A 288,358-nucleotide genomic window follows, 5' to 3' on the forward strand; every position below is an offset into this window, starting at 1 on the left:
TGTTTCACTCAACACATAAGTGTATAAGAGGTAAAGTGTTTCACTCATTCACTCCACTATCACAATGTTACATGAATCAACTTTGCCTTTCATTTTACCACAATCAAAAACTTTCACAAGCATGCATCATCACAAGGACTTTTCAATGGCTTATAATGTGGCTTGGCTAACAAGAAAATTGGTTTTTCTGGATCACAAAATCCTTGAGTTAAGAGAATCATAACAACACAATTTTTCTTATTCTTCCCAACTTGCCTTTGCATTTGCATTGAGCTTTGCTTCTTTTTTTTTTCTTTTCTTTTTCTTTTTCTTTGCATATGCTTACTTTTTTAGCTCTTAGCTCAATGCTTTTCCTTTTTCATGTTTTCCCAACAACCCCAAACTTGAACATTTAACAATACCACACAAGATCTTCTACTTAACTCAAGGTAAAGATTTTCAATCAAGGGTTTTCAGTTGAACATTTAACAATACCACACAAGATCTTCTACTTAACTCAAGGTAAAGATTTTCAATCAAGGGTTTTCAGTGTATGTTCAAGGCTAAGGGTTCAAAGGATAGAACACAAAGTGTTCTCTTTTAGTGGACTAACTTTATGAATTTGGCCAATAAAAAGGGTTCCAACAAACGGCCTTGATCACATGATGCAAAACAAGCAATTGATTCAATCGAAGAAAACCTGGGCAAAATCATTCATGTTTCCAAAGTAATAGCATTCAATCAATAACAACTCTGGAGCTCAAAACCTCACATATAAGCTCATTCACATTTGACATACACATCCTGCTTAATTTCACAATCACAATCATAATATCCTGTATTTGTTCACAAAGATTGTGAATCACCTGTATAAGCATTTTATGTGCACATCTATCTCAACATCAATCAATCACTAATCATCATCAAGCATTACTTATCACACAATCACAGTTAATAGCAAACCATCATAACAAACCAGGTTTCCAATAGAGTACATCAAACCCTAATCTAAAACAAAAAATAAATAAGTTCAGAAAACTTAAACCAACAAAAGCATAAGCATATGATAGCATTCATCAGTAAATGCTATCTCAGCTCCTCATCAGTCTGAGTTGTCCTCTGTATCTTCCTTCTTCTTGGATCTTATAGTCTTGATTCTTTTTGCCCGATGAGGAGGCCATCCCTGCATCAAACATAATTCACAAAACCAAAAGATACATTGTTAAGCATTAGTAAACCACAATGAAGAAATCAGCCCCTTCAATGATGCTCTCTCCCAACCCCAAACTTAGATGGAAAACTAGTGAGCAAGTAAGTGGAAGGGAGATTTTCTAAAGAGGGATGAGGGAAAAGATGTGGAGAACCTTGGAAAAGGTATGTGGGAGTGTGTGTGCAGAGAAGAGCCTGAAAATAGAAGCTTATGTGCAGCTTAGGGTATAAAAATACCCTAATGGGCTCAGGTCCCGCTAAGGGTAACCAAAGCCCACTCTGCGATAGTACCGCTCAGCGATAATTTTCCGCTCAGCGAAACTTTCGTGATGTGCTCTTTTCCTTCTTTGCTTAACCTAAGTGCCTCCTAGACATGCCCCTCACTGGTTCCCTGCAATTCAATGTTTAGAATACTTATGCAAACCCTATTATGCAACTAAAATGAAACAAACAAAAACAATCAATCAACTGGGTTGCCTCCCAGGTAGCGCTTGTTTAACGTCACGAGCCTGACCCAAAGTCCACCAACACCCATCAGTAGGTGTTTAAAATCTCACCAACACCCATCAGTAGGTGTTAAAAACTTACCAACACCCGTCAGTACACACTTAGCATCCTTCAGTAGATACTTAACCACCTAGCATCCTTTAGTAGATGCTATATCCAACAAAATATTTACAAAATAATGTCCAGAGATTAAAAGTTACAAAACAAAATCAAAAGTTTTTAAATCACTGGGTTGCCTCCCAGCAAGCGCTCTTTTAACGTCATTAGCTTGACCCAATAAAGTTCAAGTTCCTTCTTCTTTTTCTTTTTTCTACTGAACTTCTTCAGAAATTTGATCAAACCAGGAACCTGTTGCAGTGTCTCAATCATAGGAACTTTAATCTCCAATTTCTTGAAGATTTCCATAAAGCACTTAAATTTTTTTTCCTTCCTACGATTCTTCTTTAGATGAGGATGGGGTTTTTCATATGATTCCTTCTTCTTTCCTTTCATCTTCTTTTTCTTACGCTTCCTCTCCCCAATTTTTCTCTTTTTCTTTTCTTTTATTTTTTTCTTCCCTTCTCTTTTTCTCCTCAACTTCTTTATTTTCACACACATTTTCTTTCTCTCTTCTCTCTCAACCACTTCTTTTTCTTTTTCTTCATCTTTATCTTTCTCACTCAACTCTTCTTTTTCTTTTCTCTCTACCTTTTCCTCATCTCTCTCTATTTTTTCTTCAGTAAAAGTCTTGTCACTTTCAGTGACAATGGCTTGAGCTTCCTCCTTAAGGTTAACTTTAGTATTACCCTTAACATTCAATTTCTGACTAATGAAACGAAGGTGCATCTCCATCCTTTTACATGATTCTTCAATGCGTTTATGAATAGAGTCGGAATTTTTCAAAAATCGTTGAAGGGTGTCATCCAAATTTACTGATAGAGAGGGTTGTTGCTGCCATTGTTGTGGTGGCGGCTTATCAAATTCTTCGGCAGCTTGAGTGCTTTTGTGATGACAATTAGGTATCTGTATGTACTGTTGAACTGCCTCCTCCAACATTATCCTTCTTCCCGATAGAGAGGGTTTTTTCTGCCTTTGTTGTGGTGGTAGATTCTGAAATTGTTCGACAGCTTGCCAAAATTGATCATTATCCATGCTTGAGTGAGATCCCACCAGTGATTGAAATTACCTTAGTAGAATTGAGTGCCTATTAAATTCTTATTCGAATTGCATCCTGCAAACATTAGGCACAAAACTCTAGAAAATATTTGTTAGCACAAAAAGATATAGGAGAAGATATATATTCAGAAGATAAAAGATTCAGAGGATAAGATAAAATAATATAAAATAAAATAAAATAAAATCTAATCAAATCAAATCAAATCAAATCAAATAAAATCTAATCAAATCAAATCAAATATAATCTAATCTAATCAAATAAAATAAAATAAAATCAAATCAAATCAAATAAGATAAAATAAAAATCAAATCAAATCAAATAAAATAAAATCAAATAAGATAAAATAAAATCAAATAAAATAAAATCAAATCAAATAAAATAAGATAAAATCAAATAAAATAAAATAAAATAAAATAAAATAAAATCAAATCAAATAAAATAAAACCAAATCAAATTAAAACCGAAAATAAAAACAGAAATTCAAAATTAAAGTCAAAGATAATCAATAATCACACAAATTAACCAGTTAAACCACAAGTCCCCGGCAACGGCGCCAAAAACTTGATGGACAAATTTATGATCACCAAAATATGATGTCACAAACTTGTTGAACAATCGGCAAGTATGACCGAATCGTTTCAAGTAATAAACTCGGTAAGACCAAGTATCGTTCTCCCAACGGACTCACGGCCTAGTTTAGTTATGTGGTTTGTTGATTAGCTAAGACTTAAGAACGAAATATTTGAAGTTTAATATGCAAAACGGAAAATAAACATGTATGCATGAGTTGTTGATCAATGCCAAAAGCAAAAGACAAGCAATTTCAATGAAATATATATATGAATATGTTGGTGGGGGTCAATTTCATCTTATCCACTCTCATATATTTTAGGTATTCAACATTCAAATCATCATTGTTAATGCCACTCTCCAAAGTACCTTTCAAGAAGGCTTCTCCCTAATTACGAGTTCATACAATTCCTAGCATTCCTAATAATTAGTTCATCAAGTGCAAGAGCTTAACGACAACCAATATAATATTGGGAGTAATTCCCCGAATCTAGACTTCCCCGTACGTTCCCGTATCGACAAAATCAATAATCATGCATTGAATGAGTTAAACAAAGCAAGCATTAAGCAAAGAGGAAAAACCATAACTAATGATGAAAGAAAGCATAAATCTTAGATTAAGGTGCAAGCACAAATTCCATATATGAGAGCTTCAAAAGATTACATTGATTCCCCAACAAACATACAAGGTTTAGTTCACCATATTCATGGTGAACCTAGATGAACAATAATGAAAGAATGAAGGATAAAACCCTAGAAAGGTGAAGAGGTAGCCTGAGCATCCAAGATCCTCCTTCAAAGGGGTGGAAGAGAGAGTGTTTGCTTCGTTTCTGCCAAAGATACCAACCCTAAGACATCAAGGTCTTTAAATAGGACATAAAAATAATAGAAAACGGGTCCAGGCCCAAACAGATCATAAAATCGCATAAAACTGGCCCAAAACTCGTCTGGTTGACTTTTTTCGTTTTCTGGTTGACTAGTTGACTTATCTGGTTTTGGTTGACTTTTCTGGTTGACGGGTTGACTTTTCTGGTTTCTGGTTGACTTTTCTGATTCCATCGCTCTCCTTCTTCACTTCTTTCACTAAATTCACCTTAAAACCTGCACAAAAACACTGAAATCAAGCATAAACCTGTCCAGCTCTCTTATTTTTTAAAATATGGATAAAAGCATGATTTCAAGCTAGTTTCTAAGTGTAAAGGTTACTTTTTGTGTCAATATTAAGCATGAAAATAATAGTTTTTCAACTATTATCACCACTCTGTGAAACTTTTTGCTGGGAAAGAATTCAACCAAAGCTTAGCATTGCCTCCCAATGAGAAAGGAAACAAGCTAAGTTTGATAGCTTCGTCTGGCACTCCATTAATCTTGACTGTGTTGCAAATCTCATTGAAGGTAGTGAGGTGCTCATATGGGCTTTCATGAGATAACCCATTGAATTGGTTGCTTTCACGAGTTGAATCAGTGCTGGTTTGACCTCCATATTAGCTGCATTGACTCTTGGTGTAGTCAGCAAGAGTTCTTCTAACATTGTTGTTCTCCATATTTTCTGTGCTATGAACAGAACCTTGTGGTGATGATTGTAAGAGAGTTTCTGGAGAAGGGAAAAGTTCTCTAGATGTTCGGATTCTTCTCCTCCGTCTACTCTCGTCTAGACCTTCAAGCAGAGGTTCTGTTGTTTTCTTGCTCCTTGTTCTAATTGCTTCCTGCATACACAAGAAAACAAAACCCTAGAAAATATTTGTTAGCACAAAAAGATATAGGAGAAGATAAAAGATTCAGAAGATAAAATAAAATAAGATAGAATAAAATAAAATAAAATAAAATCTAATCTAATCAAATAAAATAAAATAAAATAAAATGAAATCTAATCTAATCAAATCAAATAAAATCAAATCAAATCAAATCAAATAAGATAAAATAAAACCCGAAAAAATAAAAATAGAAAATAAAAACAGAAATTCAAAATTAAATTCAAAGATAATCAATAATCACACAAATTAACCAGTTAAACCAAGAGTCCCCGGAAACGGCGCCAAAAACTTGATGGACAAATTTATGATCACCAAAATATGATGTCACAAACTTGTTTTACAATCGGCAAGTATGACCGAATCGTTCAAGTAATAAACTTGGTAAGACCAAGTATCGTTCTCCCAAAGGACTCACGGCCTAGTTTAGTTGTGTGGTTTGTTGATTAGCTAAGACTTAAGAACGAAATAATTGGATTGTATTATGCAAAAGACGAAAATAAACATGTATGCATGAGGTTTTGATCAATGGCAAAAGCAAAGGACAAATACTTTCAATGAAATATATGGATGAATATGTTGTTGGGGGTCAATTTCATCTCATCCACTCTCATATATTTTAGGAATTCAACATTCAAATCATCATTGTTAATGCCACTCTCTAAATTACCTTGTCAAGAAGGCCTATCCCTAATTACGAGTTCATACGATTCCTAGCATTCCTAATAATTAGTTCTCTTAGCACAGGAACTTAACGACAACCAATATACTATTGGGAGTAATTCCCCGGATCTAGACTTCCCCGTACGTTCTCGTATCGACAAAATCAATAATCATGCATTGAATGAGTTAAACAAAGCAAGCGTTAAGCAAAGAGGAAAAACCCTAACTAATGATGAAAGAAAGCATAAATCTTAGATTAAAATGCAAGCAGAAATTCCATATATGAGAGCTTCAAAAGATTACATTGATTCCCCAACAAACATACAAGGTTTAGTTCACCATATTCATGGTGAACCTAGATGAACAATAATGAAAGAATGAAGGATAAAACCCTAGAAAGGTGAAGAGGTAGCCTGAGCATCCAAGATCCTCCTTCAAAGGGGTGGAAGAGAGAGTGTTTGCTTCGTTTCTGCCAAAGATATCAACCCTAAGACATCTAGGTCTTTAAATAGGACATAAAAATAATAAAAAACGGGTGCAGGCCCAAACAGATCATAAAATCGCATAAAACTGGCCCAAAACTCGTCTGGTTGACTTTTTTCGTATTCTGGTTGACTGGTTGACTTTTTTGGTTGACTGGTTGACTTTTCTGGTTGACTGGTTGACGTTTCTGGTTTCTGGTTGACTTTTCAGCACTCCAATTATTCGGTACTTCAATTCTTCTTTCAAATCATTCAATTAGCCTACAAAATAAAGGGAATCTTGCACAAAACCATTAAATTCACTTTCAACTCTCTTATTCACAAGACTAAAGCAAAAATATGAGTTCAAGCTAGTTTCTAAGTCTTAAAGGTTGCTTTTGGTATCAATTTTAAGCATAAAAATAACAGTTTTTCAACTGTTATCATCCACCTCGTCCACTTTGTCCACTTCGACCACTAAGTCCACTTCGTCAACTTCGTCATCTTCGTCCACTTCGTCCACTTTGTCCAGTTCCTCCACTTGGTCCACTACCTCTACTTCGTCCACTTCATTCACTTCGACCACTTCCTCTAATTCGTCCAGTTCGTCCACTTCCTCCACATCCTCCACCTCCTCCACTTCCTCCACTTCGGCCATTTCCTCCACTTCGTCAACTTCCTCCATTTCCTCCACTTCCTCCACATCCTTCACTTCGTCCACATCATCCACTTCGTCCACTTCCTCCAGTTCCACCACTTCCTCTACTTACTCTACTTCGTCCACATCGTCCACTTCGACCATTTCTTCTACTTCGACCACTTCGACCAATTCGTCCACTTCGTCCAATTCATGCAATTCGTGCAGTTCCTCCACTTCCTCCACATTATCCACTTCGTCCACTAAGTCCACATTGTCCACATTTTCCACTTCTTCCACTTCGTCCAATTCGTCCACTTCCTCCACTTCCTCTATCCACTTCCTCCACTTCCTTCATCCACTTCCTCCACATTGTCCACATTGTCCACATCGTCCACTTCGCCCACTTCGTCAACATCGTCCGTCCACTTCGTCTACTTAGTCCACTTTGTCAACTTCGTCCAGTTCGTCAACTTCGTCCACTTCGTCCCCTTCGTCCACTTCATCCACTTCATCCACTTCGTCCATTTCGTCTACTTCGTCCAATTCGTCCAGTTTGTCCACTTCCTCCACTTCCTCCATTATGTCTAGTTCGTCCAATTCATCCAGTTCGTCCACTTCCTCCAGTTCCTCCAGTTCCTCCAATTTTTCCACTTCCTGCACTTTTTCCACTTCGTCCACATCCTTCACTTCCTTCACATCGTCCACTTCGACCACTTCGTCGAGTTCGTCCAGTTCGTCAACTTCCTCCACTTCCTCCACTTCATCCACTTCGTCCACTTCCTCCACTTCCTCCACTTCATCCACTTCGTCCACTTCGTCAACTACGTCCACTTCGTCCACTACGTCCACTTCCTCCATTTCGTGTAGCTCGTCCAATTCATCCAGTTCGTCTAGTTCCTGAACTTCCTCTAATTTTTCCACTTCGTACACCTTTTCCACTTCATCCACTTCCTCCACTTCGTCCACTACCTTATCTTCGTCCACTTCGTCCAATTCGTCTACTTCGTCCAATTCGTCCAGTTCCTCCAGTTCCTCCACTTCCTTCACTCCCTCCATTTCCTTCACTTCGTCCACTCTTTCTACTTCGTCCACCTCCTTCACTTCCTCCACATCGTCCACTTCATCCACTTTGTCAACTTTGTCCACTTCGTCCACTTCGTCCACTTCGTCAACTACGTCCACTTTGTCCAGTTCGTCCACTTCGTCCATTTTGTCAACTTCCTCCACTTCCTCCGCTTCGTCAACTTCCTCCACCTCGTCCACTTCCTCAACTTCCTCCACTTCGTCCACTTCCTCCACTTCGTCTGCTTCGTCAACTTTCTCAACTTCCTCCACTTCCTCCACTTCCTCCATTTCGTCTATTTCCTCTACTTCGTCTAATTCGTCCAGTTCGACCACTTCTTCTAGTTCCTCCATTTCGTCCATTTCCTCCACTTTTCCTCCACTTCGTCCACTTCGTCAACTTCCTCCACTTCCTCCACTTCCTCCACTTACTCCACTTCCTCCACTTCATCCACTTCATCCACTTCCTCTACTTCCTCCACTTCCTGCTTTTGCTCCACTTTTACTCAACTTCATCCACTTCGTCGAATTCGTTCACTTCGTCAACTTCCTCCACTTCCTCCACTTGCTCCACTTCGTCTACTTCGTCCACCACGTCCACTTTGTCCACTTCGTCCACTTCATCCAGTTGCTCCACTTCGTCTACTTCCTCAATTTCCTCGTTTCCTCCACTTCCTCAACTTCGTTCACTTCGTCTACGTAGTCCACTTTGTCCACTAAGTCCACTTCGTCCACTTTTTCAACTTCGTCTACATCGTCCACTTTGTCAACTTCGTCCACTTCGCCGACTTCGTCAACATCGTCAACTTCGCCCATTTCGTCAACTTCGTCCACTTCCTCGACTTCCTCCACTTCCTTGACTTCGTCCACTTCCTCCACTTCCTCCACATCGTCCAGTTCGTCCACTTTGTCCACTTCCTCAACTTAGTCCACTTCCTCCACATTGTCCACTTCCTGCCATTCGTCCAATTCCTTCACTTCGTCCACTTCGTCCACTTCCTCCACTTCCTCTACTTCGTCCACTTCCTCCACTTCCTACACTTACTCCACTTCGTTCACATCGTCCACTTTGTCAACTTCCTCCACTTCCTCCACTTCGTCATCTTCGTCCACTAAGTCCACTTCGTCCACCTTGTCCACTTCATCCACTGCGCCCACTTCATTCACTTCGTTCACTTCCTCCACTTCATCAACTTTGTCCATTTCGTCCTCTTCGTCCACTTTGTCCACTTCTTCCACTTCCTGCAATTCCTCCATTTCGTCCATTTCCTCCACTTTTCCTCCACTTCATCCAATTCGTCCACTTCGTCAACTTCCTCCATTTCCTCCACTTCCCCCAATTCCTCCACTTACTCCACTTCGTCCACATCGTCGAGTTCGTCAATTTCTTCTACTTCCACCACTTCGACCACTTCGTCCAATTCGTGCAATTCGTCCAGTTCCTCCACTTCCTCCACTTCGACCACTTCTCCTGCACTTCGTCCAGTTCGTCCACTTCCTCCGCTTCCTCCACTTCGTTCATTTCCTCCACTTCGTCAACTTCCTCATCTTCCTCCACTTTCTCCACATCCTTCACTTCCTCCACTTCGTCCACATCGTCCACTTCCTCCACTTCCTCCACTTACTCCACTCCGTTCACATCGTCCACTTCGTCCATTTTTTCAACTTCCACCACTTCGACCAGTTTGTCCAATTCGTGCAATTCGTCCAGCTCCTCCACTTTGTCCACTACCTCCACATCGTCCACTTCATCCACTTCGACCACTTCCTCCAATTCGTCCAGTTCGTCCACTTCCTCCACTCCGGCCATTTCCTCCACTTCGTCAACTTCCTCCACTTCCTCCACTTCCTCCACTTCCTTCACTTCATCCATATCGTCCACATCGTCCACTTCCTCCACTTCCTCCACTTCGTTCACTTTTTCTACTTCGTCCACTCCTTCACTTCCTCCACGTCGTCCACTTCGACCACTTCGTCGAGTTCGTCCAGTTCGTCAACTTCCTCCACTTCCTCCACTTGGTCCACTTCGTCCACTTCATCCACTTTGTTCACTTCGTCCACTTTGTCCAGTTCGTCCACTTCGTCCACTACGTCGACTTCGTCCACTACGTCCACTTCCTCCATTTCGTCTAGTTCGTCCAATTCATCCAGTTCGTCCACTTCCTCGATTTCCTCCAATTTTTCCACTTCGTGCACTTTTTCCACTTCGTCCACTACCTCCAATTCGTTCACTTCGTCCACGTCGTCCATTTCGTCTAATTCGTCCAATTCGTCCAGTTGGTCCACTTACTCAACTTCCTCCACTTCCTCTATTTCCTCCACTTCCTCTATTTCCTCCACTTTGTCCACTTTTTCTACTTCGTCCACCTCCTTCACTTCCTCCACATCGTCCACTTCAACCACTTCGTCGATTTTATCCAGTTCGTCAACTTCTCCCACTTCCTCCACTTCGTCCACTTCATCCACTTCGTCCACTTCATCAACTATCTTCACTTTGTCCACTTTGTCAACTTCCTCCACTTCGTCCACTTCCTCAACTTCCTCCACCTCGTGCACTTCCTAAACTTCCTGCACTTCGTCCACTTCCTCCACTTCGTCTGCTTCGTCAACTTCCTCAACTTCCTCCACTTCGTCCACTTCGTCCATTTCGTCCACTTCGTCCACTTCAACCACTTTCTCCACTTCCTCCACTTCCTCCATTCCCTTTACTTCGTGCACTTTTTCCACTTCGTCCAGTTTGTCCACTTCGTCCACTTCGTCAACTACGTCCACTTCGTCCACTTTGTCAACTTTGTCCACTTCGTATGCTTCGTCAACTTCCTCAACTTCCTCTACTTTGTCCACTTCGTCCACTTCATCCACTTCCTCCACTTCGTCCACTTTGTCCGCTTTGTCCACTTCGTCAACTACGTCCACTTCCTCCACTTTGTCCACTTCGTCCACTTTTTCTACTTGCTCCACTTCCTCCACTACGTCCACTTCCTCCACTTCCTCCACCTCCTCGACTTCCTTCACTTCCTCCACTTCCTGCACATCCTCCCTCCACTTCCTCCGCTTCGTCCACTACGTCCACTTTCTCAACTTCCTCCACTTCGTCCACTTCGTCAACTTCCTCGACCTCGTCCACTTCCTCAACTTCCTCAACTTCCTCCACTTCCTCCACTTCGTCCACTTCGTCCATTTCGTCTATTCTGTCCAATTCGTCCAGTTCAACCACTTCCTCGACTTCCTCCATTTCCTCCACTTCATACACTTTTTCCACTTCGTTCACTTCCTCCACATCGTCCACTTCCACCACTTCGTCTAGTTCGTCACCTTTGTCCACTTCCTCCAGTTCCTCCACTTCGTCCACTTCCTCCACTTCTCACACTTCTTCCACTTCGTCCATTTCCTCAACTTCGTACACTTCCTCCACTTCCTCCACTTTGTCCACTCCGTCAACTTCGTCCACTTCGTCAACTTCGTCCACTTCGTCAACTTCGCCCACTTCATCAAGTTCCTCCACTTTCTCCACTTCCTCCACTTTGTCAACTTCGTCCACTTTGTTAACTTCCTCCATTTCGTCCACTTCCTTCACTTCCTTCACTTCCTCTACTTCCTCCACTTCGTCCATTTCGTCTACTTCGACCACTGCATTCACTTCGTCCAATTCGTCAAGTTCGACCACTTCGTCCAATTTATCCATTTCCTCCACTTCGTCCAGTTCGTGCACTTCCTCCACTTCCCGCACTTTTTCCAATTCGTCCAATTCGTTCAATTCCTCAACTTCCTCCATTTCCTCAACATCCTCCAGTTCCTCCACTTCATCCACTTCCTCCACTTCCTCTACTTCCTCTAGTTCCTTCACTTCCTCCACTTCCTCCACTTTCTCCACTTTGTCAACTTCCTCCACTTCCTCCACTTCCTTAACTTCCTCCACTTTCTCCACTTCCTCCACTTCGTCCACTTCGTCAATTTTGTCTACTTCGACCACTTCGACCACTTCGTCCCTTTCCTCAACTTCCTCCACTTCCTCCACTTCCTCAACTTCCTCCATTTACTCCTCTTCATATCTTTGTCCACTTCCTCCACTTCCTCCACTTCATCCACTTCTTCCACCTCGACCACTTCGTCCCTTTCCTCAACTTCCTTCACTTCCTCCACTTCCTCCACTTCCTCAACTTCCTCCATTTACTCCTCTTCATATCTTTGTCCACTTCCTCCACTTCCTCCACTTCGTCCATTTCGTCTACTTTCACCACTTCTTTCACTTCGTCCAATTCATCAAGTTCGACCACTTCGTCCAATTTATCCATCTCCTCCACTTCGTCCACTTCCTTCACTTCCTTCACTTCCTCCACTTCCTCCACGTCATCCATTTCGTCTACTTCGACCACTTCATTCACTTCGTCCAATTCGTCAAGTTCGACCACTTCGTCCAATTTATCCATTTCCTCCACTTCGTCCAGTTCGTGCACTTCCTCCACTTCCCGCACTTTTTCCAATTCGTCCAATTCGTTCAATTCCTCAACTTCCTCCATTTCCTCAACATCCTCCAATTCCTCCACTTTATCCACTTCCTCCACTTCCTCTACTTCCTCTAGTTCCTTCACTTCCTCCACTTCCTCCACTTTCTCCACTTCGTCAACTTCCTCCACTTCCTCCACTTCCTTAACTTCCTCCACTTTCTCCACTTTCTCCACTTCGTCCACTTCGTCAATTTTGTCTACTTCGACCACTTCAACCACTTCGTCCCTTTCCTCAACTTCCTTCACTTCCTCCACTTCCTCCACTTCCTCAACTTCCTCCATTTACTCCTCTTTATATCTTTATCTACTTCCTCCACTTCCTCCACTTCATCCACTTCTTCCACCTCGACCACTTTGTCCCTTTCGTCCACTTCGTCCAGTTCATCCACTTCCTCCACTTCCTCCACTTCCTCCACTTCGTCCATTTCGTCAACTTCGTCCACTTGGTCCACATCGACCTCTCCGTCGACTTCGTCCACGTCCTCCACTTGCTCCCTTCGTCCACTTCGTCAACTTTATCCACTTCCTCCACTTCGTCCACTTCCTACACTTCCTACACTTCCTCCACTTCCTCAACTTCGTGCACTTCGTCTACTTTGACCACTTCGTCCAATTCGCCCAGTTCGTCCACTACCTCCACTTCGTCCACTTCCTCCCCTTCCTCCACTTCGTCCACTTCCACCACTTCGTCCACTTCCTCCATTTCGTCAACATCCTCCACTTGGTCCACATCGACCTCTCCGTCCACTTCGTCCACGTCCTCCACTTGCTCCCTTCGTCCACTTCGTCAACTTTATCCACTTCCTCCACTTCCTCAACTTCGTGCACTTCGTCTACTTTGACCACTTCATCCAATTCGCCCAGTTCGTCCATTACCTCCACTTCGTCCACTTCCTCCCCTTCCTCCACTTCGTCCACTTCCACCACTTCGTCCACCTCCACCACTTCGTCCACTTCCTCCCCTTCCTCCATTTCGTCAAGTACGTCCACTGATAACAGTTAAAAAACTGTTATTTTCATGCTTAAAATTGACACAAAAAGCAACTTTTACACTTAGAAACTAGCTTGAAATCATGCTTTTATCCATATTTTGATAAATAAGAGAGCTGGACAGGTTTATGCTTGATTTCAGTGTTTTTGTGCAGGTTTTAAGGTGAATTTAGTGAAAGAAGTGAAGAAGGAGAGAGATGAAATCAGAAAAGACATCAAAAAGTGCAAAAGGAAAAGCCGAAAGTACCGCTCAGCAGTAGTTTACCGTTGAGCGGCAATCAGGAAGTCACGGGAGGTCCGTTGAGGGGCAAAATGGCCGCTGAAGGGAAGAAACGAGACGCGCACTCACCGCTGAGCGGTATTTTACCGCTGAGCGGCACACTTATGGGCTTTGGCCTAGATTTTCTGTAATTTTAGAATAGTATATAAGCTTTAGGACGTCCTAGGGTTTGTATCTTTGGTAGAAACGAAGCAAACACTCTCTCTTCCACCCCTTTGAAGGAGGATCTTGGATGCTCAGGCTACCTCTTCACCTTTCTAGGGTTTTATCCTTCATTCTTTCATTATTGTTCATCTAGGTTCACCACGAAGATGGTGAACTAAACCTTGTATGTTTGTTGGGCAATCAATGTAATCTTTTGAAGCTCTCATATATGGAATTTGTGCTTGCATCTTAATCTAAGATTTGTGCTTTCTTTCATGATTAGTTAGGGTTTTTCCTCTTTGCTTAATGCTTGCCTTGTTTAACTCATTCAATGCATGATTATTGATTTTGTCGATACGGGAACGTACGGGGAAGTCTAGATCCGGGGAATCTCTCCCAATATTATATTGGTTGTCGTTAAGCTCCTGTGCTAAGAGAACTAATTATTAGGAATGCTAGAAATCGTATGAACTCGTAATTAGGGATAGGCCTTCTTGACAAGGTAATTTAGAGAGTGGCATTAACAATGATGATTTGAATGTTGAATTCCTAAAATATATGAGAGTGGATGAGATGACATTGACCCCCAACAACATATTCATTCATATATTTCATTGAAAGTATTTGTCTTTTGCTTTTGCCATTGATCAAAACCTCATGCATATATATTTATTTTCGTCTTTTGCATAGTAAAATCCAATTATTTCGTTCTTAAGTCTTAGCTAATCAACAAACCACACAACTAAACTAGGCCGTGAGTCCTTTGGGAGAAGGATACTTGGTCTTACCAAGTTTATTACTTGAACGATTCGGTCATACTTGAACGATTCAGTCATAAATTTGTCCATCAAGTTTTTGGCGCCGTTGCCGGGGACTTGTGGTTTAACTGGTTAATTTGTGTGATTATTGATTATCTTTGACTTTAATTTTGAATTTCTGTTTTTATTTTCTGTTTTTATTTTTTCGCTTTTTATTTTATTTTATTTGATTTGATTAGATTTTATATTATTTGATTTGATTAGATTTTATTTTATTTTATTTTATTTTATTCTATCTTATTTTATTTTATCCTCTGAATATTTTATCTTCTGAATCTTTTATCTTCTGAATCTTTTATCTTCTCCTATATCTTTTTGTGCTAACAAATATTTTCTAGGGTTTTGTTTTCTTGTGTATGCAGGAAGCAATTAGAATAAGGAGCAACAAAACAACAGAACGTCGGCTTGAAGGTCTAGACGAGAGTAGACGGAGGAGAAGAATCCGAACATCTAGAGAACTTTTCCCTTCTCCAGAAACTCTCTTACAATCATCACCACAAGGTTCTGTTCATAGCACAGAAAATATGGAGAACAACAATGTTAGAAGAACTCTTGCTGACTACACCAATATAGCTGGACCTCAGCACTTTAACAGTATAGCTAGACCTAGAGTCAATGCAGCTAATATAGAGGTCAAACCAGCACTAATTCAATTGGTGAAAAGCAACCAATTCAATGGGTTATCTCATGAAAGCCCATATGAGCACCTCACTAACTTCAATGAGATTTGCAACACAGTAAAGATTAACGGGGTGCCAGACGAAGCTATCAAACTTAGCTTGTTTCCTTTCTCATTGGGAGGCAATGCTAAGCTTTGGTTGAATTCTTTCCCAGAAGAAAGTTTCACAGAGTGGGAAGCAGTGGTCAAAAATTTTTTAAACAAGTACTTCCCACAATCTAAGGTGACAAAAGGCAAGCAAGAGATTTCTTCATTTAAACAGGGCATGGAAGAATCACTAGGGCATGCATGGGACAGGTATAAAAGCTTGCTAAGAAAAACACCCACGCATGGCTTTGAAGATCAGGAAGTAGTCTTAACTTTCCTTGGAGGGCTTGGTTCACAAACCAAGATGATGCTGGATGCCTCAGCAGGAGGCAATATTAAATGGAAAACTCCAGAGGAAGCAACAGAAATTATAGAAAACATGGCTACTAGTGATAATGAGCTACACAGTGAGAGAGGAGCTCCTATGCAAAAAGGAGTCCTCCAATTACAGACACATGACGCCCTGCTAGCTCAAAACAAAATTCTAACTCAACAGCTGGAGACTCTGACTAAAACTCTTGCACAATTACCCAAAGAGTTGAAAACTGCTGCACAGGTACAAACCCAGTTGTGCGATTTGTGTGGAGGCGACCATATCAATGGTCAATGTGCCTTTCCAATTGAAGCCGTAGAGGATGTAAACTACATGACCCATCAGTACCGTCAAGGAAGCTACAATCAAGGGTGGAAACCACACCCAAGTATTGGTCAAGGGCAAACTGGGCAAGCTGGTCAATATAATAAGCAGCAGCAGCAACCCACCTTATGGCAACAGTTATCTATGCTTAATGAAAGGTCCATGAGGATGGAGGAAACTCTCAACAATTTCATACAGAAGACTGAGTCTACACAGAAGAGCATTGAAGCTGTTATCAAAAATCTGGAGACTCAGATGGGGCAGATCACCAAACAGGTGGAAGAAAGGCCAAATAGGAATTTTGGGGCTAATATTGAGGTTAACCCCAGAGAAGAGTGCAAGGTGGTAGAGAGTGTTGATGATGAGAAAGTTGAGTTAGATACAGAAGAGAGAAGAGAAATAGAGAGCAATAGCACTTTTCCTTTTCCAATCCATCAAGGGAAACAACTGGACTTCACAGAATTATTCAACATGGTGGATAATGATGCACCTTGGGAACAGATTCTACAACAGATTACGGTTTACACTAAATCTAATGAAGAAATCTCTACAAAGAAGAGACGTAGAGATGATGAGGCAAAGGAGTGTATAACTGTTAAAAAAGAGCCATTCCCTCCTAAAGCAACAGACCCAGGCAGTTTTTCTATCCCTTGTACCATAGGGAAGAAAAGGGTGAAGAAAGCTCTCCTTGATTTAGGTTCAAGTGTTAACTTGATACCTTACTCTTTATTGGAGCAAATCGGCAATGTTAAAGTGAAACCTGTAAAGGTTAATCTAGTAATGGCCGATGGATCTTCAAAGGAGCCATGTGGGATTGTAGAGGACATTATAGTTTGTGTTGGCAAACTTCAGTTCTTGGCAGACTTTGTGGTGATGAGGATGGAGACAGAGAAGATACCTATCATACTTGGAAGACCGTTTATGAAAACGGCCAGAGCTATCATTGATGTAAATGAAGGTATAGTGGTGCTCCAGGATCGAGAGGAGAGAGTGGTTGTAGACGTCTTCAAGGATGAGACGCAAGCACAGGACGAAGAAGCTAGTTATAAAGCTGCATTTCAAGATGCACACATGACTAGCCATAAAGATGAAAAGCCCAAGGTTGCAGGTAACCATTGTTTGTTGTTTCAGGTACACAAGGAAGAAAAGATTGGAAGAGGAGGAGAAATTCCTGGTGACTGGGAGAAAAGAAGACCCCAACTTGGCACACCTGTAAGAATCAAGAACAAGTTGTGGGTTGTGAAGGGCTTTAAAGGGAAGGAGATGATAGAGATAGAGTCTCCACATTCTAGAAGGACCAAAACAGTTCACAAGAAACAGCTGAGGAGTTGGTGGGATGACAACATCAACTATAAAGCAAGAACTTGAGCTTACTGAGTCAAGCTAATGACGTTAAAAGAGCGCTTGCTGGGAGGAAACCCAGTTGATTTTAGAACTTTTAAATTTTACTTTGGTTTGTAATCTTTAAATCTGTTGAACATTATATTGCTGAACATAGCATCTACTGAAGGATGCTAAGTGGTAACACCTACTGATGGGTGTTGGTGAGATTTTAAACACCTACTGATGGGTGTTGGTGATATTTTAAACACCTACTGATGGGTGTTGGTGGATTTTGGGTCAGGCTCGTGACGTTAAACAAGCGCTACCTGGGAGGCAACCCAGTTGATTGATTGTTTTTGTTTGTTTTATTTTAGTTAGGGTTTTCATAAGTATTTTAAACATTGAATTACAGGGAACCAGTGAGGGGCATGTCTAGGAGGCACGTAGGTTAAGAAAAGAAGGAGAAGGGCACATCACAAAAGTGTCGCTGAGCGGTAACTTACCGCTGCGCATTTGCTCATACTTTCAGACTCTTCTCTGCACAAACACTCCCACATACCTTTTCCAAGGTTTTCCACATCTTTTCACTCTTCCCTCTTAAGAAAACTTCTCTTCCAGTCACTTTTTCACTAGTGTGCCATCAAAGTTTGGGGTTGGAAGAGAGCATTTTAGCTTGGAAGCATTCTCATTGCATCTAGTATCTCCACCCAAGTAAGTAAAATGCATTTTGTTCATTCTAGGGTTCTTGATTTTGAATGTTTGAATGTGATTATCAAAGCATGAAGATTTAGGGGTTTTGATTTCTATGCATGATTTGATGATATAATTGATGTTTGAACCGATTAAACTGCATGATTTTGAACTGGAAAACTGAAAATTGCATTTGGGTGGAGTTAGGACAGCTTGAAAAGAGGTTTTTCAAAATTCTGCAGAGTTACCGCTCAGGGGTAAACTGCCGCTGAGCGGCACTCTGCCAGACTTGAGTTTTTCTGGTTTTATGCGTTCTGGAATGTGGCACTGGTGGCGTTGAGGGGAAATTCTGGCCCTCAGCGGTGGTTTAGCTTCGAAAGGAGTTGTGTTCTGTGCTTACTAATGATTAACATCATGTTCTGTGGTTTTGTATTTATGTTTGAATGCAGGAATGACATCCTCTTCAGGAAAGAGATTGAAAACCATGGCAACCAAGAGAAAGGAAAACGAACCAGAGCAACCCCACTCTAGTAGGTTCCTCTCTAGGAAACATGAGAAGCACTTTAGGGTGGTTTAGGACAGGAGACTTCTGATGGAGAGAAAGGTTGGAATGATACCTAACTTTGCTCCTCAATTTGGAGAGCAAGTGTTAGGGAATGACTGGGGAAAGCTAGCCACCTATCCTGCACCTGCCAACATAGTTGTGGTAAAGGAATTCTACACCAATGGAAAGAAGATTGGTGATTGTCCAGCTGAGAATTATTTGGGCTATGTCAGAGGCCATGCTATCAGGTATGATCCTGATTCTATCAATAACTTCCTGGACACTGTGTGGGCTGGTGAGCAGTGCCAGTTTGCTCTTTGCATGGAGGAAGGTGCTGATTATGAGGATGTGGAGAAAGTACTATGTATACCAGGAGGACACTTCCAAAGGAATAGATCTGGCTCAGTGGTTAATATTAGGAGGACAGATTTGACTCCTCTTGCAAAGTATTGGATGGCATTTTCTCATGCCAACATTCAGTCATGTTCACATGTGTTAGATATTACTCTCAGCAGGGCACTATTCATCTATTGTGCTATCAGAAACTTAAATGGTAACATTGGGCAGGTGATAGCTGATGAGATTAGTGTGTGTGCCAATACCTCAAACAACAAAGCACCACTAGGACATCCCTCCTTGATTACTCACCTTTGCAAGCTAGCTGGGGTGGATACTTCTTTTCCACCATTTGAAAGGCCAAGAAAAGCCATTGATGAGGCTTATTACAGACAGTATTGTGGAGGTGAGGAGGCAGCTCAGCCAGTTCCACCACGCCGTGCTCGTAGAGAGAGAGGGCCAGCACAGAGCCAGACATCTGCTGAGACTCATGAAGCAGAACCATTCCAGATGAGGGACATGTACATGTCTCTTATAGGTGCTCAGTTGCAGTCCATTCAGAGAGGGCAGGTGGCTACTGCTGAGATGATTGTGGGGATGTATGATACACCTCCGGCCCACAGGTGGACTATGGATGAATTCCATAATGTGGTAGCTTGGCCAGAGGAGCCAGTGCATGGAGGAGGAGCTGGAGCAGCTGAAGCTTCAGTTAGAGAGATGGAAGAAGATGAAGCTGATGATGATGATGCATTTGAAGATGATGAAGATGAGGAGGAAGAGGAAGATACAGAGGACAGCTCAGACTGATGAGGAGCTGAGATAGCATTTACTGATGAATGCTATCATATGCTTATGCTTTTGTTGGTTTAAGTTTTCTGAACTTATTTGTTTTTGTTTTTAGATTAGGGTGTGATGTACTCTATTGGAAACCTGGTTTGTGTGATGGTTTGCTATTAATTGTGATTGTTTGATAAGTAATACTTGATGATGCTTATTGATTGATTGATGTTGAGATAGATGTGCACATAAAATGCTTATACAGGTGATTCACAAGCTTTGTGAACAAATGCAGGATATCATGATTGTGATTGTGAAATTAAGCAGGATGTGTATGTCAAATGTGAATGAGCTTATATGTGAGGTTTTGAGCTCCAGAGTTGTTATTGTTGAATGCTATTACTTTGGAAACATGAATGATTTTGCCCAGGTTTTCTATGATTGAATCAATTTCTTGTTTTGCATCATATGATCAAGGCCGTTTGTTGGAACCCTTTTTATTGGCCAAATTCATAAAGTTAGCCCACTAAAAGAGAACACTGTGTGTTCTATCCTTTGAACCCTTTGCCTTGAACATACACTAAAAACCCTTGATTGAAAATCTTTACCTGTGAATGTTTTTGATTGTGGTAAAATGAAAGGCAAAGTTGATTCATGTGACATTGTGATAGTAGAGTGAATGAGTGATTACCTCTTATACACTTGTGTGTGAGTGAAACACTTTACAAGGTGAGGAGATATTCCATGAGCACATGAACATCCATGCTTAATTGATTGATCATTCATGAAAAGTAGCGTTTGTTGGATATTAACTGACTTTGTGAAACACTAAAGCATGTGCACATCTTGATTGAACTCTTGGTCATAAGTTTGATTGAAGTTTTTACTTATCCTGAAAAAGAGGATTTTTGAATGAGTGAACCATCATATGAATTGGTTGAAGATTGATTTACATCTTGTTCGCTTGAGGACAAGCAAAGTTCTAAGTTTGGGGTTGTGATAACAGTTGAAAAATTGTTATTTTCATGCTTAAAATTGACACAAAAAGCAACCTTTACACTTAGAAACTAGCTTGAAATCATGCTTTTATTCATATTTTCATAAATAAGAGAGCTGGACAGGTTTATGCTTGATTTCAGTGTTTTTGTGCAGGTTTTAAGGTGAATTTAGTGAAAGAAGTGAAGAAGGAGAGAGATGAAATCAGAAAAGACATCAAAAAGTGTAAAAGGAGAAGCCGAAAGTACCGCTCAGCGGCAGTTTACCGCTGAGCGGCAATCAGGAAGTCACGGGAGGTCCGCCGAGGGGCAAAATGGCCGCTGAGGGGAAGAAACGAGACGCGCACTCACCGCTGAGCGGTATTTAACCGCTGAGCGGCATACTTATGGGCTTGGGCCTAGATTTTCTGTAATTTTAGAATAGTATATAAGCTTTAGGACGTCCTAGGGTTTGTATCTTTGGCAGAAACGAAGCAAACACTCTCTCTTCCACCCCTTTGAAGGAGGATCTTGGATGCTCAGGCTACCTCTTCACCTTTCTAGGGTTTTATCCTTCATTCTTTCATTATTGTTCATCTAGGTTCACCACGAATATGGTGAACTAAACCTTGTATGTTTGTTGGGGAATCAATGTAATCTTTTGAAGCTCTCATATATGGAATTTGTGCTTGCATCTTAATCTAAGATTTATGCTTTCTTTCATCATTAGTTAGGGTTTTTCCTCTTTGCTTAATGCTTGCTTTGTTTAACTCATTCAATGCATGATTATTGATTTTGTCGATACGGGAACGTACGGGGAAGTCTAGATCCGGGGAATCTCTCCCAATATTATATTGGTTGTCGTTAAGCTCCTGTGCTAAGAGAACTAATTATTAGGAATGCTAGGAATCGTATGAACTCGTAATTAGGGATAGGCCTTCTTGACAAGGTAATTTAGAGAGTGGCATTAACAATGATGATTTGAATGTTGAATTCCTAAAATATATGAGAGTGGATGAGATGAAATTGACCCCCAACAACATATTCATTCATATATTTCATTGAAAGTATTTGTCTTTTGCTTTTGCCATTGATCAAAACCTCATGCATACATATTTATTTTCGTCTTTTGCATAGTAAAATCCAATTATTTTGTTCTTAAGTCTTAGCTAATCAACAAACCACACAACTAAACTAGGCCGTGAGTCCTTTGGGAGAACGATACTTGATCTTACCAAGTTTATTACTTGAACGATTCGGTCATACTTGCCGATTGTAAAACAAGTTTCTGACATCATATTTTGGTGATCATAAATTTGTCCATCACTCCACTTCGTCTACTTCGACCACTTCATCCAATTCGTCCACTTCCTCCACTTCTTCCACTTCCACCACTTCCTCCACTTCCTCCACTTCCACCCCTTACTCCACTTCGTCCACGTCGTCCACTTCCTCCACTTCCTCCACTTCCTTCACTCTCTCCACTTCCTGCACTTCCTCCACTTCCTCCACTTTCTCCACTTCCTCCACTTCCTCCACTTCGTCACTTTCGTCTTCTTCGACCACTTCATCCACTTCCACCACTTCCTCCACTCCCTCCATTTTACTCCACTTCATCCACTTTGTCCACTTTGTCCACTTCCTCAACTTCCTCCATTTCGTCCATTTCGTCTACTTCGACCACTTCGTCCACTACGTCCACTTTGTCCACTTCGTCCACTTCATCCACCTCGTCCACTTCGTCCATTTCCTCCACTTTGTCCACTTCGTCCACTTTGTCCACTTTGTCCACTTCGTCAAGTACGTCCACTGATAACAGTTGAAAAATTGTTATTTTCATGCTTAAAATTAACACAAAAAGCAACCTGTACACTTAGAAACTAGCTTGAAATCATGCTTTTATCCATATTTTCAGAAATAAGGGAGCTGGACAGGTTTATGCTTGATTTCAGTGTTTTTGTCCAGGTTTTAAGGGGAATTTGGTGAAAGAAGTGAAGAAGGAGAGAGATGTAATCAGAAAAGACACCAAAAAGTGCAAAAGGAGAAGCCGCAAGTACCGCTCAACGGCAATTTACCGCAGAGCGGCACTCAGGAAGTCACGGGAGATCCGCTGAGGGGAAGAAACCAACTCACGCACTTACCGCTGAGCGGTACTTTACCGCTGAGCGGCACACTTATGGGCTTGGGCCTATATTTTTTGTAATTTTAGATTAGTATATAAGCTTTAGGACGTCCTAGGGTTTGTATCTTTGGCAGGAACGAAGCAAACACTCTGTCTTCCACCCCTTTGAAGGAGGATCTTGGATGCTCAGGCTACCTCTTCACCTTTCTAGGGTTTTATCCTTCATTCTTTCGTTTTTGTTCATCTAGGCTCACCATGAATATGGTGAACTAAACCTTGTATGTTTGTTGGGGAATCAATGTAATCTTTTGAAGCTCTCATCTATGGAATTTGTGCTTGCATCTTAATCTAAGACTTATGCTTTCTTTCATCATTAGTTAGGGTTTTTCCTCTTTGATCAATGCTTGCTTTGTTTAACTCATTCAATGCATGATTATTGGTTTTGTCGATACGGGAACGTACGGGGAAGTCTAGATCCGGGGAATTACTTCCAATAGTATATTGGTTGTTGTTAAGCTCCTGTGCTAAAAGAACTAATTATTAGGAATGCTAGGAATTGTATGAACTCGTAATTAGGGATAGGCCTTCTTGACAAGGTAATTTAGAGAGTGGCATTAACAATGATGACTTGAATGTTGAATTCCTAAAATATATGAGAGTGGTTAAGATGAAATTGACCCCCAACAACATATTCATCCATATATTCCATTGAAAGTGTTTGTATTTTGTTTTAGCCATTGATCAACCTCATGCATACATGTTTATTTTCGTCTTTTGCATAGTAAAATCCACTTATTTCGTTCTTAAGTCTTAGCTAATCAACGAATCACATAACTTGAAACGATTCGGTCATACTTTCCGATTGTAAAACAAGTTTGTGACATCATATTTTGGTGTTCATAAATTTGTGCATCATCCACCTCGTCCACTTTGTCAACTTCGTCCACTTGATGCAATTCCTCGACTTCCTCCACTTCGTCCACTTCCTCCATTTCGTCGACTTTGTCCAAGTTGTCCAGTTCGTCACCTTCCTCCACTTCCTGCACTTCCTCCATTTCCTCCACTTCGTGCACTTTTTCCACTTCGTCGATTTCCTTCACTTCGTCCACTTCGACCACTTCGTCCACTTCGACCACTTCCTCCACTTCCTCCACTTCGTCCACTTTGTCTACATCGTCAACTACGTATACTTCGTCCACCTCGTCCACTTTGTCAACTTCATCCACTTCGTCAACTTCCTCTACTTCGTCCACTTCGGCCACTTCCTCCACTTCCTCCCCTTACTCCACTTCGTCCACGTCGTTCACTTCGTGCACTTCCTCCACTTCCTTCACTTTCTCCACTTCCTGCACTTCCTCCACTTCCTCCACTTTCTCCACTTCCTCCACTTCCTCCACTTCGTCACTTTCATCTACTTCGACCACTTCATCCACTTCTTCCACTTCCACCACTTCCTCCACTTCCTCCATTTTACTCCACTTCACCCACTTTGTCCACTTCCTCAACTTCCTCCACTTCGTCCATTTCGTCTACTTCGACCACTTCGTCCACTACGTCCACTTTGTCCGATTCGTCCACTTCATCCACTTCGTCCACTTCGTCCATTTCCTCCACTTTGTCCACTTCGTCCACTTCGTCAAGTACGTCCACCTCGTCCACTTTGTCAACTTCGTCCACTTGATGCAGTTCCTCGACTTCCTCCACTTCGTCCACTTCCTCCATTTCGTCGACTTCGTCCTATTCGTCCACTTCCTCCGCTTCCTGCACTTCCTCCATTTCCTCCACTTCGTGCACTTTTTCCAATTCGTCGATTTCCTCCACTTCGACCACTTCGTCCACTTCCTCCACTTCCTCCACTTTCTCCACTTCCTCCACTTCCTCCACTTCGTCACTTTCATCTACTTCGACCACTTCATCCACTTCCTCCACTTCCACCACTTCCTCCACTTCCTCCATTTTACTCCACTTCATCCACTTTGTCCACTTCCTCAACTTCCTCCACTTCGTCCATTTCATCTACTTCGACCACTTCGTCCACTACGTCCACTTTGTCCGACTTGTCCACTTCATCCACTTCGTCCATTTCCTCCACTTTGTCCACTTCGTCCACTTTGTCCACTTCGTCAAGTACGTCCACTTCGACCATTTCATCCACTTTGTCCACTTCGTCCACTTGATGCAGTTCCTCGACTTCCTCCACTTCGTCCACTTCCTCCATTTCGTCGACTTCGTCCTATTCGTCCACTTTCTCCGCTTCCTGCACTTCCTCCATTTCCTCCACTTCGTGCCCTTTTTCCAATTCGTCGATTTCCTCCACTTCGTCCACTTCGACCACTTCGACCACTTCGACCACTTCGTCCACTTCGTCGACTTTGTCCAATTCGTCCAGTTCGTCCACTTCCTCCACTTCCTGCACTTCCTCCATTTCCTCCACTTCGTCCACTTTTTCCACTTCGTCCACTTCATCAACTTCCTCCACTTCCTCCACTTTGTCCACTTCGTCCACTTTGTCCACTTCGTCAACTACGTCCACTTCGTCCACCTTGTCCACTTTGTCAACTTCGTCCACTTCGTCAATTTCGTCTATTTCAACCACTTCGTCCACTTCCTCAACTTCCTCCACTTCCTCTACTTCCTCCACTTCGTGCACTTCGTCTACTTCGACCACTTCGTCCAGTTCCTCCACTTGCTCCACTTCGTCCACTTCTTCCAATTCCTCACCTTCCTCCACTTCCTCCACCCCTCCACCTCCTCCACTTCCTCCATTTCATCCACTTCCTCCTCTTCATCCACTTCCTCCAGTTCCTCCACTTCGTCCACTTCCTCCATTTCCTCCACTTCCTTGACTTCGTCCATTTCGTCTACTTCGACCACTTCGTTCACTTCGTCCAATTCGTCAAGTTCGACCACTTCGTCCACTTCATCCATTTCCTCCATTTCGTCAAGTTCGTGCACTTCCTCCACTTCCCCCACTTCTTCAGTTTCGTCCAATTCGTTCATTTCCTCAACTTCCTCCACTTCCTCAACATCCTCCAGTTCCTCCACTTCCTCCACTTCCTCTACTTCCTCTAGTTCCTTCACTTCCTCCACTGCCCCCACTTCCTCCACTTTCTCCACTTCGTCCGCCTCGCCAACTTCCTCCACTTCCTCAACTTCCTCCACTTTCTCCACTTCTTCCAATTCGTCCACTTCTTCCACTTCGTCAATTTCGTCTACTTCAACCACTTCGACCACTTCCAACCTTTCCTGAACTTCCTCCACTTCCTCCACTTCCTCCATTTACTGCTCTTCATATCTTTGTCCACTTCCTCCACTTTCTCCACTTCATCCACTTCTTCCACTTCGTCCAGTTCATCCACTTCCTCCACTTCCTCCACTTTCTCAACTTTGTCCATTTCGTCCATTTCGTCAACTTCGTCCACTTGGTCCACATCGACCACTCCGTCCACTTCCTCCACTTCCTCCACTTGCTCCCTTCGTCCACTTCGTCAACTTCGTCCACTTCCTCTACTTCGTCCACTTACTACACTTCCTTCACTTCCTCCACTTCCTCAACTTCGTACACTTCGTCTACTTCGACCACTTCCTGCACTTCGTCAACTTCCACCACTTCCTCCACTTCCTCCACTTCGTCTACTTCCTCCACTTCATCCACTTCGTCCACTTCGTCCACTTCGTCCACTTCGTCCAATTGCTCCACTTCGTCCACTTCTTCCAATTCCTCCACTTCCTCCACTTCCTCCACCTCCTCCACTTCCTCCACTTCACCAACTAGGTCCACTTCGTCCACTTCCTCCTCTTCGTCCACTTCCTCAATTTCCTCCACTTCCTCCACTTCTTCCAATTCGTTCATTTCCTCAACTTCCTCCACTTCCTCAACATCCTCCAGTTCCTCCAGTTCCTCCACTTCCTCTACTTCCTCCAGTTCCTTCACTCCCTCCATTTTCCACTTCGTCCACTTCGTCAACTTCCTCCACTTCCTCAACTTCCTCCGCTTTCTCCACTTCCTCCACTTCTTCCACTTCCTCCACTTCGTTAATTTCGTCTATTTCGACCCCTTCGTCCCTTTCCTCAACTTCCTCCACTTCTTCCACTTCTCCATTTACTCCTCTTCAAATCTTTGTCCACTTCCTCAACTTCATCCACTTCTTCCACTTCGACCACTTTGTCCCTTTCGTCGACTTCGTCTAGTTCATCTACTTCCTCCACTTCCTCCACTTCCTCAACTTCGTCCACTTCGTTCATTTCGTCAACTTCATCCACTTGGTCCACATTGACCACTCCTTCCACTTCTTCCACTTGCTCCCTTCGTCCACTTCGTCAACTTCGTTCACTTCCTACACTTCCTCAACTTCCTCCACTTCCTCTACTTCCTCCACTTCGTGCACTTCGTCTACTTCGACCACTTCCTCCACTTACTCAGCTTCCTCCACTTCCTCCACTTACTCAACTTCCTCCACTTCCTCACCTTACTCCACTTCGTCCACGTCGTCGAGTTCGTCCACTTCGTCCACTTCGTCAACTTCCTCCACTTCCTTCACTTTCTCCACTTCCTCCACTTCCTCCACTTTCTCCACTCCCTCCACTTCCTCCACTTCCTCCACCTCGTCTCATTCGTCTACTTCGACCACTTCCTCCACTTCCTTCACCTCCTTCACTTCCTCCACTTCCTCCACTTCCTCCATTTTACTCGACTTCATCCACTTTGTCCACTTCTTCCACTTCCTCCACTTCGTCCATTTCGTCTACTTCGACCCTTTCGTCCACTTCGTTCACTTCCTCCACTTCATCCACTTTGTCCACTTCCTCAACTTCCTCCACTTCGTCCATTTCGTCTACTTCGACCACTTCGACCACTTCCTTCACTTCCTCCATTTCCTCCACTTCGTTCACTTTGTCAACTTCGTCCACTTACACCACTTCCTCCACTTCCTCCACTTCCACCACTTTGTCCACATCCTCCACTTCGTCCACTTCGTCCACTTCGTCCACTTCGTCAACTTCCTCCACTTCCTCCACTTCCTTCACTTTCTCCACTTTGTCCACTTCGACCATTTCGTCTACTTCGTCCAGTTCGTCCACTTCCTCCATTTCGTCCACTTCCTCCACTTTCTCCACTTCGTCCACTTCCTCTACTTCCTCCACTTCCTCCCCTTCCTCCACTTTGTCCACTTCCTCCACTTCCTCCATTTCCTCCACTTCGTCCACCTTGTCAACATCGTCCACTTCGTCCACTTCGTGAACTTGCTCCACTTCCTCCACTTCCTCCACTTTCTCCACTTCCTCCACTTCCTCCACTTTCTCCACTTCCTCCACTTCGTCCATTTCGTCTACTTCGACCACTTCGTCCACTTCCACCACTTCCTCCACTTTGCCCACTTCCTCCACTTCGTCCACTTCCTCCACTTCGTCCACTTCCTCCACTTTGTGCACTTCGTCCACTTCGTAAACTTGCTCCACTTCCTCCACTTTCTCCACTTCGTCCACTTCGTCCATTTCGTCTACTTCGTTCACTTCGTCCACTTTTGATGAGAGGGTCGCACCTCCTGATGGACAAATTTGTAAGCACCAAAATATGATGTCACAAACTTGTTTCACAATCGGCAAGTATGACCGAATCGTTTCAAGTAATAAACTTGGTAAGACCAAGTATCGTTCTGCCAAAGGACTCACGGCCTAGTTTAGTTATGTGATTTGTTGATTAGCTAAGACTTAAGAACACAATAATTGAAGTTTAATATGCAAAGACGAAAATTAAATATGTATGCATGAATTGATCAATGACAAAGACAAAAGATAAACACTTTCAAGGAAATATATGAATGAATATGTTGTTGGGGGTCAATTTCATCTCATCCACTCTCATATATTTTAGGAATTCAACATTCAAATCATCATTGTTAATGCCACTCTCTAATGTACCATTCTAGATGGCTTCTCCCTAATCAAATAGTTCATACAATTCCTAGCATTCCTAATGATTAGTTCATGAGTGCAGGAGCTTAAAGGCAACCAATATAATATTGTCAGTATAATATTGGGAGAAATTCCCCGGATCTAGATTTCCCCGTACGTGTCCGTATCAACAAAACCAATAATCATGCATTAGAATGAGTTAAACAATGCAAGCATTGAGCAAAGAGGAAAAACCCTAACTAATGATGAAAGAAAGCATATGTCTTAATTCAAAGATGTACTCAACAAATCCATATATGAGAGCTTCAAGAGATTACTTTGATTCCCCAACAAACATACAAGGTTTAGTTCACCATATTCATGGTGAACCTAGATGAATTACAATGAAAGTATGAAAGAATAAACCCAATAAAGGTGAAGAGGTAGCCTGAGCATCCAAGATCCTCCTTCAAAGGGGTGAAAGAGAGAGTGTTTGCCTCGTTTCTGCCAAAGATGCCTAACTAAAGGACGTGCAAGCCCTTATATACTAATCTAGAGTTACAAAAGATTACAAAAGCCCAAGCCCAAAAAGTGCCGCTCAGCGCCATTTACCGCTCAGCGGTGGTTACGCGTCTTCTTTCTTCCCCTCAGCGGCCATTTGCCCCTCAGCGGTTCCAACGCCACCTCTTGAGTGCCGCTCAGCGGTAGTTTGCCGCTGAGCGGTGCCTTCGACTTCTCTTTTTGCACTCTTTCTTGTCTTTTCTAATGTCCTCTCTCTCATTCTTCACTTCTTTCACCAAATTCACCTCAAAACCTGCACAAAAACACTCAAATCAAGCATAAACCTGTCCAGCTCTCTTATTTCTGAAAATATAACCAAAATGCATGATTTCAAGTTAGTTTCTAAGTCTAAAGGTTGCTTTTAGTATCACTTTTAAGCATGAAAATAACAGTTTTTCAACTGTTATCACAACCCCAAACTTAGAACTTTGCTTGTCCTCAAGCAAATAAAATGTAACTCCATCTCCAACCAATTCATATGATGGTTCACTCATTCAAAATCCTCTTTTCAAGATAAGTAATAACTTCACTCAAACTTATGACCAAGAGTTCAATCAAAATGTGCACATGCTTTAGTGTTCACAAGGTCATTTAAATTCCAACAAATGCTATTTTTCATGAATGATCAATCAATTAAGCATGGATGTTTATGTGCTTATGGAATATTTCCTCACTAGGTAAAGTGTTTCACTCAACACACAAGTATATAAGAGGTAAAGTGTTTCACTCATTCACTCCACTATCACAATGTCACATGAATCAACTTTGCCTTTCATTTAACCACAATCAAATACATTCACAAGCATGCATCATCACAAGGACTTTTCAATGGCTTATAATGTGGCTGGGCTAACAAGAAAATTGGTTTTTCTGGATCACAAAATCCTTGAGTTAAGAGAATCATAACAACACAATCTTCTTATTCATTCCCAACTTTCTTTTACCTTTGCTTTTGCATTTGCATTGAGCTTTGCTTCTTTTTTCTTTTCTTTTCTTTGCATATTCTTACTTTTTAGCTGTTAGCTCAATGCTTTTTCCTCTTTCATGTTTCCCCAATAACCCCAAACTTGAACATTTAACAATACCACACAAGATCTTCTACTTAACTCAAGGTAAAGATTTTCAATCAAGGGTGTTCAGTGTATATTTAAGGCTAAGGGTTCAACGGATAGAACACAACGTGTTCTCTTTTAGAAGGCTAACTTTATGAATTTGGCCAATAAAAAGGGTTTCAAAAACACGGCCTTTGATCATATGATGCAAAACAAGCAATTGATTCAATCATAGAAAACCTGGGCAAAGTCATTCATGCTTTCAAAGTAATAGCATTCAACAATAACAACTCTGGAGCTCAAAACCTCACATATAAGCTCATTCACATTTGACATGCACATCCTGCTTAATTTCACAATCACAATCATGATATTATGCATTTGTTCACAAAGCTTGTGAATCACCTGTATAAGCATTTTAATGTGCACATCATCTCAACATCAATCAATCAATAAGCATCATCAAGCATTACTTATCACACAATCACAGTTAATAGCAAACCATCATAACAAACCAGGTGTTCAATAGAGTACATCAAACCCTAATCTAAAAACAAAAACAAATAAGTTCAGAAAACTTAAACCATAAAAGCATAATCATATGATAGCATTCATCAGTAAATGCTATCTCAGCTCCTCATCAGTCCGAGCTCTCTGTATCTTCCTCTTCCTCTTCATCATCATCTTCATCAAATGCATCCTCCTCCTCAGCTTCATCTTCATCCATATCTCGGGCTGAAGCTTCAGCTGCTTCAGCTCCTCCATGCCATGGTTCTTCTGGCCAAGCTACCACATTATGGAATTCATCCATAGTCCACCTGTGTGCTGGAGGGATATCATACATCCCCACTATCATCTCAGCCGTGGCCACCTGCCCTCTGTGGATGGACTGCAACTGAGCACCTATAAGAGACATATACATGTCCCTCATCTGGAATGGTTCTGCCTCATGAGTATCAGCAGAAGTCCTGCTCTGTGCTGGCCTTCTCTCTCTACGAGCCTGGCGTCGTGGCACTGGCTGGGCTGCCTCCTCACCTCCACAGTATTGTCTGTAATAGGCCTCATCTATAGCTTTTCTTGGCCTCTCAAATGGTGGAACAGAAGTGTCCACCCCAGCTAGCTTGCAAAGGTGAGTGATCAAAGAAGGATGTCCTAGTGGTGCTTTGTTGTTTGAAGTGTTAGCACACACACTAATCTCCTCAGCTATCACCTGCCCAATATTAACATTCAAGTTTCTGATAGCACAGTAGATGAAGAGTGCCCTGCTGAGAGTAATATCTGACACATGTGAACATGGCTGAATGTTGGCATGAGAAAATGCCATCCAATACTTTGCAAGAGGAGTCAAATCTGTCCTCCTAATATTAACCACTGAGCCAGATCTATTTCTTTGAAAGTGTCCTCCAGGTATGCACAATACTCTCTCAACATCCTCAAAGTCAGCACCTTCCTCCATGCTAAGAGCAAACTGGCATTGCTCACCAGCCCACACAGTATCCAGGAAGTTATTGATGGAGTCAGGATCATACCTTGATAGCATGGCCTCTAACATAGCCCAAATAATTCTCAGCTGGATGATCACCAATCTTCTTTGCATTGGTGTAGAATTCCTTGACCACAGCTATGTTGGCAGGTGCTGGATAGGTGGCTAGCTTTCCCCAATCATTCCCTAACACTTGCTCTCCAAATTGAGGAGCAAAGTTAGGTATCATTCCAACCTTTCTCTCCATTAGAAGTCTCCTGTCCTGAACCACCCTAAAGTGCTTCTCATGTTTCCTACAGAGGAACCTGCCATTATGGGGCTGCTCTGGTTCCTTTTCCTTCCTCTTGGTTGCCATGGTTTTCAATCTCTTTCCTGAAGAGGATGCCATTCCTGCATTCAAACACAAATCCAAAACCACAGAACATAACATGATGTTCATCATTAGTAAACTCAGAACACAACTCCTTTCGAAGCTAAACCACCGCTGAGGGCCAGAATTTCCCCTCAGCGCCACCAGTGCCACATTCAAACACGCAATAAACCAGAAAAAACAAATCTGGCAGAGTGCCGCTCAGCGGTAAATGCCGCTCAGCGGTGATCTGCAGATTTTTGCAAATCTCTTTTTAAAACAGTCCTAACTCCACCCAAATGCAATTTTCAGTTTTCCAGTTCATAATCAAGCAGTTTAATCGGTTCAAACATCAAATATATCATCAAATCATGCATAGAAACTAAAACCCCTAAGTATTCATGCTTTGACAATCACATTCAAATTCAAGAACCCTAGAATGAACAAAATGCATTTTACTTACTTGGGTGGAGATGCTAGATGATATGAGAATGCTTCCAAACTAGAATGCTCTCTTCCAACCCCAAACTTTGATGGCACACTAGTATAAAAGTGAGTGGAAGAGAAATCTTCTAAAGAGGGAAGAGTAGAAAGATGTGGAAAACCTAGGAGAAGAGGTGTGGAAGTGTTTATGCAGAGAAGAACTTGAAAGAGTGTAAAAACGCGCAGCTTAGGGTTTAAAAATACCCCAATGGGCTCGGGTTCCGCTAAGGGGAACTTAAGCCCATCTGCGTTAGTACCGCTCAGCGGTAAATGCCGCTCAGCGGCACTTTCGTGATGTGCCCTTCTCCTTCTTTTCTTGACCTACGTGCCTTCCTAGCATACCCCTCATAGGTTCCCTGCAATTCAATGTTAAAAATGCTTATGCAAACCCTAACTAAAATAGACAAACAGAAAACAATCAATCAACTGGGTTGCCTCCCAGGTAGCGCTTGTTTAACGTCACGAGCCTGACCCAAAATCCACCAACACCCATCAGTAGGTGTTTCAAACTTACCAGCACCCATCAGTAGGTGCAAAATCTTCTCACCAACACCCATCAGTAGGTGTTACAAACTTAGTATCCTTCAGTAGATACTTAATCACCTAGCATCCTTCAGTAGATGCTAGATCCAACAAAATAATGTCCAGAATAATGTTCACAAATTATAAATTACAAAACCAAATCAAAAGTTTGTAAATCCACTGGGTTGCCTCCCAGCAAGCGCTTCTTTAACGTCACTAGCTTGACCCAGTAAAGCTCATGTTCCTTCTTCTTTTTCTTCTTTCTACTGAACTTCTTCAGAAATTTGATCAAACCAGGAACCTGTTGCAATGTCTCAATCATAGGAACTTTAATCTCCAATTTCTTGAAGATTTCCATAAAGCACTTAAATTTCTTTTTCTTCCTATGATTCTTCTTTAGATGAGGATGTGATTTTTCATATGATTTCTTCTTCTTTCCTCTCATCTTCTTTTTCTTACGCTTTCTCTCCCCAAATTTTCTCTTTTTCTTTTCTTTTATTTTTTTCTTCCCTTCTCTTCTTCTCCTCAACTTCTTTATTTTCACACAAATTTTCTTTCTCTCTTCTCTCTCAACCACTTCTTTTTCTTTTTCTTCATCTTTATCTTTCTCACTCAACTCTTCTTTCTCTTTTCTCTCTACCCTTTCCTCATCTCCCTCTAATTTTTCCTCATCAAGAATCTTGTCACTTTCAGTGATAATGACTTGCCCTTCCTCCTTAAGGTTAACATCAGTATTAACATCATCATTTAATATCTGACTAATGTGACGAAGTTGCATCTCCATTCTTTTACATGATTCTTCAATGCTTTTCTGAGTAGAGTCGGAATTTTTCAAAAATCGTTGAAGGGTGTCCTCCAACCTATCCAAACTTCCTGATAGAAAGGGTTGTTGCTGCCATTGTTGTTGTGGTTGGTTCTCAAATTGTCCAGCAGCTTGCCAAAATTGGCTTTGATCCATGCTTGAGTGAGGTTCCCACCATTGGTTGAGATTACTTTGGTAGAATTGAATGCCCCTATAGTTAAACTCTTGACCAAATTGCATTCTGCAGACATTAGGCACAAAACCCTAAAAACAATTGTTAGCACAAAAAGATAGAGAAGAAAATAAAGATTGAAAAGATATAAGAAGATAAAAGATTTAGAAGATAGAATCAAATAAAATAGAATAAAACCTAATCTAAAAAATAAAATCTAATCTAAAAGATAAAATAAAATAAAATCTAACCTAACCTAAAAGATAGAATAAGAATAAAATAAAATCTAACCTAAAAAGATAAAAAGATAAAATCTAATAAAATAAAATAAAATCTAATCTAAAAAGATAAAATAAAATCAAATAAAAACCGAAAAATAAAAAACAGAAAATAAAAACAGAAAACAGAAAAACAGAAAACAGAAAAATAAAATAAAATCAAATAAAATACAAACTGAAAAATATAAACAGAAAAATAAAATAAAATTAAAAAATTCGAAAAAAATAAGTCAAAGATAATCAATAATCACACAAATTAACCAGTTAAACCACGAGTCCCCGGCAACGGCGCCAAAAACTTGATGGACAAATTTGTAAGCACCAAAATATGATGTCACAAACTTGTTTCACAATCGGCAAGTATGACCGAATCGTTTCAAGTAATAAACTTGGTAAGACCAAGTATCGTTCTCCCAAAGGACTCACGGCCTAGTTTAGTTATGTGATTTGTTGATTAGCTAAGACTTAAGAACACAATAATTGAAGTTTAATATGCAAAGACGAAAATTAAATATGTATGCATGAATTGATCAATGACAAAGACAAAAGATAAACACTTTCAAGGAAATATATGAATGAATATGTTGTTGGGGGTCAATTTCATCTCATCCACTCTCATATATTTTAGGAATTCAACATTCAAATCATCATTGTTAATGCCACTCTCTAATGTACCATTCTAGATGGCTTCTCCCTAATCAAATAGTTCATACAATTCCTAGCATTCCTAATGATTAGTTCATGAGTGCAGGAGCTTAAAGGCAACCAATATAATATTGTCAGTATAATATTGGGAGAAATTCCCCGGATCTAGATTTCCCCGTACGTGTCCGTATCAACAAAACCAATAATCATGCATTAGAATGAGTTAAACAATGCAAGCATTGAGCAAAGAGGAAAAACCCTAACTAATGATGAAAGAAAGCATATGTCTTAATTCAAAGATGTACTCAACAAATCCATATATGAGAGCTTCAAGAGATTACTTTGATTCCCCAACAAACATACAAGGTTTAGTTCACCATATTCATGGTGAACCTAGATGAATTACAATGAAAGTATGAAAGAATAAACCCAATAAAGGTGAAGAGGTAGCCTGAGCATCCAAGATCCTCCTTCAAAGGGGTGAAAGAGAGAGTGTTTGCCTCGTTTCTGCCAAAGATGCCTAACTAAAGGACGTGCAAGCCCTTATATACTAATCTAGAGTTACAAAAGATTACAAAAGCCCAAGCCCAAAAAGTGCCGCTCAGCGCCATTTACCGCTCAGCGGTGGTTACGCGTCTTCTTTCTTCCCCTCAGCGGCCATTTGCCCCTCAGCGGTTCCAACGCCACCTCTTGAGTGCCGCTCAGCGGTAGTTTGCCGCTGAGCGGTGCCTTCGACTTCTCTTTTTGCACTCTTTCTTGTCTTTTCTAATGTCCTCTCTCTCATTCTTCACTTCTTTCACCAAATTCACCTCAAAACCTGCACAAAAACACTCAAATCAAGCATAAACCTGTCCAGATCTCTTATTTCTGAAAATATAACCAAAATGCATGATTTCAAGTTAGTTTCTAAGTCTAAAGGTTGCTTTTAGTATCACTTTTAAGCATGAAAATAACAGTTTTTCAACTGTTATCACCTCCCACAAAAGTTGTGCATAAAAGAATGCAGTACAGACTAGGAAGTGACTCCTAGGTCGTCTCTCAAGGACCAATTTGGGTTCAGTCTCAGATCTAAACACGTAGAGGGGGGTTTGTGAAAAGTTTGTGAATGCAATTAAACTAAATCTGAACTTTAAAATCAAACACAACCTAATATGACTAAAAAACATTAAAATGAAAATTGCTTAGAACAAATTAAACATGCAACAAACCGAAAGGTATCAAACTGACAATTCCATAAACGCAAGTAGGCGTCAACTCATACGCACATAATTAAGCAAAAAAAATAAAAATTTGCAGAAGTTGGTAATTGGAATGCACCTAAAGTCAATCACGCTTCAATTGGGACGTATGCTAAGAAAAAGGGGATCCACTTCCGTGCATCCTTCTACTTCAAAGCAATTGAATAAAATTTCCCTTTCTCAAGCTTACCACCGTACACCTACCACATCTAATCACTTCTTCAATCTCAAACAAAAAAAAACAAATTTCCACCTCTGCACCGTGCACCCACTTTTCCTCTCCAAAGTTGATTTTCTTCTTCCAACATTAACCATTTATTCATCAAAGAAAAAGCATACAAGGTATCTCAAGGTGCTGGACGGATAGTGCACTCCATTCTCCAAGAGAACAATTGATGAGCTTTCTTCCTCCATGAGTGCCGAATGAAGAGTTACATTCAACGTTGGTTTCCAAAAAAAATGAAAATGCTTTCAACATATCTTAAAGTAATTCATGAGAGAAGAAAAGAAAATGAAACCCATGCATCTCCAGCTAGCTATATATTAACGTGTGGTGCTCCCAAAAATCAAAAGCCAAGAACCAAAATTACACCCACCATGCAGCACTCCAGTAATGAAACATTTGCTTTACTTTCTAAAAGAAATAGCTTAATGGAAGATACCATCCAAACCATGACATTCCACGGGTTCCACTAAATTAAAATGCACTTTTCATTCAATGAAATTTAAACAACCATTACTCATGAATCCATCATCAAACAACACAAAAGATATGAAATAGAATACTTGGACAGTAAAACAAAAGTGAAATGATTCAAATTGCTCTCCTTCCGCCCTGTAACTCCTGGACCTCTCTCACTCCCTGCCCTATCTACTCTATTACCCTACACTCCGGAAACTACTCTCTCTCGGTGGCGGCTGGACGCGTGTCCCCCCAAGCCGAGACACACTCTCCCTTGCGCCCTGTAACTCCTCTAAAACAAGTGGCGGCTCCTTTCCTTTGTGTGCAGGCCGAGACCCTAGATTTCTCCCTGCTGGGCTCCCGTTTTTCTCACCGTCACACCACTTCCATGCTGGCTCTGCTGGACCGAGAGTTACTGTGTGCACCCTTCTTTCATGCTCCGCTGGATACACCCCTGGATTTCTCTCTGCTGGGTTTTGCTTCCAAGCTGGACCGTTCTGTGTGCGTAACGTGGTTTGGACCAGCTTCTTCTTCCTCCACCGCATGCTGCTAAAGAATTGGACAAAACCCGTGAGCTTCCTTTGTTGTTGGGCGTCTTCTTCTTCAAGTGCGTGAAGGCTTTGTTGCTGCTGGACCGCTTCCCATTCTCTGCGTGAAAGCAGGCCCTCCATGCGCGTGCAACTGCTACTGGACCGAGAGGAAGCTCCTGGACGCTGCTGTACTGTTGGGCCGTGTGCACCCCTGTGTGGCTGCTTCTTTCTCTTTTACGTGTGTGTGCAGCTGTTGGATGCTTCCATGTGCAACCCTTTTCTCAATCTAGATGTGGGCCGCGTGCGCTTTGACCGTATGTTGATTTTGCTTCCACGTAAAATGAGCCAACAAGTGGGCCACAAGCAAAATAAATTAGAATGAATCAAATGTGCTTCTCCCTGACACCCTTATTCCATCAAGCTTCACGGTTTACACACTCCTAAAAGAATTCTCCAATCAAGCCCATCTCCATGTGCACCCCCATAATTTAAATCCACACCTCACTTTCATTTTATTTTAAAATATAATTGATGTGGCATTTCTTTTCACCTCTAAATGTCCCAAATTGTATTTTCAAAATTTTTCCTACAATCAATGATGAAAATAATTAGCTCAAATAATTCAAATTAATTAAAATAAGAATTTTTGGTCAAATTAAGCACAATTAGCAAAAACGGAAAAATACCGGACATTTAAGCACAATTCCCTGATTAATTCTAGCAAAATAAACTAAGTGAAGTGAACAAAATATTGACTCATCAAAATAGACCACACTTAGTCTTTTGCACTCCTGGGCAAAATCAAGACGCAGATCAGGGAATAGTTCAAAGGACATCCAGGGTATGACACAAACTTAGCACACAGAAAACAAAGACTCGCAAGGAAACAAACAGAATTTACACAGTCCTCAAGAAATCTGGACAGAGAAAAGAAGTAGACAATTCCAACACAGAATGAATCAGAGAAAGCAGATACTCATGAAATCATCCAAGCAATTCAAGACATGGCAAAATGATCAATCAGCTCAAGAGGTGAATCAAAAGTAACAAAACCTCACAGATGCACTATCAGTGTTTCTCAAGTGTCTCAGGTAAAGAATTTCAACTCAATGCACTCAAGAAAGCAAGCAACACTAGACTTGGCAAGCCTCTAATATCAACACTCAAAACATATGCATGTTCAAATCAAAAGGTCTTTTCATGGTTGTAATGGGGCCAAGGACAAGGAAGGATATATCTGGATAAGAAGCTACAAACCATAAGGAATAGATGAGCAATGGGGAACAAGTGTAAACACATTTAAACACACCCACGACCTCTAATTCCATCCTCTTCTTGACTCCATTATTCACAAATTCTTTTATTTTTCTCATTTTTTTGCACTTTTTTTTTTTCATCCTATCTCTTTTCTTTTCTCTCTTTAGCACACAACTATAAGAGACAAGATATAAATCATATTTCTAAAAACAAAACAAGAAGAGGAACCAACTAGCCAATTTATCAGAATCCCCAAGGAGACCACACTTGTTCCCAAGACACTTCCAAAGCTCCAAAATTCCCTAAGGTTCAGGTAATCATGGTTTTTCACTTAAGGCTAGTGTATGAGCTTCAAAACAAAGAAATGAGGAAAGTATAGGCTCAAAAGGGGTTATCAAAGGATTAGAACAAGGTAAGCTTATTTGGCTAGAGAGGCTCAAGAACAAAACTGCCTTTATCACTTCCAAACATGCATATCAATCAAGAATTATCAACAAGAGTCAAGCCAAGGCATATGTGCAAGCAATCAAGAGACATATCACACACAAGAAAGAACATAAAGTGGCTCAAATTCTCACACAGGCATTTGTGTCACAACCAATTCAACTCTCAAACATCATGATCATCTTCCAAGCAAAGAAAAGCAAGGAGTCCAACATCTCAGAGTATCAATGAAGTGAAGGAAAACTGACAACCTAACTACAATCCAGAATTCACGAAAAGCATGCAAAATTGTACACAAGACACAACAAAAACTACCTAGAAAAGAAAAAAAAAATTTTAACACGGAAAACAAAAATTAACAAAGAAAAATCAGAATCTCCCCCAATAGACCACACTTAAACTACACAGTGTCCTCAATGTGTCATAAGCATAAGATCAGAAATCAAAACAGTCAACAGATCATAGACAAGTGCAATAAAAGTAGGGAAAGGGGGAGAAGAGAAAAGGAAAACTCCCCTGATCATGGTGGCAGTTGCCAATTTTGGACTTGTAGGGAGATGTCTTCCACCATTGGATCCAACAAGGAAGTTTTGAGGACGAACTGCTTCATCCTCCAAATCTGATCTAGCAGTGAAATGTTTTCTACAATTGGATCTATGCAGTGATTGTTGATGAGCAGGTTCAGCAGGTGCCTGTTGATGTTGAAACTTCCGTGAATGTTGGCACCTTTGTCTTCCAGCATGGGTGCATGCTGGTCAAATTCATTTGTACCTCCTGGTTCAGGATTACTGCTTATTTCTGCCTGCTCCTCAAAATACTCATCACTCTCCTCAGGTGCAAGGGTATGAACATAGGATGATGGGAAAGTAGATGGCACAGTAGTAAGCTCATGACTCTTCTCCCAATCTTCTATGTTGATGCCACTATCATCATCATCTGGAATCTGAACAGTCTGAAATGGTAACTCTGAATCTTGAGACTGTTCCTCAGTGAGTTGAGTGGCCATCTGCCCTATCTGATCAGTCATACTCTGAATGGCAGCTCCTATTTCTTGCTGGAACTGCATGTTCTCTTGCTGAAACTGAAGGTTCTGCATGGTCATCTGCTCCAACAACTCCTGCAATGTAGGCTCAGAAGTAGAAGGCTGAGGAGCTATTTGAGCAGGAGCATCATATTGCTGGACTGGTGGAGGCATGAAAGTACTCTGGAATGGTGGTTCTTGATATTGATGCTGTGGAGCATTATACCATCCCAAAGTAGGGTCATTCCATCCAAGACCGTTGCTGTAAGCATATTGCACAAGGGAAAATTTGCTCAGAAACTGATGCTCAAGATATCCCCAATCGGTAACGGATCTCAGAGGAAGAGAGTCTTTCCAATCCTTAGCTGCTCCTTGTAATGAATGCGGAAATGCGCTCAAGAAAATGTAATCAAGAGGGACATCTGGAGGCTTCATTGAAGAGCACATGATGTGGAGCTCCTCCAAATGTTTGTGTGGGCATTCTCCTGCAAAACCATGAAACTTAGGCAACAAATGTATCAGTCCAGGGGTGAGATCGCAATGAAGATCATCCTCCTTAAGTGAAACCGGCTCACAAAGAGCACTCTCAGAAATTAGAGGATGAGTCGTATTGTTCTCAACATAGAAATCAGCAGAATATGAATTACAATCAGAGTAACATGCAGAATGAGAATCATAATCAGAGGCACTAGCAAAACAAGCAGTATTCACGAAATCAAAATAGGTAGACATGGAAAAAGAAGAATACTAAAAATCACGAAACAAATAAAACACAACACATTTATACATGCAACACGCACACACAAAATAGAACATCACATCACATCACATCACATCACAACACAAGACAAAACACAACACACACAAACACAACAAAAACCTAAGACCGAACCATTGGTCCCCGGCAGCGGCGCCATTTTGATGAGAGGGTCGCACCTCTCACAAAAGTTATGCATAAAAGAATGCAGTATAGTACTAGGAAGTGACTCCTAGGTCGTCTCTCAAGGACCAATTTGTGGTTCAGTCTCAGGTCAACACGTAGGGGGGTTTGTGAAAGGTTTGTGAATGCAATTGAACTCGATTTTAAATCACAACTGTAAACACAGGATTAAAACAGTTAAACTAACATCATAACTAAAATATCACAACCAAGAAAAATAGAGAACATTAAAATGAAAAATGCTTAAACCAAATTAAACGTGCAACATTGAACTAACAATTTAATGCAAACTAAAAATGACGCGCAACTAAAACGAATGCTTAAAGAACATGTTTGAAGAAGTAAAGGAACCTAAAACTCCTTCCGTGACACCACTGTTCTCAACAATTAATCACCATCTCCTCCAATTCACGTGTCACCTTGTGCTCTCCTTAATAACACCTTTTGCTTCACTTTTTCCAGCTCACATGTGCTTTTAAGCCACTCACGCCGTGACGCCACTTTCTCCAAGCAATGAATTATTTTTTTCTTCTTCCAACATTAACCACCTTACATTTATATCTACCCATCTAATCACCTCTTCATTCTCAATCAATAAAAAAAAAACAATTCCCTTTTCTCGCTGCAGCCGTGACCGTGCATTTGGTTCTTTCCCAACTTGACACTTCACACTTCTTGCTTCCAGCCATCACCAACACCGTGCTTGCTTATAAAATAAAAAAATGAGAATGTCTGGACGTGACATTGCCGGGATTGAAATTCACGCTGCTCCTCATTCTCGTGACACGATTTCTAAAATGAAAGAAAGGAATCCTCCACTTCTTGAATCAACGCACACTTCTCTGCTTCACCTCACGGGTTCTCATTCCAAAATGTGTCCCTCTTTTCTTTTCGTGCTGCTGGATGCTTCCACCTCATCTTGACACCACACACCTACTCCTTTCAATCAGTGTTCGAGCAGCTGGCACCGTCACTATCTCCAGTCTCTCTTCCGAATCAATCACCGCATCTCAACACATTCCAGCACAGTGCAGCAGCCATGCTCACTCCAACCAGCCGTGACACCTAATGCACCATTTCCCTCAGCCATGACACCACACACTTCTTTTCTTACAAGAAATAAATTGGATGCCAGCGTTTTTCAAAAACCAATGAAAGCCCGTGTGTGCACTCTTCTCAATCTTCGTGTGATTAAACATACAAATGGAAGCGGCAATGAGAATTCAGCAAAGATGATAAAATCATTCCATTCCTTCAATTCAAAAACAACGTTCCAGCCAAAGAAAAAAGTTCGAAACAAAAGCCTAAAACTAAAAACCGAGAGAGTGAGTGGCAAAATGGCCCATGGCGGCTGCCCTATTCTAATGCCGTGGGTCACCTTTTAACAAGGGTGGGGTCCACACAAAAACCCTAAGGTGCCAAGTCATTTTCCTTCACATTTTGGGTCTAGTCTACTTTACCAAAAATTGTCCCAAAATGTAAAAGTTGATACAGAAATTCTAAACTACTGAATTACAATTTAATTAATTCTAAAATGTCTGTGTGGAGAGTCTGGAATTTATTTGGCATTCTTCCTGATGTCCCAAAATGTATTTCCGAAATTTTCCTGCACTTCAAAAACGCACTTAATCAGCTCAGAAAACCCAAATTAGCACAATTACAAATTTCCGACCAAATTAAGCAGAATTCGGAAAACGGGGAAATAACAAACAATTAAACACAATTCCCTAGTTTATTTAAGTGCAATAAACTAAATATAATTCAAGAAATAACGACTCATCACTCCACTTCGTCCACTTCCACCACTTCCTCCACTTTGTCCACTTCCTCCACTTCGTCCACTTCCTCCACTTCGTCCACTTCCTCCACTTTGTGCACTTCGTCCACTTCGTAAACTTGCTCCACTTCCTCCACTTTCTCCACTTCGTCCACTTCGTCCATTTCGTCTACTTCGTTCACTTCGTCCACTTCGTCCACTTCGTCCACTTCCTCCGCTTCCTCCATTTCCTCCACTTCGACCACTTCCTCCACTTCCTACACTTCCTCCAATTCCTCCACTTCCTCCACTTCGACCATTTTGTCTACTTCGTCTAGTTCGTCCACTTCCTCCACTTCCTCTACTTCCTCCGCTTCCTCCCCTTCCTCCGCTTCCTCCCCTTCCTCCACTTTGTCCACTTCCTCCACTTCCTCCACTTCCCCCATTTCCTCTACTTCGTCCACTTTGTCAACATCGTCCACTTCGTCAACTTCCTCCACTTCCTCCACTTTCTCCACTTCCTCCACTTCCTCCACTTCGTCCATTTCGTCTACTTCGACCACTTCGTCCCATTCCTCCACTTCGTCAACTTCCTTCACTTCCTCCACTTCCTCCACTTCCTCCACTTCCTACACTTCCTCCACTTTCTCCACTTCCTCCACTTCCGCCACTTTGTCCACTTCGTCAACTTCCTCCACGTCCTCCACTTCCTCACTTCGTCCATTTCGTCTACTTCATCCAGTTCATCCACTTCCTCCACTTCCTCCCCTTCCTCCAATCAAATAATCTAATCTAATCTAATCTAATCAAATTAAATAAAATCTAATCAAATCAAATCAAATAAAATAAAATCTAATCTAATCTAATCAAATCAAATAAAATCTAATCAAATAAAATAAAATAAAATAAAAACAGAAATTCAAAATTAAAGTCAAAGATAATCAATAATCACACAAATTAATCAGTTAAACCACGAGGCCCCGGCAACGGCGCCAAAAACTTGATGGACAAATTTATGATCACCAAAATATGATGTCACAAACTTGTTTTACAATCGGCAAGTATGACCGAATCGTTCAAGTAATAAACTTGGTAAGACCAAGTATCGTTCTCCCAAAGGACTCACGACCTAGTTTAGTTGTGTGGTTTGTTGATTAGCTAAGACTTAAGAACGAAATAATTGGATTTTACTATGCAAAAGACGAAAATAAATATGTATGCATGAGGTTTTGATCAATGGCAAAAGCAAAAGACAAATACTTTCAATGAAATATATGAATGAATATGTTGTTGGGGGTCAATTTCATCTCATCCACTCTCATATATTTTAGGAATTCAACATTCAAATCATCATTGTTAATGCCACTCTCTAAATTACCTTGTCAAGAACGCCTATCCCTAATTACGAGTTCATACGATTCCTAGCATTCCTAATAATTAGTTCTCTTAGCACAGGAGCTTAACGACAACCAATATAATATTGGGAGAGATTCCCCGGATCTAGACTTCCCCGTACGTTCCCGTATCGACAAAATCAATAATCATGCATTGAATGAGTTAAACAAAGTAAGCATTAAGCAAAGAGGAAAAACCCTAACTAATGATGAAAGAAAGCATAAATCTTAGATTAAGATTGATTAGTCAATATTTTGTTCACTTCACTTAGTTTATTATACTAGAATTAATCGGGGAATTGTGCTTAAATGTCTGGTATTTTCCCATTTTTCCTAATTGTGCTTAATTTGATCGGAAATTCTTATTTTAACTAATTTGAATTATCTGAGCTTATTGTTTTGCATTATTAATTATGGGAAAATTTTGGATAACTTTTTGGGACATTAGAAAGCTAAATGAGAAATGGAAATTGAGCCAATGCATCTTAGCCATTTTTATTTTCGCTGGCTGCCGCGTGAATGTTGTGTCAACTTGTGTGTCTTCGTTTGAGTTCAATTCTTATCCGTTTTCCATGCAATTTTTTTTCATAGTTTCGTCTGGATGTCTATTTTAACATATAGTTTTTACTTTGTTCAAATTCATTCTGTGCTGTTCCCAGTATTTATTTTACTCTCATATGTCAGTCCAGTGATTACTGCTGTTTGTGTCAACTTGTGTGTCTTCGTTTGAGTTCAATTCTTATCCGTTTTCCATGCAATTTTTTTTCATAGTTTCGTATGGATGTTTATTTTCACGTATAGTTTTTATTTTGTTCAAATTCGTTCTGTGTTGTTCCCAGTATTTTTTTTACTCCCCTATGTCATTCCAATGCTTGCTGTTTGAGTGATTTCTGATCTGTTGCATTGTTTGCTTGTTGTTTAGTAATTGTGGTGGCTGGAATTGATCATTGGATGATGCTAAGACCTCCCAACACTCTTAACCAAGTCCTTTAATTCTTGAATTTTAAGAAGCAAAATGGAAGGGCCCACATAGAAGCACATGGTCCAGCCGAGAAAATGAATTGGAGGTGCTGCCACGTTTTCTTGGAAGTGTCACAGCCCACACGCTGGCAGCAAGGGGTGCACATAGAAGCTGGATTCATTTGGGAAGAGGCACTTACGGCCTTGATCCAGCAAGAAGAGAAGAACACACACGGAACTAGGTCTCCACGGGAATTGAAGCACACGGCCCACACTTAGGAGGTGGCATCCAGCAAGGGGCAGCCACGTTTGCAGCAGCGTGGGGTGGTCCAGCGAAATTGGGGGGTGCATTCAAGAAAGCAGCAACGTGAACCAGGTCCAGATGCCGTAGCAGTTTGGAAGGAGGGCAACACACGGCCCTTGAGTAGACACACGTCCTGCAGGTTTAAGGAGAGCCGCCACCCTTGAGGGCATGATCTTTCATTTAGAAAAAGAAGGCACTGTTACGGGATGGAGAATGGTTGAGCTGGATGGTGTAGGAGGTGCTGCACGTTGAGCTGGATGCAGCAGTGGTGCTGGTTCAAGAGGGCAGTGAGTGAGAGAGAGATGGAGGGAGGATACGGAGAGGAATGGAGTTCACGGGAAGGAGCTGGCTGGATGGTCTAGGAGCAGCTGCAGCTCATTTTGGTCTTTGGTGTTTTGAGCGTTAGATTTTATGGGATGAAAAGAAGAGCTGAAGTTTTTATTTTTCTTCTACTGAATCTCATTACCTTTTTCATTTGGTTTTTATGTAAACTGTTGATTGATGTTTAAATGACTGGGTTGGACACGAAAGAAAAGGAGGCAGCAGCCGCACCTTATTCTTTTAATGTGTTGAAATTTTTCTGAATGCACACTGTTACGTAGCACAACATTTCCATGTCCAGAGAGTAGCTACCACTTGAGTACATTGAATTTTTCTTTGGGAAATGTTGATTTATCATAGAAGAAGCGGTGCATTCAGCTTTTCAAGTGCTGCCCCATTTCTCTGTTTGCATTTAATGCTTAGCTTGCATCTTAAATTGGTTCACACGGTTACATTCCAGCTGAATGGGTTTCCAAGTTACAATGTGTTTTTGAATTATTAGCTTGAATGTTACAATTTTCTTTTTATTTTATTTAATTCTTTTTTTTGCTGCAATGGTACTTTGTCTGGATTAGCAATTGCACCCAAATTGTTCACGTCTTGCATTTCCATGAAGTTAGATGCATTTGGTGATTCCTCGTTTGCATTAAATTGTTCAAGGAATGTAGAAGAAGTGCACACGGATGTTGTTACGTATGGAAAAACATTTTCTTTGAATTGTCTTTTATTCTCTTTTAGTTCTAAAAAGGTCTATTTACATTGTGTTGATGTTTGAATCGGTAGTAATTTTTATTTTACAATTTCCAAGCTTTATTCCAATGTGCATTTAATTTGTTAGCTCAACATTGTCATTTGAATAGTTTGAATTGTGTTTGGATATTTATCTGTTACAGTGTTCGATTTAATGTCTTCATGCATTTTAATGCTTTCACGTATATTCGGTTGTGTTTAATTTTCATTTTTAATTTCTTCATTTGCATTCACAAACCTTTCACAAAACCCCCCCCCCACTACGTGTTGATCCGAGACTGAACCAAATTTGGTCCTTGAGAGACGACCTAGGAGTCACTTCCTAGTACTGTACTGCATTCTTTTATGCACAACTTTTGTTGGGAGGTGCGACCCTCTCAACAAAATGGCGCCGCTGCCGGGGACCAACGGTTCGGTCTTAGGTTTTTGTTGTGTTTGTGTGTGTTGTGTTTTGTCTTGTGTTGTGATGTGATGTGATGTGATGTTCTGTTTTGTGTGTGCGTGTTGCATGTATAAATGTGTGGTGTTTTATTTGTTTCGTGATTTTTAGTATTCTTCTTTTTCCATGTCTACCTATTTTGATTTCGTGAACACTGCTTGTTTTGCTAGTGCCTCTGATTATGATTCTCCTTCTGCATGTTACTCTGATTGTAATTCATATTCTGCTGATTTCTATGTTGAGAACAATACGACTCATCCTCTAATTTCTGAGAGTGCTCTTTGTGAGCCGGTTTCACTTAAGGAGGATGATCTTCATTGCGATCTCACCCCTGGACTGATACATTTGCTGCCTAAGTTTCATGGTTTTGCAGGAGAATGCCCACACAGACATTTGGAGGAGCTCCACATCATGTGCTCTTCAATGAAGCCTCCAGATGTCCCTCTTGATTACATTTTCTTGAGCGCATTTCCGCATTCATTACAAGGAGCAGCTAAGGATTGGAAAGACTCGCTTCCTCTAAGATCCGTTACCGATTGGGGATATCTTGAGCATCAGTTTCTGAGCAAATTTTCCCTTGTGCAATATGCTTACAGCAACGATCTTGGATGGAATGACCCTACTTTGGGATGGTATAATGCTCCACAGCATCAATATCAAGAACCACCATTCCAGAGTACTTTCATGCCTCCACCAGTCCAGCAATATCAGAGTCAGCAATATGATGCTCCTGCCCAAATAGCTCCTCAGCCTTCTACTTCTGAGCCTACATTGCAGGAGTTGTTGGAGCAGATGACCATGCAGAACCTTCAGTTTCAACAAGAGAACATGCAGTTCCAGCAAGAAATAGGAGCTGTCATTCAGAGTATGACTGATCAGATAGGGCAGATGGCCACTCAACTCACTGAGGAACAGTCTCAAGATTCAGAGTTACCATTTCAGACTGTTCAGATTCCAGATGATGATGATAGTGGCATCAACATAGAAGATGGGGAGAAGAGTCATGAGCTTACTACTGCGCCACATACTTTCCCACCTTCAGATGGTCCCACTCTTGCACCTGAGGAGACCGAGAAAGATTTTGAGGACCAGGCATATATGAGCAACATTTGTGAGCCAGGTAGACCATTTTCATCTTTCACCACTTTTCCAAGCTTTAGAGAAGTGAAGGTAAGCATACCTCAATTTGATTATTCTGTTGATGATTATGCTGTTGAGGGGTATGTTGATAATTATACTGTTGATGAGCATGTTTTTAATTCTCCCTCTGTGCATGATGAGAACCACTTTTTGCTACCACATCTGAATATTTATTCTCCATGCACTGAACATGAATCTGAGCTTGTTATTGATATCGTTTCTACATCTGAAATTGATTCATGTTCTGAGGCTGTATCTGAGGTTCAACCTGTTACACTGAGATTGGGTGTTATACCCCTGCATGTTATTTCTTTGGAACCACATTGCACTAACCATGTTACAGGAGGTACACATATATTTAACCAACAAACGCCCACGGTGGAAGACAAAGGTGCTCACATACACAACAGTTTGAAGATCAATAGACATCGGCCGAACCCGCTCATCAACAATCCTTGCTTCTTAGATCCAGCTGTGGAAGACATTTCCCTGCTCGATCAAATATGGAGGATGAAGCAGTTCTTTCTCAAAACTTCCTTGCTGGATCCTGTGGTGGACGACATCTCCCTGAAAGTCCAAAATTGGCAACTGCCACCATGATCAGGGGAGTTTTCTTTCTCTCTTCTCCCCCTTTCCCTACTTTTATTGCACTTGTCCATGATCTGTTGACTGTTTTGATTTCTGATCTTATGCTTATGACACATTGAGGACACTGTGTAGTTTAAGTGTGGTCTATTGGGGGAGATTCTGATTTTTCTTTGTTAATTTTTGTTTTCTGTGTTAAATTTTTTCTTTTCTAGGTAGTTTTTGTTTTGTCTGGTGTACAGTTTTACATGTTTCTCTTGATTTCTGGACTTTGTTTAGGTTGTAGACTTGACCTTCACTTCACTGATACTTGGCTTGAAATCCTTGCTTTTCTTTGCTTGAGAAGATGATTATGATGTTTGAGAGGTTGATTTGATTGTGACATAAATTACCTTGTGTGAGATTTGAGCCACTTGATGTTCTTTCTTGTGTGTGATATGTCTCTTGATTGCTTGCACATATGCCTTGGCTTGACTCTTGTTGATAATTCTTGATTGATATGCATGTTTGGAAGTGATAAGGGCACTTTTGTTTTTGAGCCTCTCTAGCCAAATAAGCTTACCTTGTTCTGATTCTTTGAAAACCCTTTTGAGCCTATACTTTCCTCATTTCTTTGTTTTGAAGCTCATACACTAGCTCTAAGTGAAAAACCATGATTACCTTAACCTTAGGAAATTTTGGAGCTTTGGAAGTGTTTTGGGAACAAGTGTGGTCTCCTTAGGGATTTTTATGAGTTGGCTAGTTGGTTCCTCTTCTTATTTTGTGTTCAGAAATATGATTTATATCTCATCTCTTATAGTTGTGTGCTAAAGAGAGAAAAGAAAAGAGACAGGATGAAAAAAAAAATAGAGAAAAATGAGAAAAATAAAAAAAAAATTTAAAAAAAAAATATTTTGTGAATAATGGAGTCAAGAAGAGGATTGAATTAGAGGTCTGGGTGTGATTTGACTGTGTTTACACTTGTTCCCCATTGCTCCTCTATTTCTTTTGGTTTGTAGCTTCTCATCCATATTTATCCTACCTTGTCCTTGGCCCCATTTCACCCATAAAAGACCTTTTGATTTGAACATGCATATGTTTTGAGTGTTGATATTAGAGGTTTGCCAAGTCTGTTGTTGTTTGCTTTCTTGAGTGCATTGAGTTGAAATTCTTTACCTTATACACTTGAGAGATACAGTGATAGTGCATCTGTGAGGTTCTGTTGCTTTTGATTCACCTCTTGAGCTGATTGATCATTTTGCCATGTCTTGAATTGATTGGATGATTTCATGAGTATCTGCTTTCTCTGATTCATTCTGTGTTGGAAATGTCTACTTCTTTTCTCTGTCCAGATTTCTTGAGGACTGTGTAAATTCTGTTTGTTTCCTTGCGAGTCTTTGTTTTCTGTGTGCTAAGTTTGTGTCATACCCTAGATGTCCTTGGAACTGTTCCCTGATCTGCGTCTTGATTTTGCCCAGGAGTGCAAAAGACTAAGTGTGGTCTATTTTGATGAGTCAATATTTTGTTCACTTCACTTAGTTTATTATACTAGAATTAATCGGGGAATTGTGCTTAAATGTCTGGTATTTTCCCATTTTTCCTAATTGTGCTTAATTTGATCGGAAATTCTTATTTTAACTAATTTGAATTATCTGAGCTTATTGTTTTGCATTATTAATTATGGGAAAATTTTGGATAACTTTTTGGGACATTAGAAAGCTAAATGAGAAATGGAAATTGAGCCAATGCATCTTAGCCATTTTTATTTTCGCTGGCTGCCGCGTGAATGTTGTGTCAACTTGTGTGTCTTCGTTTGAGTTCAATTCTTATCCGTTTTCCATGCAATTTTTTTTCATAGTTTCGTCTGGATGTCTATTTTAACATATAGTTTTTACTTTGTTCAAATTCATTCTGTGCTGTTCCCAGTATTTATTTTACTCTCATATGTCAGTCCAGTGATTACTGCTGTTTGTGTCAACTTGTGTGTCTTCGTTTGAGTTCAATTCTTATCCGTTTTCCATGCAATTTTTTTTCATAGTTTCGTATGGATGTCTATTTTCACGTATAGTTTTTATTTTGTTCAAATTCGTTCTGTGTTGTTCCCAGTATTTTTTTTACTCCCCTATGTCATTCCAATGCTTGCTGTTTGAGTGATTTCTGATCTGTTGCATTGTTTGCTTGTTGTTTAGTAATTGTGTTGGCTGGAATTGATCATTGGATGATGCTAAGACCTCCCAACACTCTTAACCAAGTCCTTTAATTCTTGAATTTTAAGAAGCAAAATGGAAGGGCCCACATAGAAGCACATGGTCCAGCCGAGAAAATGAATTGGAGGTGCTGCCACGTTTTCTTGGAAGTGTCACAGCCCACACGCTGGCAGCAAGGGGTGCACATAGAAGCTGGATTCATTTGGGAAGAGGCACTTACGGCCTTGATCCAGCAAGAAGAGAAGAACACACACGGAACTAGGTCTCCACGGGAATTGAAGCACACGGCCCACACTTAGGAGGTGGCATCCAGCAAGGGGCAGCCACGTTTGCAGCAGCGTGGGGTGGTCCAGCGAAATTGGGGGGTGCATTCAAGAAAGCAGCAACGTGAACCAGGTCCAGATGCCGTAGCAGTTTGGAAGGAGGGCAACACACGGCCCTTGAGTAGACACACGTCCTGCAGGTTTAAGGAGAGCCGCCACCCTTGAGGGCATGATCTTTCATTTAGAAAAAGAAGGCACTGTTACGGGATGGAGAATGGTTGAGCTGGATGGTGTAGGAGGTGCTGCACGTTGAGCTGGATGCAGCAGTGGTGCTGGTTCAAGAGGGCAGTGAGTGAGAGAGAGCTGGAGGGAGGATACGGAGAGGAATGGAGTTCACGGGAAGGAGCTGGCTGGATGGTCTAGGAGCAGCTGCAGCTCATTTTGTTCTTTGGTGTTTTGAGCGTTAGATTTTATGGGATGAAAAGAAGAGCTGAAGTTTTTATTTTTCTTCTACTGAATCTCATTACCTTTTTCATTTGGTTTTTATGTAAACTGTTGATTGATGTTTAAATGACTGGGTTGGACACGAAAGAAAAGGAGGCAGCAGCCGCATCTTATTCTTTTAATGTGTTGAAATTTTTCTGAATGCACACTGTTACGTAGCACAACATTTCCATGTCCAGAGAGTAGCTACCACTTGAGTACATTGAATTTTTCTTTGGGAAATGTTGATTTATCATAGAAGAAGCGGTGCATTCAGCTTTTCAAGTGCTGCCCCATTTCTCTGTTTGCATTTAATGCTTAGCTTGCATCTTAAATTGGTTCACACGGTTACATTCCAGCTGAATGGGTTTCCAAGTTACAATGTGTTTTTGAATTATTAGCTTGAATGTTACAATTTTCTTTTTATTTTATTTAATTCTTTTTTTTTGCTGCAATGGTACTTTGTCTGGATTAGCAATTGCACCCAAATTGTTCACGTCTTGCATTTCCATGAAGTTAGATGCATTTGGTGATTCCTCGTTTGCATTAAATTGTTCAAGGAATGTAGAAGAAGTGCACACGGATGTTGTTACGTATGGAAAAACATTTTCTTTGAATTGTCTTTTATTCTCTTTTAGTTCTAAAAAGGTCTATTTACATTGTGTTGATGTTTGAATCGGTAGTAATTTTTATTTTCCAATTTCCAAGCTTTATTCCAATGTGCATTTAATTTGTTAGCTCAACATTGTCATTTGAATAGTTTGAATTGTGTTTGGATATTTATCTGTTACAGTGTTCGATTTAATGTCTTCATGCATTTTAATGCTTTCACGTATATTCGGTTGTGTTTAATTTTCATTTTTAATTTCTTCATTTGCATTCACAAACCTTTCACAAAACCCCCCCACTACGTGTTGATCCGAGACTGAACCAAATTTGGTCCTTGAGAGACGACCTAGGAGTCACTTCCTAGTACTGTACTGCATTCTTTTATGCACAACTTTTGTTGGGAGGTGCGACCCTCTCATCAAAGATGCAAGCACAAATTCCATATATGAGAGCTTCAAAAGATTACATTGATTCCCCAACAAACATACAAGGTTTAGTTCACCATATTCATGGTGAACCTAGATGAACAATAATGAAAGAATGAAGGATAAAACCCTAGAAAGGTGAAGAGGTAGCCTGAGCATCCAAGATCCTCCTTCAAAGGGGTGGAAGAGAGAGTGTTTGCTTCGTTTTTGCCAAAGATACCAACCCTAAGACATCTAGGTCTTTAAATAGGACATAAAAATAATAGAAAACGGGTCCAGGCCCAAACAGATCATAAAATCGCATAAAACTGGCCCAAAACTCGTCTGATTGACTTTTTTCGTATTCTGGTTGACTGGTTGACTTTTCTGGTTGGCTGATTGACTTTTCTGGTTTCTGGTTGACTTTTCAACACTCCAATCATTCGGTACTTCAATTCTTCTTTCAAATCATTCAATTAGCCTACGAAATAAAGGGAATCTTGCACAAAACCATTAAATTCACTTTCAACTCTCTTATTCACAAAACTAAAGCAAAAATATGAGTTCAAGCTAGTTTCTAAGTCTTAAAGGTCACTTTTGGTATCAATTTTAAGCATAAAAATAACAGTTTTTCAACTGTTATCACAAGCCCAAACTTAGAACTTTTCTTGTCCTCAACAAACAAGATGTAACTCAATCTTCTACCAATTCATATAATGGTTCACTCATTCAAAAATCTTCTTTTCAAGATAAGTAAAGACTTCAATCAAGCTTATCACCAAGATTTCAATCAAGACGTGCACATGCTTTGGTGTTCACAAAGTCACTTAATATCCAACAAATGCTATTTTTCATGAATGATCAATCAATTAAGCATGGATGTTCATGTGCTCATGGAATATTTCCTCACTAGGTAAAGTGTTTCACTCAAACACAAGTGTATAAGAGGTAATCACTCATTCACTCCATTATCACAATGTCACATGAATCAACTTTGCCTTTCATTTAACCACAATCAAAAGCATTCACAAGCATGCATCATCACAAGGACTTTTCAATGGCTTATAACATGGCTGGGCTAACAAGAAAATTGGTTTTTCTGGATCACAAAATCCTTGAGTTAAGAGAATCATAACAACACAATTATTCTTATTCATTCCCAACTTGCCTTTGCATTTGCATTGAGCTCTGCTTCTTCTTTTCTTTCTCTTTTTCTTTTTCTTTTTCTTTGCATATTCTTACTTTTTAGCTCTTAGCTCAATGCTTTTCCTTTTTCATGTTTTCCTAACAACCCCAAACTTGAACATTTAACAATACCACACAAGATCTTCTACTTAACTCAAGGTAAAGATTTTCAATCAAGGGTTTTCAGTGTATGTTCAAGGCTAAGGGTTCAAAGGATAGAACATAAAGTGTTCTCTTTTAGTGGGCTAACTTTATGAATTTGGCCAATAAAAAGGGTTCCAACAAACGGCCTTGATCACATGATGCAAAACAAGCAATTGATTCAATCATAGAAAACCTGGGCAAAATCATTCATGTTTCCAAAGTAATAGCATTCAACAATAACAACTCTGGAGCTCAAAACCTCACATATAAGCTCATTCACATTTGACATACACATCCTGCTTAATTTCACAATCACAATCATGATATCATGCATTTGTTCACAAAGCTTGTGAATCACTTGTATAAGCATTTTATGTGCACATCTATCTCAACATCAATCACTCAATAAGCATCATAAAGCATTACTTATCACACAATCACAGTTAATAGCAAACCATCACACAAACCAGGTGTCCAATAGAGTACATCAAACCCTAATCTAAAAACAAAAACAAATAAGTTCAGAAAACTTTAAACCAACAAAAGCATAAGCATATGATAGCATTCATCAGTAAATGCTATCTCAGCTCCTCATCAATCTGAGCTGTCCTCTGTATCTTCCTTCTTCTTGGATCTTATAGTCTTGATTCTTTTTGCCCGATGAGGAGGCCATCCCTGCATCAAACATAATTCACAAAACCAAAAGATACATTGTTAAGCATTAGTAAACCACAATGAAGAAATCAGCCCCTTCAATGATGCTCTCTCCCAACCTCAAACTTAGATGGAAAACTAGTGAGCAAGTGAGTGGACGGGAGATTTTCTAAAGAGGGATGAGGGAAAAGATGTGGAAAACCTTGGAGAAGGTATGTGGGAGTGTTTGTGCAGAGAAGAACTTGAAAGTATGAGCATATGCGTAGCTTAGGGTATAAAAATACCCTAATGGGCTCGGGTCCCGCTAAGGGGAAACTAAAGCCCATCTGCGAGAGTACCGCTCAACGGTAAATTGCCGCTCAGCGGCACTTTCGTGAAGTGCTCTTCTCCTTCTTTTCTTAACCTACTGATGGACAAATTTATGATCACCAAAATATGATGTCACAAACTTGTTTTACAATCGGCAAGTATGACCGAATCGTTCAAGTAATAAACTTGGTAAGACCAAGTATCGTTCTCCCAAAGGACTCACGGCCTAGTTTAGTTGTGTGGTTTGTTGATTACCTAAGACTTAAGAACGAAATAATTGAATTGTATTATGCAAAAGACGAAAATAAACATGTATGCATGAGGTTTTGATCAATGGCAAAAGCAAAAGACAAATACTTTCAATGGAATATATGAATGATTATGTTGTTGGGGGTCAATTTCATCTTATCCACTCTCATATATTTTAGGAATTCAACATTCAAATCATCATTGTTAATGCCACTCTCTAAAGTACCTTTCAAGAAGGCTTCTCCCTAATTACGAATTCATACAATTCCTAGCATTCCTAATAATTAGTTCATCAAGTGCAGGAGCTTAACGACAACCAATATAATATTGGGAGAGATTCCCCAGATCTAGACTTCCCCGTACGTTCCCGTATCGACAAAATCAATAATCATGCATTGAATGAGTTAAACAAAGCAAGCATTAAGCAAAGAGGAAAAACCCTAACTAATGATGAAAGAAAGCATAAGTCTTAGATTAAGATGCAAGCACAAATTCCATATATGAGAGCTTCAAAAGATTACATTGATTCCCCAACAAACATACAAGGTTTAGTTCACCATATTCATGGTGAACCTAGATGAACAATAATGAAAGAATGAAGGATAAAACCCTAGAAAGGTGAAGAGGTAGCCTGAGCATCCAAGATCCTCCTTCAAAGGGGTGGAAGAGAGAGTGTTTGCTTCGTCTTTGCCAAAGATACCAACCCTAAGACGTCCTAAAGCTTATATATTATTCTAAAATTACAGAAAATCTAGGCCCAAGCCCATAAGCGTGCCACTCAGCGGTAAAGTACTGCTCAGCGGTAAAGTACCGCTCAGCGGTGAGTGCGCGTCTCGTTTCTTCCCCTCAGCGGCCATTTTGCCCCTCAGCGGATCTCCCGTAAGCTCCTGAGTGCCGCTCAGCGGTAAACTGCCGCTGAGCGGTAACTTCGGCTTCTCCTTTTGCACTCTTTGATGGCTTTTCTGATTCCATCTCTCTCCTTCTTCACTTCTTTCACCAAATTCACCTTAAACCTGCACAAAAACACTGAAATCAAGCATAAACCTGTCCAGCTCTCTTATTTATGAAAATATGAATAAAAACATGATTTCAAGCTAGTTTCTAAGTATAAAGGTTGCTTTTAGTATCAATTTTAAGCATGAAAATAACAGTTTTTCAACTGTTATCACAACCCCAAACTTAGAACTTTGCTTGTCCTCAAGCAAACAAGATGTAACTCAATCTTCAACCAATTCATATGATGGTTCACTCATTCAAAAATCCTCTTTTCAAGATACGTAAAAACTTCAATTAAACTTATGACCAAGAGTTCAATCAAGATGTGCACATGCTTTAGTGTTCACAAAGTCATTTAAATTCCAACAAATGCTATTTTTCATGAATGATCAATCAATTAAGCATGGTTGTTCATGTGCTCATGGAATATTTCCTCACTAGGTAAAGTGTTTCACTCACACACAAGTGTTTAAGAGGTAATCACTCATTCACTCTACTATCACAATGTCACATGAATCAAGTTTGCCTTTCATTTTACCACAATAAAAAACATTCACAAGCATGCATCATCACAAGGACTTTTCAATGGCTTATAATGTGGCTGGGCTAACAAGAAAATTGGTTTTTCTGGATCACAAAATCCTTGAGTTAAGAGAGTCATAACAACACAATTATTCTTATTCTTCCCAACTTGCCTTTGCATTTGCATTGAGCTTTGCTTCTTTTTCTTTTCTTTTCTTTTTCTTTTTTTTCTTTGCATATTCTTACTTTTTAGCTCTTAGCTCAATGCTTTTCCTTTTTCATGTTTTCCAAACAACCCCAAACTTGAACATTTAACAATACCACAGAAGATCTTCTACTTAACTCAAGGGAAAGATTTTCAATCAAGGGTTTTCAGTGTATTTTCAAGACTAAGGGTTCAAAGGATAGAACACAAAGTGTTCTCATTTAGTAGGCTAACTTTATGAATTTGGCCAATAAAAAGGGTTCCAACAAACGACCTTGATCACATGATGCAAAACAAGCAATTGATTCAATCATAGAAAACCTGGGCAAAATCATTCATGTTTCCAAAGTAATAGCATTCAACAATAACAACTCTGGAGCTCAAAACCTCACATATAAGCTCATTCACATTTGACATACACATCCTGCTTAATCTCAAAACCACAATCACAATATCATGCATTTGTTCACAAAGCTTGTGAATCACCTGTATAAGCATTTTAATGTGCACATCATCTCAACATCAATCAATCAAAAAGCATCATTGATGGACAAATTTATGATCACCAAAATATGATGTCACAAACTTGTTTTACAATCGGCAAGTATAACCGAATCGTTCAAGTAATAAACTTGGTAAGACCAAGTATCGTTCTCCCAAAGGACTCACGGCCTAGTTTAGTTGTGTGGTTTGTTGATCAGCTAAGACTTAAGAACGAAATAATTGAGGTTTAATATGCAAAACAGAAAATAAACATGTATGCATGAGGTTTTGATCAATGGCAAAAGTAAAAGACAAGTACTTTCAATGAAATATATATATATATGAATATGTTGTTGGGGGTCAATTTCATCTTATCCACTCTCATATATTTTAGGAATTCAACATTCAAATGATCATTGTTAATGCCACTCTCTAAATTACCTTGTCAAGAAGGCCTATCCCTAATTACGAGTTCATACGATTCCTAGCATTCCTAATAATTAGTTCTGTTAGCACAGGAGCTTAACGACAACCAATATAATATTGGGAGAGATTCCCCGGATCTAGACTTCCTCGTACGTTCTCGTATCGACAAAATCAATAATCATGCATTGAATGAGTTAAACAAAGCAAGCATTAAGCAAAGAGGAAAAACCCTAACTAATGATGAAAGAAAGCATAAATCTTAGATTAAGATGCAAGCACAAATTCCATATATGAGAGCTTCAAAAGATTACATTGATTCCCCAACAAACATACAAGGTTTAGTTCACCATATTCATGGTGAACCTAGATGAACAATAATGAAAGAATGAAGCTTAAAACCCTAGAAAGGTGAAGAGGTAGCCTGAGCATCCAAGATCCTCCTTCAAAGGGGTGGAAGAGAGAGTGTTTGCTTCGTTTCTGCCAAAGATACCAACCCTAAGACATCTAGGTCTTTAAATAGGACATAAAAATAATAGAAAACGGGTCCAGGCCCAAACAGATCATAAAATCGCATAAAACTGGCCCAAAACTCGTCTGGTTGACTTTTTTCGTATTCTGGTTGACTGTTGACTTTTCTGGTTGACTGGTTGACTTTTCTGGTTGACTGGTTGACTTTTCTGGTTTCTGGTTGACTTTTCGGATTCCATCTCTCTCCTTCTTCACTACTTTCACTAAATTCACCTTAAAACCTGCACAAAAACACTGAAATCAAGCATAAACCTGTCTAGCTCTCTTATTTCTGAAAATATGGATAAAAGCATGATTTCAAGCTAGTTTCTAAATGTAAAGGTTGTTTTTGTGTCTATTTTAAGCATGAAAATAACAGTTTTTCAACTGTTATCACAACCCCAAACTTAGAACTTTGCTTGTCCTCAAGCAAACAAGATGTAACTCAATCTTCAACCAATTCATATGATGGTTCACTCATTCAAAAATCCTCTTTTTCAAGATAAGTAACAACTTCACTCAAACTTATGACCAAGAGTTCAATCAAGATGTGCACATGCTTTAGTGTTCACAAAGTCATTTAAATTCCAACAAATGCTATTTTTCATGAATGATCAATCAATTAAGCATGGATGTTCATGTGCTTATGTAATATTTCCTCACTAGGTAAAGTGTGTCACTCAACACACAAGTGTATAAGAGGTAAAGTGTTTCACTCATTCACTCCACTATCACAATGTTACATGAATCAACTTTGCCTTTCATTTTACCACAATCAAAAACATTCACAAGAATGCATCATCACAAGGACTTTTCAATGGCTTATAATGTGGCTTGGCTAACAAGAAAATTGGTTTTTCTGGATCACAAAATCCTTGAGTTAAGAGAATCAGAACAACACAATTATTCTTATTCTTCCCAACTTGCCTTTGCATTTGCATTGAGCTTTGCTTCTTTTTCTTTTCTTTTCTTTTTCTTTTTCTTTGCATATTCTTACTTTTTTAGCTCTTAGCTCAATGCTTTTCCTTTTTCATGTTTTCCCAACAACCCCAAACTTGAAAATTTAACAATACCACACAAGATCTTCTACTTAACTCAAGGTAAAGATTTTCAATCAAGGGTTTTCAGTGTATGTTCAAGGCTAAGGGTTCAAAGGATAGAACACAAAGTGTTCTCTTTTAGTGGGCTAACTTTATGAATTTGGCCAATAAAAAGGGTTCCAACAAACGGCCTTGATCATATGATGCAAAACAAGCAATTGATTCAATCATAGAAAACCTAGGCAAAATCATTCATGTTTCCAAAGTAATAGCATTCAATCAATAACAACTCTGGAGCTCAAAACCTCACATATAAGCTCATTCACATTTGACATACACATCATGCTTAATTTCACAATCACAATCATGATACCCTGCATTTGTTCACAAAGCTTGTGAATCACCTGTATAAGCATTTTAATGTGCACATCATCTCAACATCAATCAATCAATAAGCATCATCAAGCATTACTTATCAAACAATCACAGTTAATAGCAAACCATCACACAAACCAGGTTTCCAATAGAGTACATCAACCCTAATCTAAAACCAGAAATAAATAAGTTCAGAAAACTTAAACCTATAAAAGCATAAGCATATGATAGCATTCATCCGTAAATGCTATCTCAGCTCCTCATCAATCTGAGCTGTCCTCTGTATCTTCCTCTTCTTGGATCTTATAGTCTTGATTCTTTTTGCCCGATGAGGAGGCCATCCCTGCATCAAACATAATTCACAAAACCAAAAGATACATTGTTAAGCATTAGTAAACCACAATGAAGAAATCATCCCCTTCAATGATGCTCTCTCCCAACCCCAAACTTAGATGGAAAACTAGTGAGAAAGTGAGTGAAAGGGAGATTTTCTCAAGAGGGAAGAGGGAAAAGATGTGGAGAACCTTGGAAAAGGTAGATGGGAGTGTGTGTGCGGAGAAGAGCCTGAAAATAGAAGCTTATGCGCAGCTTAGGGTATAAAAATACCCTAATGGGCTCGGGTCCCGCTAAGGGGAACTAAAGCCCATTCTGCGAGAGTACCGCTCAGCGGTAAGTTACCGCTCAGCGGCACTTTCGTGATGTGCTCTTCTCCTTCTTTTCTTAACCTACGTGCCTCCTAGACATGCCCCTCACTGGTTCCCTACAATTCAATGTTTAAAATACTTATGCAAACCCTAACTAAAATAAAACAAGCAAAAACAATCAATCAACTAGGTTGCCTCCCAGGTAGCGCTTGTTTAACGTCATGAGCCTGACCCAAAATCCACCAACACCCATCAGTAGGTGTTTAAAACTTACCAACACCCATCAGTAGGTGCTTCAAACTTTCTCACCAACACCCATCAGTAGGTGTTACAACTTAGCATCCTTCAGTAGATGCTATGTCAAACTAGCATCCTTCAGTAGATGCTATCTCCAAAAATAATGACAAAGTAATGTTCAACAAATTAAAAATTTACAAACCAAAGAAAAATTAAAAAGTTCTTAAATCCACTGGGTTGCCTCCCAGCAAGCGCTCTTTTAACGTCATTAGCTTGACACAGTAAAGCTCAAGTTCCTTCTTCTTTTTCTTCTTTCTACTGAACTTCTTCAAAAATTTGATCAAACCAGGAACCCGTTGCAGTGTCTCAATCATAGCACAGGAGCTTAACGACAACCAATATAACATTGGGAGAGATTCCCCGGATCTAGACTTCCCCGTACGTTCCCGTATCGACAAAATCAATAATCATGCATTGAATGAGTTAAACAAAGCAAGCATTAAGCAAAGAGGAAAAACCCTAACTAATGATGAAAGAAAGCATAAGTCTTAGATTAAGATGCAAGCACAAATTCCATATATGAGGGCTTCAAAAGATTACATTGATTCCCCAACAAACATACAAGGTTTAGTTCACCATATTCATGGTGAACCTAGATGAACAATAATGAAAGAATGAAGGATAAAACCCTAGAAAGGTGAAGAGGTAGCTTGAGCATCCAAGATCTTCCTTCAAAGGGGTGGAAAAGTGAGTATTTGCTTCGTCTCTGCCAAAGATACAAACCCTAGGACGTCCTAAAGCTTATATACTATTCTAAAAACACAGAAAATTTAGGCCCAAGCCCATAAAAGTGCCGCTCAGCGGTAAACTGCCGCTCAGCGGTAAGTGCGTGAGTTGTTTTCTTCCCCTCAGCGGCCATTTTACCCCTCAGCGGATCCAACGTGACCTCCTGAGTGCCGCTCAGCGGTAAACTACCGTTGAGCAGTAGTTGCGACTTCTCCTTTTGCACCTTTTGATGTCTTTTCTGATTCCATCTCTCTCCTTCTTCACTTCTTTCACCAAATTCACCTTAAAACCTGCACAAAAACACTGAAATCAAGTATAAACCTTTCCAGCTCTCTTATTTCTGAAAATATGACCAAAAGCATGATTTCAAGCTAGTTTCTAAGTGTTAAAGGTTGCTTTTAGTATCCATTTTAAGCATGAAAATAACAGCTTTTCAACTGTTATCACCCCACTTGCTCCAGTTCATCCATTTCCTTCATTTCCTCCACTACCTCAACGTCGTCCATTTCGTCTACTTCGACCACTTCGTCCACTTCCTCTACTTCCTCCAGTTCCTCCACTTGATCCACTTTGTCCACTTCGCCAACTTCGTCCACTTCCTCCACTTCATCCACTTCGTCCACTTTCTCCACTTCCTCCACTTCCTCAACTTCCTCCACTTCGTCCATTTCATCTACTTCGACCACTTCGTCCACTTCCTCTACTTCCTCCACTTCCTCCACTTCCCCCACTTCCTACACTTCGTCCACTTCGTCCATTTCGTCTACTTCAACCACTTCGTCATATTCGTCCACTTCGTCCACTTCCTCCATTTCGTCCACTTTGTCCACTTTCTCCCTTTCCTACCCTTCCTCCACTTCGTCCATGTCCTCCTCTTCGTCCACTACCGCCACTTCCTCCACCTCGTCCACTTCGTCAACTTCCTCCACTTCCTCCACTTCCTCCACTTCCTTCACTTCCTCCACTTCCTCCACTTCCTCCACTTCCTTCACTGCCTCCACTTCGTCCACTTCGTCCATTTCGTCTACTTCGACTACTTCGTCCCCTTCCTCCACTTCCTCCACTTCCTCAACTTCGTCCACTTCCTCTTCTTCCTCCACTTCTTCCACTTGCTGCACTTCCTCCATTTCCTCCACTTCATCCACTTTGTCCACTTCGTCCACTTCCTTCACTTCATGCACTTCGACCACTTTGTCCAATTCGTCCACTTCCTCCACTTCGTCCACTTCGTCCACTTCGTCAACTTCCTCCACGTCCTCCACTTCCTCCACTTTCTCCACTTCCTCCATTTCCTTCACTTCGTCCACTTTGTCCACTTTGCCCATTTCGTCTACCTCGACCACTTCCTTCACTTGCTCCACTTCCTCTATTTCCTCCACTTCACTTTTTCCACTTCCTCCACTACCTCCACTTCCACCACTTCATCCATTTCGTCTACTTTGACCACTTCGTCCACTTCCTCCACTACGCCCACTTGCTCCACTTGCTCCACTTCCTCCATTTCCTCCACTTCATTCACTTCCTCCACTTCCTCCACTTCCTCCACTTCCTCCATTTCCTTCACTTCGTCCACTTTGTCCACTTCGTCCACTTCCTCCCCTTCGTCTACTTCCTCTATTTTGTCTACTTCGATCACTTCCTCCACTTCCTCCACTTCGTCCGCTTCGTCCAGTTCCTCCACTTTCTCCACTTCCTCCATTTCTTCCACTTCATCCACTTTGTCCACTTCGTCCACTTCCTCTACTTCGTCCACTTCGACCACTTCCTCCAATTCATCCACTTCGTCCACTTCCTCCACTTCCTCCACTTCTACCACTTCCTCCAATTCCTCCAGTTCGTCCACTTCCTCCACTATGTCCACTTCGTCCACTTCGACAACTTTGTCCAATTCGTCCACTTCATCCACTTCCACCACTTCCTCCACTTCCTCCACTTTGTCCACTTCCTCCACTTTGTCCACTTCATCCACTTCCTCCATTTCGTCCACTTCATCCACTTTTTCCACTTCGTCCACTTCTTGAACCTCCTCTACTTCGACCACTTTGTCCAATTCGTCCAATTCATCTACTTCCACAACTTTGTCCACTTCCTCCACTTCTTCCACTTCCTACACTTCGTCCATTTCGTCTAAATGGACCACTTCGTCCACTTTGTCCACTTCCTGCACTTCCTCCAATTCCTCCACTTCCTGCACTTCCTCCACTTCCTCCACTTCGACCACTTTGTCCAAATCGTCCAATTCGTCCACTTCCTCATCTTCGTCCACTTCGAAAACTTCGTCCACTTCGTCCATTCGTCCACTTCCTCCACTTCGTCCAGTTCGACCACTTCGTGTTGGAACAATCGGTACCGTTATAGAATTTGCGCAGCGGAATAACTTATAAAGCGGAAAGCGTGTTCGGTCAAACTCTTAATAAGATGGTCCGTTTTAGAAATTTAATTTTCTTAGAGACAAATTTCCAAACAGTTGATGTGCATAATACAGTAATCAGTACAGAGAATAGAAAAAATCACACAAGCAATTTTTATCCTGGTTCGATTCAAAAGAATCTACGTCCAGTTGTTAATCACTATAAAAAGTGATTAACGTTTTCACTAAAAATAGTTTCACAAGTTTACAATAGAGTAAATGAAACAGAAAAAAGATAAAACCTTCCTTCGAACGAACGAACCGGAAGAACAGAAACTTTGCCAACTTGAAGAGAACCGCTCCGACCTTTGACCCACAAAGCGCGAGCTTCTCCTTTTCACAAGACCAGGCAATGCAATGAACTAGCTTTTGGAACTTCCTCAGATCACACTGTATTCTCAAAAGCTTTGTGTTCAACTTCTTTTTAATCTTCACAGAAAAACCACTATATAGCCAGCTGCACTGAATATCTAAGGTTAAGTTTCAACTGCCACGAATAATCGATTATTGTAAGTGATAATCGATTATTCAAGTCCGTTACAGGGTTTTCAAAATGTGATAATCGATTATATGAAGTGATAATCGATTATTCCTGTATGACTCTGTGATAATCGATTATTGCCATTCCACAATCGATTATTGCAGTTAAAAATGCAAGTTTACAAGGTTTACAAGAATTTCCTACTACATTTAATTTCTACAAATTGCTTTTAACTAATTCTAATATCTTCTTCAACTAAAATTTCTTGTAGCATCATCAAAACAAATTTCTTCAGGATTTACCAATACTCCTTATTGGTAACACTTTGTCCATTTCCTCAACTTCGTTCACTTCCTCTACTTTCTCCACTTCCTCTACTTCCTCTACTTACTCCATTTCGTCTAATTCGACCACTTCCTCCACTTCCTCCACTTCTTCCACTTCCTCCACTTCCTCTACTTCCTCAACTTCATCCACTTCCTCCACTCTGTCCACTTCCTCCACTTCCTGAACTTCGTCCACTTCGTCCATTTCGACAAGTTCGTCCACTTCATCTACTTCCTCCCCTTCGTTCATTTCATCGATTACCTCCACTTCATCCACTTCCTCCACTTCGTCCACTTCCTCCACTTTGTCAACTTCGTCAACTTCGTCCACTTCGTCGACTTCCTCCACTTCCTCCATTTCGTCCATTTCGTCTACTTCGACCACTTCCTCCACTTCCTCCACTTCCTCCACTTCGTGCACTTTGACAACTTCGTCCACTTCCTCCACTTCGTCCACTTCCTCCACTAACTCCACTTCCTCCACTTCCTCCACTTCCTCCCCTTCCTCCACTTCCTCTCCGTCCTCCTATTCGTCCACTTTGTCCACTTCCTCCACTTCATCCACTTGGTCCACTTCGTCCACTTTCTCCACTTCCTCCACTTCCTCTACTTCCTCCACTTCGTCTATTTCGTCTACTTCGACCACTTCGTCCACTTCCTCCACATTCTCCACTTCCTCCACTTTCTCCACTTCCTATACTGCCTCCACTTCCTCCACTTCGTCAACTTTGTCTACTTCGTCAACTTCTTGCACTTTGTCAACTTCCTCCACTTCCTCTACTTCCTCCACTTCCTCCACTTCCTTCACTTCGTCCACTTCGTCCAATTCCTCCACTTCCTCCACTTCGTCCATTGCGTCTACTTCGACCACTTCCTCCACTTCCTCCGCTTCCTCCATTTCCTCTATTTCCTCCACCCCGTCCACTTCCACCACTTCTCTGTTACCAATAAGGAGTATTGGTAAAACCTGAAGATGTGTTTTGATGATGCTGCAACTTATAGATTTTGGATGTAGAAGAAAAATATTTAAAAAAAGCAAACTTGTAGATTTTGAATGTAGTAGGAAAATGTTAAACATTGTAACTTTTACTACTATAATCGATTATGGTTAAGCAATAATCGATTATCACAAGTCATACTTGAATAATCGATTATCACTTCATATAATCGATTATGGTTAAGCAATAATCGATTATCACAAGTCATACTTGAATAATCGATTATCACTTCATATAATCGATTATCACATTTTTTGAAAACCTATAACGGACTTGAATAATCGATTATCACTTACAATAATCGATTATTCATGGCAGTTCGGAGCTGACCTTTGGCACTCAGTGTACTTGGCTATATATTTTGTTTTGGAGAAATTAGAAGGCAACGTTTTTTGAACTGAGAAAGCTTAGAACACTGTGTGTTAGAGGAACGTTCTTAGAGAGCTTTTTGTTCATTGTTCCCTTGCTTAGTCTTGTGAAAGGAGAGGCTCGCATATCGTGTGTCGATCGGAGCAGACTCTCTTCAAGTTAGCAAGGTACTCTGCCTGATCTTGTGAAAGGAGAAGCTTGTGAATCGTTGGTCGATTGCTGGAGCGGTTCTCTTCAAGTTGGTAGAGTGGTTCATTTCATTTTATTCATGTTCATTATCTTGTAATCTGTTAAACCATTTTTAGTGAAAAAGGTTAATCACTATCTATAGTGATTAACGACTAGACGTAGAATCTTTTGATTCGAACCAGGATAAAAATTCTGTGTTGATTTTCTTATTCCCTACACTCATATTATTTTACGTATATCAACTGTTTGATTAATTTTCTGAAAGAAAATTATTTTTACTAAAAAGACAAAATTAATTTTAATTGTGATCGAATACGCTTTCCGCTCTCTGAGTTTTAATTCCGCTGCGTTATACTCCTCGAAAAATACCCCCTCCGATACCATCAATTGGTATCAGAGCTTGCTTTGATAGTTTTTCAAAATTTGCGAAAATGGCCGGTCACAATCAAAACCATGTATATGCTGAGGGTGCTTCCATTAACAGACCTCCATTGTTTACTGGTGATAACTATGCTTTTTGGAAAGTGAGAATGGAGATTTTTATGGGGTCTGTTGATAGAGGTATCTGGGAAGTTGTACAAAATGGCCCTTATATTCCTATGAATATTGTTGATGGTGTAGAGACTGAAAAACCTTATTTTAATTGGACTGCTGAAGAAAATAGACGAGCTCAGTTTGATATTAAAGCTCACAATATAATTTCATCTCTGCTGTTGTACTTGATGAATTTTATAGAATTTCAGTGTGTAAGACAGCACAGGAAATGTGGGAAGTCCTCAGAGTCACTCATGAAGGAACAGAGGACGTGAAGCGTGCTAGGAAGAACACTCTCATTCAGGAATATGAGATGTTCAGAATGCAACCTGGAGAAACGATCTCTGATGTTCAAAAACAATTCACTCATATTGTGAATCATTTAACAGGGTTGGGTAAGACTTTTGATACTGATGAACTTAATGTGAAAATTCTGAAATCTCTGGACAGGTCTTGGCAACCAAAGGTGATTGCCATCTCGGAATCTCAAAATATTACTCAGATGTCAATGCCAATCTTGTTTGGAAAGCTCCGTGAGCATGAACTTGAGCTGAGGAGATTAACGGCTGAAGAAGATCAAGGCAAAAGAAAGACATTAGCCTTCAAGTCCGAGATCTCCAAAGGAAAGAACTCTAAAAGAATTGAAGATGATGATTCTGATGATGAAGAAAACATGAGCTTAATGATAAAGAAATTTGCAAAGTTCATGAAAGCAAAGGGAAAGGACAAGTTTCACAAAGATAGGAAAGAAAGTCAAGAATCTCCATCAAATGTAAAGTGCTTCGGTTGTGGAGAAAGAGGGCACGTAAAATCTGAGTGTCCAAAAAGCAAGAAAAGTGAAGACAAGAAGGAAAGAAAGTTTCAAAGGAAAAAGAAAGCATACATAGCTTGGGAGGATAGTGCCTCTAGTTCAACGAGTTCAAGTGACACAGAAGAAGAAGCCAATATTTGTCTAATGGCTGAATCAGAAGATACTGGAAGCCAAGTAAGTGATTCCAGCTTTGAATCTAGTGAATTAGACTTGCAAAAGGCTTTCTGCGAATTGTTGATTGAATCTGAAAAACTTGATGTTGCACATAAAAAACTTAACAAAGAGCACAATGAATTAAAATTGAATTATGAAAAGTTGCTTGATGATGAAGTTGTCTTAAGAAATAAAGTTAGTTCTTTAGAAACAAAATTATCTGATGCAAATGCTATTGTTGAACCTGTTGAATGCTTGTCTTGTAAGAATCATATGTTTGATATTGACATACTTGAAAACTTACTTGCAAAGGAAACCAAGACTAATTCACATACTAAGACAAACCTTAAGAGAAGCAATGTTGAAAATAGAAATATGCATCAAATAAATAAGTCCAAAGAAAGAAGAACTCGTAGAGTTTGGGTTGAAAAAGGGACTTTTGTTAAAAACAAAGTAAGTAATGCTTGTTGTTTTTACTGTATGAAGCATGGACACACATCAAACAAATGCAACATTAAACATGTTGGTGTTCCAAGTGGCAAATATGCTTGGGTTAAAGCTGTGAGATGATGTAAACTTGCAAAAACTAACCTCAAGGACCCATATTGAGATTGGGGACCTAAAATTCTTGCTAACTTGTTTTGTAGGATCAATCTAAGTCCAAGAAGTCACTGTGGTATCTTGACAGTGGTTGCTCAAGACACATGACTGGTGACAAGAAAAGATTAATCTCTTTTGAGAAGAAGAAGCAAGGATTTGTAACGTATGGGGATAACAACAAAGGCAGAATAATGGGTACTGGAAACATTGGAGGAGGAAACACTTTGACAATAAAAGACGTCTTATACGTTGAAGGCCTCAAACATAATCTTCTAAGCATAAGTCAACTATGCGACAAAGGTTTCAAGGTAACTTTTGAGAGTGACAAATGTACTGTTTATTTTAAAAATTCTGCTGAAATTGCTTTGCAAGGTGTTAGGCATAATAACATATATTTGATTGATATTGAGAGTGAATCTAGTCATAGTATAACATGCTTAGTTGCTAAAGAAGAAAATCCATGGCTATGGCACAAAAGAGCTGCACATATTCACATGCAACACAAATAAATTAATCTCTAAGGATCTTGTGATTGGTTTGCCTAAACTAAAATTTGAGAAAGATAAACTTTGTTCTGCATGTCAAAAGGGTAAACAAACAAAATCTTCATTTTCATCTAAAAGCATGATTTCTACATCAAAACCTTTAGAACTTTTGCATATGGACTTGTTTGGTCCATCTAGAATTAAAAGTTTTGGTGGAAACTACTATGCTCTTGTAATTGTTGATGATTACTCTAGATTTACTTGGACTTTCTTTTTAACTCTGAAAAGTGAAGCTTTCAAAGCATTTAAAATTTTTGCTAAACGTATTCAAAATGAAAAAGATTTGAAAATCAAAACTTTGAGAAGTGATCATGGTGGTGAATTTGAAAATGAATCATTTGGAAAATTTTGTGAAGAATTTGGCATTGCACACAATTTTTCTGCACCTAGAACTCCCCAACAGAATGGTGTTATTGAAAGGAAAAATAGATCATTAGAAGAATTAGCTAGAACGCTTATGAATGAATCTAATGTGCCAAAATACTTTTGGGCTGATGCAGTAAGTACTGCTTGTTATGTGTTAAATAGGATGCTTATTAGGCCAATTCTAAAACTAACTCCATATGAACTGTTGAATGGTAGAAAACCAAATATATCCCATTTGAAAATTTTTGGATGCAAATGCTTTGTATTAAATAATGGAAAAGATAATCTTGGAAAATTTGATGCAAAATCTTATGAAGCAATTTTTCTAAGATATTCTTTGACTAGCAAAGCTTATAGAGTGTTCAATAGAAGAACACTGATAATTGAAGAATCAATACATGTTGTCTTTGATGAGATTGTAGACCTTGAGGTAAATCCTCTTGAGTCAAATAGACCCATTGCAGGTGATGAGGATTACTTAAAAGAAGCCCTTGAGGAGATGTATCTAAATGAAAATTATCCTCCGGAGCTTCAAGAACCAAGAGGACTATCTTTGGACAACATCATAGGAGATATATCAAAAGGGGTAACTACTAGAAATAATTTAAATAATTTTTGTCTAACTGTTGCTTTTGTGTCTCAGGTAGAACCTAAAAATATAAAGGAAGCTCTTCAAGATGACAAGTGGTGCATTGCTATGCAAGAAGAGCTAAATCAATTTGAAAGGAATGAAGTTTGGGAACTTATTCCAAAACAAGAAGAATTCCAAGTCATAGGAACAAAATGGGTATTCAGGAACAAGCTGGATGAGGATGGAAACATTACAAAGAATAAAGCAACGCTAGTTGCTAAGGGATACTGTCAAGAGGAAGGTATAGATTATGATGAAACGTATGCACCGGTAGCCAGGTTAGAAGCAATTAGATTATTACTTGCATATGCATCTTTGATGAAATTTAAACTGTATCAAATGGATGTAAAAAGTGCTTTCTTAAATGGTTTTATAAAAGAAGAAGTGTATGTTAGTCAACCTCCTGGCTTTGAAGATTTTAAATTTCCTGATCATGTTTACAAATTGAAAAAGGCCCTTTATGGTCTTAAACAAGCACCTAGGTCTTGGTATGAAAGACTTAGTACCTTTTTAATTGAAAATGAATTTTCTAGAGGAAAGGTTGATTCAACCTTATTCATTAAGAAAGTAGGAAAACACATTTTAATCGTGCAAGTTTATGTAGATGATATCATTTTTGGGTCAATTGATGATTCTTTGTGTGAAGAGTTTGCAAAAATAATGCAAGGTGAATTTGAGATGTCTATGATGGGTGAGTTAAACTTTTTCTTAGGACTACAGATAAAACAAATGAATGGTGGAACATTCATCTCCCAAACTAAATACTGTAGAGAAATTCTTAGGAAATTTGGTATGGATAGCTGCAAGGAAGCTAGTACACCCATGGGTACTTCATGTTATTTAGATAAGGATGAAACTGGAAAAGGAGTGAATGAAACCATGTTTAGAGGCATGATAGAATCCTTGCTATACTTAACTACTAGTAGACCAGATATTATGCAGAGTGTTTGTGTATGTGCTAGATACCAAGCCTATCCTAAAGAATCTCATTTGACTGCAGTTAAGAGAATTCTAAAATATCTTAAGGGAACTACTTCATTTGGACTTTGGTATCCCTCTGATGCCTCACCTAGTTTAATAGGATACTCTGATGCAGATTATGGTGGCTGTAAAATTGATAGAAAAAGTACTAGTGGAACCTGTCATTTCTTGGGATGTTCTTTAGTGTCATGGCACTCAAAGAAACAAGCATGTGTAGCTTTGTCTACCACCGAAGCTGAATATATTGCAGCTGGAAACTGTTGTGCCCAAAGTTTGTGGATGAAACAACAATTGGAAGACTTTGATATCTTCCTTGACAAAATTCCTCTAAAATGTGATAATACTAGTGCGATAAATTTGACCAAGAACCCCATAATGCATTCAAGAACTAAGCATATAGAAATTAGGCACCATTTCTTAAGAGATCATATTCAAAAAGGGGATTGTCAAATTGAATATGTTGATACTTTACATCAATTAGCTGATATCTTTACCAAGGCTCTACCTAAAGATAGATTTTTTGAGCTTAGAAGAGAGTTAGGAGTAAATGCACAAGATAGATTTCCAGAAACAACAACTAAATGCACAAAATACAAAAAATGATAAAAATCTAGAAACACAAAAATCGATAAAAGAAGTAAACCCAAACAAGACTAACTAAACATCCTAAAACACATCACACAACACAACACTAACACAACAAAAGACACTAACACAACAAAAGACCTAAGACTGAACCGTTGGTCCCCGGCAACGGCGCCATTTTGATGAGAGGGTCGCACCTCCCACAGAAGTTGTGCATAAAAGAATGCAGTATAGTACTAGGACGTGACTCCTAGGTCGTCTCTCAAGGACCAAATTTGGTTCAAATCTCAGGTCAAACACAGAGTGGGGGGTTTGAAAGTGTTTTTGTGATTCGAAAAAAAACTGGAAATTAAAGACAACCAAAAATAATTGAAAGCATTGAAGTAAATTAAAATATTAAACAGAACAATGCAATAGATAATAAAGAAACACGTGGTGTGCTATTCCAGTGCAACACTCAAGCTAAAACATTAAATGGACAATGCAACAGTAAAACTTAGAATCACAGTGAATGCAAGAAAGTAAAATTTAGGATTAACCATGCTAAATAGCTCAACAGTGTACTCACAAAATAAGACAATAAAAAATTACAGTAGCAAGAAACAAAGAAAGTAACGCATAAATAGGAAATCTGAAATTTAAATGCAAGAATTGTAACAAAAAAAATCATAACCCCAATTTAAAAATCTCTGCAAAAGAAACGAAATGAATGTGTTTAAACTAAGATAAATATTCCAGCCAAGAAGTCAAATTAAATTCTCTGGACATCACCGTCCATGTGCATCCACTTCTTACTCCCATAATGTGTGTTTTCACCAAAGCCAAAAGTAAATTCCACCGTGAAGCATTTTCTCCCTTCTAGGTGGTGACACATCCTCTTAAATCCACGCGTCCAAGAAGAATCCAGCATGTGAACTTCTTCTTGTCCGTAACACCCCTGCACCCTCTTCTCCAATCAACATGCACCGTTGCATACTGTAAAACAGAACCAAATCTGCACCTCCTTGGTTCAAGTGTTCCAGCTGCGTGACACCTCCAGCTTCAATGCTTCCTCTAAGAATAAATTCATCTTCTAATTTCAGTGGCTGCTCCAACGCATTACCGCTTCATTCTCCATCCAGCTGCCCATTCCTTTATTCGTTCCCCCTTAAAAAAAAGAAAGTGTTTTCCACCGCCCGAGAAAAGAAAAACCAAAAAAACCTAACAGAGTGTGGCGGCTGGCTTTTCCAAGGGCCGTGGGTCACCTTTAATAAGGGTGGGGTCCACACAAAAACCCTAAGGTGCCAAGTCATTTTTTTCCTTCACATTTTGGGTCTAGTCTACTTTACCAAAAATTGTCCCAAAATGTAAAAGTTGATACAGAAATTCTAAACTACTGAATTACAATTTAATTAATTCTAAAATGTCTGTGTGGAGAGTCTTGGATTTATTTGGCATTCTTCCTGATGTCCCAAAATGTATTTCCAAAATTTTCCTGCACTTCAAAAATGCACTTAATTAGCTCAGAAAACCCAAATTAGCGCAATTACAAATTTCCGACCAAATTAAGCACAATTCGGAAAACGGGGAAATAACAAACAATTAAACACAATTCCCTAGTCTATTTAAGTGCAATAAAATAAATATAATTCAAGAAATAACGACTCATCAATCGCGCTGACAGTTTCAAAAATAGAGTCGTTGGAGCATCCCATAACGGCTATAAACGACCATAAACGGCTAGTTTTTCCATTTTTCTTATAAATAGCCCCCCATAATCGATTATTAGACACTCCTTTGCACCCAAATACTGCTGAAATCAAATCTAGAGCTCAAATCTTCTTCATTTCCCTTCACCTTCTCAAAATCTCATTTTCCCATTCTTCCTCCATGGCTGACTCAAGAAGGCACCGTCGTAGAACAGCTGGAGCCTCCTCTTCTTCTCAACCACGTCTTGCAAACATAGATGGATGGATTTCAGATCAAGGGAAACACGTAGACTTTGTTAATTCTTGGCAAGAAAGGAAGATCATGGCGGTAAAGTTTATTCGTCTTGACTTTTTCCGCTTCTATGGCTTTCAATTTCCAAACACTTTTTCTGAGCAGGGGTTAACGCATCTGTTAGAACAAAAAGGATGCATTTATCCTGATCTTATAAGAGTCTTCTACTTCAACTTGCGCTATCGAGATGGGATAATATCTACTAAGGTCAAGGGAGTACGCATCATTTTAGATGATGACGTATGGACCAATGTTGCTCAACTTCCCATCTGTGATGATGCTGTCAAAGTCCATTTAGGACTTGAAGATTTCAACAGGATGATGACTTTTCAATCCTTCCTACGTCATCCTGAACGGCAAACCAATAGAAGACAATTACTGGTTGGAGGTTTTAAAGTTGAAGAAAGGATGATCCACTACTTGATTGTCTGGATTTTATGTCCTAGAGCAACCAACCATGCTCAATGCTCTGAGCAGGATTTACTTCTGTTGTATGGGATTCTAAATCACATACACATCGACTGGCCTGCTCTCATTGCTGACACAATGGTAAAAGCCAAGAAATCCCATTCATATCAACTTCCCTATGCTCTTCTTCTTTCTAGGATTTTAGAATTCAAAGGTGTACCTGTTGAAGGAGAACTCGTTCAAAATATTGAAGCTGTGGGATCAGAAATTGGAGATACTACCTTTCGTCAAATGGGATTCATTACTAGAGGTAGAGTTCTTATTCACAAAGATGATGACCATCCTGATGTAGATGAAGATGATGACATGGACACTCATATGGCTGACCCAGTAAGTGCTACTGCTCCGTCTGATGCTGGACCATCCAACATACCCTCCTCTTCCTCAACTTCTATGGAAGAACATTTTGCAAGGTTATCTAAACAATTGGAGGATATGAGTCTTGCACAAAAGACTCACTTTGAGGAGATTTATGAGTGGCAGCGATCTGTTGATGAGTACATGGTTGATCAATTTCTTGATCTTGATGTTCGCCTATCTAACATCGAGGGTCATCCTAATATCTCACCTCCTGAACGTTCTCCTAGTCCTGAATTCTAGGTTTTAGGCCTCTAAGTTTGATTGTTATGTTATTTTCTTTATGGTATTTAGTTTCTTAATCTTTATGAATTTCATGTAATTCCTTTCTGTTCTTAATATAATGAGCTTATATTTTTTGCATATATTCCATTTTTGAGGGGGAGCTCATATTAAGGGGGAGGTTATTACATTATTCTTTTTGCTTATGATCAAAAAGGGGAGAAGAAATATAAGGGGAGGATTAAAAAAAAAAAACAAATAGTTTTAAATTGTACAGGTACTGCTAACTGTGGTTGTCCATTAGTTTATTTATGTTGCAGGTAAACCTGAGTTGCTTTTAAAGAGAGAGTTTTTGATCATCATCAAAAAGGGCGAGATTGTTACCAATAAGGAGTATTGGTAACACCTGAAGATGTGTTTTGATGATGCTGCAACTTATAGATTTTGGATGTAGTAGAAAAATATTTAAAAAAAGCAAACTTGTAGATTTTGAATGCAGTAGGAAAATGTTAAACATTGTAATTTTTACTAGTATAATCGATTATGGTTAAGCAATAATCGATTATCACAAGTCATACTTGAATAATCGATTATCACTTCATATAATCGATTATCACATTTTTTGAAAACCTATAACGGACTTGAATAATCGATTATCACTTACAATAATCGATTATTCATGGCAGTTCGGAGCTGACCTTTGGCACTCAGTGTACTTGGCTATATATTTTGTTTTGGAGAAATTAGAAGGCAACGTTTTTTGAACTGAGAAAGCTTAGAGCACTGTGTGTTAGAGGAACGTTCTTAGAGAGCTTTTTGTTCATTGTTCCCTTGCTTAGTCTTGTGAAAGGAGAGGCTCGCATATCGTGTGTCGATCGGAGCAGACTCTCTTCAAGTTAGCAAGGTACTCTGCCTGATCTTGTGAAAGGAGAAGCTTGTGAATCGTTGGTCGATTGCTGGAGCGGTTCTCTTCAAGTTGGTAGAGTGGTTCATTTCATTTTATTCCTGTTCATTATCTTGTAATCTGTTAAACCATTTTTAGTGAAAAAGGTTAATCATTATTTATAGTGATTAACGACTGGACGTAGAATCTTTTGATTCGAACCAGGATAAAAATTCTGTGTTGATTTTCTTATTCCCTACACTCATATTATTTTACGTATATCAACTGTTTGATTAATTTTCTGAAAGAAAATTATTTTTACTAAAAAGACAAAATTAATTTTAATTGTGATCGAATACGCTTTCCGCTCTCTGAGTTTTAATTCCGCTGTGCTATACTCTTCGAAAAATACCCCCTCCGATACCATCATTCTCGTCCACTTCATCCAATTCGTCTAGTTCCTCCACTTCCTCAACTTCGTCCATTTCATCAACTTCGTCCACTTCGTCCGCTCCGTCCACATCGTCCACTTCATCCACTCCGTCCACTTCGTCAACTTTCTCCACTTTGTCAACTTCGTCCACTTCCTCCACTTTGTCAGCTTCCTCCACTTCCTCCACTTCATGCACTTCTATCACTTCGTCCAATACGTCTAGGTTGTGCATTTCGTCATCTTCAACCACTTCGTCCACTTCCTCCACTTGGTCTACTTCGTCCACTTCCTACTCTTCGTCCACTTCGTCCAGTTCGTCTAATTCAACAACTTCGTCATATTCGTCCAATTCGTCCACTTTCTCCACTTCGTCCACTTCCTCCACTTCCTCCACTTCGACCACTTGTTCCAATTCATCCAGTTCGAACACTTCCTCCACTTCCTCCACTTCCTCCACTTCGTCCATTTCGTCTACTTCGACCACTTCGTCCACTTCCTCCACTTCGTCCACTTCCTCCACTTCTTCCACTTGCTCCACTTCGTCCATTTCATCCACTTCATCCACTTTGTTCACTTCCTCCACTTCCTCCACTTCGATCACTTTGTCTAGTTCGTCCAGTTCGTCTACTTCCTCCTCTTTGTCCACTTCGTCCACTTTGTCCACTTCGTCGACTTCCTCTACTTCCTTCACTTTGTCCACTAACCATTTCCTCTAGTTCACCCACTTCCTCCAGTTCCTTCACTTCCTCCACTTCCTCCACTTCCTCCACTTCGTCCATTTCGTCTTCTTCGACGACTTCGTCAACTTCGTCCATTTCGACAACTTCGTCCACTTCGTCCACTTCGTCCACTTCTTCCATTTCCTCCACTTCCTCCACTTTGTCCCCTTCCTTCAGTTTCACCACTTCCTCCACTTCCTTCACTTCCTCCACTTCGTCCATTTCGTCTACTTCGACCACTTCCTCCACTTGCTCCACTTCCTCCGCTTCCTGCACTTCGTCCATTTCGTCTACTTCAACCACTTCCTCCACTTCGTCCATTTCGACAACTTCGTCCACTTCGTGCACTTCCTCGACTTCCTCGATTTCCTCCACTTCGTCCACTTCGTCCACTTTGTCAACTTCCTCCACTTCCTCCATTTTCTCCACTTCCTCAACTTCCTCCACTTCGTCGATTTCGTCTACTTCGAATATTTCCTCCACTTCCTCCACTTCCTCCACTTCGTCCACTTCCTCCACTTCATCCACTTTGTCCACTTTGTCCACTTTGTCAACTTCCTCCACTTCTACCACTTCCTCCACTTCCTCCACTTCCTCCACTTCCTCCACTTCCTCCACTTCCTCCACTTCCTCCACTTTGTCCACTTCCTCCACTTCGTCCACTTCCTCCACTTTGTCAACTTCGTCAACTTTGTCCACTTCGTCAAATTCCTCCATTACCTCCACTTCCTCCACTTCGTCCACTTCCTGCACTTCCTCCACATCCTCCACTTTGTCAACTTCCTTCCAGTTCGTCCACTTCCTCCACTTCGTCAACTTTGTCAACTTCGTCACCTTCTTGCACTTTGTCAACTTCCTCCACTTCCTCTACTTCCTCCACTTTCTCCACTTCCTTGACTTCGTCCACTTCCTCCACTTCCTCCATTTCCTCCATTTCCTCCACTTTCTCCACTTCCACCACTTCCCGTCCACTTCGTCCAATTCGTCCAGTTCATCCACTTCCTCCACTTCCTCGACTTCCTCAACTTTGTCCATTTCATCAACTTCGTCCACTTCGTCCGCTCCGTCCACTTCATCCACTCCGTCCACTTCGTCCCCTTCGTTATCTTTCTCCACTTCGTCAACTTCGTCCACGTCCTCCACTTCGTCCACTTCCTTCACTTTGTCAGCTTCCTCCACTTCCTCCACTTCATGCACTTCTATCACTTCGTCCAATTCGTCTAGGTTGTCCATTTCGTCCACTTCAACCACTTCGTCCACTTCCTCCACTTTGTCTACTTCGTCCACTTCCTACATCAACAACTTCGTCATATTCGTCCAGTTCGTCCACTTTGTCCACTTCCTCCACTTCGTCCACTTCCTCCATTTCCTCTACTTCCTCCACTTTGTCCACTTCCTCCACTTTCTCCACTTCCTCCACTTCCTTCACTTCCTCCACTTCGTCCATTTCGTCTACTTGGACCACTTCGTCCACTTCGTCCACTTCCTCCACTTCCTCCATTTCCTCCACCTCCTTCAATTCCTCCATTTTGTCCACTCCGTCCACTTCCTCCACTTCGTCTACTTCGTCCACTTCGTCCACTTCGTCTACTTCGACCACTTCGACCACTTCGTCCAATTCGTCCTGTTCGTCTACTTCCTCCACTTTGTCCTCTTCGTCCACTTTGTCCACTTCGTCGACTTCGGCCACTTCCTCCACTTTGTCCACTTCCTCCACTTCGTCCACTTCCTACAGTTCCTTCACTTCCTCAACTTTCTCCACTTCGTCCACTTATTCCACTTCGTCAACTTCGTCCTCTTCATCCCCTCCATCCACTTCCTCCACTTTGTCCACTTCTTCCACTTTGTCCACTTCCTCCACTTCGTCTACTTCGACCACTTTGACTACTTCGTCCAATTCATCTAAATCATCCACTTCCTCCACTTCCTTCACTTCCTCCACTTCGTTAACTTCCTCCACTTCGTTAACTTCCTCCACTTCGCCAACTTCGTCCACTTCCTCCACTTCGTTCAATTCCTCCACTTCCTCCACTTCCTCCACTTCCTCCACTTCCTCCACTTGCTCTACTTCCTCCAGTTCGTGCACTTCGACCACTTCGTCCAATTCGACCAGTTTGTCCACTTCGTCCACTTACTCCACTTCCTACGCTTCGTCCACTTCCTCCAGTTCATCCACTTCCTCTACTTCGTCCCCTTCCTCCACTTCTTCCACGTCCTCCACTTCCTACACTTCCTCCACTTCCTCCACTTGGTCCACTTCCTCTATTTCCTCCAATTCATCCACTTTGTCCACTTCGTCCACTTCCTCTACTTCCACCACTTCGTCCATTTCGTCTACTTCGACCACTTCGTCCACTTCCTCCACTTCCTACACTTCCTCCACTTCCTTAACTTCCTCCACTTCCTCCATTTCCTCCACTTCATCCACTTTGTCCACTTCCTCCACTTCGTCCATTTCATCTACTTCGACCACTACCTCCACTTCGTCCAATTCCTCCGCTTCATACACTTTGTCCATTGCCTCCACTTCGTCCACTTCTTGTACTTCGACCACTTCGTCCACTTCGCCACTTGCTCCACTTCCTCCATTTCTTCCACTTCATCCCCTTCGTCCACTTCCTCCACTTCCTCCACTTCGTCCACTTCCTCCACTTCCTCCACTTCCTCCACTTCGTCCACTTCCTCCACTTCTTCCATTTGCTCCACTTCCTCCATTTCCTCCACTTCGTTCACTTTGTGCACTTCGTCCACTTCCTCCACTTCGATCACCTTGTCCAATTCGCCCAGTTCGCCTACTTCCTCCTCTTTTCCACTTCGTCCACTTTGTCCACTTCGTCGACTTCCTCTACTTCATCCACTGACCATTTCCTCTACTTCGTCCTCTGCCTCCACTTCCTCCACTTCGTGCATTTCGTCTACTTCGACGACTTCATCAACTTCGTCCACTTCGTCCATTTCGACAACTTCGTCCACTTCCTCCACTTCCTCCACTTCCTCCATTTCCTCCACTTCCTCCACCTTGTCCACTTCGTGCACTTCTTCCACTTCGACCACTTTGTCCACTTCGTCCAATTCGTCTAGTTCAAACACTTCGTCCACTTCCTCCACTTCCTTCAGTTGCTCCACTTTGTCCACTTCCTCCACTTCGACCACTTCCACCACTTCGTCCACTTTGTCACTTCGTCCACCTCGTCCACTTTGTCCACTTCTTCCACTTCCTCCACCTCCTCCACTTCCTCCTCTTCCTCCACTTCCTCCATTTCGCCTACTGCGACGATTTCGTCCACTTCCTCCATTTCCTCCACTTCCTCCACTTCATCCACTTTGTCTGCTTTGTCCACTTCATCCACTTCGTCCACTTCGTCCACTTCCTCAACTTCGTCCACTTCATCCAATCCGACAACTTCGTCCACTTCGTTCATTTCGTCTACTTCATCGACTTTCTCCACTTCGTCCACTTCCTCCACTTTGTCAACTTCGTCAATTTCGCACTTCGTCAACTTCCTCCACTTTCTCCACTTCGTCCACTTCATCCATTTCGTCTACTTCGACCACTTCCTCCTCTTCGTCCACTATCTCCACTTCCTCCACTTCGTGCACTTTGACCACTTTGTCCACTTCGTCCAATTCGTCCACTTTGTCCACTTCCTCCACTTCGTCGACTTCCTCCACTTCGTCCCCTTGCTCCACTTCCTCCACTTCCTTCACTTCATCAATTTCGTCTGCTTGGACCAATTCCTCCACTTCCTCCACTTCGTCCATTTCGTCTACTTCAACCACTTCCACTACTTCGTCCACTTCCTCCGCTTCGACCACTTCGTTAACTTCGTCCACTTCGTCAACCGCGTCCACTTCTTCCACTTCCTCCACTTCCTCCACTTATTCCACTTCCTCCACTTCCTCCACTTCGTGCACTTCGACCACTTCCTCCACTTCCTTCAGTCGCTCCACTTTGTCCACTTCCTCCACTTCGTGGACTTCGACCACTTCAACCACTTCGTCCACTCCGTCCACTTTGTCACTTCGTCCACCTCGTCCACTTTGTCCACTTCCTCCACTTTCTCCACTTCCTCCACTTCATCCAGTTCGTCTACTGTGACCACTTCCTCCACTTCCTCCACTTCCTCCACTTCCTCCATTTCCTCCACTTAGGTCACTTCCTCCACTTCATCCACTTTGTCCATTTCGTCCACGTCGTCCACTTCGTCAACTTCCTCAACTTCGTCCACTTCGTCCAATTCGACAACTTCGTCCATTTCGTCTACTTCATCGCCTTCCTCCACTTCGTCCACCTCCTCCACTTTGTCAACTTCGTCAATTTCGTACACTTCGTCAACTTCCTCCACTTCCTCCACTTCGTCCACTTCATCCATTTCGTCTACTTCGACCACTTCCTCCTCTTTGTCCACTATCTCCACTTCCTCCACTTCGTGCACTTTGACCACTTTGTCCACTTCGTCCACTTCCTCCACTTCGTCGAGTTCCTCCACTTCGTCCCCTTGCTCCACTTCCTCCACTTCCTCCACCTCCTCCACTTCATCAATTTCGTCTGCTTCGACCACTTCCTCCACTTCGTCCATTTCGTCTACTTCAACCACTTCCTCTATTTCGTCCACTTCCTCCGCTTCGTCCACTTCGTTAACTTCCTCCACTTCGTCAACCTCGTCCACTTCCTCCACTTCCTCACCTTTGTCCACTTCCTCCACTTCGACTACTTCGTCCAATTCGTCCATTTCGTCTACTTTGACCACTTCGTCCACTTCGTCTACTTCAACCGCTTCGTCCACTTCCTCCACTTCCTCCACTTCGTCCACTTCGTCAACTTCCTCCACTTCCTCCACTCTCTCCCCTTCCTACACTTCCTTCACTTCGTCCACTTCGTCCACTTCATCCATTTCGTTTACTTCGACCACTTCGTCCATTTCGACAACTTCGTCCACTCTATCCACTTCCTCCACTTGCTCCATTTCCTCCACTTCGACCACTTTGTCCACTTCATCGAATTCGTCCAGTTCATCCACTTCCTACACTTCGTCCACTTCCCCCACTTCCTCCAATTGCTCCAGTTCCTCCATTTCCTCCACTTGGTCTACTCTGTCCACCTCGTCCACTTCCTCCTATTCGTCCACTGCGACCACTTTGTCCACTCCGTCCAATTCGTCTAGTTCGTCCACTTCCTCCACTTCCTCCTATTCGTCCACTTCCTCCCATTCGTCCACTTCCTCAACTTCGGTCAACTTCCTACACTTCCTCCAATTCCTTCACTTGGTCCACTTTGTCCACCTTGTCCACTTCCTCCCCTTCCTCCTATTCGTCCACTTCGACCACTTCGTCCAATTCGTCCAGTTCGTCTACTTCCTCCACTTTGTCCACCACGTACACTTCCTCCACTTTGTCCATTTCATCTACTTCGACCACCTCGTCAACTTCGTCCACTTCATCCACTTCGCCTACTTCGTCCACTCTGTTCACTTCATCCACCTCCTCCACTTCGTCAACTTCGCCCACTTCCTCTACTTCCTGCACTTTGTCCACTTTCTCGACTTCCTCCACTTCGTGCACTTCAACCAATTCGTCCAGTTCGTCTAGTTTTTCCACTTCGTCCTCTTCCTCCACTTCCTCCACTTCCTCCACTTCATCCAGTTCTTCCACTTCGTCGACTTCGTCCACTTCCTCCACTTCGTCGACTTCGTCCACTTCCTCCATTTCCTCCATTTCCTCCTCCACTTTTTCTCCACTTCGTCCACTTGATCCCCTTCGTCAACTTTGTCCACTTCATCCACTGCCGCCACTTCCTCCACTTCCTCCACTTCCTCCACTTACTCCACTTTCTCCACTTCGTCCACTTCGCCCACTTCGTTCACTACGTCCACTTCGTCCACCTCGTCCACCTTGTCCACTTCGTCCTTTTCGTCCACTTCGTCCACTTCGTCCACTTCTTCCACTTCGTCAACTTCGTCAACTTCTTCCACTTCCTCCACTTCGTCCACTTCCTCCACTTCGTTTTCACTTCCTCCACTTCGTCCATTTTGTCGACTTCGTCCACTTCCTCCACTTCCTCCACTTCATTCACTTCGTCCACTTCGTCAAAGTCGTCCACTTCCTGCACTATGTCCACTTCCTCCATTTCGTCGACTTCGTGCACTTCCTCTACTTCGTCCACTTCCTCCACTTCCTCCTTTTCGTCCACTTCCTGCACTTCGTCCACTTCCTCCATTTCGTCAACTTCCTCAACTTCCTCCACTTCCTCCACTTCCTCCATTTCCTCCATTTCATCCACTTTTCTCCACTTGGTCCACTACGTCAACTTCCTCTACTTCCTCCACATTGTCCAGTTCCTCCACTTCGCCCACTTCGTCAACTTCCTCTACTTCCTCCATTTCCTCAACTTCGTCACTTCATCCACTTCGTCCACGTCGTCAACTTCGTCAACTCCGTCGACGTCGTCAACTTCGTCCACTTCGTCCACTTGGTCCAAATCGTTCACTTCGTCCACTTCGTCAACATTGTCCACTTCGTCCATTTCATCCACTTCGTCCACTTGCTCCACTTCGTCTAGTTCTTCCACTTCCTCCATTTCCTCCTCTTCGTCCACTTCCTCCACTTCGTCCACTTCGTGCCTTTCGTCCACTTTGTCCATTTTGTCCACTTCGTCCACTTCGTCAACTTCGTCCACTTCGTCCACTTCGCCCACTTCGTCCACTACGTCCACTTCATCCACTTCCTCCACCTCGTCCACTCCGTCCACTTCCTCCATTTCCTCCACTTCCTCCACTTCGTCCACTTCGTCCATTTCGTCTATTTCATCCAATTCGTCCAGTTCAACCACTTCCCCCACTTCCTCCATTACCTCCACTTCGTGCACTTTTTCCACTTCGTCCACTTCCTCTACTTCCTCCATATCGTCCACTTTGACCACTACGTCGAGTTCGTCCAGTTTGTCAACTTCCTCCACTTCGTCCATTTCAACAACTTCGTCCACTCTGTCCACTTCCTCCACTTGGTCTACTCTGTCCACCTCGTCCACTTCCTCCACTTCCTCCTATTCGTCCACTTCGACCACTTCGTCCAATTCGTCCAGTTCCTCCACCTCCTCCACTTCGTCCATTTCGTCCAATTCGTCCACTTCTTCCACTTCGTCAACTTCGTCAACTTCTTCCACTTTCTCCACTTATTCCACTTTGTCAACTTCGTCCATTTCATCCACTTTGTCAACATCGTCCATTTCTCCCACTTCGTCAACATTGTCCACCTGCTCCACTTCGTCCACTTCGTCCACTTCCTCCATTTCCTCCACTTCGTCCACTTTGTCCACTTCGTCAACTTCCTCCAACTCGTCCACTTCGTCAACTTCCTCCACTTCGTCCACTTCCTCCACTTCGTCCACTTCCTCCACTTCGTCTGCTTGGTCCACTTCCTCAACTTCCTCCACTTCCTCCACTTCGTCCACTTCGTCCATTTCGTCTATTTCGTCCAATTCGTCCAGTTCAACCACTTCCTCCACTTCCTCCATTACCTCCACTTCGTGCACTTTTTCCACTTCGTCGACTTCCTCTACTTCCTCCACATTGTCCACTTCGACCACTTCGTCGAGTTCGTCCAGTTTTTCAACTTCCTCCACTTCCCCCGCTTCCTCTATTTCGACAACTTCGTCCACTTACTCCACTTCCTCCAGTTCATCCACTTGCTACATTTCCTCCAATTCAACCACTTTGTCCACTTCATCCAATTCGTCCAGTTCATCCACTTCCTACTCTTCGTCCACTTCCTCCACTTCCTCCACTTCATCCACTTCCTCCACTTGCTCCACTTCCTCCATTTCCTCCACTTGATCTACTCTGTCCACCTCGTCCACTTCCTCTACTTCCTCTTATTCATCCACTGCGACCACTTTGTCCACTTCGTCATGTTCGTCTAGTTCATCCACTTCCTCCACTCCGTCCTATTCGTCCACTTCCTCAACTTGGGTCCACTTCCTCCACTTTCTCCACTTCCTCCATTTCCTCCACTTGGTCCACTTTGTCCACCTTGTCCAGTTCCTCCACTTCCTCCTTTTCGTCCACTTCGACCACTTCGTCCAATTCGTCGAGTTCGTCCACTTCCTCCACTTTGTCCACTTCGTACACTTCGTCCATTTCGTCCACTTCGTCCACTTCTTCCACTTTGTCAACTTCGTCAACTTCTTCCACTTCCTCCACTTTGCCCACTTTGTCAACTTCGTCCATTTCGTCCACTTTGTCAACTTCGTCCACTTCTCCCACTTCGTCAACTTCGTCCACTTTCTCCACTTCGTCCACTTCCTCCACTTCCTCCATTTCCTCCACTTCGTCCACTTTGTCAACTTCCTCCAACTCGTCCACTTCGTCAACTTCCTCCACTTCGTCCACTTCCTCCACTTTGTCCACTTCGTCCACTTCGTCTGCTTGGTCAACTTCCTCAACTTCCTCCACTTCCTCCACTTCGTCCATTTCGTCTATTTCGTCCAATTCGTCCAGTTCTACCACTTCGTCCACATCCTCTATTACCTCCACTTCGTGCACTTTTTCCACTTCGTCCACTTCCTCTACTTCCTCCACATTGTCCACTTCGACCACTTCGTCGAGTTCGTCCAGTTTGTCAACTTCCTCCACTTCCTACACTTCGTCCACGTTGTCCATTTCGACAACTTCGTCCACTCTGTCCACTTCCTCCAGTTCCTCCACTTGCTCCATTTCCTCCATTTCGACCACGTTGTCCACTTCATCCAATTCGTCCAGTTCATCCACTTCCACCCCTTCGTCCACTTCCTCCACTTCCTCCACTTGCTCCACTTCCTCCATTTCCTCCACTTGGTCTACTCTGTCTACCTCGTCGACTTCCTCCACTTCCTCCTATTCGTCCAATGCGACCACTTTGTCCACTTCGTCCAATTCGTCTAGTTCATCCAGTTCCTCTTATTCCTCCACTTCTTAAACTTCGGTCCACTTCATCCACCTCCTCAACTTCCCCCATTTCCTCCACTTGGTCCACTTTGTCCACCTCGTCTACTTCCTCCACTTCCTCCTATTCGTCCACTTCGACCACATCGTCCAATTCGTCCAGTTCGTCTACTTGCTCCACTTTGTCCACTTCGTACACTTCCTCCACCTCCCCCACTTCGTCCACTTTTTCCACTTCCTCCATTTCCTCCACTTCCTCCACTTCCTCCACTTCATCAATTTCATCTACCTCGACCACTTCGTCAACTTCGTCCATTTCGACTACTTCGTCCACTCTGTCCACTTCATCCACATCCTCCACTTCCTCCACTTCCTTCATTTCCTCGATTTGCTCCATTTCCTCCATTTCCTCCACTTGGTCCACTTTCTCCACTTCCTCCACTTCGTCCACTTCGACCACTTTGTCCACTTCGTCCAATTCGTCTAGTTCATCCATTTCCTCCACTTCCTCCACTTCGTCCACTTCGTTAACTTCCTCCACTTCGACAACTTCGTCCACTTCCTCCACTTCATGCACTTCGTCCACTTCCCCCACTTCCTCGTCTAATTCGCCCAGTTAGTCCACTTCGTCCTCTTCCTCCACTTCCTCCACATCCTCCAATTCTTCCACTTCGTCCACTTCCTCCATTTCCTCGACTTCCTCCACTTCCTCGATTTCCTCCACTTCCTCCATTTCCTCCATTTCCTCCACTTTTCCTCTGTTTCGCCCACTTCGTCAACTTCGTCCACTTCATCCACTGCCGCCACTTCCTCCACTTCCTCCACTTCCTCCACTTACTCCACTTTGTCCACTTCATCCACTTCCTCCACTTCGTGTAGTTCGTCCACGTCGTCCACTTCGTCCATTTTGGCCACTTCATCCACTTCTTCCACTTCGTAAACTTCGTCAACTTCTTCCAGTTCCTTCACTTCGTCCACTTTGTCGACTTCCTCCACGTCGTCGACTTACTCCACTTCGTCCACTTCCTCCACTTCGTCCATTTTGTCGACTTCGTCCACTTCGTCCTCTTCCTCCACTTCATTCACTTCGTCCACTTCGTCCAATTCGTCCACTTCTTGCACTATGTCTACTTCGTCCACTTCCACCACTTCCTCCTTTTCGTCGACTTCGTCCACTTCCTCCACTTCCTCCTTTTCGTCCACTTCCTCCTTTTCGTCCACTTCATTCACTTCGTCCAATTCGTCCACTTCCTGCACTATGTCCACTTCGTCAACTTCCTCCTTTTCGTCGACTTCGTCCACTTCGTCCACTTCCTCGATGTCCTCCACTTCCTCAATTTCCTCCACTTCCTCCACTTCCTCCACTTCCTCCATTTGCTCCATTTCATCCACTTTTCCTCTAGTTGGTTCACTACATCAACTTCCTCCACTTCCTTCACTTCCTCCACTTACTCCAAATTGTCCAGTTCCTCCACTTCGCCCACTTTGTCAACTTCCTCCACTTCCTCCATTTCCACGACTTCGTCCACTTCCTCCATTTCCTCCAATTTTCCTCCACTTCATCCACTTCGTCCACTTTCGCCACTTCCTCCACTTCGTCCACTTCTCCCACTTATTCCCCTTTGTCAACTTCGTCCATTTCATCCACTTTGTCAACTTCGTCCCTATCGCCCACTTCGTCAACTTCGTCCACATCGCCCACTTTGTCTACTTCGTCCACTTCCTTCACTTCGTCCACTTCCTCTACTTTCCCTACTTCCTCCTCTGCATTCACTTCGTCCACAAAGTCCACTTTGTCCAGTTCCTCTACTTCGACCACTTCCTCCTCTTCTTTCACTTCGTCCCCTTTGTCCACTTCCTTCACTTCTTCCACTTTGTTCCCTTCCTACACTTCGTCCAGTTCCTCCACTTCCTCCACTTCCTACACTTCCTCCGCTTCGTCTACTTCCTCCACTTCCTCCACTTCCTCCACTTCCTACACTTCCTCCACTTCCTCTACTTCCGCCACTTCCTTCACTTCCTCCACTTCCTCCACTTCCCCCACTTCCTCCATTTCCACCATTTCCTCCACTCTTCGTCCACTTCGTCCAACTCCTCCACTTCGTCAACTTCCTCCACTTCCTCCACTTACTTCACTTCGTCCACTTCCTCCACTTCCTCCACTTGGTCCACTTCCTCCATTTCCTCCACTTTTCCTCAACATCGTCGAATTCGTCGAATTTGTCCACTTCATCCACTTCCTACACTTCGTGCACATCGTCCAGTTCGTCCACTTGCTCCACTTCCCCCGCTTGCTCCACTTCGTCCACTTCCTCCACTTCGTCCAAATCCTCCACTGCGTTCAGTTCATCCACTTCCTCCACTTTGTCCGCTTCTTCCACTTCCTCCATTTCGTCGACTTCCTCCACTTCCTCCACTTCCTCCACTTCGTCCACTTCCTCCCCTTCCTCCACTTCCTCCACTTTGTGAACTTCGTCCACTTCGTAAACTTCCCCCACTTCGTCCACTTCCTCCAGTTCCTCCACTTCGTGAAGTTCCTTCACTTCATCCATTTCGTCAACTTCGTCCACTTTGTCCACTTGGTCAACTACGTCCACTTCGTCCACTTTGTCAACTTCGTCTGCTTCGTCAACTTCCTCCACTTCCTCAACTTCCTCCACATCGTCCACTTCATCCACTTCCTCCACATTGTCAACTTCGTCCACTTCGACCACTTAGTCCACTTCATCAACTTTCTCCGTGTTGTCCACTTCCTCCACTTTGTCCTCTTCCTCCACTTCGTGCACTTTCTCCACTTCGTCCACTTCGACCACTTCGTCCAATTCCTCCACTTCCTTCACTTCGTCCACTTCCTCTACTTCCTCCACTTCCTGCCCTTCCTCCACTTCGTTCACTTCCTCCATTTCCTCCACTTCGTCCACTTTGTCAACTTCGTCCACTTTGTCAACTTCGTCCACTTCGTCCACTTGGTCCATTTCCTCCACTTTGTCAACTTCCAACACTTCCTCCACTTCCTCCACCTTCTCCACTTCCTCCATTTCCTACATTTCCTCCACTTCCTCCACTTCTTCCACTTCCTCCACTACCTCGATTTCCTCCACTTCGACCACTTCGTTCACTTCCTCCACTAAGTCCACTTCCTCCATTTCCTCCACTTCATCCACTTTGTCCACTTCGTCCGCTTCGACCACTTCGTCCAATTCGTCTAGTTCGTCTACTTCTTCCACTTCCTCCACTTCTTTCACTTCCTCCACTTCCACCACTTCCTCCATTTCCTCCACTTCGTAAACTTTGTCAACTTCGTCCACTTTGTCCACTTCGTCCACTTCGTACACTTGGTCAACTTCCTCCACTTCCTCCACTTCCTCCACTTCATCTATTTCGTCTACTTCGACCACTTCGTCCACGTCGTCCATTTCATCCACCTCCTTGATGGACAAATTTGTAAGCACCAAAATATGATGTCACAAACTTGTTTCACAATCGGCAAGTATGACCGAATCGTTTCAAGTAATAAACTTGGTAAGACCAAGTATCGTTCTCCCAAAGGACTCACGGCGTAGTTTAGTTATGTGATTTCTTGATTAGCTAAGACTTAAGAAAACAATGATTGAAATTTTAATATGCAAGACGAAAATAAACATGTATGCATGAATTGATCAATGGCAAAGACATAAGATAAACACTTTCAATGGAATATATGAATGAATATGTTGTTGGGGGTCAATTTCATCTCATCCACTCTCATACATTTTAGGAATTCAACATTCAAATCATCATTGTTAATGCCACTCACTAATGTACCATTCTAGATGGCTTCTCCCTAATCAAATAGTTCATACAATTCCTAGCATTCCTAATGATTAGTTCATTACCTCAGGAGCTTAAGGCAACCAATATAATATTGTCAGTAAAATATTGGGAGAAATTCCCCGGATCTAGATTTCCCCGTACGTGTCCGTATCAACAAAACCAATAATCATGCATTAGAATGAGTTAAACAATGCAAGCATTGAGCAAAGAGGAAAAACCCTAACTAATGATGAAAAGAAAGCATATGTCTTAATTCAAAGATGTATTCAACAAATCCATATATGAGAGCTTCAAGAGATTACATTGATTCCCCAACAAACATACAAGGTTTAGTTCACCATATTCATGGTGAACCTAGATGAATAACAATGAAAGTATGAAAGAATAAACCCAATAAAGGTGAAGAGGTAGCCTGAGCATCCAAGATCCTCCTTCAAAGGGGTGAAAGAGAGAGTGTTTGCCTCGTTTCTGCCAAAGATCCTAACTAAAGGACGTGCAAGCCCTTATATACTAATCTAGAGTTACAAAAGATTACAAAAGCCCAAGCCCAAAAAGTGCCGCTCAGCGCCATTTACCGCTCAGCGGTGGTTACGCGTCTTCTTTCTTCCCCTCAGCGGCCATTTGCCCCTCAGCGGTTCCAACGCCACCTCTTGAGTGCCGCTCAGCGGTAGTTTGCCGCTGAGCGGTGCCTTCGACTTCTCTTTTTGCACTCTTTCTTGTCTTTTCTAATGTCCTCTCTCTCATTCTTCACTTCTTTCACCAAATTCACCTCAAAACCTGCACAAAAACACTCAAATCAAGCATAAACCTGTCCAGCTCTCTTATTTCTGAAAATATAAACAAAATGCATGATTTCAAGCTAGTTTCTAAGTCTAAAGGTTGCTTTTAGTATCACTTTTAAGCATGAAAATAACAGTTTTTCAACTGTTATCACAACCCCAAACTTAGAACTTTGCTTGTCCTCAAGCAAACAAAATGTAACTCCATCTCCAACCAATTCATATGATGGTTCACTCATTCAAAATCCTCTTTTCAAGATAAGTAATAACTTCACTCAAACTTATGACCACGAGTTAATTCAAGATGTGCACATGCTTTAGTGTTCACAAAGTCATTTAAGTTCCAACAAATGCTATTTTTCATGAATGATCAATCAATTAAGCATGGATGTTCATGTGCTCATGGAATCTTTCCTCACTAGGTAAAGTGTTTCACTCAACACACAAGTGTATAAGAGCTAAAGTGTTTCACTCATTCACTCCACTATCACAATGTCACATGAATCAACTTTGCCTTTCATTTAACCACAATCAAATACATTCACAAGCATGCATCATCACAAGGACTTTTCAATGGCTTATAATGTGGCTGGGCTAACAAGAAAATTGGTTTTTCTGGATCACAAAATCCTTGAGTTAAGAGAATCATAACAACACAATCTTCTTATTCATTCCCAACTTTCTTTTGCCTTTGCTTTTGCATTTGCATTGAGCTTTGCTTCTTTTTCTTTTCTTTTCTTTTGCATATTCTTACTTTTTAGCTGTTAGCTCAATGCTTTTTTCCTTTTTCATGTTTCCCCAATAACCCCAAACTTGAACATTTAACAATACCACACAAGATCTTCTACTTAACTCAAGGTAAAGATTTTCAATCAAGGGTGTTCAGTGTATATTTAAGGCTAAGGGTTCAAAGGATAGAACACAACGTGTTCTCTTTTAGAAGGCTAACTTTATGAATTTGGCCAATAAAAAGGGTTTCAAAAACACGGCCTTTGATCATATGATGCAAAACAAGCAATTTATTCAATCATAGAAAACCTGGGCAAAGTCATTCATGCTTTCAAAGTAATAGCATTCAACAATAACAACTCTGGAGCTCAAAACCTCACATATAAGCTCATTCACATTTGACATGCACATCCTGCTTAATTTCACAATCACAATCATGATATTATGCATTTGTTCACAAAGCTTGTGAATCACCTGTATAAGCATTTTAATGTGCACATCATCTCAACATCACTCAATCAATAAGCATCATCAAGCATTACTTATCACACAATCACAGTTAATAGCAAACCATCATAACAAACCAGGTGTTCAATAGAGTACATCAAACCCTAATCTAAAAACAAAAACAAATAAGTTCAGAAAACTTAAACCATAAAAGCATAATCATATGATAGCATTCATCAGTAAATGCTATCTCAGCTCCTCATCAGTCCGAGCTCTCTGTATCTTCCTCTTCCTCTTCATCATCATCTTCATCAAATGCATCCTCCTCCTCTGCTTCATCTTCATCCATATCTCTGGCTGAAGCTTCAGCTGCTCCAGCTCCTCCATATACTGGTTCTTCTGGCCAAGCTACCACATTATGGAATTCATCCATAGTCCACCTGTGTGCTGGAGGGGTATCATACATCCCCACTATCATCTCAGCCGTGGCCACCTGCCCTCTGTGGATGGACTGCAACTGAGCACCTATAAGAGACATATACATGTCCCTCATCTGGAATGGTTCTGCCTCATGAGTATCAGCAGAAGTCCTACTCTGTGCTGGCCTTCTCTCTCTACGAGCCTGGCGTGGTGGCACTGGCTGGGCTGCCTCCTCACCTCCACAGTACTGTCTGTAATAGGCCTCATCTATAGCTTTTCTTGGCCTCTCAAATGGTGGAACAGAAGTGTCCACTCCAGCTAGCTTGCAACGGTGAGTGATCAAAGAAGGATGTCCCAGTGGTGCTTTGTTGTTTGAGGTGTTAGCACACACACTAATCTCATCAGCTATCACCTGTCCAATATTAACATTCAAGTTTCTGATAACACAGTAGATGAAGAGTGCCCTGCTGAGAGTAATATCTGACACATGTGAACATGGCTGAATGTTGGCATGAGAAAATGCCATCCAATACTTTGCAAGAGGAGTCAAATCTGTCCTCCTAATGTTAACCACTGAGCCAGATCTATTCCTTTGGAAGTGTCCTCCAGGTATACACAATACTCTCTCCACATCCTCATAATCAGCACCTTCCTCCATGCTAAGAGCAAACTGGCATTGCTCACCAGCCCACACAGTATCCAGAAAGTTATTTATGGAGTCAGGATCATACCTGATAGCATGGCCTCTAACATAGCCCAAATAATTCTCAGCTGGATAATCACCAATCTTCTTTGCATTGGTATAGAATTCTTTCACCACAGCTATGTTGGCAGGTGATGGATAAGTGGCTAGCTTTCCCCAATCATTCCCTAACACTTGCTCTCCAAATTGAGGAGCAAAGTTAGGTATCATTCCAACCTTTCTCTCCATTAGAAGTCTCCTGTCCTGAACCACCCTAAAGTGCTTCTCATGTTTCCTAGAGAGGAACCTGCCATTATGGGGCTGCTCTGGTTCCTTTTCCTTTCTCTTGGTTGCCATGGTTTTCAATCTCTTTCCTGAAGAGGATGCCATTCCTGCATTCAAACATAAATCCAAAACCACAGAACATGATGTTAATCATTAGTAAACACAAAACAAAACTCCTTTTGAAGCTAAACCACCGCTAAGGGCCAGAATTTCCCCTCAGCGCCACCAGTGCCACATTCAAACACGCAACAAACCAGAAAAAGCAAATCTGGCAGAGTGCCGCTCAGCGGTAAATGCCGCTCAGCGGTGATCTGCAGATTTTTGCAAATCTCTTTTTAAAACAGTCCTAACTCCACCCAAATGCAATTTTCAGTTTTCCAGTTCATAATCAAGCAGTTTAATCGGTTCAAACATCAAATATATCATCAAATCATGCATAGAAACTAAAACCCCTAAGTATTCATGCTTTGACAATCACATTCAAATTCAAGAACCCTAGAATGAACAAAATGCATTTTACTTACTTGGGTGGAGATGCTAGATGATATGAGAATGCTTCCAAACTAAAATGCTCTCTTCCAACCCCAAACTTTGATGGCACACTAGTATAAAAGTGAGTGGAAGAGAAATCTTCTAAAGAGGGAAAAGTAGAAAGATGTGGAAAACCTAGGAGAAGAGGTGTGGAAGTGTTTATGCAGAGAAGAACTTGAAAGAGTGTAAAAACGCGCAGCTTAGGGTTTAAAAATACCCCAATGGGCTCGGGTTCCGCTAAGGGGAACTTAAGCCCATCTGCGTTAGTACCGCTCAGCGGTAAATGCCGCTCAGCGGCACTTTCGTGATGTGCCCTTCTCCTTCTTTTCTTGACCTACGTGCCTTCCTAGCATACCCCTCATAGGTTCCCTGCAATTCAATGTTAAAAATGCTTATGCAAACCCTAACTAAAATAGACAAACAGAAAACAATCAATCAACTGGGTTGCCTCCCAAGTAGCGCTTGTTTAACGTCACGAGCCTGACCCAAAATCCACCAACACCCATTAGTAGGTGTTTCAAACTTACCAGCACCCATCAGTAGGTGCAAAATCTTCTCACCAACACCCATCAGTAGGTGTTACAAACTTAGTATCCTTCAGTAGATACTTAACCACCTAGCATCCTTCAGTAGATGCTAAATCCAACAAAAATAATTACAGAATAATATTCACAAATTATAAATTACAAAACCAAATCAAAAGTTTTTAAATCCACTGGGTTGCCTCCCAGCAAGCGCTCTTTTAACGTCATTAGCTTGACCCAGTAAAGCTCATGTTCCTTCTTCTTTTTCTTCTTTCTACTGAACTTCTTCAGAAATTTGATCAAACCAGGAACCTGTTGCAATGTCTCAATCATAGGAACTTTAATCTCCAATTTCTTGAAGATTTCCATAAAGCACTTAAATTTCTTTTCCTTCCTATGATTCTTCTTTAGATGAGGATGTGATTTTTCATGTGATTTCTTCTTCTTTCCTCTCATCTTCTTTTTCTTCCTTTTTCTCTCCCTAAATTTTCTCTTTTTCTCTTCTTTTATTTTTTTCTTCCTTTCTCTTTTTCTCCTCAACTTCTTTATCTTCACACAAATTTTCTTTCTCTCTTTTCTCTCAACCAATTCTTTTTCTTTTTCTTCATCTTTATCTTTCTCACTCAACTCTTCTTTCTCTTTTCTCTCTACCCTTTCCTCATCTCCCTCTAATTTTTCCTCATCAAGAATCTTGTCACTTTCAGTGATAATGACTTGCCCTTCCTCCTTAAGGTTAACATCAGTATTAACATCATCATTCAATCTCTGACTGATGTGACGAAGTTGCATCTCCATTCTTTTACATGATTCTTCAATGCTTTTCTGAGTAGAGTCGGAATTTTTCAAAAATCGTTGAAGGGTGTCCTCCAACCTATCCAAACTTCCTGATAGAAAGGGTTGTTGCTGCCATTGTTGTTGTGGTTGGTTCTCAAATTGTCCAGCAGCTTGCCAAAATTGGCTTTGATCCATGCTTGAGTGAGGTTCCCACCATTGGTTGAGATTACTTTGGTAGAATTGAGTGCCCCTATAGTTAAACTCTTGACCAAATTGCATTCTGCAGACATTAGGCACAAAACCCTAAAAACAATTGTTAGCACAAAAAGATATAGAAGAAAATAAAGATTGAAAAGATATAAGAAGATAAAAGATTTAGAAGATAGAATCAAATAAAATAGAATAAAACCTAATCTAAAAAATAAAATCTAATCTAAAAGATAAAATAAAATAAAATCTAACCTAAAAGATAAAAATAAAATCTAATAAAATCTAACCTAAAAATAAAAAAAACAGAAAACAGAAAAACAGAAAACAGAAAAATAAAATAAAAATTCGAAAATAAAATAAAATAAAATCTAATCTAAAAAGATAAAAATAAAATCTAACCTAAAAGATAAAAATCAAATTTAATAAAATCTAACCTAAAAATAAAAAAAACAGAAAACAAAAAAAAACAGAAAACAGAAAAATAAAATAAAAATTCGAAAATAAAATAAAATAAAATCTAATCTAAAAAGATAAAAATAAAATCTAACCTAAAAGATAAAAATCAAATTTAAAAAGATAAAAAATAAAAACAGAAAAAAATAAAAACAGAAATTCAAAATTAAAGTCAAAGGTAATCAATAATCACACAAATTAACCAGTTAAACCACGAATCCCCGGCAACGGCGCCAAAAACTTGATGGACAAATTTGTAAGCACCAAAATATGATGTCACAAACTTGTTTCACAATCGGCAAGTATGACCGAATCGTTTCAAGTAATAAACTTGGTAAGACCAAGTATCGTTCTCCCAAAGGACTCACGGCCTAGTTTAGTTATGTGATTTCTTGATTAGCTAAGACTTAAGAAAACAATGATTGAAATTTTAATATGCAAGACGAAAATAAACATGTATGCATGAATTGATCAATGGCAAAGACATAAGATAAACACTTTCAATGGAATATATGAATGAATATGTTGTTGGGGGTCAATTTCATCTCATCCACTCTCATACATTTTAGGAATTCAACATTCAAATCATCATTGTTAATGCCACTCACTAATGTACCATTCTAGATGGCTTCTCCCTAATCAAATAGTTCATACAATTCCTAGCATTCCTAATGATTAGTTCATTACCTCAGGAGCTTAAGGCAACCAATATAATATTGTCAGTAAAATATTGGGAGAAATTCCCCGGATCTAGATTTCCCCGTACGTGTCCGTATCAACAAAACCAATAATCATGCATTAGAATGAGTTAAACAATGCAAGCATTGAGCAAAGAGGAAAAACCCTAACTAATGATGAAAAGAAAGCATATGTCTTAATTCAAAGATGTATTCAACAAATCCATATATGAGAGCTTCAAGAGATTACATTGATTCCCCAACAAACATACAAGGTTTAGTTCACCATATTCATGGTGAACCTAGATGAATAACAATGAAAGTATGAAAGAATAAACCCAATAAAGGTGAAGAGGTAGCCTGAGCATCCAAGATCCTCCTTCAAAGGGGTGAAAGAGAGAGTGTTTGCCTCGTTTCTGCCAAAGATCCTAACTAAAGGACGTGCAAGCCCTTATATACTAATCTAGAGTTACAAAAGATTACAAAAGCCCAAGCCCAAAAAGTGCCGCTCAGCGCCATTTACCGCTCAGCGGTGGTTACGCGTCTTCTTTCTTCCCCTCAGCGGCCATTTGCCCCTCAGCGGTTCCAACGCCACCTCTTGAGTGCCGCTCAGCGGTAGTTTGCCGCTGAGCGGTGCCTTCGACTTCTCTTTTTGCACTCTTTCTTGTCTTTTCTAATGTCCTCTCTCTCATTCTTCACTTCTTTCACCAAATTCACCTCAAAACCTGCACAAAAACACTCAAATCAAGCATAAACCTGTCCAGCTCTCTTATTTCTGAAAATATAAACAAAATGCATGATTTCAAGCTAGTTTCTAAGTCTAAAGGTTGCTTTTAGTATCACTTTTAAGCATGAAAATAACAGTTTTTCAACTTCGTCCACTTCGTACACTTGGTCAACTTCCTCCACTTCCTCCACTTCCTCCACTTCATCTATTTCGTCTACTTCGACCACTTCGTCCACGTCGTCCATTTCATCCACCTCCTCCACTTCCTCCACTTCCTCCACTTCCTCCACTTCCTCCACTTCCTCCACTTCCTCCACTTCCTCCACTTCGTCCACTTCGTCAACTTCCTCTACTTCCGCGACTTCCTCCACGTCCTTCACTTCCTCTACTTCGTCCATTTCGTCTACTTCGTCCACTTCCTCCACTTCCTCCCCTTCCTTCACTTCGTCCACTTCCTCCACTTCCCCAACTTCGTCCACTTCGTCCACTTCCTCCATTTCCTCCACTTCGTTAACTTCGTCCACTTTTTAAACCTCGTCTACTTGGACCACTTCGTCCACTTCCTCCACTTCCACCACTTCGTCAACTTCCTCCACTTCTTCCACTTTCTCCACTTCCACTTCGTCAACTTCCTCCACTTCGACCACTTCGTCCAATTCGTACAGTTCATCTACTTCCTCCACTTCCTCCACTTCCTCCACTTCCTCCTTTTCCTCCACTTCCACTACAAGAAAAATGGCATTTATATACGGCCGAAATCCGTATATAACACCGAAAATCCGTATAAAAAGTGGTGTTATATACGGATTATATACGGTCAAAAATCCGTATATAAAAAGGTCGTAGGTAAGATTACATACGGATAATCCGTATATAATTTATATACGGATAATCCGTATATAAATTATATACGGATAATCCGTATATAAATTATATACGGATAATCCGTATATAAATTATATACGGATAATCCGTATATAAATTATATACGGATATTCCGTATATAAATTATATACGGATTATCCGTATATAAATTATATACGGATAATCCGTATATAAATTATATACGGATATTCCGTATATAAATTATATACGGATATTCCGTATATAAATTATATACGGATATTCCGTATATAACTTATATACGGATAATCCGTATATAATTTACATACCGCTGACTTGAAAGCAGACCTGGTCATCCAACATCCAAAAAGAGACAATTTACAAGACCTGCCCATACCACACAGACAATTCACAAGACCTGGACATTATATCCATTCACAAATTTGATAAATAAATTAAGTGTTTAAAACCTACAAACATGCATTTCACATTAATAATAAGAAAGTTTACATAATTGTTAATCATAATAAGTTCAAATAACATGTTCAAAGTCATTGAGAGAATAAGTGTGAGTCATACACATGTCCTACTTCTAAAAACATAACTAGTCATGGAACCTGATGAATATCCAATATTCGGTCCCAGCTCAACATTCAATAGGAACACCTGTTCCCATTCTTTCCCTCTACACCAAATGTAATGACAATGTACTTCCCATCTCCTTTGCTGTTACATACACCTTACTTACAGAGATCTCTCAAGCTTGAGAGCAATTTATCTTCAATTGGATTAAAAGGTTTTCCCAAAAACAAGGACGATACTATTCTATAGCAGAATCCTATATATATGCTGATATTTTGGATCTGCAGTTAGAACTTAGACCAAAACTTGGATACTTAATGGGAAATCACCATAATTGATATGGAAACAATTGTATTCGCCATGGCCAGTTTTCAGAAAGGCTCTCTTACAGCTATGCAGTAATGTGCTTGCCATCATTATGCTATCAGATAAAGGAGGAGAATATCTGCTCAAACTTCTCTTCATCATATCTATTTCCCCTTCAAATAAAATATTTTCTCTAATTTAAACAAAATATGACATAATGCAGAATACTTGGCTTGGTCATGGATTTCATTTCTTGGCCAGGAGAAACATTCTGCTAGTAGTACTAGTTGATCATTAGATTCATTATGGTCCTGGCTAGTTTTCTTTTATTTATTATTCAAATAAATAAATGAATAAAGGGACATCAGCCAAGTTGTATTCCATTCAGAAATTAGAAGTTAACTGATAGAACTGATATTAGAACAGAACAGAAAGATATTCTTTTATTGCTATCTGTACTCTAATCCCGTACCACCGTAGTAGGGAATAGAAACAAGGAACAAGATGAGTTTTGCACAACAATCAACTGAGGTTATTTGAGAAAACCCCACTCTCCACAATCCTTCTCGCTAAACCCATAAAACTGTCCACTCTCCTCATTAATAAGACTATTTATAATAGTTTGTTACACCTATTTAATTACAACTGTACCAACTACCTTGTCTTTTCCTTCTATTGTAAACTATATTGAACCTATCATTAACTAATCCCGACTTATAGCTTACTTCAAACAAGCATGTGTGAGTGGCAACATAAAGAAATGTTTCTCAAGATTATAAATAAAGTGCCAAATCAATACACCTGAACAATATAGGGTCAAAGAACAAAATTGTATGCTTGGTGTACGTTTGTATGCATATAACAAGCAGAGACACAGAATCTCACATAAATTGTGAATATAATAGCAATGGCCATTATGGTCATCCCCAAGTGATCAGAAAAATCATTTATTAGTTTTCTGGCAACATAGACACAGAAAACTGCAACAGGAGCAGCAATAAGAAAAATTGTCAGGGTCAACGATCTTGCATAGTCTTCTGAACCAGAGGACTTCTTTGACTTTAAGATGGATGCATTATCTTGAGGAATCATTACTCAGGCTCTTTTCTTTGCTTTCAGATATCATATAATACATTGTATTAATTTTTATTTATTTATTTTTTATAGTTTGATGGGATGAGAGAAAAAGAAGATAAAGATGGGAACTAAACACACCAACGTATCTTTATCTTAACACTACTTTAACTGTAATAACTATCTCCATTATACCTAACTCATCATTTTCAATCCAAATCCATATCACTTCCTGTTTACCTCTTTTCTACCAATATTTTCCTTCCCACTACTTCTCATTCTAAACCTAACCAATAAATCAATTCAACTCCTCTTTTGTAACATCTTTACTCTCACTCTATATATATATATATATATATATATATATATATCTCTCTCTCTCTCTATATATATATATATATATATATATATATATATATATATACATTGATATGTTTATTTAATTTGTTTACTTTCTTTAGGAAGTATAAAGGGAAAATGTAGAGGGATGAGTTTTTATACAGAGGTGCTCTCTCGTTTTCTCTTGGTAGAAATAGGTTTCAATGTGACTATGGGAAATGAGGGAAGTTGAAATAGTAAACTGGGTGAAATCTCTATAGAAAGTTATGATTTCTACTGTCATAAGCCACAAGTTAGAGAGTTGTTACCTTCTGAAAAGTGGTTCTTCAGTATGAAAGTTGAGTGCTCCAAGTTTTAGCTAGTTGTGCATTTCTTTACCAGTCAGTTTATATATTTTAGTAGTTTTTAATATTCATGCCTTCTAGTTTCTTAACACTACTATGAGAATACCTTTTGGAATATCAGAGGAGCAGTTGGAGCGGTCTTCTAATATTTCCTATATGGGTGTTGGATTTAAAAAAGAGGTTATGTCATATTTCTTAACAAACCTGCACTTAAAAAACCTATATATTAAACTTGCAACCAGAGGTAACACCGCAATATCTCCTATCACGTTAAACAAACCTGCACTTAACCAATTCCAAGCGCATTGAACTACTTACCTTGGTTACTAAATATCATTTCTTAACCAAAATGTCAGTTAATGGTGTGGTTTTCTGGATTATAAACTATATCAGGTGAAATTCTCCAGCAATCATACTACATTGCACCTTAATCAATCAATTAATTGAATGTTCCTAGAGAACCTATCAAACTCTTCCTATTCTGCTTGAAACCCCTATTAGGACCAATTTCACAACGTCACATACAAATATTGCTAAACATAACTAAAACCTTATTCTAATCAAAGTACATGTTAATTTGCATTCATCATATTAGAAAGAATCATTCACCCATTATATAATCATAACACCATATTTCACAGAATCAAAGATAATGTTTAGCGTCACTTACTTTGGCTCTTGTGGGTATCTTTTATCTACACCACCAGAATTCTCCTAACCTTGAGATTGATCCAGCAGCTTCCTCTATTGTTCTATTAAAATGCTCCCAGGAAGTTCAAATGAACTTTATACAATTTAATGCTAAACTGCATAAGAAGTAAAGTAAGGACCTTAAACATAAAACAGGGGGAAACAACACAACAAAACTCAGGAGTAAACATACCTTGCTTCAGTACCTAGCTCTTTTGCTTCACTGTACAACACTTTAAGCCTTCCCAATGAGGTACCCCACACTTCTCAACCACTTCAGCTCCTGTATCAAAGTCAAAATAAAATTTTCAATAACGAAGCAAACCATTTTCAGTGACTAGTTTTCGTCAAGACCCATTTTCAATAACAACCAATAAAACGAAACCAAAATATAAGCAATTCAAACTTACTAAATGAAGAAGGCAATAGCAGCTCGATCTTATCTCTTCCACTTCGAAGACCCCATCACCTAGGGTTTCTAAATTCGCGATTTCAAACCTCGAAACAACAACGACCAAAAATAGGACAATGTAACAACACCGAGAGAAAAGATAACTCAAATAAACCTCAAATCTAAACGATTCAAACTTACCAGGACCAAAACGCAACTACAACTCCAGCTTATCTCTACCACTTCGAAGAAACCAACCTAGGGTTTCCAAAGTCGCAATTTCAAACCTCCAAAGAACAAAAAGAGAAAACGAAAACAAAAATAATCCTCAAAGCTTCGATTACTCACCGTGTTCGACAAATGCAATCCGAATCTACGAGCAGTGACGTCGAGTGCGGGTTTCACTGAACAACAGCCTCCCTGCAGGCGAGGTGGACTCACAGCGGAGAAGAGAGTGCAGTGAAGAAGTGGACTGCAGCTTCGACAAGAGGGAGAAGAGGCAGAACTGGACTGAAGCTTCGAGGATAGAAGAGGGAGAAGAAATGTTTTTTTCAGAGTGTGGGAAATTTTGGAGCTTTCACTTTCATTTTTACTTCGTTTACTATTACGTACGCCAATTACATACGGATCTTCCGTATAAAATTTTTTTTTTAATTATATACGGATGTGTCCGTATATAATGCATTTCCCCATATCCGTATGTAAAATCCGTATATAATACGTTTTTTACATACGGATTTAATCCGTATATAATGATCCGCGGGTAACTAGCTATTTTCTTGTAGTGTTCGTCCACTTTGTCAACTTCGTCCACATTGTCCACTTTGTCAACTTCCTCCACTTCCTCCACTTCCTGCACTTTCTCCACTTCCTCAACTTCGTCCATTTCGTCTACTTCGACCACTTCCTCCACTTCGTGAACTTCCTCCAGTTCCTCAACTTCCTCTGCTTCCTACACTTCCTCCAGTTCCTCCACTTCCTCCACTTCGTCAACTTCCTCCACTTCCTCCACTTCCTCCAGTTCCTTCACTTCCTCTACTTCGTAGATTTCGTCTACTTCGTCCACTTCCTCCACTTCCTCCCCTACCTCCACTTCCTCCACTTCCTCCACTTCCTCCACTTCCTCCACTTCCCCGACTTCCTCCACTTCCTCCACTTCCTCCATTTCCTCCAATTCCTCCACTTCATCCACTTTGTCAACTTCCTCCACTTCCTTCACTTTGTCAACTTCCTCCACTTCCTCCACTGCCTCCACTTTCTCCACTTCCTCCACTTCGTCAACTTCCTCCACTTCCGCCACTTCCTCCGCTTCCTCCACGTCCTCCACTTCCTCCACTTCGTCCATTTCATCTACATCGTCAAGTTCGTCCACTTCCTCCATTTCCTCCCCTTCCTCTACTTCGTCCACTTCCTCGACCTCCCCAACTTCCTCCACTTCCTCCACTTCCTCCATTTCCTCAACTTCGTCAACTTCGTCCACTTTGTCAACTTCATCTACTTCGACCACTTCGTCCATTCCTCCACTTCCACCACTTCGTCAACTTCCTCCACTTCTTCCACTTCCTCCACTTCCTTCACTTCCTCGATTTCCTCCACTTCATCCACTTCGACCACTTCGTTCACTTCCTCCACTAAGTCCACTTCCTCCATTTCATCCAATTCCTCCACTTCATCCACTTTGTCCACTTCGTCCATTTCGTCCACTTCGACCACTTCGTCTACTTTGTACAATTTGTACAGTTCATCTACTTCCTCCACTTCCTCCACTTCCTCCACTTCCTCCACTTTGTCAACTTCATCCAATTCGTCCACTTCGTCCACTTTGTCAACTTCGTCCACTTGGTCCACTTCCTTCACTTCCTCCACTTTCTCCACTTCCTCCTCTTCCTCAACTTCGTCCATTTCGTCTACTTCGACCACTTCGTCCACTTCCTCCACTTCGTCAACTTCCTCCACTTCCTCCACTTCCTCCACTTCGTCAATTTCTTCCACTTCGTCCACTTCCTCCACTTCCTCTACATCGTACATTTCGTCTACTTCGTCCAGTTGGTCCACTTCCTCCACTTCCTCCCCTTCCTTCACTTCGTCCACTTCCCCCACTTCCTCAACTTCCTCCACTTCCTCCATTTCCTCTACTTTGTCAACTTCATCCACTTTGTCAACTTCGTCCACTTCCTCCACTTCCGCCACTTCCTCCACTTTCTCCACGTCCTCCACTTCCTCTACTTCGTCCATTTCGTCTACTTCGTCCAGTTCGTCCACTTCCTCCACTTCCTCCCCTTCCTCCACTTCGTCCACTTCCCCAACTTCCTCCACTTCCTCCACTTCCTCAATTTCCTCCACTTCGTCAACTTCGTCCACTTTGTCAACTTCTTCTACATCGACCACTTCGTCCACTTCTTCCACTTCCTTCACTTCCTCCACTTCCTCGATTTCCTCCACTTCATCCACTTCGACCACTTCGTTCACTTCCTCCACTTCCTCCACTAAGTTCACTTCCTCCACATCCTCCATTTCCTACACTTCATCAACTTTGTCCACTTCGTCCACTTCGTCCAATTCGTCCAGTTCGTCTCCTTCCTCCACTTCGTCCACTTCCTCCACTTTCTCCAGTTCCTCCACTTCCTCAACTTCGTTCACTTCGTCTACTTCGACCACTTCGTCCAATTCATACAGTTCATCTACTTCCTCCACTTCCTCAACTTCCTCCATTTCCTCCACTTTGTCCACTTTGTCCACTTTGTCAACTTCGTCCACTTGGTAAACTTCCTCCACTTCCTCCACTTCCTCCACTTTCTCCACTTCCTCAACTTCGTCCATTTCGTCTACTTCGACCACTTCGTCCACTTCCTCCACTTCGTCAACTTCTTCCACTTCCTCCAGTTCCTCCACCTCCTCCACTTCGTCAACATCCTCCACTTCCTACATTTCCTCCACTTCCTCCACTTCTTCCACTTCCTCCACTTCATCCACTTCGACCAGTTCGTTCACTTCCTCCACTTCCTCCACTAAGTCCACTTCCTCCACTTCCTCCATTTCCTCCACTTCATCCACTTTGTCCACTTCATCCACTTCGACCACTTCGTCCAATTCGTCCAGTTCGTCTACTTCCTCCACTTCGTCCACTTCCTCCACTCTCTCCACTTCCTCCACTTCCTCAACTTTGTCCATTTCGTCTACTTCGACCACTTCGTCCACTTCCTCCACTTCGTCAATTTCCTCCACTTCCTCCACTTCCTCCACTTCCTCCACTTCCTACACTTCCTCCCCTTCATCCACTTCGTCAACTTCCTCACTTCCTCCACTTCCTTCACTTCGTCTACATCGTCCAGTTAGTCCACTTCTTCCACTTCCACCAGTTCGTCCACTTCCTTCACTTCGTCTACATCGTCCAGTTCGTCCACTTCACCCACTTCCTCCACTTCCTCAACATCGTCCATTTCGTCCACTTCGACCACTTCCTCCACTTCCTCCACTTCGTCAACTTCCTCCACTTCCTCCACTTCCTCCACTTCCTCCACTTCCTCCACTTCCTCCACTTCATCCACTTCCTAAACTTCCTCCACTTCCTCCACTTCCTCCACTTCCTTCACTTCGTCTACATCGTCCAGTTCGTCCATTTCTTCCACTTCCACCAGTTCGTCCACTTCCTTCACTTCGTCTACATCGTCCAGTTCGTCCACTTCCCCCACTTCCTCCACTTCCTCCATTTCCTCCACTTTGTCAACTTCAACAACTTCCTCCACTTCCTCCACTTCGTCAACATCCTCCACTTCCTACATTTCCTCCACTTCCTCCACTTCTTCCACTTCCTACCTCGATTTCCTCCACTTCATCCACTTCGACCAGTTCGTTCACTTCCTCCACTTCCTCCACTAAGTCCACTTCCTCCACTTTCTCCATTTCCTCCACTTCATCCACTTTGTCCACTTCATCCACTTCGTCCACTTGGACCACTTCGTCCAATTCGTCCAGTTCGTCTACTTCCTCCACTTCGTCCACTTCCTCCACTCTCTCCACTTCCTCCACTTCCTCAACTTCGTCCATTTCGTCTACTTCGACCACTTCCTCCACTTCCTCCACTTCGTCAACTTCCTCCACTTCCTCCACTTCCTCCATTTCCTCCACTTCCTACACTTCCTCCACTTCCTCCACTTCCTCCACTTAATCCACTTCGTCAACTTCCTCACTTCCTCCACTTCCTTCACTTCGTCTACATCGTCCAGTTCGTCCACTTCTTCCACTTCCACTAGTTCGTCCACTTCTTTCACTTCGTCTACATAGTCCAGTTCGTCCACTTCCCCCACTTCCTCCACTTCCTCAACTTCGTCCATTTCGTCCACTTCGACCACTTCCTCCACTTCCTCCACTTCGTCAACTTCCTCCACTTCCTCCACTTCCTCCACTTCCTCCACTTCATCCACTTCCTAAACTTCCTCCACTTCCTCCACTTCCTTCACTTCGTCTACATCGTCCAGTTCGTCCACTTCTTCCACTTCCACCAGTTCGTCCACTTCCTTCACTTCGTCTAGATCGTCCAGTTCGTCTACTTCCCCCACTTCCTCCACTTCCTCCAGTTCCTTCACTTCCTCTACTTCGTAGATTTCGTCTACTTCGTCTAGTTCGTCCACTTCGTCCACTTCCTCCCCTACCTCCACTTCCTCCACTTCCTCCACTTCCTCCACTTCCTTCACTTCCCCCACTTCCTCCACTTCCTCCACTTACTTCATTTCCTCCACTTCGACCACTTCGTCCAATTCGTCCAGTTCGTCTACTTCCTCCACTTCGTCCACTTCCTCCACTCTCTCCACTTCCTCCACTTCCTCAACTTCGTCCATTTCGTCTACTTCAACCACTTCCTCCACTTCCTCCACTTCGTCAATTTCCTCCACTTCCTCCACTTCCTCTACTTCCTCCACTTCCTACACTTCCTCCACTTCCTCCACTTCCTCCACTTCCTCCACTTCATCCACTTCGTCAACTTCCTCCACTTCCTCCACTTCCTTCACTTCGTCTACATCGTCCAGTTCGTCCATTTCTTCCACTTCCACCAGTTCGTCCACTTCCTTCACTTCGTCTACATCGTCCAGTTCGTCCACTTCCCCCACTTCCTCCACTTCCTCCACTTCCTCCATTTCCTCCACTTCGTCCACTTTGTCCACTTTGTCAACTTCAACAACTTCCTCCACTTCCTCCACTTCCTCCACTTCGTCAACATCCTCCACTTCCTACATTTCCTCCACTTCCTCCACTTCTTCCACTTCCTCCACTACCTCGATTTCCTCCACTTGATCCACTTCGACCAGTTCGTTCACTTCCTCCACTAAGTCCACTTCCTCCACTTTCTCCATTTCCTCCACTTCATCCACTTTGTCCACTTCATCCACTTCGTCCACTTCGACCACTTCGTCCAATTCGTCGAGTTCGTCTACTTCCTCCACTTCGTCCACTTCGTCCACTCTCTCCACTTCCTCCACTTCCTCAACTTCGTCCATTTCGTCTACTTCGACCACTTCGTCCACTTCCTCCACTTCGTCAACTTCCTCCATTTCCTCCACTTCCTCCACTTCCTACACTTCCTCCACTTCCTCCACTTCCTCCACTTCATCCACTTCGTCAACTTCCTCACTTCCTCCACTTCCTTCACTTCGTCTACATCGTCCAGTTCGTCCACTTCTTCCACTTCCACCAGTTCGTCCACTTCTTTCACTTCGTCTACATCGTCCAGTTCGTCCACTTCCCCTACTTCCTCCACTTCCTCAACTTCGTCCATTTCGTCCACTTCGACCACTTCGTCCACTTCCTCCACTTCGTCAACTTCCTCCACTTCCTCCACTTCCTCCACTTCATCCACTTCCTAAACTTCCTCCACTTCCTCCACTTCCTCCACTTCCTTCACTTCGTCTACATCGTCCAGTTCGTCCATTTCTTCCACTTCCACCAGTTCGTCCACTTCCTTCACTTCGTCTACATCGTCCAGTTCGTCCACTTCCCCCACTTCCTCCACTTCCTCCACTTCCTCCATTTCCTCCACTTCGTCCACTTTGTCAACTTCAACAACTTCCTCCACTTCCTCCACTTCGTCAACATCCTCCACTTCCTACATTTGCTCCACTTCCTCCACTTCTTCCACTTCCTCCACTACCTCGATTTCCTCCACTTCATCCACTTCGACCAGTTCGTTCACTTCCTCCACTTCCTCCACTAAGTCCACTTCCTCCACTTTCTCCATTTTCTCCACTTCATCCACTTTGTCCACTTCATCCACTTCGTCCACTTCGACCACTTCGTCCAATTCGTCCAGTTCGTCTATGATGAGAGGGTCGCACCTCTCACAAAAGTTGTGCATAAAAGAATGCAGTATAGTACTAGGAAGTGACTCCTAGGTCGTCTCTCAAGGACCAAATGTGGTTCGAGTCTCAGATCAAACACGTAGTGGGGGGTTTGTGAAATATTTTGTGAATGCAAATGACGAAATTAAAAATGAAAATTAAACACAACCGAATACAATTGGAAACATTAAAGTAAATGAAAACAGAATGAGGACCGACGGTCCTATAGATGACCGAACGCTTCTACATTGAGATCGAACGGTTTCTAAAGTAAGTGAGGAAATTGGAAATACAGGAAGATAAAAAAAAAACTGAACGAAATGGACAACATGATAAACGGTAAAACTAGACTCAACAATGCAAAAAAATAAATATTCAAACACAATTAAAACTATTAAAATGCAACACTTAAATTAAAAAGATTAATGCTCATTTCAGTTTGAAATACAATTTCGAAGAAACACCTTAGAAGCGAACAAATAATCAAAGGCATAAATTATAAATGAAGTTGCTAAACCATAAAACACATCTCTGGACTTCTTCTCCCGTGAACATGGCATCCGTATGCATTCCAACCATGAATCAACAGTTTTTCCCCAAAATCGAATGAATGCAAAGAAAAGGAATGTAATCACCGATACTTGCTTCTCTTGTGTATTTCCCACTTTTCCTAGCCGTGACCTGCACATTAAAAGAAAAGAGAAAAGAAACGTGTTGTTCTCTTCAAGCTCAACGTGTGCATGCTTCAGCTAACTATGTCCGTGTGTCACCTCCAGCCAAATGAAGTGCAAGATGTAATTTAAGGAAACAAAAACGTTCTCAGTGTGCTAGACTATTCTTCAATCAAATAGTGCGTGAAAAGCAAAATGAAAAGGCAAGAGTGAATTCAGCAACATAAAATTAAAGTGAAGCTATTTTCATTCCACCGTAACAACATTCACACTTTTTTTCTTTCTTCCAAAATTAAAATGTTCCCAGCACCTATTCTCTAAGAAAAGAAAAAAAATGAAAACTGAAATGAAAACTGAGAGCTGCTGGAAGAGAGAACCGAGAGAGACCCCCTCGTGGGTGGCTGCTCACTCCAACCTAATCCCCCTTTCTCAAAAGCTGCTGGAGCACTTGCTTTTTCTTCATCTAGTGAAGCCCCTGGATCGTGGACGTAGCTCTTCATTTCCCTTCTGCACCCCCGCTGCTACCTCTCCATGCTAGGTGATGAGAGGGTCGCACCTCCCACAAAAATTGTGCATAAAAGAATGCAGTATAGTACTAGGAAGTGACTCCTAGGTCGTCTCTCAAGGACCAAATTGTGGTTCGAGTCTTACATCAAACACGTAGGGGGGGTTTTTGAAAGTGTTTTTCTGATTCGAATTGAACTAAATGAAAACTGGAAATTAAATACAACCAAACATAATTGAAAACACTGAAATAATTGACAAAGCGTGAAGACCGAACGGTTCTACATTGAGACCGAACGGTTTCTAAAACAAGTGGCTAAATTGAAAATGCAGGAAGATAGACAAGTTGAACAAGATAGACAACAACATATTGAACAGAAACAATAAACCGAACATAACTGACAGCATAGTGAACGAAAACAATAAACTGAACAATCCTAAACCGAACAGTGCACACCAACCAGCTAATTAAATTGGGCTTGATGAACTAATAAAATGAAATAAAATCGAACAAACTGGTGATTAAAAACAGCTCCCGAAAGTGATGAAAGAGTTAGCCTATGAAACCGAATGGTCTACGTCAGCCCTGGAAAAACTAGATACCTAAACCCATTAAATGCCTAAACTAATTAAATGCATAAACCACAGCGAAAATGAGCCTTCAATTAAAATTTGCGTCACCCTTGAAAGAATAGATGCATAATGTAGAAATGCTCGCGTCAGGCACCGTGCATCTGGAATTAAAGAAGCAATGAAGATAAGAAATAAAAGGCACAATGCAGTATTCTTTCAACATCATTTCTTCACGGAACAACTCAAAGAAAAAGAAAGAAAGACGTGACAGCTGTGTGCATATTTCTTTGAATAAAAAAAGAGTTTAAACAAACTTCCTCCTCATGAAACTAGCGCTAGGAAAAATGGAAGAAAAACAAACGTAATGAACCCATAGCTCTTCACTCAGACCGTGCGCCCTCACGTGGTGGCGGCTCCCAGTTCCACGTCTGGCCCCCCTAGGTCGCGGCTGCTCCCCCGGTTTTTTTTTTAAACACTCATGTCCAAGCTAAAAGAAATTTGCCTGCTGTCCCTCTGTGCTGGACACTCCAATTTAATTTTGTCCATGGGCCCCGTTCTTCTTTTTCAATAAATGAAGCCCCCCCTTTTCTCTCCGTGCGCTACCTTCTTTTTAAGCCAAATAAATCCATTTTCCCTAGGTGGCGGCTGGACCACTTCTTTTTTTGTGCCACATGAGCTTTGCTTCACGTGCTAATGCCTAAAGCCCATCATACTCTCCAAGTGCACCCCTTCTTTTGCTACTAGGCCGTGGAATGCTCTCCAAACCCAAATAAAAATGAAATCAGCTCCTCTCTGCTCATTCTCTACGTCCGAGAATCACCCCCAAGCTTCCAACACTTAACCTCTTTGCTTCCAATTAAGAGTCTAGAACCACATTTAATTTCTTTTTGTGGCCATGAGATTGCATTGTCCAATGATAAATTCCAGCCACCACAAGTACTAAACAGCAAGCAAACAATGCAAACATATTAGAAATCACTCAAACAGCAGTAATCCTGGACTGACATATGAGAGTAAAATAAATACTGGGAACAGCACAGAATGAATTTGAACAAAGTAAAAACTATATGTTAAAATAGACATCCAGACGAAACTATGAAAAAAAATTGCATGGAAAACGGATAAGAATTGAACTCAAACGAAGACACACAAGTTGACACAAACAGCAGTAATCACTGGACTGACATATGAGAGTAAAATAAATACTGGGAACAGCACAGAATGAATTTGAACAAAGTAAAAACTATATGATAAAATAGACATCCAGACGAAACTATGAAAAAAAATTGCATGGAAAACGGATAAGAATTGAACTCAAACGAAGACACACAAGTTGACACAACATTCACGCGGCAGCCAGCGAAAATAAAAATGGCTAAGATGCATTGGCTCAATTGCCATTTCTCATTTAGCTTTCAAATGTCTCAAAAAGTTATCCAAAATTTTCCCGTAATTAATAATGCAAAATAATAAGCTCAGATAATTCAAATTAGTTAAAATAAGAATTTCCGATCAAATTAAGCACAATTAGGAAAAACAGGAAAATACCGGACGTTTAAGCATAATTCCCCAACTAATTCTAGCACATTAAACTAAGTGAAGTGAGGAAAATATTGGTTCATCACTAGGCGTGTATTTTCTTTCTTTTCACTAAATGAAGCCCCTCGATCTAGCCAACAGCGTGCTCCAGCACTTCCAATTCTCCTTCTTTTCTCATTCTTGCACCGCTTCTGTTCAAGCCCAAAATGGGTCCAGCAATGCTTTCTTTCTCCAAAACCAATCACCTCTCTTTTCCAGCTTCCAGGACCTATTCCGCGTGAATCCAAGCCTTGCTGCTGCCCTTGGTGGACTCTTCTGTGTGCTTCTGGACCGTGTTTCCTCTCCTAGTTAAGGCCTGCTTTCTCCCAAGCCAGCTGGACGCTCCCCATGGGCCAAGCTGGACCGCTTCTTCATGATGCTGCCAAGCTGGATGGGAGCTGCCCCTTGGATGTTGCTGCCCGCGTGCTTTACTCCAACCAATTGAATAAAAAAAAAATATGAAAGTGTAATTTGATGCAACACGTGACTGTCCAGCTTACAACGCTTCTTCCTTCAAGGACGTGGCTGTTGTGTGCTTTCAATGATGAAACACCTTTTATTCTCCAAGGCCATCATCTTTAACTTGCTGGACGTCACCCCATTTTCAATTAAAGCACCCCTTTCTCAAAGGCCCAAAGAGTAAAATCACCACAGTGTCCTCTTTCTTGTGCACACTTCTTTTATGGAGAGTCTTGAATTAAGTGACAACCTTCCAAATGTCCCACATTGTATTTCCAAAATTTTCCTGTAATTAATAAATCAAATAATTAGCTTCAGAAAACCCAAATTAGCATAATTACGAATTTTCGACCAAATTAGGCAGAATTCGGAAAACGGGGAAATAACAGACAATTAAACACAATTCCCTGGTTTATTTAAGTGTAATAAACTAAATATAATTCAAGAAATAACGACTCAACAGTCTACTTCCTCCACTTTGTCTACTTCCTCCACTCTCTCCACTTCCTCCACTTCCTCAACTTCGTCCATTTCGTCTACTTCGACCACTTCGTCCACTTCCTCCACTTCGTCAACTTCCTCCACTTCCTCCACTTCCTCCACTTCCTCCACTTCCTACACTTCCTCCACTTCCTCCACTTCCTCCACTTCCTCCACTTCATCCACTTCGTCAACTTCCTCACTTCCTCCACTTCCTTCACTTCGTCTACATCGTCCAGTTCGTCCACTTCTTCCACTTCCACCAGTTCGTCCACTTCTTTCACTTCGTCTACATCGTCAGTTCGTCCACTTCCCCCACTTCCTCCACTTCCTCAACTTCGTCCATTTCGTCCACTTCGACCACTTCCTCCACTTCCTCCACTTCGTCAACTTCCTCCACTTCCTCCACTTCCTCCACTTCCTCCACTTCATCCACTTCCTAAACTTCCTCCACTTCCTCCACTTTCTCCACTTCCTTCACTTCGTCTACATCGTCCAATTCGTCCACTTCTTCCACTTCCACCAGTTCGTCCACTTCCTTCACTTCGTCTAGATCGTCCAGTTCGTCCACTTCCCCCACTTCCTCCACTTCCTCCAGTTCCTTCACTTCCTCTACTTCGTAGATTTAGTCTACTTCGTCTAGTTCGTCCACTTCCTCCACTTCCTCCCCTACCTCCACTTCCTCCACTTCCTCCACTTCCTCCACTTCCCCCACTTCCTCCACTTCCTCCACTTCCTCCATTTCCTCCACTTTGACCACTTCGTCCACTTCCTCCACTTCGTCAACTTCCTCCATTTCCTCCACTTCCTCCACTTCCTACACTTCCTCCACTTCCTCCACTTCCTCCACTTCATCCACTTCGTCAACTTCCTCACTTCCTCCACTTCCTTCACTTCGTCTACATCGTCCAGTTCGTCCACTTCTTCCACTTCCACCAGTTCGTCCACTTCTTTCACTTCGTCTACATCGTCCAGTTCGTCCACTTCCCCCACTTCCTCCACTTCCTCAACTTCGTCCATTTCGTCCACTTCGACCACTTCGTCCACTTCCTCCACTTCGTCAACTTCCTCCACTTCCTCCACTTCCTCCACTTCCTCCACTTCCTCCACTTCATCCACTTCCTAAACTTACTCCACTTCCTCAACTTCCTCCACTTCCTTCACTTCGTCTACATCGTCCAGTTCGTCCATTTCTTCCACTTCCACCAGTTCGTCAACTTCCTTCACTTCGTCTACATCGTCCAGTTCGTCCACTTCCCCCACTTCCTCCACTTCCTCCACTTCCTCCATTTCCTCCACTTCGTCCACTTTGTCAACTTCAACAACTTCCTCCACTTCCTCCACTTCGTCAACATCCTCCACTTCCTACATTTCCTCCACTTCCTCCACTACCTCGATTTCCTCCACTTCATCCACTTCGACCAGTTCGTTCACTTCCTCCACTTCCTCCACTAAGTCCACTTCCTCCACTTTCTCCATTTCCTCCACTTCATCCACTTTGTCCACTTCATCGACTTCGTCCACTTCGACCACTTCGTCCAATTCGTCCAGTTCGTCTACTTCCTCCACTTTGTCCACTTCCTCCACTCTCTCCACTTCCTCCACTTCCTCAACTTCGTCCATTTCGTCTACTTCGACCACTTCGTCCACTTCCTCCACTTCGTCAACTTCCTCCACTTCCTCCACTTCCTCCACTTCCTACACTTCCTCCACTTCCTCCACTTCCTCCACTTCATCCACTTCGTCAACTTCCTCACTTCCTCCACTTCCTTCACTTCGTCTACATCGTCCAGTTCGTCCACTTCTTCCACTTCCACCAGTTCGTCCACTTCTTTCACTTCGTCTACATCGTCAGTTCGTCCACTTCCCCCACTTCCTCCACTTCCTCAACTTCGTCCATTTCGTCCACTTCGACCACTTCGTCCACTTCCTCCACTTCGTCAACTTCCTCCACTTCCTCCACTTCCTCCACTTCCTCCACTTCATCCACTTCCTAAACTTCCTCCACTTCCTCCACTTTCTCCACTTCCTTCACTTCGTCTACATCGTCCAATTCGTCCACTTCTTCCACTTCCACCAGTTCGTCCACTTCCTTCACTTCGTCTAGATCGTCCAGTTCGTCCACTTCCCCACTTCCTCCACTTCCTCCAGTTCCTTCACTTCCTCTACTTCGTAGATTTCGTCTACTTCGTCTAGTTCGTCCAGTTCGTCCAGTTCGTCCACTTCCTCCACTTCCTCCACTTCCTCCACTTCATCCACTTCCTAAACTTCCTCCACTTCCTCCACTTCCTCCACTTCCTCCACTTCCTCCACTTCCTCCACTTCCTTCACTTCGTCTACATCGTCCAGTTCGTCCATTTCTTCCACTTCCACCAGTTCGTCCACTTCCTTCACTTAGTCTACATCGTCCAGTTCGTCCACTTCCCCCACTTCCTCCACTTCCACCACTTCCTCCATTTCCTCCACTTTGTCCACTTTGCCCACTTTGTCAACTTCAACAACTTCCTCCACTTCCTCCACTTCCTCCACTTCGTCAACATACTCCACTTCCTACATTTCCTCCACTTCCTCCACTTCTTCCACTTCCTCCACTTCCTCGATTTCCTCCACTTCATCCACTTCGACCACTTCGACCACTTCGTTCACTTCCTCCACTTCGTCCATTTCCTCCACTTCATCCACTTCGTCCACTTCGACCACTTCATCCACTTCGTCCACTTCGACCACTTCGTCCACTTTGTCATATTTGTACAGTTCATCTACTTCCTCCACTTCCTCCACTTCCTCCACTTCCTCCATTTCCTCCACTTCCTCCACTTTGTCAACTTCGTCGACTTTGTCAACTTTGTCCACTTCCTGCACTTGGTCAACCTCCTTCGTTGACTTTTCTGGTTTCTGGTTGAGTTTTTAGCACTCCAATCATTCGGTACTTCAATTCTTCTTTCAAATCATTCAATTAGCCTACAAAATAAAGGGAATCTTGCACAAAACCATTAAATTCACTTTCAACTCTCTTATTCACAAAACTAAAGCAAAAATATGAGTTCAAGCTAGTTTCTAAGTCTTAAAGGTTGCTTTTAGTATCAATTTTAAGCATAAAAATAACAGTTTTTCAACTGTTATCACAACCCCAAACTTAGAACTTTGCTTGTCCTCAAGCAAACAAGATGTAACTCAATCTTCAACCAATTCATATGACGGTTCACTCATTCAAAAATCTCTTTTTGAAGATAAGTAAAAACTTCAATCAACCTTATGACCAAGAGTTCAATCAAGATGTGCACATGCTTTAGTGTTCACAAAATCATTTAAATTCCAACAAATGCTATTTTTCATGAATGATCAATCAATTAAGCATGGATGTTCATGTGCTTATGGAATATTTCCTCACTAGGTAAAGTGTTTCACTCACACACAAGTGTATAAGAGGTAATCACTCATTCACTCTACTATCACAATGTCACCTGAATCAATTTGCCTTTCATTTTACCACAATCAAAAACATTCACAAGCATGCATCATCACAAGGACTTTTCAGTGGCTTATAATGTGGCTGGGCTAACAAGAAAATTGGTTTTTCTAGATCACAAAATCCTTGAGTTAAGAGAATCATAACAACACAATTATTCTTATTCTTCCCAACTTGCCTTTGCATTTGCATTGAGCTTTGCTTCTTTTTCTTTTCTTTTCTTTTTTTTTTCTTTGCATATTCTTACTTTTAGCTCTTAGCTCAATGCTTTTCCTTTTTCATGTTTTCCCAACAACCCCAAACTTGAACATTTATCAATACCACACAAGATCTTCTACTTAACTCAAGGTAAAGATTTTCAATCAAGGGTTTTCAGTGTATGTTCAAGGCTAAGGGTTCAAAGGATAGAAGACAAAGTGTTCTCTTTTAGTGGGCTAACTGTATGAATTTGGCCAATAAAAAGGGTTTCAACAAACGGCCTTGATCACATGATGCAAAACCAACAATTGATTCAATCATAGAAAACCTGGGCAAAGTCATTCATGCTTTCAAAGTAATAGCATTTAACAATAACAACTCTGAAGCTCAAAACCTCACATATAAGCTCATTCACATTTGACATACACATCCTGCTTAATTTCACAACCATAATCATAATATCATGCATTTGTTCACAAAGCTTGTGAATCACCTGTATAAGCATTTTAATGTGCACATCATCTCAACATCAATCAATCAATAATCATCATCAAGCATTACTTATCACAAAATCACAATTAATAGCAAACCATCACAAGAAACCAGGTTTCCAATAGAGTACATCAAACCCTAATCTAAAAACCAAAAGTAAATAAGTTCAGAACACTAAACCGAACAAAAGCATAAGTCCTGCTCTAGTTATGATAGCATTCATCAGTAAATGCTATCTCAACTCTTCCTCAATCTGAGTTGTCCTCTGTATCCTCCTTCTTCTTGGATCTTATAGTCTTGATTCTTTTTGCCCGATGAGGAGGCCATCCCTGCATCGAACATAATTCACAAAACCAAAAGATACATTGTTAAGCATTAGTAAACCACAATGAAGAAATCAGCCCCTTCAATGATGCTCTCTGCCAACCCCAAACTTAGATGGAAAACTAGTGAGCAAGTGAGTGGAAGGGAGATTTTCTAAAGAGGGATGAGGGAAAAGTTGTAAAGAACCTTTGAAAAGGTATGTAGGAGTGTGTGTGCAGAGAAGAGTCTGAAAAGAGAAACCAAAACGCAGCTTAGGGTATAAAAATACCCTAATGGGCTCGGGTCCCGCTAAGGGGCAACCAAAGCCAATCTTTGTAGTACCGCTCAGCGGTTTTTTTTTACCGCTCAGCGACACTTTCGTGAAGTGCTCTTCTCCTTCTTTTCTTAACCTAAGTGCCTCCTAAACATGCCCCTCACTGGTTCCCTGCAATTCAATGTTCAGAATACTTATGCAAACCCTATCTAAAATGAAACAAACAAAAACAATCAATCAACTGGGTTGCCTCCCAAGTAGCGCTTGTTTAACGTCACGAGCCTGACCCAAAATCCACCAACACCCATCAGTAGGTGTTATATGCTTTCCAACACCCATCAGTAGGTGCAAAATTTTCTCACCAACACCCATCAGTAGGTGTTACACACTTAGCATCCTTCAGTAGATGCTATATCCAACTAGCATCCTTCAGTAGATGCTACGTTCAGCAATATAATGTTCAACAAATTAAAAATTTACAAACCAAAGAAAAATTAAAAAGTTCTTAAATCCACTGGGTTGCCTCCCAGCAAGCGCTCTTTTAACGTCATTAGCTTGACCCAGTAAAGCTCAAGTTCCTTCTTTATAGTTGATGTTATCATCCCACCAACTCCTCAGCTGTTTCCTGTGAACTGTTTTGATTCTTCTAAGACATGGAGATTCTATCTCTATCATCTCCTTCTCTTTAAAGCCTTTCACAACCCACAACTTGTTCTTGATTCTTACAGGTGTGCCAAGTTGGAGTCTTCTTTTCTCCCAGTCACCAGGAATTTCTCCTCCTCTTCCAATCTTTTCTTCCTTGTGTACCTGAAACAACAAACAATGGTTACCTGCAACCTTGAGATTTTCATCTTTATGGCTAGTCATGTGTTCATCTTGAAATGCAGCTTTATAACTAGCTTCTTCCTCCTGTGCTTGCATCTCATCTTTGAAGACGTCTACAACCACTCTCTCCTCTCTGTCCTGGAGCACTATGATACCTTCATTTACATCAATGATAGCTCTGGCCGTTTTCATAAACGGTCTTTCAAGTATGATAGGTATCTTCTCTATCTCCATCTTCATCACCACAAAGTCTGCCAAGAATTGAATTTTGCCAACACAAACTATAATGTCCTCTGCAATCCCACATGGCTCCTTTGAAGATCCATCGGCCATTACTAAATTAACCTTTACAGGTTTCACATTAACATTGTCGATTTGCTCCAGTAAAGAGTAAGGTATCAAGTTAACACTTGAACCTAAATCAAGGAGAGCTTTCTTCACCCTTTTCTTCCCTATGGTACAAGGGATAGAAAAACTGCCTGGGTCTGTTGCTTTAGGAGGGAATGGCTCTTTTTTAACAGTTATACACTCCTTTGCTTCATCATCTCTACGTCTTTTCATTGTAGAGATTTCTTCATTAGATTTAGTGTAAACCGTAATCTGTTGCAGAATCTGTTCCCAAGGTGCTTCATTATCCACCATTTTGAATAATTCTGTGAAGTCCAGTTGTTCCCCTTGATGGATTGGAAAAGGAAAAGTGCTTTTGCTCTCTATTTCACTTCTCTCTTCTGTATCTAACTCAACTTTCTCATCATCAACACTCTCTACCACATTGCACTCTTCTATGGGGTTAACCTCAGTATTAGCCCCAAAATTTCTATTTGGCCTTTCTTCCACCTGTTTGGTGATCTGCCCCATCTGAGAATCCAAATTTTTGATAGCAGCTTCAGTGCTCTTTTGGGTAGACTCAGTTTTCTGTATGAAATTGTTGAGAGTTTCCTCCATCCTCATGGACCTTTCATTAAGCATAGATAACTGTTGCCATAAGGTCGGTTGCTGCTGCTGCTTATTATATTGACCAGCTTGCCCAGTTTGCCCTTGACCAATACTTGGGCGTGGTTTCCACCCCTGATTGTAGCTCCCTTGACGGTACTGATTGGTCATGTAGTTTACATCCTCTACGGCTTCAACTGGAAAGGCACATTGACCATTGATATGGTCGCCTCCACACAATTCGCACAACTGGGTTTGTACGTGTGCAGCAGTTTTCAACTCTTTGGGTAATTGTGCCAGAGTTTTAGTCAGAGTCTCCAGCTGTTGAGTTAAAATTTTGTTTTGAGCTAGCAGGGCATCATGTGTCTGTAATTGGAGAACTCCTTTTTGCATAGGAGCTCCTCTCTCACTGTGCAGCTCATTATCACTAGTAGCCATGTTTTCTATAATCTCTGTTGCTTCCTCTGGAGTTTTCCATTTAATATTTCCTCCTGCTGAGGCATCCAACATCATCTTGGTTTGTGAACCAAGTCCTCCAAGGAAAGTTAAGCTTAGCATTGCCTCCCAATGAGAAAGGAAACAAGCTAAGTTTGATCGCTTCGTCTGGCATCCCATTAATTTTGACTGTGTTGCAAATGTCATTGAAGGTAGTGAGGTGCTCATATGGGCTTTCATGAGATAACCCATTAAATTGGTTGCTTTTCACCAGTTGAACTAGTGCTGGTTTGACCTCCATATTAGCTGCATTGACTCTAGGTCTAGCTATACTGTTAAAGTGCTGAGGTCCAGCTATATTGGTGTAGTCAGCAAGAGTTCTTCTAACATTGTTGTTCTCCATATTTTCTGTGCTATGAACAGAACCTTGTGGTGATGATTGTAAGAGAGTTTCTGGAGAAGGGAAAAGTTCTCTAGAGGTTCGGATTCTTCTCCTCCGTCTACTCTCGTCTAGACCTTCAAGCAGAGGTTCTGTTGTTTTCTTGCTCCTTGTTCTAATTCCTTCCTGCATACACAAGAAAACAAAACCCTAGAAAATATTTGTTAGCACAAAAAGATATATGAGAAGATAAAAGATTCAGAAGATAAAATAAAATAAGATAGAATAAAATAAAATAAAATAAAATCTAATCAAATAAAATAAAATAAAATAAAATAAAATAAAATAAAATAAAATAAAATCTAATCAAATCAAATCCAATCAAATCAAATCAAATCAAATAAGATAAAATAAAAACCGAAAAAAATAAAAACAGAAAATAAAAACAGAAATTCAAAATTAAAGTCAAAGATAATCAATAATCACACAAATTAACCAGTTAAACCACGAGTCCCCGGCAGCGGCGCCAAAAACTTGATGGACAAATTTATGATCACCAAAATATGATGTCACAAACTTGTTTTACAATCGGCAAGTATGACCGAATCGTTCAAGTAATAAACTTGGTAAGACCAAGTATCGTTCTCCCAAAGGACTCACGGCCTAGTTTAGTTGTCTGGTTTGTTGATTAGCTAAGACTTAAGGACGAAATAATTGGATTGTATTATGCAAAACAGAAAATAAACATGTATGCATGAGGTTTTGATCAATGGCAAAAGCAAAAGACAAGCAGTTTCAATGAAATATATATATGAATATGTTGTTGGGGGTCAATTTCATCTTATCCACTCTCATATATTTTAGGAATTCAACATTCAAATCATCATTGTTAATGCCTCTCTCTAAATTACCTTGTCAAGAAGGCCTATCCCTAATTACGGGTTCATACGATTCCTAGCATTCCTAATAATTAGTTCTTGTGGCACAGGAGCTTAACGACAACCAATATACTATTGGGAGTAATTCCCCGGATCTAGACTTCCCCGTACGTTCCCGTATCGACAAAATCAATAATCATGCATTGAATGAGTTAAACAAAGCAAGCATTAAGCAAAGAGGAAAAACCCTAACTAATAATGAAAGAAAGCATAAGTCTTAGATTAAGATGCAAGCACAAATTCCATATATGAGAGCTTCAAAAGATTACATTGATTCCCAAACAAACATACAAGGTTTAGTTCACCATATTCATGGTGAACCTAGATGAACAATAATGAAAGAATGAAGGATAAAACCCTAGAAAGGTGAAGAGGTAGCCTGAGCATCCAAGATCCTCCTTCAAAGGGGTGGAAGAGAGAGTGTTTGCTTCGTCTTTGCCAAAGATACCAACCCTAAGACATCTAGGTCTTTAAATAGGACATAAAAATAATAGAAAACGGGTCCAGGCCCAAACAGATCATAAAATCGCATAAAACTGGTCCAAAACTCGTCTAGTTGACTTTTTTCGTATTTTGGTTGACTGGTTGACTTTTTTGGTTGACTGGTTGCTTTTTCTGGTTGACTGGTTGACTTTTCTGGTTTCTGGTTGACTTTTCAGCACTCCAATCATTCGGTACTTCAATTCTTCTTTCAAATCATTCAATTAGCCTACAAAGTAAAGGGAATCTTGCACAAAACCATTAAATTCACTTTAAACTCTCTTATTCACTTCGTCAACTACATCCACTTCCTCCACTTCGTCCACTTCCTCCAGCTCCTCCACTTCGTGAACTTCCTCCACTTCGTCCATTTCGTCAACTTCGTACACTTCGTCCACTTCGTCAACTACGTCCACTTTGTCAACTTCGTCCCCCTCGTCTGCTTCGTCAACTTCCTCCACATCCTCCACTTCGTGCACTTCATCCACTTCGTCCACTTCCTCCACTTTATCAGCTTCGTCCACTTCGTCCACTTTGTCCACTTCGTCAACTTCGTCCCTGTTGTCCACTTTGTCCACTTCCTCCACTTCGTGCACTTCCTCCACTTCATCCACTTTGACCACTTCGTCTACTTCGTCCAGTTTTTCCACTTCCTCCACTTTGTCCACTTCCTCCACTTCCTCCCCTTCCTCCACTTCGTTCACTTCCTCCAGTTCCTCCATTTCCTCCATTTCCTCCACTTTGTCCACTTTGTCAATTTCGTCCACTTTGTCAACTTCGTCCACTTGGTCAACTTCCTCCACTTCCTCCACTTCCTCCACTTTTTCCACTTCCTCCACCTCCTCCAATTTCTCCACGTCGTCAATTTCGTCTACTTCGACCACTTCGTCCACTTCCTCCACTTCGTCAACTTCCTCCACTTCCTCCACTTCCTCCATTTCCTCCACTTCGTCAACTTCCTCCACTTCCTCCATTTCGTCCACTTCGTCAACTTCCTCCACTTCCTCCATTTCCTCCACTTCCTCCACTTCCACCACTTCCTCCACTTACTCTACTTCGTACATTTCGTCTTCTTCGTCCAGTTCGTCCACTTCCTCCACTTCATCCCCTTCCTCCACTTCCTCCACTTCCTCCACTTCCCCCACTTCCTCCACTTCCTCCATTTCCTCCACTTCGTCCACTTTGTCAACTTGGTCCACTTCCTCAACTTCGTCACCTTCCTCCACCTTCTGCACTTCCTCTACTTCCTCCACTTTCTCCATTTCGTCTACTTCGTCCAGTTCATCCACTTCGTCCACTTCCACTACTTCGTCATCTTCCTCCACTTCCTCCACTACCTCGATTTCCTCCACTTCATCCACTTCGACCACTTCGCTCACTTCCTCCACTAAGTCCACTTCCTCCACATCCTCCATTTCCTCCACTTCATGCACTTTGTCCACTTCGTCCACTTCCTCCACTTCGTCAACTTCAACCACTTCGTCCACTTCGACCACTTCGTCCATTTCGACCACTTCGTCCACTTCGTCCAATTCGTCCAGGTCGTCTTCTTCCTCCACTTCCTCCACTTCCTCCACTTCGTCCACTTTGCCAACTTCGTCCACTTGGTCAAGTTCCTCCACCCCCTCCACTTAATCCACTTTCTCCACTTCCTCCACTTCCTCTACTTCGTCTATTTCGTCTACTTCGACCACTTCCTCCACTTCCTCCACTTCCTCCACTTCCCCCACTTCCCCCACTTCCTCCACTTCCTTCACTTCCTCCACTTCCTACACTTCCTCTACTTCCTCCACTTCCTCCACTTCCTCCACTTCGTCAACTTCCTTCACTTCCGCCACTTCCTCCACTTCCTCCACTTCCTCCACTTCCTCTACTTCGTCCATTTCGTCTACTTCGTCCAGTTCGTCCAGTTCCTCCAGTTCCTCCAGTTCCTCCACTTCCTCCACTTCCCCCACTTCCTCCACTTCCTTCACTTCCTCCACTTCCTACACTTCCTCCACTTCCTCCACTTCCTCCACTTCGTCAACTTCCTCCACTTCCGCCACTTCCTCCACTTCCTCCACTTCCTCCACTTCCTCTACTTCGTCCATTTCGTCTACTTCATCCACTTCCTCCACTTCCTCCCCTTCCTCCACTTCGTCCACTTCCTCCACTTCCCCCACTTCCTCCATTTCCTCCACTTCCTCCATTTCCTTCACTTCATCAACTTCGTCCACTTTGTCAACTTCGTCCACTGCCTCCACTTCGTCAACTTCCTCCACTTCCTCCACTTCCTCCACCTCCTCCACTTCATCCATTTCGTCTACTTCGACCACTTCGTCCACTTTGTCAACCTCCTCCACTTCCACCACTTCGTCAACTTCCTCCACTTCTTCCACTTCCTCCACTTCCTCGATTTCCTCCACTTCATCCACTTCGACCACTTCATTCACTTCCTCCACTTCCTCCACTTCCTCCACTTCCTCCATTTCCTCCACTTCATCCACTTTGTCCACTTCGTCCACTTCGACCACTTCGTCCACTTCGTCCACTTCGACCACTTCATCATATTTGTACAATTCGTACAGTTCATCTACTTCCTCCACTTCCTCCATTTATTCCACTTCCTCCACTTTGTCAACTTCGTCCACTTTGTCAACTTTGTCTACTTCCTGCACTTGGTCAACCTCCTCCACTTCCTCCACTTTCCCCACTTCCTCCACTTCGTCCATTTCGTCTACTTCGACCACTTCCTCCACTTCGTCAACTTCCCCCACTTCCTCCACTTCCTCCACTTCCTACGCTTCCTCCACTTCCTCCGCTTCCTCCACTTCCTCCACTTTGTTAACTTTGTCCACTTAGTCCACTTCGTCAACTACATCCACTTCATCAACTTCCTCCACTTCGTCCAGTTCCTCCAGCTCCTCCATTTCGTGAACTTCCTCCACTTCGTCCATTTCGTCAACTTCGTCCACTTCGTCCACTTGGTCAACTACGTCCACTTCGTCCACTTTGTCAACCTCGTCCCCTTCGTCTACTTCCTTAACTTCCTCAAATTCCTCAACTTCCTCCACTTTGTCAACTTTGTCCACTTCGTCCACTTACTCCACTTTATCAGCTTCGTCCACTTCGTCCACTTAGTCCACTTCGTCAACTTCGTCCTTGTTGTCCACTTTGTCCACTTCCTCCACTTCGTCCACTTCCTCCACTTCCTCCCCTTCCTCCACCTCGTCCACTTCGTCCACTTCCTCCACTTCCCCCACTTCCTCCATTTCCTCCACTTCCTCCATTTCCTCCACTTCATCAACTTCGTCCACTTTGTCAACTTCGTCCACTTCCTCCACTTCGTCAACTTCCTCCACTTCGTCCACTTCCTCCACTTCCTCCACTTCGTCCATTTCGTCTACTTCGACCACTTCGTCCACTTCCTCCACTTCCACCACTTCGTCAACTTCCTCCACTTCCTCGATTTCCTCCACTTCATCCACTTCGACCACTTCGACCACTTCGTTCACTTCCTCCACTTCCTCCATTTCCTCCACTTCATCCACTTCGTCCACTTCGACCACTTCATCCACTTCGTCCACTTCGACCACTTCGTCCACTTTGTCATATTTGTACAGTTCATCTACTTCCTCCACTTCCTCCACTTCCTCCACTTCCTCCATTTCCTCCACTTCCTCCACTTTGTCAACTTCGTCGACTTTGTCAACTTTGTCCACTTCCTACACTTGGTCAACCTGCTTCGTTGACTTTTCTGGTTTCTGGTTGATTTTTTAGCACTCCAATCATTCGGTACTTCAATTCTTCTTTCAAATCATTCAATTAGCCTACAAAATAAAGGGAATCTTGCACAAAACCATTAAATTCACTTTCAACTCTCTTATTCACAAAACTAAAGCAAAAATATGAGTTCAAGCTAGTTTCTAAGTCTTAAAGGTTGCTTTTAGTATCAATTTTAAGCATAAAAATAACAGTTTTTCAACTGTTATCACAACCCCAAACTTAGAACTTTGCTTGTCCTCAAGCAAACAAGATGTAACTCAATCTTCAACCAATTCATATGACGGTTCACTCATTCAAAAATCTCTTTTTGAAGATAAGTAAAAACTTCAATCAACCTTATGACCAAGAGTTCAATCAAGATGTGCACATGCTTTAGTGTTCACAAAATCATTTAAATTCCAACAAATGCTATTTTTCATGAATGATCAATCAATTAAGCATGGATGTTCATGTGCTTATGGAATATTTCCTCACTAGGTAAAGTGTTTCACTAACACACAAGTGTATAAGAGGTAATCACTCATTCACTCTACTATCACAATGTCACCTGAATCAATTTGCCTTTCATTTTACCACAATCAAAAACATTCACAAGCATGCATCATCACAAGGACTTTTCAATGGCTTATAATGTGGCTGGGCTAACAAGAAAATTGGTTTTTCTAGATCACAAAATCCTTGAGTTAAGAGAATCATAACAACACAATTATTCTTATTCTTCCCAACTTGCCTTTGCATTTGCATTGAGCTTTGCTTCTTTTTCTTTTCTTTTCTTTTTTTTTTCTTTGCATATTCTTACTTTTAGCTCTTAGCTCAATGCTTTTCCTTTTTCATGTTTTCCCAACAACCCCAAACTTGAACATTTATCAATACCACACAAGATCTTCTACTTAACTCAAGGTAAAGATTTTCAATCAAGGGTTTTCAGTGTATGTTCAAGGCTAAGGGTTCAAAGGATAGAAGACAAAGTGTTCTCTTTTAGTGGGCTAACTGTATGAATTTGGCCAATAAAAAGGGTTTCAACAAACGGCCTTGATCACATGATGCAAAACCAACAATTGATTCAATCATAGAAAACCTGGGCAAAGTCATTCATGCTTTCAAAGTAATAGCATTTAACAATAACAACTCTGAAGCTCAAAACCTCACATATAAGCTCATTCACATTTGACATACACATCCTGCTTAATTTCACAACCATAATCATAATATCATGCATTTGTTCACAAAGCTTGTGAATCACCTGTATAAGCATTTTAATGTGCACATCATCTCAACATCAATCAATCAATAATCATCATCAAGCATTACTTATCACAAAATCACAATTAATAGCAAACCATCACAAGAAACCAGGTTTCCAATAGAGTACATCAAACCCTAATCTAAAAACCAAAAGTAAATAAGTTCAGAACACTAAACCGAACAAAAGCATAAGTCCTGCTTTAGTTATGATAGCATTCATCAGTAAATGCTATCTCAACTCTTCCTCAATCTGAGTTGTCCTCTGTATCCTCCTTCTTCTTGGATCTTATAGTCTTGATTCTTTTTGCCCGATGAGGAGGCCATCCCTGCATCGAACATAATTCACAAAACCAAAAGATACATTGTTAAGCATTAGTAAACCACAATGAAGAAATCAGCCCCTTCAATGATGCTCTCTGCCAACCCCAAACTTAGATGGAAAACTAGTGAGCAAGTGAGTGGAAGGGAGATTTTCTAAAGAGGGATGAGGGAAAAGTTGTAAAGAACCTTTGAAAAGGTATGTAGGAGTGTGTGTGCAGAGAAGAGTCTGAAAAGAGAAACCAAAACGCAGCTTAGGGTATAAAAATACCCTAATGGGCTCGGGTCCCGCTAAGGGGCAACCAAAGCCAATCTTTGTAGTACCGCTCAGCGGTTTTTTTTTACCGCTCAGCGACACTTTCGTGAAGTGCTCTTCTCCTTCTTTTCTTAACCTAAGTGCCTCCTAAACATGCCCCTCACTGGTTCCCTGCAATTCAATGTTCAGAATACTTATGCAAACCCTATCTAAAATGAAACAAACAAAAACAATCAATCAACTGGGTTGCCTCCCAAGTAGCGCTTGTTTAACGTCACGAGCCTGACCCAAAATCCACCAACACCCATCAGTAGGTGTTATATGCTTTCCAACACCCATCAGTAGGTGCAAAATTTTCTCACCAACACCCATCAGTAGGTGTTACACACTTAGCATCCTTCAGTAGATGCTATATCCAACTAGCATCCTTCAGTAGATGCTACGTTCAGCAATATAATGTTCAACAAATTAAAAATTTACAAACCAAAGAAAAATTAAAAAGTTCTTAAATCCACTGGGTTGCCTCCCAGCAAGCGCTCTTTTAACGTCATTAGCTTGACCCAGTAAAGCTCAAGTTCCTTCTTTATAGTTGATGTTATCATCCCACCAACTCCTCAGCTGTTTCCTGTGAACTGTTTTGATTCTTCTAAGACATGGAGATTCTATCTCTATCATCTCCTTCTCTTTAAAGCCTTTCACAACCCACAACTTGTTCTTGATTCTTACAGGTGTGCCAAGTTGGAGTCTTCTTTTCTCCCAGTCACCAGGAATTTCTCCTCCTCTTCCAATCTTTTCTTCCTTGTGTACCTGAAACAACAAACAATGGTTACCTGCAACCTTGAGATTTTCATCTTTATGGCTAGTCATGTGTTCATCTTGAAATGCAGCTTTATAACTAGCTTCTTCCTCCTGTGCTTGCATCTCATCTTTGAAGACGTCTACAACCACTCTCTCCTCTCTGTCCTGGAGCACTATGATACCTTCATTTACATCAATGATAGCTCTGGCCGTTTTCATAAACGGTCTTTCAAGTATGATAGGTATCTTCTCTATCTCCATCTTCATCACCACAAAGTCTGCCAAGAATTGAATTTTGCCAACACAAACTATAATGTCCTCTGCAATCCCACATGGCTCCTTTGAAGATCCATCGGCCATTACTAAATTAACCTTTACAGGTTTCACATTAACATTGCCGATTTGCTCCAGTAAAGAGTAAGGTATCAAGTTAACACTTGAACCTAAATCAAGGAGAGCTTTCTTCACCCTTTTCTTCCCTATGGTACAAGGGATAGAAAAACTGCCTGGGTCTGTTGCTTTAGGAGGGAATGGCTCTTTTTTAACAGTTATACACTCCTTTGCTTCATCATCTCTACGTCTTTTCATTGTAGAGATTTCTTCATTAGATTTAGTGTAAACCGTAATCTGTTGCAGAATCTGTTCCCAAGGTGCTTCATTATCCACCATTTTGAATAATTCTGTGAAGTCCAGTTGTTCCCCTTGATGGATTGGAAAAGGAAAAGTGCTTTTGCTCTCTATTTCACTTCTCTCTTCTGTATCTAACTCAACTTTCTCATCATCAACACTCTCTACCACATTGCACTCTTCTATGGGGTTAACCTCAGTATTAGCCCCAAAATTTCTATTTGGCCTTTCTTCCACCTGTTTGGTGATCTGCCCCATCTGAGAATCCAAATTTTTGATAGCAGCTTCAGTGCTCTTTTGGGTAGACTCAGTTTTCTGTATGAAATTGTTGAGAGTTTCCTCCATCCTCATGGACCTTTCATTAAGCATAGATAACTGTTGCCATAAGGTCGGTTGTTGCTGCTGCTTATTATATTGACCAGCTTGCCCAGTTTGCCCTTGACCAATACTTGGGCGTGGTTTCCACCCCTGATTGTAGCTCCCTTGACGGTACTGATTGGTCATGTAGTTTACATCCTCTACGGCTTCAACTGGAAAGGCACATTGACCATTGATATGGTCGCCTCCACACAATTCGCACAACTGGGTTTGTACCTGTGCAGCAGTTTTCAACTCTTTGGGTAATTGTGCCAGAGTTTTAGTCAGAGTCTCCAGCTGTTGAGTTAAAATTTTGTTTTGAGCTAGCAGGGCATCATGTGTCTGTAATTGGAGAACTCCTTTTTGCATAGGAGCTCCTCTCTCACTGTGCAGCTCATTATCACTAGTAGCCATGTTTTCTATAATCTCTGTTGCTTCCTCTGGAGTTTTCCATTTAATATTTCCTCCTGCTGAGGCATCCAGCATCATCTTGGTTTGTGAACCAAGTCCTCCAAGGAAAGTTAAGCTTAGCATTGCCTCCCAATGAGAAAGGAAACAAGCTAAGTTTGATCGCTTCGTCTGGCATCCCATTAATTTTGACTGTATTGCAAATCTCATTGAAGGTAGTGAGGTGCTCATATGGGCTTTCATGAGATAACCCATTAAATTGGTTGCTTTTCACCAGTTGAACTAGTGCTGGTTTGACCTCCATATTAGCTGCATTGACTCTAGGTCTAGCTATACTGTTAAAGTGCTGAGGTCCAGCTATATTGGTGTAGTCAGCAAGAGTTCTTCTAACATTGTTGTTCTCCATATTTTCTGTGCTATGAACAGAACCTTGTGGTGATGATTGTAAGAGAGTTTCTGGAGAAGGGAAAAGTTCTCTAGAGGTTCGGATTCTTCTCCTCCGTCTACTCTCGTCTAGACCTTCAAGCAGAGGTTCTGTTATTTTCTTGCTCCTTGTTCTAATTCCTTCCTGCATACACAAGAAAACAAAACCCTAGAAAATATTTGTTAGCACAAAAAGATATATGAGAAGATAAAAGATTCAGAAGATAAAATAAAATAAGATAGAATAAAATAAAATAAAATAAAATCTAATCAAATAAAATAAAATAAAATAAAATAAAATAAAATCTAATCAAATCAAATCCAATCAAATCAAATCAAATCAAATAAGATAAAATAAAAACCGAAAAAATAAAAACAGAAAATAAAAACAGAAATTCAAAATTAAAGTCAAAGATAATCAATAATCACACAAATTAACCAGTTAAACCACGAGTCCCCGGCAGCGGCGCCAAAAACTTGATGGACAAATTTATGATCACCAAAATATGATGTCACAAACTTGTTTTACAATCGGCAAGTATGACCGAATCGTTCAAGTAATAAACTTGGTAAGACCAAGTATCGTTCTCCCAAAGGACTCACGGCCTAGTTTAGTTGTCTGGTTTGTTGATTAGCTAAGACTTAAGGACGAAATAATTGGATTGTATTATGCAAAACAGAAAATAAACATGTATGCATGAGGTTTTGATCAATGGCAAAAGCAAAAGACAAGCAGTTTCAATGAAATATATATATGAATATGTTGTTGGGGGTCAATTTCATCTTATCCACTCTCATATATTTTAGGAATTCAACATTCAAATCATCATTGTTAATGCCACTCTCTAAATTACCTTGTCAAGAAGGCCTATCCCTAATTACGGGTTCATACGATTCCTAGCATTCCTAATAATTAGTTCTTGTGGCACAGGAGCTTAACGACAACCAATATACTATTGGGAGTAATTCCCCGGATCTAGACTTCCCCGTACGTTCCCGTATCGACAAAATCAATAATCATGCATTGAATGAGTTAAACAAAGCAAGCATTAAGCAAAGAGGAAAAACCCTAACTAATAATGAAAGAAAGCATAAGTCTTAGATTAAGATGCAAGCACAAATTCCATATATGAGAGCTTCAAAAGATTACATTGATTCCCAAACAAACATACAAGGTTTAGTTCACCATATTCATGGTGAACCTAGATGAACAATAATGAAAGAATGAAGGATAAAACCCTAGAAAGGTGAAGAGGTAGCCTGAGCATCCAAGATCCTCCTTCAAAGGGGTGGAAGAGAGAGTGTTTGCTTCGTCTTTGCCAAAGATACCAACCCTAATGACGTTAAACCCAGTGATTTAAGAATTTTTGAATTTATTTTGATTTTGTAATTTTTAATCTGTGGACATTATTTTGTAAATATTTTGTTGGATATAGCATCTACTGAAGGATGCTAGTTGGATATAGCATCTACTGAAGGATGCTAAGTTTGTAACACCTACTGATGGGTGTTGGTGGATTTTGGGTCAGGCTCGTGACGTTAAACAAGCGCTACCTGGGAGGCAACCCAGTTGATTGATTGTTTTTGTTTATTTCATTGTAGTAGTAATAGGGTTATGCATAAGTAATCTGAGGATTGAATTGCAGGGAACCAGTGAGGGGCATGTCTAGGAGGCACGTAGGTTAAGAAAAGAAGGAGAAGAGCACATCACGAAAGTGCCGTTGAGCGGCAACTTACCGATGAGCGGTACTCTCGCAGAATGGGCTTTAGTTCCCCTTAGCGGGACCCGAGCCCATTAGGGTATTTTTATACCCCAAGCTGCATTTTAGGTTTTCTTTCCAAGCTCTTCTCTGCACAAACACTCCCACATGCCTTTTCCAAGGTTTTCCACATCTTTTCCCTCTTCCCTCTTAAGAAAACTTCTCTTCCACTCACTTTTTCACTAGTGTGCCATCTTAGTTTGGGGTTGGAAGAGAGCATCTTAGCTTGGAAGCATTCTCATTGCATCTAGTATCTCCACCCAAGTAAGTAAAAAGCATTTTGTTCATTCTAGGGTTCTTGATTTTGAATGAGATTGTCAAAGCATGAATATTTAGGGGTTTTGGTTTCTATGCATCATTTGATGATATATTTGATGTTTGAACCAATTAAACTGCATGATTCTGAACTGAAAAACTGAAAATTGCATTTGGGTGGAGTTAGGACAGCTTAAAAGAGATTTTTCAAAATTCTGCAGATTTACCGCTCAGGGGTAAACTGCCGCTGAGCGGCACTCTGCCAGACTTGGTTTTTCTGATTTCTTGCGATCTGGAATGTGGCACTGGTGGCGCTGAGGGGAAATTCTGACCCTCAGTGGTGGTTTAGCTTCGAAAGGAGTTGTGTTCTGAGTGTTACTAATGATTAACATCATGTTCTGTGGTTTTGTATCTGTGTTTGATTGCAGGAATGACATCATCCTCAAGAAAAAGATTGGAAACCATGGCAACCAAGAGAAAGGAAAAGGAACCAGAACAGCCCCATTCTAGTAGGTTCCTCTCTCGGAAACATGAGAAGCACTTCAGGGTGGTTCAGGACAGGAGACTTCTGATGGAAAGAAAGGGTGGAATGATACCCAACTTTGCTCCTCAATTTGGAGAGCAAGTGTTAGGGAATGACTGGGGAAAGCTAGCCACATATCCTGCACCTGCAAACATAGCTGTGGTAAAGGAATTCTACACCAATGCAAAGAAGATTGGTGACTATCCAGCTGAAAATTATCTCGGCTATGTCAGAGGCCATGCTATCAGGTATGATCCTGATTCTATCAATAACTTCCTGGACACTGTGTGGGCTGGTGAGCAGTGCCAATTTGCTCTGCATGGAGGAAGGTGCTGATTATGAGGATGTGGAGAGAGTGTTATGTATACCTGGAGGACACTTCCAAAGGAATAGATCTGGCTCAGTGATCAACATTAGGAGGACTGATTTGACTCCTCTTGCTCAGTATTGGATAGCATTTTCTCATGCCAACATTCAGCCATGTTCACATGTGTCAGATATTACTCTCAGCAGGGCACTCTTCATCTACTGTGCTATCAGGAACTTAAATGTTAACATTGGCCAGGTGATAGCTGATGAGATTAGTGTGTGTGCCAATACCTCAAATAACAAAGCACCCCTGGGACATCCCTCCTTAATCACTCACCTTTGCAAGATAGCTGGGGTGGACACTTCTGCTCCACCATTTGAGAGGCCAAGAAAAGCTATTGATGAAGCCTATTACAGACAGTACTGTGGAGGTGAGGAGGCAGCTCAGCCAGTTCCACCACGCCGTGCTCGCAGAGAGAGAGGGCCAGCACAGAGCCAGACATCTGTTGAGACACATGAGGCAGAACCGTTCCAGATGAGAGACATGTACATGTCTCTTCTAGGTGCTCAGCTATAGTCCATTCACAGAGGGCAGGTGGCTACTGCTGAGATGATTGTGGGGATGTATGATACACCTCCAGCCCACAGGTGGACTATGGAGGAATTCCATAATGTGGTAGCTTGGCCAGAGGAGCCAGTGCAAGGAGGAGGAGCTGAAGCAGCTGAACCTTCAGTTAGAGAGATGGAAGAAGACGAAGTTGATGATGATGATGCATTTGAAGAGGATGAAGATGAGGAGGAAGAGGAAGATACAGAGGACAACTCAGATTGATGAGGAGCTGAGATAGTATTTACTGATGAATGCTATCATATGCTTATGCTTTTGTTGGTTTAAGTTTTCTAAACTTATTTATTTTTGGTTTTAGATTAGGGTTTGATGTACTCTATTGGAAACCTGGTTTGTTATGATGGTTTGCTATTAACTGTGATTGTGTGATAAGTAATGGTTGATGATGATTATTGATTGATTGATGTTGAGATAGATGTGCACATAAAATGCTTATACAGGTGATTCACAAGCTTTGTGAACAAATGCAGGATATTATGATTATGATTGTGAAATTAAGCAGGATGTGTATGTCAAATGTGAATGAGCTTATATGTGAGGTTTTGAGCTCCAGAGTTGTTTTTGATTGAATGTTATTACTTTGGAAACATGAATGATTTTGCCCAGGTTTTCTATGATTGAATCAATTGCTTGTTTTGCATCATATGATCAAGGTCGTTTGTTGGAACCCTTTTTATTGGCCAAATTCATAAAGTTAGCCGACTAAAAGAGAACACATTGTGTTATATCCTTTGAACCCTTAGCCTTGAACATAAATTGAAAAAAAAAACCCTTGTTGAAAAACTTTACTTTGAGTTAAGTAGAAAATATTGTGTGGTATTGTTAAATGTTCAAGTTTGGGGTTGTTGGGAAAACATGAAAAAGTAAAAGCATTGAGCTAAGAATATGCAAAGAAAAAGGAGAAAGAAAAGAAAAGAAAAGAAAAAGCAAAGCTCAATGCAAATGCAAAAAGCAAGTTGGGAAGAATAAGAATAATTGTGTTGTTATGATTCTCTTAACTCAAGGATTTTGTGATCCAGAAAAACCAATTTTCTTGTTAGCCCAGCCACATTATAAGCCATTGAAAAGTCCTTGTGATGATGCATGCTTGTGAATGTTTTTGATTGTGGTAAAATGAAAGGCAAAGTTGATTCATCACTAGTGCAGCGAGGGGATTTTATCGCGGTTATTTTTCACTATACGTCGCGGTTTACGAACCGCGGCATATTCAGCCGCGGTAGTAAGTCAGAGACTTTAGGCCGCGGTTATGACCATGGTATATAGGTTGCGGAATATGCCGCGGTTGTCCAAGGAACCGCTGCCTAAATCCAATTTTTTTTTAAAAAAAAAAATTTGTCCACGATATGCCGTGGTTCAACCGCGGCAAAAGACTCCAGTATATGTCGCGGTTCTAGCACTAACCGCGGCCATATGTCTCATTTTAAAAAAAAACGAAACACTATATGCCGCGGTTGTGGTTACAACCGCGGCATATTCCCCTGCAGTTTTTTAAAATTGCAGGTCTGTTTTTGTGATATCCACTACCACAAAAACAGACCTGCATATAAAAACATGTACACAAATTCAATTTGAACATAACAAACACATGTTCAAATGTATTTCAACATCAAATAAAGTACAAAGTCTAAGAAAATTCAATCTAATCAAATGCAATGTTTAAATCTAAGAGCTATTGTATAATCTAATTATATACTTCGCAGCAGCGTTCCTAATGAATAATAGTGACTTCTCAGGAACTGATGTAGTAGTCTTGAATCTCTGCAAAAGACAATTCATATTAATTAGTGTATATGAATTCAACATTTGGGAAAAAATCAAAATTTGTTAAAGTTAAATATTACCGTTTCCCAGCGACTTGTGATGTGAGAACGAACAATATGGGTCATCCAATACATTACATAGTATCCGCACTCATATGACCCATTTTGTCTGTTACACTACAATATATCATCACAGTTGATAATAGTTAGTGAATAACATTAAAATAAAACAATTATAACAAAGTATGACTTTAGCATATGTCAAACCTTGAGAGAAATCCAAGCAATCTTTCTACTATTAACAATTGATCTCCCACCCATCATCATACTTGCTGGAATAGAACTGTATATAAAAAAAGGTTTTAGCATTCATTTATATAACAAAGAAAGTCCAAACATTGAGGTTCTTACCAATCAATTGCTTGTTTGAGTTGTGTGGGAGGAGGCCTGTGTAATGAACAGAACCACAAAGCATAGTTGTCTTGCATAGACATAACAAGAAGTTGCCAATGGCGCCTGAAATTCATTTTAACGTAACTATTAAATATTAAAACCACATATGGAACATTATTATGTTAACAAAGTTCACTTACCCGGATATATAAGGCAAAAAGTATATTTTCTTGCCCCTTCCAAAACTTCTTATCAGACTCATGTTGATCTGCTCAAAATCATTTGATTCATGAATTGATTGGGGATCAATGAATCCATAATCATCAGAACGCCCCAACTTATTACTGACCCCAGACATATACCTGAAATCAAAAATTAACTTTGATATAAGGATACTTGATATATAAATCAATTTTATATATAAATAATTGGTCATAGACTTACATCGTCCATAGTTGAATAATTGAAATATTCAACTCTTGTGTTCCCGACGCAAGCTCACGGACATCTTGGCTATTAAGGTATATTGGGACCTCAGAGCCTGTCCCAAATACATTAGCATCATACTCAACCTCCAAAGGCTTATCATCAAGGATGTCAGCAAGTAGATGTAATGAAGAAAGAGGGCCATCCTCAGATAGAGGAATCTTCTCTTGTGCCTGCGTCTGTTGTTACATGAAAAGATAAGATAAGTTTTGACATCAAAAACCTTTAAAATTGAGAAGTGTAAAGAAGAATTTCATACCGAGGGGTCAGAAACTGGTTTAACCAAAAATTTAGGCCAAGTGATAAACGACTTATATGCTTGTTCCACAGTGAAAATCTCTTCCGTGGACAGAGGAACCGAGGCATCTGGTATGATCATTTCATCCACTGAGACCTTCACCTCATCCTCTAATAGTTGCATACCATGACATACAGTCGCTGACCTAAACTCTGTTCCACGAGCTACCAGCACCATCTCAGTATCCTCTAAAATGTATAGCAGACATGGACTACCATCGTCCATGTCATCCTCTAGGATGGCTGATGCGGAACAACTTCCTTTCCCGCTTCTCCCTGTCAGAGTAAATGTTAGATTATACAAAAGATAGAAATAATTGCACATAAATGTTTATTAAGTTTACCTGTGGGAGGGGGAGGGATAACATGTTCCTCTATAGGAGACGGCACCAGGCGCATGCTCTGAAACTGCTGCTGGTATAGCATCTGGAATTCAGCCCTCACCTCGGCCCTGATCTCCTCTCTAAGGTCTTGTCGGACCTTTTTTGTGATATCTTCTGTCATCCTTTGTGTATCGCTGTATGAATATGAAGGCTGACGAGAAGAGCTCCCAAAATAATCTGTAATTCCTACTCCAGGACCTGCAGCACGTATACGTCCAGGGTGCTCAGGTCGTCCAATCGCAGCAGCAAGAATATCCTGACGACCCTCTGGAGTGAATTGGCCTTGGGAGCTCTGCTCAACCAAGGTGTCCTGTAACATTACAAAACACCATTATTCTTTAAATAGTTTAATGTAGTATGTATAATGACAATATTTATTATTTTAGGAACAGTGATAACTTACAATTCTTTCAGAAATCTCTCGTGCAGTGTCGGAAGAGTAGGTGCCCGATGGTCGCATACGGGCCAACTTCCATTTCTCATGTCTAGACGGTGGAGAAGGAGGCTGAGGAGGGCTACCACCCTGAGATGGTGGTATAGCATCTGCCTTTTGCTTGAGGATTTTCTCCTCAAGCTTCCTATACCCACCACGAGATAATAGGTGGGGGTTTTTGTTGTGAGCACTTGTTCCTTGTGCTTTGCTTCTAATTGCCTGTCACATACACATTAATTAATTAGTTCATATGATATATATTCTGTAATCAATGTTTGTTCTCTTTAATGTTACAGATGAAGGTGCAGTGGAAACCTGAACATGAAACTCAGATACACAGAAATTTCCACATGAAAGCATCTCATCGGCTGTTAGAGATGTTTAGGGATGCCCGGAATGCAGCACAGCGCCCTAACTGGCTGGGTGAGCACATTTGGAACTCTTTACTGGCCCATTGGAATACAGTAGAGTTCCGCAATAAGTGTGCCAAAGCCCAGCGGAACAGAGCGTCTGAAAGGGGTGGCACCCTGCATACTGGTGGGTCGATCACCATTCATGAGCATGCCATTCGTATGGTATAATCTCATTACATAACTTTTTCTTTCATACACAAGTTATGTATATTGTATTTCATATGTACGCTTGTAATTCTTAATTATGTTACAGGCACAGGCTCTAGGACGGGCGGTCCATGTTGATGAGGTCTTTGCACAGACTCATGTTCGGAAGGGAACTAATGAATTTGTTGATGAAAGATCTCGGAAGACTCATGTAAGCAAATAACACTATTACTAATTTTTTATTTCTGTTATACTATCGTTCTCTGACATTGCTTTTAATGTTTCAACAGGAAGACTTCTCTACGAGACTTTCACAGGTTAGATCTGAACATGAGTCAGCTCCTACACCGGATGATGCCAGTAATGCAGATGATGACATCCGTAGGACGCAGTGCTGGATCGACACCGTTGGTGGGAAGAAAAAGGGACGAGTGTATGGTGCGGGACAGCTTGCTGCAAACTATACAGCATCCAGAGGAGGTACTCTGAAGCACCAGCCTTCTTCTTCCACCAGTACTCCTGACGAGGTTCTTCAACTCAGGCAGGAACTCCATCAACGTGACCAGGAGCTCACTGATCTCAGAGCAGAGTTTTCAAATTTTAAGGCCCTGGTCATGACTGTCTTGCCTCAAACCTCACAGGACGTACAAAATATCCCTCCCACCCAATCACGACCGTCCTCATCACCTGCTGCCACTCAGCAGCCCACTTCAGTCCAACCCTCATCAGTCCAACCCTCATCAGTCCAACCCACACCAGTCCAGCCATCAATAGAGGAGCAGGATGATGAAAATCATTCTGATGATAGTTATGTACATTATTAGGTTTCATTTTCTCATTACTTGTTAGACAAACTTTTGGATATTAGAACATTTTTAGTTGATATCATTTCAATGTTAGATGTACTTACAGACTTTGGATGTTACAACATCCTTGTGTTACATTGTTTTATGTTTGAACTATAAATACATTATTTTTACATTAATGGATGTCCTGTGGATTATTTGATGTGCCTTGGATATTGATCATTGATTGGATCTTTGAGATGCACATTATGCATGTTTGTATGTGTTTGAAAATTGTTATGCAGGTCTGTTTGTAAATTAAATTTGTTATACAGGTCTGGGTTGCAGAGGGAAAACCATTTCTCTAAAACCTGCTCTGCATTTTACCGAAGGCTTTTGCCCTTCGGTAAATGCCCTCGTCTGGCCATTACCGAAGGCTCCCGCCCTTCGGTAAATACCCTCGAATGCTCATTACCGAGGGCTTCTGCCCTTCGGAAATTACCGAAGGCTTTCGCCCTTCGGTAATTACCGAGGGCTTTCGCCCTTCGGTAATTACCGAGGGCTTTCGCCCTTCGGTAATTACCGAAGGCTTCTGACCCTCGGTAATTACCGAAGGTCAGAAGCCCTCGGTAATGGTTAGCGACAAGGGATTTACCGAAGGATTTTTGGCCGTCGATAGGCCTTCGGTAAACGTCCATTATCGACGGCTTTTGGCATTTTCCGAGGGTTTCTGGCCTTCGGTAATGCCCTACTTTTTTGTAGTGGGCTACCTCTTCACCTTTCTAGGGTTTTATCCTTCATTCTTTCATTATTGTTCATCTAGGTTCACCATGAATATGGTGAACTAAACCTTGTATGTTTGTTGGGGAATCAATGTAATCTTTTGAAGCTCTCATATATGGAATTTGTGTTTACATCTTAATCTAAGACCTATGCTTTCTTTCATCATTACTTAGGGTTTTTCCTCTTTGCTCAATGCTTGCTTTGTTTAACTCATTCAATGCATGATTATTGGTTTTGTCCATACGGGAACGTACGGGGAAGTCTAGATCCGGGGAATTTCTCCCAATAGTATATTGGTTGCCGTTAAGCTCCTGTGCTAAAAGAACTAATTATTAGGAATGCTAGGAATTATATGAACTCGTAATTAGGGATAGGCCTTCTTGACAAGGTAATTTAGAGAGTGGCATTAACAATGATGACTTGAATGTTGAATTCCTAAAATATATGAGAGTGGATAAAATGAAATTGATCCCCAACAACATATTCATCCATATATTCCATTGAAAGTGCTTGTATTTTGTTTTGCCATTGATCAACCTCATGCATACATATTTATTTTCGTCTTTTGCATAGTAAACTTCAATTATTTCGTTCTTAAGTCTTAGCTAATCAACAAATCACATAACTAAACTAGGCCGTGAGTCCTTTGGGAGAACGATACTTGGTCTTATCGAGTTTATTACTTGAAACGATTCGGTCATACTTGCCGATTGTTCAACAAGTTTGTGGCGCCGTATTTCGGTGTTCATAAATTTGTCATCACCTTCACACAGCAAAATAGGGTCCAGTCGCCACCTATTAGGATTGATTTTTTTTTGCTTTAAAGAAAGATGGACGGTGATGTCCAGGAGGTATTAATTTGAGAAGTAGTGCAGCACGGTGAAAGGATTTTTGGCAGCTGCACGGTGAAGAAATGGAGGGCTACGGCTGAAGGAGTTGTGTTCATGAATGAAGCAGTACAGATTTGGTTTTCTTTTTTTTTTTTATTTTCTTCACGCATGAACCAAAAATTTGTTTCTTATATTATATATTTGTATTAGAAAGCATCTAGGTGAAGTAGTTTTATTAATCTTTTCACTGTTCATGCAATCTTCTTCTGTGTTGTTTTCGTGATAAGATTCTTCCAAATGATTACAATGTGCTTTTTATTATTTCACTTTGAGCTCATACGTTCCAAGCTTATAGCATTGGATATATTGTCTTATTTATTTATTGCTTTCAAGCTGTGTGTGGTTTATTTTTGGAGCAGGTGATTTTGTTATGGGGGCATTCATTTTGTTTTCTTTTAGAAAAAGTTATGTTTTCAGTTTTAGGACATGTTACGTTTTTATTTACTTATTGTTAATTTCATTTTAGAGGTTTCTTTGAGTTTTAATTGGAGAAATAGGAAAATCACACACGGTGGCATTTACAAAGGATTGACTCATTTTTAGTTGTTTTTATTTTTATATGTTGCATTTCACTGTTCATCTTCTTTTCAAGTGTTGTTTCAATTTGGGTTTGTTTTACTCATGCTTTTACTTTGGTGTTTAACGTTTAAGTTCATTTGGTGCATTTCAATTAAGTTGCTTTTACATTTTCTGCGCGTTTACTATTCTAGCGTTTTATTTCCAAATTTTGATGAATTCTACATTTTCTAGTTTTGTTACGCTTAGACTGTTCAGTTTGCTCTCACCCTTCGACCTTACTGTTTTTTTTTTATTTACATTTACTTCAACGCTTTTAATTCGGTTGTGTTAATTTCCATTTTTTTAAGTTTGATCGCATTCAAAAAAAACACTTTCAAACCCCCCCCTACGTGTTTGACCTGAGACTCGAGCCACATTTGGTCCTTGAGAGACGTCCTAGGAGTCACTTCCTAGCACTAAACTGCATTAATTTTGCAATCAACTTTTGTGGGAGGTACGACCCTCTCATCAGTCCACTTCGTCCAATTCGTCTAGTTCATCTACTTCCTCCACTTCCTCCACTTCCTCCATTTCCTCCACTTCGTCCACTTTGTCAACTTCGTCCACTTCCTCCACTTAGTCAACTTCCTCCACTTCCTCCACTTTCTCCACTTCCTCCACTTCCTCCACTTCGTCCATTTCGTCTACTTCGACCACTTCGTCCACTTCCTCCACTTCGTCAACTTCCTCCACTTCCTTCACTTCCTCCCCTTCCTCTACTTCCACTACTTCGTCCATTTCGTCTACATCGTCCAGTTCGTCCACTTCCTCCCCTTACTCCACTTATTCACTTCGTCCACTTCCCCAACTTCCTCCACTTCCTCCACTTCGTCCCCTTCCTCCACTTATTCACTTCGTCCAGTTTCTCCACTTCCTCCACTTCGTCCACTTCGTCCCTCCACTTCCTCCACTTCCTCGACTTCCTCCACTTCCTCCACTTCCTCCACTTCCTACGCTTCCTCCACTTCCTCCACTTCCTCTACTTCGTCCATTTCATCTACATCGTTCAGTTCGTCCACTTCCTCCCCTTCCTCCCTTTCCTTCACTTCATCCACTTCCTCCACTTACTTCACTTCCTCTATTTCCTCCACTTCGTCCACTTTGTCAACTTCGTCCACTTTGCCAACTTCGTCCCCTTGGTCAACTTCCTCCACTTCCTCCACTTCCTCCACTTTCTCCACTTCCTCCACTTCATCCAATTCGTATATTTCCACCACTACGTCCACTTCCACCACTTCATCAACCTCCTCCACTTCCTCCACTTCCTCCACTTCCTCCATTTCCTCCACTTCATCCACTTCGACCACTTCCTCCATTTCCTCCACTTTCTCCACTTCCTGCAGTAAGTCCACTTCCTCCACTTCCTTCACTTCCTCCATTTCCTCCACTTCCTCCACTTCATCGATTTCCTCCACTTCATCCACTTTGTCCACTTCGTCCACTTCCTCCCCTTCGTCTACTTCCTCCACTTCCTCCACTTCCTCCACTTCCTCCACTTCCTCGACTTCCTTCATTTCCTCCACTTCGTCCACTTTGTCCACTTCGGCCACTTCTCCCACTTCCTCCACTTCCTCCACTTCCTCCACTTCGTCCGCTTTGTCCACTTCGTCCACTTTGTCCACTTCCTCCACTTCGTCACCTTCGTCCCCCACTGCCTTCACTTCGTCCACTTCGGCCAATTCGTCGAGTTCATTCACTTCCTCCACTTCCTCCGCTTCCTCCGCTTCCTCCGCTTCCTCCGCTTCCTCCACTCTGTCAACTTCGTCCACTTCGTCCACTTCCTCCACTTCCACCACTTCGTCCACTTCGTCAACTTCGTCCACTTCCTCCACTTTCTCCACTGCCTCCACTTCCTCCACTTCGTTCCCTTCCACCACTTCGTCCACTATCTCCACTTATTCAACTTCCTCCACTTCTACTACTTCCTCCACTTCCTCCATTTCCTCCACTTCATCCACTTCCTCCATTTCCTCCACTTCATCCACTTCCTCCACTATGTCCACTTCGTCCATTTCGTCTACTTCATCCAGTTCGAAAACTTCCTCCACTTCGTCCACTTCCTCCACTTCCTCCCTTTCCTCCACTTCCTCCACTTCCTCCACTTCCTCCATTTCCTCCACTTCGTGCACTTTGTCATCTTCGTCCACTTCCTCCACTTCCTCCACTTTCTCCACTTCCTCCACTTCCTCCACTTCGTCCATTTCTTCTACTTCGACAACTTCGTCCACTTCCACCACTTTGCCAACTTCCTTCTCTTCTTCTACTTCCTCCACTTCCTCCACTTCCTCCACTTCGTCCACTTCGTCCACTTCGTCCACTTCGTCAACTTCCTCCACTTTCCCCACTTCCTCCACTTTCTCCACTTCCTCCACTTCCTCCACTTCGACCACATCCTCCACTTCCTACACTTCCTACAATTCCTCCACTTCCTCCACTTCGTCCACTTCCTGGACTTCCTCCACTTTCTGGATTGCCTGGACTTCCTTCACTTCCTCCACTTCCTCCACTTCGTCCATTTCGTCTACTTTGTCCAGTTCGTCCACTTCCTCCACTTTGTCCAATTCATCCACTTCGTCCACTTCCTCCCTTTCCTCCACTTCCTCCACTTCCTCCACTTCCTCCACTTTCTCCACTTCCTTTACTTCCTCCATTTCCTCCACTTCGTCCACTTTATCAACTTCGTCCACTTAGTCAACTTCGTCCACTTGGTCAACTTCCTCCACTTCCTCCATTACCTCCACCTTCTCCACCTCCTCCACTTCCTCCACTTCATCCATTTCGTCTACTTCGACCACTTTGTCCACTTCCACCACTTCATCAACTTCCTCCACTTCCTCCATTTCCTCCATTTCCTCCACTTCCTCCACTTCCTTCACTTCCTCCACTTCCTGCACTTCCTCCACTTCCTCCATTTCTCCACTTCATCCACTTTGTCCACTTCGTCCACTTCGTCCACTTCCTCCTCTTCGTCCACCTGGACCACTTCGTCCCCTTCGTCCAAATCGTCTAGTTCATCTAGTTTCTCCACTTCCTCCACTTCCTCCTCTTTTTCCACTTCCTCGACTTCCTCGACTTCCTCCATTTCCTCCACTTCGTCCACTTTGTCCACTTCGTCTACTTCCTTCTCTTCCTCCACTTCTCCCACTTCCTCTATTTCCTCCACTGCCTTCACTTCGTCCACTTCCTCCACTTCGTCCACTTCGACCACTTCGTCCACTTCGGCCAATTCGTCCAGTTCGTCTACTACCTCCACTTCCTCCATTTCCTCCACTTTGTCCACCTCGTCCAATTCCTCCACTTCATCCACTTCGACCTCTTAGTGCACTTCGTCCAATTCGTCGAGTTCATTTACTTCCTCCACTTCCTCCACTTCCTCCGCTTCCTCCACTTTGTCAACATCGTCCACTTCTTCAAGTTCGTCAACTTCCTCCACTTCCTCCACCTCCTCCACTTCCTCCACTTCGTCCATTTCTTCTACTTCGACAACTTCGTCCACTTCATCCACTTCCTCAAATTCGTCAACTTCCTCCACTTCCTCCACTTCCTCCACTTCCTCCATTTCCTCCACTTCATCCACTTCGTCCACTTCCTCCACTAAGTCCACTTCCTTCACTTCCTCCACTTCCTCCACTTCCTCCATTTCCTCCACTTCATCCACTTTGTCCACTTCGTCCACTTCATCCACTTCCTCCACTTCGTCCACTTCGACCACTTCGTCCACCTCGTCCAATTCGTCCATTTCGTCTACTTCCACCACTTCCTCCACTTCCTCCACTTCCTCCACGTCCTCCATTTCCTCCACTTAATCCACTTCCTCCACTTCTTCCAATTCGTCCAGTTTGTCGACTTCCTCCACTTGCTCCACTTCGTCAACTCCCTCCACGTCCTCCACATTGTCCACTTCGTCCACTTCCTCCACTTTGTCCACTTTGTCCACTTCGTCCACTTCGTCCACTTCCTCCATTTCGTCAACTTCGACAACTTCGTCCACTTCCTCTACTTCGTCAACTTCCTCCACTTCTTCCACTTCCTCCACTTCCTCCAGTTCCTCCATTTCCTCCACTTCATCCACTTCGACCACTTCGTCCACTTTGTCCACTTCCTCAACTTCCTCAATTTCCTCCACTTCATCCAGTTTGTCCACTTCGTCCACTTCGTCCACTTTGACCACTTCGTGCAATTCGTCCATTTCGTCTACTTTCTCCACTTCCTCCATTTCCTCCACTTCCTCCACTTCATTCACTTCCTCCATTTCCTCATCTTCATCCACTTTGACCACTTCGTCCAATTCGTGCAGTTCGTCTACTTCCTCCACTTCGTCCACTTCCTCCACTTCCTCCACTTCCTCCACTTCAACCACTTTGACCACTTCGTCCACTTCGTCCAATTCGTCTACTTCGTCTACTTCCTTCACTTTCTCCACTTCCTCCACTTCGTCCTTTTCGTCTACTTCAACCACTTCGTCCACTTCCTCCACGTCCTCCACTTCGTCCACATCCTCCACTTCCTCCACTTTGTCCACTTCGTCCACTTCCTCCACTGCGTCCACTTCCTCCACTTCGTCCACTTCCTCCCCTTCGTCCATTTCGTTTACTTACAAAACTTCGTTCACTTCCTCCACTTCCTCGACTTCCTCGACTTCCTCGACTTCCTTCATTTGCTCCACTTCGTCCACTTTGTCCACTTCGGCCACTTCGGCCACTTCTCCCACTTCCTCCACTTCCTCCAATTCCTCCACTTCCTCCACTTCGTCCACTTCCTCCACTTCCTCCACTTCCTCCACTTCCTCCACTTCTTCCACTTCCTCCATTTCCTCCACGTCATCCACTTCGTCCACTTTATCCACTTCCATCCTTAAGTCCACTTCCTCCACCTCCTCCATTTCCTCCACTTCATCCACTTTGTCCACTACGTCCACTTCCTCCACTTCGTCCACTTCGACCACTTCCTCCACTTCGTCTAATTCGTCCAGTTCGTCTACTTCGTCCACTTCCTCCACTTCTTCCACTTCCTCCACTTCGTCAACTTCCTCCACTTCCTGGACTTCCTCCACTTCCTCCATTTCGTCTACCTCGTCCAGTTCGTCCACTTCCTCCACTTCCTCCCTTTCCTCCACTTCTTCCACTTCCTCCACTTACTTCACTTCCTCTATTTCCTCCACTTTGTCAACTTCGTCCACTTTGTCAACTTCGTCCCCTTGGTCAACTTCCTCCACTTCCTCCACTTTCTCCACTTCCTCCACTTCACCCAATTCGTCTATTTCCACCACTACGTCCACTTCCACCACTTCATCAACTTCATCCACTTCATCCACTTCCTCCATTTCCTCCACTTCATCCACTTCGACCACTTCTTGCATTTCCTCCACTTCCTGCACTAAGTCCACTTCCTCCACTTCCTCCACTTCATCGATTTCCTCCACTTCATCCACTTTGTCCACTTCGTCCACTTCCTCCCCTTCGTCTACTTCCTCCACTTCCTTCACTTCCTCCACTTCCTCCACTTCCACCACTTCCTCGACTTCCTTCATTTCCTCCACTTCGTCCACTTTGTCCACTTCGGCCACTTCTCCCACTTCCTCCACTTCCGCCACTTCCTCCATTTCGTCCACTTCGTCCACTTCGTTCGCTTCGTCCGCTTCGTCCACTTTGTCCACTTCGTCTACTTCGTCACCTTCGTCCCCCACTGCCTTCACTTCGTCCACTTCAGCCAATTCGTCCAGTTCGTCTACTTCCTCCACTTCCTCCACTTCCTCCACTTCCTCCACTTCCTCCACTTCGTCCACTTTGTCCATCTCGTCCACTTCCTCCAGTTCATCCACTTCGACCACTTAGTCCACTTCGTCCAATTCGTCGAGTTCATTCACTTCCTCCACTTCCTCCGCTTCCTCCGCTTCCTCCACTTTGTCAACTTCGTCCACTTCCTCTACTTCGTAAAGTTCCTCCATTTCCTCCACTTCCTCCACTTTCTCCACTTCCTCCACTTCCTCCATTTCTTCTACTTCGACAACTTCGTCCACTTCCTCCACTTCCACCACCTCGTCGACTTCCACCGCTTCTTCTACTTCCTCCACTTCCTCCACTTTGTCCACTTCGTCAACTTCGTCCACTTCCTCCACTTTCTCCACTGCCTCCACTTCCTTCACTTCGTTCCCTTCCTCCACTTCGTCCATTTCGTCTACTTCGACCACTTCGTCCACTTCCTCCACATGTGGCTCTCGATTTTGGCTGGATTGTATGAGATGTTGGCAGCGGATTCAAGTGATTAGGGTGAGATGAAGTGGAAGTTGGCTTGAGGGAATGGTAGGCTATCTCAGGCGGCTTCCACAATTGAAGAAGATAGCAATGGAAGAGCAAGCAAATAGAGAGGACTTTCGGATGAGAGGAAATTGCAAAGTTCAAAATTCATCTTCTATAAATTTCCAAAAGTGAAATACATGCTTATCCCAGGAGATTATTGATGAGTCGATATTTTATCCACTTCACTTAGTTTATTGTACCGAATTTAATCGGGGAATTGTGCTTAATTGTCCAGTATTTTCCCGTTTTTGATAATTGTGCTTAATTTGACCAAAAATTCTTATTTTAATTAATTTGAATTATTTGAGCTAATTATTTGCATTATTAATTGTAGGGAAATTGTTGGATAATATTTGGGACATTTTGGAGGTGAAAAGAAATACCACATCAAATATATTTTAAAATAAAATGAAAGAGAGGTGTGGGTTTCAATTTTTGATGCACATGGGAGTGGTGTATGCATTGGAGAAAGGGTGTGACACGCAGCAAGTTTGGCATCCAGGAGAGAAAGTGCAACACGGCAGCACCCAGCTGAAGCCACGTCCAAGCACACAGCAGCAAACAGCACACGGTCCAGAACTTCACGCGGATATTCATTTGATGGCCCAGCACATTCCAGCAACACACGTCCAAATTGTTTTCTTCATTTTCTAACAGCCACATTCATTCATTTTCCCAGCAGCTTCCACGTCCAACAAGCATCACGGTGCAGTGGCAGCTGCAAGAACTTTGGAGGTGGCATGGAGAAAAAATGAAAGCACATTCCGCACCCTCACCACGCTCCAGCATCACCACGGCCCACACCTAATCCAGCTTTCATCCGCAAGCTTGCAAGGGAGGTGCTGAAAGAAAAAAAAAAGGTACCGAGAGAGGAAGGTGGTGCGTGAAGAAAGAAGCACCCAGAGCCAGCATGGAAGTGGTGCGACGGTGAGAAAAACGGGAGCCCAGCAGGGAGAAATCTAGGGTCTCGGTTTTTGGAGGGGCGTGACCCAGCCGCCACTCTCTCGGATTGTTAACGCTGTTACATTTTTAACTTGGAGAGAAGCATTGAAGTTTTCGGGGGTTGAAAAAAAACACGGTCTTGTGTAGAATAGGGAGTTTTATTTAATCTGGGTCCAACAGCGTTGAGTAAGCACACGTTACGGGAGTCTTTAAGCTGCTGGAACGGTGATGGATTTTAGGGGAAGTGGTGTTACGGCTCTTGAGGGCTGATGAGGTTTTTCATTTTGGAAGCTACACGGTGCTTAACAGACACTGCAATGTGCATTTAATTTGTTTCACTTTTTAGCTTAATCATTGCATTTCATTATTAGATGCGTTTTTATGATGCTTACCACTCCATTTTATTTTCACTGTTCACGCGTTTTAATTTATTCTTTTTAGAGGAAATGGATGTGATAGATACTGCTTGGTGCTTCACGAAAATGATAAGAAGTGGCCCACTTGGTGATGTTGCTTGAAATTAATTTAGTTGGTTTTCACAGTAAAAAAAAGAATTGTTGATTTTGATTCCAGCAAATATACTTTCATTTTCCTTTTCTTTGCTTGAGCTAGGGGACGGTGCTTCAATTATTGAGAGACATATGGAGCAGCTTCATGATGCTTCTAAGATGCATTCCATTTCTTAAATTAAGCATAGAAATTTTATTCTCGCTGCAATGTTTATCTCATTTATTAGCTTGATGTATTTCAATAGCGTAAGATGCAAATTCTAGTCTGGGAAACTTCATTTCACGTGCGTTATGTAGTTGGAATTTAAATTTCGTTTTGGTTGAATATTTTCTTTTATTTTTCTTTTAGTGTTGATTATGTGCTGAATAACATTTTTTTTTATGTTTAGCTTACAACATCGTGCATTTAATATTCTAGTTTAAATGTTGCATTTGAATAGTTTGAATTGTGTTTGGATATTTATCTGTTACAGTGTTCAGTTTAATGTTTTCATGCTCTTTAATGCTTTCAATTATATTCGGTCGTGTGTTATTTAATTTCTAGTTAATTTAATTTTACCGCAACCAAAAAAAAAAAATCACAAAAACCCCCTTTTTCCGTGTGTGATCTGAGACTGAACCCAATTTGGTCCTTGAGAGACGACCTAGGAGTCACTTCCTAGTACTATACTGCATTCTTTTATGCACAACTTTTGTGGGAGGTGCGACCCTCCCATCAAAATGGCGCCGTTGCCGGGGACCAATGGTTCGGTCTTAGGTTTTTGTGGTGTTTGTGTGTGTTGTGTTTTGTTGTGTTAGTGTTGTGTTGTGTGATGTGTTTTAGGATGTTTAGTTAGTCTTGTTTGGGTTTACTTCTTTTATCGATTTTTGTGTTTTTAGATTTTTATCATTTTTGTATTTTGTGCATTTAGTTGTTGTTTCTCGAAGTTTCAAATTATGTAAATAATGGTTTTCCCCCATGTTATGTTTCTATATGTTTGGTTTAATCTTTGTTTGAAGTGGAAGTCCAGGTCTGAGACAGGTTTTGCACTACAATAGAGGAGATGACAGATTCTCAAGACTGGATATATGATCTGATCAAGAGTCTTCCCAAATTCCATGGGTTGGCACATGAAGATCCGTACAGGCACCTCAAGGAGTTTTGTTTGGTGTGTTTGTCGATGAGGCCTCCTGGTGTTTCAAAGGAGACAGTGTTGATGAAAGTGTTTCCAATGTCCCTTCAAGGTGCAGCAAGAGACTGGTTCCTATACCAGTATCCTTTTGATAGTTGGCAGGAAACACAACAGAGATTCCTCCACAAGTTCTTTCCAGCAGCAAAGGTAAGCAGCATTAGGAGGGAGATCACTACCATTGAGCAATTTCAAGAAGAAAGACTGCCAGATTATTGGGAGAGGTTTAACAAGCTCTGCACAGCCTGTCCAAACCACCAAATTCCAGAGCATTTGCTCTTGATTTACTTTTATGAAGGGCTCTTGGACAATGAAAGGATATTAGTGGATGTAGCTGCTGGTGGATCTTTGATGGACACAACTCCAACAGAGGCAAAGAAGTTGCTCTGCAAGCTGGCGGGTCAAAATCCAAGTGAGGTAGTAAAGGAAAAACCTGAGCAGGTTTACTATAAACTTGAAATCCCTACTCATGTATCTGAGGTTCAAGTAAATTTTAATGTTTTTGAATTGGTAAAACTTGAACCCATTAAGCCTGTTCTGGATTCTGATATTGATACACATGTGCACACTCATGCTGTGGATTCATTATTCCCTATAGAGCACATTGACATACCTGATGTTCACTATCCTTGCACTGACCTTGATTTAAATGATAGCCTTGAGGATGCAGCTGATGACTTGGAGATTGGTAAGAAAATTTTCAATGAGCAAAAACAGGTTTATTCTGAACTTGAGATTCCAAACACTTTACCTGATTTGCTTATACATTCAAATGCCTGTGATTTGATGCACACTGATTCTATAGGATTCATGACTGATACTGATACAGATTTGATTGACCATTCTAAAATTTTTGATTCAGTATCAGCCATTGAACCCATTGGTCTAAAGGTTGTTTTGAATGGACATGATTGTCGTGATGAAATTTTGAATGATAATATCCTTGAACTGACCTTTGATTCTGTTGATGATGCATATATCAATATTGATTTTGAGGTAGAAACTGTGCAATCTGATAACTCTATAGAGTTAGGACTGAACTTTGATCTGACACAGTTCTCTGAGAACTTTGAATGTGATTGTGAATCTGGTTCTTGCCCGATTTGTATTGAAATTGATTATGTGTTACAGATAGATTCTAAGCGTATAACAGATGCTATTAATTGTGAGTTTGATGACCATGCTGCAGAATTAAATGAGAATGCAGGTGCTGACATTAAGGAAATCATGATTAATGAAGGAGAGTGTACTGCTACTTCTTTGACTGAGCCAGAGATCTCCATTCTGGTGTCACACACTGAACAACTGCCAGTGGAAGGAAAGCTACTGATGGAACAGTTTGCTGGGAAAAGAAAGAAGAAGCATCTCGTTGTGGATGATATGGCAGTACTGATGAAGTTGTTCCTCCTCCAAACTTGTTTGCTGAATCCTGTGGTGGAAGACATCTCCCTGATAGTCCAAAATTGGCAATTGCCACCATGACCAAGGGAGTTTTCTTTCTCTCTTCTCCCCCTTTTCCTACTTTTATTGCACTTGTCCATGATCTGTTGACTGTTATGATTTCTGATCTTATGCTTATGACACATTGAGGACACTGTGTAGTTTAAGTGTGGTCTATTGGGGGAGATTTTTATTTCTCTTTGTTAGTTTTTGTTTTCTTGGTTAAATTTTTTTTTTCTTTTCTAGGTTATTTTTGTCGTGTCTTGTGTACAGTTTTACATGTTTCTCTTGGTTTCTGGACTTTGTTTAGGTTGTCAGTTTTCCTTCACTTCATTGATACTCTGAGATGTTGGATTCCTTGCTTTTCTTTGCTTGGAAGATGATCATGATGTTTGAGGGTTGAATTGATTATGACAGAATTACCCTGTGTGAGATTTGAGCCACTTTATGTTTTTTTTTCTTGTGTGTGATATGTCTCTTGATTGCTTGCGCATATGCCTTGGCTTGACTCTTGTTGATAATTCTTGATTGATATGCATGTTTGGAAGTGATAAAGGCAATTTTGTTCTTGAGCCTCTCTAGCCAAATAAGCTTACCTTGTTTTGATCCTTGATAACCCCTTTTGAGCCTATACTTTCCCCCATTTCTTTGTTTTGAAGCTCATACACTAGCCCTAAGTGAAAAACCATGATTACCTTAACCTTAGGGAATTTTGGAGCTTTGGAAGTGTTTTGGGAACAAGTGTGGTCTCCTTAGGGATTCTGATGAGTTGGCTAGTTGGTTCCTCTTCTTGTTCTGTTTTGTTTTTGTAAATCTTGTCTTTTACAGTTTTGTTTTGAAAAGAGAAAAAAGAAAAGAGACAAGATGAAAAAAAGTGAGAAAGATGAAAAAGAAAAATGAAGAAAAAAAAATTGTGAATAATTGTGAATAATGGAGTCAAGAAGAGGATGGAATTAGAGGTTGTGGGTGTGTTTGAATGTGTTTACACTTGTTCCCCATTGCTCCTCTGTTCCTTATGGTTTGTAGCTTCTTATCCAGATATATCCTGCCTTGTTCTTGGCGCCATTACAACCATGAAAAGACCTTTTGATTTGAACATGCATATGTTTCTGAGTGTTGATATTAGAGGCTTGCCAAGTCTGTTGTTGTTTGCTTTCTTGAGTGCATTGAGTGACATTGATTTACCCCAAACACTTGAGAGAAACACTGATAGTGCATCTGTGAGGTTTTGTTACTTTTGATTCACCTCTTGAGCTGATTAATCATTTTGCCATGTCTTGAATTGCTTGGATGATTTCATGAGTATCTGCTTTCTCTGATTCATTCTGTGTTGGAATTATCTACTTCTTTTCTCTGTCCAGATTTCTTGAGGTCGGTGTAAATTCTGTTTGTTTCCTTGCGAGTCTTTGTTTTCTGCGTGCTAAGTTTGTGTCATACCCTGAATGTCCCTTGAACTATTCCCTAATTTGCGTCTTGATTTTGCCCAGGAGTGCAAAAGACTAAGTGTGGTCTATTTTGATGAGTCGATATTTTATCCACTTCACTTAGTTTATTGTACCGAATTTAATCGGGGAATTGTGCTTAATTGTCCAGTATTTTCCCGTTTTTGATAATTGTGCTTAATTTGACCAAAAATTCTTATTTTAATTAATTTGAATTATTTGAGCTAATTATTTGCATTATTAATTGTAGGGAAATTGTTGGATAATATTTGGGACATTTTGGAGGTGAAAAGAAATACCACATCAAATATATTTTAAAATAAAATGAAAGAGAGGTGTGGGTTTCAATTTTTGATGCACATGGGAGTGGTGTATGCATTGGAGAAAGGGTGTGACACGCAGCAAGTTTGGCATCCAGGAGAGAAAGTGCAACACGGCAGCACCCAGCTGAAGCCACGTCCAAGCACACAGCAGCAAACAGCACACGGTCCAGAACTTCACGCGGATATTCATTTGATGGCCCAGCACATTCCAGCAACACACGTCCAAATTGTTTTCTTCATTTTCTAACAGCCACATTCATTCATTTTCCCAGCAGCTTCCACGTCCAACAAGCATCACGGTGCAGTGGCAGCTGCAAGAACTTTGGAGGTGGCATGGAGAAAAAATGAAAGCACATTCCGCACCCTCACCACGCTCCAGCATCACCACGGCCCACACCTAATCCAGCTTTCATCCGCAAGCTTGCAAGGGAGGTGCTGAAAGAAAAAAAAAAGGTACCGAGAGAGGAAGGTGGTGCGTGAAGAAAGAAGCACCCAGAGCCAGCATGGAAGTGGTGCGACGGTGAGAAAAACGGGAGCCCAGCAGGGAGAAATCTAGGGTCTCGGTTTTTGGAGGGGCGTGACCCAGCCGCCACTCTCTCGGATTGTTAACGCTGTTACATTTTTAACTTGGAGAGAAGCATTGAAGTTTTCGGGGGTTGAAAAAAACACGGTCTTGTGTAGAATAGGGAGTTTTATTTAATCTGGGTCCAACAGCGTTGAGTAAGCACACGTTACGGGAGTCTTTAAGCTGCTGGAACGGTGATGGATTTTAGGGGAAGTGGTGTTACGGCTCTTGAGGGCTGATGAGGTTTTTCATTTTGGAAGCTACACGGTGCTTAACAGACACTGCAATGTGCATTTAATTTGTTTCACTTTTTAGCTTAATCATTGCATTTCATTATTAGATGCGTTTTTATGATGCTTACCACTCCATTTTATTTTCACTGTTCACGCGTTTTAATTTATTCTTTTTAGAGGAAATGGATGTGATAGATACTGCTTGGTGCTTCACGAAAATGATAAGAAGTGGCCCACTTGGTGATGTTGCTTGAAATTAATTTAGTTGGTTTTCACAGTAAAAAAAAGAATTGTTGATTTTGATTCCAGCAAATATACTTTCATTTTCCTTTTCTTTGCTTGAGCTAGGGGACGGTGCTTCAATTATTGAGAGACATATGGAGCAGCTTCATGATGCTTCTAAGATGCATTCCATTTCTTAAATTAAGCATAGAAATTTTATTCTCGCTGCAATGTTTATCTCATTTATTAGCTTGATGTATTTCAATAGCGTAAGATGCAAATTCTAGTCTGGGAAACTTCATTTCACGTGCGTTATGTAGTTGGAATTTAAATTTCGTTTTGGTTGAATATTTTCTTTTATTTTTCTTTTAGTGTTGATTATGTGCTGAATAACATTTTTTTTTATGTTTAGCTTACAACATCGTGCATTTAATATTCTAGTTTAAATGTTGCATTTGAATAGTTTGAATTGTGTTTGGATATTTATCTGTTACAGTGTTCAGTTTAATGTTTTCATGCTCTTTAATGCTTTCAATTATATTCGGTCGTGTGTTATTTAATTTCTAGTTAATTTAATTTTACCGCAACCAAAAAAAAAAAATCACAAAAACCCCCTTTTTCCGTGTGTGATCTGAGACTGAACCCAATTTGGTCCTTGAGAGACGACCTAGGAGTCACTTCCTAGTACTATACTGCATTCTTTTATGCACAACTTTTGTGGGAGGTGCGACCCTCCCATCAATTATATAGCTAAATCTCAAGTCAATGCAATGCAATGCATGTGAGGTAAGGAGATCCACAAAATACGGATCAAGTGCCACCTCACCCACATGTGCAAAGTGTGATGGCTTTCTAGAAGCCATATTATTCACGTGGCTTATTACATAGGCGCATAAGTGGATTTAACATAACCTAATACTACCCCTTAGGCTACTATGCACACACCCCCCCCATGTTCCACAGTCCACTTTTACCCTTCTCCATGTTTTGGCATCTTAAAAGCATCTTCTAGGTCTCCAATCTTCCATCCAAAGATAGTAAAGAGGGTTTGGCCTTTGGGAGAGTACTCATCTTGTAGCTTCTTGATCCTCCCTCTTGTGATAGGCCCAATGGTGCTAGGCCTTCTTGTATCACTTCCTCCACTTCCTCATCTTCCTCCATTTCCTCCACTTTATCCACTTTCTCTACTTCGTCCACTTCCTCCACTTCGTCCACTTCAACCACTTCTACCGCTTCGTCCAATTTGTCAAGTTCGTCTACTTCCTCCACCTCCTCCACTTCGTCCACTTCGTCCACTTCCTCCACTTCCTCCACTTCGTCCACTTCCTCAACTTCGTGCACTTCGTCCACTTCGTAAACTTCCTCCACTTCCTCCACTTTCTCCACTTCTTCCACTTTCTCCACTTTGTTCACTTCCTCCACTTCCTCCACTTCCTCCACATTGTCCACTTCCTCCACTTCCTCCATTTCCTCCACCTCCTCCACTTCCTCCACTTCGACCATTTTGTCCACTTCTTCCACATCCTCCACTTCGTCCACTGCCTCCACTTCCTCCACTTCGACCACTTCGTCCAATTCGTCCATTTCGTCTACTTCCTTCACTTCCTCCACTTCCACCACTTCCTCCACTCCCTCCACTTCCTCCCCTTCATCCACTTTGTCCATTTCTCCACTTCGTCCACGTCGACCACTTCGTCCATTTCGTCCAATTCGTCCAGTTTGTCTACTTCCTCCAGTTCCTCCACTTCTTCCACTTCCTCCACGTCCTCCACTTCCTCCACTTCCTCCACTTCCTCCACCTCGTCCACTGCCCCCACTTCATCCACTTTGACCACTTAGTCCACTTCGTCCAATTCGTCAAGTTCATTCACTTCTTCCACTTCGTCCACTTCCTCCACTTTGTCAACTTCGTCCACATCCTCCACTTTGTCAACTTCCTCCACTTCGTCCATTTCGTCTACTTCGACAACTTCGTCCACTTCCTCCACTTCGACAACTTCCTACACTTCTTCCACTTGCTCCACTTCCTCCATTTCCTCCACTTTATCCACTTCGACCACTTCGTCCACTTCCTCCAATTCCTCCACTTCCTCCGATAAGTCCACTTCCTCCACTTCCTCCATTTCCTCCACTTCATCCACTTTGTCCAATTCGTCCACTTCATCCAATTCCTCCACTTCGTCCACTTCAACCACTTCGTCCAATTCGTCCAATTCGTCCATTTCGTCTACTTCCTCCACATCCTCCACTTCCTCCACTTCCTCCATTTCCTCCACTTCATCCACTTTGTCCACTTCATCAACTTCCTCGACTTCCTCCACTTCCTCATCTTCCTCCACCTCCTCCACTTCGTCCACTTCCTCCACTTCCTCCACTTCCTCCACTTCCTCCACTTCGTGCACTTCGTCCACTTCGTCAACTTCCTCCACTTCCTCCACTTTCTCCACTTCTTCCACTTTCTCCACTTTGTTCACTTCCTCCACTTCGTTCATTTCGTTTCCTTCGACCACTTCCTCCACTTCGACCACATCCTCCACTTCCTGAACTTCCTTCACTTCTTGAACTGCCTGGACTTGCTACACTTCCTCCACTTCATCCATTTTGTCTACTTCGTCCAGTTCGTCCACTTCCTCCACTTTGTCCACTTCCTCCACTTCCTCCACTTCCTCCCTTTCCTCCATTTCGTCCACTTCCTCCACTTCCTCCACATCCTTTACTTCCTCCATTTCCTCCACTTCGTCCACTTTATCAACTTCGACCACTTCGTCCACTTGGTCAAGTTCCTCCACTTCCTCCATTACCTCCACTTTCTCCACTTCCTCCACTTCCTTCACTTCATCCATTTCGTCTACTTCGACCACTTCGTCCACTTCCACCACTTCATCAACTTCCTCCACTTCCACCACTTCCTTCATTTCCTCCACTTCCTCCACTTCCTCCACTTCCTTTACTTCCTCCACTTCCTCCATTTCCTCCACTTCCTCCACTTCATCCACTTTGTCCACTTCATCAACTTCCTCGACTTCCTCATCTTCCTCCACCTCCTCCACTTCGTCCACTTCCTCCACTTCCTCCACTTCCTCCACTTCCTCCACTTTGTCCACTTCGTCCACTTCGTCAACTTCGTCCACTTCGTGCACTTCCTCCACTTCGTCCACTTCCTCCACTTCGTCCATTTCGTTCACTTCGTCCATTTCGTCCACTTCCTCCACTTCCTCCACTTCCTTCACTTCGTCCTATTCGTCCACTTCGGCCACTTCCTCCACTTCCTCCACTTCCTCCACTTCCTCCACTTAGTCCACTTCGTCAACTTCTTTCAGTTCCTCAACTTCCTCCACTTCCTTCACCTCGTCCGCTTTGTCCACTTCCTCCACTTCCACCACTTCCTCCACTTCGTCCAATTCGCCATTTCGTCCACATCGTCCACTTCTTCCAGTTCCTCTAGTTCCTCCACTTCCTCCATTTCCTCCACTTTTCCTCAACTTCGTCGAATTCGTCCAGTTCATCAACTTCCTCCACTTCCTCCTCTTACTCCACTTCGTCCACTACATCAACGACGTCCACTTCCTCCACTCTACTTCCTCCACTTCCTTCACTTCGTCCACTTTGTCCACTTTTTCAACTTCTTCCACTTCCTCCAATTCCTCCACTTCGTCCAATACGTCCTGTTCGACCAGTTCGTCCACTTCGTCAACTTCGTCAACTTGCTCCACTTCGTCCACTTCTTCCACTTCCTCCATATCCTCCACTTGCCCCGCTTGCTCGACTTCGTCCACTTCCTCCACTTTGTCCACTTAGTCCACTTCGTCCACTTCGTCAACTTCGTCAACTTCTTCCACTTCGTCCACTTCGTCAACTTCGTCCACTTCGTCCACTTTGTCTATTTCGTCCACTTCTTCCACTTCCTCCACTTCCTCATCTTCCTTCACTTCGTCCAATTCGTCCACTTTCCCCACTTCGTCAACTTCGTCCATTTCGCCCACTTCGTCAACTTCGCCTACTTCGTCAACTTCGTCCACTTCCTCCAGTTCCTCAACTTCCTCCACTTCCTCCACTTCCTCCACTTCCTCCATTTCCTCCGCTTTTCCTCAACCTCGTCGAATTCGTCCACTTCGTCAACTTCGTCCACTTCGTCCAATTCCTCCTCTTACTCCACTTCGTCCACTTCCTCCACTACGTCCACGACGTCCCCTTCGTGCACTTCGTCCACTTCGTCCACTTCATCCACTTCGTCCACTTCGTGAATTAAGTCCACGTCGTCCACTTCGTCGTCTTCGTCCACGTCGTCCACTTCGTGAACTTCGTCGACTTCATCCACTACGTCCACTTCGTCCACTTCCTCCTTTTCCTCCTTTTCCTCCTTTTCCTCCTTTTCCTCCATTTCCTCCACTTCGTCCACTAAGTCCACTTCGTTCACTTTGTCCACTTCGTTCATTCCGTCGGCTTTGTCAACTGCGTCCACTTCGCCCACTTCGTCAACTTCCTCAACTTCCTCCACTTGCTCCATTTCCTCCATTTCCTCTACTTTTCCTCCACTTCGTCCCATTCGTCCACTTCGTCAACTTCCTCCACTTCGTCCACTTTGTCCCCTTCCTCCACTTCCACCACTTCCTCCACTTTGTCCACTTCGTCCAATTCGTCCATTTCGTCTACTTTGTCAACTTCGTCCACTTCCTTCATTTCCTCCACTTTTCCTCAACTTCGTCGAATTTGTCCACTTCGTCAACTGCCTCCACTTCCTCCTCTTACTCCACTTCGTCCACTTCGTCCTTTACGTCCACGACGTCCACTTCGTCCTCTTTGTCCACTTCCTCCACTTTGTCAACTTCGTCCACTTGCTCCACTTCGTCCACTTCTTCCACTTCTCCTCCGTCTACTGTCTTCTAATCCTTCAAGCAGAGGTTCTGTTGTTTTCTTGCTCCTAGTTCGAATTGCCTCCTGCATACACAAGAACACAAAACCCTAGAAAAGATTTGGTTAGCACAAAAAGATATAAGAGAAGATATAAGATTCAGAAAATAAAAACAGAAAACAGAAAAACAGAAAAACAGAAAAATAAAATAAAATAAAATAAAATCCAATAAAATACAAACTAAAAAAATAAAAACAGAAAATAAAATAAAATAAAATAAAATTCGAAATTTAAATTAAAAATAAAAAAATAAGTCAAAGATAATCAATAATCACACAAATTAACCAGTTAAACCAGAGTCCCCGACAACGGCGCCAAAAACTTGATGGACAAATTTATGAACACCAAATTATGATGTCACAAACTTGTTTTCAATCGGCAAGTATGACCGAATCGTTCAAGTAATAAACTTGGTAAGACCAAGTATCGTTCTTCCCAAAGGACTCACGGCCTAGTTTAGTTGTGTTGGTTACTGATTAGTTAAGACTTAAAAGACGAAATATTTGGAGTTTACTATGCAAGACAGAAAATAAACATGTATGCATGAAGTTTTGATCAATGGCAAAAATCAAAAGATAAACACTTTCAATGAAATTTATGTATGAATATGTTGTTGGGGGTCAATTTCATCTTATCCACTCTCATATATTTTAGGAATTCAACATTCAAATCATCATTGTTAATGTCACTCTCTAATGTACCTTTCTAGAAGGCTTCTCCCTAATCACGAGTTCATACAATTCCTAGCATTCCTAATGATCAGTTCATAAGTGCAGGAGCTTAACGACAACCAATATCATATTGGGAGAAATTCCCCGGATCTAGACTTCCCCGTACGTGCCCGTATCGACAAAACCAATAATCATGCATCGAATGAGTTAAACAATGCAAGCATTAAGCAAAGAGGAAAAACCCTAACTAATGGTGAAAGAAAGCATAAGTCTTAATTAAAAGATGTAAAAACAGATTCCATATATGAGAGTTTCACAAGATTACATTGATTCCCCAACAAACATACAGAGTTTAGTTCACCATATTCATGGTGAACCTAGATGAATTACAATGAAAGAATGAAAGAATAAACCCTAAAAAGGTGAAGAGGAAGCCTCAGCATCCAAGATCCTCCTTCAAAGGGGTGGAAGAGAGAGTGTTTGCCTCGTTCCAGCCAAAGATGCCTAACCCTAGGAAACCCTAAAGCTTATATATCATTCGTAAATTACAAAAAGTCAAGTCCAAGCCCATTAAAGTGCCGCTCAGCGGTAAAATACCGCTCAGCGGTGAGTGCGTGACTTGCTTGCTCCCCTCAGCGGCCATTTTGCCCCTCAGCGGACCTCCTGCAAGCTCCTGAGTGCCGCTCAGCGGTAAACTGCCGCTGAGCGGTGACTTCGGCTTCTCCTTTTGCACTTTTTATTGTCTTTTCTGATTTCATCTCTCTCCTTCTTCACTTCTTTCACCAAATTCACCTTAAAACCTGCACAAAAACACTGAAATCAAGCATAAACCTGTCCAGCTCTCTTATTTCTAAAAATATGAAGAAAAGCATGATTTCAAGCTAGTTTCCAAGTGTAAAGGTTGCTTTTAGTGTCAATTTTAATCATGAAAATAACAGTTTTTCAACTGTTATCACAACCCCAAACTTAGAACTTTGCTTGTCCTCAAGCAAACAAGATGTAACTCTATCTTCAACCAATTCATATGATGGTTCACTCATTCTAAAATCTTCTTTCAAGATAAGTAAAAACTTCAATTAAACTTATGACCAATATTTCAATCAAGATGTGCACATGCTTTAGTGTTCACAAAGTCATTTAAATTCCAACAAATGCTATTCTTCATGAATGATCAATCAATTAAGCATGGATGTTCATGTGTTAATGGAATATCTCCTCACTAGGTAAAGTGTTTCACTCACACACAAGTGTATAAGAGGTAATCACTCATTCACTCTACTATTACAATGTCACATGAATTAACTTTGCCTTTCATTTTACCACAATCAAAAACATTCACAAGCATGCATCATCACAAGGACTTTTCCATGACTTATAATGTGGCTGGGCTAACAAGAAAATTGGTTTTTCTGGATCACAAAATCCTTGAGTTAATAGAATCATAACAACACAATCATCTTATTCATTCCCAACTTTCTTTTTGCCTTTGCATTGAGCTTTACTTCTTTTTCTTTTCTTTTTCTTTGCATATTCTTACTTTTTAGCTCTTAGCTCAATGCTTTTCATGTTTTCCCAACAACCCCAAACTTGAACATTTAACAATACCACACAAGATCTTCTAATTAACTCAAGGTAAAGATTTTTCAATCAAAGGTTTCAGTGTATGTTCAAGGCTAAAGGTTCAAAAGGATTGAACACAAAGTGTTCTCTTTTAGTGGGCTAATTTTATGAATTTGGCCAATAAAAAGGTTTTCAACAAATGGCCTTGATCATGTGATGCAAAACAAGCAATTGATTCAATCATAGAAAACCTGGGCAAAATCATTCATGCTTTCAAAGTAATAGCATTCAACAATAACAACTCTGGAGCTCAAAATCTCACATATAAGCTCATTCACATTTGACATACACATCCTGCTTAATTTCACAATCACAATCATGATATCATGCATTTGTTCACAAAGCTTGTGAATCACCTGTATAAGCATTTTAATGTGCAAATCATCTCAACATCAATTAATCATAAGCATCATTCAGCATTACTTATCATACAATCACAGTTAATAGCAAACCATCACAAGAAACCAGGTTTCAAATAGAGTACATCAAACCCTAATCTAAAAACAAAAACAAATAAGTTCAGAAAACTTAAACCACAAAACATAAGCACATGATAGCATTTATCAGTAAATGCTATCTCAGCTCCTCATCAGTCTGAGCTGTCCTCTGTATCTTCTTCTTCTTCCTCATCTTCAGCATCTTCAAATGCATCATCATCATCAGCTTCATCTTCTTCCATCTCTCTAGCCGAAGCTTCAGCTGCTCCAGCTCCTCCTCCATGCACTGGCTCCTCTGGCCAAGCTACCACATTATGGAATTCATCCATAGTCCACCTGTGGGCTGGAGGTGTATCATACATCCCCACAATCATCTCAGCAGTGGCCACCTGCCCTCTGTGAAGGGACTGCAACTGAGCCCCTATAAGAGACATATACGTGTCCCTCATCTAGAATGGCTCTGCTTCATGTGTCTCAGCAGATGTCTGACTCTGTGCTGGCCCTCTCTCTCTACGAGCACGGCGTGGTGGAACTGGCTGAGCTGCATCATCACCTCCACAGTACTGTCTATAGTAGGCCTCATCAATAGCAAAGGTGCGTGATCAAAGAAGGATGTCCTAGTGGTGCTTTGTTGTTTGAAGTATTGGCGCACACACTAATCTCATCAGCTATCACCTGCCCAATATTAACATTCAAGTTTCTGATAGCACAGTAGATGAAGAATGCCCTGCTAAGAGTAATATCTGACACATGTGAACATGGCTGAATGTTGGCATGAGAAAACGCCATCCAATACTTTGCAAGAGGAGTCAAATCTGTCCTCCTAATGTTAACCACTGAGCCAGATCGATTCCTTTGGAAGTGTCCTCCAGGTATACACAGTACTCTCTCCACATCCTCATAATCAGCACCTTCCTCCATGCAAAGAGCAAACTGGCACTGCTCACCAGCCCATACAGTGTCCAGAAAGTTATTAATTGAATCAGGATCATACCTGATAGCATGGCCTCTGACATAGCCCAAATAATTCTCAGCTGGATAATCACCAATCTTCTTTGCATTGGTGTAAAATTCCTTTACCACAGCTATGTTGGCAGGTGCAGGATAAGTGGCTAGCTTTCCCCAATCATTCCCTAACACTTGCTCTCCAAACTGAGGAGCAAAGTTAGGTATCATTCCAACCTTTCTCTCCATCAGAAGTCTCCTGTCCTGAACCACCCTAAAGTGCTTCTCATGTTTTCTAGAGAGGAACCTGCTAGATTGGGGTTGCTCTGGTTCCTTTTCCTTTCTCTTGGTTGCCATGGTTTTCAATCTTTTTCCTGATGAGGATGCCATTCCTACATTCAAAACACAAACAAAACCACAGAACATGATGTTAATCATTAGTAAAACACAGAACACAACTCCTTTCGAAGCTAAACCACCGCTGAGGGCCAGAATTCCCCCTCAGCGCCACCAGTACTACATTCCAGATCACACAAAACCAGAAAAATCAAATCTGGCAGAGTGCCGCTCAGCGGCAGTTTACCCCTCAGCGGTAACTCTGCAGATTTTTGAGAAACCTATTTTAAAGCTTTCCTAACTCCACCCAAATGCAATTTTCAGTTTTCCAGTTCATAATCATGCAGTTTAATCGGTTCAAACATCAAATATATCATCAAATCATGCCAAGAAATCAAAACCCCTAAATCTTCATGCTTTGACCATCATATTCAAAATCAAAACCCTAGAATGAACAAAATGCATTTTACTTACTTGGGTGGAGATACTAGATGCAATGAGAATGCTTCCAAGCTAGAATGCTCTCTTCCAACCCCAAACTTTGATGGCACACTAGTGAAAAAGTGAGTAGAAGAGAAATTTTCTTAAGAAGGAAGAGTGAAAAGATGTGGAAAACCTTGGAGAAGGTATGTGGGAGTGTTTGTGCAGAGAAAAATCTGAAAGTGTGAAAGAATACGCAGCTTAAGGTTTAAAAATACCCTAATGGGCTCGGGTCCCGCTAAGGGGAACTAAAACCCAATCTGCGAGAGTACCGCTCAACGGTAAAGTACCGCTCAGCGGCACTTTCGTGATGTGTTCTTCTCCTTCTTTTCTTAACCTACGTGCCTCCTAGACATGCCCCTCACTGGCTCCCTGCAATTCAATGTTCAAAAATGCTTATGCAAACCCTAACTAAAACAAATCAACAAAAATATTCAATCAACTGGGTTGCCTCCCAGGTAGCGCTTGTTTAACGTCACGAGCCTGACCCAAAATCCACCAACACCCTTCAGTAGGTGCAAAATTTTCTTACCAACACCCATCAGTAGGTGTTACAGCCATTGTATCCTTCAGTAGATACTTAACCACCTAGCATCCTTCAGTAGATGCTATATCCAACAAAATAAATACAAAAATAATGTTCACAAATTAAAAATTACAAAACCAAATCAAAAGTTTTTAAATTCACTGGGTTGCCTCCCAGCAAGCGCTCTTTTAATGTCATTAGCTTGACCCAATAAAGTTCAAGTTCCATCTTCTTTATAGTTGATGTTGTCATTCCACCAACTCCTCAGCTGTTTCCTTTGAACGGTTTTGGTTCTTCTAGAATATGGAGACTCTATCTCTATCATCTCCTTCTCTTTAAAGCCCTTCACAACCCACAACTTGTTCTTGATTCTAACAGGTGTGCCAAGTTGGAGTCTTCTTTTCTTCCAGTCTCTAGGAATTTCTTCTCCTCTTCCAATCTCTTCTTCCTGGGGTACCTGAAACAACAAACAATGGTTACCTGAAACCTCAAGATTTTCTTCTTTACGGCTAGTCATGGGTGCATCTCGAAATGCAGCTTTATAACTAGCTTCTTCCTCCTTTGCTTGCATCTCATCTTTGAAGACATCTACCACCACTCTCTCCTCTCTATCCTGGAGCACCACTATCCCTTCATTTACATCTATGATAGCCCTGGCCGTTTTCATAAACGGTCTTCCAAGTATGATAGGTATCTTCTCGGTCTCCATCTTCATCACCACAAAGTCTGCCAAGAACTGAAGTTTGCCAACACAAACTATAATGTCCTCTACAATCCCACATGGCTCCTTTCAAGATCCATCGGCCATTACTATTTTAACCTTTGCAGGTTTCATTTTAACATTGCCGATTTGCTCCAGTAAAGAATAAGGTATCAAGTTAACACTTGAACCTAAATCAAGAAGAGCTTTCTTTACCTTTTTCTTCCCTATAGTACAAGGGATAGAAAAACTGCCTGGATCTGATGCTTTAGGAGGGAATGACTCTTTTTTAACAGTTATACACTCTTTTACCTCATCATCTCTACGTCTCTTCTTTGTAGAGATTTCTTCATCAGATTTTGTGTAAACTGTAATTTTCTGTAGAATCTGTTCCCAAGGTGCTTCATTATCCACCATTCTGAATAATTCTGTGAAGTCCATTTGTTTCTCTTGATTTATTGGAAAAGGAAAATTGTTTTTGTTCTCTATTTCTCTTCTTTCTTCTGTTTCTCCTTCTTCTAACTCAATTATCTCTTCATTCACACTCTTTACCACTTTGCACTCTTCTCTAGGGTTAACCTCAGTATTAGCCCCAAAATTTCTATTTAGCCTTTCTTCCAATTGCTTGGTAATCTGACCCATTTGAATCTCCAAATTCTTTATAGCAGCTTCAGTGCTCTTTTGAGAAGATTCGGTTTTCTGTATGAATTGCTGAAGAGTTTCTTCCAACCTTGTTGATCTTTCATTAAGCATAGATAACTGTTGCCAAAAGGTTGGTTGCTGCTGCTGCTTATTATATTGATTTGCTTGCCCAGTTTGTCCTTGACCAATGCTTGGATGTGGTTTCCACCCTTGATTGTAATTCCCTTGACGGTATGGAAATTGATTAGCCATGAAATTAACATCCTCCAAGGCTTCCACTGGAAAAGCACATTGACCATTGATATGATCACCTCCACATAATTTGCACAACTGGGTTTGTACCTGTGCAGCAGTTTTCAACTCTTTAGGTAATTGTGCAAGAGTTTTAGTCAGAGTTTCCAGCTGTTGAGTTAGAATTTTATTTTGAGCTAGCAAGGCATCATGTGTCTGTAATTGGAGAACCCCTTTTTGTTGCATAGGAGCTCCTCTTTCACTGTTGAGCTCATTATCACTAGTAGCCATGTTGTCAATGATTTCTATAGCTTCCTCTGGAGTTTTCCATTTAATATTGCCTCCTGCTGAGGCATCAAGCATCATCTTGGTTTGTGAACCAAGCCCTCCAAGGAAAGTTAAGACTACTTCCTGTTCTTCAAAGCCATGCGTGGGTGTTTTTCTTAGCAGACTTTTGTATCTATCCCATGCATGCCCCAGTGATTCTTCCATGCCCTGCTTAAATGAAGATATCTCTTGCTTGCCTTTTGTCACCTTTGATTGTGGAAAGTACTTGTTCAAAAACTTTGTTACCACTGCTTCCCACTCTGTGAAACTTCCTTCTGGAAAAGAGTTCAACCAAAGCTTAGCATTGCCTCCCAATGAGAAAGGAAACAAACTAAGTTTAATTGCTTCGTCTGGCACCCCATTGATTTTCACTGTGTTGCAAATTTCATTAAATGTAGTAAGGTGCTCATATGGGCTTTCATGAGATAACCCATTAAATTGATTGCTCTTCACCAGTTGGATCAGTGCTGGTTTGACCTCCATATTGGCTGCATTGACTCTAGGTCTAGCTATGCTATTAAAGTGTTGAGGTCCAGCTATATTGGTGTAATCAGCAAGAGTTCTTCTGATATTATTATTCTCCATATTTTCTGTGCTATTGTCAGAACCTTGTGGTGATGGTTGCAACAGAGTTTCCGGAGGAGGGAAAAGTTCTCTAGATGTTCTGATTCTTCTCCTCCGTCTACTGTCTTCTAATCCTTCAAGCAGAGGTTCTGTTGTTTTCTTGCTCCTAGTTCGAATTGCCTCCTGCATACACAAGAACACAAAACCCTAGAAAAGATTTGGTTAGCACAAAAAGATATAAGAGAAGATATAAGATTCAGAAAACAAAAACAGAAAACAGAAAAACAGAAAAACAGAAAAATAAAATAAAATAAAATAAAATCCAATAAAATACAAACTAAAAAAATAAAAACAGAAAATAAAATAAAATAAAATAAAATTCGAAATTTAAATTAAAAATAAAAAAATAAGTCAAAGATAATCAATAATCACACAAATTAACCAGTTAAACCAGAGTCCCCGACAACGGCGCCAAAAACTTGATGGACAAATTTATGAACACCAAATTATGATGTCACAAACTTGTTTTCAATCGGCAAGTATGACCGAATCGTTCAAGTAATAAACTTGGTAAGACCAAGTATCGTTCTTCCCAAAGGACTCACGGCCTAGTTTAGTTGTGTTGGTTACTGATTAGTTAAGACTTAAAAGACGAAATATTTGGAGTTTACTATGCAAGACAGAAAATAAACATGTATGCATGAAGTTTTGATCAATGGCAAAAATCAAAAGATAAACACTTTCAATGAAATTTATGTATGAATATGTTGTTGGGGGTCAATTTCATCTTATCCACTCTCATATATTTTAGGAATTCAACATTCAAATCATCATTGTTAATGTCACTCTCTAATGTACCTTTCTAGAAGGCTTCTCCCTAATCACGAGTTCATACAATTCCTAGCATTCCTAATGATCAGTTCATAAGTGCAGGAGCTTAACGACAACCAATATCATATTGGGAGAAATTCCCCGGATCTAGACTTCCCCGTACGTGCCCGTATCGACAAAACCAATAATCATGCATCGAATGAGTTAAACAATGCAAGCATTAAGCAAAGAGGAAAAACCCTAACTAATGATGAAAGAAAGCATAAGTCTTAATTAAAAGATGTAAAAACAGATTCCATATATGAGAGTTTCACAAGATTACATTGATTCCCCAACAAACATACAGAGTTTAGTTCACCATATTCATGGTGAACCTAGATGAATTACAATGAAAGAATGAAAGAATAAACCCTAAAAAGGTGAAGAGGAAGCCTCAGCATCCAAGATCCTCCTTCAAAGGGGTGGAAGAGAGAGTGTTTGCCTCGTTCCAGCCAAAGATGCCTAACCCTAGGAAACCCTAAAGCTTATATATCATTCGTAAATTACAAAAAGTCAAGTCCAAGCCCATTAAAGTGCCGCTCAGCGGTAAAATACCGCTCAGCGGTGAGTGCGTGACTTGTTTGCTCCCCTCAGCGGCCATTTTGCCCCTCAGCGGACCTCCCGCAAGCTCCTGAGTGCCGCTCAGCGGTAAACTACCGCTGAGCGGTGACTTCGGCTTCTCCTTTTGCACTTTTTATTGTCTTTTCTGATTTCATCTCTCTCCTTCTTCACTTCTTTCACCAAATTCACCTTAAAACCTGCACAAAAACACTGAAATCAAGCATAAACCTGTCCAGCTCTCTTATTTCTAAAAATATGAAGAAAAGCATGATTTCAAGCTAGTTTCCAAGTGTAAAGGTTGCTTTTAGTGTCAATTTTAATCATGAAAATAACAGTTTTTCAACTGTTATCAGTCCACGACGTCCACTTCGTCCACTTTGTCCACTTCCTCCACTTCCTCCACTTCCTTCACCTCATCCACTTTGTCCACTTCTTCCACTTCCTCCACTTGCTCCAATTCGTCCAGTTCGTCCACTTCGTCCACTTCGTCAACTTCGTCTACTTGCTCCACTTCGTCCACTTCTTCCACTTCCTCCATGTCCTCCACTTCCCCCGCTACCTCAACTTCGTCCACTTCGTCCACTTTGTCCACTTTGTCGACCTCGTCCACTTCGTCAACTCCGCCCACTTCGTCAACTTCGCCCACTTCGTCAACTTCGTGCACTTCCTCCAGTTCCTCAACTTCCTCCACTTCCTCCACTTCCTTCACTTCATCCACTTTGTCCTCTTCCTCCACTTCCACCACTTCCTCCACTTCGTCCACTTCGTCCAATTCGTCCATTTCGTCCACTTCGTCCACTTACTCCACTTCGTCCACTTCGTCCACTTCCTCAACTTCGTCGAATTCGACGAATTCGTCCACTTCGTCAACTTCCTCCATTTCCTCCACCTTCTCCTCTTACTCCACTTCGTCCACTACGTCCAGGACGTCCACTTCGTCCACTTCGTCTACTTCGTCCATTTTGTCCACTTCGTCCACTTCGTCCATTAAGTCCACTACGTCCACGTCGTCCACTTCGTCGTCTTCATCCACATCGTCCACTTCGTCCAATTCGTCCACTTCCTTCACGTTGTCAACTTCGTCCACTTCGCCCACATCGTCAACTTCCCGCACTTCGCCGAATTCGTCAACTTCCTCCACTTCCTCCACTTCCTCCATTTCGTCCATTTCGTCCACTTCCTCCACTTCCTCCACTTCCTTCACTTCGACCTATTCGTCCACTTCGGCCACTTCCTCCACTTCGTCCACTTCGTCCACTTCGTCATCTTCGTCCACTTCCTTCAGTTCCTCAACTTCCTCCACTTCCTTCACTTCGTCCGCTTTGTCCACTTCCTCGACTTCCACCACTTCCTCCACTTCGTCCAATTTGCCATTTCGTCCACATCGTCCACTTCTTCCAGTTCCTCCAGTTCCTCCACTTCCTCCATTTCCTCCACTTTTCCTCAACTTCGTCCAATTCATCAACTTCCTCCACTTCCTCCTCTTACTCCACTTCGTCCACTACGTCCACGACGTCCACTTCCTCCACTTCCTCCACTCTACTTCCTTCACTTCCTCCACTTCCTTCACTTCGTCCATTTTGTCCACTTTTTCAACTTCTTCCACTTCCTCCACTTCGTCCAATACGTCCAGTTCGACTAGTTCGTCCACTTCGTCCACTTCGTCAACTTGCTCCACTTCGTCCACTTCTTCCACTTCCTCCATATCCTCCACTTGCCCCGCTTGCTCGACTTCGTCCACTTCCTCCACTTTGTCCACTTAGTCCACTTCGTCCACTTCGTCAACTTCGTCAAGTTCTTCCACTTCGTCAACTTCGTCCACTTCGTCTATTTCGTCCACTTCTTCCACTTCCTCCACTTCCTCCACTTCCTTCAATTCGTCCAATTGGTCCACTTTGCCCACTTCGTCAACTTCGTTCATTTCGCCCACTTCATCAACTTCGCCTACTTCGTCAACTTCGTCCACTTCCTCCAATTCCTCAACTTCCTCCACTTCCTCCACTTCCTCCACTTCCTCCATTTCCTCCACTTTTCCTCAACTTCGTCAAATTCGTCCACTTCGTCAACTTCCTCCACTTCGTCCACTTCCTCCTTTTACTCCACTTCCTCCACTTCGTCCACGACGTCTCCTTCGTGCACTTCGTCCACTTCGTCCACTTCGTGAATTAAGTCCACTACGTCCACGTCGTCCACTTCGTCGCCTTCGTCCACGTCGTCCACTTCGTGAACTTCGTCGACTTCATCCACTACGTCTACTTCGTCCACTTCCTCCTTTTCCTCCTTTTCCTCCATTTCCTCCACTTCGTCCACTAAGTCCACTTCGTTCACTTTGTCCACTTCGTTCATTTCTTCGGCTTTGTCAACTTCGTCAACTTCCTCTACTTCCTCCACTTGCTCCATTTCCTCCACTTCCTCCACTTTTCCTCCACTTCATCCAATTCGTCCACTTCTTCAACTTCCTCCACTTCGTCCACTTTATCCCCTTCCTCCACTTCCACCACTTCCTCCACTTTGTCCACTTCGTCCAATTCGTCCATTTCATCCACTTTGTCAACTTCGTCCACTTCCTTCATTTCCTCCACTTTTCGTCAACTTCTTCGAATTCATCCACTTTGTCAACTTCCTCCACTTCCTCCTCTTACTGCACTTCGTCCTTTACGTCCAGGACGTCCACTTCGTCCTCTTTGCCCACTTCCTCCACTTCCTCCACTTCGTCAACTTCGTCCACTTGCTCCACTTCGTCCACTTCTTCCACTTCCTCCATTACCTCCACTTCTCCCACTTCGTCCACTTTGTCCACTTTGTCCACTTCGTCCACTTCGTCCACTTCGTCAACTTCGTCCACTTCGTCCGTTTCGTTCACTTCGTCCATTTTGTCCACTTCCTCCACTTCCTTCACTTCGTCCAATTCGTCCACTTCGGCCACTTCCTCCACTTCGTCCACTTCCTTCAGCTCCTCAACTTCCTCCACTTCCTCCATGATGAGTCGATATTTTATTCACTTCACTTAGTTTATTGTGCTAGAATTAATCAGGGAATTGTGCTTAAATGTCCGGTATTTCCCGTTTTCACCAATTGTGCTTAATTGACTAGTAATTCTAATTTTGATTAATTTGAATTGTCTAAGCTAATTATTTGCACTATAAATTACAGGGAAAATTTGGAAATACAATTTGGGATATTTGAAGGTTTAATAAAAGAAATGACAATTGGAAGCAAAGCTGGAGATTTATTTTTGAGGTGCAAACACAAGATTTATTTTGGAAAATGTAATTAGATTTTTCTTTAGAGGCAGCAACCAACAGTGTCAGTCATAGCTGGATTAATTTTTGGCCTATTAAGAAAAGTACATTCAATTCAATTGAAGAAATAGCACACATCCTATGTCCTTAAAAGAAGCTGCCACGTGAAATGAGAGAGGGCCCATGAGAAGGGATTTTTGGACAGTAGCACATGGATCCGCACGTTCCCTTTCTTTCTCTTTTGGAAAACAGCAAAGCAAAGGGCTGTTGGTGGGCCTCACGTAGCAGAGAAATGTGGTGGCAGAGAGATCACGGAAGCATGGGAGCAGGGGGTGCATCCAGCATTCCAGCTTGGAAACGTGGAGTCATGGGAGGTGCACACGGAAAGGTCCAGTAGCGTCCTGGAGCGTCACGTCCCAGCTCCAACAAGGGCAGCACTTGCACGAGAAGGCATGGTCCAGTAGCAAAGCAGCACGTGGTGGCCTTCACGGTCATGGCCCAAGGAAGGAGTAAAGAGAAATTTTCCAGCAAACACACGGTCCAGCTTGGGAGATCATTTTCCAGCATATCAACACATGCCACGCGGAGAAGAGCTCACGACCTGCACACATGCTGTCCAGCGTTGGAAGGGTCTACAGAAAGAAGAGAAGCACACTCACACGCACAGCTCAGTCCAGCAACTCCACGGCCCAGCTAACATCCAGCAGATTGGAAGTGGTGTGTGCATGGAGAGAAAGGGTGCAAACGGAAGACGGTCCAGAAAGAGGAGAGCTGCACGGAGGGGGGATTCATCTTTTAATTTGAAGCTCCAGTCAAATCCTAGTACTGTACTGCATTCTTTTATGCACAACTTTTGTTGGGAGGTGCGACCCTCTCATCACTCCTCTTACTCCACTTCCTCCACTTCGTCCACTACGTCCACGACGTCCCCTTCGTCCACTTCGTCCATTTCCTCCACTTCGTCAATTAAGTCCACTACGTCCATGGCGTCCACTTCGTCGTCTTCGTCCACGTCGTCCACTTTGTTAACTTCGTCCACTTCGTCCACTTTGTCCACTACGTCCACTTCGTCCACTTCCTCCATTTCCTCCATTTCCTGCACTTCGTCCACTAAGTCCACTTTGTTCACTTTGTCAACTTCGTTCATTTCGTCGACTTTGTCGACTTCGTCCACTTCGCCCACTTCGTCAACTTCCTCTACTACCTCCACGTCATCCATTTCATCCACTTCCTGCACTTCCTCGACTTCCTCAATTTCCTCCACTTCCACCATTTGTCCTCCACTCCGTCCAATTCGTCCACTTCGTTAACTTCCTCCACTTCGTCCACTTTGTCCCCTTCCTCCACTTCCACCACTTCCTCCACTTTGTCCACTTCCTCCAATTCGTCCAATTCGTCCACTTCCTCCATTTCCTCCACCTTTCCTCAACTTCGTCGAATTCGCCACTTCTTCAACCTCCTCCTCTTCCTCCTCTTACTCCACTTCGTCCACTTCGTCCTTTACGTCCACGACGTCCACTTCGTCCACTTTGTCCACTTCCTTCACCTCATCCACTTTTTCCACTTCTTCCACTTCCTCCACTTGATCCAATTCGTCCAGTTCGTCCAGTTCGTCCAGTTCGTCAACTTCGTCTACTTGCTCCACTTCGTCCACTTCCTCCATGTCCTCCACTTCCCCCGCTACCTCCACTTCGTCCACTTTGTCCACTTTGTCAACTTCGTCCACTTTGTCCACTTCGCCCACTTCGTCAACTCCGCCCACTTCGTGAACTTCGTGCACTTCCTCCAGTTCCTCAACTTCCTCCACTTCCTCCACTTCCTCCACTTCCTTCACTTCGTCCACTTTGTCCTCTTCCTCCACTTCCACCACTTCTTCCAGTTCATCCACTTCGTCCAATTCGTCCACTTCGTCCACTTCATCCACTTCGCCACTTCGTCCACTACGTCCACATCAACCACTTCATCCACTTCGTCCACTACGTCCACTTCGTCCACTTCGTCCCCAACGTCCACTTCGTCCACTTCGTTCACTTCGTCCACTTTGTCGACTTTGTCCACTTCCTCCACTTCCACTACTTCCTCCACTTTGTCCAGTTCGTCCACTTCATCCACTTCCTCCACTTCGTCCCCTTCTTCCACTTCCTCCACTTCCTCCACTTCCTCCACTTCGTCCACTTCGTCCGCTTTGTCCACTTCGTCCGCTTTGTCAACTTCGTCCACTTTGTCCACTGCGTCAACTTTGTCCACTGCGTCAACTTTGTCCACTTCCTCCACTTCCTTCACTTCGTCAAATTCGTCCACTTCCACCACTTCCACCACTTCCTCCACTTCGTCCAATTCGTCCATTTTGTCCACTTCCTCCACTTCCTCCACTTCGTCCACTTCCTCCACTTTTCCTCCACTTCGTCGAATTCATCCACCTCGTCAACTTCCTCCACTTCCTCCACTTACTCCACTTCATCCACTTTGTCCACTACGTCCACGACGACCAGTTCGTCCACTTCATCCATTAAGTCCACTACGTCCACGTCGTCCACTTCGTCCACTTCATAAACTTCGTGAACTTCGTCCACTTTGTCAACTTCGTCCACATCGTCCACTTCGTCCAATTCATTCACTTCGTCTACTTTGTCCAATTCATCCACTTCCTCCACTTCCTTCACTTTGTCCACTTCCTCCACTTCCTCCAATTCGTACACTTCGTCCGCTTCTTCCACTTCGTCCATTTCGTCCACTTCGTCCACTTCGTACATTAAGTCCACTACGTCCACGCCGTCCACTTCGTCGACTTCGTCCACTTCGTCAACTTCGTGAACTTCGTCCACTTCGTCCACATCGTCCACTCCTCCACTTCGTCAACTTCCTCCACTTGCTCCACTTCCTCCACTTCCTCCACTTACTCCACTTCGTCCACTTCGTCAACTTCGTCCAATTCGTCCACTTCGTCCACTTCGCTCACTTCGTCAAATTCCTCCACTTCCTCCCCTTCCCCTACTTCCTCTATTTCCTCCACTTCCTCCACTCTTCCTCCACTTCGTCAACTTCGTCCACTTCGTCGCCTTCGGCCACTTCATCAACTTCGTCCACTTGCTCCACTTTGTCAACTTTGTCCACTTTGTCAACTTCGTCCACTTCGTCAACTTCGTCAACTTCGTCCACCTCGTCCACTTTGTCCACTTCGTCCACTTCGTCAACTTCGTCCACTTCGCCCACTTCGCCCACTTCGCCCACTTCGTCAACTTCGTCCACTTCGCCCACTTCGTCAAATTCGTCACCTCCGTCCACTTCCTCCACTTCATCCACTTCCTCGACTTCCTTCACTTCGTTCAGTTTGTCCACTTTGTCCACTTTTTCCACTTCCTACACTTCCTCCACTTCGTCCAATTCGTCCTGTTCGTCCACTTCGTCCACTTCATCAATCTCCTGCTATTCGTCCACTTCGTCTACTTCCTCCACTTCGTCCACTTCCTCCAGTTCGTCCATTTCGTCCACTTCCTCCACTTCCTCCACTTCATCCACTTCCTCCACTTCCTCCACTTCGTGCACTTCGTCCACTTCCTCCTCTTCCTCCGCTTGCTCCACTTCCTTCCCTTCGTCCAATTCGTTCACTTCACCCACTTCATCAACTTCATCCACTTTGCCCACTTCGTCAATTTCGTCCACTTCCTCCACTTCCTCCACCTCCTTCACATCTTCCACTTTGTCCACTTCCTCAATTCGACCACTTTGTCAACTTCCTACACTTCGTCCACTTCCTACACTTCGTCCACTTCCTACACTTGAACTACTTCCTCCACTTCATCTACATTATCCACTTCCTCCACTTCGCCCACTTCCTCCACTTCCTCCACTTCCTCCACTTCCTTCACTTCGTCCACTTTGTCCATTTTTTCCACTTCTTCCACTTCCTCCACTTCCTCCACTTCGTCCACTTCCTACACTTGAACTACTTCGTCCACTTCATCTACTTTATCCATTTCCTCCACTTCCTCCACTTCCTCCACTTCCTCCACTTCCTTCACTTCGTCCACTTTGTCCATTTTTTCCACTTCTTCCACTTCCTCCACTTCCTCCACTTCGTCCACTTCTTCCACATCCTCCACTTCCTCCACTTCCACGACTTTGTCCACTTCGTCCACTTCGCCAACTACGTCAACTTCTTCCATTTCGTCCACTTCGTCAATTTCGTCCACTTCATCAACTTTGTCCATTTCGTCCACTTCCTCCACTTCGTCTACTTCGTCCACTTCCGACACTTCGCCCACTTCGTCAACTTCGACCACTTCCTCCAGTTCCTCTAGTTCCTCAACTTCCTCCACTTCCTCCACTTCGTCGACTTCATCGAATTCGTCCCCTTCGTCAACTTCTTCCACTTCCTCCACTTCCTCCACTTATTCCACTTCGTCCACTTCGTCCACTTCGTCCACTTCGTCCTCTTCCCCCACATCGTCCACTTCGTACACTTCATCCACTTCCTCCACTGCCTCCACTTCCTCCACTTTGTCAAATTCTTCCACTTCGTCCACTTCCTCCACAACCTCTACATCCTCCACTTCCTCCACTTCCCCCACTTCCTCCATTTCCTCCTTTTCCGCCAGTATTCCTCCACTTCGTCCACTTCGTCAACTTGCTCGACTTCCTCCATTTCGTCCACTTCGTCCACTTTGTCCACTTCCACCACTTCGTCCACTTCGTCTACTTCCTCCACTTTCTCTACTTCCTCCACTTCCTCCACTTCCCCCACTTCCTCCATTTCCTCCACTTTTCCTCAACCTTGTCGAATTCGTCAAATTCGTCCACTTCATCAACTTCCTCCACTTCCTCCACTTACTCCACTTCGTCCACTTTATCCACTTCGTCCACTATATCCACTTCGTCCACTACGTCCACTTCGTGCACTAAGTCCACTATGTCCACTTCGTCACTTCTTCCACTTCGTCCACTTTGCCCACCTCGTCCACCTCGTCCACTTCGTCCACATCGTCCACTTCGTCAACATCGCCCACTTCGTCCATTTCGTCCACTTCGTCAATTTCGTCCGCTTGTTCCACTTCGTGAATTTCGTCCACTTGCTCCACTTCGTCCACTTCTTCCATTTTCTGCATTTCCTCCATTTCCTCCACTTCCTCCATTTCCTCCACCTCGTCCACTTCTTCCACTTTGTCCACTTCGCCCACTCCGTCAACTTTGCCCACTTTGTCAACTTCGTCCACTTCCTCCAGTTCCTCAACTTCCTCCACTTGCTCTACTTCCCTCACTTCGTCCACTTTGTCCACTTCCTCCACTTCCACCACTTCCTCCACTTGGTCCACTTGGTCCACTTCCTCCACTTCCTCCACTACGTCCACTTCGTCCACTTCGTCCACTTCTTCCACTTCGTGAACTTCGTCCACTTCGTCATCTTCATCCACTTGGTCCACTTCGTCTACAACGTCCACTTCGTCCACTTCGTCCATTTCGTCAACTTCGTTCATTTCGTTCACTTCCTCCACTTCCCTCCACTTCCTCCACTTCCTTCACTTCATCCACTTTGTCCACTTCTCCCACTTCCTCCACTTCCTCCACTTCGTCAAATTCGTCCACTTCCTCCACTTCCTCCACTTCCTCCACTTCGTCCACTTCGTCAACTTCGTCAACTTGCTCTACTTCGTCCACTTCTTCCACTTCCTCCATTTCCTCCACTTCGTCCACTTCGTCCACTTCGTCCGCTTTGTCCACTTCGTCCACTTTGTCAACTTCGTCCACTTTGTCCACTGCGTCAACTTCGTCCACTTCCTCCACTTCTTTCACTTCGTCAAATTCGTCCTCTTCGCCCACTTCGTCAACTTCGTCCACTTCCACCACTTCCTCCACTTCGTCCAATTAGTCCATTTTTTCCACTTCGTCCTCTTCCTCCACCTCCTCCACTTCCTCCACTTTTCCTCAACTTCGTCGAATTCATCCACCTAGTTAACTTCCTCCACTTCCTCCACTTCTCCACTTACTCCACTTCGTCCACTTTGTCCACTACGTCCACTACGTCCACTTCGTCCACTTCATCCATTAAGTCCACTACGTCTACGTCGTCCACGTCGTCCACTTCGTCAACTTCATCAACTTCGTGAACTTCGTCCACTTCGTCAACTTCGTCCACATCGTCCACTTCGTCCAATTCATCCACTTCGTCTACTTTGTCCAATTCAGCCACTTCCTCCACTTCCTTCACTTTGTCCACTTCTTCCACTTCCTCCACTTCCTCCACTTCGTCCAATTCGTACACTTCGTCCGCTTCTTCCACTTCGTCCATTTCGTCCACTTCGTCCACTTCGTACATTAAGTCCACTACGTACACGTCGTCCACTTCGTCGACTTCGTCCACTTCGTGAACTTCGTCCACTTCGTCCAATTCGTCCACTTCGTTCACTTTGTCAACTTCGTCCACTTCGTCCACTTCGTCAACTTCCTCCACTTCCTCCACTTCATCCACTTCCACCACTTCCTGCACTTCCTACACTTCCTCCATTTCCTCCGCTTTTCCTCCACTTCGTCCAATTCGTCCACTTCGTCAACTTCCTCCACTTCGACCACATCGTCCACTTCCTCCACTTCCTCCACTTTGTCCACTTCGTCCAGTGCGTCATTTTTGTCCACTTCGTCCACCTCGTCCACTTCGTCCACTTTTGTCCACTTCGTCTCATGTTTTATTACCACTTCTTCACACACCATTTCCAACCCACATCTTGAGTTAATGTATTCTTTTTTACACTTAACTCAATACAAAAATAAAAGTTTTTCTAAAGAAGGATTTTTAGTTTTCCTTAAAAAAATAATAAATCAAATTTCAAAGACCCATTCTTTCAATATTCCTTTTCCATATACATTGTTTGGTAAACATCAATTTATTCACAAAATGTTTGATGTTTTTTGTAGGTTAACATTTGATCCAGGAGGAGTTCCTTTGGTTTATACACGAAATAAGTCACTAATCTCTCTTTGTTGCATGTTTTTCAAGATTCGAGGTCGAATCCTCTCCAACCTGGGGGGGATGATATGATCATAGATGGGGCAACAATGAAGAGTTTTCAAAGTGACAACAAGCATAAAAAAAGAGTAGAATAGGTTTCATTGGCTTGTATTTGCCTCTTTTGTTCTTTCGTTATTTCTAGTTGTAGAGACGCTTATAAACTCTTCTTTCTCTTTAAGAACAAGCAATGTGGGACTATCCATGGCTTGATCTTAAAAAGAAGAGAAGAGTGATGAGAGGGTTGCACCTCCCAACAAAAGTTGTGCATATAAGAATGCAGTATAGACTAGGAAGTGACTCCTAGGTCGTCTCTCAAGGACCAATTTGTGGTTCAGTCTCAGATCAAACACGTAGGGGGGGGTTTGTGAAAGGCTTGTGAATGCAATTTGAACTAAATTAAAATGTGAATGTGAACACGGAAAGAAACGAAGAATTAAAATGATTGGTCACTTAAGCTAACATCACAACTAAATTAAGAAAACTTATATGACCCTCTTGAAAAGAAATAGCTTAATAAAAATAAAAAAAACGCAGAAGTTGGAGATGAAATGCAACGCGTCAGCTAACAAATTAGTTACACATTGCAGCGGGAATAAATCTTAAATGCATAGCTGGAATAAAAGAAGCAACATTTGGTAATAAATGAAAGGCATAATGTAACTTTGAATAAAACTTCAATGCAAAAGTGTGTGAGCTCCTCATCAAAATCACCGTGTGAACACTTCTTCCAGCCGTGAGTCACCATGTGCTTCCACTACCTAGGCTTTATTCCTAAAACCGTGACACCTACTTAAGTCCACTCTTCACTTTCATTTTTTTTTTTATTCATGATATGTGTCCTACTTCTAGATGATCCCACTGTAACACCAATGCTGAAAGTAAGCTATGTGCTTCTAAAAAAAAACAATAAGGGAATTAAAAACAGCGTGCAGAGCTTCAAAAATTAAAATTGTTTCCCATGAATCACCGTTCCATTTCTTCTTCCAGCCGCTTCTTTATTCTCCAAGTCATTCTCTATTAACGTGCTGCACATCACACCTTCTCCAGCTCCTTGCCAATCTTCCGTGGGACACCTCATGCTTCCAGCTCCACCTTTGCTTCCAACACGATGGTAGCGCTTGAAGATTTGCACCATTCAACACCGCTTCATTCGTGCAGTCCCATAATGAAGCATTACTGGACTAAAGCTTCCCAAGATGAAATCGGCGTCGCTTGCTTCTTCCGTGAAATTGAATCAGCACCCCCATCCATTCTCGTGCATCACTTCTCCATTCCCTCTTTGCTTCGTCCCAACAAAAACTCCAGCAGCGTGAATTTAAATCATTTCACTCTCAACGCTGCTTGCAGCTCCAAGAATCAGCACCTCCTACCAAATGGAATGCAAAATGAAACTTAAGGAAAAAAACGTTTCCAGTACGCTAGACTAGGCTTCAATTAAATAGTGCGTGAAAAGCAAAATGAAAAGGCAAGAGTGAATTTGCAATTTGAAATAAATTTGGAGCTCTCATTCATGCTAGCGTAACAGCCCTCCCATCTCTCATTCCATAAAAAAAAAACGTTCCAAGAAAACTCCCCCCGTTCAAAACCGAGAGAAGAGTTGCCAAACTGTGTGGCGGCTAGGGCGCACCTCTAAGGACGTGTGTCCTCCCTTTAATAGGGATGGGGTCCACAAATAAAACCCTAGGTCCAAGTCACTAACTTCTAATTTTGGGTCTAATCTAATTTACCAAAAATTGACCCAAAATATAAAAGTTGATACAGAAATTTTAAACTACTGAATTACAATTTAATTAATTCTAAAATGTCTGTCTGGAGAGTCTTGAATTTATTTGGCATTCTTCCTGATGTCCCAAAATGTATTTCCGAAATTTTCCTGCACTTCAAAAATGCACTTAATCAGCTTAGAAAATCCAAATTAGCACAATTACAAATTTCCGACCAAATTAAGCAGAATTCGGAAAACGGGGGAAATAACAAACAATTAAATACAATTCCCTGGTTTATTTAAGTGCAATAAACTAAATATAATTCAAGAAATAACGACTCATCAAAATAGACCACACTTAGTCTTTTGCACTCCTGGGCAAAACCAAGACGAAAACCAGGGAACTACTCAAACATCAGGGAGTTGACACAGACTCGACAGACAGACAACAAAGACTCCAAAATAGAAACACAGTTGCACAATTCTCACGAAATCCGGACAGTAAAAGGTATAGGCAGAATCCAACACAGAGTCAACGAAAGCAGATACTCAAAGAATCATCCAAACAATTTAGTACAAGGAAAGCAGTCAATCATCCAAGCAATTCAAGACATGGCAAAATGATTATTCAGCTCAAGAGGTGAATCAAAAGCAACAGAGCCTCACAGATGCACACAATCAGTGTTTCTCTCAAGTGTTTAAGGTAAATCAATGTCACTCAATGCACTCAAGAAAACAAACACAAATAGACTTGGCAAGCCTCTAATATCAACACTCAAAATACATGCATGTTCAAATCAAAAGGTCTTTTCATGGTTGTAATGGGGCCAAGGACAAGGGAGGGTATATTTGGATAAGAAGCTACAAACCATAAGGAACAGAGGAGCAATGGGGAACAAGTGTAAACACATTCAAACACACCCACAACCTCTAATACCATCCTCTTCTTGACTCCATTATCCACAATTATTCCCACAAATTTTTTTTATTATTATTATTTTTTTTTCACTATTTTTCTGCTCTCTTTTTTTTTTTTCATCCTGTCTCTTTTCTTTTCTCCCTTTTCAAAACAAAACTGTAAAAGACAAGATACACATATATTTACCAAAACAAAACAAGAGAGGAACCAACTAGCCAACTCATCAGAAACCCCCAAGAGACCACACTTGTTCCCAAAACACTTCCAAAGCTCCAAAATTCCCTAAGGTTAAGGTAATCATTGTTTTTCACTGAGGGCTAGTGTATGAGCTTCAAAACAAGGAAATGGTGGAAAGTATAGGCTAAAAGGGTTTTCAAAGGATTAGAACAAGGTGAGCTTATTTGGCTAGAGAGGCTCAAGAACAAAACTGCCTTTATCACTTCCAAACATGCATATCAATCAAGAATTATCAACAAGAGTCAAGCCAAGGCATATGTGCAAGCAATCAAGAGACATATCACACACAAGAAAGAACATAAAGTGGCTCAAATTCTCACACAGGGCATTTGTGTCACAATCAATTCAACTCTCAAACATCATGATCATCTCCCAAGCAAAGAAAAGCAAGGAATCCAACATCTCAGAGTATCAATGAAGTGAAGGAAAACTGACAACCTAACCACAATCCAGAATTCACAAAAAGCATGCAAAACTGTACACAAGACACAACAAAAACTGCCTAGAAAAGAAAAAAAAAAATTTAACACGAAAAACAAAAACTAACAAAGAAAAATCAGAATCTCCCCCAATAGACCACACTTAAACTACACAGTGTCCTCAATGTGTCATAAGCATAAGATCAGAAATCAGAACAATCAACAAATCATGGACAAGTGCAATAAAAGTAGGGAAAGGGGAAGAAAAGAGAAGGAAAACTCCCCTGATCATGGTGGCAGTTGCCAATTTTGGACTTGCAGGGGGATGTCTTCCACCATTGGATCCAGCAAGGAAGTTTTGAGGAAGAATTGCTTCATCCTCCAAATTTGATCTAGCAGGGAGATATCATCCACAGCTGGATCTAAGAAGCAAAGATTGTTGATGAGCAGGTTCAGCTGGTGCCTATTGATCTTAAAGCTTTTGTCAGTGTTAGCACCTTTATCTTCCAACATGGGTGCATGTTGGTCAAATTCATTTGTACCTCCTGCAATAGGGTTAGTGCAATGTGGTTCCAAAGAAATAACATGCAGGGGTATAACACCCAAATTATCATATTGAACCTCAGATACATGCTCAGAACATGAATCAATTTCAAAATCACAAGCAATATCAATAACAGACTCAGATTCATGTTCAGTGCATTGAGAATAAACATTCGGATGTGATATCAAAAAGTGGTTCTCATCATGCACAGAGGGAGAATTAAAAACATGCTCAGCAACAATATGATCATCAATAACATACCCATCAACATCATAATCATGGACAGCATAGTCAAAATTAGGTATGTTTTCCTCCACTTCCCTAAAGATCGGAAAAGTGGTGGAAGATGAAAATTGTCTACCTGATTCAAAATTACTGCTTATACCTGCCTGGTCCTCAAGATCTTCAGCAGTCTCCTCAGGTGCAAGAGTAGGGACATAGGACGATGGGAAAGTAGGTGGCGCAACAGTAAGCTCATGACTCTTCTCCCCATCTTCTATGTTAATGCCACTATCATCATCATCTGGAATCTAAACAATCTGAAATGGTAACTCTGAATCTTGAGACTGTTCCTCAGTGAGTTGAGTGGCCATCTGCCTTATCTGATCAGTCATACTCTGAATGGCAGCTCCTATTTCTTGCTGGAACTGCATGTTCTCTTGCCGAAACTGAAGGTTCTGCATGGTCATCTGCTCCACCAACTCCTTCAATGTAGGCTCAGAAGTAGAAGGCTGAGGAGCTATTTCGGCAGGAGCACTATACTGCTGACTCTCGTATTGCTGGACTGGTGGAGGCATAAAAGTAATCTGGAATGGCGGTTCTTGGTATTGATGCTGTGGAGCATCATACCATCCTGAGGTAGGGTCATTCCATCCAAGACCGTTGCTGTAAGCATATTGCACAGGGGAAAATTTGCTCAAAAATTGATGCTCAAGATATCCCCAATCGGTAACGGATCTCAGAGGAAGAGAGTCATTCCAATCCTTAGCTGCTCCTTGTAATGAATGCGAAAATGCGCTCAAGAAAATGTAATCAAGAGGGACATCTGGAGGCTTCATTGAAGAGCACATGATGTGGAGCTCCTCCAAATGTCTGTGTGGGCATTCTCCTGCAAAACCATGAAACTTAGGCAGCAAATGTATCAGTCCAGGGGTGAGATCACAATGAAGATCATCCTCCTTAAGTGAAACCGGCTCACAAAGAGCACTCTCAGAAATTAGAGGATGAGTCGTATTGCTCTCAACACAGAAATCAGCAGAATATGGATTACAATCAGAGTAACATGCATAAGGAGAATCATAATCAGAGACAATAGCAAAATAAGCAGTATTCACGAAATCAGAATAGGTAGACATGGGAAAAGAAAAATACTACAAATTACGAAACAAATAAAACACAACACATCTATACATGCAAAACGCACACACAAAACAGAACATCACATCACATCACAACACAAACACAACACACACAAACACAACAAAAACCTAAGACTGAACCATTGGTCCCCGGCAACGGCGCCATTTTGATGAGAGGGTCGCACCTCCCAACAAAAGTTGTGCATATAAGAATGCAGTATAGACTAGGAAGTGACTCCTAGGTCGTCTCTCAAGGACCAATTTGTGGTTCAGTCTCAGATCAAACACGTAGGGGGGGGTTTGTGAAAGGCTTGTGAATGCAATTTGAACTAAATTAAAATGTGAATGTGAACACGGAAAGAAACGAAGAATTAAAATGATTGGTCACTTAAGCTAACATCACAACTAAATTAAGAAAACTTATATGACCCTCTTGAAAAGAAATAGCTTAATAAAAATAAAAAAAACGCAGAAGTTGGAGATGAAATGCAACGCGTCAGCTAACAAATTAGTTACACATTGCAGCGGGAATAAATCTTAAATGCATAGCTGGAATAAAAGAAGCAACATTTGGTAATAAATGAAAGGCATAATGTAACTTTGAATAAAACTTCAATGCAAAAGTGTGTGAGCTCCTCATCAAAATCACCGTGTGAACACTTCTTCCAGCCGTGAGTCACCATGTGCTTCCACTACCTAGGCTTTATTCCTAAAACCGTGACACCTACTTAAGTCCACTCTTCACTTTCATTTTTTTTTTTATTCATGATATGTGTCCTACTTCTAGATGATCCCACTGTAACACCAATGCTGAAAGTAAGCTATGTGCTTCTAAAAAAAAACAATAAGGGAATTAAAAACAGCGTGCAGAGCTTCAAAAATTAAAATTGTTTGCCATGAATCACCGTTCCATTTCTTCTTCCAGCCGCTTCTTTATTCTCCAAGTCATTCTCTATTAACGTGCTACACATCACACCTTCTCCAGCTCCTTGCCAATCTTCCGTGGGACACCTCATGCTTCCAGCTCCACCTTTGCTTCCAACACGATGGCAGCGCTTGAAGATTTGCACCATTCAACACCGCTTCATTCGTGCAGTCCCATAATGAAGCATTACTGGACTAAAGCTTCCCAAGATGAAATCGGCGTCGCTTGCTTCTTCCGTGAAATTGAATCAGCACCCCCATCCATTCTCGTGCATCACTTCTCCATTCCCTCTTTGCTTCGTCCCAACAAAAACTCCAGCAGCGTGAATTTAAATCATTTCACTCTCAACGCTGCTTGCAGCTCCAAGAATCAGCACCTCCTACCAAATGGAATGCAAAATGAAACTTAAGGAAAAAAACGTTTCCAGTACGCTAGACTAGGCTTCAATTAAATAGTGCGTGAAAAGCAAAATGAAAAGGCAAGAGTGAATTTGCAATTTGAAATAAATTTGGAGCTCTCATTCATGCTAGCGTAACAGCCCTCCCATCTCTCATTCCATAAAAAAAAAAACGTTCCAAGAAAACTCCCCCCGTTCAAAACCGAGAGAAGAGTTGCCAAAATGTGTGGCGGCTAGGGCGCACCTCTAAGGACGTGTGTCCTCCCTTTAATAGGGATGGGGTCCACAAATAAAACCCTAGGTCCAAGTCACTAACTTCTAATTTTGGGTCTAATCTAATTTACCAAAAATTGACCCAAAATATAAAAGTTGATACAGAAATTTTAAACTACTGAATTACAATTTAATTAATTCTAAAATGTCTGTCTGGAGAGTCTTGAATTTATTTGGCATTCTTCCTGATGTCCCAAAATGTATTTCCGAAATTTTCCTGCACTTCAAAAATGCACTTAATCAGCTCAGAAAATCCAAATTAGCACAATTACAAATTTCCGACCAAATTAAGCAGAATTCGGAAAACGGGGGAAATAACAAACAATTAAATACAATTCCCTAGTTTATTTAAGTGCAATAAACTAAATATAATTCAAGAAATAACGACTCATCAAAGAGAAAGTGAGCATTCTAGGCGTGTAGGAGTTAGTAGCATAGCTAGTTTTCATATTTTGAACTATAGGAGAACTAGTTGCCTTATAAACCCTTTGGAGTGGAGAGAATTGAGCAATGTGGGACCCACCCTTCAGTAGGTGCAAAATTTTCTTAGCAACACCCATCAGTAGGTGTTACAGCCATTGTATCCTTCAGTAGATACTTAACCACCTAGCATCCTTCAGTAGATGCTATATCCAACAAAATAAATACAAAAATAATGTTCACAAATTAAAAATTACAAAACCAAATCAAAAGTTTTTAAATTCACTGGGTTGCCTCCAGCAAGCGCTCTTTTAATGTCATTAGCTTGCCCAATAAAGCTTAAGTTCCTTCTTCTTTTTCTTCTTTCTACTGAACTTCTTCAGAAATTTGATCAAACCAGGAACCTGTTGCAGTGTCTCAATCATAGGAACTTTAATCTCCAATTTCTTGAAGATTTCCATAAAGCACTTAAATTTCTTTTCCTTCCTATGATTCTTCTTTAGATGAGGATGTGATTTTTCATATGATTTCTTCTTCTTTCCTCTCATCTTCTTTTTCTTCCTTTTTCTCTCCCTAAATTTTCTCTTTTTCTTTTCTTTTATTTTTTTCTTCCCTTTTCTTTTTCTCCTCAACTTCTTTATTTTCACACAAATTTTCTTTCTCTCTTCTCTCTCAACCACTTCTTTTTCTTTTTCTTCATCTTTATCTTTCTCACTCAACTCTTCTTTCTCTTTTCTCTCTACCCTTAATTTTTCCTCATCAAGAATCTTGTCACTTTCAGTGATAATGACTTGCCCTTCCTCCTTAAGGTTAACTTCAGTATTAACCTCATCATTCAATCTCTGATTGATGTAACGAAGTTGCATCTCCATTCTTTTACATGATTCTTCAATGCTTTTCTGAGTAGAGTCGGAATTTTTCAAAAATCGTTGAAGGGTGTCCTCCAACCTATCCAAACTTCCTGATAAAAAGGGTTGTTGCTGCCATTGTTGTTGTGGTTGGTTCTCAAATTGTCCAGCAGCTTGCCAAAATTGGCTTTGATCCATGCTTGAGTGAGGTTCCCACCAGCGGTTGAGATTACTTTGGTGGAATTGAGTGCCCATATAGTTAAATTCTTGACCAAATTGCATTCTGCAGACATTAGGCACAAAACCCTAAAAACAATTGTTAGCACAAAAAGATAGAGAAAATAAAATAAAATAAAATAAAATAAAAATCAAAGGATATAATTGAAAAGATAAGAAGATAGGAAGTAAAAACAGAAAAATAAAATAAAATAAAATAAAATACAAACAGAAAATAAAATAAAATAAAATAAAATCTAATCTAATCAAATAAAATAAAATCAAATAAAAACCGAAAAAAAAAATAAATAAATAAAAACAGAAAATAAAAACAGAAAACAGAAAAACAGAAAACAAAAAAAAAATAATAAAATAAAATAAAATAAAATCAAATAAAATACAAACTGAAAAATATAAACAGAAAAATAAAATAAAATAAAATAAAAATTCGAAATTTAAATTAAAAATAAAAAAAATAAGTCAAAGATAATCAATAATCACACAAATTAACCAGTTAAACCAGAGTCCCCGGCAACGGCGCCAAAAACTTGATGGAAAAATTTATGAACACCAAATTATGATGTCACAAACTTGTTTTCAATCGGCAAGTATGACCGAATCGTTCAAGTAATAAACTTGGTAAGACCAAGTATCGTTCTTCCCAAAGGACTCACGGCCTAGTTTAGTTGTGTTGGTTACTGATTAGTTAAGACTTAAAAGACGAAATATTTGGAGTTTACTATGCAAGACAGAAAATAAACATGTATGCATGAAGTTTTGATCAATGGCAAAAATCAAAAGATAAACACTTTCAATGAAATTTATGTATGAATATGTTGTTGGGGGTCAATTTCATCTTATCCACTCTCATATATTTTAGGAATTCAACATTCAAATCATCATTGTTAATGTCACTCTCTAATGTACCTTTCTAGAAGGCTTCTCCCTAATCACGAGAGTTCATACAATTCCTAGCATTCCTAATGATCAGTTCATAAGTGCAGGAGCTTAACGACAACCAATATCATATTGGGAGAAATTCCCCGGATCTAGACTTCCCCGTACGTGCCCGTATCGACAAAACCAATAATCATGCATCGAATGAGTTAAACAATGCAAGCATTAAGAAAAGAGGAAAAACCCTAACTAATGATGAAAGAAGGCATAAGTCTTAATTAAAAGATGTAAAAACAGATTCCATATATGAGAGTTTCACAAGATTACATTGATTCCCCAACAAACATACAGAGTTTAGTTCACCATATTCATGGTGAACCTAGATGAATTACAATGAAAGAATGAAAGAATAAACCCTAAAAAGGTGAAGAGGAAGCCTCAGCATCCCAGATCCTCCTTCAAAGGGGTGGAAGAGAGAGTGTTTGCCTCGTTCCAGCCAAAGATGCCTAACCCTAGGAAACCCTAAAGCTTATATATCATTCGTAAATTACAAAAAGTCAAGTCCAAGCCCATTAAAGTGCCGCTCAGCGGTAAAATACTGCTCAGCGGTGAGTGCGTGACTTGTTTGCTCCCCTCAGCGGCCATTTTGCCCCTCAGCGGACCTCCTGCAAGCTCCTGAATGCCGCTCAGCGGTAAACTGCTGATGGACAAATTTGTAAGCACCAAAATATGATGTCACAAACTTGTTTCACAATCGGCAAGTATGACCGAATCGTTTCAAGTAATAAACTTGGTAAGACCAAGTATCGTTCTCCCAAAGGACTCACGGCCTAGTTTAGTTATGTGATTTGTTGATTAGCTAAGACTTAAGAACACAATAATTGAAGTTTAATATGCAAAGACGAAAATTAAATATGTATGCATGAATTGATCAATGACAAAGACAAAAGATGAACACTTTCAAGGAAATATATGAATGAATATGTTGTTGGGGGTCAATTTCATCTCATCCACTCTCATATATTTTAGGAATTCAACATTCAAATCATCATTGTTAATGCCACTCTCTAATGTACCATTCTAGATGGCTTCTCCCTAATCAAATAGTTCATACAATTCCTAGCATTCCTAATGATTAGTTCATGAGTGCAGGAGCTTAAAGGCAACCAATATAATATTGTCAGTATAATATTGGGAGAAATTCCCCGGATCTAGATTTCCCCGTACGTGTCCGTATCAACAAAACCAATAATCATGCATTAGAATGAGTTAAACAATGCAAGCATTGAGCAAAGAGGAAAAACCCTAACTAATGATGAAAGAAAGCATATGTCTTAATTCAAAGATGTACTCAACAAATCCATATATGAGAGCTTCAAGAGATTACTTTGACTCCCCAACAAACATACAAGGTTTAGTTCACCATATTCATGGTGAACCTAGATGAATTACAATGAAAGTATGAAAGAATAAACCCAATAAAGGTGAAGAGGTAGCTTTTCATCCAAGATCCTCCTTCAAAGGGGTGAAAGAGAGAGTGTTTGCCTCGTTTCTGCCAAAGATGCCTAACTATAGGACGTGCAAGCCCTTATATACTAATCTAGAGTTACAAAAGATTACAAAAGTCCAAGCCCAAAAAGTGCCGCTCAGCGGTGATTGCGCGTCTTCTTTCTTCCCCTCAGCGGCCATTTTGCCCCTCAGCGGTTCCAACGTCACCTCTTGAGTGCCGCTCAGCGGTAGTTTGCCGCTGAGCGGTGCCTTCGACTTCTCCTTTTTGCACTCTTTCTTGTCTTTTCTAATGTCCTCTCTCTTATTCTTCACTTCTTTCACCAAATTCACCTCAAAACCTGCACAAGAACACTTAAATCAAGCATAAACCTGTCCAGCTCTCTTATTTCTGAAAATATAAACAAAAGGCATGATTTCAAGCTAGTTTCTAAGTCTAAAGGTTGCTTTTAGTATCAACTTTAAGCATGAAAATAACAGTTTTTCAACTGTTATCACAACCCCAAACTTAGAACTTTGCTTGTCCTCAAGCAAATAAAATGTAACTCCATCTCCAACCAATTCATATGATGGTTCACTCATTCAAAATCCTCTTTTCAAGATAAGTAATAACTTCACTCAAACTTAAGACCAAGAGTTCAATCAAGATGTGCACATGCTTTAGTGTTCACAAAGTCATTTAAATTCCAACAAATGCTATTTTTCATGAATGATCAATCAATTAAGCATGGATGTTCATGTGCTTATGGAATATTTCCTCACTAGGTAAAGTGTTTCACTCAACACACAAGTGTATAAGAGGTAAAGTGTTTCACTCATTCACTCCACTATCACAATGTCACATGAATCAACTTTGCCTTTCATTTAAGCACAATCAAATACATTCACAAGCATGCATCATCACAAGGACTTTTCAATGGCTTATAATGTGGCTGGGCTAACAAGAAAATTGGTTTTTCTGGATCACAAAATCCTTGAGTTAAGAGAATCATAACAACACAATCTTCTTATTCATTCCCAACTTTCTTTTGCCTTTGCTTTTGCATTTGCATTGAGCTTTGCTTCTTTTTCTTTTCTTTTCTTTGCATATTCTTACTTTTTAGCTCTTAGCTCAATGCTTTTTCCTTTTTCATGTTTCCCCAATAACCCCAAACTTGAACATTTAACAATACCACACAAGATCTTCTACTTAACTCAAGGTAAAGATTTTCAATCAAGGGTGTTCAGTGTATATTTAAGGCTAAGGGTTCAAAGGATAGAACACAACGTGTTCTCTTTTAGAAGGCTAACTTTATGAATTTGGCTAATAAAAAGGGTTTCAAAAACACGGCCTTTGATCATATGATGCACAACAAGCAATTGATTCAATCATAGAAAACCTGGGCAAAGTCATTCATGCTTTCAAAGTAACAGCATTCAACAATAACAACTCTGGAGCTCAAAACCTCACATATAAGCTCATTCACATTTGACATGCACATCCTGCTTAATTTCACAATCACAATCATGATATTATGCATTTGTTCACAAAGCTTGTGAATCACCTGTATAAGCATTTTAATGTGCACATCATCTCAACATTAATCAATCAATAAGCATCATTCAATCATTACTTATCACACAATCACAGTTAATAGCAAACCATCATAAGGAACCAGGTGTTCAATAGAGTACATCAAACCCTAATCTAAAAACAAAAACAAATAAGTTCAGAAAACTTAAACCACAAAAGCATAATCATATGATAGCATTCATCAGTAAATGCTATCTCAGCTCCTCATCAGTTCGAGCTCTCTGTATCTTCCTCTTCCTCTTCATCATCATCTTCATCAAATGCATCCTCCTCCTCAGCTTCATCTTCATCCATGTCTCGGGCTGAAGCTTCAGCTGCTTCAGCTCCTCCATGCCATGGTTCTTCTGGCCAAGCTACCACATTATGGAATTCATCCATAGTCCACCTGTGTGCTGGAGGGGTATCATACATCCCCACTATCATCTCAGCCGTGGCCACCTGCCCTCTGTGGATGGACTGCAACTGAGCACCTATAAGAGACATATACATGTCCCTCATCTGGAATGGTTCTGCCTCATGAGTATCAGCAGAAGTCCTGCTCTGTGCTGGCCTTCTCTCTCTACGAGCCTGGCGTGGTGGCACTGGCTGGGCTGCCTCCTCACCTCCACAGTACTGTCTGTAATAGGCCTCATCTATAGCTTTTCTTGGCCTCTCAAATGGTGGAACAGAAGTGTCCACCCCAGCTAGCTTGCAAAGGTGAGTGATCAAAGAAGGATGTCCCAGTGGTGCTTTGTTGTTTGAGGTGTTAGCACACACACTAATCTCATCAGCTATCACCTGCCCAATATTAACATTCAAGTTTCTGATAGCACAGTAGATGAAGAGTGCCCTGATGAGAGTAATATCTGACACATGTGAACATGGCTGAATGTTGGCATGAGAAAATGCCATCCAATACTTTGCAAGAGGAGTCAAATCTGTCCTCCTAATATTAACCACTGAGCCAGATCTATTCCTTTGGAAGTGTCCTCCAGGTATGCACAATACTCTCTCAACATCCTCAAAGTCAGCACCTTCCTCCATGCTAAGAGCAAACTGGCATTGCTCACCAGCCCACACAGTATCCAGAAAGTTATTGATGGAGTCAGGATCATACCTGATAGCATGGCCTCTAACATAGCCCAAATAATTCTCAGCTGGATAATCACCAATCTTCTTTGCATTGGTGTAGAATTCTTTCACCACAGCTATGTTGGCAGGTGATGGATAAGTGGCTAGCTTCCCCAATCATTCCCTAACACTTGCTCTCCAAATTGAGGAGCAAAGTTAGGTATCATTCCAACCTTTCTCTCCATTAGAAGTCTCCTGTCCTGAACCACCCTAAAGTGCTTCTCATGTTTCCTAGAGAGGAACCTGCCATTATGGGGCTGCTCTGGTTCCTTTTCCTTTCTCTTGGTTGCCATGGTTTTCAATCTCTTTCCTGAAGAGGATGCCATTCCTGCATTCAAACATAAATCCAAAACCACAGAACACGATGTTAATCATTAGTAAACACAAAACAAAACTCCTTTTGAAGCTAAACCACCGCTGAGGGCCAGAATTTCCCCTCAGCGCCACCAGTGCCACATTCAAACACGCAACAAACCAGAAAAAGCAAATCTGGCAGAGTGCCGCTCAGCGGTAAATGCCGCTCAGCGGTGATCTGCAGATTTTTGCAAATCTCGTTTTTAAACTGTCCTAACTCCACCCAAATGCAATTTTCAGTTTTCCAGTTCATAATCAAGCAGTTTAATCGGTTCAAACATCAAATATATCATCAAATCATGCATAGAAATCAAAACCCCTAAATATTCATGCTTTGACAATCACAGTCAATTTCAAGAACCCTAGAATGAACAAAAATGCATTTTACTTACTTGGGTGGAGATGCTAGATGATATGAGAATGCTTCCAAACTAGAATGCTCTCTTCCAACCCCAAACTTTGATAGCACACTAGTGTAAAAGTGAGTGGAAGAGAAATTTTCTAAAGAGGGAAGAGTAAAAAGATGTGGGAAACCTAAGAGGAGATATGTGGGAGTCTTAATGCAGAGAAGAGCTTGAAAGAATATAAAAACGCGCAGCTTAGGGTTTAAAAATACCCCAATGGGCTCGGGTTCCGCTAAGGGGAACTTAAGCCCATCTGCGATAGTACCGCTCAGCGGTAATTGCCGCTCAGCGGCACTTTCGTGATGTGCCCTTCTCCTTCTTTTCTTGACCTACGTGCCTTCTTAGCATACCCCTCATAGGTTCCCTGCAATTCAATGTTAAAAATGCTTATGCAAATCCTAAAAATAAACAAACAGAAAACAATCAATCAACTGGGTTGCCTCCCAGGTAGCGCTTGTTTAACGTCACGAGCCTGACCCAAAATCCACCAACACCCATCAGTAGGTGTTTCAAACTTACCAGCACCCATCAGTAGGTGCAAAATCTTCTCACCAACACCCAACAGTAGGTGTTACAAACTTAGTATCCTTCAGTAGATACTTAACCACCTAGCATCCTTCAGTAGATGCTAAATCCAACAAAATAATGTCCAGAATAATATCCACAATTTAAAAGTTACAAAACCAAATCAAAAGTTTTTAAATCCACTGGGTTGCCTCCCAGCAAGCGCTCTTTTAACGTCATTAGCTTGACCCAGTAAAGCTCATGTTCCTTCTTCTTTTTCTTCTTTCTACTGAACTTCTTCAGAAATTTGATCAAACCAGGAACCTGTTGCAATGTCTCAATCATAGGAACTTTAATCTCCAATTTCTTGAAGATTTCCATAAAGCACTTGAATTTCTTTTCCTTCCTATGATTCTTCTTTAGATGAGGATGTGATTTTTCATATGATTTCTTCTTCTTTCCTCTCATCTTCTTTTTCTTACGCTTTCTCTCCCCAAATTTTCTCTTTTTCTTTTCTTTTATTTTTTTCTTCCCTTCTCTTCTTCTCCTCAACTTCTTTATTTTCACACAAATTTTCTCTCTCTTCTCTCTCAACCACTTCTTTTTCTTTTTCTTCATCTTTATCTTTCTCACTCAACTCTTCTTTCTCTTTTCTCTCTACCCTTTCCTCATCTTCCTCTAATTTTTCCTCATCAAGAATCTTGTTACTTTCAGTGATAATGACTTGCCCTTCCTCCTTAAGGTTAACTTCAGTATTAACATCATCATTCAATCTCTGACTGATGTAATGAAGTTGCATCTCCATTCTTTTAAATGATTCTTCAATGCTTTTCTGAGTAGAGTCGGAATTTTTCAAAAATCGTTGAAGGGTGTCCTCCAACCTATCCAAACTTCCTGATAGAAAGGGTTGTTGCTGCCATTGTTGTTGTGGTTGGTTCTCAAATTGTCCAGCAGCTTGCCAAAATTGGCTTTGATCCATACTTGAGTGAGGTTCCCACCATTGGTTGAGATTACTTTGGTAGAATTGAGTGCCCATATAGTTAAATTCTTGACCGAATTGCATTCTGCAGACATTAGGCACAAAACCCTAAAAACAATTGTTAGCACAAACAGATAGAGAAAGAAAAAAAAAAAAAAAAATCAAAGGATATAATTGAAAAGATAAGAAGATAGGAAATAAAAACAGAAAAATAAAAACAGAAAAATAAAATAAAATAAAAACAGAAAAATAAAATAAAATAAAATAAAAACAGAAAATAAAATAAAATAAAATAAAAACTAATCTAATCAAATAAAATAAAATCAAATCAAATAAAAACCGAAAAATAAAAAACAGAAAATAAAAATAGAAAACAGAAAAACAGAAAACAGAAAAATAAAATAAAATCAAATAAAATACAAACTGAAAAATATAAACAGAAAAATAAAATAAAATTAAAAAAATTCGAAATTTAAATTAAAAATAAAAAAATAAGTTAAAGATAATCAATAATCACACAAATTAACCAGTTAAACCACGAGTCCCCGGCAACGGCGCCAAAAACTTGATGGACAAATTTGTAAGCACCAAAATATGATGTCACAAACTTGTTTCACAATCGGCAAGTATGACCGAATCGTTTCAAGTAATAAACTTGGTAAGACCAAGTATCGTTCTCCCAAAGGACTCACGGCCTAGTTTAGTTATGTGATTTGTTGATTAGCTAAGACTTAAGAACACAATAATTGAAGTTTAATATGCAAAGACGAAAATTAAATATGTATGCATGAATTGATCAATGACAAAGACAAAAGATAAACACTTTCAAGGAAATATATGAATGAATATGTTGTTGGGGGTCAATTTCATCTCATCCACTCTCATATATTTTAGGAATTCAACATTCAAATCATCATTGTTAATGCCACTCTCTAATGTACCATTCTAGATGGCTTCTCCCTAATCAAATAGTTCATACAATTCCTAGCATTCCTAATGATTAGTTCATGAGTGCAGGAGCTTAAAGGCAACCAATATAATATTGTCAGTATAATATTGGGAGAAATTCCCCGGATCTAGATTTCCCCGTACGTGTCCGTATCAACAAAACCAATAATCATGCATTAGAATGAGTTAAACAATGCAAGCATTGAGCAAAGAGGAAAAACCCTAACTAATGATGAAAGAAAGCATATGTCTTAATTCAAAGATGTACTCAACAAATCCATATATGAGAGCTTCAAGAGATTACTTTGACTCCCCAACAAACATACAAGGTTTAGTTCACCATATTCATGGTGAACCTAGATGAATTACAATGAAAGTATGAAAGAATAAACCTAATAAAGGTGAAGAGGTAGCCTGAGCATCCAAGATCCTCCTTCAAAGGGGTGAAAGAGAGAGTGTTTGCCTCGTTTCTGCCAAAGATGCCTAACTATAGGACGTGCAAGCCCTTATATACTAATCTAGAGTTACAAAAGATTACAAAAGTCCAAGCCCAAAAAGTGCCGCTCAGCGGTATTTACCGCTCAGCGGTGATTGCGCGTCTTCTTTCTTCCCCTCAGCGGCCATTTTGCCCCTCAGCGGTTCCAACGTCACCTCTTGAGTGCCGCTCAGCGGTAGTTTGCCGCTGAGCGGTGCCTTCGACTTCTCCTTTTTGCACTCTTTCTTGTCTTTTCTAATGTCCTCTCTCTTATTCTTCACTTCTTTCACCAAATTCACCTCAAAACCTGCACAAGAACACTTAAATCAAGCATAAACCTGTCCAGCTCTCTTATTTCTGAAAATATAAACAAAAGGCATGATTTCAAGCTAGTTTCTAAGTCTAAAGGTTGCTTTTAGTATCAACTTTAAGCATGAAAATAACAGTTTTTCAACTGTTATCAACTGCCGCTGAGCGGTGACTTCGGCTTCTCCTTTTGCACTTTTTATTGTCTTTTCTGATTTCATCTCTCTCCTTCTTCACTTCTTTCACCAAATTCACCTTAAAACCTGCACAAAAACACTGAAATCAAGCATAAACCTGTCCAGCTCTCTTATTTCTAAAAATATGAAGAAAAGCATGATTTCAAGCTAGTTTCCAAGTGTAAAGGTTGCTTTTAGTGTCAATTTTAATCATGAAAATAACAGTTTTTCAACTGTTATCAGTCCACGACGTCCACTTCGTCCACTTTGTCCACTTCCTCCACTTCCTCCACTTCCTCCACTTCCTTCACCTCATCCACTTTGTCCACTTCTTCCACTTCCTCCACTTGCTCCAATTCGTCCAGTTCGTCCACTTCGTCCACTTCGTCATCTTCGTCTACTTGCTCCACTTCGTCCACTTCTTCCACTTCCTCCATGTCCTCCACTTCCCCCGCTACCTCAACTTCGTCCACTTTGTCCACTTTGTCGACCTCGTCCATTTCGTCAACTCCGCCCACTTCGTCAACTTCGCCCACTTCGTCAACTTCGTGCACTTCCTCCAGTTCCTCAACTTCCTCCACTTCCTCCACTTCCTTCACTTCGTCCACTTTGTCCTCTTCCTCCACTTCCACCACTTCCTCCACTTCGTCCACTTCGTCCAATTCGTCCATTTCGTCCACTTCGTCCACTTACTCCACTTCGTCCACTTCGTCCACTTCGTCCACTTCGTCCACTTCCTCAACTTCGTCGAATTCGACGAATTCGTCCACTTCGTCAACTTCCTCCATTTCCTCCACCTTCTCCTCTTACTCCACTTCGTCCACTACGTCCAGGACGTCCACTTCGTCCACTTCGTCTACTTCGTCCATTTTGTCCACTTCGTCCACTTCGTCCATTAAGTCCACTACGTCCACGTCGTCCACTTCGTCGTCTTCGTCCACTTCGTCAACTTCGTGAACTTCATCCACATCGTCCACTTCGTCCAATTCGTCCACTTCCTTCACGTTGTCAACTTCGTCCACTTCGCCCACATCGTCAACTTCCCGCACTTCGCCGAATTCGTCAACTTCCTCCACTTCCTCCACTTCCTCCATTTCGTCCATTTCGTCCACTTCCTCCACTTCCTCCACTTCCTTCACTTCGACCTATTCGTCCACTTCGGCCACTTCCTCCACTTCGTCCACTTCGTCCACTTCGTCCACTTCGTCCACTTCGTCATCTTCGTCCACTTCCTTCAGTTCCTCAACTTCCTCCACTTCCTTCACTTCGTCCGCTTTGTCCACTTCCTCGACTTCCACCACTTCCTCCACTTCGTCCAATTCGCCATTTCGTCCACATCGTCCACTTCTTCCAGTTCCTCCACTTCCTCCATTTCCTCCACTTTTCCTCAACTTCGTCCAATTCATCAACTTCCTCCACTTCCTCCTCTTACTCCACTTCGTCCACTACGTCCACGACGTCCACTTCCTCCACTTCCTCCACTATACTTCCTTCACTTCCTCCACTTCCTTCACTTCGTCCATTTTGTCCACTTTTTCAACTTCTTCCACTTCCTCCACTTCGTCCAATACGTCCAGTTCGACTAGTTCATCCACTTCGTCCACTTCGTCAACTTGCTCCACTTCGTCCACTTCTTCCACTTCCTCCATATCCTCCACTTGCCCCGCTTGCTCGACTTCGTCCACTTCCTCCACTTTGTCCACTTAGTCCACTTCGTCCACTTCGTCAACTTCGTCAAGTTCTTCCACTTCGTCAACTTCGTCCACTTCGTCCACTTCGTCTATTTCGTCCACTTCCTCCACTTCCTCCACTTCCTTCAATTCGTCCAATTGGTCCACTTTGCCCACTTCGTCAACTTCGTTCATTTCGCCCACTTCGTCAACTTCGCCTACTTCGTCAACTTCGTCCACTTCCTCCAATTCCTCAACTTCCTCCACTTCCTCCACTTCCTCCACTTCCTCCATTTCCTCCACTTTTCCTCAACTTCGTCGAATTCGTCCACTTCGTCAACTTCCTCCACTTCGTCCACTTCCTCCTTTTACTCCACTTCCTCCACTTCGTCCACGACGTCTCCTTCGTGCACTTCGTCCACTTCGTCCACTTCGTGAATTAAGTCCACTACGTCCACTTCGTCGCCTTCGTCCACGTCGTCCACTTCGTGAACTTCGTCGACTTCATCCACTACGTCTACTTCGTCCACTTCCTCCTTTTCCTCCTTTTCCTCCATTTCCTCCACTTCGTCCACTAAGTCCACTTCGTTCACTTTGTCCACTTCGTTCATTTCTTCGGCTTTGTCAACTTCGTCAACTTCCTCTACTTCCTCCACTTCCTCCATTTCCTCCACTTCCTCCACTTTTCCTCCACTTCATCCAATTCGTCCACTTCTTCAACTTCCTCCACTTCGTCCACTTTATCCCCTTCCTCCACTTCCACCACTTCCTCCACTTTGTCCACTTCGTCCAATTCGTCCATTTCGTCCACTTTGTCAACTTCGTCCACTTCCTTCATTTCCTCCACTTTTCCTCAACTTCTTCGAATTCATCCACTTTGTCAACTTCCTCCACTTCCTCCTCTTACTGCACTTCGTCCTTTACGTCCAGGACGTCCACTTCGTCCTCTTTGCCCACTTCCTCCACTTCCTCCACTTCGTCAACTTCGTCCACTTGCTCCACTTCGTCCACTTCTTCCACTTCCTCCATTACCTGCACTTCTCCCACTTCCTCCACTTTGTCCACTTTGTCCACTTCGTCCACTTCGTCCACTTCGTCCACTTCGTCCACTTCGTCAACTTCGTCCACTTCGTCCGTTTCGTTCACTTCGTCCATTTTGTCCACTTCCTCCACTTCCTTCACTTCGTCCAATTCGTCCACTTCGGCCACTTCCTCCACTTCGTCCACTTCCTTCAGCTCCTCAACTTCCTCCACTTCCTCCTCTTACTCCACTTCCTCCACTTCGTCCACTACGTCCACGACGTCCCCTTCGTCCACTTCGTCCATTTCCTCCACTTCGTCAATTAAGTCCACTACGTCCATGGCGTCCACTTCGTCGTCTTCGTCCACGTCGTCCACTTTGTGAACTTCCTCCACTTTGTCCACTACGTCCACTTCGTCCACTTCCTCCATTTCCTCCATTTCCTGCACTTCGTCCACTAAGTCCACTTCGTTCACTTTGTCAATTTCGTTCATTTCGTCGACTTTGTCGACTTCGTCCACTTCGCCCACTTCGTCAACTTCCTCTACTACCTCCACGTCATCCATTTCATCCACTTCCTGCACTTCCTCGACTTCCTCAATTTCCTCCACTTCCACCATTTTTCCTCCACTCCGTCCAATTCGTCCACTTCGTTAACTTCCTCCACTTCGTCCACTTTGTCCCCTTCCTCGACTTCCACCACTTCCTCCACTTCGTCCACTTCCTCCAATTCGTCCAATTCGTCCACTTCCTCCATTTCCTCCACCTTTCCTCAACTTCGTCGAATTCGCCACTTCTTCAACCTCCTCCTCTTCCTCCTCTTACTCCACTTCGTCCACTTCGTCCTTTACGTCCACGACGTCCACTTCGTCCACTTTGTCCACTTCCTTCACCTCATCCACTTTGTCCACTTCTTCCACTTCCTCCACTTGATCCAATTCGTCCAGTTCGTCCAGTTCGTCCAGTTCGTCAACTTCGTCTACTTGCTCCACTTCGTCCACTTCCTCCATGTCCTCCACTTCCCCCGCTACCTCCACTTCGTCCACTTTGTCCACTTTGTCAACTTCGTCCACTTTGTCCACTTCGCCCACTTCGTCAACTCCGCCCACTTCGTGAACTTCATGCACTTCCTCCAGTTCCTCAACTTCCTCCACTTCCTCCACTTCCTCCACTTCCTTCACTTCGTCCACTTTGTCCTCTTCCTCCACTTCCACCACTTCTTCCAGTTCGTCCACTTCGTCCAATTCGTCCACTTCGTCCACTTCATCCACTTCGCCACTTCGTCCACTACGTCCACATCAACCACTTCATCCACTTCGTCCACTACGTCCACTTCGTCCACTTCGTCCCCAACGTCCACTTCGTCCACTTCGTTCACTTCGTCCACTTTGTCGACTTTGTCCACTTCCTCCACTTCCACTACTTCCTCCACTTTGTCCAGTTCGTCCACTTCATCCACTTCCTCCACTTCGTCCCCTTCTTCCACTTCCTCCACTTCCTCCACTTCCTCCACTTCGTCCACTTCGTCCGCTTTGTCCACTTCGTCCACTTTGTCAACTTCGTCCACTTTGTCCACTGCGTCAACTTTGTCCACTGCGTCAACTTTGTCCACTTCCTCCACTTCCTTCACTTCGTCAAATTCGTCCACTTCCACCACTTCCACCACTTCCTCCACTTCGTCCAATTCGTCCATTTTGTCCACTTCCTCCACTTCCTCCACTTCCTCCACTTCCTCCACTTCCTCCACTTTTCCTCCACTTCGTCGAATTCATCCACCTCGTCAACTTCCTCCACTTCCTCCACTTACTCCACTTCATCCACTTTGTCCACTACGTCCACGACGACCAGTTCGTCCACTTCATCCATTAAGTCCACTACGTCCACGTCGTCCACTTCGTCCACTTCCTAAACTTCGTGAACTTCGTCCACTTTGTCTACTTCGTCCACATCGTCCACTTCGTCCAATTCATTCACTTCGTCTACTTTGTCCAATTCATCCACTTCCTCCACTTCCTTCACTTTGTCCACTTCTTCCACTTCCTCCACTTCCTCCACTTCCTCCAATTCGTACACTTCGTCCGCTTCTTCCACTTCGTCCATTTCGTCCACTTCGTCCACTTCGTACATTAAGTCCACTACGTCCACGCCGTCCACTTCGTCGACTTCGTCCACTTCATCAACTTCGTGAACTTCGTCCACTTCGTCCACATCGTCCACTCCTCCACTTCGTCAACTTCCTCCACTTGCTCCACTTGCTCCACTTCCTCCACTTACTCCACTTCGTCCACTTCGTCAACTTCGTCCTCTTGGTCCAATTCGTCCACTTCGTCCACTTCGCTCACTTCGTCAAATTCCTCCACTTCCTCCCCTTCCCCTACTTCCTCTATTTCCTCCACTTCCTCCACTCTTCCTCCACTTCGTCAACTTCGTCCACTTCGTCGCCTTCGGCCACTTCATCAACTTCGTCCACTTGCTCCACTTCGTCCACTTCTTCCACTTCGTCTATTTCCTCTATTTCCTCCATTTCCTCCAATTCGTCCACCTCGTCCACTTTGTCCACTTCGTCCACTTCGTCAACTTCGTCCACTTCGCCCACTTCGCCCACTTCGCCCACTTCGTCAACTTCGTCCACTTCGCCCACTTCGTCAAATTCGTCACCTTCGTCCACTTCCTCCACTTCATCCACTTCCTCGACTTCCTTCACTTCGTTCAGTTTGTCCACTTTGTCCACTTTTTCCACTTCCTACACTTCCTCCACTTCGTCCAATTCGTCCTGTTCGTCCACTTCGTCCACTTCATCAATCTCCTGCTATTCGTCCACTTCGTCTACTTCCTCCACTTCGTCCACTTCCTCCAGTTCGTCCATTTCGTCCACTTCCTCCACTTCCTCCACTTCATCCACTTCCTCCACTTCCTCCACTTCGTGCACTTCGTCCACTTCCTCCTCTTCCTCCGCTTGCTCCACTTCCTTCACTTCGTCTAATTCGTTCACTTCACCCACTTCATCAACTTCATCCACTTTGCCCACTTCGTCAACTTCGTCCACTTCCTCCACTTCCTCCACCTCCTTCACATCTTCCACTTTGTCCACTTCCTCAATTCGACCACTTTGTCAACTTCCTACACTTCGTCCACTTCCTACACTTCGTCCACTTCCTACACTTGAACTACTTCCTCCACTTCATCAACATTATCCACTTCCTCCACTTCGCCTACTTCCTCCACTTCCTCCACTTCCTCCACTTCCTTCACTTCGTCCACTTTGTCCATTTTTTCCACTTCTTCCACTTCCTCCACTTCCTCCACTTCGTCCACTTCCTACACTTGAACTACTTCGTCCACTTCATCTACTTTATCCATTTCCTCCACTTCCTCCACTTCCTCCACTTCCTTCACTTCGTCCACTTTGTCCATTTTTTCCACTTCTTCCACTTCCTCCACTTCCTCCACTTCCTCCACTTCATCCACTTCTTCCACATCCTCCACTTCCTCCACTTCCACGACTTTGTCCACTTCGTCCACTTCGCCAACTACGTCAACTTCTTCCATTTCGTCCACTTCGTCAATTTCGTCCACTTCATCAACTTTGTCCATTTCGTCCACTTCCTCCACTTCGTCTACTTCGTCCACTTCCGACACTTCGCCCACTTCGTCAACTTCGACCACTTCCTCCAGTTCCTCTAGTTCCTCAACTTCCTCCACTTCCTCCACTTCGTCGACTTCATCGAATTCGTCCCCTTCGTCAACTTCTTCCACTTGCTCCACTTCCTCCACTTATTCCACTTCGTCCACTTCGTCCACTTCGTCCTCTTCCCCCACATCGTCCACTTCGTACACTTCATCCACTTCCTCCACTGACTACACTTCGTCCACTTCCTCCACTTTGTCAAATTCTTCCACTTCGTCCACTTCCTCCACAACCTCTACATCCTCCACTTCCTCCACTTCCCCCACTTCCTCCATTTCCTCCTTTTCCGCCAGTATTCCTCCACTTCGTCCACTTCGTCAACTTGCTCGACTTCCTCCATTTCGTCCACTTCGTCCACTTTGTCCACTTCCACCACTTCGTCCACTTCGTCTACTTCCTCCACTTTCTCTACTTCCTCCACTTCCTCCACTTCCCCCACTTCCTCCATTTCCTCCACTTTTCCTCAACCTTGTCGAATTCGTCAAATTCGTCCACTTCATCAACTTCCTCCACTTCCTCCACTTACTCCACTTCGTCCACTTTATCCACTTCGTCCACTATATCCACTTCGTCCACTACGTCCACTTCGTGCACTAAGTCCACTATGTCCACTTCGTCACTTCTTCCACTTCGTCCACTTTGCCCACCTCGTCCACCTCGTCCACTTCGTCCACATCGTCCACTTCGTCAACATCGCCCACTTCGTCCATTTCGTCCACTTCGTCAATTTCGTCCGCTTGTTCCACTTCGTGAATTTCGTCCACTTGCTCCACTTCGTCCACTTCTTCCATTTTCTGCATTTCCTCCATTTCCTCCACTTCCTCCATTTCCTCCACCTCGTCCACTTCTTCCACTTTGTCCACTTCGCCCACTCCGTCAACTTTGCCCACTTTGTCAACTTCGTCCACTTCCTCCAGTTCCTCAACTTCCTCCACTTGCTCTACTTCCCTCACTTCGTCCACTTTGTCCACTTCCTCCACTTCCACCACTTCCTCCACTTGGTCCACTTGGTCCACTTGGTCCACTTCCTCCACTACGTCCACTTCGTCCACTTTGTCCACTTCGTCAACTTCGTCCACTTCTTCCACTTCGTGAACTTCGTCCACTTCGTCATCTTCATCCACTTGGTCCACTTCGTCTACAACGTCCACTTCGTCCATTTCGTCAACTTCGTTCATTTCGTTCACTTCCTCCACTTCCCTCCACTTCCTCCACTTCCTTCACTTCATCCACTTTGTCCACTTCTCCCACTTCCTCCACTTCCTCCACTTCGTCAAATTCGTCCACTTCGTCCACTTCCTCCACTTCCTCCACTTCGTCCACTTCGTCAACTTCGTCAACTTGCTCTACTTCGTCCACTTCTTCCACTTCCTCCATTTCCTCCACTTCCTCCACTTCGTCCATTTCGTCCACTTTGTCCACTTCGTCCACTTCGTCCGCTTTGTCCACTTTGTCCACTTTGTCAACTTCGTCCACTTTGTCCACTGCGTCAACTTCGTCCACTTCCTCCACTTCTTTCACTTCGTCAAATTCGTCCTCTTCGCCCACTTCGTCAACTTCGTCCACTTCCACCACTTCCTCCACTTCGTCCAATTAGTCCATTTTTTCCACTTCGTCCTCTTCCTCCACTTCCTCCACTTCCTCCACTTTTCCTCAACTTCGTCGAATTCATCCACCTCGTTAACTTCCTCCACTTCCTCCACTTACTCCACTTCGTCCACTTTGTCCACTACGTCCACTTCGTCCACTTCATCCATTAAGTCCACTACGTCTACGTCGTCCACGTCGTCCACTTCGTCAACTTCATCAACTTCGTGAACTTCGTCCACTTCGTCAACTTCGTCCACATCGTCCACTTCGTCCAATTCATCCACTTCGTCTACTTTGTCCAATTCATCCACTTCCTCCACTTCCTTCACTTTGTCCACTTCTTCCACTTCCTCCACTTCCTCCACTTCGTCCAATTCGTACACTTCGTCCGCTTCTTCCACTTCGTCCATTTCGTCCACTTCGTCCACTTCGTACATTAAGTCCACTACGTACACGTCGTCCACTTCGTCGACTTCGTCCACTTCGTGAACTTCGTCCACTTCGTCCAATTCGTCCACTTCGTCCAATTCGTCCACTTCGTTCACTTTGTCAACTTCGTCCACTTCGTCCACTTCGTCAACTTCCTCTACTTCCTCCACTTCATCCACTTCCACCACTTCCTGCACTTCCTACACTTCCTCCATTTCCTCCGCTTTTCCTCCACTTCGTCCAATTCGTCCACTTCGTCAACTTCCTCCACTTCGACCACATCGTCCACTTCCTCCACTTCCTCCACTTTGTCCACTTCGTCCAGTGCGTCATTTTTGTCCACTTCGTCCACCTCGTCCACTTCGTCCACTTTTGTCCACTTCGTCTCATGTTTTATTACCACTTCTTCACACACCATTTCCAACCCACATCTTGAGTTAATGTATTCTTTTTTACACTTAACTCAAAACAAAAATAAAAGTTTTTCTAAAGAAGGATTTTTAGTTTTCCTTAAAAAAATAATAAATCAAATTTCAAAGACCCATTCTTTCAATATTCCTTTTCCATATACATTGTTTGGTAAACATCAATTTATTCACAAAATGTTTGATGTTTTTTGTAGGTTAACATTTGATCCAGGAGGAGTTCCTTTGGTTTATACACGAAATAAGTCACTAATCTCTCTTTGTTGCAGGTTTTTCAAGATTCGAGGTCGAATCCTCTCCAACCTGGGGGGGATGATATGATCATAGATGGGGCAACAATGAAGAGTTTTCAAAGTGACAACAAGCATAAAAAAAGAGTAGAATAGGTTTCATTGGCTTGTATTTGCCTCTTTTTGTTCTTTCGTTATTTCTAGTTGTAGAGACGCTTATAAACTCTTCTTTCTCTTTAAGAACAAGCAATGTGGGACTATCCATGGCTTGATCTTAAAAAGAAGAGAAGAGAAAGTGAGCATTCTAGGCGTGTAGGAGTTAGTAGCATAGCTAGTTTTCATATTTTGAACTATAGGAGAACTAGTTGCCTTATAAACCCTTTGGAGTGGAGAGAATTGAGCAATGTGGGACCCACCCTTCAGTAGGTGCAAAATTTTCTTAGCAACACCCATCAGTAGGTGTTACAGCCATTGTATCCTTCAGTAGATACTTAACCACCTAGCATCCTTCAGTAGATGCTATATCCAACAAAATAAATACAAAAATAATGTTCACAAATTAAAAATTACAAAACCAAATCAAAAGTTTTTAAATTCACTGGGTTGCCTCCCAGCAAGCGCTCTTTTAATGTCATTAGCTTGACCCAATAAAGCTTAAGTTCCTTCTTCTTTTTCTTCTTTCTACTGAACTTCTTCAGAAATTTGATCAAACCAGGAACCTGTTGCAGTGTCTCAATCATAGGAACTTTAATCTCCAATTTCTTGAAGATTTCCATAAAGCACTTAAATTTCTTTTCCTTCCTATGATTCTTCTTTAGATGAGGATGTGATTTTTCATATGATTTCTTCTTCTTTCCTCTCATCTTCTTTTTCTTCCTTTTTCTCTCCCTAAATTTTCTCTTTTTCTTTTCTTTTATTTTTTTCTTCCCTTTTCTTTTTCTCCTCAACTTCTTTATTTTCACACAAATTTTCTTTCTCTCTTCTCTCTCAACCACTTCTTTTTCTTTTTCTTCATCTTTATCTTTCTCACTCAACTCTTCTTTCTCTTTTCTCTCTACCCTTAATTTTTCCTCATCAAGAATCTTGTCACTTTCAGTGATAATGACTTGCCCTTCCTCCTTAAGGTTAACTTCAGTATTAACCTCATCATTCAATCTCTGATTGATGTAACGAAGTTGCATCTCCATTCTTTTACATGATTCTTCAATGCTTTTCTGAGTAGAGTCGGAATTTTTCAAAAATCGTTGAAGGGTGTCCTCCAACCTATCCAAACTTCCTGATAAAAAGGGTTGTTGCTGCCATTGTTGTTGTGGTTGGTTCTCAAATTGTCCAGCAGCTTGCCAAAATTGGCTTTGATCCATGCTTGAGTGAGGTTCCCACCAGCGGTTGAGATTACTTTGGTGGAATTGAGTGCCCATATAGTTAAATTCTTGACCAAATTGCATTCTGCAGACATTAGGCACAAAACCCTAAAAACAATTGTTAGCACAAAAAGATAGAGAAAATAAAATAAAATAAAATTAAATAAAAATCAAAGGATATAATTGAAAAGATAAGAAGATAGGAAGTAAAAACAGAAAAATAAAATAAAATAAAATAAAATACAAACAGAAAATAAAATAAAATAAAATAAAATCTAATCTAATCAAATAAAATAAAATCAAATAAAAACCGAAAAAAAAAAAAAAATAAAAACAGAAAATAAAAACAGAAAACAGAAAAACAGAAAACAAAAAAAAAATAATAAAATAAAATCAAATCAAATCAAATAAAATACAAACTGAAAAATATAAACAGAAAAATAAAATAAAATAAAAAAAAATTCGAAATTTAAATTAAAAATAAAAAAAAATAAGTCAAAGATAATCAATAATCACACAAATTAACCAGTTAAACCAGAGTCCCCGGCAACGGCGCCAAAAACTTGATGGACAAATTTATGAACACCAAATTATGATGTCACAAACTTGTTTTCAATCGGCAAGTATGACCGAATCGTTCAAGTAATAAACTTGGTAAGACCAAGTATCGTTCTTCCCAAAGGACTCACGGCCTAGTTTAGTTGTGTTGGTTACTGATTAGTTAAGACTTAAAAGACGAAATATTTGGAGTTTACTATGCAAGACAGAAAATAAACATGTATGCATGAAGTTTTGATCCATGGCAAAAATCAAAAGATAAACACTTTCAATGAAATTTATGTATGAATATGTTGTTGGGGGTCAATTTCATCTTATCCACTCTCATATATTTTAGGAATTCAACATTCAAATCATCATTGTTAATGTCACTCTCTAATGTACCTTTCTAGAAGGCTTCTCCCTAATCACGAGTTCATACAATTCCTAGCATTCCTAATGATCAGTTCATAAGTGCAGGAGCTTAACGACAACAAATATCATATTGGGAGAAATTCCCCGGATCTAGACTTCCCCGTACGTGCCCGTATCGACAAAACCAATAATCATGCACCGAATGAGTTAAACAATGCAAGCATTAAGCAAAGAGGAAAAACCCTAACTAATGATGAAAGAAAGCATAAGTCTTAATTAAAAGATGTAAAAACAGATTCCATATATGAGAGTTTCACAAGATTACATTGATGCCCCAACAAACATACAGAGTTTAGTTCACCATATTTATGGTGAACCTAGATGAATTACAATGAAAGAATGAAAGAATAAACCCTAAAAAGGTGAAGAGGAAGCCTCAGCATCCAAGATCCTCCTTCAAAGGGGTGGAAGAGAGAGTGTTTGCTTCGTTCCAGCCAAAGATGCCTAACCCTAGGAAACCCTAAAGCTTATATATCATTCGTAAATTACAAAAAGTCAAGTCCAAGCCCATTAAAGTGCCGCTCAGCGGTAAAATACCGCTCAGCGGTGAGTGCGTGACTTGGTTTCTCCCCTCAGCGGCCATTTTACCCCTCAGCGGACCTTACGTGACTTCCAGAGTGCCGCTCAGCGGTAAACTGCCGCTGAGCGGTGACTTCGGCTTCTCCTTTTTACACTTTTTGTTGTCTTTTCTGATTTCAACTCTCTCCTTCTTCACTTCTTTCACCAAATTCACCTTAAAACCTACACAAAAACACTGAAATCAAGCATAAACCTGTCCAGCTCTATTATTTCCAAAAATATAAAGAAAAGCATGATTTCAAGCTAGTTTCTAAGTGTAAAAGTTGCTTTTAGTGTCAATTTTAATCATAAAAATAACAGTTTTTCAACTGTTATCATCTACCACCACTCTCTCCTCTCTATCCTGGAGCACCACTATACCTTCATTTACATCTATGATAGCCCTGGCCGTTTTCATAAACGGTCTTTCAAGTATGTTAGGTATCTTCTCGGTCTCCATCTTCATCACCACAAAGTCTGCCAAGAATTGAAATTTGCCAACACAAACTATAATGTCCTCTACAATCCCACATGGCTCCTTTGAAGATCCATCGGCCATTACTATTTTAACCTTTGCAGGTTTCACTTTAACATTGCCGATTTGCTCCAGTAAAGAATAAGGTATCAAGTTAACACTTGAACCTAAATCAAGAAGAGCTTTCTTTACCTTTTTCTTCCCTATAGTACAAGGGATAGAAAAACTGCCTGGATCTGATGCTTTAGGAGGGAATGACTCTTTCTTAACAGTTATACACTCTTTTGCCTCATCATCTCTACGTCTCTTCTTTGTAGAGATTTCTTCATCAGATTTTGTGTAAACTGCAATTTTCTGTAGAATCTGTTCCCAAGGTGCTTCATTATCCATCATTCTGAATAATTCTGTGAAGTCCATTTGTTTCTCTTGATTTATTGGAAAAGGAAAAGTATTTTTACTCTCTATTTCTCTTCTTTCTTCTGTTTCTCCTTCTTCTAACTCAATTATCTCTTCATTCACACTCTTTACCACTTTGCACTCTTCTTTGGGGTTAACCTCAGTATTAGCCCCAAAATTTCTATTTGTCCTTTCTTCCAATTGCTTGGTAATCTGACCCATTTGAATCTCCAAATTCTTTATAGCAGCTTCAGTGCTCTTTTGAGAAGATTCCGTTTTCTGTATGAATTGCTGAAGAGTTTCTTCCAACCTTGTTGATCTTTCATTAAGCATAGATAACTGTTGCCAAAAGGTTGGTTGCTGCTGCTGCTTATTATATTGATTAGCTTGCCCAGTTTGTCCTTGACCAATGCTTGGATGTGGTTTCCACCCTTGATTGTAATTCCCTTGACGGTATGGAAATTGATTAGCCATGAAATTAACATCCTCCACGGCTTCTACTGGAAAAGCACATTGACCATTGATATGATCACCTCCACATAATTCGCACAACTGGGTTTGTACCTGTGCAGCAGTTTTCAACTCTTTAGGTAATTGTGCGAGAGTTTTAGTCAGAGTCTCCAACTGTTGAGTTAGAATTTTATTTTGAGCTAGCAAAGCATCATGTGTCTGTAATTGAAGAACCCCTTTTTGTTGCATAGGAGCTCCTCTCTCACTGTGCAGCTCATTATCACTAGTAGCCATGTTTTCAATAATTTTTGTGGCTTCCTCTGGAGTTTCCATTTAATATTGCCTCCTGCTGAGGCATCAAGCATCATCTTGGTTTGTGAACCAAGCCCTCCAAGGAAAGTTAAGACTACTTCCTGTTCTTCAAAGCCATGCGTGGGTGTTTTTCTTAGTAGACTTTTGTATCTATCCCATGCATGCCCTAGTGATTCTTCCATGCCCTGCTTAAATGAAGATATCTCTTGCTTGCCTTTTGTCACCTTTGATTGTGGAAAGTACTTGTTCAAAAACTTTGTTACCACTGCTTCCCACTCTGTGAAACTTCCTTCTGGAAAAGAATTCAACCAAAGCTTAGCATTGCCTCCCAATGAGAAAGGAAACAAACTAAGTTTGATTGCTTCATTTGGCACCCCATTGATTTTCACTGTGTTGCAAATTTCATTAAATGTAGTAAGGTGCCCATATGGGCTTTCATGAGATAACCCATTAAATTGATTGCTCTTTACCAGTTGGATCAGTGCTGGTTTGACCTCCATATTGGCTGCATTGACTCTAGGTCTAGCTATGCTGTTAAAGTGTTGAGGTCCAGCTATATTGGTGTAATCAGCAAGAGTTCTTCTGATATTATTGTTCTCCATATTTTCTGTGCTATGAACAGAACCTTGTGGTGATGGTTGCAACAGAGTTTCCGGAGGAGGGAAAAGTTCTCTAGATGTTCTGATTCTTCTCCTCCGTCTACTGTCTTCTAATCCTTCAAGCAGAGGTTCTGTTGTTTTCTTACTCCTAGTTCGAATTGCCTCCTGCATACACAAGAACACAAAACCCTAGAAAAGATTTGGTTAGCACAAAAAGATATAAGAGAAGATATAAGATTCAGAAAATAAAAACAGAAAACAGAAAAATAGAAAACAGAAAAATAAAATAAAATAAAATCAAATAAAATACAAACTGAAAAATATAAACAGAAAAATAAAATAAAATAAAAAAATTCGAAATTTAAATTAAAAATAAAAAAAAATAAGTCAAAGATAATCAATAATCACACAAATTAACCAATTAAACCACGAGTCCCCGGCAGCGGCGCCAAAAACTTGATGGACAAATTTATGAACACCAAAATATGATGTCACAAACTTGTTTTTCAATCGGCAAGTGTGACCGAATCGTTCAAGTAATAAACTTGGTAAGACCAAGTATCGTTCTTCCCAAAGGACTCACGGCCTAGTTTAGTTGTGTGTTTTCTTGATTAGCTAAGACTTAAAGACGAAATATTTAGATTTTTATATGCAAAAGACGAAAATTAAATATGTATGCATGAAGTTTTGATCAATGGCAAAAAGCAAAAGATAAACACTTTCAATGAAATTTATGTATGAATATGTTGTTGGGGGTCAATTTCATCTTATCCACTCTCATATATTTTAGGAATTCAACATTCAAATCATCATTGTTAATGCCACTCTCTAAAGTACCTTTCAAGAAGGCTTCTCCCTAATCACGAGTTCATACAATTCCTAGCATTCCTAATGATCAGTTCATAAGTGCAGGAGCTTAACGACAACCAATATCATATTGGGAGAAATTCCCCGGATCTAGACTTCCCCGTACGTGCCCGTATCGACAAAACCAATAATCATGCATCAACTGAGTTAAACAATGCAAGCATTAAGCAAAGAGGAAAAACCCTAACTAATGATGAAAGAAAGCATAAGTCTTAATTAAAAGATGTAAAAACAGATTCCATATATGAGAGTTTCACAAGATTACATTGATTTCCCAACAAACATACAGAGTTTAGTTCACCATATTCATGGTGAACCTAGATGAATTACAATGAAAGAATGAAAGAATAAACCCTAAAAAGGTGAAGAGGAAACCTCAGCATCCAAGATCCTCCTTCAAAGGGGTGGAAGAGAGAGTGTTTGCTTCGTTCCAGCCAAAGATACCTAACCCTAGGAAACCCTAAAGCTTAAATACCATTCGTAAATTACAAAAAATTAGGTCCAAGCCCATTAAAGTGCCGCTCAGCGGTAAAATACCGCTCAGCGGTAAGTGCGTGTCTTGCTTTCTCCCCTCAGCGGCCATTTTGCCCCTCAGCGGATCTCCCGTGAGTGCCTGAGTGCCGCTCAGCGGTAAACTGCCGCTGAGCGGTGACTTCGGCTTCTCCTTTTGCACTTTTTGATGTCTTTTCTGATTTCATCTCTCTCCTTCTTCACTTCTTTCACCAAATTCACCTTAAAACCTGCACAAAAACACTGAAATCAAGCATAAACCTGTCCAGCTCTCTTATTTCTAAAAATATGAAGAAAAGCATGATTTCAAGCTAGTTTCTAAGTAAAAAGGTTGCTTTTAGTATCAATTTTAAGTATGAAAATAACAGTTTTTCAACTGTTATCACCTGCACTTCGTCCTCTTCGTCCACTTCATCCACTTCCTCAACTTCGTTCACTTCGTCCACTTCCTCCATTTCCTCCACTTCCTTCCCTTCCTCCACTTCGTCCAATTCGTCCATTTCCTCCACTTCGTCCACGTCGTCCACTTCCTCGACCTCGTCCACATCGTCCACTTCCTGCACTTCGTCTACTTCTTCCTCTTCGTCCACTTCCTCCACTTGCTCCACTTCGTCCACTTCCTCCATTTCCCCAACTTCCTCCACTTCCTTCCCTTCCTCCACTTCGTCCAATTCGTTCATTTCGTCCACGTCGTCCTCTTCCTCCACTTCGTCCACCTCGTCCACATCGTCCACTTCCTGCACTTCCTCCACTTCCTCCACTTCCTCCACTTCCTCCACTTCGTCCAATTTGTCCACTTCGTCCACTTCGTCCACTTCCTACACTTCGTCCACATCCTGCACTTCGTCCACATCCTGCACTTCGTCCACTTCCTGCACTTCGTCTACTTCCTTCACTTCGTCCAATTCGTCCACTTCGGCCACTTCGTCAACTTCGTCCATTTCGGCCACTTTGTCTACTTCGTACACTTCGTGGACTTCGCCCACTTCGTCATCTTCGTCCACTTCCTCCAGTTCCTCAACTTCCTCCACTTTGTCCACTTCCTCCCCTTCCTCTACTTCCTCCACTTCGTCCAATTCGTCAACTTCGTGCACTTCACCCACCCCGTCAACTTCGTCCACTTCCTCAACTTCTTCCACCTCCTTCACTTCGTCCACTTTGTCAACTTCATCCACTTCGCCCACTTCGACCACTTCGTCCACTTCGCCCACTTCTCCAATTTCGTCCACTTCCTCCACTTCCTTAACTTCGTCCACTTTGTCCACTTCCTCCCCTTCATCCACTTCGTCCAATTAGTCCAATTCGTCCACTTCCTCCACTTCCTGCACTACGTCCACTTCCTCCACTTGCTCCACTTCGTCCACTTCGTCAACGTCGTCCTCTTCGTCCACTTCGTGCACTTCGTCCACTTCGTCAACTTCGTCCACTTCGCCCACTTCGTCAACTTCGTCCCCTTCCTCCACTTCCTTCACTTCCTCCACTTCCTTCACTTCCTCCACTTCCTCCATTTCCTCCACTATTCCTCCACTTTTCCTCCACTTCGTCCACCTCGTCAACTTCGTCCACTTCCGCCACTTCCTACACTTCATCCAGTTCGTCCTCTTAGTCCACTTCCCCCACTTCGTCCACATTGTCGACTTCGTCAACTTCCTGCACTTCGTCCACTTCGTCCACTTCATCCACTTCCTCAACTTCATCCACTTCGTCCACTTCCTCCATTTCCTCCACTTCCTCCACTTCCTTCCCTTCCTCCACTTCGTCCAATTCGTGCATTTCGTCCACGTCGTCCACTTCCTCCACCTCGTCCACATCGTCCACTTCCTACACTTTGTCTACTTCCTCCACTTTGTCCACTTCCTACACTTGCTCCACTTCGTCCAATTCGTCCACTTCGTCCACTTCCTCATTTCTCCAACTTCCTCCACTTTCTTCCCATCCTCCACTTAGTCCAATTCGTCCATTTTGTCCACGTCGTCCTCTTCCTCCACTTCGTCCACCTCGTCCACTTCCTGCACTTCGTCCACTTCCTCCACTTCGTCCACTTCCTCCACTTGCTCCACATCGTCCAATTCGTCCACTTCGTCCACTTCCTGCACTTCATCCACATCCTGCACTTCGTCCACATCTTGCACTTCGTCCACTTCCAGCACATCGTCCACTTCCTCCACTTCGTCCAATTCGTCCACTTCGGTCACTTCGTCCACTTCGGCCACTTCGTCGATGTCGTACACTTCGTCGACTTCGCCCACTTCGTCATCTTCGTCCACTTCCTCCAGTTCCTCAACTTCCTCCACTTCCTCCACTTCGTCCACTTCCTCTACTTCCTCCACTTCCTCCACTTCGTCCAATTCGTCAACTTCGCGCACTTAACCCACCTCGTCCACTTCGTCCACTTCGTCCACTTCTTCCACCTCCTTCACTTCGTCCACTTTGTCAACTTCATCCACTTCGCCCACTTCGTCCACTTCGCCAATTTCGTCCACTTCCTCCACTTCCTTAACTTCGTCCACTTCCTCCCCTTCATCCACTTCCTCCACTTCGTCCAGTTCGTCCACTTCCTCCAATTCCTGCACTACGTTCACTTCCTCCACTTCGTCCTCTTCCTCCACTTCGTCCACTTCGTGCACTTCGTTCACTTCGTCAACTTCGTCCACTTCGCCCACTTCGTCAACTTCGTCCACTTCCTCCACTTCCTTCACTTCCTCCACTTCCTTCACTTCCTCCACTTCCTCCATTTCCTCCACTTTTCCTCCATTTCCTCCACTTTTCCTCCACCTCGTCTACCTCGTCAACTTCGTCAACTTCGTCCACTTCCGCCACTTCCTACACTTCATCCAGTTCGTCCTCTTAGTCCACTTCCCCCACTTCGTCCACATTGTCGACTTCGTCAACTTCCTGCACTTCGTCCACTTCATCCACTTCCTCAAGCTCGTCCACTTCGTCCACTTCCTCCATTTCCTCCACTTCCTCCACTTCCTTCCCTTCCTCCACTTCGTCCAATTCGTCCATTTCGTCCACGTCGTCCACTTCCTCAACCTCGTCCACATCGTCCACTTCCTACACTTCGTCTACTTCCTCCACTTCCTCCACTTGCTCCACTTCGTCCAATTCGTCCACTTCCTCCATTTCTCCAACTTCCTCCACTTCCTTCCCTTTCTCCACTTCGTCCAATTCGTCCATTTCGTCCACGTCGTCTTCTTCCTCCACTTCGTCCACCTCGTCCACATCGTCCACCTCCTGCACTTCGCCCACTTCCTCCACTTCGTCCACTTCCTCCACTTGCTCCACATCGTTCACTTCGTCCACTTCCTGCACTTCGTCCACATCTTGCACTTCCTCCTCATCCTTCACTTCATCCACTTCGTCCACTTCCTGCACTTCGTCCACTTCCATCACTTCGTCCAATTCGTCCACTTCGGCCACTTCGTCAACTTCGTCCACCTCGGCTACTTCGTCCACTTCCTCCACTTCCTTCAGTTCCTCAACTTCCTCCACTTCCTCCACTTCCTCTACTTCCTCCACTTCCTCCACTTCGTCCAATTCGTCAAATTCGCGCACTTCACCCACCTCGTCAACTTCGTCCACTTCATCCACTTCCTCCACTTCCTTAACTTCGTCCACTTTGTCCACTTCCTCCCCTTCATCCAATTCCTCCACTTCGTCCAATTCGTCCAATTCGTCCACTTCCTCCACTTTCTGCACTACGTCCACTTCCTCCACTTCGTCCACTTCGTCAACATCGTCCACTTCGTCAACTTCGTCAACTTCATCCACTTCGCCCACTTCGTCATCTTCGTAAACTTCGTCCACTTAGTCCACTTCCTTCACTTCCTCCACTTCCTTCACTTCCTCCTCTTCCTCCATTTCCTCCACTTTTCCTCCATTTCCTCCACTTTTCCTCCACTTCGTCCACCTCGTCAACTTTGTCCACTTCCGCCACTTCCTCCACTTCGTCCACTTTGCCCAATTCGTCCACTACCTCCACTTCGTCCACTTCATCCACCTCGTCCACCTCATCCATTTCGTCTACTTCGTCTACTTCGTCCACTTCGTCCACTTCGTCCACTACGTCCACTTCGTCAACTTCGTCAACTTCGTCCACTTTGTCCATTTTGTCCACTTCATCCACTTCCTCCACTATGTCCAGTTCGTCCACTTCCTCCACTTCCTGCACTTTGTCCACTTCCTCCACTTCCTCCACTTCGTCTACTTTGTCTACTTTGTCCACTTCGTGCACTTCCTCCACTTCCTCCACTTCCTCCACTTCCTCCACTTCCTCCATTTCCTCCACTTCCTCCACTTTTCCTCCACTTCGTCCAATTGGTCCCCTTCCTCCACTTCCTCCACTTCCTGCACTTTTCCTCAACTTCATCCACTTCGTCGAATTCGTCCACTGCGCCAACTTCCTCCACTTCCTCCGCTTCCTCCACTTCGTCCACTACTTCCAGTTCGTCCACTTTGTCCACTTTGTCTACTTCGTAGACATCGTCCACTTCGTCCATTTCGTCCACTTCGTCCCCTTCGTCCACAACGTCCACTTTGTCCTGTTCGTCCACTTCGTCCTCTTCGTCCACTTCGTCAACTTTGTCCACTGGCTCCACATCGTCCACTTCCTTCATTTCCTCCATTTCGTCAACTTCGTCCACTTCGTCCACTTCCCCCACTTCCTCCACTTCCTCCACTTTCTCCACTTCCTTCACAAACCGAAAAACGGCGCCACAAACTTGTTTAAGACCAAGTATCGTTCAAGTAATAAAACTCGGTAAGACCAAGTATCGTTCTCCCAAAGGACTCACGGCCTAGTTTAGTTATGTGATTTGTTGATTATTTAAGACTTAAGAACAAATTGATTGGATTTTAATATGCAAAAGACAGTAAATAAACATGTATGCTTGAATCTGATCAATGGCGAAAAAGGAATACAAACACTTCAATGAAAATAGAGGGATGATAACAGTTGAAAAACTGTTATTTTCATGCTTAAAATTGACACAAAAAGCAACCTTTACACTTAGAAACTAGCTTGAAATCATGCTTTTATCCATATTTTCAGAAATAAGAGAGCTGGACAGGTTTATGCTTGATTTCAGTGTTTTTGTGAAGGTTTTAAGGTGAATTTAGTGAAAGAAGTAAAGAAGGAGAGAGATGGAATCAGAAAAGTCAACCAGAAACCAGAAAAGTCAACCAGTCAACCAAAAAGTCAACCAGTCAACCAGAATACGAAAAAAGTCAACCAGACGAGTTTTGGGCCAGTTTTATGCGATTTTATGATCTGTTTGGGCTTGGACCCGTTTTCTATTATTTTTATGTCCTATTTAAAGACCTAGATGTCTTAGGGTTGGTATCTTTGGCAGAAACAAAGCAAACACTCTCTCTTCCACCCCTTTGAAGGAGGATCTTGGATGCTCAGGCTACCTCTTCACCTTTCTAGGGTTTTATCCTTCATTCTTTCATTACTTTTCATCTAGGTTCACCATGAATATGGTGAACTAAACCTTGTATGTTTGTTGGGGAATCAATGTAATCTTTTGAAGCTCTCATATATGGAATTTGTGCTTGCATCTTAGTATAAGATTTATGCTTTCTTTCATCATTAGTTAGGGTTTTTCCTCTTTGCTTAATGCTTGCTTTGTTTAACTCATTCAATGCATGATTATTGATTTTGTCGTAAGGGAACGTACGGGGAAGTCTAGATCCGGGGAATCTCTCCCAATATTATATTGGTTGTCGTTAAGCTCCTGTGCTAAGAGAACTAATTATTAGGAATGCTAGGAATCGTATGAACTCGTAATTAGGGATAGGCCTTCTTGACAAGGTAATTTAGAGAGTGGCATTAACAATGATGATTTGAATGTTGAATTCCTAAAATATATGAGAGTGAATAAGATGAAATTGACCCCCAACAACATATTCATATATATATTTCATTGAAAGTGCTTGTCTTTTGCTTTTGCCATTGATCAAAACCTCATGCATACATGTTTATTTTCTGTTTTGCATATTAAACCTCAATTATTTCGTTCTTAAGTCTTAGCTAATCAACAAACCACACAACTAAACTAGGTCGTGAGTCCTTTGGGAGAACGATACTTGGTCTTACCAAGTTTATTAGTTGAACGATTCGGTCATACTTGCCGATTGTAAAACAAGTTTGTGACATCATATTTTGCTGATCATAAATTTGTCCATCAAGTTTTTGGCGCCGTTGCCGGGGACTTTGGTTTAACTGGTTAATTTGTGTGATTATTGATTATCTTTGACTTTAATTTTGAATTTCTGTTTTTATTTTTTCGTTTTTATTTTATTTTATCTTATTTGATTTGATTAGATTTTATTTTATTTTATTTTATTTGATTAGATTAGATTTGATTTTATTTGATTTTATTTGATTTTATCTTATTTGATTAGATTAGATTTGATTTGATTTGATTTGATTAGATTAGATTTGATTTGATTTTATTTTATTTTATCTTATTTGATTAGATTAGATTTTATTTTATTTTATTTGATTAGATTAGATTTTATTTTATTTTATTCTATCTTATTTTATTTTATCTTCTGAATCTTTTATCTTCTGAATATATATCTTCTCCTATATCTTTTTGTGCTAACAAATATTTTCTAGGATTTTGTTTTCTTGTGTATGCAGAAGCAATTAGAACAAGGAGCAAGAAAACAACAGAACCTCTTCTTGAAGGTCTAGACGAGAGTAGACGGAGGAGAAGAATCCGAACATCTAGAGAACTTTTCCCTTCTCCAGAAACTCTCTTACAATCATCACCACAAGGTTCTGTTCATAGCACAGAAAATATGGAGAACAACAATGTTAGAAGAACTCTTGCTGACTACACCAATATAGCTGGACCTCAGCACTTTAACAGTATAGCTAGACCTAGAGTCAATGCAGCTAATATGGAGGTCAAACCAGCACTGATTCAACTGGTGAAAAGCAACCAATTTAATGGGTTATCTCATGAAAGCCCATATGAGCACCTCACTACCTTCAATGAGATTTGCAACACAGTCAAGATTAATGGGGTGCCAGACGAAGCTATCAAACTTAGCTTGTTTCCTTTCTCATTGGGAGGCAATGCTAAGCTTTGGTTGAATTCTTTCCCAGAAGAAAGTTTCACAGAGTGGGAAGCAGTGGTCACAAAATTTTTAAACAAGTACTTTCCACAATCTAAGGTGACAAAAGGCAAGCAAGAGATTTCTTCATTTAAGCAGGGCATGGAAGAATGACTGGGGCATGCATGGGACAGATACAAAAGCTTGTTACGTAAAACTCCCACGCATGGTTTTGAAGATCAGGAAGTACTCTTAACTTTCCTTGGAGGTCTTGGTTCACAAACCAAGATGATGCTAGACGCTTCAGCAGGAGGCAATATTAAATGGAAAACTCTAGAGGAAGCAACAGAGATTATAGAAAACATGGCTACTAGTGATAATGAGCTACACAGTGAGAGAGGAGCTCCTATGCAAAAAGGAGTCCTCCAATTACAGACACATGATGCCCTGCTAGCTCAAAACAAAATTCTAACTCAACAGCTGGAGACTCTGACCAAAACTCTTGCACAATTACCCAAAGAGTTGAAAACTGCTGCACAGGTACAAACCCAGTTGTGCGAATTGTGTCGAGGCGACCATATCAATGGTCAATGTGCCTTTCCAGTCGAAGCCGTAGAGGATGTAAACTACATGACCAATCAGTACCGTCAAGGGAGCTACAATCAGGGGTGGAAACCACACCCAAGTATTGGTCAAGGGCAAACTGGGCAAGCTGGTCAATATAATAAGCAGCAGCAGCAACCCACCTTATGGCAATAGTTATCTATGCTTAATGAAAGGTCCATGAGGATGGAGGAAACTCTCAACAATTTCATACAGAAAACTGAGTCTACCCAAAAGAGCACTAAAGCTGCTATCAAAAATTTGGAGATTCAGATGGGGCAGATCACCAAACAGGTGGAAGAAAGGCCAAATAGAAATTTTGGGGCTAATATTGAGGTTAACCCCAGAGAAGAGTGCAAGGTGGTAGAGAGTGTTGATGATGAGAAAGTTGAGTTAGATACAGAAGAGAGAAGAGAAATAGAGAGCAAAAGCACTTTTCCTTTTCCAATCCATCAAGGGAAACAACTAGACTTCACAAAATTATTCAAAATGGTGGGTAATGATGCACCTTGGGAACAGATTCTACAACATATTACGGTTTACACTAAATCTAATGAAGAAATCTCTACAAAGAAAAGACGTAGAGATGATGAGGCAAAGGAGTGTATAACTGTTAAAAAAGAGTCATTCCCTCCTAAAGCAACAGACCCAGGCAGTTTTTCTATCCCTTGTACCATAGGGAAGAAAAGGGTGAAGAAAGCTCTTCTTGATTTAGGTTCAAGTGTTAACTTGATACCTTACTCTTTACTGGAGCAAATCGGCAATGTTAATGTGAAACCTGTAAAGGTTAATCTAGTAATGGCCGATGGATCTTCAAAGGAGCCATGTGGGATTGCAGAGGACATTATAGTTTGTGTTGGCAAACTTCAGTTCTTGACAGACTTTGTGGTGATGAAGATGGAGACAGAGAAGATACCTATCATACTTGGAAGACCGTTTATGAAAACGGCCAGAGCTATCATTGATGTAAATGAAGGTATAGTTGTGCTCCAGGATCGAGAGGAGAGAGTGGTTGTAGACGTCTTCAAGGATGAGACGCAAGCATAGGAGGAAGAAGCTAGTTATAAAGCTGCATTTCAAGATGCACACATGACTAGCCATAAAGATGAAAAGCCCAAGGTTGCAGGTAACTATTGTTTGTTGTTTCAGGTACACAAGGAAGAAAAGATTGGAAGAGGAGGAGAAATTCCTGGTGACTGGGAGAAAAGAAGACCCCAACTTGGCACACCTGTAAGAATCAAGAACAAGTTGTGGGTTGTGAAGGGCTTTAAAGAGAAGGAGATGATAGAGATAAAGTCTCCACATTCTAGAAGGACCAAAACAGTTCACAGGAAATAGTTGAGGAGTTGGTGGGATAACAACATCAACTATAAAGCAGGAACTTGAGCTTACTGGGTCAAGCTAATGACGTTAAAAGAGCGCTTGCTGGGAGGCAACCCAGTTGATTTTAAGAACTTTTTAATTTTACTTTGGTTTGTAAAATTTTAATCTGTTGAACATTATATTGCTGAACATAGCATCTACTGAAGGATGCTAGTTGGATATAGCATCTACTGAAGGATGCTAGTTGGTAGCACCTACTGATGGGTGTTGGTAAGTTATTTAACACCTACTGATGGGTGTTGGTGAGATTTTAAACACCTACTGATGCGTGTTGGTGGATTTTGGGTCAGGCTCGTGACGTTAAACAAGCGCTACCTGGGAGGCAACCCAGTTGATTGATTGTTTTTGTTTGTTTCATTTTAGTTAGGGTTTGCATAAGTATTTTAAACATTGCATTGCAGGGAACCAGTGAGGGGCATGTCTAGGAGGCACGTAGGTTAAGAAAAGAAGGAGAAGAGCACATCACGAAAGTGCCGCTGAGCGGCAACTTACCGCTGAGCGGTACTGTCGCAGATGGGCTTTAGTTCCCCTTAGCGGGACCCAAGCCCATTAGGGTATTTTTATACCCTAAGTTGCGCATTTGCTCATACTTTCAGACTCTTCTCTGCACACACATTCCTACATACCTTTTCAAAGGTTCTCTACAACTTTTCCCTCATCCCTCTTTAGAAAATCTCCCTTCCACTCACTTGCTCACTAGTTTTCCATCTAAGTTTGGGGTTGGGAGAGAGCATCATTGAAGGGGCTGATTTCTTCATTGTGGTTTACTAATGCTTAACAATGTATCTTTTGGTTTTGTGAATTATGTTTGATGCAGGGATGGCCTCCTCATCGGGGAAAAAGAATCAAGACTATAAGATCCAAAAAGAGGAAGATACAGAGGACAACTCAGATTGATGAGGAGCTGAGATAGCATTTACGGATGAATGCTATCATATGCTTATGCTTTTGTTGGTTTAAGTTTTCTAAACTTATTTATTTTTTGTTTTAGATTAGGGTTTGATGTACTCTATTGGAAACCTGGTTTGTTATGATGGTTTGTTATTAACTGTGATTGTGTGATAAGTAATGCTTGATGATGATTAGTGATTGATTGATGTTGAGATAGATGTGCACATAAAATGCTTATACAGGTGATTCACAAGCTTTGTGAACAAATGCAGGATATCATGATTGTGATTGTGAAATTAAGCAGGATGTGTATGTCAAATGTGAATGAGCTTATATGTGAGGTTTTGAGCTCCAGAGTTTTTGGTATGATTGAATGCTATTACTTTGGAAACATGAATGATTTTGCCCAAGTTTTCTATGATTGAATCAATTGCTTGTTTTGCATCATGTGATCAAGGCCGTTTGTTGGAACCCTTTTTATTGGCCAAATTCATAAAGTTAGCCCACTAAAAGAGAACACTTTGTGTTCTATCCTTTGAACCCTTAGCCTTGAACATACACTGAAAACCCTTGATTGAAAATCTTTACCTTGAGTTAAGTAGAAGATCTTGTGTGGTATTGTTAAATGTTCAAGTTTGGGGTTGTTAGGAAAACATGAAAAAGGAAAAGCATTGAGCTAAGAGCTAAAAAGTAAGAATATGCAAAGAAAAAGAAAAAGAAAAAGAGAAAGAAAAGAAAAGAAAAGAAGAAGCAAAGCTCAATGCAAATGCAAAGGCAAGTTGGGAAGAATAAGAAAAATTGTGTTGTTATGATTCTCTTAACTCAAGGAATTATTGATCCAGAAAAACCAATTTTCTTGTTAGCCAAGCCACATTATAAGCCATTGAAAAGTCCTTGTCATGATGCATGCTTGTGAATGTTTTTGATTGTGGTAAAATGAAAGGCAAAGTTGATTCAAGTAACATTGTGATAGTGGAGTGAATGAGTGAAACACTTTACCTCTTATACACTTGTGTGTTGAGTGAAACACTTTACCTAGTGAGGAAATATTCCATAAGCACATGAACATCCATGCTTAATTGATTGATCATTCATGAAAAATAGCATTTGTTGGAATTTAAATGACTTTGTGAACACTAAAGCATGTGCACATCTTGATTGAACTCTTGGTCATAAGTTTGAGTGAAGTTGTTACTTATCTTGAAAAAGAGGATTTTTGAATGAGTGAACCATCATATGAATTGGTTGAAGATTGAGTTACATCTTGTTTGCTTGAGGACAAGCAAAGTTCTAAGTTTGGGGTTGTGATAACAGTTGAAAAACTGTTATTTTCATGCTTAAAATTGACACAAAAAGCAACCTTTACACTTAGAAACTAGCTTGAAATCATGCTTTTATCCATATTTTCTGAAATAAGAGAGTTGGACAGGTTTATGCTTGATTTCAGTGTTTTTGTGCAGGTTTATGCTTGAATTTAGTGAAAGAAGTGAAGAAGGAGAGAGATGGAATCAGAAAAGTCAACCAGAAATCAGAAAAGTCAACCAGTCAACCAGAAAAGTCAACCAGTCAACCAGTCAACCAGAATACGAAAAAGTCAACCAGACGAGTTTTGGGCCAATTTTATACGATTTTATGATCTGTTTGGGCCTGGACCCGTTTTCTATTATTTTTATGTCCTATTTAAAGACCTAGATGTCTTAGGGTTGGTATCTTTGGCAGAAACGAAGCAAACACTCTCTCTTCCACCCCTTTGAAGGAGGATCTTGGATGCTGAGGCTACCTCTTCACCTTTCTAGGGTTTTATCCTTCATTCTTTCATTATTGTTCATCTAGGTTCACCATGAATATGGTGAACTAAACCTTGTATGTTTGTTGGGGAATCAATGTAATCTTTTGAAGCTCTCATATATGGAATTTGTGCTTGCATCTTAATCTAAGATTTATGCTTTCTTTCATCATTAGTTAGGGTTTTTCCTCTTTGCTTAATGCTTGCTTTGTTTAACTCATTCAATGCATAATTATTGATTTTGTCGATACGGGAACGTACGGGGAAGTCTAGATCCGGGGAATCTCTCCCAATATTATATTGGTTGTCGTTAAGCTCCTGTGCTAAAAGAACTAATTATTAGGAATGCTAGGAATCGTATGAACTCGTAATTAGGGATAGGCCTTCTTGACAAGGTAATTTAGAGAGTGACATTAACAATGATGATTTGAATGTTGAATTCCTAAAATATATGAGAGTGGATAAGATGAAATTGACCCCCAACAACATATTCATCCATATATTTCATTGAAAGTGCTTGTCTTTTGCTTTTGCCATTAATCAAAACTCATGCATACATGTTTATTTTCTGTTTTGCATATTAAGCTCCAATTATTTCGTTCTTAAGTCTTAGCTAATCAACAAATCACATAACTAAACTAGGCCGTGAGTCCTTTGGGAGAACGATACTTGGTCTTACTGAGTTTATTACTTGAAACGATTCGGTCACACTTGCCGATTGTAAAACAAGTTTGTGACATCATATTTTGGTGATCATAAATTTGTCCATCAATGGATGAGTATGTTGTTGGGGTTATCAATTTCATCTTATCCACTCTCATAGATTTTAGGAATTCAACATTCTTTTCATGAATTGTTAATGCCACTCTCTAAATCACCTTGCAAGAAGGCCTATCCTTAATTACGAGTTCATACAATTCCTAGCATTCCTAGTAATTAGTTCTTAAGTGCAGGAGCTTAACGGCAACCAATATACTATTGGGAGAAATTCCCCGGATATAGATTTCCCCGTACGTTCCCGTATCGACAAAATCAATAATCATGGCAATGAATGAGTTAAACAAAGCAAGCATTAAGCAAAGAGGAAAAACCCTAACTAATGATGAAAGAAAGCATAGGTCTTAAAAGTAAGATGTTAAAACAAATTCCATATATATGACTGGTTGACTGGTTGACTTTTCTGGTTGACTGGTTGACTTTTCAGAACTCCAATTATTCGGTACTTCAATTCTTCTTTCAAATCATTCAATTAGCCTACAAAATAAAGGGAATCTTGCACAAAACCATTAAATTCACTTTCAACTCTCTTATTCACAAAACTAAAGCAAAAATTTGAGTTCAAGCTAGTTTCTAAGTCTTAAAGGTTGCTTTTGGTATCAATTTTAAGCATAAAAATAACAGTTTTTCAACTGTTAACAGTCCACTACGTCCACTTCGTCCACTTCTTCCACCTCGTCCACTTCGTCCACCTCGTCCACTTTGTCCACTTCGTCCACTTCCTCAACTTCGTCCACTTGCTCCACTTCGTCTACTTCTTCCACTTCCTCCATTTCCTCCATTTCCTCCACTTCGTACACTTTGTCCACTTCGCCCACTTTGTCCACTTTGCCCACTTCATCCATTTCGTCAACTTCGTCCACTTCGTCCACTTCGACCACTTCGTCAACTTCGTCCACTTCCTCCACTTCGTCCACTTCCTCTATTTCCTCCACTTCCTTCACTTCCTTCACTTCGTTCACTTTGTCCACTTGTTCCACTTCCTCCACTTCGTCCACTTTGTCCACTTCGTCCACTTCGTCAACTACGTCTACTTCGTCCACTTCGTCCATTTCGTCCACTTCGTCCATTTCGTCCACTTCCTCAACTTCCTCCACTTCCTCCACTTCCTCCACTTCGTCCACTTCCTCCACTTCCTGCACTTCGTCCACTTCCTCCACTTCGCGCACTTTGTCAACTTCACCCACTTCGTCAACTTCGTCGACTTCATCCACTTCGTCCACTTCGTCAACGTCGTCAACTTTGTCCACTTCATCCACATCGTCCACTTCGTCCGCTTCGCCAACAACGTCCACGACATCCACTTTGTCCACTTCGTCAACTTCGTTCACTTGGTCCACATCGTCAACTACGTCCACTTCGTCCATTTCGTCCACTTCATCCATTTCGTCCACTTCCTTCACTTCCTCCACCTCCTCCACTTCCTCCCCTTCCTCCACTTCCTCCACTTCATCCACTTCGTCCATTACGTCCACTTCCTCCACTTCCTCTACTTCCTCCACTTCCTCCACTTCCTCCACTTCGTCCACTTCCTCCACTTCGTCCAGTTCCTCCACTTGCTCCACTTCCTTCACTTCGTCCAATTCGTCCACTTCGCCCACTTCGTCAACTTTGTCCACTTTGCCCACTTCATTAACTTTGTCCACTTCCTCCACTTCCTCCACTTCCCCCACTTCCTCCACCTCATTCACTTCGTCCACTTTGTCCACTTTGACCACTCCCTCTACTTACACCACTTCGACCACTTCCTGCACTTCGTCCACATCCACCACTACCTCCACTTCGTCCACTTCCTCCACTTCCTCCACTTCCTCCACTTCCTCCACTTCTACACTTCGTCCACTTCGTCCACTTTGTCTACTTCTTCCACTTCCTCCACTTCCTCCACTTCGTCCTGTTCGTCCACTTCTTCCACTTGCTCCACTTCTTCCACTTCCTCCACTTCTTCCACTTCCTCCACTTCCTCCACTTCGTCCACTTCGTCAACTTCGTCCACTTCGTCAACTTCGTCCACTTCGTGCACTTGGTTCACTTCATCCACTTCGTCCACTTCGTCATCTTCATTCACATTCTCCACTTCCTCCATGATAACAGTTGAAAAACTGTTATTTTCATGCTTAAAATTGATACTAAAAGCAACCTTTATACTTAGAAACTAGCGTGAAATCATGCTTTTCTTCATATTTTCATAAATAAGAGAGCTGGACAGGTTTATGCTTGATTTCAGTGTTTTTGTGCAGATATTAAGGTGAATTTGGTGAAAGAAGTGAAGGAGAGATATGGAATCAGAAAAGACATCAAAAAGTGCAAAAGGAGAAGAAATGTGCACGCACTTACCGCTGAGGGGCAAAATGGCCGCTGAGGGGCAAAATGGCCGCTGAGGGGCAAAATGGCCGCTGAGGGGAAGAAACGTGCACGCACTTACCGCTGAGCGGTATTTTACCGCTGAGCGGCACTTTAATGGGCTTGGACCTAATTTTCTGTAATTTACGAATAATATATAACCTTTAGGGTTTCCTAGGGTTTGTATCTTTGGCTGGAACGAAGCAAACACTCTCTCTTCCACCCCTTTGAAGGAGGATCTTGGATGCTGAGGCTTCCTCTTCACCTTTTTAGAGTTTTATCTTTCATTCTTTCATTGTTATTCATCTAGGTTCACCATGAATATGGTGAACTAAACTCTGTATGTTTGTTGGGGAATCAATGTAATCTTTTGAAGCTCTCATATATGGAATTTGTTTTTACATCTTTTAATTAAGACTTATGCTTTCTTTCATCATTAGTTAGGGTTTTTCCTCTTTGCTTAATGCTTGCATTGTTTAACTCATTCGATGCATGATTATTGGTTTTGTCGATACGGGCGCGTACGGGGAAGTCTAGATCCGGGGAATTTCTCCCAATATGATATTGGTTGTCGTTAAGCTCCTGCACTTATGAACTGATCATTAGGAATGCTAGGAATTGTATGAACCTGTGATTAGGGAGAAGCCTTCTTGAAAGGTACTTTAGAGAGTGGCATTAACAATGATGATTTGAATGTTGAATTCCTAAAATATATGAGAGTGGATAAGATGAAATTGACCCCCAACAACATATTCATACATAAATTTCATTGAAAGTGTTTATCTTTTGCTTTTTGCCATTGATCAAAACTTCATGCATACATATTTAATTTTCGTCTTTTGCATATAAAATCCAAATATTTCGTCATTAAGTCTTAGCTAATCAAGAAACCACATAACTAAACTAGGCCGTGAGTCCTTTGGGAAGAACGATACTTGGTCTTACCAAGTTTATTACTTGACCGATTCGGTCACACTTGCCGATTGAAAAACAAGTTTGTCACATCATAATTTGGTGTTCATAAATTTGTCCATCACTCCACTTCGTCCACTTCCTCCGCTTCCTCTACTTCCTTCACTTCGTCCACTTCGTTCACTTCGACCACTTAGTCCACTTCCTCCACTTCCTCCACTTCGTTCACTTCCTCTACTTCCTCCATTTCCTCCATTTCCACCACTTTTACTCCACTTCGTCCATTTCGTCTACTTCGAGCACTTCGTCCACTTCGTCCAATTCGTCTAGTTTGTCCACTTCGTCGACTTTGACCACTTTCTCCACTTCGTCCACTTTGTCAACTTCCTGCACTTCGTCCACTTCCACCACTACCACCACTTCGTCTACTTCGTCCACCTCCTCCACTTCCTTCACTTCGTCCACTTCCTCCACCTCCACACTTCGTCCACTTTGTCCACTTTGTCTACTTCTTCCACTTCCTCCACTTCCTCCACTTCCTCCACTTCGTCAACTTCGTCCACTTCGTCAACTTCGTCCACTTCGTGCACTTCGTCCACATCGTGCACTTGGTTCACTTCGTGCACTTCGTCCACTTCGTGCACTTGGTTCACTTCCTCCACTTCATCCACTTCGTCACCTTCCCTCACATCCTCCACTTCCTCCACTTCGTCCACTTCATCCAGTTCCTCCGGTTCCTCTACTTCCTTCACTTCGTCCACTTCGTTCACTTCGGCCACTTACTCCACTTCGTTCACTTTCTCCACTTCTTTCACTTCCTTTACTTCCTCCATTTCCACCACTTTTCCTCCATTTCGTCCACTTCGTCAACTTCCTCCACTTTGTCCAAGTCGTCTAGTTCGTCCACTTCGTCGACTTTGACCACTTTCTCCACTTCCTCCACTTTGTCAACTTGATCCACTTCGTCAACTTCGTCCACTTCGTCCACTTCCTCCACTTCCTCGACGTCCTTCACTTCCTCCACTTCCTCCTCTTCCTCCACTTCCTTTACTTTGTCCACTTCATCCACTTTGACCACTTCGTCCACTTCCTCAACTTCCTCTGCTTCCTCCACTTCCTCCGCTTCGTCCCCTTCGTCCACTTCCTCCACTTCCTCCACTTCCTCCACTTCCTCAACTTCGTCCACTTCGTTCACTTCCTCCACCTCATCCACTAAGTCCACTAAGTCGATATCGTCCACTTCGTCCACTTCGTCCATTTCGTCTACTTCGTCCACTTCTTCCACTTCCTCCACTTCCTCCACTTCCTCCACTTCCTCCACTTCGTTCACTTCGGCCACTTCGTTTACTTGGTCCACTTCGTCCACGAAGCCCACTTCGTTCAATTCGTCACTTCGTCCACTTCATCAACTCCGTCCACTCCGTCCACTCCGTCCACTTCGTCCACTTCTTCCACTTCGTCAACTTCCTCCACTTTCTCTACTTCGTCCACTTTGTCAACTTCGTCCACTTCGTCCCCTTCGTCATCTTCCTCCACTTTGTCCACTTCTTCCACTTCATCGTCTTCCTCCACTTCCTTCACTTCGTCCACTTCCTCCACTTCGTCCATTTCGGCCACTTCGTCCACTTCGGCCACTTCCTCCACTTCCTCCACTTCCTCCACTTCGTCCACTTCCTCCACTTCGTCCTCTTCCTCCACTTCCTTCACTTCGCCACTTCGGCCAGTTCCTCCATTTCGTCCATTTCGGCCACTTCCTCCACTTCCTTCACTTCCTCCACTTCCTCCACCTCATCCACTAAGTGCATTAAGTCGATATCGTCCATTTCGTCCATTTCGTCTACTGCGTGCACTTCTTCCACTTCCTCCACTTCCTCCACTTCGTCCTCTTCGTTCACTTCCTCTACTTCCTCCACCTAATCCACTAAGTCGATATCGTCCACTTCTTCCACTTCCTCCATTTCCTCCACTTCGTTCACTTCGGCCACTTCGTCGACTTGGTCCACTTCGTCCACTAAGTCCACTTCTTCCAATTCGTCCACTTCGTCCACTTTGTCCCATTCGTCCACTTCGTCCACTTCATCCACTCCGTCCACTTCGTCCACTTTGTCCACTCCGTCCACTTCGTCCACTTCGTCAACTTCGTCCACCTCGTCCACTTCGTCCACTTCCTCCTCTTTGTCCACTCCGTCCACTTCGTCCACTTCGTGCACTTCTTCCACTTCGTCCACTTCGTCCAGTTCGTGCACTTTCTGCACTTTGTCCACTTCCTCCACTTCGTCCACTTCTTCCACTTCGTCCATTTCGCGCACTTCGTGCACTTCGTCCACTTACTCCATTTCTTCCACTTCGTCCACTTTGTCAACTTCGTCCACTTCGTCATCTTCGTCCACTTCCTCCACTTCCTCCACTTCCTCCACTTCGTCCTCTTCCTCCACTTCCTCCACTTCGTCCATTTCGGCCATTGCCTCCACTTCCTCCACCTCATCCACTAAGTCCACTAAGTCGATATCGTTCACTTCGTCCATTTCGTCTACTTCGTCCACTTCTTCCAATTCCTCCACTTCCTCCACTTCCTCAACTTCCTCCACTTCCTCAACTTCGTTCACTTCGGCCACTTCGTCGACTTTGTCCACTTTGTCCACTTCCTCCACTTCGTCCACTCTGTCCACTTTGTCTACTTCGTCCACTTCGTCCACTTTGTCCACTGCGTCCACTTCGTCCACTTCGTCCACTCCGTCCACTTCGCCCACTCCGTCCACTTCGTCCACTTTGTCTATTTCTTCCACTTCGTCCACTTCATGCACTTTGTCCACTTCCTCCACTTCGTCCACTTCGTCAACTTCGTCCACTTCCTCCACTTCCTCCACTTCCTCCACTTCCTTCACTTCCTACACTTCGTCCACCTTGTCCACTTCCTCCACTTCCTCCACTTCTTCCACTTCCTCCACTAAGTCTACGTCGTCCACATCGTCCACTTCGTCCCCTTGCTCCACTTCCTCCAGTTCCCAAACTTCCTCCACTCCCTCCACTTCCTCCACTTTGTCTACTTCATCCACTTCCTCCACTAAGTCCACTTCGTCCACTTCGTCCACTTCGTGCCCTTCATCCACTTCCTCCACTTCGTCCTCTTGTCAACTTCGTCCACTTCGTCATCTTCGTCCACTTCCTCCACTGCCTCCACTTCGTCCTCTTCCTCCACTTCCTCCATTTCGTCCACTTCCTCCACTTCCTTCACTTCGGCCACTTCCTCCACTTCCTCCACTTCCTCCACTTCCTACACTTACTCCACTTCGTCCACTTTGTCCATTTCGCCCACTTCGTCCACTACGTCCACATCGTCCACTTCATCCACCTCGTCCATTTCGTCCACTTCGTCCACTACGTCTACTTCATTCACTTTGTCCACTTCCTCCATTTTCGCTACTTCCTCCACTTCGTCAACTTTGTCCACATAGTCCGCTAAGTCCACTTCGGGCACTTTGTCAAGTTCGTCCACTTCGACCACTTCGTCAACTTCATCCACTTCCTCCACTTCCTCCACTTCGTCTACCTTCCCCACTTGCTCCACTTGCTTCTCTTCGTCCACTTTGTCCACTTCGTCCACTTCCTCCACTTCCACCACTTCGCCCACTACGTCCACTTCGTCCACTTCGTCCACTTCGTCAGCTTGGTTCAAATCGTCCACTTCCTCCGCTACGTCCACTTCGTCAGCTTCGTTCACATCGTCCACTTCGGCCACTTCGTCCAATTCGTACACTTCCGCCACTTCCTCCACTTCCTCCACTTACTCCACTTACTCCTCTTCGTCCACTTCGTCCACTTCGCCCACTTGGTCCACTACGTCCACTTCATCCACCTCGTCCACTCCGTCCCATTCGTCCACTTCGCCCACTTCGTCGACTTCGTCAACTTCGTCAACTTCGTCAACTTCGTCAACTTTGTCAACTTCGTCCACTTCATCCACTTCCTCCACTTTCTCCACTTCCTCCACTTCGTGGACTTCCTCCACTTCGTCCACGTCCTCCACTTCGTCCATTTCGTCCACTTCCTCCACTTCGTCCACTTCCTCTACTTCGTCCACTTCTTCCACTTCCTCCATTTCGTCAAATTTGTCTACTTCCTTCACTTCGTCCACTTCGTCCACTTTCTCCACTACCTCCACTTCGTCCAATTCCTCCACTTCGTCTACTTCCTACACTTCGTCAACTTCCTCCACTTCCTCCTTTGCGTCCACTTCGTCGACTTCCTCCACTTCTTCCAATTCCTCCACTTCTTCAACTTCCTACACTTCCTCCACTTCCTCCATTTCCTCCATTTTTCCTCCACTTGGTCCATTTCGTCCACTTCCTCAACTTCCTCCACTTCCACTACTACCTCCACTTACTCCACTTCGTCCACTTCCTCCACTTCGTCTACTTCGTCCACTGCCTCCACTTCCTCCACTTCCTCCATTTCCTCCACTTTTCCTTAACTTCGTCCACCACGATGAATTCCTCCACTTCGTCAACTTCCTCCACTTCCTCCACTTACTCCACTTCCTCCATTTCCACGATTACCACCACTTTTTCATCCACTTCCTCCATTTCGTCAACTTCCTCAACTTCCTCCACTTCCTCCAATTACTCCACTTCGTCCACTTCCCCCACTTCGTCCACTTCATCCATTTCCACCACTTCCTCCACTTACTCCACTTCGTCCACTTCGTCTGCTTCGTCCGCTACGTCCACTTCGTCCACTATGTCCACTTCGTACACTTTGTCCACTTTCGTCCACTTCGTCGACTTCGTCCACTTTGTCAACTTTGTCCACTTCTCCCACTTCGTCAACTTCGCCCACTTCGTCAACTTGCTCCACTTCCTCCACTTCGTCCACTTCCTCCATTTCCTCCATTTCCTCCACTTATCCTCCACTTCGTCCACTTTGTCAACTTCGTCAACTTTGTCCACTTCGTCCTCTTTGTCCATTTCCTCCACTTCCGCCACTTCCTCCACTTCCTCAACCTCTTCCACTTACTTCACTTCGTCCACTTCGTCCACTACGTCCACTTCATCCACCTCGTCCACCTCGTCCACTTCGGCAAGTTCGTCCACTTTCTCCACTTTGTCCACTTCCTCCACTTCCTCCTCTTCCTCCACTTCCTCCACTTCCTCCACTTCATCCACCTCGTCCACTTCCTCCACTTCGTCCACATCGTCCACTTCCTCCACTTCCTCTACATCAACCACTTCGTCCACTTCCTCCATTTCGTCGACCTCCTCCACTTCCTCCACTTCCTCCACTTGCTCCATTTCCTCCATTTCATCCACTTTGTCCACTTCGTCCACTACCTCCACTTCCTGCACCTCGACCACTTCGTCCAGTTTGTCTACTTCCTCCACTTCCTCCACTTCATCCACTTTGTCCACTTCCTCCATTTCCTCCAATTCGTCCACTTTGTCCACTTCCTCCATTTACTCCACTTCGTCCATTTCGTCAACTTCCTCCACTTCCCCCACTTCCTCCACTTTCTCCACTTCCTCCACTTCCTCTACTTCCTCCACTTCGTCCACTTCGTCCATTTCGTCCATTTCGTGTACTTCGACCACTTCCTGCACTTCATCCACTTCCTCTACTTCGTCCACTTCGTCCACTTCGTCCACTTCCTCCATTTCCTCCACTTCGTCCACTTCGTGCACTTCCTCCACTTCCTCCACTTCCTCCACTACCTCCATTTCCTCTACTTCGCCCACTACGTCCACTTCCTACACTTCCTCAACTCCGTCCTCTTCGTCCACTTCGTCTACTTCGTCAACTTCGTCCACTTCGTCCAATTCGTACACTTCCGCCACTTCCTCCAGTTCCTCCACTTACACCTCTTCATCCACTTCGTCCACTTCGCCCACTTGGTCCGCTACATCCACTTCGTCCACTTAATCCTCCTCGTCTACTTCGTCCCATTCGTCCACTTCGCCCACTTCGTCCACTTCGTCAACTTCGTCCACTTCATCCACTTCCTCCACTTTCTCCACTTCCTCCACTTCCTCAACTTTGTACACTTCCTCTACTTCGTCCACTTCTTCCACTTCCTCAACTTCGTCCACTTCTTCCACTTCCTCCACTTCGTCAACTTCGTCTACTTCCTTCACTTCGTCCACTTCCTCCACCTTCTCCACTTCCTCCACTTCGTCCAATTCCTCTACTTCGTCCACTTCCTACACTTCGTCCACTTCCTCCACTTCCTACACTTCGTCCACTTCCTCCACTTCCTCCACTTCTTCCAATTCCGCCACCTCCTTAACTTGCTACACTTCCACCACTTCCTCCATTTCCTCAACTTGGTCCATTTCCTCCACTTCGTCAACTTCCTTCACTTCCACTACTTCCTCCACTTACTCTACTTCGTCCACTTGGTCCACTTCCTCCACTTCGTCCACTGCCTCCACTTCCTCCACTTCCTCCACTTTTCTTCAACTTCGTCCACTTCGTCGAATTCGTCCACTTCGTTAACTTCCTCCACTTCCTCCACTTCCTCCACTTCTACCACTTCGTCCACTTTGTCAACTTTGTCCACTTCTCCCACTTCGTCAACTTCGTCCACTTCGCCCACTTCGTCAACTTGCTCCACTTCCTCCACTTCGTCCACTTCCTCCATTTCCTCCATTTCCTCCACTTATCCTCCACTTCGTCCACTTCGTCAACTTCGTCAACTTTGTCAACTTCGTCCTCTTTGTCCTTGATGAGTCAATATTTTCTTGATTTCACTTAGTTTATTGTACTAGAATTAATCGGGGAATTGTGCTTAAATGTCCGGTATTTTCCCATTTTTCCTAATTGTACTTAATTTGATCAAAAATTCTTATTTTAATTAATTTGAATGATTTGAGCTAATTATTTGCATTATTAATTGTAGGGAAAATTTTGGAAGTATAATTTGGGACATTTGAAAGTTAAAAGAGAAATGACAGTTGGACCTGGAGGTTTATTTTTGAGGTGCAAACACAAGACTTTATATTTTGGAGAATGCACTTGATATTAATGGCGGGATTCATTTTTGGGTTATTAAGAAAAGGCACATTCAATTGAATAAGTGGCACACATCCACGTCCTTAAGTAGCTGCCACGTTCTTGAAAGAAGAGAGGGCCCATGAGAAGGAATTTCTGACAGCACACTCCATGGAGAAGTCCAGCTGCCACACTAAGCCACGGACATCAAAAGGACTTTGGCAATTAAGAATTGAACTTTCCAGCACCTGGGATGAAAGCACAACACGGCCCACATGGATAGAGGATTTTGGGCTTGAAAGAGTGGTGTGCACGGTGAAGAGAGAATGTTGGCTTGCTATTGGAGGGGTGCACGCGTCCAAGAAGCATGGAGAGGAGAGTGGATCTGGAGAAAGAAAGCAAGCATGGAGGGATATGGGTAGCAGCAGAAAAGTGATACATTTATTCTTTGCAAGCTGGAAGCACACTTCAATTAGGTGACCTAGAGGGGGCTGGACGTGGGAGGTTCCAGTAGCCACCACCGAAAGGAGAGTAGAGCATGAGAATAGCACGTTGATTTCTTTTGAAGGGAGGTTGATATCCAGCAAAGGGGGGGGGGGGTCTCGGCTGAGGAGCGTGACCCAGCCGCCACTTGTTACTTGTTTATTTTCTCTTGGCTTTTGAATATTGTTTTTGGGCTGGAATCAATGAAGAGCTGATGTTTTATTATTTTTGCTAGATTCTCATTGCATTTTTTTTATTTGGTTGTGTCCACGGAAGAGCAAGGAGCTGATTTATTTTGGCTTGGAGAGTTCATTTGGCTGTAGTAAAATTGGTGGTGTGCACGGTGATTGAATGATGGGACGTGTGAAGGTATTTGGCAGCCGAATGTGTACCACTCTTTTTCTTTATTGATTTAAGAATGAAGAGTAGAGTAGGTGAATTGTGTGGTGCACGGTGATGGCTGGAAGAGTGGCCCACGGCTATTGGATGCATTTCTTTTATTTTCTTTTTAAGAATGAATGGATAACTTAGGAGCAGCAAGGTACGGTGATAGCTTCAATTTTAATTGCTTTAAATTTCTTTTGCAAAAATGAGTGGACCATATGCGATTACAGGATTATAGAAGTTGGAAGTTCATGTCTGGAAGGAAGAAACATCCAAATTGTTTTGATATTTTTTCTTTGCTTGCCACATAATGTCACGGTTGTGGAGTAGTTCCTTATAAGCATTTGCAATTTTTAATTTTTGTTGGTAGATGAATTGGTCACAATTAATAGTAGAGAAATTTTACTTTCTTTATTTTCTTTTACTTTGTTTGCTTAAAATATTTTATATCGGTTGTAGTTTCATTTTAATGCTTTTATTTATATTCGGTTGTGTTTAATTTTAATTTTTTTAGTTCAATTGCATTCACAAAAACATTTTCAAAAAACCCCCCCACTACGTGTTTGATCTGAGACTGAACCACAATTGGTCCTTGAGAGACGACCTAGGAGTCACTTCCTAGTAACTATACTGCATTCTTTTATGCACAACTTTTGTGGGAGGTGCGACCCTCTCATCAGTCCTCTTCCTCCACTTCCGCCACTTCCTCCACTTCCACAACCTCTTCCACTTACTTCACTTCGCCCACTACGTCCACTTCATCCACCTCGTCCACCTCGTCCACTTCGGCCAGTTCGTCCACTTTCTCCACTTTGTCCACTTCCTCCACTTCCTCCTCTTCCTCCACTTCCTCCACTTCGTCCACCTCGTCCACTTCCTCCACTTCGTCCACATCGTCCACTTCCTCCACTTCGTCTACTTCGTCAACTTCCTCCACTTCCTCCACTTGCTCTACTTCCTCCACTTCCTCCACTTCCTCCACTTCGTCTACATCAACCACTTCGTCCACTTCCTCCATTTCGTCGACCTCCTCCACTTCCTCCACTTGCTCCATTTCCTCCATTTCATCCACTTTGTCCACTTCGTCCACTACCTCCACTTCCTGCACCTCGACCACTTTGTCCAGTTTGTCTACTTCCTCCACTTCCTCCACTTCATCCACTTTGTCCACTTCCTCCATTTCCTCCATTTCGTCCACTTCGTCCACTTTGTCCACTTCCTCCACTTACTCCACTTCGTCCACTTCGTCAACTTCCTCCACTTCGTCAACTTCCTCCACTTCCCCCACTTCCTCCACTTCCTCTACTTCATCCACTTCGTCCACTTTGTCCATTTCGTCCATTTCGTGCACTTCGACCACTTCCTCCACTTCATCCACTTCCTCTACTTCGTCCACTTCGTCCACTTCCTCCACTTCCTTCACTTCCTCCATTTCCTCCACTTCGTCCACTTCCTCCACTTCGTCCACTTCCTCCACTTCGTCCACTTCCTCCACTTCGTCCACTTCCTTCACTTCCTCCACTTCGTCCACTTCCTCCACTTCGCCCACTTCGTCAACTTGCTCCACTTCCTCCACTTCGTCCACTTCCTCCATTTCCTCAGTTTCCTCCACTTATCCTCCACTTTGTCCACTTTGTCCACTTCGTCCTCTTTGTCCACTTCCTCCACTTCCGCCACTTCCTCCACTTCCTCAACCTCTTCCACTTACTTCACTTTGCCCACTTCGTCCACTTCATCCACCTCGTCCACCTCGTCCACTTCGGCCAGTTCGTCCACTTTCTCCACTTTGTCCACTTCCTCCACTTCCTCCACTTCCTCCACTTCATCCACCTCGTCCACTTCCTCCACTTCGTCAACATCGTCCACTTCCTCCACTTCGTCTACTTCATCAACTTCCTCCACTTCCTCCACTTGCTCTACTTCCTCCACTTCCTCCACTTCCTCCACTTCCTCCACTTCGTCTACATCAACCACTTCGTCCACTTCCTCCATTTCGTCGACCTCCTCCACTTCCTCAACTTCCTCCACTTGCTCCATTTCCTCCATTTCATCCACTTTGTCCACTACCTCCACTTCCTGCACCTCGACCACTTCGTCCAGTTTGTCTACTTCCTCCACTTCCTCCACTTCATCCACTTTGTCCACTTCCTCCATTTCCTCCAGTTCGTCCACTTCGTCCACTTCCTCCACTTACTCCACTTCGTCCACTTCGTCAACTTCCTCCACTTCCCCCACTTCCTCCATTTTCTCCACTTCCTCCACTTCCTCTACTTCCTCCACTTCGTCCACTTCGTCCATTTCGTCCATTTCGTGTACTTCGACCACTTCCTCCACTTCATCCACTTCCTCTACTTCGTCCACTTCCTCCACTTCCTCCACTTCCTCCACTTCCTCCACTTCCTCCATTTCCTCCACTTCGTCCACTTCCTACACTTCGTCCACTTCGTCCACTTCGTCCACTTCGTCCACTTCGTCCACTTCCTCCACTTCCTCTACTTTGTCTATTTCCTCTACTTCCTCCACTACCTCCATTTCCTCTACTTCGCCCACTACGTCTACTTCCTCCACTTCCTCAACTCCATCCTGTTCGTCGTCCACTTCGTCTACTTCATCAACTTCGTCAACTTTGTCAACTTCGTTCAATTCGTACACTTCCGCCACTTCCTCCAGTTCCTTCACTTACACCTCTTCATCCACTTCGTCCACTTCGCCTACTTGGTCCGCTACATCCACTTCGTCCACTTAATCCACCTCGTCGACTTCGTCCCATTCGTCCACTTCGTCCACTTCGTCCACTTCGTCCACTTCGTCCACTTCGTCCACTTCGTCCACTTCGTCAACTTCGTAAACTTCGTCCACTTCCTCCACTTTCTCCACTTCCTCCACTTCCTCCACTTCCTCAACTTTGTACACTTCCTCTACTTCGTCCACTTCTTCCACTTCCTCAACTTCGTCCACTTCTTCCACTTCCTCCACTTCGTCAACTTCGTCTACTTCCTTCACTTCGTCCACTTCGTCCACTTTCTCCACTTCCTCCACTTCGTCCAATTCCTCCACTTCGTCCACTTCCTACACTTCGTCCACTTCCTCCACTTCCTACACTTCCTCCACTTCCTCCACTTCTTCCAATTCCTCCACCTCCTTAACTTGCTACACTTCCACCACTTCCTCCATTTCCTCCACTTTTCCTCCACTTGGTCCATTTCCTCCACTTTGTCAACTTCCTTCACTTCCACTACTTCCTCCACTTACTCTACTTGGTCCACTTGGTCTAGTTCCTCCACTTCGTCCACGGCCTCCACTTCCTCCACTTCCTCCATTTCCTCCACTTTTCTTCAACTTCGTCCACTTCGTCGAATTCGTCCACTTCGTTAACTTCCTCCACTTCCTCCACTTCTACCACTTCGTCCACTTTGTCAACTTTGTCCACTTCTGCCACTTCGTCAACTTCGTCCACTTCGCCCACTTCGTCAACTTGCTCCACTTCCTCCACTTCGTCCACTTCCTCCATTTCCTCCATTTCCTCCACTTATCCTCCACTTCGTCCACTTTGTCCACTTCGTCCTCTTTGTCCACTTCCTCCACTTCCGCCACTTCCTCCACTTCCTCCACTTCCTCAACCTCTTCCACTTACTTCACTTCGCCCACTACGTCCACTTCATCCACCTCGTCCACCTCGTCCACTTCGGCCAGTTCGTCCACTTTCTCCACTTTGTCCACTTCCTCCACTTCCTCCTCTTCCTCCACTTCCTCCACTTCATCCACCTCGTCCACTTCCTCCACTTCGTCCACATCGTCCACTTCCTCCACTTCGTCTACTTCATCAACTTCCTCCACTTCCTCCACTTGCTCTACTTCCTCCACTTCCTCCCCTTCCTCCACTTCGTCTACATCAACCACTTCGTCCACTTCGTCCACTTCCTCCATTTCGTCGACCTCCTCCACTTCCTCCACTTCCTCCACTTGCTCCATTTCCTCCATTTCATCCACTTTGTCCACTTCGTCCACTACCTCCACTTCCTGCACCTCGACCACTTCGTCCAGTTTGTCTACTTCCTCCACTTCCTCCACTTCATCCACTTTGTCCACTTCCTCCATTTCCTCCAGTTCGTCCACTTTGTCCACTTCCTCCACTTACTCCACTTCGTCCACTTCGTCCACTTCGTCAACTTCCTCCACTTCCCCCACTTCCTCCATTTTCTCCACTTCCTCCACTTCCTCTACTTCCTCCACTTCGTCCACTTCGTCCATTTCGTCCATTTCGTGTACTCCGACCACTTCCTCTACTTCACCCACTTCGCCCACTTTGTCCACTTCCTCCACTTCCTCCACTTCCTCCACTTCCTCCATTTGCTCCGCTTTTCCTCAACTTCGTCCACTTCGTCGAATTCGTCCACTTTGTCAACTTCCTCCACTTCGTCCACTTACTTCACTTGGTCCACTTCGTCCAATTCATCCACTTCGTCCTCTACGTCCTCTACGTCCACTTCGTCCACTTTCTCCACTTTGTCCACTTCGTCCACTTCGTCTACTTCGTCCACTTTGACAACTTCGTCCATTTTGTCAACTACGTCCACTTCGCCCACTTCGTCAACTTCGTCCACTTTGCCCACTTCATCAACTTCATCCACTTCCTCCATTTCCTCGACTTCGTCCATTTCCTCCATTTCCTCCACTTTTCCTCCACTTCGTCCACTTCGTGAACTTCGTCCACTCGAAAACTTCGTCCACTTCCTCCACTTACTCCACTTCGTCCACTTCGCCCACTTCGTCCACTTCGTCCACTTCGTCCACTTCACGTTCCTCCATCACAGATTCCACGTTCAACCTTATTCTACCTTGTTTCTGCCATTGCAACCCTAAATCCAGGTTTTCCACCGAATATCATCTTCTCCGCTAGGGTTTCGTCTCACTTCCTCCTTGATGGACAAATTTATGATCACCAAAATATGATGTCACAAACTTGTTTTACAATCGGCAAGTATGACCGAATCGTTTCAAGTAATAAACTTGGTAAGACCAAGTATCGTTCTCCCAAAGGACTCATGGCCTAGTTTAGTTATGTGATTCGTTGATTAGCTAAGACTTAAGAACAAAATAATTGGATTTTACTATGCAAAAGAAGAAAATTAACATGTATGCATGAGGTTGATCAATAGCTAAAACAAAAGACAAGCACTTTCAATGAAATATATTGATGAATCTGTTGTTGGGGGTCAATTTCATCTTATCCACTCTCATATATTTTAGGAATTCAACATTCAAGTCATCATTGTGAATGCACTCTCTAAATTACCTTTTCAAGAAGGCCTATCCCCAATTACGAGTTCATACAATTCCTAGCATTCTTAATAATTAGTTCTTTTAGCACAGGAGCTTAACGACAACCAATATACTATTGGGAGTAATTCCCCGGATCTAGACTTCCCCGTACGTTCCCGTATCGACGAAACCAATAATCATGCATTGAATGAGTTAAACAAAGCAAGCATTGAGCAAAGAGGAAAAAACCCTAACTAATGATGAAAGAAAGCATAAGTCTTAGATTAAGATGCAAGCACAAATTCCATATATGAGAGCTTCAAAAAATTACATTGATTCCCCAACAAACATACAAGGTTTAGTTCACCATATTCATGGTGAACCTAGATGAACAATAATGAAAGAATGAAAGATAAAACCCTAGAAAGGTGAAAAGGTAGCCTGAGCATCCAAGATCCTCCTTCAAAGGGGTGGAAGAGAGAGTGTCTGCTTCGTCTTTCCCAAAGATACAAACCCTAGGACGTCCTAAAGCTTATATACTAATCTAAAATTACAGAAAATCTAGGCCCAAGCCCATAAGTGTGCCGCTCAACGGTAAAGTATCTGATGAATCAATATTTTGTTCACTTCACTTAGTTTATTGTGCTAGAATTAATCGGGGAATTGTGCTTAATTGTCCAGTATTTTCCTATTTTTACTAATTGTGCTTAATTTGACCAAAAATTCTAATTTTAATTAATTTGGATTATTTGAGCAAATTATTTGTAGAAAAAATTTTGGAAATACAATTTGGGACACTTGGAGGTAAAATGAGTGAAGAGGTGTGAATTTCATATTTAAGGGGGCACTGGGAGAAGATATTGTTGATTTCACGTGGAGTCTTGGCCTTAGAAAGCACACTAATTCCATTTGCATTTTTTTAGCACAAAAGCACAGTAGTTGTCACGTGAACAATTTGGTTCAATGCTTTTACTATTCAAGCTTTTATTATTGAAATGTGCTTTTTGCTGTTTACATTTCACGTATTGCTTCTCTTTCTTTCTTTAAGGAAAAGTGATTATTAATGGGTGAATGGAAAAGCACAAGGTCCAGCCGAGAAAACCAATTGGAGGTGCTGCCACGTTTTTCTTTTTGGGAGTGTCACGGCCTGAATTTGGAAGCTCACGGCCCAAAGAAAAAAAACAGCGCACTTGGAGGTTACAACTAGGGAATTCATCTTTTCATTCAGCGGAAGCACACGGCCCACCACACGTCCACGCTCACGGTCCAGTTGGCTAGAGCAGGAGAAGCCACGTTGAGGAGGTGCTTCACTAAAGCAAGGTGTCCAAAGAAGACAGCAACACAGCAAGCAGATCCAGCAACAACACGTCTCCAGCAGCTCTTCTCGGCCCAGCACTGCAGCATCCAGCAAGGGCAGGTTTTGTTGGCTTTTAGGAAGCGTGATCCAGTAGCAGAGGTGACGTTCAGCAATTTGGTGAGCACACGAAAGAGTCCACCAAGGCCTGCAGCAACACACGCATGAGGGGAGAGCTGGAGGTATTATTAGGGGTGTAATGTGGAGAAAGGGTGTGAAAGGCAGAAGCACACAGTAGCGGGAGTAAGCTGGTCCAGCATCCAGAGGGCTTCACGAAGAAGGGGATTCACTTCTTCATTTTTAAGGGCATGTGAGTGATAGAGGAGGAGGGCAGCCACCCATGTGGGGGTCTTTCTCAGTTTTCCTATTCCAGCAGCACGGATGTTTTCATTTTTCTGGAAGAGAAGAGGGAGATTTATTTTTGGCTTGAGGGAATGTAGCAAGCAACAGCTGCCACTCTCTCGAGGATTTTCTTGGCTTTGCTTTTGAATGTGGTTTTTAGAGCTTCTATGGAGACTTGAACAACTTGTTGTGCACGCTGTTACATTATTATTCAATCTCTTGTCACATTCATTTCTTGTAGAAGAAGCACACGGAGAGAGAGCATATTTTATTTTATTATATTGAGATTGGAATGATGAGGATTGGGTTTTATGTTTTTCGTTAAATGCAAGGTGTACCGTGATTGAGTGCTTCGAAGTTTCTCTTTTCATTTTAAGAATGAGGAGTGGTCACATCAATTCTAGCATGAGAAGGGTACATGGGTGTCACGTCTAGAGGGGTACACACGGTGCTTTCCAGTCACATTGCATTTTATTCATTAGCAAGAGTTGCATTTTCTTATCCCACTGCATCGTGATTAAATTGCTGACACATTGTCTTCCAATTATTATCTTGAATGTTGCATTTTTCTTTTTATTCTCACTGCAATTATAATTTTTCTAAGCAATTTCATTTCCATTTAGCAATTTCATGTCCAATTTATACGATTTATGATTTAGCAATTTCAAGTGGGTCACGCATTTAGTTTTCACGTCAAATTTAATTATCTCGCTGGTGTGCAATGTTCGGTTTATGACTGTTCGATTTACTATTTTCATTCACTTCAATGCTTTCAATTATGTTTGGTTGTTTAATTTCTAGTTTTAATTTATGTTCAATTCTTTTCACAAAACTTTCAAACCCCCCCTACGTGTTTAGACCTGAGACTGAACCCAAATTGGTCCTTCAGAGACGACCTAGGAGTCACTTCCTAGCACTGTACTGCATTCTTTTATGCACAACTTTTGTGAGAGGTGCGACCCTCTCATCAAAATGGCGCCGTTGCCGGGGACCAATGGTTCGGTCTTAGGTTTTTGTTGTGTTTGTGTGTGTTATGTTTTGTCTTGTGATGTGATGTGATGTGATGTTCTGTTTTGTGTGTGCGTGTTGCATGTATAAACGTGTTGTGTTTTATTTGTTTCGTGATTTTTAGTATTTTTTTTTTCCATGTCTACCTATTTTGATTTCGTGAATACTGCTTGTTTTGCTAGTGCCTCTGATTATGATTCTCCTTCTGCATGTTACTCTGATTGTGATTCATATTCTGCTGATTTTTATGCTGAGAACAATATGACTCATCCTCCAACTTCTGAGAGTTCTCTTCGGGAGCCAGTTTCACTTAATGAGGATGATGTTCATTGCGTTCTCACTTCTGGACTGATAAATTTGCTGCCTAAGTTTCATGGTTTTACAGGAGAATGCCCACATAGACATTTGGAGGAGTTCCACATCATGTGCTCTTCAGTGAAACCTTCACATGTCCCTGATGATCACATTTTCTTGAGGGCATTTCCGCATTCATTACAAGGAGTAGCAAGGGATTGGCTTTATTGTCTTCCTTCAGGGTGTATCACTTCTTGGGAAGATCTTAAGCGATTGTTCTTGGATGAATTCTTCCCTGCTCAGTATGGTTACAACAACGATTCTGGATGGAATGACACTAGTTTGGGATGGTATGATGCTCCACAACAATATCAGGAAGCACCATCTCAGAATGCTTTTATGCCTCCACCAGTCCAGCAATACCAGAGTCAACAACATGATGCTCCTGTCCAAATAGCTCCTCAGCCTTCTACTTCTGAGCCTACATTGCAGGAGTTGTTGGAGCAGATGACCATGCAGAACCTTCAGTTTCAGCAAGAGAACATGCAGTTTCAGCAGGAAATAGGAGCTGCCATTCAGAATATGACTGATCAAATAGGGCAGATGGCCACTCAACTCACTGAGGAACAGTCTCAAGATTCAGAGTTACCATTTCAGACTGTTCAGATTCCAGATGATGTTAGTGTCATCCACATAGGAGATGGGGAGCAGAGTCATGCGCTTACTACTGTGCCACCTACTCTCCCACCTTCAAATGTCCCTATTCTTGCGATTGAGGAGATAGATCCTGATGATGATTTGGAGGACCAGGAAAGTATAAGCAGAAATTGTGAGCCAGGTAGACCACTTTCATATTCCACCACTTTACCAATCTTCAGGGAAGTGGAGGTAAACATACCTCAATTTGATTATGTTTATGATTATGCTGTTGAGGGGTATGTTGATGATTATATTGTTGATGAGAATGTTTCTAATTCTCCCTCTATGCATGATGAGAATCACTTTTTGCTATCACATCCAAATGTTTATTCTCCATGCACTGAACATGAATCTGAGTCTGTTGTTGATATTGCTTTTGAATTTGAAACTGATTCATGTTCTGAGAGTATATTTGTTGTTCAGCCTGTTACACTGGGATTGGGTGTTATACCCTTGCGTGTCAATTCTTTGGAGCCACAATGTACTAACCATGTTGCAGGAGGTACATATGAATTTGACCAACAAACACCCACAGTGGAAGACAAGGGTGCTTACATACACAATAGTTTGAATATCAATAGGCACCGGCTGAACCCACTCATCAACAATCTTTGCTTCTTAGATCCAGCTGTGGAAGACATTTCCCTGCTAGATCAAATCTGGAGGATGAAGAAATTCTTCCTAAAAACTTCCCTGCTGGATCCTATGACGGAAGACATCTCCCTGATAGTCCAAAATTGGCAACTGCCACCATGACCAGGGGAGTTTTCTTTTTCCCTTCTCCCCCTTTCCCTACTTTTATTGCACTTGTCCATGATCTGTTCAATGTTCTGATTTTTGATCTTATACTTATGACACATTGAGGACACTGTGTAGTTTAAGTGTGGTCTATTGGGGGAGATTTTTATTTTTCTTTGTTAGTTTTTGTTTTCTTTGTTAATTTTTTTTTCTTTTCTAGGTAGTTTTTGTCGTGTCTTGTGTACAGTTTTACATGTTTCTCTTGATTTCTGGACTTTGTTTAGGTTGTAGATGTGTCTTTCACTTCATTAATACTCTGATATGTTTGAAATCCTTGCTTTTCTCTGCTTGGGAAGATGATCATGATGTTTGAGAGTTGAATTGATTGCGACACAAATGCCTTGTGTGAGAATTTGAGCCACTTTATGTTCTTTCTTATGTGTGATATGTCTCTTGATTGCTTGCACATATGCCTTGGCTTGACTCTTGTTGATAATTCTTGATTGATATGCATGTTTGGAAGTGATAAAGGCAGTTTTGTTCTTGAGCCTCTCTAGCCAAATAAGCCTACCTTGTTCTAATCCTTTGAAAACCCTTTTTGAGCCTACACTTTCCCCCATTTCTTTGTTTTGAATGCTCATACACTAGCCCTAAGTGAAAAACCATGATTACCTTAACCTTAGGGAATTTTGGAGCTTTGGAAGTGTTTTGGGAACAAGTGTGGTCTTCTTGGGGATTCTGATAAATTGGCTAGTTGGTTCCTCTTCTTGTTTTGTTTTTAGAAATATGATTTATATCTTGTCTCTTATAGTTTTGTGCTAAAGAGAGAAAAGAAAAGAGATAGGATGAAAAAAAAAAAGTGCAAAAAAAAAAAAAATGAGAAAAATAAAAAATTTGTGAATAATGGAGTCAAGAAGAGGATGAATTAGAGGTTTTGGGTGTGAGTTGACTATGTTTACACTTGTTCCCCATTGCTCCTCTATTTCTTTTGGTTTGTAGCTTCTCATCCATATTTATCCTCCCTTGTCCTTGGCCCCATTACATCCATAAAAGACCTTTTGATTTGAACATGCATATATTTTGAGCATTGATATTAGAGGCTTGCCAAGTCTGTTTGTGTTTGTTTTCTTGAGTGCATTGAGTTGACATTTCTTACCTTAGACACTTGAGAGAAACACTAATAGTGCATCTGTGAGGTTTTGTTACTTTTGATTCACCTCTTGAGCTGATTGATCATTTTGCCATGTCTTGAATTGCTTGGATGATTTCATGAGTATCTGCTTCCTCTGATTCATTCTGTGTTGGAATTGTCTACTTCTTTTCTCTGTCCAGATTTCTTGAGAACTGTGTAATTCGGTTTCTTTCCTCGTGAGTCTTTGTTTTCTGTGTGTTGAGTTTGTGTCACTTCCCTGATGTCCTTTGAACTATTCCTTGATTTACGTCTTGATTTTGCCCAGGAGTGCAAAAGACTAAGTGTGGTCTATTTTGATGAATCAATATTTTGTTCACTTCACTTAGTTTATTGTGCTAGAATTAATCGGGGAATTGTGCTTAATTGTCCAGTATTTTCCTATTTTTACTAATTGTGCTTAATTTGACCAAAAATTCTAATTTTAATTAATTTGGATTATTTGAGCAAATTATTTGTAGAAAAAATTTTGGAAATACAATTTGGGACACTTGGAGGTAAAATGAGTGAAGAGGTGTGAATTTCATATTTAAGGGGGCACTGGGAGAAGATATTGTTGATTTCACGTGGAGTCTTGGCCTTAGAAAGCACACTAATTCCATTTGCATTTTTTTAGCACAAAAGCACAGTAGTTGTCACGTGAACAATTTGGTTCAATGCTTTTACTATTCAAGCTTTTATTATTGAAATGTGCTTTTTGCTGTTTACATTTCACGTATTGCTTCTCTTTCTTTCTTTAAGGAAAAGTGATTATTAATGGGTGAATGGAAAAGCACAAGGTCCAGCCGAGAAAAACCAATTGGAGGTGCTGCCACGTTTTTCTTTTTGGGAGTGTCACGGCCTGAATTTGGAAGCTCACGGCCCAAAGAAAAAAAACAGCGCACTTGGAGGTTACAACTAGGGAATTCATCTTTTCATTCAGCGGAAGCACACGGCCCACCACACGTCCACGCTCACGGTCCAGTTGGCTAGAGCAGGAGAAGCCACGTTGAGGAGGTGCTTCACTAAAGCAAGGTGTCCAAAGAAGACAGCAACACAGCAAGCAGATCCAGCAACAACACGTCTCCAGCAGCTCTTCTCGGCCCAGCACTGCAGCATCCAGCAAGGGCAGGTTTTGTTGGCTTTTAGGAAGCGTGATCCAGTAGCAGAGGTGACGTTCAGCAATTTGGTGAGCACACGAAAGAGTCCACCAAGGCCTGCAGCAACACACGCATGAGGGGAGAGCTGGAGGTATTATTAGGGGTGTAATGTGGAGAAAGGGTGTGAAAGGCAGAAGCACACAGTAGCGGGAGTAAGCTGGTCCAGCATCCAGAGGGCTTCACGAAGAAGGGGATTCACTTCTTCATTTTTAAGGGCATGTGAGTGATAGAGGAGAAGGGCAGCCACCCATGTGGGGGTCTTTCTCAGTTTTCCTATTCCAGCAGCACGGATGTTTTCATTTTTCTGGAAGAGAAGAGGGAGATTTATTTTTGGCTTGAGGGAATGTAGCAAGCAACAGCTGCCACTCTCTCGAGGATTTTCTTGGCTTTGCTTTTGAATGTGGTTTTTAGAGCTTCTATGGAGACTTGAACAACTTGTTGTGCACGCTGTTACATTATTATTCAATCTCTTGTCACATTCATTTCTTGTAGAAGAAGCACACGGAGAGAGAGCATATTTTATTTTATTATATTGAGATTGGAATGATGAGGATTGGGTTTTATGTTTTTCGTTAAATGCAAGGTGTACCGTGATTGAGTGCTTCGAAGTTTCTCTTTTCATTTTAAGAATGAGGAGTGGTCACATCAATTCTAGCATGAGAAGGGTACATGGGTGTCACGTCTAGAGGGGTACACACGGTGCTTTCCAGTCACATTGCATTTTATTCATTAGCAAGAGTTGCATTTTCTTATCCCACTGCATCGTGATTAAATTGCTGACACATTGTCTTCCAATTATTATCTTGAATGTTGCATTTTTCTTTTTATTCTCACTGCAATTATAATTTTTCTAAGCAATTTCATTTCCATTTAGCAATTTCATGTCCAATTTATACGATTTATGATTTAGCAATTTCAAGTGGGTCACGCATTTAGTTTTCACGTCAAATTTAATTATCTCGCTGGTGTGCAATGTTCGGTTTATGACTGTTCGATTTACTATTTTCATTCACTTCAATGCTTTCAATTATGTTTGGTTGTTTAATTTCTAGTTTTAATTTATGTTCAATTCTTTTCACAAAACTTTCAAACCCCCCCTACGTGTTTAGACCTGAGACTGAACCCAAATTGGTCCTTCAGAGACGACCTAGGAGTCACTTCCTAGCACTGTACTGCATTCTTTTATGCACAACTTTTGTGAGAGGTGCGACCCTCTCATCAGTATCGCTCAGCGGTAAGTGCGTGAGTAGTTTCTTCCCCTCAGCGGACCTCCCGTGACTTCCTAAGTGCCGCTCAGCGGTAAGCTGCCGCTGAGCGGTACTTGCGGCTTCTCCTTTTGCACTTTTTGATGTCTTTTTTTATTCCATCTCTCTCCTTCTTCACTTCTTTCACCAAATTCACCTTAAAACCTGCACAAAAACATTGAAATCAAGCATAAACCTGTCCAACTCTCTTATTTCTGAAAATATGAATAAAAGCATGATTTCAAGCTAGTTTCTAAGTATAAAGGTTGCTTTTAGTGTCAATTTTAAGCATGAAAATAATAGTTTTTCAACTGTTATCACTCCTTCATTTTCATTATTCTTTCATTTTTCACCGAACAAACCTTATTTCCTCCTTCATCCTTCTTTTCCACCGTTCAATCAGTCATTTGAACCGATTAATCGGTTTATATTGAGTCTCCTCACCATTTTAGGGTTTCTTCATGTCTGATTAGTGTTTCCATCGTTTGATTTAGGGTTTATCCATTATTTAGGGTTTTCTCGTGTTCCTCATCATTCCGCTGCGTCTTTATTCGTCGGAGAAGCTTCGAGGAGTCCGAATCGAGCTCTCAAAGCTTATATCGTCATCTTCTCGGGCGTTCGTCCATCAAGTGGTATCAGAGCAAGGTTCGAGCACGCGTCAACAGATAAGTTGTTCTATCTGTTCTGAATTTTTTTTTCTCATTTGCTTCGCGTTTGTTTTTTTTGGTTTGTTCTTGTTTGTGATTTATTTTTTCTGATTCACGTAATGTTGATTCAATTCTTCTGTTGAATCTGTGTCTTGGTGATTCATCTTGTTTTGTCTCGATTTGATTTTGATTCTGAGTTTCTGTTTCGCTTCTCTGTTACATTTTCTTCATTTACGTGTTGTTCATCATTTTCCCTTTAATGTCTTGATTTGTTTTTCTGATTTAAGTTGTTGCGAATCTTGTTTGTCTTTCGTGTTTTGATTCTCTTCATATCTGTTTCCAAGTTGCGTGTCCTGTGTTTGAGTCATTATATTGAATTTTATTTTCATTTTATTCGGTGCAAAATTTTGTTTGAGTCATTTTATTTGAGCATCATATTCTGTTTTTGTCAAAGTCATGTTCAGTTGCTTATTTGTCATAAATTCTGGGTTGAAACCGTGTTTTGATTGAGCTGAACAATCTGATTGAATGTTCCTTATCTGCACCCCATATGAGCTATGACAAACTCACTTAGAGCTCGAGTGCATGATGGATGACATCAGATTCAGCCTTCAGTTTTTTTTGCAGTATTATAATTGCCTTTGTGTTGATTTGCAAGTGAACAAGAGTTGAACTCTGTGAGACATTTGAGCAAGTACCATGTGCATACTATATAAGCAATGAATTGCTTTGGCAAAGCTTGGTTGCACTGAGAAAACTCCAATAGAGTCTCATTTGCAGTTGGCCGATCTGCATTACTTTGCTTGTGTCTATGTTCTTTGCGTTTCTTAATCTGGTTTAGCATTAGATCCTTGCTGGACATCTTGCATTGACTTCCTAGTTTCTTGTTCGAATTTTAATTGTTGTCTGAGTTTAGCTAGTTGATCAAAAGCTATTTGAATCTGAGTTAAAATTTGGGTGGTAGAGTTGCTTGAAATAGGAAAATATCAAGGTTAGCTCAATCAGATTTCATAAAGGCACGTTTCTGCTTATGTATGTGATGAACCAATATTTCCCTCACTTCACTTAGTTTATTGTACTATAATTAATCAGGGAATTGTGCTTAATTGTCCAATATTTTCCCATTTTTCTTGATTGTGCTTAATTCGATCAGAAATTCTTATTTTAATTAATTTGAATTATCTGAACTAATTATTTACATTAGTAATTGCAGGGAAAATTGTTGGATAATATTTTGGGACATTTTAAGGTTAATTGAGAAATGGCAATTGAGCCCAATACATCTCAGCTATTTCAATTTTCGCACAGTGTTGCGTGAATGTTGTGTCAACTTGTGTGTCTTCGTTCGAGTTCAATTCTTATCCGTTTTCTATGCAATTTTTTTTCATAGTTTCGTATGGATGTCTATTTTCACGTATAGTTTTTATTTTGTTCAAATTCGTTCTGTGCTGTTCCCAGTATTTTTTTTACTCCCCTATGTCAGTCCAATGCTTACTGTTTGAGTGATTTCTAATCTTTTTGCATTTGCTTGCTGTTGGGTACTTGTGGTGGCTAGGAATTGATAATTGGACAGGGCTAAAACCTCCCAACACTCTTAAACAAGGAATCCAACAGCTTGGGAGGCACTCACGGCCTTAAGCAATACATTTTGTAGGAAGCACATAATAGAGGGGCCACCACTTTGAAGCTTACGTGAAAATGGAAAGAAGCAATTGTTTGAATGAAAGAGGAGTTGACACACATGAGGGAGTATCTGCCACGTTGAAAGCTCACATCCACATGGAAAAGAGAAGCTTTTGGATTTTCAATTTTGAAATGGTGTGTTGCAGAATGGTAGAAGCACAAAGGCACGTTGCAGCTTGTATATCTTCAGTTTGAAAAGAAGACCACGGGGTCCAGTAAGGCTCATGCCACGTCTTCAAAAAGCAATGGGCTGGATTCGTTTGGAGAGGGGTGCACGTCCAGCTTGGGAGATGATCATCCAGCATCAGCGGGCTTGGATTGATTCACGTTTAGCATGGAGTGTGGTGTCATGAAGAAAGATTAGGAGGTGCACAAGGCAATTGGCCAGTAGCAACACGGGAGCACAGCACGTGGAGAGCAAGGCGAGGAGGGTTTTGGAGTTTAAAAAATATATGTAGGTCCAGGAGGTGCAGGTTTTAGGGGGGGCAGCCGCCATTGGGCATTTTGCCACTCACTCTCTCGGTGTCTTTTTAGTTTGGAGGCTTTTGTTTCGAATTTCTTTCTTGGCTAGAACGTTTATTTTTTTGTATTGAAGGAAACATGAGAATGTTGTGACGGTGACAGAGAGGATAAAATGAGAGCTCCAAGTTAATTGCTTTTGGATGCATTTCTTTATTGCACCCCTTTTCATTTTCGGTGCAACATTTGTGATTGAATGATTTTGGATTTTAAAGAGGGAGGCATTGATTCCAAAATGAAGCACGTTGAGAAGTGTGTGGCTTCACGGAGGATGCTGGTTGCGCACACGAATTGGAGAAAGTGGCAGCAGCTCACGTCCAAGGAGGCGCACAGAGATTGAGAAGGAAGTGGTGACGCGGTGATTTTCATTCCAGCAGCACAAACTTTATTTTGCTTTTAATCATGTTTTTTTGTTTCCAGAAGAGAAAGTGGTGTGCAAACGGGAAGCAACTCTCGGTTTTCATTGTTTTTATATAATAGGATGTTGTTTTAATGAGAGAAAAATGGTGAAGCAAGGAGCTGCACTCGGGGCATCTTTTACGTTTCGGTTGGTGATGGAGATTTATTTTTTTAATTGGAATGTGCACACGGTTCATCGAGAAGAGATAAAGTCCAATAGGTTTTATTTTCATTGTCTTCACACTTGAACAAAAGCTGTTTTTATATTATATGTGATGGATTTGCCTTTTAGCTTTTCACTTTTAAACTCAATGTTGCATTTTAATTTAGTTCAAGCATTTTTCACTTTAATGTTGTCTATTACATTCGGTTTATTGTTTCCACTCACTATGCTGTCTATTCTGTTCTGTTCGGCTTCTTTATCTTCTTGCATTTCCAAGTTTTAGAAATCTTTCGGTCTCAATGTAGAACCGTTCGGTCATCTGTAGGATCGTTCGTTCTCATGCTTTGTTCATTTATTTTACTGTTTTCAATTATGTTTGATTGCATTTAATTTCCAATTTTAATTTAGTTCAATTGCATTCACAAACTCTTCAAACCCCCCACTACGTGTTTGACCTGAGACCCGAACCACATTTGGTCCTTGAGAGACGACCTAGGAGTCACTTCCTAGCACTGTACTGCATTCTTTTATGCAATCAACTTTTGTGTGAGGTGCGACCCTCTCATCAGTATGCAATACAAACAAATTTGTTTTAGCATTTATAACGTGTTGAAGCAAAGAAAATGAATGTTTTAGCTGACCTATGTGTTTTCACTACTTGTACCACCAAATTCTGACCAATTTTCCTTTCACAAGTTGCTGAATAATTGATGTGTATTCATTTTGAATTCTAGAACATGATAGTTGGACTGTAGCAACAGGATTGACCATAAAAAAAAGAAATTTGAACATAATCAATCAAAATAACCATTGCACAAGTTTAAAAGCCAATTGGGTCAGTGCAGTCTAGTCTACATATTTTTTTGAAACACAGAAGCAGAAAATGTCTTTAGAAACTGGTATAGTTTTAGTCAAATGCATTTGAGTTTCAAATTTTGATGCTATTGCAACTTGTTTCTGTTTCTTGTTTTTTTTAATCTATTCTAGATCCTTTAGTAGGTTCCCTTTGAGTGCTCATTTTCTTCAAAGCTTTGTTTCTTGCTTGTCTTGGTTCATAACTCTGGTTTTGTCTCTCACATGTGCAATCTATTCTGCTGATCTTAATTTGAAGCTTTTAATTGCTTTATTCATCTGATCTAGAGTTGTCTTAAGCAATAGATCTGCTGTGCTGTCATTGTTTTGTGGCTGTCCTGCTCTGTTCTGAATATTACTTTGCCTTAGCCTAGCTATTCTTGTTTGAGAAGCTGTTATACTTTGGTTTCTGGAATTTGAAAGAAGGTTTGTGTGCTTGGTAGCATCTTAGGTGGTGGTGGTCTGGAAGACTCTCAAGCCTTGAACTACTAAGGGAGAATCTCCCTTCCAAACCTTTCATTTTTTTGAGTGCTTTAAACTTCCAGAGATAGACCTGATTTTTGTGGGCTTTGTGTGGCTGCATCTAAAAGCCAAATATTCTTGTTGAGAGTGTGTTGTAATTTTAAGGCTGCAATAAGTTTTGAACTTGAATTGTGTGCTAATTGTTTACTTGTGCAGCAAAGTAAGTCTGGTTAAGCTGGAATATAACTATTTGATCACGAAGAGAAATCTGCTTCTGCCAGTATCTTAATTCCTACCTCCTTATGTTTGTAAAATTCTGATTCAATTACTTTTGGTACTTCTGCGTATGACTCCCATTTCATTTTCTCTTATATATGGTACCATTGGGAGTATATGTTGCTTTGTGGTGCAGATCTGAACTGAAACAGTGCAGGGAGAAAGTGTACAATAGAAGAATTTTAAGCAATAGCAAAATCTCAGTATAGAGTCTAGAGCAAGCTACAAGCAGTCATCTGAACTGAAGGGAGTTTCTTTCACCTTAAATTGCTTTTGTTTTGGTTGAACTATTCTTGCTATAATGTTGAATCTGGTATGACAGTTTTTGTACACCAGGATTAGCCAATCTGAATTCTGAACTGCATTGCATTGGATTAATCTGATTTTGATTAGACTAGGGTGGTTGTTTAATCAGTTTGGTTTCAGCTTAGATTTTACATTTCTTTGAATCTGGTATAATGACCATTTGCATGTGTCTAATAGAATCTGGTTTGATTTTGGTGTGTGTAGAACTGATTTGTTTGAGAGTTTAGCTTGAGCAGGAAATTACTGAGAAAACAGCAACCTAAGCATTTAATTTGGAAGCTTTGAACTAAAGGGAGTTATCTAGTTTAATTGCTTCTGATTGTTTAAACTCTTTTGGATTTAAATTGTTCATTGTGGAATTACATGATCTGCTGAATTGGTGTGAATTATCTGTGCAAAGTTGTTTTCATTGGAAGTCAAATTGTCCAAGAGTTTAATTGAGCAGCTGCAGAATCTCACTAGAAAGTTTGTGCAGCCAAGAGAAAGGGAAGTTCTTACTGCCCTATATCTTCTTTTGCAATTTGTTTTTAACCAAGTGAATACTCATAGCAGCTTTGTGATTTGTAATTGTAGGATTATATTGGCCAGGAGATTCAAAAACATTGATTCCAGAAGCTGTCTAGAAGCAACAAAATTGAGCAAAAGTGTAGTTGGAGCAGGCTAGCAGCTGTCTTCTGAACTAAAGGGAAGACTTTAAATTGTTGTGTATCTCTTCTTGTAATTTGTTTGCATCAGGTTTCCTAATCCACATGTTGTTATATACTGTTTTGCAGGAGTGGTGAATCAGATCCAAAGAGAGTGGAACCCAGAAGCTAGAAAAGGGAGTCAAAGCTGCCGAAACAGCAACATCAGTGTACGTGTTTTTTTTTAGCACAAGGATTTGGCATCAAAAGTGGACTGTAGCTGAACCAGGACCAGACCGTGGCAGCGTGCATGTTTTGTATTTTTTTTGTTTCATTTGATGTGTAATAGGCTGATAGGCTAGTTTTCTTTTAGTTTCATTTTTTTGTTGTGTAAAAGGGCCTTTTATAAAGTCCAAGTTTTTTGGAAGAGTCCTTGGTGCTCTTTCAAACTCTTGGCAACTTTTCTTGATTGTTTTGATTTTCTTTAACATAGCTAGACAGGTGAATGTGTCTTGTTAGCCAAAGCTACAAGCTTCACCATAGGAGTAGACTTTAATATTGACTTGATTTTTGTATCTCGTAGGGGTCATTAGAGTCCGCTGGTTTCTTTAGTGGTTTTGTTTCTTTGATTTTGTGTTCACATTTAGGGGTGATTAGGCTAAAAGGGATTAAACTCTAAGCCTTATCACATTAGAGTCCGAGAGTCTAGTCTTTTAATTGTTTGTGTTTGTTTGTGAGTTGTGTTCTTTGATTCTAAAGGTGATTTTAGTTTAAGGGGTAATTAGTTAGTAACCTAAGACATTTCTGGCAAGGCAAGACTTGGTACTTAAGCAGCTCTTTAGCTCACCTCTCTTACCTGGGACTTGTCTAAGTGAAAGTTTTGAACCCTTTAAATTAAGAAAACTTTTAAAAGCAAAGATGTCTTCTTATGGTTCATATAGGTCTTCTAGGTTAGATAATATTGATGAAAAGTTTAAAGAAGCTAGGAATCTTCCATCCTTTGGTAAAGACATAGGTGCATTAACATACCTAGCTTGGGAAAAAGAAATTGATAAAATAAATCCTTGGTTTTATGAAGAGAGTGAATATTATGTTCTTAGTATATATCTCTCTAGGTTAGAAGTGCATGCAAGAGAGTGGTGGAATGAAAGACAATATCATGTTAGGAAAGGTAGAAAGTCCTCTATATGTGATTGGCATGATTTAAAAGCTTGCATGAGAAGAAAGTTTGTGCCTTCAAGTATTAAAAGAAACCTTGAACTAATTAAGGATTGCATTAATGATTGAAAATTATTTCTTGAGAGTTTAAATGATCATGGGTTTCTTCGTAGAGAATTAGAATTTGGGGCAAGACTTAAGGAGATCAAGGATAAGAAAAGAGAAAGAGAGATTGAGAGAAAAGAAAAGGAAGAAAGGAAAGAAGAAGAGAAGAGAGAGAGAAGAAATAGAGAAAAGAGAAGAGAGAAGAAGAGAGGAATTAAGAAGAGAAGAAATAGAGAAAAGAGAAGAGAGAAGAAGAGAGGAATTAAGAAGAGAAGAAGAGAGAAAAGAAGAAGAGAAGAAAGAAAGGCAAGAAAGAGAGAAGAAAGAAAAGGAGAAATTGTTACTGATGACAAATCCTATTCTTTCAAAGACCATGGAACCTAAAAGGGAAGGTTTTCAAATCTTTACTTCTTTTCCAATAATTGATTACTTATCAATTTTTGACTTCTCTTTCAAACCAATTGTCATTATATTTTCTTTGAAAACATTTTCAAAATATGACAATTCAAATCTTGAGTTATTGTTATCTTTAAGAAAACAATTAACTCAAGACAAAATTGAATTTGGACTTCTAAAATTTTCAAAGATTACAAATCAAAGTATTAGAAGTTCTTATTCTCTTGTTTTTAAAGAAAAATTCTTTCTTGGATTGATATTAACCGAAGATATATTTGATGTGTATTGCAGATTCGTGTTTGATCCAGGAGGAAGAAAACTAGATCTAAAGTAATAAGGCCACTTCATGGCTTTGCTCCCAAGACTTTGTGGAGCTTCTTCATAAGGCGATGTCAGATTTGAGGACAAATCTTTTTTTAAGAGGGAGGGTATGATGTAATCCTGCCCGATATAGTCCTTTTTATCGTATTTTTACCTTTCATAAGTTAGCTTGTAAGGAGCATGGGTTACTATAAATACCCAGCTTCTCTATTGTAATGGGCACTTTTGAGCTTAATGAGAATTCAATTTTCTGAAATCAGAAATTATTCTCTCTTGAAAGTCACATGCTAGAGAGTCCAAAGACTCCCTCTAGCCACCTTCCTTGCACACTGCCTTCATTCTCATTTTCCTTGAAATCCACCGTGCTCCACCTTATTACTCACTTCCACGACGCTCCTTCCATACTCGTCAGTCATTCCTTCGCTGACACTTCCTTGCGCACGCGTCAACATTCACATTGCGTCATCATATTTCTCTCTCGCGCATTCAAGAGCACTTCATCTTCTCATATCAGAGAGCCTCACTTCATTTCTCACAATTCCACATCTCAGAAACCACATCTTTCATTTTCGCTCTCGATCTCCTCACTGTAAGTCACATTCCTCCATCACAGATTCCACGTTCAACCTTATTCTACCTTGTTTTTGCCATTGCAACCCTAAATCCAGGTTTTCCACCGAATATCATCTTCTCCGCTAGGGTTTCGTCTCACTTCCTCCTTCATTTTCATTATTCTTTCATTTTTCACCGAACAAACCTTATTTCCTCCTTCATCCTTCTTTTCCACCGTTCAATCAGTCATTTGAACCGATTAATCGGTTTATATTGAGTCTCCTCACCATTTTAGGGTTTCTTCATGTCTGATTAGTGTTTCCATCGTTTGATTTAGGGTTTATCCATTATTTAGGGTTTTCTCGCGTTCCTCATCATTCCGCTGCGTCTTTATTCGTCGGAGAAGCTTCGAGGAGTCCGAATCGAGCTCTCAAAGCTTATATCGTCATCTTCTCGGGCGTTCGTCCATCAACTTCCTTCACTTCGTCCACTTCCTCCACTTCCTCCACTTCGTCCACTTCCTCCATTTCCTCCACTTCCTCAACTTCGTCCACTTTGTCCACTTCGTCCACTATGTCCAGTTCGTCCACTTTGTCAACCTCGTCCACTTTGTCAACCTCGTCCACTTCACCCACTTCGTCAAGTTCGTCCACTTCGTCTACTTCGTCCACTTCCTCCACTTCGTCCACATCGTCCGCTTCCTACACTTCCTTCACTTCGTCCACTTCGTCCACTTCCTCCACTTCGTCCACTTCTTCCACTTCCTCCACTTCCTCTACTTCCTCCACTTCCTCCACTTTTCCACCACTTGGTGCACTTCGTCCACTTCGTCAACTGCCTTCACTTCCTCCACTTACTCCATTTCGTCCACTTCGTCCACTTTCTCCACTTCTTCCACTTCCTTCACTTCCTCCACTTCCTCCACTTCCTCCACTTCATCCACTTCCTCCACTTCCTCCACTTCATCCACTTCCTCCACTTCCTCCATTTCCTCCAATTCCTCCACTTTTCGTGCACTTCGTCCACTTCTTCCACTACGTCCACTTTGTCCACTTCGTCAACTTCCTGCACTTCGTCCACTTTCTCCACTTCCTCCACTTCCTCCACTTACTCCACTTCTTCCACTTCGTCCACTACGTCCACTTCGTCTACTATGTCCACTTTGTCCACTACGTCCACTTCGTCCACTTCGTCAACTTCGTCAACTTCGTCCACTTTGTCAACTTTGTCCACTTCTTCCACTTCGTCAACTTCGTCCACTACGCCCACTTCGCCCACTTCGTCAACTTCCTCCACTTCCTCCATTTCCTCGACTTTGTCCACTTCCTCCATTTCCTCCACTTTTCCTCCACTTCGTCCACTTCGTCCACTTCTGCCACATCTACCACTTCCTCCACTACCTCCACTTCCTCCACTGCTTCCACTTCGTCCACCTCGCCCACTACGTCCACTTCGTCCACTTCGTCCACTTCATCCTCCTCGTCTACCTCGTCCACTTCGTCCACTTCGTGCACTTCGTCCACTTCGTCCACTTCGTCCACTTCGTCCACTTCGTCAACTTCATCCACTTCCTCTACTTCCTCCACTTCCTCCACTTCGTCGATTTCCTCCACTTAGTCCATTTCGTCCACTTCGACCACTTGCTCCACTTCGTCCACTTCGTCAACCTCCTTCACTTCGTCTACTTCCTCCACTTCATCCAATTCCTCCACTTCGTCCAATTCATCAACTTCGTCCGCTACGTCGACTTCGTCCACTTCATCCACTTCCTCCATTTTCTCCATTTCATCTACTCCCTCCCCTTCGTCCACTTTGTCCACTTCATCCACTAAGTCCACTTTGTCCGCTTTGTCAACTTCGTCCACTTCGCCCACTTCGTACAGTTCGTGCACTTCGTCCACTTCGTCCACATCATCCACTTCGTAAACTTCGTGTACTTCCTCCACTTACTCCACTTACTCCTTTTCTTCCACTTCGTCCACTTCCTGCACTTCGTCCACTTTCTCCACTTCCTCCACTTCCTCCCCTTCCTCCACTTCCTCCACTTCCTCCACTTCCTCAACTTCCTCAACTTCCTCCACTTCCTCCATTTCCTCCACCTTTCCTCCACTTGGTCCACTTCCTCCACTTCGTCCACTTCCTCCACTTCGTCCACTTCCTCCACTTCGTCAACTTCCTCCACTTCCTGCACTTCGTCCACTTGCTCCAGTTCGTCCACTTCCTCCATTTCCTCCACTTCCACCACTTCCTCCACTTCGTCTACTTCCTCCACTTCCTCCACTTCCTCCACCTCCTCTATTTCCTCCACTTCCTTCACTTCGTCCACTTTCCCACTTCTTCCATTTCATCCACTTCCTCCACTTCGTCCAATTCGTCCAATTCGTCCACTTCGTCCATTTCGTACACTTCGTCCACTTCGTCCAATTCGTCCACTTCCTCCACTTCATCAACTTCGTCCACTTTGTCAACTTCGTCCACTTGCTCCACTTCGTCCACTTCTTCCACTTCCTCCATTTCGTCCACTTCCTCGACTTCCTCGACTTCCTCGAGTTCCTCCACTTCCTCCATTTTTCCTCGACTTCGTCCAATTCGTACACTTTGTCAACTTCCTCCACTTCATCTAGTTCGTCCACTTCCTCCACTTTCTCCACTTCGTCTACTTCCTTCATTTTCTCCACTTCGTCCACTTCTTCCACTTCATGCACTAATTCCACTACGTCTATTTCGTCACTTCATCCACTTCGTCCACTTCGTCCACTTCGTCAACATCGTCCACTTGCTCCACTTCGTCCACTTCTTCCACTTCCTCCATTTGCTGAACTTCCTCCACTTCCTCCACTTCGTCTATTTTGTCCACTTCGTCCACTTCGTCAACTTCGTCCATGTCGAAACCGGAATCGCGACGGGACGACGATCCAAAAAGAAACGGGTTTTGAAAAGAGATTTTGGAGTCGCCACCATAGTTTATTATGGGAAACTACGGAAAAACCATAAAAAGGATAAGGCAATAGTCTACAAGAACCAGATTCCAGGTTCGGGAGTCAGTTGCGTGTAGGGAAGGTATTAGCACCCTACAACGCCTGCCTTAAGGCAGTACCTTTAACTAAATACACGAATGTGATGTGGTTTTCAAAATGTTTAACTATCCCCTAAAATAAAGTTCTAAATAAACAAAATATATTTTTTAGTTTTTTGGGCCCGACAAGGATTGACCTTGCTCCTACGTATTCTCATTCAAAATGAGAAATCAGGGTTACGTAGTTCTTTCGGAAACTGTGTTGAAAATTTTGATTAAGAAATTGTTTGAGAATTTTGTTTGGAAATGATTTTGGATTTTTAGGAAGTGAACCTGACAAGGACTGGCCTTGCTCCTACGTATCTCCATTTTTGATGGAGAATCAAGGACCACGTAGTTCTAGCTAAAAAATTGTTTTTGTTTGAAAAACAGATGTTTTTAATAATAAATTTCTTTTTCAAGATTTTATGTATTTTGAGAAAAAGAAGGTAATGAGTACTAGGCCGACGCAGACGGTCACACAAGTACTCATACCTTTAGAATGATATTTAGTTATTTTTAATTATTTTTTTAAAAGAGAAATAACGATATTAAGCACTAGGACGATGCGAACGATCACACGAGCACTCATATCGTTATATACTTATTTAGGAAGACTTGAGAGTATTGAGTGCTAGGCTGATGCGGACGATCGCACGAGCACCCATACCATTATTTAAAATTTTTTATATTAAGGATATTAAGTACTAGGCTGATGCGGACGATCGCACGAGCACCCATATCCTCATTTAATATTACGTAAATAAGAGAGAAAGGTATTGAACACTAGGACGATGTGGGCGATCACACGAGTGTTCAACCTTTAAAACATATTTTTGAAATTTTATTTAAGAAAAGAAGAAAAGGTTTTTAGCACAAGGACGACGCGAGCGGTCACACGTGTACTTAACCTTCAAAACGTATTTTTTGTAAATTTATTTAAGGAAGAAGAAAAGGTTTTTAGCACAAGGACGACGCGAGCGGTCACACGTGTGCTTAACCTTCAAAACGTATTTTTTTGTTTAATTTTTATAAGAAAGAAGAAGAGGTTTTTAGCACAAGGACGACGCGAGCGGTCACACATGCGCTTAAACCTTTAAAATATTTTTTTGGTAAATTTTTATAAGAAAGAAGAAGAGGTTTTTAGCACAAGGACGACGCGAGCGGTCACACGTGCGCTTAAACCTTTAAAATATTTTTTTGTACATTTTGTATAAGGAAGGGAAGGTTTCTAGCACAAGGACGACGCGAACGGTCTCACGTGTGCTTAACCTTTAAAGCGTATTCTTGTAAATTCTTTTATTTAAACTATAAATATTGTATTATTAAATATATATATTTTAGGATAAGTAGAGATCTAGAATAAATAGATAGAACAAAATAAAATAAAATAAGATAATAAAAATAAAAATAAAAATAAAAATAAAATAAATAAATAAAAAAACAAATGATATAAGATAAACGAAATAAATGAAATCAAATAAATAAATAAAAACAAATAAGTAAATAAAAATAAAGCAAATAATGAGGGGCCTGAGAAGGGGGTGCCGAACGGTCTGTCGCAGGCTACCGTGCAGTCAGTGGAAGTGGCCAAACGGACGTTGGGAAAGGATTCAGAATAACGAGCGTTCGTTGGGGAGATGGTCACCAAACGGTCCGTCCGAGAAGTGAACAAACGGACGTTGGGAAAGGATGCTGAACGACGAGCGCACGTTGGAGAGATGACAAACGGACGTTGGGAATGGAGGCTGAATGACGAGCGTTTGTTGGGGGAGATGACGAGCGGATGTTGGGAATGGAGGCTGAATGACGAGCGTTTGTTGGGGGAGATGACGAACGGACGTTGGGAAAGGAGGCTGAATGACGAGCGCTCGTTGGGGAGATGACGAACGGACGTTTAGAAATGGAGGCTGAATGACGAGCGCTCGTTGTTGAGATGACGAACAGATGCTGGGAAAGGAGGCTGAATGACGAGCGTTCGTTAGGGGATATGAAGAAGGGACGTTGAGAAAAGGAGGCTGAATGACGAGCGCTCGTTGGGGAGATGACGAACGGACGTTTAGAAAGGAGGCTGAATGACGAGCGCTCGTTGTTGAGATGACGAACGGACGCTGGGAAAGGAGGCTGAATGACGAGCGTTCGTTGGGGGAGATGACGAACGGACGTTGAGAAAAGGAGGCTGAATGACGAGCCCTTGTTGGGGAGATGACGAACGAACGTTGAGAAGGAGGCCGAATAACGAGCGTTCGTTGGGGGAGATGGTCACCAAACGGTCCGTCCAAGAAGTGGCCGAGCGGACGTTTGGAGAGGAGGCCGAATAACGAGCGTTCGAAAAAGGCTTAAGTTTCCCGGTCGTGCGTTTATTTCGGGGCTTGGCCCAGTCGGGTGGTTTCTAACCTAGAATCCCCTAGGGGTTCGGTATCTTCCCTCATTCCTCACCCTACTCAGATCAAGCACTCTCCCGTAAGCTCACGCTTGGGATAGAAATGCCGCCACCGACACCCCCCCCTGTTCGACCCTAACTCACGCCGGCGCAACTCCTAGCCACCGTCGCCGGCGTGGGCAGATGATTGTTCTATATATTTCCTTTATCTCTGTGTTTAGGTTTTCCTCTTTTGGTGATTTGAATCTGTTTTGGTGTTGTTTATTGCCAGAGCAATGAAGACAAATTTTGATTTTTTTTGCAGTTAATGGTGTAGTCAATGATGGATGACGGGTGAAGATAGGTGGTGGCCGTGGGTGTCAAGATGGTTGTGGCAGTGGGTGAATATGGATGATGGTTGATGATTGGATGAGAGAATGAGGTTTGGTTGAGTAAATGGAGGAATACAAAGTTTGCGTGCCCGTGATGATGGGTGGGAGTTATAGCGGGGAATGAAGATGATCACGGGTATTGGAAACCAAGTGTTGGAGTTGAAGATTGATGATGTTATGTAATAATGCGCATATACAAATATCCAGTGCATTCAACAACATTCATATGCAAATTTAACAACAATCGTAAGAGAGATATGTTCATGGGCAAGTAACCAACTCAGTAGAACATGGGGTGTCAGGTATTACTTACCTCTCGGAGATCTGTCTGCTATTGCCAACCTTGCGTCTCCAATGGGTCCCCTTCTCCCTTGAGTGGCCGACTTCTCCCTTCTCTTTGCTGTGAATAATGTCTCTGGTTCTTCTTTGCAGGTGCCAATGGTGAAGGTTCGAGAGACAGTGTGTGAAATCCTTCTTTTCTTTTCTCTCCAAAACCAGAATAATCCTCTCCTCTCTGTTCTCTCTGCTTTTTGTTTATGTGCCAATCTCTGTACCAAATGCTTGTACTGATTCTGTACGCACCCAAATCGCGTCTGCCATCCTGCTCTCCTCCACCACGTCTCTACCACCACCCGCGGACTCTGCAAAAACGGTTTTCTGCCCCCCTCCTTCCAGCACACACACGTACAACTCTTTTTTTTTGTCCCCCAACCCGAAAACATTTTCTCTTTTCTCAGCTTCTCCCTCTTTTTTTTTTTTAGAAAATCATATTATATTAAGCAAAATAAATTTAAAAAATAAAATAAAAAAAAATAATAATAAAAATGTAAGAAAAATATATATACATATATATGGAGAAAAAAAAGATAATATATGTAAATAAAACCAGGATAATACAAAAATAATAATAATAATAAGAAAAGAAATAAATAAATAAATAAAAGATAAAAACAAAAATAAGAAATAGAAATAAAAATAAGTAAATAATATAATAGACTACAGTAAAGTCCAAAAAATCAATCCGGACGAAATTTGGTATTGACAGCTGCCCCTCTTTATTAAATTTTACTAGATAATATGACAAAGTGATGTTTTCATATTATATTGTAAAAGATAAGTAAAGATAGAAATAATAATTTCGTCTGGATTTCTAAGGAGGCGAACCGAAGGAAGATGAATACGAGACATAAGATTAGCCAAATCCATGCAAAATGTGAGATTGTAATGAAAGAAGTCGACCATTGCGTAGCAGAGGGTCGACATTGTAGAACAACAAATTGGAATTGACCATTGCCTAGTAGAGGGTCGGTAGCACAGAACAATAAGTCGAATTTGACCATTGCCGAGCAGATGGCCAGCAACAAAACGAAAACTGGATTCGACCATTGCCTAGCAGAGGGCCGGTAACACAACAGCGACAACTGGATTTGACCATTGCCTAGCAGAGGGTCGGTAACATAGAACGACAAGCTGAATTTGACCATTGCTGAGCAGATGGCCAATATCGCAGAAGAAAACTTAAATTCGACCGTTGCCAAGCAAAGGGCCGTTAGAAAAACCAAAATCTGGACTTGACCATTGTCTTGTAGAGGGCCAATATCGCAGAATAAAACTTAAATTTGACCATTTCCAAGCAGAGGGCCGTTAGAAAAACCAAAATCTGGACTTGACCACTGCCTTGCAGAGGGCCAATATCGCAGAACAACAACCTGGATTTGACCATGGCCTAGCAGAGGGTCAACACATAGAATAACAAGCTGGATTTGACCGTTGCCGAGCAGAGGGTCCAAACATAGAAGAAAACTCGGATTTGGAACATTCTGAAACGTTGGTAAACGTTGAGCAAAACATTGAATATACTTGAAAGAAATGTCGTATTATCCTTTTCACAACTTCTCTTGTGCCTTAAGGATTTTCAAACAAAATACCTTGGTTATTATGAAATGTATGATGTAATGTCATGAGGGTGCATGAATGCATAAACACATGAAATCTTTGCTTTGTTCCTTATTTTTTTTTTCTTTTTTTTTAGCATCCCTCTCTTAATTAGACTGCCCATGTTTGGAACTCGTTGTCAACATCGTCATCAAACTTGATGTACGTTCAAAATGTAATCATAAAAAAAATGCCAAGAGACAATGAACCCTATAATGAGAAAGAGAAGGGTGTAACCATGAGTTCAAATTCTCTTTATCGCTTCCTGCAATCCAATTTGGCTTGAACCCGAGAAGGTGAAGAAAAACAGGGACGAGACGTAGATAGCTGAATGATTGTATGTGGAGCTAACATTTGTGTTCTCCTCATCTGGGGAGGTATGGTTAACATAGAAACATGTAGGGCCCACAAGACTGCCCCAATTTTGCTGTGTAGGTGAAAAGGTTTGGGTAGGAAGGATTGCCCCAATTGGTTTGATTTTCTTTTGCATTCTGCTGGCTGGTTGGCAAAGGGATCCCTGTTTCTTGAGCCATTACTTTTTTTCATTTTCATTTTTTTGCTTTTTTTTTTGACAAATTGCAAGTCATCTCGTATTATCGCAAAATTAAGCTTTATGAAAATCTGAGCAAACATTATTCAATCTGTGTGGACTTTATTAGGCTTGTAATATGGCTAGGGCTAGAAGGTATCGAAAGAAAGGGATAAAGGCTCAAATGAATGCTTGTCGGTTATTTTTTGAAACAAGGGTTATCATCTAGGGATCGCATCGACTATTTGACTTTTTGAGCACTTTGCTTTTTTTTTTCTTGAACTTCGTTTTTTCATTCTTTTCATTTATCACCACTTTGTTTTGTTTTTTTTCTTTTATTTTATTTTATTTTTTTATTTTGAAGGATTATCCCGTTTGATCACTGAGTGCTCTTCATCTGCTTCTTGGGTTGACTCATACTGATGATAACCCTTGCTTGGGAATAATTTTGAAAAAGGATTTATTTTTGGCTCAAAACAGGGTAACAATGGATATATTTTTGTGTTTTTTTTTGGATAAAGAAAGGAGGCCACACATCATTTCGAACTCTGATTGCTTTATTTTCAAAAGATTAACTCTACGATTGGATGACCTCAACATGAGTCATTTTTTTTTGAAAGTTCCCTTGTTTGTCTCAAGGGATATGGGGATCACCTACTAGTGCAAGTGAGGAAAATTTTGGCCAGGCCAACATGCCCAGTGTTATATCCACGACAATCCTTTGTTTTGAAGGGAAATGAAAAGGTTAGGGGTTCACGCGATATGAAAGCAGATGCTTTAACGAGAAATGCACACAAGTTACCCCGAAACCCTGAATCAGGAGAAGACTCCACATCCTTGCCACTTCAAGTTATTGTTTTTTTTTTAAAACCTCATTTATTTGCTTTTTTTTTTAACGTATTATGCCCTAGACAACTTAATTGACAATGAATTCAACATGTGCATTTTTATTCTCTCCTTTTTTAGTCTTTCACGACATCCCTCAGGAACGAGCTTGTGCCAACCGAATATACCCGCGATGCCTTTACTCATGTGTGCTTAATTATCATTGCCTTTATTTTCCCTTATTTACCTAAAAGCTCAGCGCGACATGCAATATTTCAAGAAGTGTGCGAACAAAAAATATGAATGAAACCATGCAGTATTTATTGAATGAAATAACACAGAGTACAACAAACTGTAAAGATCATGTCAATATCCCTTAACAGCATTCCCCCATCACGGAATCATCATGCGTAAAACTTTTTGACCGCATCCGAATTAACCGGTAATGGTAACTCCTCTCCATCCATCCTTGTGAGAATTAGTGCCCCACCAGAGAATGCTTTCTTCACTACGAATGGCCCTTCGAAATTCGGGGTCCACTTGCCTCTATGATCCTTTTGTACAGGCAAGATCTTCTTCAACACCAGCTCGCCTTCGTGGAATTCTCTTGGATGCACCCTTTTGTCAAATGCATTTTTCATTCTTCTTTGGTACAATTGCCCATGACACACTGCTGTTAACCTTTTTTCTTCAATGAAATTGAGCTGATCAAATCGAGCTTGAACCCACTCAGCTTCCTCTAGTTGGGTTTCCATTAACACTCGTAAGGACGGAATTTCCACCTCAAATGGAAGTACTGCTTCCATCCCATACACAAGCGAGAAAGGTGTTGCCCCGGTTGATGTTCATACCGATGTGCGATATCCATGTAGAGCAATAGGAAGCATTTCGTGCCAATCTTTATAGGTGACCACCATCTTTTGCACAATTTTCTTGATATTCTTATTAGCAGCCTCTACCGCCCCATTCATCTTTGGACGGTAAGGAGAAGAATTATGATGATGAATCTTGAATTCCTCACATAACTCCGCCATCATCTGGTTGTTCAGGTTAGTGGCATTATCAGTGATGATTCTGTTAGGGAGCCCGTATCTACAGATCAACTCCCTTTTTATGAATCTGGTCACCACCTTTCTAGTCACGTTGGCGTAAGAAGCAGCCTCCACCCATTTGGTGAAGTAATCGATTGCGACTAGTATGAAACGATGTCCATTTGACGCCTTCGGCTCTATAGCTCCAATGACATCTATCCCCCACATCGAAAATGGCCACGGTGCAGACAACACGCTTAAAGTCGTAGGTGGCATATTTATATTATCTGCATACTTCTGACATTTCTCACACTTTCTGACATGTGTGCAACAATCACTTTCCATGGTCAGCCAAAAATAACCAGCTCTCAATATCTTCCTGGCCATCGAGTGCCCGTTCATGTGCGTGCCAAAGGTACCCTCGTGCACTTCTTTCAATATCAGCTCAGCCTTCTTTGCATCCACGCATCTGAGGAGGACCATGTCTTGATTTCTCTTGTATAAAATATCCCCACTCAAGATAAAATTGCCAGCCAATCTCCTTAACGACCTTTTATCGTTTTCAGATGCTTTCTCAGGGTATTCTCGAGTCTTAAGATAATGCTTGATATCAAAATACCAAGGTTTACCGCTGATTCCTCCTCGATGAAATGACAATATGTTGGCTCTGCATGGCTCTTCATTTTAATCATTGGTAATTCTGCATCTTGGTCAATTTCGAACATTGATGACAAGGTAGCCAACGCGTCTGCCAATTGATTTTCTTCTCGCGGTATATGGTTAAATGTGATGGAATCGAAAAACTCCATTAATCCCCTGATGTAAGCCTGGTAGGGAATTAATTTTGTATCCCTAGTCTTCTATTCTCCCTTCAATTGGTGGATGACCAAAGCTGAATCTCCGTATACATCTAGAACTCTTGCCTTAGATTCGATCGCCGCCCGAATACCCATAGCACAAGCCTCATATTCTGCGATGTTATTCGTACAATTAAAACACAACCTTGCTGTCATTGGTATGTACTGCTTCCCTGGAGAAACAAGCATTGCCCCTATTCCATGTCCCATCACATTCGAGGCTCCGTCGAATAATACCGTCCATGCTTTTTCATCTCGGTCTTCTCCGTTCTCTTCTAGTAGAGCCATGATGTCTTCATCGGGAAATTCAGGTTGCATTGGTTGATAATCACTAATGGGTTGATGAGCCAGATATTCTGCTAGAGCACTACCCTTGACGGATTTCTGAGTAACATATACAATGTCATACTCTGACAATAGCATCTGCCACCGAGCTATCCTTCCAGTGAGAGCAGGCTTTTCAAAAATAAACTTGATAGGATCCATCTTGGATATCAACCAGGTAGAGTGACTCAACATGTATTGCCTTAGGCGATGAGCAGCCCATGCCAATGCACAACAAGTTTGCTCTAACGACGAATATCGTTGTTCGCAGTCTGTGAATTTCTTGCTCAAGTAATATATTGCATGCTCTCTTTTTCCAGCTTCATCATGTTGACCCAATACGCAACCCATTGACCTTTCCAATACAGTTAAATACAAAATGAGTGGTCTTCCTGGCTCGAGTGGACGCAATACAGGTGGGTCTTGCAGGTATTGTTTGATTTTTTCAAAAGCGGCTTGACAATCCTCGTTCCAAACCATAACCTGATTCTTTCATAGCAACTTGAACAATTGTTCACAGGTAGCGGTTAATTGGGAGATGAATCTAGCAATTTAGTTCAATCTACCCAGAAAACCGCGAACCTCCTTCTCCGTGGTAGGCGTAGGCATTTCTGATATCGCTCGCACTTTGTCAGGATCCACTTCTATCCCCTTTTGGCTAACCACAAAACCCAACAACTTCCCGGATTTCACTCCAAATGTGCATTTGGCGGGGTTTAATCGGAGTTTATACTTTCTCAATCTCTCAAATAATTTCTTCAAGTTGAGGATGTGTTCTTCTTCCGATTCAGACTTTGCAATCATGTCATCCACATAAACTTCGATCTCCTTGTGCATCATATCATGAAAAAGTGTCACCATCGCCCTTTGATATGTAGCCCCGACATTCTTGAGCCCAAAAGACATCACCTTATAACAAAAAGTCCCCCACAACGTGATGAAGGTCGTCTTTTCCATGTCCTCAGGCGCCATCTTAATCTGATTATACCTCGAGAAACCATCCATGAACGAAAATAGCGAGTACTTGGCCGTATTATCAACTAAAGTGTCGATGTGTGGTAACGGGAAGTTATCCTTCGGACTTGCACGATTCAAATCGTGATAGTCAACGCACATTCGAACTTTCCCGTCCTTCTTAGGCACTGGTACAATATTTGCTACCCATTGTGGGTATTTCGCCACAGCCAGAAATCCTGGGTCGAATTGTTTCTGTACCTCTTCCTTAATTTTCAATGACATTTCTGGTTTCATTCTTCTTAGTCTTTTCTTGACTGGAAGGTATTCTGGTTTAAGTGGGAGCTTGTGTTGCACAATATCGGTATCCAACCCTGGCATGTCATTGTAAGACCAAGCGAACACATCCTTAAACTCCTTCAATAGGGCTCGCAACCCTTCCCTCACTTCCTTTTTCATGCCAGTACCGATTTTTACTTCCTTTAACTCTCCTTCCTCTCCCAAGTTGAGTACTTCAACATCCTCCTGATGGGGTTTTATCTCTTTAGACTCTTGTTCCACTAATCTTAAGAGCTCTGGAGAGGGTTCCGGATAATCTTCATAATCATCTTCCGTATTATCGACAGGGTGCTCAAAATTAGGAATATCGACATTGTTATTTTCAAAACTTTCATTGTCATATCTGCATTATTTAAATTTATATAAAAAAAGAATAAATAAAAAGGAAAAACCGATGACGAATGCGAAATGATGATAAAACACAAACAAACACGATTCGATTATCACGCTGAGCACAAAAACTAAACGTCAACCCGTAAGTCATGAATCCTAAAGCCCCGGGTGAAGTTATAGGATTAATTAAAACTATTACATTTTATTCAAATTAAGCATCACGGGTAAACTCAGAGTTTCCCAATTGTTGAGTGGTGCATCTGGGAGCAGGCCCGCACGAAACTTGAGCATTCAGAGCTATCTTCATCCTCCACGGCGGCTATATGGCCCGCGTTGATCCATCCAGCACGACGGAAGCTCTCCTTGATGTCACGAATACCAATCTTTTCCACCCTGGGTTCACGCCTTTCTACACGAGCCAAACCGCGCTCTCTCCTTTCTTCCATCAGCCTTCTCTTGTCCTCTTTGGTGGGCTTGTACCCTAGGCCATATCGGTTTCTATTCTCAACGACCTTTAGGGGGAAAGTTTGCCCCTGCCTATGCTTGCCTAAACCTCTACCAGGTATATAACCCTCTTTTAGCAAGACCTTGGCCATCATGATAGAAGCACGTGACAAATGCGGGTTTACTAGGAATGACTCCACATAGGCATTTCCCACAATCTCCAATGACTGGAAGGTTGTTTCAAGAGCTTCCTCAGCCACCTCAATATATCGCGTGGACGATGGTCCGCTCACAAGGAGGTCCTCCTCTCCTGATACTATCACCAGCTTATCTCCCACAACATATTTCAGCTTTTGGTGTAATGTAGAAGGCACAACTCCTGCAGAATGGATCCACGGGCGACCCAACAAACAGCTATAAGCCGAGAGGATATCCATAACTTGGAATGTCATTTGAAAGACACAAGGACCGACTTGGACTGGCAATTCAACTTCTCCCATCACTACCCTTTTACTACCGTCAAAAGCTCTCACAATCATAGAGCTTGGCTTCATATGCATTCCATCACAAGGTAGCTTCTCCAATGTCGATTTTGGCATGACGTTCAGAGAGGAGCCATTGTCCACCAAGACACGCACTATAACGTGATCTAAACATTTCACAGAGACATGAAGAGCCTTGTTATGCCCTCCCCCTCAGTGGGTATCTCCTCATCAGTAAAGGTGAGGTAATTATTAGCGATGATGTTGCCAACAATGCCCTCAAACTTGTTCAACGAAATACCTTGCTCGACATGAGCCTCACTGAGTATCTTCATCAACACCTTTCTGTGAGAGGTAGAATGCATAAGCAATTCTAACAAGGAAATCCGAGCAGGCATGCGATTCAACTGTTCCACCACCTTATACTCACTCTATTGAATGAATTTTAAAAATTCGCAGGTCTCTTCTTCAGATATTTCTTTCTTTTCCTCCTCGTTAGGGGTCTCCTCTACCTGCGCGCCCTTTCCTTTTAAGACCTCCCTGGCTTTTGCGGCCATTGTAGTTTCATTATTATTGGTCCCATCTCTTGTCACCACTGGTGAAGCGAAGATTCGACCACTTCTCGTCATCCCACCTATGCATGTTATGTTTTTAATGGCCTAATCTGCGCTTTTCCCTCATCTAACACATGTGCTCAATACATCCAAGGGACAGCCTTCTCGCTTTTGTAAGGAAAGGGAGACGGCACCCAAATGATGACAGACGGCTTTTCTTCAGCCACTGGCACAGGGGTGGTTCTAATGAAATGGATCACCAACGGCTCAGGGAGAGTTACGTTGAATTCCCCGTCAATTTGTGTGAACACTTCCCCCTCCTTATCCTTGTAGCATACTTGCATTAAACTTCTATCCAGCAAGTCTTGTAGAATATCTTCAAATTCGACACATTCCTCAATAGAGTGCCCATCATCCGGATGAAGTGCACATGTTACATCCTCGTCATAATCGCCTTTTAAAAGGCCTACTTTTATCAGCGCCTTAAAGATAAATTTTCTGGAACTTCGGATTTCACCCGCGCCTCTTATCAACTCATGTTTTTCATCCTCGATGGCATTCGTCGAGGCACTCCCATGCCCAGAAAGCGGATTAGTGATGAGTCGTTATTTCTGGAATTATATTTAGTTTATTGCACTTAAATAAACCAGGGAATTGTGTCTAATTGTTTGTTATTTCCCCGTTTTCCGAATTCTGCTTAATTTGGTCGGAAATTTGTAATTGTGCTAATTTGGGTTTTCTGAGCTGATTAAGTGCATTTTTGAAGTGCAGGAAAATTTCGGAAATACATTTTGGGACATCAGGAAGAATGCCGAATAAATTCAAGACTCCCCACACAGACATTTTTGAATTAATTAAATTGTAATTCAGTAGTTTAGAATTTTTGAATCAACTCTTATATTTTGGGTCAATTTTTGGTAAATTAGATTAGACCCAAAAATTAGAAGTTAATGACTTGGACCTAGGGTTTTATTGTGTGGACCCTACCCTATTAAAGGGAGGACACATGGCCTTAAGGGGTGTCCAGCCGCCACTTGCAGGGCACTTTTTTACTCTCTCGTTTCATTTGTTTTCGTGGTGCTGGCAATGAAAAAAAATGTTTTTCTTTGACTCTCGGCTTTTGGAAGGTTGGGGATAATGAATGAAGAACCTATTTTTTCTTTTCCTTGGAGTATGAAAACGTGATTCATAGTGTGTGTTTTGGCTGATTTCGTCTTCAAGTAAGAAGAAAACGCTATCATGGTTTTGTTGGCTTTTGAATGTTTACTTTGTTTTATCCGGCCACACACAATGCACATTGATTTTCTAAGTCTGGAGAGATGATAATTTAACTTGGGAAATGTTACACGCTGTGCTGGAAGAGACGTGTGAAAGCTGCTACCACTTAGGAGCATTATTTTTTTTTATTGCTCTTTGCTGATTCTTGAGGTGCGCCTTTCAGTGCTCTTGAACACGGATATGGAGAGGTGAAGTTTGGTGACACGGCTTGTAAGGGAGACACACATTTCAATTTATTTTAGAAGCAAGACAGCAACATGTTGATTTGATGAGAGTAGGTAGTGAGAGCACATTGATTTATTGGAAGCAAATGCGGGTTCAACAGTTGTCACGGAAAGAGAACGTGGATTAAGTAGAAGCACATTTAATTCTTTCTAGAAGCACACGGTGCAGCACATCATATAATGAGGATTGATTTTTTTTTTGTCTTTCATTGAATGAAAAAGGCGCACGGTGATTCACGTGGAGCTGGAAGCAAGAAGCGTACGGTGATTGAATGATGGGATTTGACGTGGAGTTGGGTGTGTCTCGGTGTGCAGTGAAATCACGGAGAATGGATGGGAGGCATTGCTAGATGGAATAAGGTGTGCTGAAACGTGGAAATAGAGAAGCAGCAGCACGTGGAGGGAGACAATGGCTCCAAAGCATCCGTCCAGGGAGTTGTCACCGAGAGAAGGAGGAAGAGCAATTGGTGTGCATCATCTTTTAGTTCAATAGTTGATATTTTAATTTGGTTTTGAATTCACTTTTTCGTTTTTGTCTCAATGCATTTAGATCTGCACTTTGATTTAATTTTGTTCTATTTGAATTTTGTTTGATGGGTTGTTATTATTTGTCGTTGCAATTTTCAATTTTCGTTGCAATTTGATTTTGTTCACTTTCATGCACTTTAATGCTTTCAATTATATTCAGTCGTGTTTTATTTAATTTCCAGTTAATTTAATTTTACCGCAACCAAAAAAATCACAAAACCCCCCTTTTTTCAGTGTGTGATCTGAGACTGAACCGCAATATTAGTCCTTGAGAGACGACCTAGGAGTCACTTCCTAGTACTATACTGCATTCTTTTATGCACAACTTTTGTGGGAGGTGCGACCCTCTCATCAATTAGTCTCGATGCTAGGTTTATCTTCTTGAAACTTTAACCACCCCGAGTCAATTAGAGCCTGTACTTTGTGTTTAAAAGCCAAACACCTCTCAGTTGAATGACCAACTCCTCCCCCATGGTAACTACATTTGGCCTCTGCATCATAACCCCTGGGGTACGGAGGTTGCATGGGCTTCATCGGACAAATCGCAACCAAACCCCTTTTGACAAGATGGGGTAACAATTCTGTGTAAGTTGTAGGGATAGGGGTGAAATTAACAAATTTGTTCCTTCTTGGGTAAGTGTTTGGGCCCGCATTCTGATTTGGACCTGCAATTGCCCCAACCCTCCAAGTATCAGTTGGGGGCAATGGCGGTTGATAATACCCTTGTTGTTGTTGAGGCCTGGCTTGATGAGCAAACGCCGCATTAGCTGCATAAGGGGGTTGCCCCAAGTATGGTCGGAAGCTATGAGTGGGAGCTTGACCTCTCCACACAGGCATTGCCGATGCCGCATGCACATCCCCTTCCTTCTTCTTTCCCGCATTAAAACTGGTCCTTTTGTAATTTGTAGTCGTTGGCGGACCGTATGCAATTTTCCCACTGATGACTCTTGAATTGGCTCGAGTCCTGTAGGGATGTCGTGGAAAATTGGCTCGTTGTTTCCCTCACTTGTACTGCTTTATTATTTTAATCGAATTAAATTAGATGAGAATGAGATATGCTAAAGAAAAATATGATGCATTGATGGACAAATTTATGATCACCAAAATATGATGTCACAAACTTGTTTTACAATCGGCAAGTATGACCGAATCATTCAAGTAATAAACTTGGTAAGACCAAGTATCGTTCTCCCAAAGGACTCACGGCCTAGTTTAGTTGTGTGGTTTGTTGATTAGCTAAGACTTAAGAACGAAATAATTGGATTTTACTATGCAAAAGACGAAAATAAATATGTATGCATGAAGTTTTGATCAATGGCAAAAGCAAAAGACAAATACTTTCAATGAAATATATGGATGAATATGTTGTTGGGGGTCAATTTCATCTCATCCACTCTCATATATTTTAGGAATTCAACATTCAAATCATCATTGTTAATGCCACTCTCTAAATTACCTTGTTAAGAAGGCCTATCCCTAATTACGAGTTCATACGATTCCCAGCATTCCTAATAATTAGTTCTCTTAGCACAGGAGCTTAACGACAACCAATATAATATTGGGAGAGATTCCCCGGATCTAGACTTCCCTGTAAGTTCCCGTATCGACAAAATCAATAATCATGCATTGAATGAGTTAAACAAAGCAAGCATTAAGCAAAGAGGAAAAACCCTAACTAATGATGAAAGAAAGCATAAATCTTAGATTAAGATGCAAGCACAAATTCCATATATGAGAGCTTCAAAAGATTACATTAATTCCCCAACAAACATACAAGGTTTAGTTCACCATATTCGTGGTGAACCTAGATGAACAATAATGAAAGAATGAAGGATAAAACCCTACAAAGGTGAAGAGGTAGCCTGAGCATCCAAGATCCTCCTTCAAAGGGGTGGAAGAGAGAGTGTTTGCTTCGTTTCTGCCAAAGATACAAACCCTAGGACGTCCTAAAGCTTATATACTATTCTAAAATTACAGAAAATCTAGGCCCAAGCCCATAAGTGTGCCGCTCAGCGGTGAGTGCGCGTCTCGTTTCTTCCCCTCAGCGGCCATTTTGCCCCTCAGCGGACCTCCCGTGACTTCCTGATTGCCGCTCAGCGGTAAACTGCCGCTCAACGGTACTTTCGGCTTCTCCTTTTGCACTTTTTGATGTCTTTTCTGATTTCATCTCTCTCCTTCTTCACTTCTTTCACTAAATTCACCTTAAAACCTGCACAAAAACACTGAAATCAAGCATAAACCTGTCCAGCTCTCTTATTTATGAAAATATGGATAAAAGCATGATTTCAAGCTAGTTTCTAAGTATAAAGGTTGCTTTTTGTATCAATTTTAAGCATGAAAATAACAGTTTTTCAACTGTTATCATGCATGCTAGTGACGGGTGGAAATCACAGGATCACGATAACATTACTGATGGAAATTAACGCAAGTCGATACCAAATAAACATCCCGCATCTTTCATTTAAAGGAAATCCAGTTCAATACATTGCCTAAAGGCACAAAATACAACGATCTCATTTATACATCACTCCTGAGCTCGAGCGATGAAGGATTTCATCTCGCCTACCAACCATTTACAATGATTAATAAAAAGCTTGATTTCTTCCGGTGGGTTCCAAAAGTGGGTACTGGCTTCGGCGTCCAACACCATCTTGGGGATGTCTTCAATTGCCCCAACCTAGCCAACCTATTTGCCAACCTAGCCAATTGGGAAAAACTTCCCTTCCAGTGCTTCACAACCTCGTCTTGCTCTGCGATGTGATCTTCCATTTGCTTCACCAACGCCTGATGCCTTTCTTCAAATTTCGTCGACCTCCACCGTTCCTCCTGTTCCTCAATATACTCCTCCATTTGTTTTATCAGAGTTCGATGCTCTTTGATGAATCAATATTTTATTGATTTCACTTAGTTTATTGTATTGGATTTAATCAAGGAATTGTGCTTGAATGTACAGTATTATCCTATTTTTCCTAATTGTGCTAAATTTGATTGGAAATTCCTATTTTAACTAATTTGAATTATCTGAGCTAATTATTTTACAAGGAAAATTTGGAGATACAATTTGGGACATTTGAAGGTTAAATGAGAAATGGCAATTGAGCCCAATGCATCTCAGTCATTTCAATTTTCGCACAGTGCTGCGTGAATGTTGTGTCAACTTGTGTGTCCTCGTTTGAGTTCAATTCTTATCCGTTTTCCATGCAATTTTTTTTCATAGTTTCGTCTAGATGTCTATTTTCACGTATAGTTTTTACTTTGTTCAAATTAGTTCTGTACTGTTCCCAGTAATTTTTTTACTCCCCTATGTCAGTCCAGTGATTACTGTTTGAGTGTTCTAATATGTTTGCATTGTTTGCTTGCTGTTTAGTACTTGTGGTGGCTGGAATTTATCATTGGACAATGCATCTCATGGCCACAAAAAGAAATTAAATGTGGTTCTAGACTCTTAATTGGTTGCAAGGAGGTCCAAATTGTTTTGAGTTGAACAAAACTGCACATCTAGAAGATTGAAGAAATGAAGTGCATTTATGCTGGAAATGAGCTGCTCATATTTTAAGCATCACGGCTTTGATTTGCTTACGAGCACACGTGGAGGCTCACTTTCCTTTTGGGCTTGGAGGAAGCGGTGCTTCAAGAAGCAATGGGCTGGTCCAGCAAAGGGGGTGACAAGCAGAAATCAACACGTGGTCCAGCTGGAACAAGTGAGCACAGGACACATTCTTTTGGGGGTTAGCTCTCGGCCTAGGGCAGAAAAAAGGAGGGAACCAGCCGCCACTTTGCTTTGGCAACTCATTACTTCTTTGTTTTGTCTCTCGGTTTTTGAACAGGAAGGGAAAAATGGTGCGTTCGGTGGATGATGGGATTTTAGACGAGCATCTTTCTTTTTAGAAGAGGCGGACATTCATCTTCGCTTGGAGAAAAGAAACACGCGTGCTTCAGCATTGAGAGAGGACATTTATTTTCATGAGGCACACATGGTGATTTTTCGGGAGGTGCATAAAAATTTTCTTTTACATATTGTAATCATGCTTGGATGATAATGAGTTTTACATTCTAGTTGTTGAAATACAAAAAGTGAAGGAGCTGCTGGTTTGGAAGTTAAATTCAATGAAATATCATTCACGTTTTTCAATGAGCATTAATTTTCTTTAGCTAAATATTGTATTTATCATTTGTCATTGAGCTTTGTACAAGCTGCACGGTGCTTGCTGCCACATACTATATTATATTATGTTTACTCTTCTGGGAGAAAAGACCAATTGTTCACTGAATGAAGAAGTGGTGCAGCACCGTGATTTCTTTCTTGGTTTAATCCTTTACTACATCCCTATTTATGTACGAATGTCTCAATTGGGTCCTCGTTTTTTAAAGTGTATCAAAATGGTCCTTAATTTTGAAAATTGATATCAATTGAGTCCTTTCCGTTAAGTTGGCTGGACGGCGTTAAAAAAATGGATGAGTGGATGCTGAGATGACGAACGAACGCTCATCCACCAGGGAACGAACGCTCGTCCACCAGCGAACGAACGCTCGTCCACCAGAGAACGAACGCTCGTCGACCTCTTACTGCTGGACGACCGTTCGTTCCACACTGGACGACTGTTCGTTCTGTGGTCGACGAGCGTTCGTTCGCTGATGGACGAGCGTTCGTTCGCTGGTGGACGAGCGTCCGTTCGTCATCTCAGCATCCACTCATCAATTTTTTTAACGCCGTCCAGCCAACTTAACGGAAAGGACTCAATTGATATCAATTTTCAAAATTAAGGACCATTTTGATACACTTTAAAAAACGAGGACCCAATTGAGACATTCGTACATAAATAGGGATGTAGTAAAGGATTAAACCTTCTTTCTTTTAAATTTGGTGCATGGTGATTATCCTGGAAAGAAGAGGAAAGGAATGCATCCGCCACCTACTTAGGAATTCATTTTACTTTTTCTTGCTCTTAGGGAAATAGAAACGCTAGTTTTCATTTAGCAATGCCGAACGATGATGGATTCTTTTTTATTTAAAATTTCTTTTCTTAGAGAGAAGTGTGCAAGCTGGGAACATTAATTTATGATTGAAGAGACAAACGAATTGAATATTTCTTTTAGGGTGTATAAGGTGATTAAATTTGGAGGGGTGTTTCAACTTTTCACTTTTTAGCCCAACATTGCATTTTAATTTGGTTCAAGATTTTTTTTCAGATTTTCTTTTATTTCTCACGGTGTTTCAACTTTTCAGTTTTTAGCCCAACATTGCATTTTAATTTGGTTCAAGATTTTTTTTCAGATTTTCTTTTATTTCTCATTGGTTTGTGTATTTAATGTTTCAGCGAAAGTCTTGCATTTGAATAGCACCACCAAATGTTTCTTTGTTATTTGCTGCATTTTAATTAGTTCACACATTTTTTTTAGGACTGTTTAATTTACTGTTTTCGTTCACTATGTTGTCTATTATGTTCGGTGTTTTTATCTTCCTGCATTTCCAATTTCCTCACTTGCTTTAGAGACCATTCGTTCTCAATGTAGAACCATTCGGTCATCTGTAGGACCGTTCGGTCTTCACGCTTTGTTAATTCATTTCACTGTTTTCAATTATGTTTAGTTGTATTTAATTTCAAGTTTTAATTTAGTTCATTTAAAATCACAAAAAAAATATATCACCAAAACCCCCCACTACGTGTTTGATTTGAGACTGAACCCAATTTGGTCCTTGAGAGACGACCTAGGAGTCACTTCCTAGTACTATACTGCATTCTTTTATGCACAACTTTTGTGGGAGGTGCGACTCTCTCATCACTCTTCTTCTGCTTCTGCTGGCTTCCAACGCTCCTGGTTCATATCCGCCTCAAACGACATGGCCATCTCTTTCATCTCATGCCCCGCTTTTTCTACCTGAACCCGCGCTTCTCTTAGTCTTTTCAGGGCTTCTCGCTTATCTCTTTTGGCTTCTTCGTAGAGGTGTTTCCATTGTTTTCCCTCTTCTAACGCCGCATTCTTCTCCTTCACTCTCATGGCCAACTCTTTGCTTGCGGTCGCGAGATCTTGCTTCAATCGGAATGTATAATCTCTTTCGGCCTTCTGATTTCTGACAAATTCTTTATAGGCCTGTGCTTTTTCTTCTTTGTCATTCCTCATATCAATAAAATCGTTGCGCGCAGTGCGTAATTCCTTTCCCAACCTAGCATTCCTCTCCCTCAATTTTTCCACTTCTACCTTCAACTCTTTCATCTCTTCACTCTCTAGGTCTCGGGAGGGCTCTTCATTAACCGGCTGATCACTGATTGGCTTGAAAGGCAATTAGACTTCCTTCACCCTCTCCAGGATCCACGTATGATAACTAACTTTGTTGTCCACCACTCCCACCCTTAGATCCTTTTCTGCTCGCATAACGCTTTTCCAAGCACTTCTAATTTTCCTCAACGTTTCAGTGAAGTGTCCATCCTCATAATAGATGAACAATGTTGTGAGGTAGTCCGGTGAAGGTGCCCCCTTCATGGGATGTCCGAATTGCCTTTGAACCAAAACAAGGTTATAATTGATGCAATATCGGGTACCTATGAGGGGTACATTGGGAAAGCTGCCACAATGATGGACAGAGGGCTTAATCGCAAGCCAAGGAAGACGCCACTTTACTTTTCCTCCACTCAAACCGGTAAAGAATTGGGCCCACTCATTTCCTCCTTTGTCTTTAAACCCCTGGTGTGACGGATCTTCCGATGAACACCTGACATCAACCGTACAAATACGTGTAGTCATCCATGCATACAGCACTGGCAAACAACAAAGAATTTTCTTCCCTTTTCTCTCATGGCAAAAACTCATGGTCCCGTAAACATCAGCAAGGACTGCAGTCACAGGATTCTCCGATATCATCTTTCTCGCCACGAAGACATCTATTGCGGTATAATCCACAAAGTCTTCTATTTTGGGGAATAAAACAATGTCGTACACGGTGAGAGCTAGCACATCCATAAAAGTCTCCCACTCTTCCTTATCAGCCAGATGTTGTAGGTATTGTTCCAAATATCCTTGTGTCAGTCCACGTACTTGATTCCTTGTTACCAAGTTGTCTTCAAGTTCTTTGAGAGGTACTTTCATTATGGCGGCAATGGTAGGGATGGAGGTGTGATGCTCTGAATGCTGATACGGAGTGGTGCCCTCTAGTGGCAATCCCAGGATGTGCTCAAACTCCTCTATAGTTGGCGCCAGCTGAAAATCTTGGAAGGTGAAGCATCTTAGTGGAGAGTCGTAATACTGTGCTAGGGCTGTGATAGCAGGCAACTGTACCTCAACTTCCATTAGGCCCAACAAGTCTCCATACTTCTTCTTGAAAGTTATGGTCTTTAGTCGTTTGCCTAAGCTTATCAGCCGTGTCAGATTTCCCCCATAAATCCTCAGGCGAGGTTTCTTTCTTAAAATAATAGAATCGGTCCGTTGTGTGGCACCAGATCTTGTATCAACTTCCATCTTGTAGGACATCAAGTGAACACCTGTGATTTCCCCTAAAACCAGCACGTCACCAAATGATGTATGAACATGATGCATGAAAATATAGTGAAGTAAAACAATATGACGAACAAAAAATGTATGTATGGTATGAGAATGCAAAGTCATTATTTTTGAAAACGAACAAACAGTGTGAGAGTTACAGGTATATACATTTCTCCCTTTGTGCCCTAATAGAGGTTCAACGCTTTGGAGTTCAAGGTCAAGTATATGCAATCTCACAAGGATGGTACCCTGAACCTAAAGATCAATGGTCACTAGAGCTATGGCCCCCTTCATAGCATCTCCACAATAGTCGAGTAATCAACTAGGTGTGAAGACACAAATGAAGAAAACAAACTCTAGTTGAGGTTCTCACGATAGCCAAACAGGAAGTATGTCCCAAGTGGCACCGCTACACAACCCCTCTATTTCTAAGTTGCACTCAGACCCGGGTATAGGGTCCCACTCATGATATGTATAATGTGTGTGTGTGAAGGGAGAATGCAATGTCTTAACTCTCACCTGCAAAATAACCAGAAAATTTCCCAGGCAGATATAAACATGTTTTCAACCCTAGGTTTCAATATCCAACAAGCAAATTTATTCACATGCGATTATTCAAATATCAAAGATAGATAAAGAAAAAAGGAAGCAAAACATAAAGAAAAACCACATTGAATTCGCGCATATAGTTAAATGGCTTGACTCTCTAAAAAAAAATCCCCAGTGGAGTCGCCATCTGTCACAACCGGAATCGCGACGGGACGACGATCCAAAAAGAAACGGGTTTTGAAAAGAGATTTTGGAGTCGCCACCATAGTTTATTATGGGAAACTACGGAAAAACCATAAAAAGGATAAGGCAATAGTCTACAAGAACCAGATTCCAGGTTCGGGAGTCGGTTATGTGTAGGGAAGGTATTAGCACCCTACAACGCCTGCCCTAAGCCAGTACCTTGAACTAAATACACGAATGTGATGTGGTTTTAAAAATGTTTAACTATCCCCTAAAATAAAGTTCTAAATAAACAAATTTTTTTTAGTTTTTTGGGCCCGACAAGGATTGACCTTGCTCCTACGTATTCTCATTCAAAATGAGAAATCAGGGTTACGTAGTTCTTTTGGAAACTGTGTTGAAAATTTTGATTAAGAAATTGTTTGAGAATTTTGTTTCGAAATGATTTTGGATTTTTAGGAAGTGAACCTAACAAGGACTGGCCTTGCTCCTACGTATCTCCATTTTTGATGGAGAATCAAGGATCACGTAGTTCTAGCTAAAAAATTGTTTTTGTTTGAAAAACAGATGTTTTTAATAATAAATGTCTTTTTCAAGATTTTATGTATTTTGAGAAAAAGAAGGTAATGAGTATTAGGCCGACGCGGACGGTCACACGAGTACTCATACCTTTAGAATGATATTTATTTATTTTTAATTATTTTTTTTAAAAGAGAAATAACGATATTAAGCACTAGGACGATGCGAACGATCACACGAGCACTCATACCGTTATATACTTATTTAGGAAGACTTGAGAGTATTGAGTGCTAGGCTGATGCGGACGATCGCACGAGCACCCATACCATTATTTAAAATTTTTGATATTGAGGATATTAAGTACTAGGCTGATGCGGACGATCGCACGAGCACCCATATCCTCATTTAATATTACGTAAATAAGAGAGAAAGGTATTGAACACTAGGACGATGCGGGCGATCACACGAGTGTTCAACCTTTAAAACATATTTTTGAAATTTTATTTAAGAAAAGAAGAAAAGGTTTTTAGCACAAGGACGACGCAAGCGGTCACACGTGTGCTTAACCTTCAAAACGTATTTTTTGTAAATTTATTTAAAGAAGAAGAAAAGGTTTTTAGCACAAGGACGACGCGAGCGTGTCACACGTGTGCTTAACCTTCAAAACGTATTTTTTTGGTAAATTTTTATAAGAAAGAAGACGAGGTTTTTAGCACAAGGACGACGCGAGCGGTCACACGTGCGCTTAAACCTTTAAAATATTTTTTTGTACATTTTGTATAAGGGAAGGTTTCTAGCACAAGGACGACGCGAACGGTCTCACATGTGCTTAACCTTTAAAGCGTATTCTTGTAAATTCTTTTATTTAAACTATAAATATTGTATTATTAAATATATATTTTAGGATAAGTAGATATCTAGAATAAATAGATAGAACAAAATAAAATAAAATAAGACAATAAAAATACAAAAAATATAAATAAAATAAATAAATAAAAAAACAAATGAAATAAGATAAATGAAATAAATGAAATAAAGTAAATTAAAAAACAAATAATTAAATAAAAATAAAGCAAATAATGAGGGTCCTGAGAAGGGGGTGCCGAACGGTCCGTCGCAGGCTACCGTGCAGTCCGTGGAAGTGGCCGAACGGACGTTGGGAAAGGATTCAGAATAACGAGCGTTCGTTGGGGAGATGGTCACCAAACGGTCCGTCCGAGAAGTGGACGAACGGACGTTGGGAAAGGATGCTGAACGACGAGCGCTCGTTGGAGAGATGACAAACGAACGTTGGGAATGGAGGCTGAATGACGAGCGTTCGTTGGGGGAGATGAGGAGCAGACGTTGGGAGTGGAGGCTGAATGACGAGCGTTCGTTGGGGGAGATGACGAACGGACGTTGGGAAAGGAGGCTGAATGACGACCGCTAGTTGGGGAGATGACGAACGGACGTTTAGAAATGGAGGCTGAATGACGAGCGCTCGTTGTTGAGATGACAAACGGACGCTGGGAAAGGAGGCCGAATGACGAGCGTTCGTTGGGGGAGATGACGAACGGACGTTGAGAAAAGGAGGCTGGATGACGAGCGCTCGTTGGGGAGATGACGAACGGACGTTTAGAAAGGAGGCTGAATGACGAGCGCTCGTTGTTGAGATGACGAACAGACGTTGGGAAAGGAGGCTGAATGACGAGCGTTCGTTGGGGGAGATGGTCACCAAACGGTCCGTGCAAGAAGTGGCCGAACGGACGTTTGGAGAGGAGGCCGAATAACGAGCGTTCGAAAAAGGCTTAAGTTTCTCGGTCGTACGTTTATTTCTTGGCTTGGCCCAACCGGGTGGTTTCTAACCTAGAATCCTTTAGGGGTTCGGTATCTTCCCTCATTCCTCACCCTACTCAGATCAAGCACTCTCCCGTAAGCTCACGCCTGGGATAGAAACGCTGCCACCGACACCCCCCCTGTTTGACCCTAACTCACGCCGGCGCAACTCCCAGCCACCGTCACCGGCGTGGGCAGATGATTGTTCTATATATTTCCTTTAGCTCTGTATTTAGGTTTTCCTCTTTTGGTGATTTGAATCTGTTTTGGTGTTGTTTATTGCCAGAGCAATGAAGACAGATTTTGATTTTTTTTGCAGTTAATGGTGTAGTCAATGATGGATGACGGGTGAAGGTAGGTGGTGGCCGTGGGTGTCAAGATGGTTGTGGCAGTGGGTGAATATGGATGATGGTTGATGATTGGATGAGGGAATGAGGTTTGGTTGAGTAACTGGAGGAATACAAAGTTTGCGTGCCCGTGATGATGGGTGGGAGTTACAGAGGGGAATGAAGATGATCACGGGTATTGGAAACCAAGTGTTGGAGTTGAAGATTGATGATGTTTGGTAATAATGCGCATATACAAATATCCAGTGCATTCAACAACATTCATATGCAAATTTAACAACAATCGTAACAGAGATATGTTCATGGGCAAGTAACCAACTCAGTAGAACATGGGGTGTCAGGTATTACTTACCTCTCGGAGATCTGTCTGCTATTGCCAACCTTGCGTCTCCAATGGGTCCCTGATGAGTCAATATTTTCTTCACTTCACTTAGCTTATTGTGCTAAATTTAATCAGGGAATTGTGCTTAAATGTTCGGTATTTTTCCGTTTTTGCTAATTGTGCTTAATTTCACAAAATATTCTTATTTTAAATAATTTGAATTATTTGAGCTAATTATTTGCATTATTAATTGTAGGAAATTGTTGGATAATATTTGGGACATTTGGAGGTGAAAAGAAAATGCCACATCAAATATATTTTAAAATAAAATGATAGAGAGGTGTGGGTTTCAATTTTTGATGCACATGGGAGTGGTGTATACATTGGAGAAAGGGTGTGACTCAGCAAGTTTGGAATCCAGCAACAGCACAGGTGTGTGCTTGGAGAGAATGGGAGGTGCACATGGAAGAAAGATCCACCAAGGACGACTTGGGCTGGAAAGAAGCAGCGGGCGTGCACGTCCGGAAAAGACATGGAGGTATGAGAGGTGATAACAGTTGAAAAACTGTTATTTTCATGCTTAAATTTGATACTAAAAGCAACCTTTAGACTTAGAAACTAGCTTGAAATCATGCCTTTTGTTTATATTTTCAGAAATAAGAGAGCTGGACAGGTTTATGCTTGATTTGAGTGATTTTGTGCAGGTTTTGAGGTGAATTTGGTGAAAGAAGTGAAGAATGAGAGAGAGGACATTAGAAAAGACAAGAAAGAGTGCAAAAAGGAGAAGTCGAAGGCACCGCTCAGCGGCAAACTACCGCTGAGCGGCACTCAAGAGGTGGCGTTGGAACCGCTGAGGGGCAAATGGCCGCTGAGGGGAAGAAAGAAGACGCGTAACCACCGCTGAGCGGTAAATGGCGCTGAGCGGCACTTTTTGGGCTTGGACTTTTATAATCTTTTGTAACTCTAGATTAGTATTTAAGGGCTTGCACGTCCTTTAGTTAGTATCTTTGGCAGAAACGAGGCAAACACTCTCTCTTCCACCCCTTGGGGTAGATTGGGAGATGGTGACAGCTCTCCTCTTCTCTTTCACGGGTTTTTTCTATCTCTTTCATTCTTTCATTGTTATTCATCTAGGTTCACCATGAATATGGTGAACTAAACCTTGTATGTTTGTTGGGGAATCAATGTAATCTCTTGAAGCTCTCATATATGGATTTGTTGAATACATCTTTGAATTAAGACATATGCTTTCTTTTCATCATTAGTTAGGGTTTTTCCTCTTTGCTCAATGCTTGCATTGTTTAACTCATTCTAATGCATGATTATTGGTTTTGTTGATACGGACACGTACGGGGAAATCTAGATCCGGGGAATTTCTCCCAATATTTTACTGACAATATTATATTGGTTGCCTTAAGCTCCTGCGGTAATGAACTAATCATTAGGAATGCTAGGAATTGTATGAACTATTTGATTAGGGAGAAGCCATCTAGAATGGTACATTAGTGAGTGGCATTAACAATGATGATTTGAATGTTGAATTCCTAAAATATATGAGAGTGGATGAGATGAAATTGACCCCCAACAACATATTCATTCATTTAATCCATTGAAAGTGTTTATCTTATGTCTTTGCCATTGATCAATTCATGCATACATGTTTATTTTCGTCTTGCATATTAAAATTTCAATCATTGTTTTCTTAAGTCTTAGCTAATCAAGAAATCACATAACTAAACTAGGCCGTGAGTCCTTTGGGAAGAACGATACTTGGTCTTACCAAGTTTTATTACTTGAACGATTCGGTCATACTTGCCGATTGTGAAACAAGTTTGTGACATCATATTTTGGTGCTTACAAATTTGTCCATCAAGAGGCCACATGAGAAGCGGTGCTGGAAAGGAGGTGCAGCCATAAGAAATGAATCTTCAAGTGGGTAGGCTCGGTCTAGCAGCAATCCACGTATGAGGAGGGGTTACATCCAGCAATTCACGCTCATCCAGCAGCACACGGCCCATGAGCAAAGAGGAGGCAGCAGCGTTGATGCATTTACAGGAGAGAGCTCCAGCAGGTTGAGGTGTCTCGGCCTAGGGCTGATTTTGTTGGATATCAGGAAGCTCCAGCCGCCACCTATAAAAATGTTTTTTTTTTTTGGCTTTAAAGAGGAGTAGTCACGAGAGCTGCAGCCAACAGGGGAAAGGGAGTAGAGCGGAAGAGAGAAAGAAAGCATGGAGGGTTACGGGTTGTAGCAAAGAAAGCACATGATTGATTTTGGGAGTGATAGATTTATTCAAGCTGCAACACACTTCAATTAGAAAAAAAAGGGAGATGGACGTGGGGCATGCGCTAGCCACCACACGCTGGTTTCATGAGGAATGAGAGATACTTTTCCAATTTTATTTTTTTGTGCAAGGGCTGGAACGTTTCATTTAGTTTTTCATTGAATGAACAAGGATTCAACACTTTTGCATTTAATACTCTTTTATTCTTTAGATTCCAATGCTGTCACGGCTGCACACATGGAGGAAGGTTAAACAATTATTTTCTTGGAGAATGGAATGTACTAACCCAGTAGTGAGATATCTTTTATTGTCTTTCTTTAATTAATATATACATGTGCGGTGTTAATGTTTTGAAGAAGAAAATGAACTCTTTTGCATTTAAGAGTAGTAGGTGTGCATGGTATTTTAGGGGCAGAGAGCCGTGTGATTTTTAGTATTCTTCTCTTTCCATGTCTACCTATTTTGATTTTGTGAATACTGCTTATTTTGCTAGTGCCTCTGATTATGATTCTCCTTCTGCATGTTACTCTGATTGTAATTCTGCTGACTTTTATGCTGAGAACAATATGACCCATCCTCCAACTTCTGAGAGCTCTCTTTGGGAGCCGGTTCCACCTAATGAGGATGGTGATCATTTAGTTCTCACCACTGGACTGATGAATTTGTTGCCCAAGTTTTATGGTCTTGCAGATGAATGCCCACATGAACATTTGGATAGGTTTTTATCGAATTTGCTCTTTAATGAAACTTCCAAATGTCCAGGACGATCTAGTTTTCTTAAGGGCATTCCCGCACTCATTAGAAAGAGCAGCAAAAGATTGGAAAGACTCTCTTCCTCCAGGATCCATTACCAGATGGGAAGATCTTGAGCATAAATTTCTAAGCAAATTCTCCCATGTGCAAGATGGATACGACAACGGTCTTGGATGGAATGACCCTACCTTGGGATGGTACAATGCTCCACAACATCAATATCAAGAACCACCATTCCAGAGCACTTTCCTGCCTCCACTTGTGCAACAATATCAGAGTCAGCCATATGATGCTTCTGCCGAAACAGCTCCTCAGCCTTCTATTTCTGAGCCTACATTGCAGGAGTTGTTGGAGCAGTTGACCATGCAGAACCTGCAGTTTCAGCAAGAGACCAGAGCGTCCATTCAGAGCTTGAATGACCAGATAGGGCAGATGGCTACTCAATTAAATCAGGAACAGTCTCAAGATTCAGAGTTACCATTTCAGACTGTGCTGATTCCTGATGATGATAGTGTCATCGACATAGAAGATGGGGAGCAGAGTTATGAGCTTACTACTGCGCCACATACTTTCCCACCTTCAGATGGTCCCACTCTTGCACCTGAGGAGACCGAGAAAGATTTTGAGGACCAGGCAGATATGAGCAACATTTTTGAGAAAGGTAGACCATCATCATCTTCCACCACTCTTCCAATCTTCAGGGAAGTGGAGGTAAACATACCTCAATTTGATTATGTTGATGATTATGTTGTTGAGGATTATGTTGATGATTATATTGTTGATGAGCATGCTTCTCATTTCCACTCTTTGCATGATGAGAAACAACTTTTGTCATCCTATCTGAATACTTCTTATTTATGCATTGAACATGAATCTGAGCATGTTGTTGATATTGTTTCTAAATTTGAAAGTGATTCATGTTCTGAGAGTATATTTGAAGTTCAGATTGATAAATTAGAATTGGGTGTTGTACCTCTACATGTCATTTCTTTGGAGCCACATTGCACTAACCATGTTGCAGGAGGTACACATGAATTTGACCAACATGCACCCACAGTGGAAAATAAAGGTGCTAACACTGACAAAAGCTTCAAGATCAATAGGCACCAGCTGAACCTGCTCATCAACAATCTTTGCTTCTTAGATCCAACTGTGGATGATATCTCCCTGCTAGATCAAATCTGGAGGATGAAGCAATTCTTCCTCAAAACTTCCTTGCTGGATCCTGTGGTGGAAGACATCTCCCTGAAAGTCCAAAATTGGCAACTGCCACCATGATCAGGGGAGTTTTCTTTCTCTCTTCTCCCCCTTTCCCTACTTTTATTGCACTTGTCCATGATCTGTTGACTGTTATGATTTCTGATCTTATGCTTATGACACATTGAGGACACTGTGTAGTTTAAGTGTGGTCTATTGGGGGAGATTTTTATTTTTTTTTTTAGTTTTTGTTTTCTTGGTTACATTTTTTCTTTTCTAGGTTATTTTTGTCGTGTCTTGTGTACATTTTTACATGTTTCTCTTGATTTATGGACTTTGTTTAGGTTGTAGATGTGTCCTTCACTTGATTGATACTTATTTGTTTGAAATCCTTGCTTTTCTCTGCTTGGGAAGATGATTATGATGTTTGAGAGGTTGAATTGATTGTGACAGAATTACACTGTGTGAGATTTGAGCCACTTTATGTTCTTTCTTGTGTGTGATATGTCTCTTGATTGCTTGCGCATATGCCTTGGCCTGACTCTTGTTGATAATTCTTGATTGATATGCATGTTTGGAAGTGATAAAGGCAATTTTGTTTTTGAGCCTCTCTAGCCAAATAAGCTTACCTTGCTCTGATTCTTTGAAAACCCTTTTTGAGCCTATACTTTCCTCATTTCTTTGTTTTGAAGCTCATACACTAGCCCTAAGTGAAAAACCATGATTACCTTAACCTTAGGGAATTTTGGAGCTTTGGAAGTGTTTTGGGAACAAGTGTGGTCTCCTTGGGGTTTCTTATGAGTTGGCTAGTTGGTTCCTCTTACTGTTTTGTTTTTTGTAAATCTTGTCTTTTACAGTTTTGTTTTGAAAAGAGAGAAAAGAAAAGAGACAGGATGAAAAAAAAATGAATGAAAAAAAAAATTGTGAATAATGGAGTCAAGAAGAGGATTGAATTAGAGGTTGTGGGTGTGTTTGAATGTGTTTACACTTGTTCCCCATTGCTCCTCTGTTCCTTATGGTTTGTAGCTTCTTATCCAGATATATCCTCCCTTGTCCTTAGCCCCATCTCACCCATAAAAGACCTTTTGATTTGAACATGCATATGTTTTGAGTGTTGATATTAGAGGTTTGCCAAGTCTGTTGTTGTTTGCTTTCTTGAGTGCATTGAGTTGAAATTCTTTACCTTATACACTTGAGAGAAACACTGATAGTGCATCTGTGAGTTTTTGTTTCTTTTGATTCACCTCTTGAACTGATTGATCATTTTGCCATGTTATGAATTGCTTGGATGAATTTCATGAGTATCTGCTTTCTCTGATTCATTTTGTGTTGGAATTGTCTACTTCTT

At 41.7% G+C, this 288,358-nt stretch overlaps 1 protein-coding gene across 1 annotated transcript; it reads left to right on the plus strand.

Annotated features, from left to right (window-relative positions):
* Positions 1–241,589: 241,589 nt before the first annotated feature.
* Positions 241,590–243,102, plus strand: LOC148192657 (uncharacterized). The gene has a single exon (XM_088098419.1). The coding sequence runs from the start codon at positions 241,615–241,617 to the stop codon at positions 243,100–243,102; it is 1,488 nt and encodes a 495-aa protein (XP_087954545.1). The 5' UTR covers positions 241,590–241,614.
* Positions 243,103–288,358: the final 45,256 nt, after the last annotated feature.

Source organism: Vigna umbellata, chromosome 9 (genome assembly GCF_029865625.1).
Source record: "Vigna umbellata cultivar VRB3 chromosome 9, Vumbellata_1.0, whole genome shotgun sequence".
Lineage (NCBI taxonomy): Eukaryota > Viridiplantae > Streptophyta > Magnoliopsida > Fabales > Fabaceae > Vigna > Vigna umbellata.

Coding starts and splice junctions, on each gene's coding strand:
- LOC148192657 (XM_088098419.1), top strand. CDS start 241,615: ATGACTCATCCTCCAACTTCTGAGAGTTCTCTTCGGGAGCCAGTTTCA.